At 41.4% G+C, this 282,864-nt stretch overlaps 21 protein-coding genes, 1 long non-coding RNA gene and 1 other non-coding gene across 34 annotated transcripts; 14 read left to right on the forward strand and 9 right to left on the reverse strand.

Annotated features, from left to right (window-relative positions):
* The first annotated feature begins 3,341 nt into the window (after positions 1-3,341).
* Positions 3,342-11,841, forward strand: LOC119023865 (probable polypeptide N-acetylgalactosaminyltransferase 8). Its single transcript, XM_037106110.1, has 11 exons — positions 3,342-3,739; positions 5,236-5,578; positions 5,762-5,928; positions 6,555-6,741; positions 7,658-7,855; positions 8,037-8,151; positions 8,414-8,599; positions 8,695-8,832; positions 8,995-9,087; positions 9,194-9,364; positions 9,498-11,841. Exons 1-11 carry the CDS (start codon positions 3,493-3,495, stop codon positions 9,615-9,617), a joined length of 1,965 nt encoding a protein of 654 aa, XP_036962005.1. The 5' UTR covers positions 3,342-3,492; the 3' UTR covers positions 9,618-11,841.
* A 207-nt stretch (positions 11,842-12,048) lies between these two features.
* Positions 12,049-14,913, forward strand: ribc2 (RIB43A domain with coiled-coils 2). The gene is made up of 7 exons (XM_037106118.1): positions 12,049-12,286; positions 12,831-12,912; positions 13,132-13,452; positions 13,537-13,655; positions 14,216-14,380; positions 14,487-14,653; positions 14,752-14,913. The coding sequence occupies exons 1-7, from the start codon at positions 12,170-12,172 to the stop codon at positions 14,819-14,821; spliced, it is 1,041 nt and encodes a 346-aa protein (XP_036962013.1). The 5' UTR covers positions 12,049-12,169; the 3' UTR covers positions 14,822-14,913.
* ada2a (adenosine deaminase 2a) lies at positions 14,906-21,273 on the reverse strand. Its single transcript, XM_037106116.1, has 10 exons — positions 20,951-21,273; positions 20,331-20,654; positions 18,636-18,852; positions 17,403-17,616; positions 17,194-17,321; positions 16,982-17,072; positions 16,772-16,880; positions 16,053-16,210; positions 15,744-15,946; positions 14,906-15,623 (listed from the first exon to the last, which is right to left on the reverse strand). The coding sequence occupies exons 2-10, from the start codon at positions 20,635-20,637 to the stop codon at positions 15,533-15,535; spliced, it is 1,518 nt and encodes a 505-aa protein (XP_036962011.1). The 5' UTR covers positions 20,638-20,654; positions 20,951-21,273; the 3' UTR covers positions 14,906-15,532.
* A 1,605-nt stretch (positions 21,274-22,878) lies between these two features.
* Positions 22,879-60,307, reverse strand: LOC119023829 (cat eye syndrome critical region protein 2). Of its 2 annotated transcripts, none has more exons than XM_037106032.1 (19): positions 60,046-60,307; positions 42,123-42,217; positions 39,021-39,204; positions 38,099-38,226; positions 37,800-37,883; positions 37,044-37,111; positions 36,742-36,902; positions 33,755-33,844; positions 33,285-33,435; positions 32,256-32,385; positions 32,127-32,164; positions 31,944-32,035; positions 31,672-31,798; positions 30,581-30,960; positions 30,277-30,426; positions 29,310-30,114; positions 26,685-28,716; positions 25,926-25,987; positions 22,879-25,662 (listed from the first exon to the last, which is right to left on the reverse strand). In XM_037106032.1, the coding sequence occupies exons 1-18, from the start codon at positions 60,163-60,165 to the stop codon at positions 25,936-25,938; spliced, it is 4,887 nt and encodes a 1,628-aa protein (XP_036961927.1). In that variant the 5' UTR covers positions 60,166-60,307; the 3' UTR covers positions 22,879-25,662; positions 25,926-25,935. The 2 variants fall into 2 exon arrangements, with proteins under 2 accessions (XP_036961927.1, XP_036961926.1); XM_037106031.1 differs by having other exon boundaries at positions 37,800-37,886.
* Positions 57,827-74,222, forward strand: slc25a18 (solute carrier family 25 member 18). 4 transcript variants are annotated; one of them, XM_037106036.1, is made up of 10 exons: positions 65,824-66,000; positions 67,135-67,532; positions 67,776-67,898; positions 69,641-69,696; positions 69,928-70,018; positions 70,166-70,281; positions 70,445-70,640; positions 71,562-71,725; positions 72,624-72,699; positions 72,795-74,222. In XM_037106036.1, exons 2-10 carry the CDS (start codon positions 67,513-67,515, stop codon positions 72,934-72,936), a joined length of 984 nt encoding a protein of 327 aa, XP_036961931.1. In that variant the 5' UTR covers positions 65,824-66,000; positions 67,135-67,512; the 3' UTR covers positions 72,937-74,222. The 4 variants fall into 4 exon arrangements, with proteins under 4 accessions (XP_036961929.1, XP_036961930.1, XP_036961928.1 ...); XM_037106034.1 differs by lacking the exon at positions 65,824-66,000 and adding an exon at positions 57,827-59,397 and having other exon boundaries at positions 69,928-70,281; XM_037106035.1 differs by lacking the exon at positions 65,824-66,000 and adding an exon at positions 60,265-60,359 and having other exon boundaries at positions 69,928-70,281.
* Positions 70,052-78,621, reverse strand: atp6v1e1a (ATPase H+ transporting V1 subunit E1a). 3 transcript variants are annotated; one of them, XR_005076344.1, is made up of 11 exons: positions 78,465-78,621; positions 77,894-77,959; positions 77,692-77,801; positions 77,072-77,138; positions 76,581-76,670; positions 76,414-76,482; positions 76,219-76,313; positions 76,012-76,099; positions 74,720-74,806; positions 70,387-70,631; positions 70,052-70,259 (listed from the first exon to the last, which is right to left on the reverse strand). XR_005076344.1 is itself a non-coding variant. In XM_037106037.1 (9 exons), the coding sequence occupies exons 1-9, from the start codon at positions 78,495-78,497 to the stop codon at positions 74,744-74,746; spliced, it is 681 nt and encodes a 226-aa protein (XP_036961932.1). In that variant the 5' UTR covers positions 78,498-78,619; the 3' UTR covers positions 74,224-74,743. The 3 variants fall into 3 exon arrangements, 2 of the variants coding, with proteins under 2 accessions (XP_036961932.1, XP_036961933.1); XM_037106037.1 differs by lacking the exons at positions 70,052-70,259; positions 70,387-70,631 and having other exon boundaries at positions 74,224-74,806; positions 78,465-78,619; XM_037106038.1 differs by lacking the exons at positions 70,052-70,259; positions 70,387-70,631; positions 78,465-78,621 and adding an exon at positions 78,180-78,252 and having other exon boundaries at positions 74,224-74,806.
* Positions 78,622-81,924: 3,303 nt separating this feature from the next.
* Positions 81,925-82,007, forward strand: trnal-cag. The gene has a single exon. It is a non-coding gene; the product is annotated as a tRNA-Leu (tRNA).
* A 1,962-nt stretch (positions 82,008-83,969) lies between these two features.
* Positions 83,970-93,251, forward strand: LOC119023841 (plasmolipin). Its single transcript, XM_037106059.1, has 4 exons — positions 83,970-84,553; positions 88,600-88,773; positions 89,323-89,439; positions 90,225-93,251. Exons 1-4 carry the CDS (start codon positions 84,389-84,391, stop codon positions 90,330-90,332), a joined length of 564 nt encoding a protein of 187 aa, XP_036961954.1. The 5' UTR covers positions 83,970-84,388; the 3' UTR covers positions 90,333-93,251.
* LOC119023840 (ADP-ribosylation factor-like 2 binding protein) lies at positions 93,250-97,277 on the reverse strand. The gene is made up of 7 exons (XM_037106058.1): positions 97,145-97,277; positions 96,721-96,790; positions 96,140-96,201; positions 95,664-95,770; positions 95,332-95,417; positions 94,981-95,077; positions 93,250-94,226 (listed from the first exon to the last, which is right to left on the reverse strand). The coding sequence occupies exons 1-7, from the start codon at positions 97,233-97,235 to the stop codon at positions 94,128-94,130; spliced, it is 612 nt and encodes a 203-aa protein (XP_036961953.1). The 5' UTR covers positions 97,236-97,277; the 3' UTR covers positions 93,250-94,127.
* Positions 97,278-97,541: 264 nt separating this feature from the next.
* Positions 97,542-112,739, reverse strand: rspry1 (ring finger and SPRY domain containing 1). 2 transcript variants are annotated; one of them, XM_037106056.1, is made up of 15 exons: positions 112,492-112,739; positions 111,264-111,889; positions 108,356-108,408; positions 106,397-106,509; positions 104,742-104,868; positions 104,131-104,189; positions 103,130-103,196; positions 102,704-102,835; positions 102,472-102,587; positions 101,928-102,071; positions 101,721-101,832; positions 101,336-101,438; positions 100,708-100,860; positions 100,110-100,214; positions 97,542-99,939 (listed from the first exon to the last, which is right to left on the reverse strand). In XM_037106056.1, exons 2-15 carry the CDS (start codon positions 111,659-111,661, stop codon positions 99,843-99,845), a joined length of 1,779 nt encoding a protein of 592 aa, XP_036961951.1. In that variant the 5' UTR covers positions 111,662-111,889; positions 112,492-112,739; the 3' UTR covers positions 97,542-99,842. The 2 variants fall into 2 exon arrangements, with proteins under 2 accessions (XP_036961951.1, XP_036961950.1); XM_037106055.1 differs by having other exon boundaries at positions 112,387-112,739.
* LOC119023843 lies at positions 112,739-113,527 on the forward strand. The gene is made up of 2 exons (XR_005076345.1): positions 112,739-112,833; positions 113,001-113,527. It is a non-coding gene; the product is annotated as an uncharacterized LOC119023843 (long non-coding RNA).
* A 1,390-nt stretch (positions 113,528-114,917) lies between these two features.
* On the forward strand, positions 114,918-116,373 carry anapc13 (anaphase promoting complex subunit 13). Its single transcript, XM_037106060.1, has 2 exons — positions 114,918-115,617; positions 115,976-116,373. The coding sequence occupies exons 1-2, from the start codon at positions 115,519-115,521 to the stop codon at positions 116,099-116,101; spliced, it is 225 nt and encodes a 74-aa protein (XP_036961955.1). The 5' UTR covers positions 114,918-115,518; the 3' UTR covers positions 116,102-116,373.
* A 518-nt stretch (positions 116,374-116,891) lies between these two features.
* LOC119023839 (lathosterol oxidase-like) lies at positions 116,892-120,243 on the reverse strand. Its single transcript, XM_037106057.1, has 6 exons — positions 120,138-120,243; positions 119,313-119,524; positions 118,623-118,755; positions 118,370-118,470; positions 117,691-117,819; positions 116,892-117,451 (listed from the first exon to the last, which is right to left on the reverse strand). Exons 2-6 carry the CDS (start codon positions 119,520-119,522, stop codon positions 117,182-117,184), a joined length of 843 nt encoding a protein of 280 aa, XP_036961952.1. The 5' UTR covers positions 119,523-119,524; positions 120,138-120,243; the 3' UTR covers positions 116,892-117,181.
* Positions 120,244-126,437: 6,194 nt separating this feature from the next.
* mt2 (metallothionein 2) lies at positions 126,438-127,694 on the forward strand. The gene is made up of 3 exons (XM_037107097.1): positions 126,438-126,541; positions 126,666-126,731; positions 127,455-127,694. Exons 1-3 carry the CDS (start codon positions 126,517-126,519, stop codon positions 127,544-127,546), a joined length of 183 nt encoding a protein of 60 aa, XP_036962992.1. The 5' UTR covers positions 126,438-126,516; the 3' UTR covers positions 127,547-127,694.
* Positions 127,695-128,423: 729 nt separating this feature from the next.
* Positions 128,424-129,899, forward strand: c8hxorf56 (chromosome 8 CXorf56 homolog). The gene has a single exon (XM_037107096.1). It carries the CDS (start codon positions 128,837-128,839, stop codon positions 129,512-129,514), a length of 678 nt encoding a protein of 225 aa, XP_036962991.1. The 5' UTR covers positions 128,424-128,836; the 3' UTR covers positions 129,515-129,899.
* Positions 129,900-133,063: 3,164 nt separating this feature from the next.
* Positions 133,064-162,144, forward strand: nup93 (nucleoporin 93). 2 transcript variants are annotated; one of them, XM_037107094.1, is made up of 23 exons: positions 133,064-133,222; positions 135,000-135,182; positions 135,816-135,933; positions 147,829-147,891; positions 149,699-149,827; positions 150,717-150,791; positions 151,621-151,713; positions 151,875-152,014; positions 152,185-152,317; positions 152,973-153,130; positions 153,256-153,421; positions 153,604-153,697; positions 157,855-158,046; positions 158,135-158,261; positions 158,389-158,461; positions 158,721-158,765; positions 160,125-160,241; positions 160,358-160,476; positions 160,591-160,708; positions 160,905-160,988; positions 161,105-161,233; positions 161,712-161,845; positions 161,928-162,144. In XM_037107094.1, the coding sequence occupies exons 2-22, from the start codon at positions 135,004-135,006 to the stop codon at positions 161,820-161,822; spliced, it is 2,463 nt and encodes an 820-aa protein (XP_036962989.1). In that variant the 5' UTR covers positions 133,064-133,222; positions 135,000-135,003; the 3' UTR covers positions 161,823-161,845; positions 161,928-162,144. The 2 variants fall into 2 exon arrangements, with proteins under 2 accessions (XP_036962989.1, XP_036962990.1); XM_037107095.1 differs by having other exon boundaries at positions 133,073-133,222; positions 135,002-135,182; positions 161,712-162,144.
* Positions 162,145-167,039: 4,895 nt separating this feature from the next.
* On the forward strand, positions 167,040-170,835 carry zpd (zona pellucida glycoprotein d). Its single transcript, XM_037107318.1, has 10 exons — positions 167,040-167,223; positions 167,419-167,467; positions 167,557-167,664; positions 168,342-168,550; positions 168,674-168,831; positions 169,139-169,253; positions 169,369-169,496; positions 169,603-169,786; positions 170,466-170,571; positions 170,666-170,835. The coding sequence occupies exons 1-10, from the start codon at positions 167,167-167,169 to the stop codon at positions 170,785-170,787; spliced, it is 1,236 nt and encodes a 411-aa protein (XP_036963213.1). The 5' UTR covers positions 167,040-167,166; the 3' UTR covers positions 170,788-170,835.
* Positions 170,836-170,958: 123 nt separating this feature from the next.
* Positions 170,959-189,960, forward strand: LOC119024477 (matrix metalloproteinase-14-like). 3 transcript variants are annotated; one of them, XM_037107314.1, is made up of 10 exons: positions 170,959-172,833; positions 175,840-175,988; positions 177,686-177,808; positions 177,894-178,216; positions 178,643-178,804; positions 182,521-182,942; positions 183,144-183,282; positions 185,013-185,163; positions 185,284-185,399; positions 187,183-189,960. In XM_037107314.1, the coding sequence occupies exons 1-10, from the start codon at positions 172,717-172,719 to the stop codon at positions 187,653-187,655; spliced, it is 2,175 nt and encodes a 724-aa protein (XP_036963209.1). In that variant the 5' UTR covers positions 170,959-172,716; the 3' UTR covers positions 187,656-189,960. The 3 variants fall into 3 exon arrangements, with proteins under 3 accessions (XP_036963209.1, XP_036963210.1, XP_036963211.1); XM_037107315.1 differs by lacking the exon at positions 170,959-172,833 and adding an exon at positions 172,837-172,957; XM_037107316.1 differs by lacking the exon at positions 170,959-172,833 and adding an exon at positions 175,321-175,359.
* A 4,733-nt stretch (positions 189,961-194,693) lies between these two features.
* Positions 194,694-216,140, forward strand: LOC119024185 (cyclic nucleotide-gated cation channel beta-1-like). The gene is given in 39 exon segments (XM_037106706.1): positions 194,694-194,774; positions 194,959-194,980; positions 195,078-195,120; positions 195,273-195,372; positions 195,597-195,619; positions 195,701-195,803; positions 197,017-197,041; positions 197,132-197,225; positions 197,356-197,456; positions 197,661-197,724; positions 198,067-198,142; positions 198,332-198,356; positions 200,493-200,820; positions 201,802-201,951; positions 202,236-202,292; positions 204,390-204,457; positions 204,771-204,988; positions 205,468-205,498; positions 205,789-206,187; positions 206,189-206,515; positions 207,336-207,516; positions 207,667-207,681; positions 208,543-208,575; positions 208,881-208,979; positions 209,090-209,244; positions 210,261-210,479; positions 211,148-211,356; positions 211,581-211,631; positions 211,746-211,832; positions 212,118-212,182; positions 212,319-212,441; positions 212,666-212,807; positions 212,926-213,085; positions 213,179-213,276; positions 213,480-213,563; positions 213,684-213,802; positions 213,991-214,137; positions 214,358-214,556; positions 214,714-216,140. Coding segments are annotated over 39 exon segments (4,797 nt in total). The 3' UTR covers positions 214,990-216,140.
* Positions 216,141-219,134: 2,994 nt separating this feature from the next.
* Positions 219,135-227,441, reverse strand: tgm2l (transglutaminase 2, like). The gene is made up of 15 exons (XM_037105762.1): positions 227,329-227,441; positions 225,991-226,161; positions 225,027-225,257; positions 224,782-224,900; positions 224,261-224,389; positions 223,920-224,094; positions 223,066-223,207; positions 222,867-222,970; positions 222,477-222,619; positions 222,291-222,390; positions 222,040-222,185; positions 221,781-221,910; positions 221,526-221,686; positions 220,129-220,265; positions 219,135-220,013 (listed from the first exon to the last, which is right to left on the reverse strand). Exons 1-15 carry the CDS (start codon positions 227,342-227,344, stop codon positions 219,836-219,838), a joined length of 2,082 nt encoding a protein of 693 aa, XP_036961657.1. The 5' UTR covers positions 227,345-227,441; the 3' UTR covers positions 219,135-219,835.
* A 7,336-nt stretch (positions 227,442-234,777) lies between these two features.
* exosc6 (exosome component 6) lies at positions 234,778-236,658 on the reverse strand. Its single transcript, XM_037108555.1, has 2 exons — positions 236,108-236,658; positions 234,778-235,483 (listed from the first exon to the last, which is right to left on the reverse strand). The coding sequence occupies exons 1-2, from the start codon at positions 236,461-236,463 to the stop codon at positions 234,943-234,945; spliced, it is 897 nt and encodes a 298-aa protein (XP_036964450.1). The 5' UTR covers positions 236,464-236,658; the 3' UTR covers positions 234,778-234,942.
* A 224-nt stretch (positions 236,659-236,882) lies between these two features.
* Positions 236,883-254,264, forward strand: aars1 (alanyl-tRNA synthetase 1). Of its 2 annotated transcripts, none has more exons than XM_037106414.1 (20): positions 236,883-237,021; positions 239,414-239,569; positions 239,714-239,902; positions 240,253-240,398; positions 241,613-241,804; positions 243,681-243,825; positions 244,539-244,684; positions 244,853-244,961; positions 245,199-245,349; positions 246,917-247,041; positions 248,011-248,155; positions 248,251-248,429; positions 249,184-249,297; positions 249,477-249,683; positions 249,965-250,149; positions 251,426-251,534; positions 252,028-252,141; positions 252,222-252,428; positions 252,830-252,943; positions 253,026-254,264. In XM_037106414.1, exons 2-20 carry the CDS (start codon positions 239,426-239,428, stop codon positions 253,203-253,205), a joined length of 2,901 nt encoding a protein of 966 aa, XP_036962309.1. In that variant the 5' UTR covers positions 236,883-237,021; positions 239,414-239,425; the 3' UTR covers positions 253,206-254,264. The 2 variants fall into 2 exon arrangements, with proteins under 2 accessions (XP_036962309.1, XP_036962310.1); XM_037106415.1 differs by having other exon boundaries at positions 236,908-237,021; positions 239,425-239,569.
* Positions 254,265-255,896: 1,632 nt separating this feature from the next.
* Positions 255,897-275,291, reverse strand: st3gal2 (ST3 beta-galactoside alpha-2,3-sialyltransferase 2). Its single transcript, XM_037106708.1, has 8 exons — positions 275,236-275,291; positions 274,751-275,204; positions 267,485-267,544; positions 266,979-267,112; positions 264,436-264,615; positions 263,967-264,012; positions 262,926-263,045; positions 255,897-262,827 (listed from the first exon to the last, which is right to left on the reverse strand). Exons 1-8 carry the CDS (start codon positions 275,289-275,291, stop codon positions 262,654-262,656), a joined length of 1,224 nt encoding a protein of 407 aa, XP_036962603.1. The 3' UTR covers positions 255,897-262,653.
* Between the last annotated feature and the right edge of the window lie 7,573 nt (positions 275,292-282,864).

A 282,864-nucleotide genomic window follows, 5' to 3' on the forward strand; every position in this document is an offset into this window, starting at 1 on the left:
GCATAGTGACGTCTGATCTGAGATCATATCTCTCATGATCTTTAAATTTATCAGTTCAGTCTGCTGCAGGATTGTCTACAAAACGGATCTCTGAGATACCAAGGCTGTTAAATATGTAAACTCATAAGGTGGCCTTCAATCGATCTGCAATTGTGAACTTGCTGTCTTTGATGCACTGTCTTTCTATTCCTCACCAGGTCAGAGGTGAGAAGCTCTGCAGCAACTTTCCACTTACTTGTTGATTAACAGATGACTGTGTATAGGAGGGGTGCTTTCAGAGCTGTGGACAAAATCTTTTCAGGTACATTTCAGGAGGATTAACTTGACAATGCAACATGCATATGACGGTGCTGTTTTTTGTTCCTCCCTGATTTTTTTTGTTTAAACTACTTCAAAACAAGTCATCGGTGTCTCTGAGTTTTCTTCATTGCTCCTGAATGGTCATGCAAGCCGAAATTCCACAACACCATGAAGTCTCTGATCTGGGCACATATCTTATAAAGGACACTCCTGCACATTCTCCCCCAGATGAAATGTTCAGTACAGTTCAAAAAATCATTCCAACGGATCAAAAGAAAGGCTGTAAATTTAAACTGTGAGACAGAGCTGCACTATAAAATTATCAAACAAAAAAATCACTTGTTAAGAGGCAAAAAGAATACAGAGTTACCAACAAGGAAATCACGGCTTGGACAAGACGAGGGCTGTGGCGAATGGCTGGAGTACACGGCAGAACGAGACACTCCGGCACAAGACAAAGGGAAACGCAGTCTGTAAGACGCAGGAGGGTAAAGGGGAATAGGTGGACACAGTCAGGAATCAGGGGAGGCAATCAGACGGATGACACATGGGGAAAGGCAAGTGACCTGAAAGGAGAGGAAAGTTACTTTTCAAAATAAAACAGGAAGCCACGAAACAAAAAAACAGAATGTGACAATCCTCACTGCAATGTGACAGATAATACACATGTACTGTTACTCGAGTAAGGTTTTGAATGCAGGATTTTACTTGTAATGGTATTTTTCCATTGAAGATAAGATCAGTTTAAAGTTTAAATCCACAAATATTGATGTGGAATATTATTTTAGCTACAATGTTATTGTTATAATTATTCATAACTTTACCAATAATTAGTTAACAATAGAGTTCAGATGACCACTTTATAAAGCCACACAATTCATAATCTATGTTAACAAAATAAGGAAAAATCCACAAATAAAACAACATGAGTAAAAATACTCTCACACCTGCAGCATAGAGTGGCTCAAGAGGATGAGTGACAACGAGAGGAGCAGCAGGAGACCTGGAAAGAGGCTGAAGCAGTCCTAGTGTTTGCTGGAAGGGCTGTTGCTCATATGTCACTGTGTCAGACTGCAAGAAATGCACAGTACCACAACCACTGTGTGACAGTTTTAAAAGAGGAGTAGAGCTGGTCTGCACTGTGGCTCCATAGACACGCCTTACTCCACACTGGCTGTTCCCGTTCACTTGTAACTGGCTCCACTATTAAGGGGTGTGACAGGCGATTCATGAGCCTGGGGGGATTCTTATAGGCTTTCCATTAGTTTGAATGTAACGCATACACAAGAAACTACCAAACTGTTTTCTTTCTGCTATAGATGACATATTTATCCATCTGTCTATTATATGGTACCATTAGCAAATATCTAATTAACTTCCCTGATAGAAAAGCTGTATTGAAATCAAAATTAATCTCAATCCACTATTCACTCATCTTTGAAAACTTACATGTTTAATGTCCTATTTTTGCACGTCCAGACCAGCTGACACGCTGTGCACTGACTCATGAGGTTTCACTGGCAAACATTTGGACTTCAGTGTATGGAGGTGTAACAACTTAACACTGTCTCTATTTACCAGATCATTTTAATTTCACTCTTGTCAGGAAACTTTATTGTTAATTATTGGGTTATAGAATTCTTGTATACAAAGTGTTACACGCATCAGGATGTTGCATTTGGTGGTTGGAAGGGTCATACACAATACTTTCCCCCGGGAGATCAGAGAATCCTGCGAATAACCAAGTATGGAGATGGTTTTGTTTTGCAGTTACATAAGTCATCTTCGGTAAATTTTAACCCAAGTCATGAACAACGTGTGCAACTTGAGGAAGTCTCTAAATGCATGTTACCTCCATTTGTGGAACTTATTGATTGTCCCAAAATCACTGCGGTGGTTCGCGTTGGCTTGGTCAAATCAGCTGCATCTTTTTTTCCCAGTGCGCAAATGAACAAATGTTTACGGTAATAGGAATGTAAACACTCTGACCAGCTGCTGGTAGTGAATTTGGAGCAGAGTGCCGTCTCACAAACAGACCCATGGGAAAAAGAAAAAAAACGAAACCAAAAAACAGAGAAGTACTACTGAACTTAGTACTTCCTAGACTATTTGCATGAATATTACTAAGTACTTAGTTCAGCAGTATATGAATCTTTAACTACTTATGGAAATTACGTTTTTATTTAAATCGTTTTATTTTCTGGTCAGTATTTAAACAAAGTGACACTCTAATAGTGCACAATAAATATGCATTCACGTAGTCTATGAAGTACTAAGTTCAGCAGTATATGAATCTTGGATACCTTGTAAAAGAAAAAAAGAAAAAAAAAGTTGGTTTTGAGTTGTTATTTTTTTCAATTTCATTAAGACTGTAAAAGTTTCGTATGTTTCATGGGTCTGATTGTGAGACTGCAGTCTGACCCCAGTCAGAGCGGGTTCATTACGATTACAGTAAATATTAGTGTATGTGCGCACTGGGGGAAAAAAAAAAAAAAAAAAGCAGCAGCTGATTTGACCGCAGTCCAAAACCCTCAATCATATTTGATCAAATGGGACTATGGAACTACATAAACATTTTTAAAAACACGTTTTCAAACCTTTGAAGCATATTCTGTTGTTTGAATATATTACACACATAACGAGGAAAAAAAGTCTCGTTTATAACAGTTTTATATCCTTAATAATCATAATCTTGGCACAATTCTTTATTTGTGTCACTGACACGAGACATGATTTACATTTACATTAACATTTAGGGCATTTAGCAGAGGCTTTTGTCCAAAGCGGCACGATGCTCTTCTGCATGACTTTGATTGGAGAGGAGGAGCACCCAAAAACACGAAAAGGGGTTAAAAACATGTGTTTTTAAGTGGACATAATAACTTACCTTTAGTTTCTTGTTGTCACCGGTTTTAAAAAAGTTATTCTTTATAAGACAAAAGCCGTGTGAATGTGTTGTAGAAAAAAAAAAAAAAAAAAAAAAAGCTTCTACACAGTGAGCTGCGGGAGTCACTACAGCCCGCAGATTGGCATCACCTGCAGCAGTACGGGCAGGCGGCGGGGGGAGAGGAGCTGTCAGGCGGCTCAGACGCTTTTATTAATGAGGGGTACGTCACGGTTATGAAGGACCTGTCAACATGTTTGTTATCTCCGCTGCATGGCTCAACCAGTCGGACGAGTGGGATGAACTGAATGTGCGTCGGTTACCTGCGAGCTTTTCATTCTCTTGCCAGTTGTCAGTCAAGTCGGTGCGCTGCCATCATGAGAGCGGTGTCGTTCAGGCGCTCAGCCCTCATACTGGTGGGGATTGGGCTCGTCCTCTGCGCCAGTATCGCTCTGATGAGAAGACCCGAGGACACAGCGGTGGTCGATAAAGCGCCGGACACATCACGTCGGAGCAGGAGCTTTTCTGATCTGGAGGACAGTATCGACAGTCTCTGTGAGTTGAGCCAATCATTCATCTCTCCCCTGCCGAGGATGTAAAAATGGACGACGATGATGATGATAAAATGGAAAGCAGTGTTTATTACAGCTTCATGAAAACCCTGATATGTTTTCTAATCACACCAGAACGTAGATATCATACCCAGGAGAGTAGTGCCACACCTGTTAGTGCTGTTTGTGCCAAAACACAAGACATCATCTTGACTTTGATCACCTTGCACTTCGTTAGTTGGGACACTTGTATAAGGCTTTTAAAAAGTCTAAATCAACTCACTTTATGCATTGCAAGCTTAATATCACCAGTTGTTTTTTTTAAAAAAAGCATTATGAGAATTGACAAGGAGAGAGAACTGAATGAGGAAATAATATTCATGTTAATGTAATTTTAAAAGTTCATGTTCTTTCATAAATATCCAAATACAGGAAAATGAAATGATCTCTTCAGATTTTGCAGATCTGTTGTGTTAATATCAATTACAAACATAGCCTAACATCTGCTGAACTCATTTTCTGAGCCCGCTGTGCCAGCGTATTCCGGAAAACGTATCGTATTGAAATAGCTTCTGAATATTTTCATTTCTTAGCTGACTGATGACGATCATACCTTTCACCTGGAGAGGATCAGGTGTGGCAATGATAGAGAGAGCGAGAGAAAGAGAGAAGTATGTGTGCAACTTCAGGAAGTGCTCCATTTAAGGAACTTACTGACTGTCTATCCCGCATGTTCAGTATGCTCTATTTTAAAACCTTTGACTCATATTCCATTGCTTTAATATATTATGGATGTAATATGACTGCAGTTAGGGAAATTGCATTATAAATATGTGATCTATATCTTTTATCTATAATTCTGACATCATCTCTGCCCTGAGCACAGTGGGATGATGTGGATGTTGACTGGATGTGTGATGTCCTGCTCTATAGAGGTCGCAGTGGTTATATTGTTCAGCTCTGTGCGGTTGGGTGTGAGGACACCAATTATCCTGGCAGCTGTGTTGGTTATGTGTCTAAGTTTAGTCCAGGTTCTTACAGATAGCATGCTGAAGAAGCAGGTGGAACAGTGCAGTGGATAGACTAGGTGAAACAATCTGATCTCTAAACCAGTCTCTAAAAATGTGTAAAACATAAAGAAAACAGAACTTAATCATTTGCAAATCATTTTCAATCTATATCCAATTGAAAAAAGTCAAACAAATTCAATGAAATTATTCAGTGTTCAAACCATTAAACCTTATTGTTCATGTAAGTATACATTCATTATGACTTCAATACCTGAAATATGCAAAGTGAGAAGAACCAGTGTCCCAACTCTTTTAGAATCAGGGCTGCAGAATCAGTCAAAAGAATGTTTTATCTCAAGGGAAAAAAGGTACTATTTGAATTTAGAAAATAACTTCTTGTTTATTATTTTTTTTTCATCTAGTCTAGTTTTTTTGCCTCTGACTTATTTTGCTCTCTCCCTGTCATTCTTGATCACTTACATTTGTCCAGATAATGTAATCAAAACTTTTGGCAAAAAACAAGAAGCCATGCAGAAAATGATGGAAGAGGAAAGAGAGGAACACAGAAAAGCTGCAGAACAGCCACCAGCTAAAAAGGAACCAGAGCAGAAAGAAAAACCTGAAGCAGCGGCCCAGGAGCAAAAGGAGGCGCCCAAAGAGGAAAAGTCCAATAAACTGTTCCCCAAATCTCCCCTGTTCAAGGACTGGGGGGAGAATCTGTCTGAGGAAGAACAAAAAGAGGCAGAGGGTTTGTTTCAGAAGTATGGATACAATGTTTTTCTGAGCGATCGCCTTCCTCTCGATCGAGTTCTTCCAGATACCAGAGATCCAAGGTAAGATAAAAAAAAAACTATGCCCTATGAACTCCACCCAGTTCATTGTTTGCAAAATATATCCATCTTTCTGGTTCACCTGGTTTGCCTTTCGATAAAGCCTTCACACAGCAGACTGGTGTTAAAGACTAAAGACTGGTGGCTATTTTTTCTCAAAAATTATTTTTGTTCCTGAATGAACAGGTGTTTGAAAAAGAGTTACCCGAAGGACCTGCCGAGTGTCGGAGTGGTGCTGATCTACCTGAACGAGGCCCTGTCTATCATCAAAAGAGCCATGCGCAGCATCATCGACCGCACCCCTAAAAACCTGCTGAAGGAGATAATAATGGTGGATGACAATAGCTCTAATGGTTGGTAACCAAAGCATTGGATTGTGCAAACCCAAGACTAAACAAATGTGCTGGAAGGCAGGACAGGTTTACACAATGTGTTTCTTAGAATAGATGTCACTCCTGCTCATTATCCCATGTTGAGTTTTTGTGAACCATTTTAAACACAAGTGAAGGTTTAAACTATGAGGAAGTTATATTTCATGTTGGCATTGCATGAGATGTACAGATTCATCTCCTGTTCATTTCCATTCTGTTCAAGCAGAAGGGCAAATCAGATATTTGCGTCTGCTGATGTATTAGCCTCTTTGCTTCGAACAGAGTACAATCAATAACATAGATAAGTGTCACACACGCGCGCGCACACACACACACACACACACACACTGCCCTCATTCAGGAGGTGGGTTTTGTGCTAGACTGGCTGTTTCCCCCTGTTTATTTGCTTCATGCTATGCTAAGCATGCAAAGCAGGTAGGTTACCCTACAGACATGAGAGTGGTGTTGTTCTTCTCATTTAATTCTTGGAGACATAACATGCTTAGTGTGTTCTTGGCATCCTGGGTAACCAGTGTAGAAACTTGACAGCTTTCTGAAAAAGTTTTTTCTCCTCTTATATCAAATGCCTACATTCTTTTTCAATTCAGAGGACCTGAAGGGGGACCTTGACATTTACGTGAAGATGCTTGAGGAGCAGAATCCAGATCTGCGCATTACAAGAGTGAGGCACGACGAGCAGAAAGGCCTCGCTTTCGCCAGGGCCTCTGGATGGAGGGCTGCTACTGCGGACGTGGTGGCCATCCTGGACGCACACATCGAAGTCCATGAGATGTGGTACGAATGTGGCAAAAATAGTTCATTTAAGCACAGTCTCACAAGTTATTTTTTTAAGTTACAATGTATGTCGAAATTTAAATTTCATCATAATTTTGAGTGCTCACCGCTAGCTACAAAGTTATTAAAGTGTTTAGTATAAGGACCCTGAGGTTAAATTTGACAGAGGGAAGTATCCACACCACCCACTGGGATAAAATGAGTCTGGTCATGCCAGGGATCACTTGCATCACACATTTTTTTAAAAACCAGAATAGTTTTGCTTAGGGTATTTGGCTTTTTCAGGAATGTCTTTTTTACACAGGTAAGCACTTTCGTAACTTACCAGTACAACCGCAGTCTGATCCAAGAGGAACCACAGTCTGATCTTCTCTCCACTGGGGCAATCAGGGCTTATGGGTGTTGCACATGAGCTTTGCAGTGGTGGTAATGAGGGAGGGGCAAGTGCTGCTCAGACTTGCAAACTTCTAGTCACAGACCCATTTATGAATAAAACAACTGAGTGCAATATATTGGATGGGTGGGTTTAGGATGACTCATATAGCTGAAAACATTGCCTGTCTGGTGCATAACCCAGTAGGCCATGAATAGGAAAATAAAAACTGAATGGAATGTTTTGCAAATCATTTTTGACCATTATTCCAATAAGTTTAGTACATAGACAAAATATATTATGTCTGATCAACTTCACAGTTTTTGTATAAAAACTCAATCATCATACAAGCATCACACAAAGTGAGAAGAACCACAGCATCCTAACTTCTTTGGAATCGGGGTTGTACAGTTATCTCTCAGGACAATGACACTTTGTGAATGACTGATAACAAAAAATCCCTATTGTGTGTCTGGGGATTTAAATTAAGGAATTTTATTACAGTGATGTATGAACAGCTTCTCTGCTCTTCCCATCATGCAGGGTCGAACCTATGCTGACACAGATCAAAGCTGACCGAACCACGGTGGTTTCTCCTGTGTTTGACAGAGTCAACTTTGATGACCTCAAGGTTATTGAATACCTTCCAGCAGCGCACGCCTTCGACTGGGCTTTATGGTGCATGTATGAGGGGTTTACACCTGAATATTACAAACTCATGGACGGCTCACTGCCTGGAAAGTAAGTGAAATCAATCAGTCTTGTTGTAATCTACATGCCTCATATAAATATAATGACCTGGTTTAAGTAATTGCATCTTGGATGAGGTATTTCTAATCATTTAAAAGCTTCACTCTGATAGCAATGCTGATGTACAGTGTGTTTTCAATGAGACATCACCAGTTCTCTCCCTTCAACTCAGGAGTCCATCCGTCATGGGAATCCTCGTTGCTGAAAGGAAGTTTCTCGGAGAAATTGGACTTCTTGATGAAGGAATGAAAGTGTACGGCGGAGAAAATGTTGAGCTGGGAATTCGTGTGAGTTAACTTCACCATACAACATCAAATCCTAAGCTGATAACACTATGACAGGCCAAAGAATGAAGGGTACAGATCCTGGTCTCAGTACAGACCTGTCACACTTTGAAAGTGTTTACCTCTAATTCACTGAGAGGGAGGATAAAAAGTCTGTTGCTGTGATATCTGGCTAAGTTGTCTCAAAAAACAATCTTCCAACCATTTAAACCGCAAATATTTTTGGGGGGTTGTTTATTCATTTATTTATTTTTTGCTCGAATAGGTGTGGACATGTGGAGGCAGTGTTGAAATAGTTCCGTGCTCCAAGATTGCCCACATCGAAAGGTACCACAAGCCCTACATGCCCGACCTGGGCCCTGCCATGAAGAGAAACGCCCTGAGGGTAGCAGAAGTCTGGATGGATGAATACAAACACAACGTCAACCTAGCCTGGAACTTGCCATTTGAGGTGCTTAAAATGTAGTCAAGAAGAACAATAATAACTTTAAAGTCATTAGCTCCTAAAGTTATTCACATTTCACACCATGTTCTTTGCCTCTGCAGAATCATGGAATTGACATTGGGGATGTCTCTGAGAGAAAAAAACTCAGAGAGACTTTGAACTGTAAACCTTTCAAATGGTACCTGGAAAATGTGTATCCCAAGTTAGATCCCTGGGACGACCTACTTGGCTATGGAGGAGTAAGTTTAGTTTTCTCTAGTGCTTTATAAGTGTGGTACAGCACGGTGTGTGCTACATATTGCCACACTGAACTGTGCATTGTGATGATTCACTTCTACCTGCCACAGTGGTTGAGGATGTTTAAATGGATTTGACAAAATAATTAACTTCCCACTTTACAGATGAAGAATCTTGATGCTGGGATGTGTCTAGACCAAGGCCCACAACCAGGTCACACACCCATCGCCTTCCATTGCTACTTCTATGGACCTCAGGTAAGTGAATAAATGTGGTTGACAAGTTTAATGATTATAGTCTCTGGACAGTCAATCAAAATATAGTTTTTCTCTGATGTGAACGATTTTTTTTTTTGTATTTCAGCACACTTATTACCGTGCAACTGGTGAGCTCTACATCGGCGGCATCAAGTCCCACAAATATAATGACAACCGCTGCGTAACTGACATGGGCAATAAAGAAACCGAGCCTGGTCTTTTCAACTGCAAAGAGGCCATGCAGAAAGGAATGGGGATTTACTGGGACTTCACTCAGGTACAACAACACACTGAATTTAGAGGATGGATGAGTTTAGGGTGACTCGTGAAGCTGAAAACATAGCCTGTCGGAATATTGTATGATGACAGAATGAACCAGCACTCTTGACAACTTTTCTCTCTCTTTCCAGGGCAAAGAACTGAAGAACAAAGTGACAAAAAGATGCCTGGAGATAAAAGACAAAAAACTTATAGTACAGGAATGCTCTGGCCAAAGATGGGAAATCCAAAATGTTATCAAAACTTTTTAAAGTGTTTTTGTGTGTGGAGCCAACAAGAAGTGCACTTTTCTGCTCATAGGTCAGTAGATAGTAACACCTGGATGTGTGAAAGGCTGAGACTCCTATGATTATTTACATCTACTCTATATAAGATGGAAATATTGAGAGATTGATTTTAAAAATGTTATGGATAATTTATTGATTTCCCCTCAAATCATCATTTGGGAAACATCTTATGAATGCACAATACAGTTGCACATAATTGTTATTTGTACATTTTATTACAGTTGCATAATAACTTTTAATTCTACTTTTTAAAAGATTTCGTCTTCTAGCAATTTGGGAATAACAATCAGATCACTGGATCTGATAGATAAAAAAGACACTAGAACCAGGAGTCTGCTTTTCATACATCACTGAATTTATCCAGGCTCTAATCTGTTATATTTCAGTTGTTTATCCAGGAAATCTCTTGGTGGCTTTTGGGCCTTTGGATTCAAACTCACTCCTGTTTCAAACAAAAGAGGGTTGAGTGGAGTAGAGCATTACTTTCAGTATGTTAGCTGTTCCTCTAGATTACTATACTGGCACTGTGTGGGACCACACTGACACACAGCATCTTACCTCAGGCTGGGTATAAAGGACATACCCACTATTTTGCTACTTATTGCATAATGCAAGTTGATTCTCATTCCACCCATAATTATTTCCACTTAAAGACACTAATTATATTCAATCCTTTGATAAAAGGTATTGCACATCTAGCCTAGACTTTCTTATGTTAAATCCTAGGGCACAGCAAAAGTTACAAGTTTAAGCTTTGCTATTTCAAGATACAATATGTAAGAAACCTATCATCAAAGTAACCACTAACTGCTATTAACTTTAGCTGGAATTAGTAGATGATTGATGATCTTACATATTGTCCCATTAAACATAGTTTTGTCTACACAGAATTTTCCCCATTGCAGCAATGAGAAATGCTGTCAGTATGATGCGTACAAGCACATGAAATGTAACAGTTGCCCAACTATGCAAATGTTGCTACTTTTAGAAGTAATACTTTGCTGCTGTTAGGTAAATTTGTTTATGTAAACTACTTGTACATTAGTAAGCCCTACCATCTGTTACAGAAGTAACCTTCAAGCAGAGACAGACACATATGTGTTTTTATTATGTATTGTTCACGTAGGATTACACTTTTTAAATATTTCATTATCCAGGCTTGTGTCAGATGCACATTAACTTATTTGTTAAATATAACTATCCATGTGAACTTGAAAATAACTTTGTTCTTTATCTTTGGTTTTTTAATATAAATTATAGCAAGACATCTAATCGCTGATCGGACATTCCTGTGCAATTTTTGGACTATAAAAAAGGTCATTCTTTTCTCTTGGATATTAAGTTTGAGAATCTTTTTAAAGAGTTAGTAATGGGTGGTTGGTCAGTGTCCTGGTATTAATGGCTAACACATTTTTCTACTTATGTAGAATGACCTGTTTAGGGACTGTGATGTTTTAAAGTGTGTGTGCTGTGTAATATTTTATTATTTCAGTGTACAAAGGAACTCTGTGTTTTCTAAAACCTTGTTGAACCATACAATATAAGAACCATCCACCTTTGTATCTCCTGGAGAGCTTGGGCTATGTTATATTTTTAGTAAACATTGTTTTTATAACCATTTTGAAATAAACCTGTCAAACTGGATGTTGGAATTTGTCTTGTCTAGCATCTCCAGAAGCTGGATAATTAAAATAAACAACATGCATTCCACAGCGGAGGGAGTGTTAAAAGAAGTTCTCTGTTTAGCATTCCAAACAAAAGCTGGCTTTGACAAGTAATTGCTGCCAAGACAATGCACTGACAGATGTGTGTACCACATATGCCAGCTCATTCTTGAGCAAATCTCTTGTCCTTTACATTTGTTGACAAAGCTGGTGTAACGTATGCATGCTGTATGGAAAGGCATAAAGTGTCTCTCTTGGCAGATCCAGGAGTTCAGCAGGTTAAAATACATTTCCCTAGTAACCAGTTAGTTGTGCTGTAAAACTAAGCTGGAAAGTGCTGTTAAAGGGCAAGTCATGCATGTGATCACTACTTTTTTAAAGGGACATAAAGAAACCAACAGCATTTTTTCCAACAGCTTTAAGAACCTTGATCCCTAATGGTGAAATTTATGAATTGCATCATGGTCCCATTTTTTTTTTTTATAAACAAAACTTAAGTGAGGTTTAAATGTTATAATTAAAATGTTTGTTTTTTTTTTGTTTTTTTTTTATCATATTGCAATAAATTCATATTCAAGTACGCCATCTGATAAGATTAGTGCTCTGGTTTAAGATGGCGCTAACATGAGTGACAGGACTTCAAAGCCCCAGGCAGCGTCCTTTAATCACCGTTCGTCTGCTGGCGCCGGAAACATCCGACATCTTACGAAAGCCCACGAACTCTGGTTTCTTAGCAACCGGTGTGTTAGTAACGTAGTTGGCTGGCAAAGTTTGCTGCTGTGTGTTATACAGGACAGGCGTCCGTTTAGAGGTTAAAACTGCAGACTTAACTATCTATTCTACTAAGTCAAAATGCTGAACGTCGAATTACTCTCAGACCACAAAGCGAGAGCAAGTCTGCAGAGGCGTCGCAACACAGAGACTGAGAGACGGGAGAGGATTTTTAACGACAAAGTCAGGACGATTGGGGTAAGCTATGCTAGGCGTAGCAGAGGAATAACCACAGTAACATTATATGCACTAACACAACACTACTGTAAAAACTCATTTGTTGAACATGTTAATTGAGATAAGTATATAATGTAAGGTATAATGACTAAACTATGTACTTAAGTGTATTAAGTGTAAACGTGGACTACCCGGTGCAGACAGATAGCTCCTAAAACACTTACACATTATATCATTAGATTATTATTTATTATTACAGCTGGAAGCTAGAAAGGTGGCAGGGTCTGCCACATATAAACAATTTAAAACAGCATGAAAGTGACCTGTTTAAGGTCATCTTTTTTCTTTTATTTAGTTTATTTAATTGTGAAAACAAAGACAGTAACTAGTAATTGAGGATATCAAATGAAAAGTACAATATATCCTTCTAAAATTGAGTAGGGTAAAAGTTGAAAGTGGCCTGAAAAAGCGACTCAGAGTAAAAGTACCTCAAATTTGTACTTTGAAGTACAGTACTAGAGTAAATTTACTCTCCGTGCTGTTACTACTATGGTCTGTTTTATAGGTTGACAAGGACGTGCTTGACATACAGATAAAAGAAAAGAAGAAACAAGAGGAGGCTGCGAGAGAGGAACAAAATGCTCATGGTGAGTTGGCTAAATGTGGTTTCCTCACTTATGTTACCTCAATTCAGTTGTTTGTCAGTGTCTCCTGTGTTATTGGAGGATCATTTATTATTGAAAAATATCCTCAGACTTATCAAATGAGGTAACACGAATAATCCTACCACCCACAGAAAAGGTTTCATTAAGTTTCTAATGAAGTGCATTGTGTTGCCTGTATTGGGGAACGTGTTCTCCATACAGATGCTGCTACACTCCACAATAGCAAAGTAGCTTCCCTGCTCCATAGAAGACAAGTGAAGGAGAAGCTCGCAATGGAAAAGGACATCGTCAAATTCCGACATCAGTACCAGCAGCCTTGGAGCCAGCGAGAATATGACCTGAACGACCCAGACCGCTGTAGAAAAACAGAGCTTGCCGATGCACAGATGATGCCCCCGGGCCTGGTGGGAGAGGACCCCAACAGTCAAAACAGACGGCAGAGACAGAGGGAGCAGCTCAGAGAGTGGCTCATCCAGCAGCAGAGCGAGCGAGCCGCAGAAAGGCATCATCAGAAACTTGAAGGTAGATGACACGCAGGGATACACATGCCAAGTTCACACATACAAAACACAAGCTCACCTCACATCTTCTGTGCAACTTCCTCAGAGCAGTGCTATGACCAAACCAGAGTGGAAATGGACATCAAAGCTCTGCAGCTTCAGAGCATTGAGATGGGGAGGCAGAAAGCAGCAGCTATCGCTACAAAAGAGTATAATCTTGCCATGGTAAGTCATTCTGATATTTCCAAGATGAAGGTGGTGAACACATGAATGTTTAGCTCATAATCATAGAAATCCTGAAAGCAACAGAGTGTTAAAGGTCCCATACTATGCTCATTCTTGGGTCCTTATTTTCAATTTGTGTGTCTCCTATGCTTTAACATTCAAAAAACACAATGTTTTCTTCATACTGTAAGTTGCTGCAGAACCTGTACTCACCCTCTGAATCCTGCTTTAGTGCTGGTCTCCTTAAGGCGCCCTGAAAAAAAAAGCCTAGTCTGCTCTGATTGGTCAGCTCTCACAGGACTGAGCAGACACCAGCCACTGTGTTTCTTCATCAGATCTGCCCAAGTTTTTGAAACCATGGCCATGCTGGCGAAATGTCTGAGGGCAGTGGCTGTATATTTGTCACATCACAAACGTACAAAAGACCTGCTCATTTTTCAAGTTTCTGAGGCATCTGAAAGGGGATGTGCTCATTTCTCCATGGTTTGAGTGTTAGATATTTGATTAGATTTAGACACTAAAATGTAGCTTTTTTTCTGGTTGTGTCTGAATGGGCAAAGATTAAAGAGAAGGGAAAGCAAAGACAGCTGCAAGGTGTAGATGATGAACCCCCCATAAGCATGATGGGAGCACCTGGTCTTTGTCCCAGTGATGACCAGAGAGCCACTCAGGAGAACCTGCAGAAGATCATCCAGTTCCAGAAATACCAAATAGAGGAAAAAAAGGTAAAACAAATGACACTCAAGAACATGCATTTTTTGTGACAAGAAAAACAACAAAGCATGGGAAGCTGGTCGTTGATCAATGTCTACACTACCTGTGCATCTGTAGAGGATAGAAATGGAGAAAAAGCAAGAAGAGGAGCTACATGATCGTGTCCGCGTGGACTCTGCTCGTACAGCTCTTTTAATAGAGAGACAGCAAGCAAGACTGAACAAGCAGCTGAGACGACACCTGGACAGCACCAACGTCCAACTGGCACAAAAACAGAAAGAACAGTCAGTTGCCTTAGGAGAGCTGAATATATTTTCTCAGTTTATTCAGGCAGATGACAAACTATCAAGTCAATTTGTGTCTTAACTTGTGTCATTTTTAGGAACCCGGTCATTGAAAGAGGACACATTGACGACAGCTTCTTCTCCAAATTCAACACCTGCAGCAGATGATGGAGGATGCATTAGACCAGCTCATCACAGCGACTGATAATGGTGCTACATATGAATGACACTGAATAAAGTGAACCACACAAAAAAAATCAGAGGTTCATTTTATTATGTCAAATTCAAGTTTGGCAGTTCACAACATGTCTGGATGATACTGATAGCTGTTCATAAAAAATCTTGATGAGTTTTTTTCATACATCAAATGTGGCAACTATGTCCCTTTATATATCCGTGACAGTTAAAAAAAAATACAAGATTTAAGACCAATTTCAATAAGCTATTTCTTTCACTCTTACAAAGCACAAGCAAGCCACAAAAACACTTCACAAAAAAAATCATATGGAACTTTAAATGTCCCAAAAAACATCAGCACATCCGGCAGCTCTGAATGTTAAAGTGCAAATACATTAAAATTCAGAATAAAACTAGATACAACAAGGTGTCTGTGATTAAAGCTATGTCAATGTGTATTTCAAGTAATCACCCTTAATTTAATATGACACAGCGCATGCTTGTTACACACTGTGCAGTTTATGTGCTGTATATGTGGAACAGCAGCTTTTTCACAGCAGACACAAGCTGTCATAGAAGAAAGATATTTTTCACATTCCCATGTTTAATTGACCTCAGCTAAAAGGTGATGCTTTCACAAAGTAGGCATTTGAGGCATTTGAAGATTTCCCTATCTTACCATAAAAAAAAGCAATTTTCTTTCTAAAGAGCATTTTCAGAGACAAACTTATCCCATTGTCTCTGCCAGAGAGCCAGGGCTTTCTCCTGTTGCTTCAGAGTCAAAGAACTATACCTGAAAGAAAAGGCAGGGATATGTCAGATAGCGGTCTGCTAAAGCATGTAAGAACTGGCACACAATTTCAGTTTTAATTGGTTAGAAAATTTCATTTCTGTCATCTCAACTGATGCTCACCTAATAGAGTTTATGGCCAGCTCTTTGAGGGAGCCCAAATTGGATCTAATGCCGCCAAAGCCCACAAAAGCTTCATAGAAGTCGTAAGAGAGTCCAGAGGCACCAAACATGGCAGGGTCATCAGAACTGATGACCAGTGGGTGGTTCTCTGACATGAGTGCAGCTGCTGGATGGTTTCGCAGGTCTTTTACCAGCTTCATCACCTGAATGAGGATTGGAAAGTAAATATCTGTTTACAAGACACAATGCTTGTATTTTTTTTCTTTTTTGTGTACCAGAAAATAATTTACATGATTGTAGTAAGTGTACCTGGTTGGAGATTGGACACACTTCCACTGCCACCCCTTTCCTCCTTGATAGGCCTTTGGCCACTGGGTGGCGAACAAGAGCAAATCCATGGCCAATACGAGAGGTGTTGAACAAAAGGGCATCCAACAAATTCTGGTCCACCTCTGTGCCCTCCAGATCTTCATGTGGCACAGACAGATCAAATTGTGTGTTAGTTTGAGATGTTTTATTACATACAGTGTGATGGTTTTTAAATAGCTTACATTTTCTCTCCCTCGATTCTAATCTTTGTAAAGACTGAATTTATTTGGTTTTGTAACAAATTGGAATAGAACAATAAAGTGGAATAAGACAAAGAGACTAAATGCTGTTACTATGGTTTGCATGATGCCTTTTATTTGCTTTAGGGCCATAACACAATGTGAAAATATGCCCTGCTTTGTTCATTTAACTACAAAGCTGCTCATTGTAATCCTTTAAAATTAAATTTCTTCTTTAAGTGTGTAGTCAATAAACATCTAAACACCAACATTGATTTTGTCCTTCCATAAGAAGAACAAGGATTTAACCATAAACAAACTCAACTATCTTAATGATGTAAGTTTACTGGCTCCCTTTTGAGGCCCCTTGCCAAAAAGCCCACGACCTTCCTATAGTAGCCTGTTGTTAAGAATCTCATTTGTTTTACAGCATGAACAAACTGAATGCCCTGAAGTTTTATGCACAAGGCATGACCTCACCAGTCTCTCCAGCATGGAAAAAGAAAGGAAGAGTCACCCCTCTCTCTAATGGCAGTGACAAGGCATCTCTGAAGTACCACAGGGGTCTGCCACTGTCCTCGCGGCCCACCTGCACATGTAAAGACAAGGTGAACATTTGGAGTAGTCATGCTAGTAGAGTGGAAATCAGTGTGGGGCACCATTGATACAAAAACTGCTGTTGCCTCTCACCAGGTCGAAACCAGCCATGATATCTGAGAAGTCTCTCTGTAGCTTCATAGCCTCCTCCACAACTTCAGTCATCACAGACATATTAACTCCCCTGAAACAGAATTAAACTGTGATCAATGGACATCAATGACCTCTCATGTAGAGAGCGAGCAATCAGTATGCCATTCAGACTAGTAAGGGAAATCCATTGTGAGGGTATTTAGAGTAGTCACCTATGGACTGTGAAGATGATTCTCGCACCAAAGAAGTCGGGATGCTCTGCTGTGAACTGTCTGGTGACATCCTGGTAGGTCTTCAGAGTCCAGGGTTTGTCATGTGTGGTTCCATCCAGCTCGTATGTCTGTATACCACAAAAAGACACACTTAAAAAATGAACAAATGAGTTAATGCTCTGAACACACTCACACTGGCATTAGTATACCTCTGGGAGTAAAGCCCGCAGTTCCAGATACATGACGTTGTCCATGTAAAACTCAGTGAGGCCGCGGTAGTAGTATTCACTGAACACAGGAGCGTATGTGACCAGACCCCACATTGCAAGGAAGGCCTGTTCAAACCTGTTCCATATCACATCCTGACTTGGGTACAGCACTTCTGGATCCTGATCGGTGAAGATCGTCAGGTTGGCCATGATGCTGACAGAGAAGACATGGTTGTGATTAGATCATCTTTGGGTGCTGGCAAGATGTATTTCTTCACATTTGTTTGCACAAAACTTTGAACTTTAGCGGTGCATCTTGCAGTGGTGCACTGCTAGATCTCAGCTAAAAGCACAACCAATAAAGTAATCAAATATTATTAGTAACAGTCTGACCATTTGCCTGTCCTATCAAGCATCCCTTATCTTCATTATTATTAGCCTGCTTAAGATTTGATGAGCTTCTTCTTTATATTCCGCCCCAACGTCTTGTTTCAAAAAGAAACTAAAGGTAGCGGTGATGAAATTTTGTGTTGTATCATGTTAAAACTAGCTCCAAATTAACTGACATCCTGGCAACGAGATATTCTATGATGAGGTAAATATTAAACTAAAGTCTTTTTGGAGTCAAGGTTTTTGATTTACTATTTTCTTTTAGTCACTTTCCGTTTTCCCTGTGGCTTTCTGCTTGACAGTAGTACTATAGTGTATTTATACACTGATTTAAAGATTCTCAACTCTGACAATGAGAATAAACAGTTATAAAGGATATCAAAGCCTCAACTGCAGCAGTAAATTATTTCTTTATAAAGAAGGAAAAATAAGCCGATATCTTTAACTGCTTACCTTTTGTGAACATAATGAAATAAAGAGTATAGCCTGAACGAAATATTGGTCAGACGATATGGACCTATCACAGAGATATCTGTATCGTCGGTTTTTTTTGGACATTATGAAGCAGGAGAGGTGCTTGGGATAATTTGTAATAAGGTTACTAATGTCAGTTTTAGACAATAAAGTGTATTGCTAAACTGTAAAATATCCCACCGCTGTTACATACCTTTGTCCAAGTGTTTGATAACAACATCTGAGGGATCATTGCCAAAAATGCTTGCATAAATAATGTCCTATATGGAATCATTAGGATGGGATGACATCAAATAAGATATAAAGTGCTGTGTGTGTGTAAATAATAAAATCTTTGTCCAGTATAAACTGTATTGAAGAGTGAGTCACCTGTTGTCAAGTTCTGTGGCGTTGACCAGCTTGGCCCTGAGGTCTTCCAGCAGGGTCCAGTCAGAGCAGTGTGGCTGAGCTTTGGGCCTTCGGGAGAAGATGAATCTGATGGACTGGCTGTCAGTGACGCACATGTAGCAGTGGGGCCGATAGGTCACGTCCTTCACCAGCCACTCCATGCTCCCCATGGAGAGGTCGTGGACATGGAGAGCTGCCCCTGAATGACACAATTTTCAAGACAAGAAGAACTGAGTTACTTAATAAAAACCCGATTCTGTGTTTATTATAAAACAGGTAGATATTCGCTAAATGCATAAATCCTAATGTAGTGATTTTCCAGCATCTTTTGAGAACACTACTCAAAACAAATCAGTGCCATATTAACTAGACTGTCTTCTCCACAGCCTCCTCCACTGAAACGAGATTGTGGTTGCAATGATTTTTGTTTTTTAATCTCCCAAGCATTTTCTTGATTAACCAATTAATAGTTGAGTCTCTAAAATGTGGAAATAAAGTGACAAATGTCCGTCCCAGATTTGAACATCTTCAAATTTCTGTTTTGTCTTAGCAATGGTGAGAAAACCCCAAATATATTTGGTTTACAGTACTGGGAATAAGCTAACTAGACCCAAACCAATGTGCAGTTTTTGGGACTGATGCTGATACTGACATTAGGGAATTAAAAGAAAATCATGATTTTGATGTATTGGCCAATATACACATTTCTTGCAAAGATCCCTCAAATGTAGTTATCAAACACTTGTGATACAAATATGTAAGGGAAGCAGGCTATTTTAGAGTTAAACGATAAACTTTATTGTCTAAAATGACATTAGTGGACTAAAACAGTAAACATTACTCAAATGTAAATCTTGATATTGCCCTAAGCACTATTTTTTAAAACCAAATAGTTGATTATATCGACTGATAAACAACATTTAAACTGATACTGATATCTGTGATAGGCCACTCAAAACGGTTACCAATTATTTTTAGGTCAACTTACTTATTAATTATTTCACGGAATGTTTCAGCTCTAAGTATGATAACATGTACTGACCAGCTCATTCAGAAAAAAGATAATCCTTTCATAAAAACAAAAGCCTTTTTAACCGATAAAAAAAAAATCATCAGTTTTTTCGAACAGATCATTTTCACTAGTTTTGAGACTTCTACATATACATGGCAAGAGTAGACAGGTTATTCGCACAACACGTAGGTCATCAGGAAACCACTAGAATGAACATGCACATGTCCTTCGTGCCACAAAAGTTAAATAAAACATTAGATCGTTCTGTTGAGATGGAAGATGGCTATATTTGGCTTTTTATTATTGTTGTTCCTTGTATATTTTTTCATATGTACCTGACTGATTATGTAATTGTTTTGCATGTTTATTACCTTGGACAGAGCTTGCCAGCATACTGGTGTGTGTGATGGATAAATAAGGGTGTGGTTTTTCCATTTTTTACATCTGACCAGATGAAGATCAAAGTTGGATCAAAACGTTGGCAACACTTTTATGGCATCATGCAACAATGTGCAGGCGTTATCCTCTTTTCAATTCCAAAACCTACCCATAATAACCTCCGGTTCACAGGCAAACAACCAACACTGTACAAAAAGAAATGGCAAAACAGTAAGATGCGAGTCAGCATGTTATAAACACTCTTCGAGATGTGAGACTGAACACACCTTTTGGCATCTTCTGCAGCAGGCCGAAGATGGGGCTGCTCCTGATGAGGGGCCTGGCCTTGAAGAAGTGCATGGCGGGAGGAAAGTCCGCTCTCATCATCTCCTCCTGCTTCATTCTGAAGAGCACAGCGTCAAGCCGCTTCTCGGCGTCGGTCAGCACCATCTGGCCACCTGTCTGCATGGAGGCTTCCTGTTCTATGAGGGCCTCTCTTTGCCTGGGGTCTGGGATGGACAGGCTACCGGTCAAGCAGCACAAGAGCAGACATGCCACAGCCGCGTGGGGGCGCTGCAGCGAGACTGCCATCATCCAAACAGTGAGTGGAGCTGATGGTGTGACAGGAGACACAACATCGGTTAACACCATAATACAGAGAAAGCTTGTGCCGAGAACCGAAAGCAGTTATTTAACACCGGCTGAGGTAAAAATAAACCCTTTAACCTCCAACACCAGCTGCAAGAGAGAGAAGTGACCAGGTGTTTGTTCTGCAGCAGTAACTCTCACTATGTTTGCACATGCCTATTTTAACGCTAGGGAGTGTAAACGTTACAGCTAAATGCAGTTGACTCGCACACAAAAATCAGAGGAACATTAACTAACACTGAACGTTCAAGCGTCTTACCTTCCTTCAATAACGGTGCACAGTCTAATGAACGTATAAACTGTATGATAACAGCAGGTCAGTGCACCATGGCTAGCTTAGCTGCTTTCTACGACAGCTCACGACGATTTGGTAAACACTCCAGCTGAATGACTTTATAACAGTGGACCACGGAAACTACTTCTCGACGGTGTCAGCTAGAAAAACGTAAAGCTTTAGTTCTATAACTAACTTTATTACGGCAGAGTCATGAGATAAACAAGCTAACAGGTGAAATAAGGCAGAAGTGCGTTTGTCTCGGGTCTGTAAACGGTTTATTATCCCCGTTAGGCAAACGGTTCTACAAGCCCCACCCCTGTCCCGCGATGATTGGTTGAAAGTGAACACTTCTAACCTTTTGATTGGTGGTGTGTGAAGACATGAATGATAATGTGCAAGACAGATTATGGAAGGAACATACCCTAGCCCGAGTGAATGACGCTTTGCATCACAATAACAAGTTCATCAAATAATAATACAATAATTATCATACAGTTGTAAGATGGCACACGAGTAAAAGTACTCAATGCACGATCCCAGTATACAGTATTTTACTGCAGTAGATGTTGGTGGAGCTCATTTGTTAATATGTGATGTATATATGCTATAAAATGATTATTTTCATGGTGGATTAATCCACCGATCATTTTCTCCATTATTCAATTGTTTCTATTTGGTTTGTAAAATTCTGAAAATAGTGAGAACTGTACACCCAGAGCTCCGAGTGACGCCTTTACAGTGGACCAATATCTTCACAGTTATCAGAACCATGAAACTGTTATACATGAGACAACTCAAACCTTTATCACAACAGTTGCTGATTATTCATCGGCCTAATGTCTAACTGGTGAATCAGCTGATCCTTTCAGCTGTTGGAAATTTGATTTATAGCAGAACATCACATTTTCTGTTCTGTTTGTTGTGTACAAAAATATAGATTTTTAAAGAAACTAATAACTACAACTGTCCGATGAATGGTGCCAAGTTGAAAGGTGCTTCTGGGATGTAGTGGAGTAGAAAAAGAAAAGACTCAAGAGAAGAACCTTAAATTTGTCCTCAACTACAAGTGTATCGCTTCAAATATTAAAACATGTACTTTAGGTCAATTCTCTAGATAGTGCCATTGACCAAGGCACTGGTTAAGATCTGGGCGCTGTTGTTGACTGCCCCTTGCTCCTCCAGGATTAAGATTCTTTCTAAATATTTTCAATGTTACTGGAGGAGCTGTACTGAATATGGCCACTTGATGTGCTTTTTTCTGTGCGTAGAAACTTTCGGGTTCGGTTTTGTTGTTCTAAATCCATTCATATGTCACTCTCTACACAGATTTTTTTTTTTTTATTTTAAGCGGTTTGTTTACTGTACTACATATTCCTGTTTTCCCACTAACAGAATTTAGTTATAGAACTGGCTTACTTAGGCTCAATTAAAGTGCTTCAATTAGAATAAATAGCTCATCTGCATTTTCTCCTGCCAAGTTTGTCCTCATAAAGCCTGAACAAAAGAATATATTACTTGTTAGCTTTAAGGAGCCATGGTGCTTCCTCTTACGTCACATCACATCACCGATTCCTGCAGACACGAGAAGGGTGAGACAAAGCAGCACACAATCTGTGGAGGTCCGTCAAGAGGATAAGCACTAATTGAAGGCGATGGTGTGAGGCGCTCGGATTGATTAATGAAGTTTTGCACCAGCCCTCTCATTTTGTCTGTTTGCATTTCATTACATTTGGCCTCACAGTTTTGTTTTGTTTTTTTTTAAGGATCATAGATGCATGCCCCATTATGGAGGGCATGACCTTGTTTTACGTCTGGTTATTCACAGCATTGTTGAAGAACGGCTGTAACAACGGAGAAAAGTCCACTCATTTTAAGTGTGAAAATGATAATAAAAAAAAAAAAAACTCTTGTTCGAGAAAAGTTATTTATTTCTAAGAAATGTACAGTATAGAAAATACTCCATTCCATTTCCAAAATAATCTATGTCAGTCAGATAAGAACTTAAACGTAAACATCACTTAAAAATGTACAGGTCTTTTTTTTTTCAATGCCACCATGCTACTGAGGTAAAAAGACAACTGCTTAAAAAAACAACAAAAACAACATCAAGAAAAAAAGAAAACAGACACCACATTTATATTAAAACAAGTGTACAAAAAATGTACAAAAATTCTTAAGAGATCAAATAAATATGATTCACATTTAATCATGTCTAAATGGTTTTCACTAGTGCAGAGAGATGATAGCAGAGAAAAAAAGTGATAGTTGAATGCACACGTCTGATCATCTGGTGCCAGTTCTACACACCAGAAACACACACACACACACACACACACACACACACACACACACACACACACAGTATCACAACCTCACAAGACCTTTAAATCAGCACTGTCCTTCATACTTTAGACAGCACAAGCGAACACACTACGTCCAATGTGGCCATATCAGGCCCACTATATATTTAGACAATTCCCTATTTTACCAAAATAGCAAGTCATCCATGACAAGTCTTGTGTGACACATTTAGAAAATTGTCTCACAGCTTCTACCACTTTCCTATTCCATCATCCTTCCTCCAATGTTTTCTTACAATGACTTGGGTACCTATTACTATGGAACTCCGTCATAATGGCGCCAAACTTCACGGTCTATTAGGGGGCCTAGACTGGAACACTGCCTACTTTGTCTATTTTCAACAACCTGTAGGCAAGAAGGCATGCAATCTGTACAGTGCAAGATACTCACTTACAGAGTCCCATTTCAGACAAGTGACGTAACACCATCCATCATACTCCAACAATGATATTAAAAAACTGAGAATGAAAGTGCTGTCCCATTAAATCCCTAGTGTACACTTTCAGAACATTTGTCACATCGATAATCACGTCAGCATCTTGTTAAGGGCAAGCCAAAAGATTTTTTTCCCCAAGATGGTAAGGTACTGTAAGGCATTTCTTTATCAGTTCTGTAAGCCTCAAAACTACATGTGGTGCTGAAATCATCCGCTGGTCATCAAATGTTGACCTGCGGGAGTCTGGCAGAGCAGGAGAGGAAGTGGAGGGACTGTGTAGATGCCACCGACTGGCTAGATGAGGTAGATTGTAATTTTAACTTGTGATGAAAAACAGTATCATTGGATAAACAGGAATGTAGAATAACTCAAATTTGATCCATCTCACTTCTCTTCAACTTTGACGAAAAGGAATCAGACAGGGGGTTGGAGACAAAAGAGAGTCCAAAAGGTTGGCAGTGTGCTCAGCCAAATATTGTTATGGACAATTAACACAGACCGCTACAAGTTCTTCACGAGATGGATTGATTTTTGCCAAAGTTGCAGTCCCATTTTCCTTATGCTGCTCTTCCTTCAAATAATGCCGAAAAATACCCGTATATAGAAACTGTACACCCTGAGGATACGTTTAGTATTGACATGGGGAAGAGGAAGCACTCAAAGAAGCAACCATGCAAAGGGCAGAGCGGTGAATGAACGAACAAAGAGCTAACGCTACAAACTTAAAGGTGAAGAAAAATCCAAAACAGCAGGATTTGATGTGTATGCATGTCTTCTGTGTATGTGCATATATCAGCAAGGACATGTAACTGAGAGGTAAGGATATATTTTCATACATATATGTGTTTGACTAAAAATAAAGACTATCCAAGGCCACTCAATTCCAGGATGTCTAGACTCAGAAAATCCATAGTGCATAACAGAGAGTTAGGTATGGTCGGATACAAATTGCGCCATCTTCGCCAGTCCCTCTCTGCTGGTCAAAGACATTCTTAACAATGAAGGCCGCTCTGAAAGATGCATATAGTGCGTGTTTACTCCAGAACGAGAGAAACATTGTTAGAGTTGGGGTGGGAATGGACCGTAACTGGACCTTTTTCAGGACGGTTTATACTTCAGACAATTTCTCAGTGTTGGTGTCCATTCACGTGCAGCCAATCAGCTGCACACAACTAATCGTCTACACATTCACTCGTACATTCACAAAGGAAACCAAGGCAATTGCAAGGGGCCTGTGAGTTGGGTTAGGGTGACAGCCTCATAGTACCTCCTTGTCTACACCTGAGTTTAAAGATATTGGAACAGAAAATAGCAGTAAAATCAACAGCCCATTCCATCTTCATCACAGTCCTCCTTAGTTCTGTCAGTAGATTTATAGTCAATGAAGGTGACAGGCAGGCTGTGTTCAGTGGTCTTTCATTTATTCACATTTCAGAGGCTCAGAGAGGAGAGGGCTGTCCAGTGTTCTTGAAGGCAGTATTCCCTGTGTTTGACAGGTTGGCCAAGTGGTTACAGAGGCTGCCCTTTTGCGGGGAGGATCCTCGTTCTCGTTGGGAAGCAACCGTGTTTAGTGAAGTGTCCTTGAGCAGGTCAGTGAATTCCTACCAGTTCCTCACAGCTGTTCTGTAACCCTAACCTCTATGTGCAGAAGGGTAAGCGGAAAGAAAATCGTTCTCCAGCGCTCAACAACATTTCACATTTTATTATCTTTGTAATACCAGCTGCCTGGTTGGATCTTCGAGTCCAGAGTTAATAGTTTTTGTCCAGTGTACTATGTCCATAGATGTATGAGGAGTGAAGTTTCTGTTCTGCAGTGTCTGTCTGCTCTGTCAGCATGCTCACATATTTTTCCTTTTGGCTCACAGCTCTGTCCAGATGTTGTTTGATACCAACATGCCTAAAAGGAGAAAGAATAATTAGTTGAACAGTGACAATTTGAGTGCATTTAGGACACAACATTAATGTGGCTTGAGGGTGTAATGGTATCATTTCTGCGTTTTCATTCCTTCAGAGATGTATAAATGCATTTTGGCAGCAAATTCATATTCAGAGGAACAGACCATAAAGGACATTTATATTTAAGGAACGATAATAAGATAAGAAACTACTTAATGCTTAAACATTTAATAACATAGTGTGTCAAACAATGTGTTTACTTACTCTGATATAGTCACACGCCTTGTTTACTGCTGGGCCCACCTGGTGCAGCCATCATCTGTTGCCTGTGGACAAAAACAATGTGACTGTTGTTATCATTGGTGTTATTAGGTAAAAGTCAGCTTGCATCAGCTGTATACTCCAAACAAAATGCTTCATAAATGCAACAAAAGGCTTCATAAAAAGGATGTGTTACTGTGGTCACATTTGGGACTTTCAATTTATTCACTCTTTATTTCAATTTTTAGCTGTTAAAATGGCCATGGTGACATCTATATGTTGTTGTTTTTTTTTCATCTGTCTACCACTCTAAAACCAAAGATATTTAAATGGTACAACAACAAAAAATAAATGTGATTATTTACCCATGTTTCTGTTGAACCATTAATATTTTTCATTATATTTTGGCTTGATAAATAGCTTAACTGGGTCACAAAACTACTGGTTATGAAGTTTCTGTTGATTAATTAATCATATCAACACTATAAGGAATGCAGAAGGAACTTCTGCTCTAAAGAAAAGACAGCATATTCCAAAATAACTGTAGATGTGAGGCTAGCCAAATTTAGAACAATTATTTTTATGACACACATTCAAATTACATCCCCTCCACATTCAAAGAAACAAACACTAGTTGCAGTATAAATATACAGTAGATAGAGCAAGAATAAAAGTATATATACATATAAAAAAAACATATTCCTTTACAATAAAAAAAGTCTTCAATCTACAAACCGCACAAGATCAGATGAGTCATTTTACCCTGGGTGTAGGAAGTGTTCTTGTGCCAGGCCTCTCTGCTGAATCATCATGCCCTGGAAGTGGCCAGCAGGCCTGGGGTGTCTGTACATGGCCATGCGTGTCTGACCTGGAGAGTAGGGCAGCTGCTGGGGCCGCTGCAGAGCCTCCATCAGGTGTGGGTGAGGCCTTTGGGCAGCGTAGCGTCCTGGATCGGGGTATGGCTGGCCGGGGTAATGCACTCTGTTGGTACCACCACGGGCCTGAGACATGATGTGAGGTGGAGGAATGCCACCTTGCTGAATCCCAGGGTGCATGGCTCGAGGGTCGTACATGAAGCCAGACATCATGTGTGCAGCAGAGGCGGGAGGACGTTGCTGTTGTTGAGGTGGCTGGGTGCTACGGCGGCGAGCAGCAGCATTATGGCTGTCAAGGTCCAGGATTTCTTTAGGACTTTCAGGCCTCTCTGAGTTCTCTGTATGGGCCTGCTTTGCTGGGCTGTCTCCACTGGCTTGCACCCTGCTTTCATTTTTCCCCTCCTCTTGGCTTCCAGGGTGCGGCACGTCGGCAACAGGGCCAGGGGAGACCAAACTAGCACCACTGGGGCCCTCGGAGCCCATTGGTGACACGCAGCTCTCCTTCAACTGACCATTACCTCTAGCACTGGCAACAGGTAGATAGGCATTGGGTGGCATCGGCTGGCGAGGGTGATATTGAGAGCGATGCCACTCCTCTGGAGGATAATTCCCTCTACTGTTGGCCTGGTTATGGGCCTGAGTTTGGGGATGGAGTTGGGGGTAGTAGTGATGCTGCTGGTATTGGTGAGGTGGGTACATGTTGGGGTGGGCCTGAGGGTGCTGTTGGCCTGGCATGTGGTAGGAGTAAGCAGTCCCTCCCTGCTGGTGGTAGGTGGGGTGATGAGCAGGATTGTGGAGGGGGTTAATGGCCTGGTTGTGGTAAGGGTGTTGAGCTGTTGGAGGCATATGCCTGGGCATGTTTGTCTGGCTGAAATGTGGGTGAGGATGGTTCACCATGCCATATGGTATGGCTCCATTTGCCTGAGCTTGGGAGGGTGGAGACATGGTGGGATTGAGAGCAGGAGCAGGCCCTCTCTGAGCTTGCATATCTGGGTTACTACCCGTCTGCATGGTTTGATGGTGATTGGGGCTAAAAGCCTGGTGTTTATAAGCACCATTTGGAGGCCCAGATTTCATTATGGTGTGCTGTGAAGGAATGGTAGTGCCTTCTGTGTCCAGTCTACTTGAAGGCTCACTTGGTCTTTGATCTCCATGGTCTGCTGGGCTCGGCTGGCAGGGTAGTAGTGGGGTGGGATGGCTTGGAGGTAAAGAGGTGAGGGGGGTTGGCTGAGGTGGTCCAGGCTGGGCAGGGCTGTTCTGTGTTGGATGTTGTGGAGACATGTTTTGTGGCATGTGATGGGGTAGCAGAGAATTGTGTTGCTGTGTATTCTGGTTCATCTGCTGGGGAGAACTCTGAGGGTGGGACTGAGGAGGGGTACTCTGAGGTCGCTGCTGTTTTGGGATGCTCTGCTGGTGTTCACTTTGTTCATGGTGATTCTGCATGTATACAGAGTTGTTCTCTGCCATTTGCTGAGCGGAATTCTGAGATGCTGCAGCATGCAATGGTTGTACGTTCGGGTGAAGAACTGCAGGGCTTGGAGCTTTTTGCTGTGAACTGCTCAATGTATGCTGAGGGCGGCCGGGTAGAGGGGGATCAGTGGAGCTGTTGTTATTTGTGTTGAGATGGGGTGAAACAGCATTGGCACCAATGTGTTGCAGGGGACAGTGGCTGGCAGATTGTCTCTGGCCATCTCCCTTGTGCTTGTGGCTCTCTGTTGAAGTCTGTGGAAGCTTTGACCCTGATGGACTCTCTTGTGACCTGCCCAAATTAGGGGCCGGAGGGCTCTTCATCCCCCCTGCTGGCCCAGTCTGGTGCCCTGTGCGGCTAGGGTGCTCTTGGTCATTTGAAACAGTGTTTTTATGTGATGAAACTTCATCAGAAATGTTGTTGGCAGCCATTTTCTTCTCTGATACTGAGTCTGTAAAACAGAGAATAATGAAAGGAAAGTTGGTATCAAAAGAATAACAGAATTGATTCTGGCATTGCAGAATCCTTACTTAGCATTACAGGAGCAAGGGTTTAAGTAATTATCATAAATTATGCCATGTTAAAGTCAATATAAAAAAAGATGAAACAACCATTGTGCCATTCCATACAGGTTATCAAAGCTAATCAAATGTACAAACAAAACTAACAAATTAATAATGCAATCATGCCTTTTCCATTCCTCAAAGAGGGAATGCAAACACATTTGTAAGCTTGCCAGTGAAGCATAACTGATGACATGCCATCTCTTTTTTGTATCTTGTATGCAACCAGCAAAAATGTTCATACTAATAATAATTTCCAACTAATGAATATTCAATTTGCCACTTACTGTGAAAAATAATTAAAATCAAATTGCAAAAGGCACTTAACACAAAGGAAGGACAACGATGGGGGCTGTGCTACAAATTCAAACACTACAGTCTGGAAAGAACATTTCTGGAGAGAAAGGTTAGACTGTGCTTGGGTTCCTTCATGCAGAATACAGGCGGTGGGGGAAATACTGAGAGAGAAGGTCAAGTCTACCTTTGGGCTGCATGTCTGTCTGTTGGGAAGGCTGGCTGTCTGGCCCATTGTCTCCAGCAGGACGCAGCAGCTGAACCTCAGGGGCAGGGGGAGGCTGCTGAGAGGATTGAGTTGGGATGCTGCCAATTCCTGATGGGGGCCCAGGCTGCTGAAAGTTGCCCATGCGCTGATGAGGAGCACCAGCAGGGGGTCCAGAAGAGGCTGACAGCTGCTGCAGGGCCAGCATCTCTGGGCTTTCCAGCATGGAAGCCAAGCGTGTCCTACCAGATGAGTCTGGGTGGGCAACAGTGGGACGTGAGGACATGGGCCCTGGGGAGCTGACCGCTGCAGACATTTGATACTGGGCATTAGGAGGTGGGTGGGGAACTCCAGCAGCTTCTGGCCATGGTTTTTGCCCCACTGGAGGGGGAACTCCACCATAACTAAAGCTGCGCTGGTCCACAAAGTTGGGATCTTGCATGCGCATTCCATTGGGTCTCTCCTGGTGATTCATACCAGTCCACATATTGGATAGGCTCATACCAGGGGGTCTCAAACCTGGGTAGTTATGCTGAGGTGGCCCTTCTGTCCCTGAGAATCTGTTACCCATGGGGTGCATGTTGTGTCCCTCTGGACGGTGCTGCGATGGGTACATGCTGGCTTCAGGAGGAGGTCCAGGCTGGAGGGCCATGGGACGTGGACCCAGAGATGGGCCATGAGTTGGACCCATGTAGGGGTGCTGCTGCTGGTGTGGAGGCTGCTGCTGGTTAGGATCTGGGCCCATTGGATACCGAGGACCCATGTGATGACCTTCAACCATGCGATGCTGAGAAAAATATAAAAAAATAAAAATAAAAACTCAAAGTTGGCCATTTTGATCAGTGAACCTGTGCATCAGTCCTTTTTAAGATGCAATACAGTTTTCCCTCCGTAAAAACTGTGACTTTTGTGTAATAATGTTAATAAAGGTGTAATTGGGTCTATATACCTGCATGTTATAGCTCTGGGGCAAACGGCTCAAACTGGGGTCTCCATGCCTGGGAATGTGAGCTGGGTAAGAGAAGCGGGGATCTATGGCCATTCTTTGGCTATACATGTGTGGACCGTGAGGACCAGCAGGACCAGGTGGACGAGGGAGCTGCAAAGAAAAAGAAAGAATTTACTAATCAAGTTTTTCCTTCTACACAGGCAGGGATCAGAAGAAAAAAACCTCAAACATGAACGTTTTCATATCACTTATTAAAATACACTACACACTACAGTTGATCATTTTTTAGTTATCCTGTGGATACCTGTTGCCTTCGGTGGTACATGCCCCTTATGTCCCCTTCACGGATGTGCTGCTGGCTTAGAGGCAGCCCATGGTGGTGAGGCGGGCCATTAGCCCAGTGTGGGAGAGGAGGAGGTCTTTTTGGTTTGCTGTCCTCATCCTCTGAGGGTGCACTGCCCTTACCCCCCTGAAAGGTTCGCTTTCGTTGCACTTGCTCAGTGGCCTTGATCAGACTTTCAGGTCCCATATTTCTACTGCTACGATTGCGCTTTTTGTCCTTGCGCTCCTTGTCTTCACTGCTGATGTGGAATTCCTCATCTGTGTCGCCATCCTCCGATGGAAAATGTTTTAGTAAGGCCCGGCTAAAACACCGCTCTAGAGTCTCTGCCATGATAGTGTACTCTGGGGAAAGGAAGACATCAGCTATGTTCATACGATAAAACATAAAACTTCCAGCACAAAACCACACACAAAAACACATTAAGTACCTATAGCACATCAACTCACATGTACTCAAATAATAGCTTTCATCTGCATAATGTGAGTCAATCCATGCCTTTTACACACACTCCCACACCACACCACCTCTGTCTATCCCTCAGACATTTCTTTACACTCAAACCAATATGGATGCCGTGTACCCATTGACACATACTCGCTCCTCTGTTCTCAGCTAAGTGCTGGCCGGCTGACCAGGTCAGAGGGCGTAGGCTGACCCCTGCTCCTCCAACCCCTCCCACCTTCTCCTGCCCCACCCTGGGCCCCCTTACTACTCTCCTCCCCCTATCCCTGGGGAGAGTATTCAGTTGGATGGATGGCTCCAGACAGGGGGCTTAGGGGCTGGAATTTTTCTCTGGCACTGCAGGGCTCAGATCCCCCTGAGCACTGGAGCACAGCTCAATCACTCCTCATTAATCACTGTCAGGGCTGCCCTGGCCCCGGCCCCTACACAACAGCAAGTCCAGCCCCTTTCCTTTTGCTCTCACTCCCACTCGTACCCCCAATTCACACCCCAAAATGTTCATACATGCACCTATTTCTCACAACATACACTAACTAAAATGGATTTTAATGCATTTGTTCAGGTTTGTGTTTGTGCAGCTGTTAAGTTACCACTGTCTTCTCCATTGTATTCAACGCAGTTTTCAAACATGAGCTTCACATCGGCAACAAATTCCTCCTTTGCAATGTAGTCCCCATCATTGAGCTTCCTTTCAATGGTGGACAGGTCCATGGGAGTCTGGAGGGTTTGGCAGAACAATTAAATGATGTATTTGTGGTTGACTCCATTAGTTGAGATGTGAACCACACATATACCAACACAATATTAGAAAGAAACCTTAACTACTATGTCATGCCAGTCATCATTGTCTTGTATTTAGTACCTTGATGATCTCGTGGTAATTGGGGGCATAAGAGTCATCAACAGGCTCCAAGAAAGGCCAAGCATCTTTATGGGATTTTAAGGCCTCAAGCACTGTAGAAAAGAGACCAGACCTGACATCAGAAAAACAGTAATGCAGATTGAGACAAAGCAACAGCTTTAAGTAACGACTCAGCAACCATACCTTTGTACAGAGCAGTGTAGTCGTCATCAATTTCATAGCTGAAATGTCAAACAGACAGTAGGTTACAATAATCAACCCTGAGAATCATTCAATTAGAAATGAAAATCTGAAATGTAAAAAGCCTATTACAATTCTTTATTCCTGCGTGTTCTATGGACAGGAGAGGTAGGCTCCAGATTCAGGAGTTCGGGTGGCAGGTCTTTCCCTTGAGACAGCAACCAGGCCTTTTCCTCTCGCATCTTCCGCCTCTTGGCCCGCTCTGAGAAAGGAACGATGAACACAGGGGACAATTAAAAAAAAAAACAATCTCGGGGAGCTGGAGGCAAACAATATTTTAATTGCTTTTTCTGGCTCATGAGTTAAGTTTAAATTGTATTTGCTTCTGTTGAGGCTGTCGGGAAGGTCAATGAAAGCCAGGCCTCGACCATCAGAGACAGCTGTGGCTCACATAAGTAGAAAGAGAGCAATTCATCAGCCATCTTTTCTTAGGCCCATTTGATCAAAAGAGCAGAGCAGATCAGAGAGCATGCGTATGTATCGCTGCTTTATCTTTTAACATGAGAGGCCTGCCAGCCCCCCTGCCATGTGGATTAAAGAGGTTTGAGGGAGGATTCCACATATGCAATCCACACAGAGCGCAGGCCAGGTCCTGCTGTTCATCTATAATACATTAATGAGGCTCCTCCACTGAAGCACAATCAGCAGTTCATTAACCCTTGACAGATGACATCAGAGGGTGGGAGAAAAAGAGAAGTGATCCTGTGATTAAAGGCGCTGAACATTCCCTCTCTATTCTCTGTGTACTATACATAAATCACAAGGCTTCAAGTGCTGCTATGTTACTGCAGATTTTTTAGCTGTTCATGATCCATTATTCCCCCGATCCCCAAGTTAGAGAAAGAGTACAAAAGCCCCCTACCTGCTGCTGACACGTCGCTGATGAAAGAATGTGAAATAACTGCAGCTTCTTGATATCTGACTTTTAGCACTCAGATTCATATTTATTTTTTGACCTTCAGTCATATACTAGTAGACTTATGAATATGTGATCTTGCTACACAGCAATATTATCCAATTCTGGAATTAAAGGTATTATTAGCACAAACAGGAGCATCTTTTCATTTGTGCACCATCCTTTTATGCAGCAATCCATCTTACCCTCAACAGCTTTGATCTTCTCCATCTTTTCTCTGTGTTGTTCTTCCTGCAAAAGTCTTTCCTCTTCTCGTCGCTGCTCAGCCAGCAGGACCTGTCGGTCCAGCTCTTCATCTTTCTTCTTATCCTCCTCTAAAACAGCCTTCAGATTGTCCTGAATACATGCAAACAAGCACATTGGTATTTTTTAGAAAACATTAATATGTAGAAGCAGAAAGTTACTTGTCTTTAACTATATAATCTTTGTGCAAAAGCAGAAATAATGTAGAGAAGCTGGTAGGCTACAAGGGATGAACAAACATCTCACTGAGCCTGAATGTATTGCAGTAGTTCACAACAGTTTGTGAAAAGGACTGTTGAATGAACAAATAGGACAACATTTTTTTGACATCTATATCTTTTCAGAAACAAGGTTACAGTAGAACTACATCTGCAGTCTGCAATTCTATTAAAAAACATGCACACAGACAGACCTCCTCCTCTTGGTTGCTGTGTTTTTCAGAGAACCGCTGTGATATGCGAACTGGGGTTGGGTCCAGTAGCTTCTGTTTCTGCTCCCGCTCCTGAATTTTTTTTAAAGATAGAGGCAGTTCAGCGCTGTGATCCAAATATGAACAAACATGTGAATGAGAAATCCATACTGGAAGCTTACATTGCTCCCAAACTGATTGTTTTATAATACTCTAAGCAACAGCAGACGACAACTTACAACAAGTTATTTCTTTATCTAATTTTCTCTAATTTTTCATCCATCATTCAATTTCTTATTTATTTATGAATTACATATGTGTACATGCCTGTCATTTCTGTTGCCAACAAATTACTGATTGAGTCTTCAAGACAGACAGCCACACACAAGCCACACACAAGCCAACACATTGACAGGCCCTGGGGAATCGAGGAGGAGCAGTGAGTATGGGAGGTCACTGGCTCTCCCTCCCCTCCCCCCCCAGGTCACCCCCTCTTCTGCTGCCTGCATTCCCACACCTTTCCCTAAGGGTGACAGCCTTGCACAGTAAAGAAGTTGAACCCTGTATGTGGTCCCTTGAGTCTACTAATGTAATGATAAGCTCCAGAAAAGAACTACAACAGCTAGTGTGAGTAAATGCTGTCCAGTTTAAAGAATACACTATGCAGTAATGTGACACCAGCTGACCAATCATGAAAGTTATTTTCAATCCCCCAGCATGCATTTTGAAGATACGGTACTGTCTAAGATGCACCTTTGGGTCCACATCAATGACCTATCAGTGATCCAGATTTAGCACACAGTAAAGGAAGGAAACTGAGTGTTCTAAGCAGATCCCTTGAAAGCCTGTCTATATCAGGGACCAGTCTGTCCAGCTCATGTCAGAGTTCATCAGGGAAACCTGGCTGTGAATAGCTGTCAGCCCTGCATAGCCAACAGCACAGAGAGGTGTCATAGTCAGGCTTCAGGCCATCCATAAAACAACCATGGGAGGCCTAAACTGCATTAGCAACTGTATGGAGCCAGCATGTGAGCAGGTAAGAAAGCGAAAGAGGAAGGACGATGTGTGTGAGAGAGAGGTAGAGAAAAGAGAAGAGAGAGAGATCGAAAAAAGACTACTGAGGTCCTAGTGTGGAGCACTGGCATATCCTCAGGCTCCACAATTCCTCCCTACATTACCACCAGCACTAAACCCCCCCAACCCCCCAGCCCCCCATCCAGCACAAGATAGAGTGCCTCTGGTGTCACCACTTAGAGAGGTCGAGAGAATCCTGCAGCACAGCAGAGCTGTCATTCAAGAGGCTCCATTCTGCCTCAAGGTGAGCTCCCGCCCGCTGTCAGTGCCCCATGAAATGGCTGGTGACAGCAGCCTGAGACACATTGAGGGAAGGATTCAAGAATCTACGCACTGTGTCTATTTGACACGCTTGTATGAACACAGCTGCATATAGACAGATATTTCTATGTGAAGTAAATGCACACACATGTTGTTCATGTTACAAAGTTGAAGTCGTTCATTGAGCTACATGGAAATGATTCTGGCTTCTTTATTATGGGGAGTGGCTGGTTTTGGAGGTTTTTGTTGATGAAGATGATGCTTCTGACTCTGGGAAATTTCCCCCCACTAGATGCCATTCAATAATAAAAAAAAAAGATAAACATCTTTTGTAGACATCATGTGTAAAAGACTCAAGTGTTTCATATAAATCTCATGTACATTTGGTCTTGAATAGAAATTAAAGCACAAATTCCACACAATACCATGGTGAAATGGGGTGATGTAACGCTCATATAATTAATAGGCGAGTATTAAGGCCAGTATTTTGATCTCCTGCTCTGCAACATCAGTGGAATTTAAGTGCATATTAGAGGAACATTAGGGCATGAACTTCCATTTAATTGAATCTGTTCTTTGAGAGGAGTTTTAAAAAATGTGCTATTAAAGCAGCTGTGGTTCAATTTCAAAACAAGATCAGAAAGCAAAAACATTACAACTCCACTAGAAGGCTTCACTAATATTCTGCACAGACAAAGGCTATACATTTCTTTTGCATACAATAAATCATGTCAGTATTAGTAGTACAGCTGAGCGTACAGATAATGAAAGACATGATAAGTGACAAACTGTTCTGCCAATAAACGAAGGCATTATTGTTTACTTAACAGCTGATGATGACGATGACGATGATGATGATGATGATGGAGAGGGTGTCTGAAATGGTTTCTATGGCAACAATCAGTGCTGGTTATACATCACAGGAGGGGAAAGAGCCCAACCATTTTTATACAAACCGGTAGGATATAACAGGAGCTTACTTTTAGTCTTGACTTGCTGTAGCAGTCAGTGACTAAAATCCTTCACTGGGAGGAAAACTGAGTGGGTAGTGGTGGCTCTGACTCATGCTTTTGCTACAATCTGGGCAAAATGTATATGTATAGTCTCCCCCTCAGGTACTTTACATATATTCCAAGGAAGATATGATAAACAAGTGAGCAGGACCCGATGACTCACCAATCCCAATGAAGGTGACTACAGAACTTGTGCCCTCTTGTACCCAAGAAGCAACAGAGCACAGTTCTCAACAGTCAGGCTCAAGTTAAAGGCCCGGGGCAAACTTCATTACCCTGGTGTGGACAATTAAATACAAGCACAGACCAGTTTTCCTTCACTTGGCAATAAAGCTTTATCTGATTCTGATTCTGATTCTGGCCCAGCTAAAGTGTAAAGTGAAAAAAGGCCTGCTTCTGCAACCCACAGAGAATTATTAGGCAACGCTCAAACATGCTGATTGAAAAAAAAAAAATTCAATTAGACTATTTACATGTTATCACTAGCACATCAGCTATGGTTGGACCTGCTGCTCATGACCTGGTGCTCAGTCATATTACTTTGGGAAGCAGCTGACAAACTCTATCCAGGCTCTATCTAAGAGATGATATTATGAAGTGCTGTAAAGGGGACTACTAGCAGTCTTGTCTCTGGTGTCTGACCTTGTGCTCAATCATGCTGCTGATCTCAGGCAGGAAGTTCTGGCTGATGACACGGTAGAGGTGGCGGTCCTGTGGGGAGGTTTTGTCCTTGATGCTCTCCGCCAGACTGACCCATTGTTCCTCTGTATCACACACAAGGGACCAAGTGCCTCGCTTATGGCCTGGTGGAAGCAAAGAGGGGAGACATCGATTCAAGTGAAAATGTTTGAGGACGTTTAAATTCAATGGTAGCGCAAATACACACATTCCTCCATGAAGTCAACATGAAAATGGAATTGCTCAGATTCATTAAATCACTTCACCTGGCCTTTGGGGAAGATCTTCCAGCCCATTTTCTGTCTTCACTTCTTTTACTCCACTCTCCACCTCACTGAAATAAAAAAAATAAATGAATGAATGAATGAATGAATAAATATTAGATGCAAAACAGTCCCTCAAAAATATAGGGATTGATGACTATTATGCTTTATAGACATTACATTAGAGTTTTATGTATATCAAATTTGAGACTGTATATCTCAGCGACACCACGGTTGCTTATGTTTTTCCCTCCTCAGCTATCTGCTAAAATTTCAGCTTCCCTTTCACCTGAAATTCAATCTAAACTGAGAATTATTTTTATAATACATGATATCTTCCCAGCTACGTTTTTCCTCACAGCGCAAATTTCAATACAAGGGGACTACACTCATGGTCACAATATGGTTGGAGAGAAAATGGCCAAGAAATACTTAATTCATCATTTATTGCATTTTAGATCAAGCAGATGATGACTGACAAGGGAGCAAATTAAATGATAACACAAGCCTACAAATAACCCATCAGGTGATCACCGTCTTTAACAAGCTTTTACAACGTTTTCATTGTTTTAATACAAAAATTGTACAAACCTTCACTTATATGTACACACTCAAAATCCATATTGCAGTCAGCTACGGTGTCTTGCATTTTCTTTTGACATAAACATTACAGCTGTGCAACACATGCACAACTACACGTGTAAGCAAAGTCTGCAATGGGCAATTTGCACTGACAACAAACAAAAATGTTTTTCTCACCTTAGCTGAGGGTCTTCAAGTCTTTTCTTCTTTGGTGGTCTCCCCCTTTTCCTTTTCTCAGGTAATGTTAGTTCAGTGGGTTCACTGCTGGACAAGCAACAAGCAGAAGATACTTTTTAAATGACAGGCTTTTAGCAAGGGGTAATTAGCAGTGGGTAATTAACCCTCAGACCTGTAAACAAGTGTCAAACTGCTATTGCAATTACACATTTACCACATGCTCTAAGCAACCACAGAAAACATTACCAGTGACATAACATTCATTCTTGGTGTACTGCGATGAGACAGAGGGTATTTACCTGATCTTCTCTGCTTTTCTTTTGACTGGCTCTTCTTTGTACATACGAGTGCCGTAAAAGTACCAGTAGAGGGCTCCATTTCCATCCTGCCCCAGTGGTTCCACCCTTAGGCTATCTGCATCTAGTCCCTGATGGGGGGTTGGGGTGGAGACACTACATTTATCAAATCATGTGTAGGATTCTGTTTTTAATTCATCAGTCACTTGTGATTGACGTCATTCAAACCTTTGAGCCTACACTGAAATGAAGCAGTTCCAATATCTTACTGAACACATTCATACATTTTTTTGAGATAAATTATTTCTAAAAATGTCATCTCATGTGAATACGTATTCAACATATTCAAGAACAATTATAAACTGTCAGTTTTTAAAAGCTGCATCTTAGATAGGCATTGAGTTATTGTCCAAGAGGCTATCTTTATTGGGTGTAATGAAAGCTACAGTTCTTCAAATTCAGTTAGACTTCTGGCATTCTGTGACAAATATAAATGTATATGAAAATTTTAAGCTCCTCTTATCGACACAGTTAAAACAATGAAGCAATGTTAAATGATAAATGATTAAGAAGAATGAAAAATCTTGTGGTGCTTTAAAATTCACCAACCAGTTCTGGGATCAAGCACTGTCAGCCTGCTTTCACATCATGTTTACAGAAACCTCATGAAACTAATAAAACTACTTTTACTGTAAAAATTAAAACCTAAGAAGTAGCAGATTTGTTCATGTACTTATCATAAAGTGATTGGATACAAATGCTTATAGGAAAGGTACCATCATATTTCTGTGGTTTGACATTAACTGATGTAGTTTCATTAGTATTTTTGCATGGTTTTGTTTAAATTCTGTTATGACAGAAAAATACAAAGAAATATAATACTTCTATACCGAGCGTAATGAGTATAACTATCGTGAATTTGTACCTTCAGTAGATCAAAGACATCAGCAGCGTCCAGACGGTAGTCACACAGCCTGTGCAGCAGTTCCACCTGAGTGCGAAGGGGGAGATTCTCAAAGGGGCCCTCTCGAAGTGGGTTGGGCTTCCCTTCTTCTAGTTCCCACCGGTAGCTGATGATGTCGTCCAGGTAACTACTGAATGCCTCTGGGCTAAAGGATAGAAGAGAGACAGCAAGTTATACATGTTTCTCAAGACCACACAAATGCATATATTTGTGATGCAAGCCATTTCCAACATTAAAATCTCTTTAAAAACAAATACTGACAAATTAGGCATGTTGCAGCAAGCAAATCTCTCTCTCTCAGTTGTCTATTCAGTTATATAAGAAGCAGCAGCTGACATTCTAGTGGCAGAAGTACCATTACATGATCTTTAGCAGTTGTTGTGTGTAATGCCAGATTACTTGGATTTGTTACGTCTGTCAGGTCTTCCTAGTCTTGTGTTTTTTTGTATGCTTTGTTTTTTCTTAAATTTTGCTTTTCCAGTGATTATTAGATTTAGGAGGGCTCAGCAATAGGTTTGCTCAATTGCCGAGGGCAAGTTAAAGTAATTCAGAAACACACATAAGAGGGATAAATCATGAAGAAAAAGAAATAAAAAGACTTTTTTTTCAGAGCTGATGATGGAAGTAGCTAAGGAGTGTGCCATCTTGCTTTCTTCTTTTCTCTGTTGAGAGGTACATGTACAGTATCAATCAAGGACTCGCAAGAAAATGTTGGTGCAGAAAGATGTTTCTGTGCTGAAGCACATAGTTGAGCATCTTTTTCCTTGGGTGTCGTAAGAGGATGTGGGCGAAACTCTAACAATGTATGCACAGTTGACGTAAGTTTGACAGCCGGCAGATAACATCAAACATTACTATTACCTTCACTCGTGCTGATATTTAGAAAGCAGGGTAAAAATATTATTACAATAGTACTCAATTTCCAAGGAAAGGTTAGTGATGAGTTTAAGCCCTTGAAATTTTAGGTTCATTTGTTAGATAAATTTATTTGACTTTGTACATGTTTTTAATATCTGTACCTGTAAGTAGTAAAATTATATGTTAACTATAATTAAGATATTTACAAATGGTCACATAATGCTTATTTTTTTAAATTAGAAAAAATAAACCAAGTGAATATTTGTTTTGTCCACTGAAATCTGTCAGTATGGATAAACGGAACCAATTCAATTGCAAATGTGTGCACATTGTAAAGCCAACACACAATGTGGCCATATTGGCTAGCGTCCTTTTTTGATGCAAAGTTTAGGAAACAAACAAAGTTCTAACTATCATAGTGGCTGGTGAGACAGAGGAGGAGGAGGAGGAACAAAAAAGAAAGATTTGTTTCTTTGAATGGAGCAGGGTTGTATCTCTGCTATGAGTGGGAGCTGATAAATAAACGTTGGTTCCGGTTCAGGTCTAGCCGATTAATCTGTACCTTTCAGTTCCAACTCACATGAACAGAACAAGGGCTTGGGGCAGGGGTGAGCATCTATGCAACGGCACAGAGAAAGAGGGACAGAAAAAATGGCTTATCTTGAAAGAGCAGTGTGCACTTTTCACACAGCTGCAGGCTACCCCCTCCTCGCTACCCCATCTCTCTCCTACTTTCTGCCCCTCGTTCTCTCCGACATCCTCCCTCCCTCCCGTCCCCGCTCCGGCAGAGCGTTTAACACGTGCGGATGAAAAGGGCAGCCCTGTGAAAGGCCAGTGCTGAGCAGCCACCCCCAGGATGCCAGCGCCTGTCCAGTCCAATAAAGCAGGTTGTCCTCCTCTTACCGGCTGCCCGGGTGGAAAAACTGGATCATTCCTGCCTCGCATCTTATCGCTTCACTGGTACCACTATGCTACTTCCAATAAAGGGCTAGAGTAGGGTGTGTTTAAAGGGGAGAACCCCAGTGAGATATTAGATATGTGGATTATGTGTGGATTTGAATAACAGCCTCTGCAACACCCTCACTTTCTCCCATTATTTGATCACAGTTTCTGTGGTTATGCTGTTCTAGTATGTGTTAGTGGTAGAGGATGATTTCACCACAGACCCAGTCACCATATGGTGAGTAAACTCTGACGTCTCAGCGAGTCATAGTGCCAGTGAGTCAGACTTCCTATGAAGGCTCCTGGGTGCTTTGACTAATTTAAAGGATATGGAAATACTGTTTTTCCTGGCAGCTACAAATCAAATGATATTAATTGATTATATTCCATTGTGCCTCTGATGTTTCATTTGAAATTGTAGGAAATGCTTCTGCTGTTCTGGTTCTGACAACGCTAGGACCTCGACTGAAGTTTGTAACACACATTTCAACAATAGAATTCGGAGCAGGTTTGCACTTATTTAAGCACTTATTCAGTAGTTTAGCCATCACTGAATTTCTGGTCAGCTGCATAACCTTGCTTGCTTAATATTTCATCAAATATTTGAAATTACACTGTATACCTCCACTCACGCAAAATTCTTTTGTGGCTGCCTTTATTTAGTCAAGATCTAAAACTTAATTCCCAGCCTTACTAGAAAACAAAATGCTTGATACCTGCTCAATTTATGGTAAAACAATCATTTTAAGTTGTCTGACAGCTGCTTTATTGGCAACCACCATGTTCACCACAAACATGACGCACAACAAGTATCACTTCCTGTATCTTCCCAATAAGAGTTCCTGTTTCCATAATACATGGTAACTTGTATTATCGCACACAACCTGTAATTAAGTCATCAGGATACATCGCAACCAGTACAAAACATTACTATCTGTAACTTTAAGATTCTAGTGTACTTTTGAAGACATTCATCATTAAAAATGACCCATTATGGACAAAGCACAATGACCCCTAAACTCAGGTGTGCATAAGTTAAAAACATATTTGTATACTACGAGACTTCAGTTTCATTTGCAACTGGTCAGTTGTACAGGTTGTATTCTAAAATTGTTTGAAAAACAACAACGTAACTATCACTTCCTCAACCATGACTAACAATTTCATCCACTTGTTGATGATGCCATGAAACACAAAGTCCTTGAAATTAAATAACATTAATTTCCTCAGCACACAGATTGATTTTCTTTGTTGTACACTCACGTGATGTCATTGCGCTGGTAGCATCCCTGCAACAGACAGGCAATGAGGTCCCCGAGGAAGTCCAAGTCCTGCAATGACAGGGCTTTCTCCAGCTCCTGGAAACACACAACAAAGGAGACAGTACAGTCAAATCAAACATGAAGAATGCTGCAAGGAAATTAACTAATCGACCACAGACACTGGTGCAAAGATACACAATTTACAGATATGACAACTGTTGCCACTGCTCAGCTGCTAAAAAATGGAACAAAGACTTTAGAAAGATAACATTAAGGGCAAAAAGAATAATGAACAGGCAATTTTTGAGGCATGAAACAGTTGTTAGAGTCAAAAAACAGACACCATCTCAGCTGTGAGATGATAGTTCAAAAGAACAAGACATTATGTTTCTTAATATCTCAGAATACACTTTCGTATCAGTATAAGGTAAGCTGGCAAAGGTATGTGGCAGGAGAGGTGGTTGGAATGCACAAGTTGTGTGGTTGGGGCTCCTTGGTTTGCCACAGGTTCTTTGGCTGGAGCCTAGGTTCAAGTTCAGCCATGACCCCTCTCCTGCCTGGCATTGTGTTTCAGCCATTGAGGTTTTATGAAGCGGCAGTAACCGGCAGAGCAAACTCTAAAAGACCTGAAAGCACCAAGGAGATATGGCAGGCAGCAGGAGCCTAGAGCTGCTGCACAGCAGTGCCCCCTCTTCTCCTCTGCTGACCAACCAAGACACAGGACCCCACACGGCTTCCCAGCATGCACTGCTCTCCCCAATGATGCCCCAAAGGCTCTATAGTAGAACAGGAGGGGAGAAAGAGGGAACAGGAGGCTGAGAGGGCAGAAATGCAAATGCAAAGTGCTCTGTCAGCCAAGTGTCCATTTCACTTAAAGCACCCTTTTGCGGGATGCAAAGCAGCCCCTTCAGGCTGAAGCCCCACCAGTCACTCTTCAAAAACAGAACATGACTGATTGAGGCTGACCATTTCTTACCCCTCCTGGTCCTTGGTTTCACATCAACAACAGAGCCTAACTCTTCCTGCCTCTCATAAACATCCACAAAGTACTACTGCATGTTTAAGGGAGAAAGAAATGGTCCAAAATTATCTCAAGGACGAGGAGGCAAGTTTAATTACTGCACGGTCACTCGTCTCCTCTCAGTCTGCCTCTCTCTAGAGGTACCCGGTTGAGCTCAGGGGTCACCAAAGGTCAGCATACACACCTCCCGGCCATGGAGAGTGACGGAAGCTGGGAGCCAACAAGTCAACGCGATGAAAAACAGAGGAGGAGGAGTGAAGAAACAGACAGGAGGTTGAGAAAGAAGTTGAAAAACAGGATGAGTTTAATGTTTCTGTTTGAGGTTAGAAAGAGAAGAGTATGAAGGAAAACTTGAGACAGCCAGTACCTGCTTCTGACTCAAGCTACTATAGAAACATACCAGGAGAGCATGTTGGATGGCAGTAGATAAAATTCAGCTGTGTATCATGAGACACAGGAGGAGCATTTCATTAAGTTTGATGAGCATTTTTTAATGAACAATTCAAGAGCCAAAAGATCAGCTTGTCACAGTGATGGATGAGATACATTATAATGGATGTTGAGAATAATTTAACAACAATAAACAACAACAATAAAATAACAACAAGACTCAAACAGAGGACCTGAAGTTACAGAATTGGTGCGTTAAAGAGAGGCATACCAGATAAAATTTAAAGTCAAGATCTCTATCTTGCTGTGTTACCCATCATATCCTGTCAAATAATGGCTGAAAGGTTTGTGTGTTCATACATTCAGATAACGAGACACAAATGTATAGAAACTGGATGTGCTGATGGTCAATACAAACATTTTGATATACCAGAGATTCAGACGAATTATTGCTGCTCATTGACATTGTCATCGAGCAGCTGTACAAAATTGCAGAAACCATTCCCTGCAATCCCAACATAGCCACTCATCGATACCCTTGTGACAACACTGGGACCGAAAGTATCTATCGGTGCCACGGACAGATGGCAGAGAATGCAGTGAATGCCATCCTCGCTATCGCTGACATGGAGAGGTAGCATGTGCACTTGGAGCTCATCAAGATGGAAGTCAAAGTGGGAGGCAAGCTGGAGGACACACAGCTTGTCAAGGGAGTCCTCACTGACAAGGAGTTCAGCCACCCTAAGAGACCCAAGATTCTGAAAAATTCCAAAATTGCAGTCCTTACCTGCTCGTTTGAGCCTCCTAAGCTAAAAATGGTCAGGTGTAATATCCATTGTTTACAATAACTAGCTTACAAACAACTGTCTTTTGTCCATCATGTTATTTAACAATGTATACATCTCAATCTCTGCATGTCTGATTCATTCATATCTTTTTTAATAAGAACTCTTTCACTATTGAGACCTAGTTTATCTGTTGGGTCACAGACTAAAGAAAATGATGAGGATGATGATGAATGATGCGTGTTTACCCGTGTCATGAGATGTCAGCGTCATGCAAAGCAACACCATGTATAAAATAGGCAGAGCAGAAACCTCAGATTGCTTGGACCTCTGTATTTAACTATATATCTTTAAATGTTAGTAACAGGTATTATTGACAAACTTAATGGCTACGTTTGCTGAGTTCACACATTTCTGCAACACAAACCAACTGTCAGTTCTCTAGTGTCTACATCCATCAAAACAATCACTATGTGATTAGTTTTTTGCAAGTCATTCAGTCTTGTTTGTTAAAGAGCTGTATAGCGCAGTTCTCTCCCAAATCTTGATATTTGAGACTGTGATACTGTATAGTATGCACCTAGCCAAGAAGAAGGCAGATAGACCTTTGACAACAAAGAGGAGGTTCCTGAAGGAAGCACATGTTTCTTCACATGAATGTATACTCTCCAGCTGTAGAACTCTGTCACAACCATGAGCGCTGATCATTTAAATCTAGGAACACAGAGTGTGTAGCCGTGTGTGGACGAGCTCGTGTGCATAGGATGCTCAGAGATCCTGGGTCACACTCTCTTCCACTTCCTGGTCCCATGGCCAGAGTGAGCCCATCCATCAGAGACAGAATGCACTTTGATCACACTTTGAAAAAGCTTGGGGGCCAGGGCCAGGGGAAGAGCGGCGAGCTGAGTACAGCACGCAAGAGTAGAGGGCTTGCCCCAGCCCATGGATTAACACCACCCTGCTCCACCTTTGAAGTGCCACACAGCATCTCAGATGGCAGAGGGAAGGGGAATTAATGTGGTGTGCATGCCCTTTCTTCAGCCATCCATCCAGCCACCCAATCCCTCTGTGGCCTGGTGCTAACAAACACTCAGCTTGATGAAGGGCTGCGAGGGACATGTCCTTCGGGAAATTTTGCCCTCTGTAAGCACATACACAAAAAGTAATAACCCAACTAATACGCCACAAGGACACTTCCCATAACGATCAGCAGACATAGTCAACAAAAACAAAACACACATTTACTGACATTCGTTCTTGCTCATGTGTCAACAGAATAAACACAGTGGAGTACTTTGGCTGCCTCACATTAATGATCAATGGGACACAAAGATAAGAGAGCTGGAAAACTGATAGGCTGTGTATAAATCATAGAGCTTAGGTGTCAAATGTATCACTAAGCTACTAAGGTGAACAAAACAGACTATTCATACTCACACACACACACACATACACTGGGACAAAGATTGGAGGGTGAGTCAAAGCTTAGTCAAAAGGTGTGTCATTACCGCCGCCCCTTTGTGGGCTTGGCTTGCAATTTGCAATTCACCCTGAAGATATTTGCCACTTGACTCTCCTGCTGTTTCTCTCTCTGCTTCTCTCAGTGGCTTAACCTCTTCCTCCCTTCTTCCACACCATTTTCCTCCCCCTGTTCTGCTGCCCAGTGTCTATGAGGACCTCTGAGGCATTCTATTATTCCCCTGACAACAACCTCGCTCCACTCTCCACCCCACTCTTTTCCTCTCTCCGTCTTCCTTATCTCTCCCCTTCCTCCACACATTGTCTCCACTCTAGCCAGTTGCTGGCTACACTTAAGCTGAGGACAATGCAGGCTCTAGCTAGTTACAGAGATTGTGATAGGTAATGAATCTTCCAAAAATTATTTAAATGCACGGTGGTATAACAAAGCAGCATCTACACTGTCACACCTGACGTATCTCCACTTCAACAATCTTTACACCAAAATTAGCATTTATATGGCAGTTTCTGAATCAGTGCCTACTGAGTGATGATTGAATGCTGCCTGAACAGGGACAGATGCAATAGTATTTACATGCCAACATCCGAAACTCCAACATGTCTCACAGCATTGTGCCATAAAAGGGAAAATGACAGCACGTCCACGCGTTCAAGCTACATTGAGCTTGCATTGGTGACCACCTCAAAAAGGCTTTCCAAGCTTTCCAAAGCGTGACCGCTTACACGTGACGTTTGTATGATTTCCTTAAGGTCAAGTGACTAGCAAATTATCTCCACTGAAGAAAAATATTGTCTATTATCTATTTCTCTAGGCTTTTGCTGAAACCATGGTGAACAACACAGAAACAAATGTTAGAATGCCAAAGCTGCTTAAGTTGCAAAATCAAATGATTCTCTAATCTGGTCATTATCACAATATAATCGCCTCACTCACCATTAGTTACCTCTATGTGTCTTTACTTTAATTTAGGTTCAATGATCTATCCAGCATCATACAGTACAGATTATGATAATGCTGGGCAACAACAAACTGGAACATACCAGAAAATCATTTCAAAAGTAAAACACTTGTAATTTTGATAATACAAGGAATGCTTTCATTGAAGATAACTGTCAGTGTATTGGTTTTATACTGTTTGTATAATGTGTGTGACACTGCTCGTGTTTCTTGTGCTCAATGCACCCTGGCCCACAGCCCATGAGACAATGAAAAGGCGGAGTTGTGCAGACTCCCTGACAATATAGTCCTGAAAATACACAGAGGCACTTTGTCAGCCAGATTGGCATGAGTCTGTCAAAACAACTTGATAATATAAGTGGTAGTTTTCCTCTAACTTCCTCAATCTCAGAAATGAAGGATTCACTTTATTGTCCCATTCCCAAATATGAACTTAATAAAAACAGAGTCACAGAAAATGCGGAGGTTGAGGGTGAAAGGATACAATTACATGGTTTCTCTTGCAAATACAGTCCTTGGTCTCCTTGTTGGTGGCTATTCATTCAGGCTTAAGGCCCCCAGACTCAAACAAACAGCCAGATGCCTTTATCTGACAACTCCACTGCCTCTCATGCCATTCGGCAGAAAAGTTGCACTGAAACAGACCGCCTCAGCCTCATTTCTTGAAAGATCATTTTGGCTGAGCTGATGGTCGCAATGCAATCCTGCAATGTCTTATATGAAGACATTGCAAGATGGAAAAAGAGTATCCAATGGCGTCCAATCCTCCGACAGCCAACCATCTCTGACTTTGCACGTTGAATTGGAGCATGGCTCCAAAAGCTTCCAACGCAGCTGAACACACCACACAGATTTGTTCCCGAACTCGTCCGTGTCTCCCCAAACGCTTCAGACGGCCAATGGTTGGGCCAGTGTGTTCCTGCCTTAACACTGTGACATGCATCCTTTCTGAATGGATCAACAATTGTCACTCAGCGCTCAATTGCATACATCCTTCCAACCTTGGTTTAACATGGGTCGGACATTTGTTTGGACGCCTGGCTTTGGTGTCAATGCGTATCTAATATGTTACTGATTGTAACTACTAACTGTCATTTGACAGACACCCCAAAAGTTAAAAGGAAGGGTGAGAGAGAGTAAAAAAAAAAAGAAAAGAAAAAAACAAGAAAGGGAGGGTGTGTATTGACTAAAAAAGAGACATGAAACTGCAACAACTTTCAATTAGTAGTGAAATCTGTGTAATTGCATGATTAACCAGTGAAATGTATGGTACTGCACAGCAGAACAGAGTCCCTGTTGAAGGTGAGAAATAGAATTGTGACAGCTGCCTCACAGGAATGGGTCCAATGTGCATGTAGTAAACACACATCATGCACACATCTGCTCCTCTTAGGGTGCAAAGATAAGTTCTACCGTTAGAGGACGAAACTCTAGGTCTGTTTGGCATGAAAAATACGAGACATGAGAAGACACGAAAAGACATGAATCAACTTAAGAGAGGACCAGACTTCTTAAAACAAAGGAGACATCAAGCCTAAACTGACTTCAAGGCAGAACAGACCGTCTGCATTTGTAGATAAAAGCGACCGCATTTCTCTGTGGACACCAATGGCCCCATCATGTGTCCAAATCCATATCTGTAGGGAAAGACAAATGGAGATAAAATGTGTGTGTGAATGTGTGTCTGGCCAATGCGAGAGTGGGAGAGAGCGAGAGAGAGAGAGCGAGAGAGAGAGGGAGAGAGAGAGAGGGAGAGAGCGAGGCTTGTGATAAGCAGAGCGGCAGCGTTTGCATCAGCAGCTCCAAGGTTGTGGCAGATCCACAGAGCCTGTAGTATCAGGGGGTTGGCCTCTCTGGCTACGCTCACTGCAGACACTTTCCATGCGACTGCCGTTAACAGCTCCTCCGGGGTCTATATCACCAACAGTTGGAGGATGCATGCACAGCTAGCTGGAGGGGGAAGGGAGGCCTGTTTGTTGTGTAAAGGCTCCTCTCTTCCTCTCCTTTGCCTCTTTCTTTATTTCTTCCTCCTCCCCCACTCCCCTCCCACTTTCATCTCACACATGGTTCCTCCAGGAGCCATCATCTGACAACACCCTCCTCCCCCACACGTAACCACCTCCTGCCACATGACAAACATGCACACACAGCCATAACACCACAGGAAAACGCCCTCGCATCCTCAGGATGTACCGTTCATCTGATCATCAGAGGCAAGCATCAACATCTTTGAGTTGCTGCCAGACACATCTGACTGACACACCAAAACAAGAACTTGCTGATTTGTTAGCATCGCTGGCCGTTATTCACTACGTCTGGTTGAGCCTCAGTGAAAATTTGTGTCGTCCACACCCGCCTTAAAATTCTGAATGTTTTGTCACAGTCAAACTTTTGGAGCCCTTGGGCGAAAATGCCATTTGTTCATGAAAATATGTGAACAGGAAGAGCAACTTCAGGTTGGTCTATATATGCTGCTCCTCCATGCAGGAAGAGTGACAAACATTAAATATAGTTAAAATTAAATTTTAAAAAACTACTGTTTTATAAAGGCTCCAATACAATGATATGGTCAGTTTCATCTTTCAACTGAGTCTCATTTTAGCATCATTGTCAAGGCCAGGTGCGACAGGTGGCTGTGCTGAGAGATGGACGGTGGACAGATCCTTCCTGTGACGAGTTCCCTGCAGACAGACTGAGACCCTTTGCCTTGGCCTGGCTGGTGGGCTATGTGGGAGAAGAGATCATTAAGCACAGGAGATGGGAGGGCCACCCACTGCAGCCAAGCGCTTCTTTCATATATCCACTGCCAGCTCTGAGGAAACCACATCATCAACATCTCTATATAAATCAGAACTTCCTGCTTCAGTCGACATCCCAATGGTCCCATTTTCTGACTACATAAACATGCACCTGCATATGTGTGCATATACACACACACACAAGCAGTTAAATTCAGCCTGCTGGCCTCCAAGGAGAAAGAAATTGTCCCTGACCAGTGTGGTTGTGGACAACAGAGGGAAGAATGGAGAAAACAACATGAAGCAGATGTCTTACAGCCTTAAGGTCAAAAAGACAGACCTGAGTACAACTTGCTTCTTGACAGGGAAACAAAAAGGAGCTTTTAGATCCAAAAGTTGAATTAATTCTAACTTATTGTTTATATGTTAAGTGGCATACTGAGAACATAAGTGAATTACCTGTCAAAATGTAAGTCTCACTTTGGAGACAATGCTCACTGGCAAAGACTCCATTTTGTGATATGCTTGGTGAACAGGTGGTGCGAGGGCAACATCTCTGGCTTTCTGTAACAGTGTTATCCATCAAACACAACTGGCTGTGTTCGCAGGAAGCAAACTGCTCGTTGAAAGCCCTTTAATTCATTTGAATACAGCAGGAATGCCAAAAGCAGGGTCATCTGCAGAAAATGTTGAACTAAACTGAATTCTGAGTGCCCCGAAACACAACATTATCGTTCATATCAACATTAGGGCAATGCTTTAATTTGTTTCTCCAACTGGACTTCCTGGATGCCAACATGATATCTAGAAGTCACACACTGGTGTCTCATTGTAGCAGAGGTTGTTTGTCTCAGTGTTTAAAAGATAACCAGGCATGATATCAAAGTCTCCTCTACAACAGTATGCCTGGATCTTTGTTTAATAAGGGTTTTTGTCTAAACAACATGCCCCACAGCTGCATGGCAACTTATACTTATACTTATTAACTCTGGGCTGGGCTGTTTTTGGTCTAAATCTCAGCTAATTGTTTTTAATTAGGCTCCTCCAATGAAAATGCAGAAGGCTCAAGAAAAAATAACTACATAAACAACAACAACTAAAAATAATTTCCAAAAGAGTTGAATCTGACTTGCTTTTATTGAAATGTAATGCAGCCTCATTTAATAAGGTGTTGCCTTATCATGTACATGTAAATGTACACATACTTTCCTGGTAGATTACTTACCTTGCAATCATCAGTTAAGGGGGTTGGTGTTTTTCAAGTTTAAAACTTGTGTTTTGATAGAGGATAAGCCTCCAGATTCGCATCTATTGCTCCAGCCGGCTTTCCTGGATTGTGCTCTAATGTGTCACCACCAGCAACTAAAACAACATGCCCACGCAGTAGCAATATTTCCGAGTAACACTGTCATAGTCCTGGCAGTAACAGCAACAGGTGAGGAGGACCCCACATTTACATTAGCACAGTGATATTTTGAAAACAAACTGCATTAAGAGAGACATTCAAGTTGAGAAAGCGCAAGTGCCAGCCTGTGGCCTGATACAATCCACATGGTCAGCCGAGTGTGTGCCAGTCTGTGCCCCAATAAAGCTTTACACACCCACACCCCTCCTTTGCTTTACCTTATGCCAGCTCTCGGACAACACTGCTCAAAAAAAAAAAGTCTGTGTTCCTAAAGCTCCCTCCCTCTTTACATCGTTCTTTCTTTGCTTACATCTTATCTCTATACGCAACAAACAGCAACATGTTCCAGAATAAATCTCTTTATTTCCTCCTCTCGCTGTGATGTTGCATCACAAAACACAAAACGTTTTTCTTGGCAAGCTGAATACACATATTAACCACTGACTCCAGAACATTTTCCAGGGTTCCCACTGGATGAGGCCTGGTTAAGTGAAGTTCTCATCACTTGGTTTCTCTTACCTCTGCCTCACAACCAGGCGCAAAGGCCCAGAGTGAGAAAGCAACATTGGAGGGACGCCGCCCCAGACTGGAGACAGAGAGAGGGAACCATGGGGAGCTGCAACAATGGAGCTGGCTGAAACAAACCCTGGTGTATGTGCCCATCTACCTCCCCCTCTGTGCACACACTCCCCATGTGAAACCATCTGATGCATGTACTGCTGCCTCACTTGTCAATCACAACTGGGGGAGGGGCAGCAGCCTCTTACAAAGCCCTTCTCAAAGTGCATGTAAGGGAGGGTATTAAAAAAGACATGCAGAAAGGTTCTTGATCTTTGAGCGGTACTCGCAGAGTCTGAAAAAGTTTTGAAGGCTGTAAGTGTAGCCTGGACTAGAGAGTGTCAGAGGTTGGTGTATGTAGAGCTTTAGGAAGGGCTGGGCTGGGGATGTGTCAGTGGGTGGGACAGAGGGACAGAAAGGGAAAGGGGTGCAAGGGATGAGTGAACAGTACAGATCCCAGATGAGAATGGGTCATTGTTAAATTGGTAATGGAGCCCAAGCATGAACGTAAACATTATCAGTGATTTAAGTCACCAACTCCTGATGCCTGAGGATGATGGTGCAAATATCAAACAAACTTGGGTGCGGTGAAGCTGTAGAACAGGAAAAATCTTCAAATTCCACCCTCTGCTTGCTTTTGCTAGAGATAGGCGGCCTCTTCACTACAACCATCTTTGGCCCTCACATCAAAGCCCCCTAATTGAGGCCAGACTGGAAACAGATATTAAGCGACCGCTATCTCCAGTTGTAATCCACAAAAACTGGGAATCCACAAGAGTGTGTGACTGTCTGAAGTTGGGCCATGATGGAGCAATACTTAAGCCTTGATCCTATTCCCCTGTTAATCCATTTGCTTTCTAGACAACAGAAACAAGGGCGTGCTCACAGGCAGCCTGCTCTCGCTTATTTACCAGATCTAATAGGACTAAATCTTCTTTACAATCACACTGGGGGCTTTACAAAAATAGGAGCCCCCTCCCCAGAATGACAGCAGCGGCAGCAGCAGCTAGCACCCAGTCAGAGTGGAGAGCCTCCACCCTCCAGGGGGAAGGGAAAGAAAGAACCACCATCTGGGGTTTAGTCATGGTGATGCCAGGGGCTGGGGCTCAGCGACAGGGAGACTGCTGGGGCTCGAGAAGGGGATGGGGTACTGGGACAAGAGATGGCTATGAGGATGGAGCATGGGGAGAGGTAGACAGAGACACAATTCCTCGTAGAGGGGTTGATGTAGATGAAGCTGTGTTGCAGGAGTTTGGCATGTACAGATGAGCAAAAAGGTATTTAACAATTCATCAACGGGGCAGAAACAAGAAGAAAAGCTTACTTAGAACTTCAAGGCGCTGTATGCCCAAATTACATATGTAAATCAAATGAAGATGGCTCTAGCTTTGTTGGAAATTACAAGATGTCACAAACTGTATGAACGAGTGAAGGAGCTGTTGGTCAAAGACAGTCTGTATAGTTCTGAGAAGGTCTAATTAGGCAACATTAGTGAAAGCACAAGTGTTGGAAGACTATGGATGTGTGAGGACTGGAAATGGGTATTATTAAAATTATAACAGTAACACAGCTTTTACTAATACTGCTGGTACTGTTTCTATTCCTATTTTATAGGATATCATATGTATTCATCTTATGTACTGTACATACACTAAAAGTCTTGAGTGGCAACAGCACTGTTGTAAAATAAATCAGATAAACTATTAGTCTTGTTTGAAAAATTCAATCTCAATTAAGGTCACTCTGGACTGAGCATCACAGATAATTGAATTGTAACAGAATTTATGAATGAATGAATGAATATGGTCTCCTGATAAGAGACTGACCAACAGCAACACAGTAGGTTAGGTTAGTAAACAAAATTGACACTGGAACTGTGAATTTCTAAGCAACTGTTCGGAAACTGCTCTGACAATTTTAGTCAAATGTATGAGTGCAACAATTTTTATAGCAGCTGGCATAAATAACATTGCTGAGGTGAATGGAGCAACTACAAAAAGAGTCGAAAAAAATGCATTTTTCCACCTGTGATGCCCCATTGCTACATGGTTGGAAAGACGCCTCTCTTGTTTCCACGCTTGCATGCAAAAAATGGTTGGGGCTGGTGCTTATTTTGAGTCCTGTGTGTGTGTTACCACATATTTTTTCAGGGTCTCACAAGGAGTAGCCAGTCAGTGACTGGATCTAGCACATCGAAACCCTTAAAAGTGTATCAGTTATTATGAAACTTAAGTTAGTTCTGCCGAGCACTGGAAGCATCATCCATAATCATTTTGCCAGTGAACTCCCGAGGTAGATACATTTCCCATGTCACTAGATAAATGTCACTAGATAAATAATCATCGTCCCCAAAGAGGCATAGGCAGAGGCAGAATTCAAGGCACAGTTGAGATAATGACAGGCAGCTGATGAAGATACATGGGATAAACGCAAGATGATGTGCCAAACAGGCTGCCCACGGAGCACAACTAGGCAAGTTGACAGGGACAGAGGTCCTTGGCATGAAGGGCTCGTCACTGAGGATCCAGCAACAGAGGCCCACAGCGTCCGTAGACTGTGGGATTTCAGGCATCATGAGGATCAGCGTATGGGGACCCTGGGCCTGCTTCCTACAAATCACTCTCTCACTCTTACTAATGTGCTTTCACTTCCTCTGTCTCTAGGACACTTTTTCTCCACTTCCCCACTTTCCCCTAACCTTCCACTCATTCTTCACACACACACACGCACACACACACCTTGCCCAGCTCACTGCTTGCAGCCCGAGGAAAGTGGAAACCAGAAACAGTGAGGTGTATCAGCCAATGAACAATGTGCATGAGGCTGTTTTTGTAAGGCTTTCCAAGGAGATGGGGGGATACTCCATTATCACTGACCAGCACCAGCAGAAAGAAAAGAGCTGCCCCAACAGTATCACAACAGCACTGTCTAATACCCCCTGGATCACGGAGTTCGTCAATAACCACCCTGGTAACAGTTTTACAGGGCACAAAACATTGTGGGCTGAAATGTGGCATTGACAAACACAGTCTACATTCTGAGAAATATGAAGGGGTGTTCCGGTGACACCACCACAGTAGAAATTTAATCAGTTGGCCCCTCCCATCCAGAGCTCCAAGACAAAATAATGCAGCATAAGTATGCCTGTATCTTACTCACAGTGTTGGGCAAGCTACTTGGAAAGTGTAGTAAGCCAAGCTACCAGTTACTCTACATTAAATTAAGCTTCACCACACTGAAGATACCCCCAGAGAAAAATAGCAAGCTAAGCTACAGAAACGGTTATCATAGTCATAGTTTTTGCTAAGGTTCTCTAGTCTGTATTCTAGTTTCAGCTTTTATATTTATATTTTATATTTATTTTATATATCTATTTAGTCATTATATATAATTCAGCCTTTAATTGTATTTGTTTATTTTATCTACCTCATTGTTTTTGTATTCAATTTATGTCAAGCGGCTGTAACACTTTAATTGCCCTTTGGGATTAATAAAGTACTCTATCTACCAGCAGCCCATATAACTGGCAGTTTCAGTACAATTTGTACTAGTAGCGATATCTACATACATTTTAAGCTAATAATTTTGACTAACCACCATACTTTATTTTTGGAGAAATTAAATTTTTGTTGTACTCTCTGCTGGTTAAAAATTACAAAAGTAATAATTCAGAGTAATGTAAACTTTTCGAATGTCACTCTGTTCCCTCATTATTCAAATTTGTCTTTTTGTCTCTGAATCAATTCATCTCCTCCTCCATCTTTCCATCAACTAACGAAACTCAATAAACTCACCTGTCTGTATTCTCCTGCAGCAGAAACGTTGTAGGCAACAGCCCAGGGATTGGTTTGTGATGTCACCATCATACGGAAATGCTTCTGTCAGCTCCACATACACAGGTGTGTATGGTGGTGGCATCACTGACTGATCATTATATTTCAGACCGCAGCAGAAAGCCCCACTGCACTGAGCTTCAGAGTTATTTGGAAAAATGTAGCTTGTGTGGACACTACCGCACTACTTGGTCAATAGAAGAGCTAAGCCTCCTGAAAAGCTATTTGATTCAGAAAACAGCGACACTACCACCACGCTACTGAGAAATGTACTTAAACTAGAAACATCACTACTTACTTGTAGCGACGTTACTTGTAGCGACGTTAGTGCCCAACACTGCTTACTCATCACCCAAAGCTTACGACAGAGGAAAAAAATGAATATACATCTAACAAGCGAAAACATGAAAATATTGTGATATTGAGGCCATCAGCAGTCACAATATCAGCCCTGGCTGTTCATAATTTAGGGAAAGGATGGCAAAGACTGACACAACAAAGACAACAGCAACCAATGCGTGACTGTGTGTCCACAACTAAGGACTGATGGTATGTCAGAGTTGACACTAAAACCCAGGACAGAGTGAAATCACTCGACGCCCCCCCACTTTGTCATGACCAGTGACAGCCATTTCCTGCCCCCTTTCCACCCCTGATTCTTGGGTAATTCAACCTATACAACTAGAGACATGATTGCAACTGAAGGTGACTGACATGACCTGACAAATCTTACAGAAGCACAGCCAAAATAATTTCTTGGAGAAAGACAAAAGACGATGAACTGAATTGAAACCAATTGTCAGCTGTCACTATACTGATTAACTATTACATACAAGTGGCTCATCAATTTTCATTGACCTCAAATAGACAAGTCAAGACAAGGAAAAAGGTAAATGAGTCAGGCCACAGTGCCCGGGCAAGTTAGCCTTGTTGCTGGTATGTGGCATTAAGCAAAACAAACTGTGTCTGACAGTTTCCTCTTACTTAAACAACACAAACTCCTCAGAAAGTCATCATGTTGGATGCTAATGTTCAGACATAAGACCAAACCACTGCTGACTTATGTTTTAAATTAATGGATTGCCTGATCTTTGTATTAAGATGTTAGTATTAAGTGCCAGAGAAGCAACTAATATGACAGGACCATCAGCTGATATTAAAATTAAAGCTCAGTGTAGAGTCTTCCTGGTATCCAAAGTGTTGAAGACAGAAGGTCAGATTAAGGTGGTCTGCATTTCCTAATTTTTATGACTTCCTGTCGCTGAAATCTTCCTAATAGCCTTCTGTCAGCTGCAAATGGCACCATGCACACAGGTGTAAAAGCAGAGCTCCAAGCTGTTGCCAGGATTAGTGGTGACATGCTTTACAGGAAAAAAACGAGGACAGAGAGAAAATCAGAACAAAGTTCTGAACAACAGCCTGGGACATATGTGAGCTTATCAGTCATACTCTCTCTTAGAATGCATGCTATGTTTCTGAATGTATCTCTACCAGCTGCTAAATAAACACTAGGAAAATCTGTCTTAACTGTGTATGTAATGTATATTTTCCCCCTCATAATAACCAGCTTCTCACACTACTATACATTTTCAGAGTGAATGTGTGTGTGAAAAATCTTGCCTGTAAGACCATATTATGGACATCTCAAGGCAACAACAACATTGGGCATACTGTTATAGAGTACCTGAATGTATCAAACATCACCTCACACAAGTGGGTCAACATGCAGAGGCGTGTAGATATTTCTAAAATCCAATGCCATAAAAGGGAGCTTTTACACATAATAGGTAAGTTTCATCTAATCAACATGGCTTCATAAGGTATTTTAACTCTAGCATAATAAATGTCTTCATATAAACACCTTTCACTTACCCAGAAGACAAACTATAAGAGCACTTGATTTGTACACTACATACAAAGAAATTCACCTACTTAAGTCAACACAGAAATAAAAGCAAGAACAAACTATTTCTTGTAAGGGCAGATAACATGATGCCCAATTACTTTCACAAATGCAGCATTTACACACTCCAATACAGTAGGTGCCCATTTGCACCTAAGATGATGGTTTGTAATCCAGCAATAAACCAAGAGAAGAGGAAGAAGAGGAAGCAGAAAAAGAAGAGAGGAAGAAGAAGAGGAGGAAGAAGAAGAAATAGAACAACAACAACAACAACAAAAACAATAAATAAAAGCAACACATTTGCAGCCGGTTGTGCTTATTACATCACACTGTTGCTCCTGTGTGGGACCATGCAGTCTAGACTAGAGTGCCAATCATGTTGTTGCTGATGTGGATGATTAATCCTAACCGTGTTTGATGTAAACAACACAGCACAAACCATGCTCTGTATAGTATAACTCAGTTCTCATTTTTGGTTTGCACTATCTGGTCATTTTTTAAATACACATATGTATTATTAGTAAATAACAATACACTGCAACACTGTTTATAATTACGTGTTCATTTTGTACAATATCATGTTTATATGCATATATTATGTGTCTATTCTCTTCTAACCTTTTTATTATATTGTTTATTTTAACGATTACTATTGTTTTTTGTAATATTACTGTCTTTTGGCTGCTGTGGCTAAGAATGTCCCTGAATTTCGATATTATAAATATTAATAGAGCAATGGAATGTCAAATAAATCTTGTCAGCAGCTCTATACATCTTAGCTTTTCCTTTCCTCTGGCGTGCAATGAGATGTATATGATCATCAGTTATCTACTGAAAAAAATCCATATTGTGCTATTCAAAACAATCTCATGTCCCAGTCAAGCAATGACTAAATATATCCAGTCATTTGGACTGACATCTGATAATACAAATATACAACAAGATGAGTTTCACTCAGCTGCATTGTAAAATGCATTCTAGTTTGAACACGGTTCAATGTGGAGTGGAGGTTTCAGCACTGACACCACAATATCCCACAGACACAGTTATCAAAGAAATTTTCTTTGGAGGTTCTCAGAAAAAAGGGTGTAATATTTTACAAAAGATTGTTATATTGGGCTATAAAAAGACAAATGACTTTAGTTTCCTCTGGCTTTCAATCAAACACCTAAACTGTAAGATTCTATCGCCATGTATTGTTAGCTATTTATCATAACTACTGCTGCAGATAATTTGACTGAGAACCAAAGGAGCTATGACCTTGAACAATTGTGCCTGATTGAGATGTCATAGTATAAGACTATCACATCAATCTCAATATTTACTCGAAATCCAGCTGGGGGGTGCACATGTGATCATGCTGTTTAAAATGAACACATCATTTGCACTGGACAGCAGCAGAAAGACCCTCATGTTAAACTGAACTCATACCATGCTTGGTTAAAAGAGGCACTCATAAAGTTAAAAGCAAGAGACCATCAGTTCTTTACAGCTGGGTAACTCACCACCAGCACCAATAATAAAAGTGTTTTTCGCAGAAATCCAAACATTAGCATTAATGAGAACTGCAACAGCACAAGACCATCAACTTTCATATAAACTAGGCGCAATGCGATCCCCCATCTGGCCTGCACCTCGTTTAATAACAAAGCGATGCCTGCGTGTGTTTCCCTACCGAAGGGGGTGGGGATGAATGAGTGATGGAGACTGTTGATGCGTGATGTTGACCTTACCGATTTCTTTAAAGTGCAAATCATTGCTCGATGGATTAACCCGTCTCCATCAACTCTGTTGTGATACTTGTACAGACTCATGTAGGGAATATTTTGTACACTCGAATACATTTGAAAGAACGAGTGGGTCGAATCGCGAGACAAAGTTAATTGTGTAATCGTAGTATAACAAATTTCGTTTGATCTGTGACAGAATGAGAGTGCGACCCAAGATCTTACATCTATAACTGCATCTACCCGATTGATATTGGAAAAAATAAACGTTTAAACCATTGATTCTTGCAACAAAACGGGACTTGGGCGAGCAAACAATGCCTGAGGAGCATCTGCGTCCCTATGGCTACCCAAGCCAGATGGCTTGCAACTGCAAGACAATAAACTCCAACCTCACGCCATGAACTTAACTTCATATGACGGAAAAAGAAACAAAACACAGCAGCACAGACCACTCTGTGAGCAGGACAACGACTGTGGTTAGTGCGGTACTTTTCGATAATTTAACACATTTCAGTGGCTTAAATATATTCATAAAAAATGTTTAATGATCCGTGTGTTTAAAGTTTCGTATCGTTTTGTCACTTTCCTATAAACGTATTCTCCCCATCCTCTCTGATTTACTTTTCGTTTACGTGACCTAAACTAGGGTCGCTCTTCGACATAAACATGATGCGCTGGCCAAATGAAAACAAACGAGTAGCACATGGTCCTGTAATCATTACAAGAGCACCTTGATGCGAGGTTACTCGGGAACATCAGACCAATCCATAGATATAGAGCAACATGTTACTATGAACATCGGACCACAACGCTGTATCGCGAGTAATACATGGAGCGGACGTCTGTCGTGATATTTTAACTTTAGGTGATCCGCAATTAGCAATTAACGCTAGCTTTCAGCTGTGCTAACGAGCTGGCTAACCCGTTATCTAACAGGATTGTGTTAGTAACGTTAGCGCACGAGAAGTTCACAGAACGGAACAGTGCTAAGCTGGTTATCCAGATAGTTACACAAAATGCGCTCGTCAGACCACACACACACAAAAGAGCTGACACAAACAACTTTTAATTTCCGTGCTGAAAGCCATTACTCGTCATCACAGGCAACAGAAATTCGTATTTACCTCTATTTCAAAGTCTGGAAGGTTGAACGCCGTCCTGAACAGCGAGCAGAAGTGGGCTATGGCGGGGACTTCCCACCACGACTGGATCTCTTCCACAGAAACTGTACATCCCTGGGACATTTTCGGACTGGAGAAATTGTGCAGCGTGTGTTTCTCACATTAGAAAGTAGTTTCTTCAGCGGGTTAGAGTGTCTCCGTGACATTACAAACACGACAAAAGTTGCTGCTGCCGTTCTGTTCGGACGGTTGCCATTGCGACCCGCGGAGCGCTACAATCTGCTTTAATCAGAGTCTCACCGGAGCTGAACAGATGGGTAGGGCGATTCCATTGCGCGACGGGGAGGGGGTGTTGGATTAATTTACTCTCAATGTTAAACTCAATTTCAACATAAACTGTATTTTTAGCATCGACTTTGTCGTATTATTTTAATGACAATAACAAATAACGCTTAAAATGTTAGGATGGATGTGTCGTTTCGCAACAGTAACAAAAATGTGTTGTCAACAGTACCCCTCATAATGCAGCCGCCGTTTAAAGGGAATGGCTTTGAATAAGCAAAACAAAATAACAAGTTAAACCAGGTATGAGACAGGTACATTCTTTAATTATATGTGTGTGCCGTTTAGTGTGTGCGGAGAAAACAGTTCTCATTAATTGGCGTATTTTGTTATATTTTCATGAATTTCGTACTTTGTATTATTGTTTTTTACATACCACTCTTTGATTTACTTCGCTTCCAACAGCAGTTTAAGAATAATCCTGAATCCTAAAGGCTCGTTGTGTCGTACAGTAGATTACAGTTGATTTTGTAAACAACATTGCTATGTAAGTTTTGGTCCATACACTACACAGGGGCTCCCCCTATCGCAATATGCGCAAAGTGCATGTTATATGGCAGCAGAGGTGCTCAGTGACAGTGACAAAAGGCTACTACTGTTTTACAATATTTAATTCCCATGCACATATTTTTTTTATTCTATCTTATTTTATTGATTTTTTTATATATAGAGAGAATATCGTCAGACCTTACTCCCCTTAGCTTTAGGCCACTACTGACCCAGGTGTGTTCCATTAAATAATCAATAAAAAAAAAACAAAAAAACACTGAAGTAGTATGAACATAACTCATGCAGCCATCAGTATCGAAGTAAGAAGTAAGAATTTACTTAACTTTATTTATGACACACTTAAAAAAATAGCTTGTGCCAACTGAAAAACCTGGTACAGTGTGTGCACTTTAAATTGTCACATTAACTTTAATAAATAGCTTGATACATATAATTGGTCAACAAGCTCTCTTATGCAATTACCATGGCTTTAGAAAAAAAAAATCTTCAAACCGATTCAAGGGGTCCATAGAATCTACAGTTTTATTATACCCAATAATTGGGGGGAAAAATGTCAATGTTTCCCAGAGGGTGGCACTGTCTACAGCAGGCTCCTTTAGATCAAAAGTAAACTGATCAACACATTTAATGGCATTACAAAAATTGTTAGATTTATAAGATGCTCTCTGTGCAAGTTGACATTCTGGTCTAAAGGTGGAGCAAGAGGACCGCTCATGTATCCGCCAACATGGACCAAGTACATTGTCTGCAAGCCTAGTGAAAACACCCGCAATTCCAAAAAAAGTTGGGATTCTGTGTAAAACATAAATAATCTTAATTAAGCTATTTGACAGATCTCTAAATTAATGCAATACAAATGCAACATATGTAATGTTCAAACTGACTCACCATCGACAAACGATCATATCATCAAAAGTTTCCCAGATTCAGAAGTCTCTTCATGTATGGCACAAGGCCCAAAACCAACACAGAATGACCTTTGATCCCTCAAATGGCACTGAAATAACAACTGACATGACTGTATAAAGGATATCACCACATGGGCTCAGGAAAACACAGTTTTTTACTACATCTACAGTTATGCAAGTGTAAGTTATGACTTTAACATGCAAAGAAAAAGCATAGATCAACAACATCTAGAAACGTGGCAAACATTCCTGGCCCTGAGCTTATCTCAGATTGAATGATGAAAAGTGAGAATGTGTGAGTCCACATTTTAAATTGTTTCTGGAAATCATGAATGTTGTGTCCTCCAGCTAAAGTGGCGAGGGACTAACCAGATTGTTACTCTGTACAAAGTTCAAAAGCCAGCATATGTGACGGTATAGGAGTATGTTGGTTTCGATGGCATGGGTAACGTTGTGCATTTGTGAAAGCGCCATTAATGCTGGAGAATACCATGCTGATTTTGGAGCAGCATGAGCTGCCAGCTGGAAGAGTTCTTTTCCAGGGACATCACTGCTTATTTCAGCAAGACAGTGCCAAGTCACAATCTGTGACTATGAGACCTGTTACCTTCATGTGGTTTTGTAGTAAAGGATTGCACGTACCTGCTCTGCAGACCTGTCTCACACTGAAAACGTGTGGCCCATGATGAAGATAAAATACAACAAGGGAGATGCCGGACTGATGAGCAACTGTGAGTTTGAGGTTTAAAACAGCAAAGTCATTGGACCATATCATTCAGGATAACTTCAATTATCCTGAAGTTTGGGCATATTCAGTATTCTACAAGTATCTGACATCTGCTGGAGGGATGGACACCATTCTTCTAAAAGATTCATGTGGTGGAAAGCACTGTCTAACAAGTTGGTGAAAAATCTTCCATAGGTGGTCAGCTGGGTTGAGAAGTGCCAATATGGCAGACCGGTACTCCTAAAGTGGATATGATGGCATAGTAGCAGTCCAAGGGTAAAGGTCATGGGACATTTTAAAGGTACAGGTTTTGAAGAGGAGCTGCATGTGTTACTCATCTATAGTCAGGACATTACCAATAGTAGATGGCCGCCAGCACACCCCCGGTTTAGTTCAGTGAAGTAAGACAATAACAAAAAACAACTAACTGATTGAGACAGCAGCAGACCAAAAACTCTCATGCTCTCCAAGGTAAAATGACTGTTTTTATCAAAGGAGTCTGGTGGCTTTAGATAGAGTGATAAATGGCTTCAGTCACCCGTCGGAAAGGGCTGTCAGACGGCAAGATAAAGTCCACACTTAACCTGATATTGATGTCCTTTCATGGGCTTTTAGGTGTCTGAATTACATTTAGCTGGTGCAGAAGTACATTGCTTAGCTTCCTGCACCGCTAGTCCTGCTGCTCCTCCTGCCCCTTTAAAAAACGTCTCGTGGAACCCTGAAAGCACACTTTAGAGAATCTGAACCGAAGCTATGAGTATGTCGGGGTTGTGAGCAATGAGAAACAAGAACTGTTGTCCCACCTTTTCAGTGATCTGATATATCGTGTTCTGTGAAATGCTGCCCTGTTTCGTGAAAATGTGTTTTCTGAAAAGTTGTTATGTCTTTGACTTTCAGTGCCACCCTACCCTCCAGTGTGGTAGAAATCTGTTCTTCATTGCAGTGAATAACATGTTGGAGTCTTTGGTTAGATTGTAGACTTGAACACTTTAAGGCCACTATGGTCTACGATGCTATACAGCGACAGCGGTTGCAAGACAACAGAAGAGCCAGTTTGCTTACTTTGCTTTGTAGCTCAGTCTTCACAGCAGTACAGCAGTGATGCAATGTACTTTTTACTCATGACATACTTGTACTTTAGCATTTCCATGCAATACTATTGTATACTACAATCAGCAGTAACATATCAAAATGAATAAAACACAGCCAGGTCTCACCCTAAATAATAAGTTTTACCTTTCATATTTGAAGTACATTTTCTGATAACAATAGTGTAACAATTTGGCAGTGCTACTTTAACGTAATGTAAAGCATCTGAATATTTTTTTTTTCCATCACTTCAGGACACCGGAATGATCAGGTCTATGGTTTTATTAATTTTATTGAGCCACTCATATCAAAAGGATGCTCTTATGGTATTGTAAGACACGCATTTACCTGGGTGCAATATTTGACCTATTACAATTAAATAAAATTCAAATTTAACTGGGATATGTCAGAATGCGAAGGCTGTAATGGTCTGGCTCTGCCTCTCACGTGTCCTTGTGTGTTTTCAGATTTTTTTTTCTCTCTTCCCTTGTGTGTGTTGTTTGTTTCCTGTTTGGTCTCTCTTTGTGTCTGTCTGTCCTTGTATTTGTCTGTCTGGGCGTTCTGCTGTCAACAGTCACACGCCTCCTGCTACTAATCAGCCTGCACACAAGCAACCCATCCATTAATGAAGCTCCTGCAGTATATATGCACTAGTTTTCACTTCAGTCTTCAGCAGATCGTTCAGTTTCTCAGTCTGGTACTTGTGCTACAGGTAATAAAACACAATGACTGCATCACTCCAATTTTAAACAAAGTTGTGTAAAATCAGAGTAATCCAGACATTCTTGTAATAATCTTTCATATAAAGCATTACACATTTATGAGTGCTAACAAATATGATTATACAGCACTACAGGTGCATTATAAATACTTTCATAATGCATTATAATGCACTACAGACATGAGCTTCATAGAAAGTACTATCCCTCAATCTATTCAAGCTTTGAAAATATCCTCATTGTAACAGTTGCCAGCCATGTGTCTGAGTTCTGCTTTCTGAAGATACAGCATAATGAGAAGAGGCTGGAAAAGCAAAATCTAAAGGAATTACAGTGATGATGCTGGATGATGAAAAGCTGATGCTAAACTGCATTGCTAGTTTATAATGTTTGATAACGTCAAGATAAAAGATGTGGAACTTTGAACTTCTGATTAATGTGTAGGAGCAGATGAAGGAGCTAAAAGAGTTGGAAATGTGGGATTGAGTCTAAATAGTATGATGGTGTGAAATAGACTTAAATGTTGAATAAAATTCAGTGTACAAAAGATGAAAAGTGGAAGAAAAGGGATGGGGGATACAACATGTAGTGCAGACCCTTTTAGCTGGTGGCCCTTTAACAACCTCATTCTGGCCCTTTTATCATCCTGTTAGCTAATTAGCCCATTCATCAGTTATATCTGTTCCCAGCACAGAAATACACTTATTTCATTAAAAGATTTTAACCTAGGCTGTTTCAGCACAGGGAATTTAAGAGAATTGAACTGACAGCCTACTTCTACAATTAAAAAGGTGCTTCGACTGGCACTTTCATATACATGATAATTACTTTGAATTTTAAAAATGAAAAAAGTACAAAAAAGTGCATTATTGAATACGCCTGGTGAAGTGTAAGCCGGGACATGCATTGCCCTTTAAACGTGTGAGCCAACCGAGAAAATATCATCTTCAGTGATAGATTTTCCCTGCTGATGAGTGCAATGATCACTGATAGTAATAGTTTTTTCCATAAGGAGGAATCAATACATCAGTCAATGCTCATGAAAAAAAATAGCTGTGGGGCAACGAGTGGTTGCTGTGGCAGTCACATGTTCTTTTTGTTGATGCCCTTACATGACCTTTTGTCTTTTATATTACCTCCTTTTACATGTTTCTCTATAATAAAATATTCCAAACAGGGATAACCATATCGTTGCATCACTGTTTCCTTGGTAGTAATTGGAAGTCTGTGAACATTTGTGGAATTCAATGTGCCTTGAGGTATTATGTAATACTGGGACTGCTGAATGGAGAGCTCATTACGGATGGGCAGCCCAGTTTTTGGTTCACGTTGTATATTCTTAGAAACAAAACGCGGTGAGATATAATTGAGGGTGTTTGACTCTGCCATGTCTGTTGCGTGTGTTGTGGCAGCGGCTCTGCGGGCATGAGTTTATGTCGAGTTGTGTTAGTGCAGAGCTGTGTTGCCGGGGCTGTCTCACACAGGGAGTCACCACGAGGGGGAGGGACTTAGGCAACAGGACAATGCTGGTGTTTGTGCAACGGCCCCTGAGTGGCGGCTGGCTCTCTCAGATCGCTCTCGCTTGACTACCACTGCTGCACGCATTGTTGAGGTGAAAGGAAAGTGGACAGCTTGATCCTGTCTGTGGGATGCGCCAACAGAGGTAAGACCCCCATACCCCACTGCCTTATCTCAAGTCATGGGGGAAAGTTGTGGTTTTTTGAAAGATGTCTCGTGAGGCTTGTGTGGTGTGAACTGTGTGAGCAGGGGTGTTCTAGCGCAGTTTGGGGGGAAACAGCGGTCTGGGAGCTGGAGGTTTACTCGGGGTGAGGCACCCTTGTCTGTGTTTTGGCAGGGTCACCACAGTGTGTGAATGGAGCTGAGCTGAAAGAAAGTTTTACAGAAAGAGGCTCAGTGAAAGGCATGTGTAGAATGTGACCAGGATCCAGCAAAGGAGAAGAGTATGAAGACATAGATGGGGGGGAAAAAAAATTATATTTGGAGATGAAAAATTTACAAAGATGTCAAATAAAAACGAGAAGATGAACTAAGCAAAAGCTGTTTCCGTTGAGAGAGGCGAGGGTAGGTGAAGGTTTACAGTGGTAAAAATAGAGGCAGAATGGAGGTGGGGAGATTAAGAAAGAGATTAATTAGGGAGCTGAGGGACGGGGGAAGTCAGGAAGGGAAAAGGCAGAAAAAGAATGGAAGAAACAAGGAGCAACAAGAGCTGTGAACCCCAGATAACGTTTCAACGGCATTTGTATTGTCCGTGATACACACTTCTTAGGCAAGACTACAAACTATTGTTCATCCAGAACAAAAAAAGAGAAAAGAAAGAAAGAAAGAAAAAAAACTTGTCAAGCAAATTCTCCATCTTCCTTTCAAATCTCCTTTTCAGTCCTTTGTAAATGTTGGATACCAAATGCGGTAAAAGAATACCGGTAAGCCCCTCATTTTCAGTTCTGCCCTCCTTGCTAGATCAAATACTCTTATCCCTTTTAGCTGGCAGATTAGAAAGACTCAAGATGTTCTGTCTCAGTGTGGTAGGGCTGGGATATGCCGCTACTCACATTTAAGAATGACTAAGTGTGGATTTTACAGACTCTGATAGTTCATGTGAGGTGTGTCCACCCTCCATCACAACAATACTCTCCATCACAACAATACTCTCCAACTGTCTTATAAAGCCATCGAGAAAGACAATACCAATGTATCATATAGAATAAAGAAACATTGCTCTGACTTGCTCTTTCTATTGATTTCATCCAGATTAACTGCCTGTGTTTTGTCTTTCCAGGCAGCGGGACAGAGATTCAGTTTTGGTGTGAGGTGCAGCAGAACAGAGGGGCTGGCCAGAAGACACAGATCCAACATTGGTGGTTGGGAAAAAAGGGCGTCCACCCCTGCTGCACCGGGGTGAAGGAGAAGGACAAGAAGAAGAGGGAGAAGAGGAGGAGGAAGAAGAAGGTGTTCCAGTGCTGCCACATTAACAGAAGCAGGGGGCTGTGTTTGTGGCGTGGGTGGGCAGGTGAGAGCTAAGCTAGTGCTGACAGCTCTGGGCTGCGTGCAATAAGTGTAAGAGGGAAGGGGAAGAGGAAAACGAAGAGGAAGAAGAGGAGGAGTAAGTGGAGGAGGAGGAGAGGAGTCGTGGGCCTAGAGCCCAAACACAAGCAGGATGGCGGAGATGAAAGTTAGGTGAGTCTCTTCACTTCATTAGGTTAGTTTACAGACGACAAGTTGAACTGCATTCACTGAGCAACATCTGTGTTAATGTTAGTCCGATGTGTATGTGTGGTGCTTGGGGGAACTCCCCGTGTGCCCGCTTTATTTCTATCTTTATCCATGAATGAATGTGTCATTTGCATGGCTAGTGTGGGTGACTACGCTTACGTGGATCGGTGCACGCATGTGTGCGTGTCTTTGTTGATCCCTTTGCAGCCTCCCTGCTAAGCTGATTAATGGGGGCGTGGCAGGCCTGGTTGGTGTGACATGTGTATTTCCTATTGACCTGGCCAAGACCCGCCTACAGAACCAGCAGGGCGTCCAAGTCTACAAAGGAATGTGAGTAGTGCTCCCCTTGGCCCGAGTTAACCAGACACTGTCATTGATCTGCCATATACAAAGATAGCGGCTCTTACATTGTGACAGTTCCTTGGTCCTAGCATTCCTGAATGATTTGTTTTCCACTTAAACAGTCGTTACTGAGGTGTTGTTATTGATCCATTTATCCTCATCTTTAAAGTAAGGTAACGGCTGATGGCAAGTTTTCTCTGCAAGGAAATTTTCACAAAACCAATATCGACATTTCTTAAACCATAAAACCTTTTCAAAATATCTGCTGACGACGAATGGTTAAATGTGCTTCTGGTGAACAGCACTCTCTAATTTGAGCCACAAACAGGAATTATTCTGACGATGAGTCACATACTTTTCCATTGAATTTCTGAGGGTGGATCAGCACAGATAAACAAAGTCTTCCCATATTTGGTGCCGTGTTTTGGTCACAAAACCCCGCTCACAAGATTGTATGAGAGGAATGGCCGTATTCAGTGTGTGTTTTCATGGACTGCGGTGGTAGCTTTAAAACTGTTAAAATTGTATTCACCGAAGCTGACAAATGTTCCAAGGAATGCACTTCAGCAACTTCACAATCCATCACCTTAGTTTTTTATGTAGTTTTAATCAGAATGTATTTCATAGAGATGCAGAGAACAAGACAGTGTCCTCGATTGACACAGTGAATTTGTAACTGCGCACATCTGGTGGGTATAATACTGCTGGCTGATCGGGCGTAGCCCTGCCGACTTCAAACATTTTAGACTGCGGTTTTCCAGTGTGAGTCAGAGATGGAAAAATAGCCTGGGTAACTAACTCCCTCAAAGGACTTATGACATAGATTTTTTTTTTTTGGGTCTTTGCTAGGAAAAAAAAGGGAGATTTTCAGTAGAACTCACAGTTTAATGATTCCACAGCCCTCTGTGTGGTTTGTTGCTGTGACAGGGTAGAGGGTCGTGGTGTATCTGTGTAAAGGCCAAACTGATAGTGATGCATAATAGTACAAATCTGACCTTAATGTCTGTCAGTGAAGCTGATGTTTAAACAGGCACTATGTAACTTCTGCCGTGGGCGATCAAAACAATGAAAACAAAAGACATAGTTTGATGACATTGTGAATGGATCACGGGAGACTTTGTCTTCATTGTTTAACAACCACAACTGCTGATGAAAATCCATCTGTTGTGACTGAGGCAGAAATGTTTACAGATGACTTCATGTTTCAAAGTTTTATGCACGCCACATTTACCTGCTTCCTTCCTCACTCATTGAGGTATCATCTGATGTCGTCCAGGAAGTTGAAAGCGACATGCAACCAAATGACCATAAATTGTGAATGTTTCTGGGTTTAAAGGAAAAACATGATATAAGGACGGCACACTCTGAAAGGTCTGACTGAAAGGTCACCTGTGGACGTGCTAATAAACTGCACTGCTACAGTGTGCTAATGTTGTTCATTCATGGTTTTATCTTCTATTGGTCCAGCACTTGCCTGTAAAGTAGTCTTTGGATGTGTGCACCTGACTTTACATTATTTAAAACGTTTGGGATAATAAAAGCAACACAACTCACCAAAATATGTAAGGTTCAGCCAATTTTAGACATAGTAATGTTGAAAAGTTACATATTATATATTTAAATATAAACATGGTTGGTCTTAATGTTATGGTGTATTTTAGGACATCAGTATTTCACACAGTTATTTGGAAAACAGACAAAATGTCAATGGTTTCTTTTTGTCTTTAAAGGCTGGACTGCCTGGCAAAGACGGTTCGCTCTGAGGGCTATTTTGGATGCTACAGAGGTATTTTTTGCATTTCTAATCCCTGTGACAAACAACACTATAAGTGTGCTTTACTATAAGCTTAATCCAGACACCTACGCTGTTGTGTCTCTTGCAAGCCCTCAATCTTTTTATCAAGTGACCAGTGTCTATTAGCCAACGGTGGTGAGCCATAAGCTGTTGTGTAGGTGGGCTCTATTTGTGTATCTCTGTGGAAACCTTTGGTTGTCCTCAAGCTCTTTGCGTTTCCAGGTGCAGCAGTGAATCTCACTCTCGTCACGCCAGAAAAAGCCATCAAGCTGGCAGCCAACGACGTCTTCAGACAGAAGCTCTCAAAGGATGGGTACACTGATTTTTGTCCCCTAATGATGCATCATTTTTTTTCTCTCTATGGCCACTCCAGGGCTCTGAAACATATTGATCTCAAATACTGTCTGTGGTTAAGCTTTAATGCTTTATACCTGTTCCTAACACTCCGATGTGTTTCCAGGCATTTGCCCCTGTGGGGGGAAGTGCTGGCAGGGTGTGGGGCCGGGACCTGCCAGGTGGTGGTCACCACTCCAATGGAGATGCTTAAGATCCAGCTGCAGGATGCAGGAAGGCTTGGTAAGTTGACTCACTGGGTTTAATAACTTTTTGTTTTTATTTAATCGGTAAATGTGAAACATTATCTTGTGAATCTTAATCTTGGATAACAATGTGATTACGTACCATTAAATTGTCCTGCTTGTTTTTTTCTAACCTGGCATTATATGTGTTTGACTACCAGCTGCCCAGAGGCCCAGGCCTCAGGCTGCTGCTGCTGCTGCTGCTGCTGCTTCTGGTCCAGCTCCATCACTAGTGGCCCCCCCACCAGCGCAACCGAGTCCTCCTCCTCGGCCCTCAGCCACCGGCATCACTGTTGAGCTGTTGAAGACTCGTGGACTGGCAGGCCTCTACAGGGGGGCTGGAGCCACCTTAATGAGGTGACACACACAAAGACATAAACACACACACACTCTCACTGATGTTTTGGGTTGAGTGACCTAATCAAATTTGATTTCCATCTGAAAGAACATTTATCGATTCATAAAATCCACGGATTGATGTTTTGGTGTCACTCGGGCACGCTGCTTCTGTCCTCTACTGTCTGTCTGTGGCAGAGTTTCACACTCATGGCATGAGGACAGGGACTTCATGGTGCATTCAAGTGCACTCGTAGACTCAGAAATCTATACTTGAATGCCACAGTGGTTGTTCAAAACAGGACCTTATGAATCTGAATTAATCTATTAAGAAACTCGGTGGCAATACTCTTCTTATTTACAATACATGACATTTGCTTATCATTATCTTGTCATGCTTACCTTCACTAAACTTTTATCCGTCTTACTTTAAATGTACATATATATTTACTGACTATGAAAAATATGTCAAATATAACCAGACAAGCTATATTGACTAACTCTCATACTTTTGAAAATTCCAGACATATTTCTTCACTAGTGTCACCCAGTCCCTGTCATTATACCTCACTATCATGTTGTTAAACTTTCTAAACATTAGGTGCATGAGTATGCACAGCTGTTTGCGTTCTCCAGCTCTGCATCTCCTGTGATTCAACTCTGTCATCACCGCTTTAATTAGCACATTGTTACATTGCATAACTCATACCGCTTTTGTTGTATTTCCTGACACCTCTGCCAATCTGCGCTGATCAATAAGTCCCTGCAGCTATGTCTGGCTGCAATATTGCAGTTGAATGGGGCCAGGTCTCTCTTTCTCTCTCCCTGCATCTCTCATGTGACTTCACCCTCTCACACTTTGTTTTCACTCCATCTCATTTTTACCCCCTTAGAGACTTTTCTTTCTTCACATTTTTTTTTTTTTTAATCATATTTTTTTAGGGATGTCCCCTTCTCAATGATCTACTTCCCGCTGTTTGCCAACTTAAATGCGCTGGGCCAGGAAATCGTGGATAATGTGCAGACCCGGGCGCCATTCTGGCACTCCTTTGTGGCAGGCTGCACTGCGGGCTCAGTGGCAGCTGTGGCTGTGACACCATTGGACGGTGAGTGGGAGAAAGAAACAGACAAAGTAACCATTACTGTCACTGTCCAATAATCTGTCGATTATCTTTTTTTGATTAATCAATTTATTTGGTCTATAAAATGTCCAAAAACAGTAAAACAAAAAAACCCAAGGTGACATCCTCAGATGTCTTGTTTTGGCCGCAATGCAAAGATATTGAGTTCAATGTCATAGAGCAGTAAAGACACTAGAAAATATTCACATTTAAGAAGCTGGAATCAGACTTTACTCAAACCAATCCATTTTTTATCAAAATAGGTGGAAATTCCTTTTACAGCTGACAGCTGATCGATTCATCAATTAATCATTCTAGCTGTATTCTATACACCACTGCATAGTGTTTCAGCATTCGCCTAACAGCTGAGGTAGACAGGAGCTTGTTTATAAAATGTAAAAAAACAACAGAAAAAAAAAAACAGTTAAATGGCTCCATGCGTCTTCTTCGGCATAATCAAAGTCTCCAGGAGCTCTGAGATCCCAAATTGATTTGAAAAACAATATTTACACCCCCGTGGTCGAACTCATGTATCAAATTCAGAAGGATCGCACACGTTTTTTTTTCTCCCTTTTTTCTAAATTGTTTTGTTATGTTTTAAAACAAGTCCCCATCTACTTCAGTTTTTAGGAGAATGCTGGGATACTGTTTTGCTGTGAGGCTCCAGAAATGTTCAGTGGAAAACTTCACTTGACTTTCCATCGGGCACGGGGCTCAGTAGATGATGAGTGAATTCTCATTTTTGGGTGAATTTACCCTTTAATATGCAAGTCAGCATTTCCCTTCATGCTGCGATTGTCACTGTCTGCTGTTTGCTCAAACTGACAGTGATCTTTGAGTATGTGTAATGACAGTGCATTCTGCCTTTTAAATGCCTGTCCAGTGATAAAGACTCGTCTGCAGACCTTGCAAAAAGGTGAAGGAGAAGACACGTACAGGGGAATCATTGACTGCACACGGTACGATTTTGAGTTAATAACAAAACATTTACTGAGTTTATATATTTAAGTGTAGAGCCTTGTAACATTTTTGTCCTGTTTGTGTTCTTTCTCAGGCGCATCATGAGGCGGGAGGGCCCGGCAGCGTTTCTGAAAGGTGCAACGTGTCGTGCTCTTGTCATTGCTCCTCTTTTCGGCATTGCACAGGGTGTGTACTTTCTTGGGGTAGGGGAGGCGGTGCTAGGTTTGCTGGAATAACGGTGCTTGGTGGAGGTGGTCGTGTTGTCTCTGTACAGATAATTTACTGCTTCAATCTGCAGTGAATGACAACTGAGAGAATGGTGAATACAGAGAGCCACTAACCAAGGGAAGAGATATGAAGGGGCTCCCTTTTACTAATACGTGGACCAGTGGGTTCATACTAATCATGTTTCTCTAGGTTTTTACATGCTGTCAGCAGGGTTCCATAGGTTAAACAGGGTCCTGTGTATGTGTGTGACTAATCTGAGGGTATGTGGCCCGAGTTGTCTGGGTCATCCCTGTGTGCTTGATGCAATATGTCCAGGGTTGTTCTTGCGACCCAAAAGAGACTATTCTGTTTGGTGGTTAAGAGAGAGCTGCTGCATGTTGATTGAGGATGCTTAATAAAATGCCTACCAACAAAGAACTGTGCATCATCTTAAGTAAGTGACAAGTTCCCCTTTCAATCTTTATCAAAAGCTTATATTGCAGAACATCTGATGTCAGAGTCTGAGCTGGGTATTTTGCTCGACTACAGATGCCAATCCTTTATTTGTTTGATACGTTTCTCTAGAACACAAGCTTGATCTCATCCTGTTCTGCACTCATCCTACTCTATCCGTGAGGTCTGAGTTGTAATCTTGGATTCGCTTACTGGATTGGGAGGTCCTGCCTGTCAGTGTCCCTGAGGTCATGTGTTAATCTGATGGTAATGCTTTAATCCCTGTATTAGCATACAATATACCCTAACAGACTGCTCACTTCCTGCCTAAAGGCCACAGGTTACACTGCTGGGCTACTGTCTCATAGCCTTGACTTCCTCTGCTCTACAGCTTGGAAGGGTTTAAAAATAAAACCTGCGTGAAGTCTAGGGCTATTTATACTGCTTGGTTATGCATAAAAATATGTTGCTTCAACTGATGTGCGCACAATAACTAAAAACATGCAATTAAAGCCTTATCAATGCTGATAGTTTCTAAAGCATCAACACTGTAAGTCTTAAATGAACTCAAAGCAATTGGGAGTGTTGAAACATTGATTTGGTACTTGAGTCCAATTTAGCGAGGACAATACTATATGTCAAACCCATGGAGGAAGTATGGCACTTTGTCTTGCCAACTGTTTGCCATTACTAAAGTCCACTGGGTGGCACTAAAAGCTTTTTTTTACATTTTTAATGCAAGACACATTTTTGATGTGGCTAGTGTACCTAGGCTACTACATTTTCCTCATTGTAGAGCGAACATAGCCTGAGTAAACTGTTTGTTTACAAGCTGTAAATAAAGATATCTCATACATGTTGAGTTTTCTGTGTCACGCGCTTTTATTTCTTTGGCTGTTGTATGTAAAGTGCTTCAGAAATTTGGCAAAAGAACAACAACAACGACTGTCTGCACATGCACACAGTCAAACTGTTAAAAAATGTTGAACATCATTTAAGACTGTAGACTACTAAAAATGTAGACGACGTAGGTCAATGTGTGTATCTTTGGTGACCTAAACATGTAGCTTTGAATACTATAATCAAGAAATAGAGCAACAGATTTCCCAAACAAATGGAGGAAGGCATATTGGCACTGAAATGACAATTTAAGGCAGTCCTTTAGACTTCACCTGAAGGGGTCAAACAAATGGCACTTTTACATGGTGCAATTATTTTGTCCATCAGTACAAAAATAAAAACATATATGAAAACGTTCGTAGAATCCCCTTTAGCAGATCAGGGATGTCATTGACCCTTGATGATTGGCAAGTGTGTTTATACAGACTCTTGCATACTATGATGATGGTCTGCAATCACCTTGTAAAGTCTGTTAGTCCACCATTAATCCATGAACTTGCGGTTGGGGTTGGCTCCAAACAAGCTCACTCTGATCTCCGGCATCATCTGTCAGATGTGAAGTGAGGATACATTTATGTACACATAAGAAACTGAGAGGATGGCTGGATGATAAATTAACACACAAGGATGATGCAGTGTTTTCTTTCTTCCTCATTTTGTGGATATAAAGGGAGGTGGTGTAACTTGTAAGATGTGGCCACAATTCAAAGGTGGCTGTAAATATATTTTTAGATTTTCGACGTGTCACCAGAGTAAGCGAGAACTGCTGCTCTCTGCTAGCTATCCTTAGCTGTAGCTAGCTCCCATTAGCTGATAAAAGCAAGCTCAGTAAGCCGTGAAGCTAGTAGCCCTATCATCTGACTGGAGGTTGCCTGGACAGTGACCTTGGATCGCGGGGGGTTACCATTGTTTTGGTGGGTTTTCAATTTCCTTTAGTTGAGCTCAAATGAAATTAGATTTACAATCACAATTAAGCTTGTCCTAGTGCAGTAAAAGACATACGTTGAAGACGGGGAGAAGAACAGCCAAAGTGTATAGCTTTTCTTGATATTTTGTGAGTTTATTTTGTTAATCTATCCCACACAAAGGTAAGCAGTTGTGAAAGGCAGTGAACTTGCTAGTCTTATACAACTAATATGTAAATCTTCCATCTGAATTTTCCATCGCTTTTTGATAAAGTGGTATTATGGGACAGGTGGGCTGTGGCTAGCTGTTAGCTTGATCACTGCAGTAGACGTCACTATAACAAACAACACAGACATCTGTCACATAGCATGAACACTGCCTTTTCTTCACATTTTGCTGAAACGGTTCATTTTTGAAAATTTGGATCATTGGATCCAAAGGATCATGTGCATCCTCACTTTACATCCTTTATGTATAAAGGGTCTGTGTTCAACTTTTTTTGTAAGAGCAGCGCAGGTCTCTCTTCTTTTTACCTGAACTTGCCTGCAATCTCCTTGGATGATGCAAGCAAACACTAGGCTAAAAGACAAGAAAAAGCTTCTTGTTTGCAAAAAAATAAAACTGTTTAAGTTTCTAATGTGCATATATTTTGACTGAGACTATGTCTTGAATTAGTACACATCTTTTTTATTTTCAACTCTCCATCCCTGAGGTAATTTGCTTCACAGAGGAGAACCCAGTGGCCTGTGCTGCCCTCCACAGGCAAACAACACAAACTACACTAATGTGGTGTAAAGCTCATAAATGATGATTTGCATTTTGAGTTGTTATCAAAGTTACTCTACCTGCTGTGCGATTAGTTCTATCCTGCTCTCCAAAGTGTTGGAAACCTTGATCTTCCCATTATCATTATATACCTCAACTCCTCCACAGCTGTTAAAAAAAGAGGAGACACTGCAAACTTAAGAAAACCAATATAAATGAGTCATCTGACAATACATTTAAAATCAGAAAAGTATGAGTTGATGCTAAAGTCCAGCAAAACTACTTACATCTCTGTTGGAAGAAAACGTTCCTGATCAATTTTGACAACTATGTTGCTCTTTACCGCCTCTTTATAGATGGGGATGGTCTTGTCAACAGCTGCCTGTTAAGCAATAAAAACACTTATACAACACAAGACTTCCAACTATCATGACTTATTACACTAATCACAACATACAATGTAGTGGTCAGCTCAACCTTACTTGAACCATTTCTACATCCTGCTGTCGGCAGCGAATGGTAACTTTAGGTTCCAATAGTCGATAGAATCCCTGAGGAGTCAAAAGCACCAATTTAGAAAACAGGTAACTAACAAAAATCAATTTTTGATTTAGCTTTTTCTTCCAGTGAGAGCAGTTAGGGTTATTACCTGAAGCACCAGGCCCTCCAAGAGGGTGGAGTACCTTGCAGGGTCCTTGGCAATTTCTCCAAGCCTTTGACGAGCCTCACTCAACAAATCCTGAGGCAAGACCACAAACAGAAAACAGAGAAGGCCAGTGGATTCACTGATTCATTTAGACTGCCTGACAGTAAACTTAATGCTCACAGACTGTACTGTGGAGAGTCGTGTCATACTGTGGAAACATTCTTAAATACAGTGTGTAAGTATTTATGGCTTTTCTGTGGTGACAGTTAATTATGGGGGTGGTGGAACCGTACAGAACAAGAAGAATTTTAATCCAGGGATGAAAAGGATGACAATTAAGCACATGAATGAATGCGATTTAACTGTAGTTATAAATAAGACACATTCTATGTTTCTATCAAAATATAAAACAAATCTAAAAGCAGAACACCTGTGTCAATTTGTAACATGAATGGAATATGTAAATTTGTGTGAGATTCAAGCAAATCTCTGACCGTGATCATGTCGTCTCGGGCCTTCAGCACCTTCAGTCTGGCTTGGTTCATCAGGTTGGACATCTGACTGAGAGAGAAGAAGGAAAGGTCAACAGGTAAACTTGCTGCAAACATTACCATGCAAGCTGCTCTGCCTGACACCCACTACTCACAGATAGAGCCCGATGGATATATGGCCAATATTAGCCTTGGTGAGTATGTTGTCTAATATGCACTGATTTGGAAACTTTTTCTGGATGATAATGCTTATAAGTAATTTCAAATTAGCAAATTCCCAGTGAAGTTCACTGTTTCAATGCAATGTCACCATTTTAGACGATAATGTTTCTTGTTTAACTATAAAATACCCTGCCTCCATTACATCACTTTTGCTGGAGAAGTTACAAATATTGATCTACACTCATCTGTAATAAGGACACATTTAGAAACACTCAGGAAAACCAGGTAACAAAGCATAAAAATTATCGAAAGTTTCAGTGTGAGGGAAAATGCAAAAGTATCTAGTGAAACTGATCAAATCTGTTGCATGTTATTCCACGCACTTGCCTAAAAATCCATCCCAAGACCAGTCAAATCTCTCATACAGTGCAAGACTGTCTACAATAAACAAACAAACTCACATTTTCTTATGTTGTTCAATCTGCTTCTCCTTCTTCTCATAATACTCCATGATTTTCACCCGCTGAGTCTGCACCAGGCGGCCTTTCTCAATGTTGAACTCTTCCTCCGCCTGTCAACACGTAGGTATGACAACAAGGCCCAGTTATTGCTCTCTGCAGCAGATCCACATGACTGACTGACAGGCTGACAGCTGTCAATTACCTTAGCATCAATCTCCTCAACCTTTTCTCTGGCCTCTTGCTCAATGAAGGCCATCATGTGCTTGATCTGCCACAAAAGACAAATAGTATGGTCACAAGTCAGATGTCTCACAATGTTCAAGCTTAATGGGTAACGTTGTGTCAATTTTCTACATGCAGTAGGGGCTAAGTACAAACCAATTCACCAGTCATAACGAATTTTCTTACAAAAACAGACATATATATGAAGAAATTAATTTATCTCGTTTAAAGATAGACCTAAGAGTTCGTATCTGACTAACTCGTACCCATTATCAACACACTATTTCAACTTTTCTCGTCTGCGAACGTGCCAAACAACAAATCAGAGTCAACTACAATTGACGAGGCTAATAACTTCAAGAGTTGACAGTTGGTGCGTAGTAATAACGACTAAACAGCTGCCAGTAAGTTCACGTGCTGCTGTGGTTGAGGTTTTAGCCCGTTAGCCCCCGTTAATGTTTGTAATGTTTAACACTGGCTAACGTCACCTCACTGGGACAAACCTGGCTACATGCTAAGGTTAACTGCGTGAAAAACACTGTCTAGCTTACCTGTTTCTGTACGTCAGCGTCGGTGAGCGCCATGTCTGCTGTTTAATGTGTTTTCTTAATTTCAAAGTCTGGAAACTGTCAGTCTTCTCGACCGCTCGTGGAGTCCTCTTGGGCACAAACAGTTACCATTTAGCGGCACGACACACGATCCGGTCATTACTTTCAAAATAAAACAACGTATCCAATAGGTCCGGTTTTCAAAATAAGGTGTTGAGCTAAAGCAAACTGGGTAATTAATAGGACTGTGAGCACAGGACGGATAAAACATGTGTCTTGTGTACCACATAAATGAAAAAGTCCCTCTTAAATGACGATCCAGGGCTGTATCAAAAACTACAATGCATCAGAAATCGGAGGGAAGAAGTCACATTTTTTTCTTGAAATGTCTACAATTCAAAATATTAGGCTTCTATAAAAACACATTCACACAGATGAATACTACAGTGACTGATAGATTTGAGCTCAGGACAGCTAGCATTGTTATGGTATCAGTTTAGAGAGATTCCAGAGTAACAGTCCCATTTTGTAGCTTGAAATGACTTCAGGTCTGATACTGAAGGTGCTGTAAAAACAACATTCTCAACAATCTATAACAATGACTGACTGACTTGTATTAGGTCAACTGTGAATATACACTAGCAAAAAAAATAAAAATAAAAATTTAAATCAAGCATTTCTATTGTATCATTTTAGAGAATGAGAAAGTCAAAGTCTCGCATGTTTATGTTGATATGACTCTTTGCACTCCAAGATTTCTGACTGAAAGGGACACTATGTAGTTTTGGAGTAAACAATCAAAGTCAGAATTTGAATATTTACAATAGTAAACAAGCTGATCTCAGAGGAAAATAAGGTCCCCAGAACACAGTTGGAAGCTAGAAAGGTGGCAGGGTCCACCACATGTAAGTAAAACAGTATGAAATTGTGTTGTCTTTGAAAGTCAGTTAAGTTGAGTTAAATGTATTGCGAGAGTAAATAACAATGAATACAATACACTGTATACAGTGTATATACTCATACCATCTGATAGAGGGCATACCACTTCTTCTGCCTGGGAGCTGGTCTGTTTCCTTCACCTGCAGGCCAGACGCCAGTGCCGGCAAACTTCCTCAGGCGGGACATCCACTCTGAGTCAGCCAGCGCCTTGTGTGACTTGGAAGATGTTGCCTTTGGTGACAGAAATGCAAGAACATTTTTTAAATGAATGAAAACAACGTGAATACTGCAACATGAAAGCTAGACCATGACAACCAAAGCCAGCTAGGCTTTGATTGCATCTGTGTTTGTAACTCAGCTGTAGAACTAACTTGATTTATATTATAAATATGTATTCTTAAAGGATGTTGCGGTAATTATCATGAAGTCGAAAGTTTACGCCTTCACAGTTTGAATAAACTCATTAAAACAGAATGAAGTTTTAATGAGTCAGTTTCTCAGAAGCGTTAAAATCGCAAGACACTGTGAGTTCAGGATACCACCAGGACCACCTCACTCCCACCCTGACAGTGAACTTCCCTTGACAGGTAGACTTTGATTGTGTAAAGGATCCATGTAACACTAAATGGGCACAATTAAAGTATATCTCCAGCGATGAAAACGAGTGTTTATCTGAAGATAAAAATAAGTATTCGTATGACAACCATATAAACTATGTTTGTTTATATATGTTAATTTCAAGGATTTGGTAGAAATATTCTGCTTCAAAATCATTCATAAACTTATGTTATCAAAAAGCGCCAGTCATTCATCGGTATTACGGCAACAAAAGCGACAAAAAAATAAAATGTCAGTCAGATAATTTAACACAACAGGTGAAATTACTTTTCTATATAACGTTTTAATGTGTAGCTACAGCAGTGAGATAAATGTGTAAATACTCGCCATTTCACTTGTTGTCCGACTTCTGTTGTCACCGTCACTCGCCTCAAACTCCGCTTCGAAAACGACGAAGGTTGACGCAAATCTTCTCGGCTTCGCTCGGATTTCGCTCGCTCCAACATTTCTGGGTCGTGATTGGTCAAATGTTGGAGCTGGGCAAAGGCGATTGGTGGGGGAATGTTGGAGCTGCGGATTTGATTGGCCGTCAACCTTCAACGTTGTTTAATGTTGGAAGGTCGCTTCGGCGCTGCAGGTCGCAGTCTTCCCTGGAGGCGTGGGTTCGAATCCCACTTCTGACAACACTTTTTCATCAAGATTTAGTTGTGCTTCTGACACCAGTGGATGTAGTTGATGTTTACTAAATCCCAACATTTTGGAATTACACAAATTAGAAAAAGGAATTACATTCAGCCATGCTTTTCAAATGTTTAGGCCTATTAAAAAGATGTGTCTGTATTTATTTGAATTATAGGCCAATCTTCAATTTTCCTTTGTCAATTTCACTCCACCATTTATCACTGTTAAACTGCCCTTAGATAGTGTCACGCAGGTTTCAAGTTATGTGGGAGCTGGTGGGAGCTGAGCCCCCATAGGAAGAGACCTGAGCTCCCATGAGAACCATAAAATCAAACTTGTCTGGTGTCATTTATTAACCTGCAACCACTATTTCAATCACAAATAATGCATTTTTAATGTACAGAGTATAACATATAAAAAAAAATAATAAAAAGACTAAAAGAAACATGTTTTGGAGAAGAACTATGCTTGGCTACCAGTCCTCATGCCAAGCGTAGTTCGTCCTCATGATATAGATGATTATGCTGAAGTATATAGTCTATGGGATAGAAAGTTAAAATTATCAGACAAAAAGTTAATCCTGAGAATAAAAGTGATACAAGGTTTAAACAAACGTCTCTCTTTGTGTAATGTATTTAAATTCAGCTGACGGTCAATTTGAAACCGTGTTGTTTTATATGGAGGATATGTTTACATTCAAAATGTTGTAGTATAGTATGTTTTTAGGCCGCTGTGTTCGTTCGTTGGTGGGTACTTTATGTAGTATTGGCTTTGTGGATGTGCTGGATGGCCTCCGACACCAGGAGGCGCATAAGTTGATTCACGTTCAGAAGCAGAGATAGTAGAAGTAGTTGGAGGAAGTGGGCGGGGCTAAATGTTGGACTCTGAGGGGATTCTGCGCAAGCGGAAACTGATTCATTTCAATCTGAATCAGAAAAGAGTCAGATTTATCTTCTTTTTATTTAGTCATAATGAAAACATATATGTATATGTCTTGTCCAGCATGGGAGTCGAGTCGGAAAGAGCATTTTAAAGTCTGCTGTTACTCCTAGTCAAATGAAACGTCTGGATGTCTGTGTCACTACCGTGGAAACACCAGCAGAGGGAGCACGAGAGCCATGTATAAAGTTAAGCCGCTGTTGTTGTTGAGCATAGATGCATAATAAAAGTAATGATGAACACGGAACTAAAGTAGGCTTTTAATCTACGGACAAAATCGTTCGTAAATCACCATAACGACCTATCCTAAATATTTAAATGTAAGGAGTCCCAATGCTTGTCCTAAGTCAGGATGGCCGAGCGGTCTAAGGCGCTGCGTTCAGGTCGCAGTCTCCCCTGGAGGCGTGGGTTCGAATCCCACTTCTGACAACACTTTTTTTCATCAAACAATTGATGCATAATGTCACTTAAAACCAATCTGTTTCACTTTGTACAAATACAGTTTATGATTTTTGCTGTACCCATACTCCCTCTTCTGCAACAAATAATGATTACAATACTTTTACAAGTTAAAACATCATCAGGTACATAATAGGTACTATGAAATTGGCATCCATGTATTGTACTTGATTATAATGATATCACTTTTATTACTATGTTACTATTACGACAGTATTTCTCCAGGCTGTTTGTTTATATGTTGTACAACCTATGACTGTTTGATGTAAGTTTATGACTTTTTAAAAAACTTTTCATAATGTAGTAAAAATGGTTGTTTTATTACATTCATTCTTGATTTGATGTGACTTTTTTCTTTTACTTTTCTACTTTAAGAGCTTGCAGAATTTTCTGCTCTGTGTACTGTCTGTTGAACTCTGGACCCTGACCTCTTTTTCCCAAACTAAAGAGGTAAAACCTAAAACTAACTGATGTCCGTCGTGTTAAGGTAGCATCAGAGAACATACAGAAATTGCTCAGCTCTCTGTTGTAATTGTAAACATAACCCATTGCACCTACTTACTAATTTCTGTACTGGGATAAATATGACAAAACACAGACTTTGACTGCCATAAATCGGTGACCTCTTTTCCTTTAACCAAAGTTCTGCTGGTGTGTTGAAGAGACCCAATATCGATGGTACCCATTTTTCTAGGAGGGCAACGACATCGTTACCTTCAGTTCCATCCGGGAACCCTGCGTTCCTCAAATTCTTCCTTCTCTGACAATTCTCCTGGTCGTCGAGTTGTGCCCCAAGTTCAGCCACAGCCCGGGAGTGTTTTTCGGCCAGATCGTCGTGGTCTTGTCGCAGGCTGGTGACTGACTGCTGGAGCTCCGCGCATTTTTGCTCCAGTTGGGTTATCCTCTCTGTGTTAGCTTGCAGCCCTCCCCCCAGCCTCTCAACAGTGGTAGCCATGTTAGCGCCAGCCATAGCAGCCTCCATCAGTCCGTTATTTTTTGGCGGCATTTGGCACTTTGGTCTATGTCAACATCTTGGGTGTTCATCAATATATAAAAAGAGCGTGCTGCTGTTCACCCTGCCGCCGTAACCGGAAATCCACTGTTTGCGCAATTTGAAAGACTAGCAAACAAATTGCTTCACTGCTGCACTTTGGACAATTAGTTGTAAGATTTTGAGTTTCAAGTTTTACAGCATTCAATTAGGCCACGTAGTCAGTAAGTTATACTTTATTTATATAGCACAAAAACTGATCTCTGAACAGTTAACAACTTATTTGAATGCTCGGTCCTTCTCATGGCAAATTGGTTAACAAACTTGTGTCTGCACCTAATAAAACCGTATGTATGTTCTTCTCAAGTCTCAATAAAACAAAGTCTAATTTAATCCACAAAAGTAACTACAAGTGGGGATTGTAAATTTGCCACGTGGAAAAAGTACACAGTCTGTGTTTTCCTATTGAGCAGCACAAACCTTCAGAACTAAGGAATATCACATCTCTTAGCTCTTTCTCCAAATCTATAAAACAGTGGTTATAAGAAAAGCAAATGTGCTCTCATAATCTGTCTGTTTGTTAATGCCATCAACCTGCCGGGGACCATAGTTGAAAATGAGCCCGTATGGCTAAATCAGGCACATTTACATGACAGACTTGCTCATGTTAGTTAATGTACATTGTCCTTTCTTCAAATAAAACTAAACACATGTCAGTGATTAAACACGGTGCAGCTGTAAATCACCTCCTTGTAAAGAGGAAAGATATGCACATACGAAAACAGATTCGGTCATCAAGTGCATTCTTTCCACTTTGTTAGCTTTTCTCCCCCCACCCAATTTTCAAATATGTTAATGAGTCACTGAAACCTCTGAGAGGCATATGGGAGGTGCAGCGGGAGATAGACATGGCAAAAGAGGAAGACACCAGAGAGAGAGAGAGAGAGAGAGAGAGAGGGTGAGGTGTAGAGAGAAAAACACACCACCGCCATCAGACACCTGTCAGTGCAGGTGGAGAGAGTGACTGCTGGTTATCTGAACCTGGAGATTTCACTGGAGGACTAACTTTTAACTCCTTGGACTGTTTGTCTTTTCCCTTTTCAACCATCCAGACTTTGTATGCGTGTGTTTTATTTATTATTAGTTTTTCTAACATTGGTGAACTTTAGTTTGAAGATTTAGTCGTGCCTCTGACACCAGTGGATGTAGTTGATGGTTACTGAATCCCAATATTTTGGCTTTTTCCAAGGAGTGAAAAGTGTTTGAGGAGGGACATTTCCATCGCAGACATTTATTCTGAGACTAACTCTTCATCTTTAAGGAGTTTGGCGTGGTTGCGTCTTTTCTCAATACACCCATCATGGCAGACTTCCCCTCCAAGGTTACCACTGAGACCAGCGCACCCAGCGCCCAGGGCTCTCAGCAGGGGGGCAACAGCTTCTCAGGAATGGCTGCTGATTTCACCACCATGGTTGACATATCTTTTATTCGGAGCATCCCGGCCATCCTCATGATTGCAGAAGTGGTATGTCCCAGACTCCAAGCTGTTCTGTTTATACTCCTTTTAACTGTGTTCATTCTAAAATTATTTTCTGTTCCATTTTGTTCAGAGGCTAAACTCCTGCCATGTATCTTTCTTTTCTGCCCCATTTTATGTCAGCGTATGATTTCTGAAACCATCAGTGGATTCATTTACAGTTTATCACATTTTCTTTATTTAATGTTCTTTTATGACAAGACCTAAAACAATTTGTTCATTCCTCTATTGGTACATTCCCACTTCCTTATCTCATCTGTCGCTCTTAGGCACAGGTCAATTATTCCCAGAGAACACATAAATCTGTTTTATAGAACTGGTCAGTTTTTAGAAAAGCTCAGCCATTTAGTACAGTGGAGCTCCATCGTTTTTAACAAATGTTTATTAAACAGAAGTAAAGAGCGCAGTTGTTGGGGACTAGTTTCAGCTGCGGATGAATACACATTTGGTGCGTAGGCCATATCAACTTGGCTGCCATTTTCCTTCTGACATCACGCTCAGGGTGGGAGACTTGAATTCTGGGTAAATGTTATGCTCCTGCATTCTAGGTGGCAAATTGTATAAATGTAGGGGATCTGACAAACCTTTAGAAAAAAAGCATCTGTACATTCAATCTGTGCAAAAAGCTGTTTAATGTGCGCAGGTTTCGATCTGAGACCTTCTTGTAGCCACTTTCTGATTGATCAGCAACTGAAAAGATGATCTGAAAGGACACCGGGCCATATTTCAAAGCAAATCAACATGTTTGGTAACCCATTAGCTAACGTTAGCATTCAACCACTTTATAGTTAACATTACTGGTGGCTTTCAGTCCCTTTACATAGACTATATATATCAATACCACCTGTCTTTATCTGGTGCAACAGTATTATGAATGTGTGTCAACAGGGTGCAGCTTGTGCACTGTCAAGCCTGGTCAGGAGCTGAGATTAATAGAGGTTTTGTGCTTCATGTACATTAGTGGGAAAAAAATTCAATTGCTAGGGGCGGGACAGTTTTGTTGCTCTAATATCTGGTCGTGAGGTTGAATGGAGGGCGGAAGCAATCAGCTTTGGCTCATACTGGTGGTCAAACACAGTCAACACAGAGATCATGTGATTAGCTGAATGACTCACAGGTCGAGAAATCTTTGTCCCCTGATGGCCCTGTTCTCTCTTGTCACACCACTCTGACCATCCCATTATGACACTGAACCTATAACGAGGACAGAGGGACATTGTATATTTTGTGTATGATCTGAGGGTTAACCACCTCTCCACCTCTGCTTTATGTGCTACAGGCTTTATTAACTATTGATTTTACTGTAGTCATCGGGCCAGCTAAATAGCCGTCAACAGTAGTGTAAGATTGTAAGGTGTGGTTGGGAGTGGGGAGGTGTTCACAGTGTGAAAAAAATGTGCAATGTTAGACTAACTTGACCATGTGTTTGATTGCCACAGCAGAAGGTACTCCCTAATCGATCCCTTTGTACTCTGTGTTATTTATTACTCTACTAATCTACTAGCATAACATGATTGTTAATCGGCTAATGTGGGATAACGTATCATTAGCGTCTGTACTTACTGATGGATTTATAAGTTTCGCAATGATTAAGGTTTATGATGTCCAAAGGTTAAGATGTTAACACTGTGTTACAATTCTAAAACAGAGTAAGCTTAAGGTAAAGAGAAGCCAACCATCACAACACAAGACTCTGGAGCTTTTTCACTGAAAACAAATTCCTTCGACTGAACAATAATAGAGATTCAAATTATGTTGATCATCAGTGTTGTGGCACTGTCTTAGTTTCAGGCGATTAGATTTATATTAAAAGATAAGAGTTAAGTGCCAGTGTTCAAAACGTCACACTTTGCTGATTTGTCACATTAAATTTCAGCAAAGTCTCAACCAGAATAAGTCAAAGGACTATTTTAGAAAGTTATCACACCTGGTTTGACCTTTCAGACACCTTTTTTTAAACTAAACAGTTTAGAAGATGAAATCAGCTGAGAAAAATGGGCAGCATTCATCCACTTTCCTTCCAGCATACATTATACAACCAGTTCCAAGTCAGTTCTGTGTCGAACTTCTACTGTAAGTGAATTTACTGTCAACTGGGAGTAACAAAACCAGTTATGGCAAAGACAGAAACATCTAATCTAATGTAAATCTGCAGGATACTGCAGTCATTTGCAGCGGCTAGATGAGATTGCTGTGTAACTGCTCAATGATGATGCAGCATCATTTCCATTTATATTAATGTTGTGCTGCATGTTGTTGGAGATGACTGTGGCAGGAGTCTACGCTGGATGTCTGTTATCCAGATATCCACTGAGCAACACCAGAAGCCCTGAAACGTTGGCCGTTGCCCTCAGAGACTACATTGTTATCAGATGATAGCCGGCTGGGTTTCCAGATGGCAGTTTTATTGAAAAAGAAGTATGTGTTTTTGTGGCGTTTGAGCCTGATGGTCAGAGAACAAACTTTCAATGGGTTTTCAGTGGCCTGTGTGTACGTGTGTGTGAGAGAACTTGTACTTGATACATAGTGAGGACCAGAACGCGTTTACAGAGTGAGGACATTTTTAGGAAAGCAAGTATAACTTGGTTAATTTGTTCTCCCTTTAACTACCTCACAATTTTGAAGCAGTGTTGAGAGGTAAAGCAGTCAATTCTGATATGGTTATGGTTAGATAAGGGAATAGGTTATGTCAACAAGGGTCCTCACGAGTGTAAAAGTACAAGGATTAGTGTGTATGGCAAAATAAATGTAATACAAAAATGGGAAAAGGGTAAAAAGGAGGAGAACCAACAATAGTTGCTTGAAACATTTTTGAAACCAAACATCATTCCCTCTTCATTATTGCATTCATTCCTCTGCAGCACCTGTTATATTCATAGAACAGCCGGTTTCCTGTTTCAAACTTCAAGCTCTTATGCAATATTAATGCATACAATGCATACTGCATTATAAAACACATCTGCATAATATATAACTATTGGGGCTTGTTGTAGGGAGCGTCGTGTAGTTCCCCTCATTGCACAGATTTTCACCCACCGCCTTAATTCAGAGACATTTTAACATGCAGGGATAAAGTAACCGAAGGTTCCTTCCTGCTCTGGTAATTGTGTCATAATCCTTTTAGCACTGTGGCAGCAAATTGATGTGATGGTACAAACCTGAGTGCAGCTGTGGATCCTTGTCACATGTCAAAGTTTTGGTCAGGAAGTTCATTTTCATCTTTTCCTCCAGCTCAGAACAGTGGTCGTTGTCAAGACAGGTGCTTTGTCAAGGTCAACGTCCAAGTGCCAACTGTGTGTATGTTTGAGTATCAGGTGTGTAAAAAGTGAAACTTAATCGCTGCATACACAATAGACTGTCCTTTCATATCCTTTCTCTGGTACAGAAGCAGAGAGTCTTGTGTGGTTTCTGTCAGCATGACATCTCTGCTAAAAAGAGCCCATATGGAGCTTCAATTTCTGACATAAATGTACTGCAAGGAAAAACGGCCAGCATCCGTTATACTCCATGCTAGCATTAGCGCTTAGCTCGAAGCACCACTGCCTCAAAGAGATGCTAGCAACACTCCAGATTCTCACATGAGGACTAACATTGTACAACGTGTGTTGTATGCGTCTTACATGCTCTGATCAGTCCCCCTCACCACAGTGACTGTTAAGAGATATATACTAATACATTTGATTGACAAGGACACAAAGGACTGTTGACACAAAAATGTATAACCTTTTTAAGTAAAGGCATGGACAAACCTACCCGCTCACCCCAAAGTGCAATCTTGTCTTCACAGCATTTGTTAGGAAGTGAACATACAGACACGCACTTGCCTAGCTCAGTGTAGCTACGTTTCAGTTCAGCTTCATCCCGTCCCTTTACTTCTGTCAGTAGGCCTTTTATTTTTTCCTCCAGTCAAAATGATCATTTGTGTAATGTAAAAGAGACCAAACTAATGGAGCATTATAACACAATCAGTAGTTAGATACTAGCCATCTTCTCTTGTTGATCTGTCTTATTTTTTTTGTCTCTCACCGCTCTAGTTTTTTGGACTGCTCCAGTGGTCATTGATAGCCAGCGGACCACACTATCTGCTGCCAGCGTATGGCTGGGTGTTGTTTGTGGCCATCATTTTCTGGATCCTCACCATCATCCTCTTCTGCATGATCCTGTTCAGTGTCCAGCGGCAACTCACCTTTGTCCCCTGGCCCCTGACGGTAGGGAGCGATGTGGGGGAAGGAGGGAAGGGGAGGACAGAAAAGTGGAATGAAGGAAAGATTTTTAAGAGTTGGTTTGCTTACATTAGAAACAGCTTTTTTTCCCCCCCCAGAGTCTAGACAACTAAAACGATAAAGGAGGGAGCATTTTTCAATGAGCTTTTATTGATGATCTGAAATAATAAATCAAGAGTATTTCTCAAACTGTCCCCCATGTCATGTAAAACCAATAAAAATTCAATTTAAAACAAATGCTAAAACTCTCTGGGGCTCCCTGTGCAGCTGTTAGTAGTTGTATCACAGTGCAGACCAGCCAATAAGTCGACAGGATTTAGACTGAAGTTCTACTCTCAAGGATCAAGAATCATTTGGGGTTAGATCAAATGATCAACTTAAAAGTAGCTGACCAAACGAGACAGTGAAGTAGGTTATGAAATGTGAATGCCAGGGCTGTGGTTCAAGGGCGAAAATAAGCAGAAAGGTACGGACACCATGACAGACATGAGAGGCTCTGAGGAAATGTGGCTAATGTTTCTCCTCTTTTGTCAGGTGATGGCGTATAACGGCGTAGCCGCGGTCCTCTACCTGACCGCCTTCCTGGCCAATGCAGCATCTGTGACTCCCTTCAGGTTTACCTATTACTATGGACATTTGGCAGCTGCTGCTGTAAGTAACTGACACCACTTACACTCACTCAAATACAAAGCATGCAGCCTTAAATATGCAAGAAACACTGTGAGGTCACCCTCTGACTATGTGTCTACAAAGACACATTCCTGTGAAAGGTTTGGCGCCCATCTGCCCTCTCTCTGCCATCACTGTTTGGCTAGGTGTGTTCCTGATAGCATGTTTACCTATTAGGCTGTGGCAGGTACCCACGGCCGCCACTTGCAAAGCTGAAGGACGAGGTTTTCTTTATGGCTGCCATGGCTGGGAGGCATGTCATATGACTGGAGGGACTCAAATCTTCTGATGAAAACGTACCTTTGTACCACAGCCGCCTCTCGCTCCTCCCCTCTGCTGTTCAAAGTCAAATGTTTAGAAAAATGTAGGGCAGCAGATGGAAAGATAAAGTGTGGGTTTGCGTGTCAGGCAATATTGGCAATATTTATAAGTTTTATTGTCTCACCCACAGGCTAAAGTCCATGCTGTTTACAACTACAGTAGCACTGATCACATGATTTCATGAAAACACACACACACACACACACACACACACACACACACACACACACACACACAGCACAGGCCTCTGTCCTGTCCTTCTACAGTTCTTATCAGTTGGATTTTACTGACAGGCCAGTGAAGATAAATGAACATTTACGGCCAATCAGGGTATCATTAAAGCTGTTAAATCACAAGTTCTTTGAATTTTGAAGATTTTATCTTTGATTTATATCTTTGCTCCGCCCCATGAAGTCATTAAAATGTCTGCCTCTTTGCCTGTTCAGTTCTTTGGTGCTCTGACGACCTTGGCGTATGGTGCCAGTGCTTTCTTCTCCTACTTGGACTGGAGGGGAGACGGAGTAAACGCTGCCACCAGCACAGTGCCGGCCTAGGACTTAACCTCGTGATGCTGCTCCCGGGCAAACACTCCCTGTGTTCTCTTCCCTACATATACTGAAATTATTTGAAGAGTCCTGTGTTGATACAGAACTATCAACACAGCGTCACGTGACTACAACTGCAGACTGTGGTAACCCAAATCCTGACTTTAGCTTAACCCCAGTAAGTGATAAGATGAAACCAAATTCAGATATCTGATGATATCTATACATTGCTGTTAAGTCAAACCTAATGAACTTTACTAGAAGTAAAGAAATAGAAATTACTAGATTATGGACATATAATTAGGCTTTTCGATCCTGGACCTCTAAAACACAGTTCTTCTTTGAAGAAACTCTGGTTGTCTGCGCTGAGACCACAAATTCAGGCTGGCTCAAAATCAACCCATTTCATAATAACTTCTTTTAATCCCCAAATAGTGCCGACAGTGCCTAAATTCTAGATAACACTGTGGGTGTATTACCATAATATAGTCATAAACATCTCCAGGTTGTATTTGAAATACACATGTGGTGCCTTACTATGAACTCAAAGCAATGGACCATATTCACCTGGCAGCCATTTTCCTCTGACATCACGCTCAGGGTGGGAAGCTCCAACATTGTGCTGGTGTGTTTCAGATTGCAAGACCTGTAAACACTGGCAATCTGACAAACTGTTTTCATTTCACTGCTTCATACTTGTTGAGCAACTGAAAAAACAATAGATAGTGAAAATCTGGCAGGACATCACACTATATTTCAAGATAAAACAACATTTCCATAACAAATATGTTGTTCCCCTTTAAAACATGGCCGGCTATCCCTCCAGATCTTCGCTATCCACCACCTTTGCAGTTGCTGATCAACGGGGAAGCAGTGATGTGGTAACTATCTGTCGGATTCCTTGTTTTATACAACTTGCAACCTGGAACACTGAAGCAAAACATAGTCACAGCATTCAAGCTTCCCACCCTGCACGTGATATCGGAAGAAAATGGCCACCGTGTGGACATGGTCCATTGTTTGACATCATGGGAATTTCACAAACTTGGCCTTCTTGCCAAGAGGAAGACAGATCAATACCACTGTTTGACTTAGCAAGAATTTGTGACACAAGCGGAAACAGTCAGCCTGACTCTTACTGAAATTGACTAGATCCCCTCAACATTTGCACAGAAACAGGAAGTAGCTGTTTTGCTCACGTTATTTCTTGCCAAGGAGCAGTGACGTCCTTGAAGCTTTGTCACAGGCGAGACAAACACTCTGTAAAATTTAAACGTGTTTTAGGTTGTTGTATTAATTAAACAAACAACATATGACGGGTAATGGACTGCCGGTGCTGTTGGGTGGATTTTGTTACCTGCGGACAGAGCCGGGCCAGCTCATCCCCCAGGCCTCCAGTCTTAGTGCTACGCTAAAATAACTAGTCGGTGGATGTAGCTTCTTACTTAACATACAGACGTGAGATTGATGTTCTTCAGCAAAAACAGAGATGGATAATTGATAGTGCACATTTTCCCAAAATGTCTCACTATTCTATCAAAGTGAAAACTTTGGGTCAGTATGTAAGAACGTGTATGCTGCCCCCTGTCTGTTTTGATTTTGAATCTGACAGGTGGCTAATTTTTTTTACATATTGCACCTTTTAAAATGCAAAACAAAGCCAAAAAAAAAGTGATTTGTTCATATTCTGAAAATCGTACTCTCCTACACAAATTCTGAAATTACTATAACAGTATAAGGTGTATAAATCATTATGAGGGAGCGATTTTGATGACATTAATTTGCAAAACTGCCACCAATTATAAATATCCATCTGAATTAATATAACCTGCTCCAAAATCACGTCCTTGTTTGGCTGTTGATTTGTACTGTGCATAGTGTTTGCGGCCCTGTGTGAGTGTGGGGTTTGAGAGTGAGGAAGACAAACGGCCTGGTTATAAGAACTCACTCTTCCTCCAAAATATGACAATCTGACCAGAGACTTTGGTTATGAACATTTCTTTCTTCAGTGTGCGGCACTATTTACCCGCGTCATCCATTAAGGTGAAAGATGTACAAACATAATTATTTAAAACAAACAAACAAAGGAAAAAAAAAATCAGAAACAGTGTTCTCCGTGCATCTTCCATTAAATCAGGTGCTTCTCAGATCAAGGACAGCAACCTTTCAAATGAAGGGAGGGGACAGGAGCCCAATTTACAGCCTTTAATTGTGCAAACAAACGGTTCAACCCTTCTGTGTCATCATCAGTCAGTTTTGACACTATTGCCTCTTCACTGGAGTCAAACGGCCTCTGGTGAAGACACAGTTGTGTGGAAACATTTGCACAATTTAAGTCTATGACATTTGTCAGTGTGCTCCAGTTCCCTTTCTTCCTTTGATAATCACTTTAAGTATGTTTAATATTTCTTGTTTACAGAGCAGTATAGTTGTTGCATTGGTTAGGCTGATGAGTACCATTAAAGGTCCGCGTCATTACATGTTCGACTCCCATGTTAGCCTACTGTCATGTTGTTATTGGAATGTTGGTCTAATGACCTGATATGGTAGTGAAGAATGACTGTATGCGTCTCTTTGTCCTGCAGAAATCCACTTAGAGTTCCTCTCCTGAATATCCAGGCTCAAATAGACACTGGACAAAGCCAAACTACTGATTAATTTTAAAAAGTACATGGGAAAACTGGCTGCTTTAATCAGATATTCAGCAGGATATTAATTTCTCCTGCAATGATTCAAATATTTTAAGTGTTAACATTTTCTTTGATTTATATGGTACAGTGCTCAACTCCTCTTGTATGTGCCTTCATGAAATATGTTGTATCTTTTTGTACCGAGAATTTGAAAATATTCACTAGTACTAGTGAAATCCTGTGTGGGGTGCTTGGGCTCAATCATACAAGTGTTCAAATAAAGCACTTTTTCATTGTAGGCTTTTTACCTTTTTATTTGAAAATACCTTTTCTTTTTTTTTTTACCAACAAATCAACAGTAAACATAAATATACTCTGACATTTGCATCTGTCATGTTAAGACAAGTAGAAAACACTTTGATGTTGTAGCGAAAAACTATACTGTCGATCTTACTTCTAAATGCAGACACACGCACCATCATTCATACACATTCACTATATACATTAAAAATCACTTTCACAGGCACAAAACTCAACACATTGAGTTTTCAAACTGACCAAATAATTTAAAACTTCATAAAACTTACATTAGTTCTGCTATATTCTAACAGGCAAAGAGGGCAGATTCAAACATTCGATCGTGACAAATGGATTCCCCTGCTTCAGTTTTGAGGACGCCTTTCACATAAGAACCAGAAAGATGACCTGAAGACCACAAACATATCTGTAACCCCAGCACCAGAGCTTTGAGTATCTCCTCCCTAACCAGGCAGAACTTATGAAAACACAAAACCACTGTTAGAAATCGGGACTAGACAGCAAACTCCAGCTGAACAAATCAGAATATCTCAAGTAGTCATAAATCCACTGCAGTGGTCATGGAGTAGAAAGACGCCAACACCTTCTGTCTTCACTATTTAACTACAAAGAGGCTCTTGAGTGCACACAACATCCCACCCCCCACATAAAACACAGAGGAATGCATATATGAACTTGCTAGTAGAGGCCATTTGTGCACATACTGTAGTTCCATGGGGAGTGTATCCAGCAGCTTAACATTGGAGTACAAACTGACAAAAACCACTGACAACTATCTGAAGGCCCAGGGACAAAGTTTCACAAAAATAAGTGGAGGAGGAGGCAACTCAAGCGTTGTACACAGTATGTGAGCGTTTCACAGCGGACCAGTGGAGTCGGTGTGTTCTGAGCCTGCAGGGATCAGAGACGTGACCACCAAACCTTGACTGAGGTCCACACCTCGGCCCTCCTTCTCCTAGAAACACAGATTCATACAGCTCGTTTTAAAGCAAAGAAATACAAGAGTCCTGGGTACTTATTTTTGATTTTTAAAAAGAGATCACATTACATTTACCATTTATTAATGATGGTTATTACAAACTGTAAACTAGATTTGCCAATCAGCACTCACTGAATTGTGTGTTTAAATGTGTTTAGAATATACATGAGACTGTCTCTGTTCACCTACAATTATATAGTTAGCTTGCTTTGTTGGACAAGAACAGACAGATCTTCAATTTTAGCTTTGATGAGCTGGAGGTATTAATCATGTATTTGGGCGAAGATTACTGTACATATCCATTAATACATGGTCAGGGAAATCTAAAGCTAAAAGCAGGCTGACATCTAGTGCTAACTTCTCCAACAGTGTTAGCTAAACAACACCTATGGTCTGAGTAGCTTTTCAAATCGCAGTGTTTCAGTGTTCATGTGGTTCCTCATATTATTGCCATGTGTGGTATTGCAGTGAGGAAAGTGTGGAAATTCTTCAGTTAGGACAGTTCTGTATTAGCTAAATTCCTCAGAAAGGAGTTTTTGCTAAAAGCAGTTTAGACATTTTTCTGTAATGACACCCCAGTTTACAATAAGAAAATACAGCACCAACTATCTCTATGCTTAAGAGAAAATCCAAGAAACAAAAATCCTAATGTGATAAATTACAAAATCTCTTGCAGAGATTCTCTATGAAAAGGGATTTAAAGATGTTCCTAAGCTCGCAATCTACTCACATTTCTGTAATCCAGAAACATCTCCTTGAAGGCCATGAAATCAGTGAATGTAAGCAGCATGTCAAAGATGTCACCCGACACCTCCTCTTTGTGTTGCCTGGCAATGGAAGACAGACACAATGTATGATGAGTCTCATCCCATTTTTCTATGTACTTTTGTGCCACCTAGTGGCCCACAGTAAAAATAACATGAGCAACAGGTGCAGCTACAGAATTACTGTCTGAGTGGACTGACTGCTTTCAAAGACAATCATTCCTGTCACCAGCTGAATTAAAGCAGCTGAATTGATGAGAGAGGCAAACTGAAAAAAGAAAATGGCTTCAGGAGAGATCTGCGATGTCACATCTTACATGAGAAGCTCTGTGAAAGTGTTCATGTTGAAGCCAGGGATCCTCTCGGTCAGCTGCTGCTCCAGGTGTTTCTCCAGCAGGTCAACCTACACAACAGCCACGACTGTTACTATGAAATGTGTCAATAAGAAGACATAATATTTGGTACAGCTATAGGTTGAAAAGATAGACAAGGTGATAGATCTCTAAAAATCCTGAAGGTATCTATATCCAATACATACTTACCTCAGGAATAAATCTGTTATCTAATACATTTGTTAGCCATAAGTCAAAATCCTTGCTGACAGGAGTGGGGGTTACATTAAATCTCAGCGAGATGCCCATCGACTCACATATTCATTGAAGATTGGCGTGTAGCTGAGCTTGTTTTCGTCAGAGTCCTCAAATTCCAGGTAATGCTTCTCCATGAAGCTCTGCTGAAGCTGCTGGAACTCCTCCTCTGCAAGAAAAGTACATTACCAGATAAGTGGAAAATCACATATCTTCAAACACATTTTATTAAATTTTGCATTCTGGCCCTTTAAACACCTTTTCCACCACTGTATACAGAAACAGTTTTGCATATGTTGGTCCCTCTGATTTGTTTTTCATTATAAAGTATTTTCTCTACTCTCTTGTTCCACAGTTTATTTAGTGATTTCTCCCACAGAGCAAGAAAAGACTCAATTGCTTGAAGCACCAAAATTCCAATTCAGTTTCTTAGCACTGGTGACATATGTTTTACAACACAAGACAATGACAATTTCTTCTCACTGCCAGGTTGCTGAAATCATCGTTTTTCACAAAGTAATATAAAACAAAATCATACCCATGATGATGTCCTCTATGCAGCCAATAACAGCATCAAAAGCAGTGTCTGCGGCTGAGGAACTGCAGGGAGAAAAATATTGTAATCACTTCAAAGTAGACTTTAAGTGATATGACTCAAACAGCAGTAAGAATTGGTATTATATTATCATTCAGTAAAGCCAATGTAGGCAAGCTGTAAACCTGTCAAAGTTTGGATATTGGCATCCCAAACTGAATGAGATCCATAAGAAAGCAAACACAGCTACTTCTCTGTCATAGTTGCGGCACAGTCCATATGTTATGTGCCACAGAGGACATGCAGTATATCACCACATCACAGCTAGTGACCGCAGTGAGGCTTTAAAGACACTCTAAAGTCAATGCTAAATTCTCAGGTTTTGACCTTGTAAAGCCCCATTTGCATTTAACTTAGAGCACTTGGCTCCACAAAGTCAAAAAAAAAAAAATGCACCTCGAATTGCAATTTGCTTACAAAGTCTAGTGTCTTGACTTCAACTTTCCATACCGTAATCAAGGCCTGACTTAATATTCAATTTGCGCTTCCCTCGGATCACTTTAAAGCAGCTCTGGACCACCCACCTGGAAAGAGCCAAGTTCTCTTCGTCCATATCAATCATTTCTACGATGTTGTCCTCACAGCCCCCAATATCTGGAGAATGAGAGGGGGCATAATCTGAATTGTTCCGTTTTGGTTAAATTAGCTGTTATAAAAACAACTAAGCTAACTAGCAAAGATATTTTTTAAGGAAGCGATAAACTGATGTATAATCATAAAGCTATTTGTCACTGAACAACAACGTAAAGTAGTTAGTCTGAGCTTGTTGACAGGCTAAGTAATGCTTGGCTAACGTTAGCTAACAATATGTAACGCTGTCGTTTAATGTATACAAACGAGTTTAATTTTTTTTTTTTAGCTACATTCTTTAGTGCTCACGCGTTGAAGGTGAATCCGTTCGCCTTCTGTGCTGCATTAAAGAACGTTTAATGAATATAATTTACTTACTTCGTTCCTGGATGTCCATGTTGTTGAATAAATCGCTAACGTGGACGGTAAATAGCGAACGTAATGTTGTTGCCAAGGAAACGGCGCACATGTGTGCACCATTGCGTCCCGTCCGCTACAACAAGGTCATAACGCGTTGGTTCCTATCTGAGTAACATGCTGGCAGTACAGTTTACTAACCAACTTCATTAATGCTTGAAACATCAGTATCTGACGTTTCTTTGGTTGTGATGGACTTGTTATTTCAAGAACTAATGTCTGTGTAGATACATTTATATAATTTATTTATATATATGTATATTTTACAATCAGATCAATCTTGTCTTCGAAACCAAAGGAGATTTGAGATGTAAATAAAAAGCACTCAGAAATACATTAAAAAAAGAAGAAAAAAAAATCACATGTACATACATTTATTACAAATATCACAATCCAGGAAACAACAATTCTTCAATCAATCACATCTTTGGGAACTCTGGGGCAAAATTCCTTTATAGATGTTTTAAATACAACTCACAACTTATTCCTGAACTTCATCTCCAATTGCGGAGACAACCATATCATTTCTCTCACCTGCATGTATAAGGTGCATGAGGAAATACAAGATATCGAACAGTGAACAGACCAGTCTTTTGTCACACTCAGAGAGGCATGTTATCTTTTAGAAATCATTCCAGTATAGTTCGAATGATTTTACAGACCCTGTTCATGCAATTTGCTGGAGTAGCAACTCAACAATTTGACCAAAATAAATTCTTAATCATCAATTGTGATAATTTAAAATGACATTGATTTTTCTTTTTAAAATTGTACAACCACATTTTTTCTATTTATCAGAATTTCTCTCACATGTTCATTTCAACACTTTTTACCAATACAAATGTCAGTCAGTCAACCCAGAGATGTTTCAAGTAAAGGACGGACAGAAAGATACAGAAAACATGAGGTTCTTATAAAGACAGAAGGAAGATGAAAAATGGCAGAATGAAAGAAGTGAGATGGGCCATGTTATATAAAGCACAGAGAGGGAAACCACATTTTAGTCAGTCTGAGCCCATCAACTGGAAGATACACTTCCAATCTGACAAACTTGTTTGACAAGATCAATTCCTTATACAAGAAGTCCCACTAAGAGTCCTGTGATGTGTAGCAAGTGAAACGCGAATAGATTTGTTTCTGTGCTGAAGCCCACACTCTTGGTGATGTTAGTGTGCTGTGGGTAGTTTCTTTGCTAATGTATGTCAAGTATTCCAATGCCAAATCAGACTCAAAATGACAGCATCTTAAGAATTTGGTCAACTGATATAACGGGAAAAATGATTCACTGAAACATTTCACATTTGTTTTTAAATGATTTACTTACTGGCTAATACAACACTGTCAATCAACAAAACCAGCTGTACTGTAGCCAAGTCTCTACATCGGTGGTCTCCAATCATAAAATAAAAATTAAATCACATCTTGTGGATTGAAAAAAAGTCGTCTTGATACAGACGCACATGTTTATCACCACAACCAAAAATTAAGACATATTTACTTACAATGCCCCTCAAATGAGCATGGCTCTTGGTGGAGCTTCATTACAAGTTGTTGCCAAATTGTTAGCACCAATCAAGCAATCCCAGATTATTTCAGAGGGTGAAGGTGTTGGAAATTCAATTGTACACACCTAACTGTTTCCTCAAACATATGCACTTATGACAAACAAACATGTGATTTAATTTACTGAACTTCCTGTAATTCTAATCCCTGTATCTTTATTTGTTGTGGCTGTTACATACGTGACCAAGACTCATGAAATATCAACATCTGAGCAAAGACAATAAAGCACAAAAAGCAGCAGGGTCAGCCGTGCTGAAAATCAATTAGTCCTAATAAAGATTCAAGTATTTGGGTTTTTTTTTTTAAATGGTCGTAAACCAAGAAATTTGTCACTAATGTTCTCTGTGGTATAAAATCTGATTTGATTTTTTAATTTTGCTTTTGTTAACCAGATCATAAAACTGAACCCCATGACTACTTCTACAAGCTGCCCAAAGGACAGGTGTTGGTACAAGCTTGAGAAAAGAGACTGAAAATGCTACCTCGATAACACTTCTATACCCCAAAACAAGAACATGAGCTATATCTCAAATTTATCTGTACCTTGGGTTTAATACTCTCTTTTCTGCTATTCAACCTTTTCAGATCCGCAGACATGTGCATGACATTGATGGGATTAAATAGTAGTAGCCTCTGGGCTGAAAGCGCAGTGGGATCTTTATATCAAGGAAAGGATGTCTGATAACTCTACGCAGGGGCTTGCAGATGAGAAGTTTTGGTCTGTCTGGACAAAATGTTTCTGCTCCTCACTTCTGCCGTTTTTGTTTGAAAAACACACGGATGGTAGAAAGTTGACGATCCTTGGCCCAGCTTCTGCAGTGAGTTGTCAGAAGGATACAAAAGAGGAGATGTAAGGAAATAAGGGAAAGATCCTGGGGATCCAGATGTGATTGAAATTTCCCTCCTCTCATCTCCTCTCGTTCTTGTCTCCACCTCTCCATCGTCGCCTCCTCTTACCAGAAGTTCCAGTTCTGGTATCTTCACAATGCTGTGGCACCTTCCTCACAGCCCTATCGGGTGAGAGGGGATTAGAGGAGGAGGAGGAGGCCGTAGGGCTTGTGTGTCTCTCCTTATTGGATGAGGGGCAGGAAGTGTGTCAGGAGACATGTGCAATGAGTCTGACGCGGGTCTGGATGTCCTGGCGGCACAGCGGGCACGTCTCTAACTGTAAGGCACACTCCATACACATACCACTGGAAAAAGACGGGGGAGAAGCATGAAGGAAGATTTTATTTTTCATTCCCAGAAAATGCTAGACAGAAGAAAAACAGTTTAAGTATCAGTCTGACATGATTTACTAGAATAAGCTCAAATATCTTTGACCTTTTAAAGCATTGTCTGTCCACACCAGACACACACATACCCATGTCCACAGGGCCGCAGCTCTGTGTCAGCCATGACGTCACAACACAGCGTGCAGCAGTTGTCTCGGATGCTAACTTGCTTTAGTAAGGCCAGACGCCGGTGTCTAGAAAAAACACAAAAGCAGATATGTGTCTATCTACAGACATGTATTTGAACATATTTCTCCTGTGTAAAGTGATGACAACTTCACACTGTAAATCATTATGATGTATTTACAATACATGCTTATATTGTACGTAACAATCTCATGGTCCTGAGACCCATTTATTAGGGGGCTCTAGACCTTTCAAACTTTGCAGCAATAAGTGACATAAAGAGGGGGATTTCATTTTAGTGTTCCACTTCCAGAGCATACAAGACAGGTCTATTGTCATTTAACTAGTTATTACATTTTAAGAAAAAAGCCTAAAGAGCTGCTTCCATGCTACCAACAGAGTGATGAAAATGCTCCATGTATACCCCTAAAGACAAGTTTGTATCATGCCAAATCTACATGTTGGATGCTGAGTGAAAACAAATGATGACAGTTGGGTAAGACAACAGATTACACACTCCTTTTCTCCTTTGTCAGAGTGCAGAACAGCTTCATGTCTCACCTGGGTAGGATGATCTTTTCACTGGGCAGCAGTGAAGCGAAGTCATTGAAGGTGCTGAACTTGACAGATGGTGGGTGACGAAAAGGCTTGGCCCCAAAGTTAAACTCACACTGCTGGTAGGACATAAAGCTGGCTGCTGCAAAGAAACCAGACCTGACAGACACAGAAGTGAAGGAAAGACAGGGAGTCATTTGAGACAAGAAAGAAGTGGGAAGAGTAGAGGAAAGAAGAGAGGAAGAGTATACACCTTAGTCTGACTAAAATCGTATCGGATTTCTCATAGTTGGATTAAAACACCTAGATTATTCAATTGATAGTCGCATCATGTATACATCCCATCGAATCGGATCAGATTTTGCGTTCTGCGCAGGCTCAAGATTTTTTTCCAGGGGTCAACCGGAAGTTGCTGCATTACCACTAGTTGAAATGGGTACAGCACCACCTAGTGTACCAGGGTATGACATGCTCCGGCCAGTAATTCGATTTTCTCACCGGCATGTATACTTGAACAATTGCAGCTGTCTGATTGAGTAGCATAGTCGAACTATGGCTGTAATCCAGCTAAGCTGTGCATGTAAACGTACCGACTGTTGTCATCAGAGAAGTCTGATTTTGAGTGTGGACTTACGTGGCCGAGGAGAAGACCTGTTTCTCTGGCGGCAGCTGATGTCCATTCAGATAGAAGATCATCTGCTTCTTGCTGAGGTCCAACAGGAAGCCGATAGCATCTCCTAAACAGGACATACATGCAACAGAATAAAGTCTTGGCCTGCTATTATTACTATTATCCGTCCATGTGGGAGGTAAACCAGAGCCTAAATGTTGGCAGTGACAGCAGCGTGTGGGTTCTCAAAATCACAAAACACTCCAGAGACACTAAAAACGATTAAGCAGTTTCTAAACAAATGAGTCAGACATTTAAAACAGGAGGTGGTTCCTCTCATCTACTGATCTAACTGTCAACAATTATAACATTTCTTTGAAGTGTGTGTTTCTGTGTGTGTAGAGCATACCCTCCTTCCAGCAGGGGTGAGAGTGAGGTTTACTGCGAGCGTTGTACCAGATGAGCTGCCTGCAGCCATCATACGCACATGAGTATTCATCGTCTCCTATCCCATAACCCTCCTGAAACACACATACACAAAAAAATGCCAAATTGCTCTACTGCAGGCAAACAGAATGTGGAAAAGCTGAATATTCAAGACACTGAGGATGAGTACGTGGTTGAGGAACTTGCTGTCCTTGGTGGCCCATCCAATTTGCATCACTCCTGATGTAATGACTGTCACCTCGTAGTACCAAACGCCTGAATCCACACAGAATGTACAACGGACGCTCTCAAAGGATGAGGCATCACATCGTGCCTGAGGAGGGGAGCAAAATGAGCAAAAAAAGATTCCAAAACTTTCACATCTTTTACAGACAAGAGCAGCTGTGGCTCAGGGGTAGAAGCCAGCGTCTTGTTATTGCAAGGTCGCTGGTTCAATTCCCCTGGTCTGCATGTCGAGGTGTCCTTGGGCAAGACACTGAACCCCTGATGTGCTGGTCGGCACCTTGCATGGCAGCTACCACCAACAGTGTATGAATGTATGAATTACTGGAAGTCACTTTGGACAAAAGGGTCGGCTAAATGCCCTAAAATTAAAATGTAAATATAAGGCTAAATCAGAGAATTTATGAGAAGCCATCTTCCTAAATGAATGTGCTAGATCCATTAATTCTGCCGCATGTGGTTATTCTCACAGTTTGCATACATACACTAACCTCTAGTCCAGTTGGGGAGATCTTGAGGTACTCGCTGACATCGTTGCTGTTGAGCATAGCGTTGATATTGGTGAGGTTGACCTTCTCGTAGGTGAACTGACGACCCTCCTTTAGGACTGCACCACAGAGGAAATATGAAGGTTTTCTTCTGTTACTCATGCAGACAAACGCCTCACTAAAAGACACTAAAGACACTGTTGCGTCTCTGCTAAAAGTGTCTGAGGCTACTCACACAGATTGTCAAGGCTCCACTGTGAGCAGAATCCGACCTGCCTCTTAAGATAGTCAGGCTGCTCTGCCCACGACTCGAGCACAGCGAGCCGATTGCTGATACACGACTCAGACACTGTCAGTTTATTCTCACCTAAGGGCAAGAGGATGAGTGTCAAATCAGGCAAACAAATCCCATAAGTTATCTCTGCAGAAGAAACAGTGAAAGTTAATTCAAAAATATGTTGTTGAATGCCTGTGTAGGAGAGGCAATGTCATGAGCAAATGCTACTGAAAATATTCCTCTTTACTTATTTATCTCATAAGGCAACTATTTATTTATTTATTTATTCATTTATTAATTAATTAAAGGAAGTCACCAGTTTTCACCAGTCTCGTCATGAATCTTTAACATGTATGGGCCTTTAAGTAAAGTGAGTGAACCTACTGGTCTGGGAGAACTTCTCCAAAGCAATGAGAGCAAACAGCATGACAGTAGGGTGGGCCTCAGAGCTCTGGAGAGGTAATAGAGAAGAGATAGAAAAGAAATGGTCATCAGTTTGTGCTCTCAATCAATTTTTTTTATGCAAAAACAACACACATGGTCTTGGAAAATCATTCCATCTATTGTTTATTCACAGTGGACATGCTTCCATGGACAGCTGTTAGATGAAACAAAGGTGGTCAAGAGTTTTGCAACAGGCAGCCATGCTGCCGTTTCATACAACCTAGCCATCACTGTCTGCCTTCCAGGACAAACTCTCCTATGAATGTTTGCTACATACATCTGTTAGCTCAGACTGCCATGCACATTAATTTTATCTACAAAAAGGGTGTTCCTAAGTCACTCCTCAATACTTGTAACTACTTCACATTAAAGCACATTTTCAAAAGGCAACACTAAAGCGACTTCCCTGAGAAGCAGTTACATTACAGCCCTTTTTCACTTAAATCATCAGACTTCTGAATGTGTTTTTGTTCCGTTTTGTTTGGTGGGTATAAAACACTTCAATTGCAGTACTGACTTCCTTATAGCTCTGACAAAGCACATCAAAAGAGAGTGAGAAGACTGACGAATTAAGTAACCTGAGAAGAAGTGGTGAAAACAGAGACTTCTGCTTCTACAGTTTCTGTTGCGCTCTATATGCTGGACATCAAATGAAGCATGTAGTTGTTTGACATCCCCCATGTGTTCATTTGAAGCACACTGATGTCTAAACTTCTCATTTACACAGACTCTGCGTCTCCTCATTTCAACCATCACTGCTACTTCTAAGAACCACTGATGGGACACCTAAAGCTGCCACGTTACTAGTCGAGTAACTGCAATACATCTGCAAATGTCAGACTTTAATATTTACGTTTGTGAGGTATTGCCTTGTTCAAACTGTGTGTGTGTGTGTGTGTGTGTGTGTGTGTGTGTGTGCGCGTGTGTGTGTGTATGCTCACTAGACTCTCTAGAAGGTACTCAAGGGTTCCAGGGCTTAACAATCCAATACTGGCTGGACCTAAGAAGAGAAAAAAGAAAAGAGACAACAAATGAGAGCTGAGCATAAACTGAATACACTGTTTTTCTATCAAACCAAAAGAGTCAATGATAAGAGAAAATGATCAATTATGTAAATAAAAACTCTTATGTATATTATATTATGTCCTAATATGCCATGTTATCAGGCATTACGCTGAATAACATGCATCATACAAATAAACTTTCTTCACTTTCTTTCTATTGGCTTTCACTTGCTATGCCTGACTATCAGGGGAGCTGCCTCTTGGTTCAGAATATGACTGATATACTGAGCTAATTTGGTATAATTTGACAATTCAATAAGACACCAAATTATCACCAAACAATTTACCACCGTAAGTGTTAAAAATTGAGTATAAGTTAATCTGAAGCCCTTGCAAGTCGACAACCACACAGACATGCTGTTCCTTGTGGTCGCTTGCAATAAGTTAGAATGTCTCCAAATTCTTAGCAAGCAACAAACATGTCATTGGCAGCAGTAAAGAGCCAGATAATTGACTTGAGGATTAAAATGTGAAAATGTGGACCGTACCAGCCAGTTTCTCTGCCAGACATCCTAGGACAGCTGTGGTATTTCTGTGTTTAGCAGGGTTCAGAGCATCCTGTCGTGCTACAGCGGAACTCAGACTCAACATGTCTGAGAGTTTCTGGAGAGCATCCTGGAGAGAGGAGATGGAGCAATTATTCTAATGAAGAGCTCACATACACATTAGGTTGCAGGGATGTACCGGTTTCAAGGTACACAGTGGTATGAAACCTTACAGCTGTACATTTACATCTGAAAAGACAGAAGTGATTCTATGGGCAAAGCCCCAGAGTAAGCACACCATATCAAGTAAATAAAATGTGCTTCATTAGCAGGGACACAGTGTCACTGATGCACCAGAAATCATGATCAGTCAATATCGTCCAACAGCTGAGCTGCATCGGCTGCAGGTCAAGTCCAGCCTATACCATTCATATGCTAGATGAGCAGCAGCAGCAGATCAGATGTGCAGATGTAAACATGTCAAAGTTGCCAGCAAAGACATTATTTCGTAGCCTTATTATATAAAGGATGATGTTTTTTGGTATATGCCTGCCCTGGGGAACCTATTTCAGGTGTCATTTTGCTCCATTCTGCTACCTGACTATTACTGTTTTGAAAATCCTTATCACTATGGAAAATGTCAACAACTACAGATTTAGCAACCTACATGCTGAAAATGTCAAGTTATTCTAACACTAATCTGGTTGCCAATGGCATGAACCTAAACAAGCAAGCCACCAGACACTATTTTGCAGAGGTATTGTCACGGAATCCTGGGTTTAGTGCCGTCTAACACAATTGTATTTCCTTTAACCAATCACAAATAACTCAGAGTGTTTTTCCCCTATACCAGAATGAGAATTGGTGCAGCCAGACCTGTCTGCACTACTGAGGCAGCACCGTAAAAATAGGTCTGGCATGCGAGACTATCCTTTTTGTAAAATCTGTTTGTTTGTGTGTGTGTGTGTGCATGCGTGGGTGTCTGAAGCTTTACATTTCAGATTTTAAACCTGCAATATATGTTTTGCTGAGTGGAGCATGTTTCTGTTGAGTACTGGAAAGAGTACAGAATTCATACTGTTCACAGTGTCATGGTGTGTCCCTTGTCCTCAGGTTACTTTAGACAGAAGGCAGGGGGTCCTTACCAGATTGTATTTGTTGAAAGGGAAAGAGAGAGGACGGGTTGGAGAAGAGGGGGGAGCATAGGCCAAAAGAAAACAATAAAGGATAGTAGTTATGAAAGCTGACTTAGTGCTGTCTCCGAAACCAAATAAGATGATTATCTTAGAAAATATTTAAATATCAACTGGGGGTTAGTTTACCACAATGAGGAATGAGGACATCATGTAAAACCTAAAATAACTCACAAAATGCACAAACTATACATACTTTGCCTGCAGGTGACACTAGTGTTAAAAAGGTATCTGCAGGTGATGACATTAACATGTTTACATCTGCAGGTTCAAACTGCGGTTGCTATTACTTTCCATCCACATCAGTCCACATGTGTAGAAGTGGTTCAACAATGACTGCTCCTGAGGAGAAAAAGCAGCCTGCTTTGTGGGAACAAGTGACACTGTGATAAAGGAGCCAGTTCTTTCCTGAGTGAAAAGTCGAATCATTTTTATGTGTCACACTCACACATACAAGCCACTAACCTTGGTGGGCAGGGGGCACTCATCCAAGAGAAGGGTGATCACTGCAGGACCAAGCGGATCATCCAATGGGATCACTCGAATCAGAGACTGGACAACCTCTAGCCAACCATCATCTGAGGGAGAAGAGAGGAAAAGACTGATTTGAGACTCTTCACACTTATGAACATTCACTCTTTCTCCTACATACATATAAGATGCCTGCCTGCATTATAAATGAAGAATTAATTATGAGTAGGGTATCTTCTAAGTGCATCTCAAAATATAACATCCTCTGCAATGAACTATGAAAAAAATTTAAGCAGGTGGAAAGTTCTTTTTTATAACCTACTGATGAAATGAAAAATACACATATCTGCCAAGAACTTGCTTCAGACTGGGTAATATTTTTGATAACTGTGTCTTGCTTATGTTCTTTCATTAAAATAAATGTTTTCATGCAAAAGACAAGAATTACCAACAAAACCAGATGAAAGAGAAGTGATCTGCTCTGAAATCACTTTGTAAGACAGGCACCAGGTTTATGAGCATCATAAATAGTGAAACAACATTTCCTGTCCATTAGATTACTCAGATCTGATACTATCACTTATGAAAGCATCAGCCAACTGGCTGCTGAATAATGTAACATCATAACACATGTCAAACAGAGAGTGACTGGCTGTCTGACTGACTTGCAGCTTGGCTGCCTTCAGGGTTCAGTATCTGCAAGTGAACACCCAGCTTGGCTGTTGTTAAACCACACAACACCACGCCATGTGAGCATCAAACACCATATGTGCATGACACAAGGCCCAAACACAAGAATTCAGAGGCTACACAGACACACAAACACAGCATGGAAGCAGCATTCACCATATGCATAAGAAAGTGCCGACACACAAAAAACATCACCTGAAGCTTGAAATATGCACAACCACAAATAAAAAGGCAGACCTGTTACTGTCAAACTAAGACAGACAGAAACTCTATTACATTTTTTTCCACTTACTGCACAAACAAGCAAATACACATCTGGAAAATATTAATTAAACACAATATATGAATCCGTCTTGGAAGCAGGTCTCATGACCACTTTAGAAATGTAAGTAGCAGCAAACACATGATGTTTGCATCATATCTCGTGACTGTGGCCCTTCCCCTGGTGATGTAAATGTCCCCTCAGGCTGGGCCACTGACTTTGTTGGATAAATGCTGAGGCAGCAATATTCCTGCAGGATTGGTAAACAGCAAACAGGTGGTGTGTCTGGCTCTCACCAGTGAAGGTTTCTCTAGACATAAATAGTCTGTTTTACACCTCATTATACCATCTTCTTTGGATGTAGCATTTAAATATGTTGGCCCTCAATATCATGTTTCTACTTAACAACAGAACACGACACAAACCAAATACATTTACTGCAAGACATTCTTTGGAACACTATTTAAACACCATTCAAATATTTGCTCACATCGTGGGCAGAGTAGTTTGCATGAGATGTCAAAGAAACAATTACGTCAAACTGGAAAAGCTGTCACTAAACAGAGGATAAGGACTGCCACTGTCTGCCACTTACAAAGCTACTGTAATATCACTGCCTCAGCAGTTCTCACAAACAACTAGCTCAGCCTGAGGGGGATGGGACACTGGCAGCATATTCAGAAGAGACCTGTTTAAATTCCTGGGACTCCCCATCAGTCAGTAGAAAGGATAAATCTTAACTCCACATCTGAAGAGTTGTGCACATGACTACAAGCTAAGCTAGACACAGTTTTGTTGGTTGAGACATTAGCTACCACTTGAGTAGAGCTAACATTTCTAACTTTTCCTCAGTTTGGAACCTCTGATCCTTTCAATGTAAAAACACATGAAATATGCTCCTGTACTTTACTTCACATTGCTTTGTGTATTCTGTCCCGGCAATGATCTGCTACACAGTGCCAATGATTGATTTTAAGTGTGTCCTCATTTTTTTCCCCTACCTGTCTCTGCCATCTCGTGCAAGGTGATCATGGAGTAAGGGGGCTCTTGGTCACTGAAAAACAGAACAGAGTTTGCACAGAATTAGATAATAGCATGGTTTAGGAGTATTTTTCTTTTTTTTCACAAACGCTGCTTCAAAATTTGTGATATGTGTTCATTTATGAAAGCGTGCTTTACACAAATGGAGGTGGTGCATCAAGGTAAGAGCATTCAACCAGCAAATACATCTCAAGTGTTTGTGACCCTGTGGTCAATGCATCAACAAATATCAACAAATGACTCATGCCTTTGTGCGTTTCTGTGAACACAGTAATGGCCATGGACAGTAATGCTGCCCCATGGAAACGTTAAGGCAAGCGTATAATTGTGATGGACTTGGTTCAGTGGGTGTTGTTTTTGAAAATGCTGACATTACTGCTGCTGGTCATGGCTCATCCCAAGCTGAAGAAGGCTTTCATTTTCACAGTCAACTCCAGGCAGCTTTATCCTCAGATTCCCTAACATAAATAAGTTGTACCATACAGAATTCTTGGATGTTGGACATGGGGTTGTATATATATATATTCAAAAGACAATGAATGAATCAATCATTCTACAATATCACATAATTTCCAATTAGAGGTTATCGAGGCATCTGGTAGGTTGCTCTGTTTTTTCATATTGCAATATAGGTTGCAGAAAACGAAAATTATATAATGTCTGTTTTTCCAATATTGCACAGCCCTAGTGCACAACAGAACATGACTATTCAAACAATACAATTATTAGCAAGACAATGATATGGTAATACTTTCACAAGACAAAATATGCAGTACTACAAAGCTCAACCACATGAATTGGCAAAATTCAGTTGAACGCAAATACAAATCTAAATTTCAAAGCTGGTCACAGTGAAGTTGGAGACCAAGACTTGAAGTGTTAGCACTTAGCATGATGTGTTTAAATACTTCTCCTCTTGCCAAATTCCAGTGTTTGTACCACACCTCTGCCAGCATGCATTTGTCTTCACTTGCTGAAGACCACTGAATAAATGACTTCTTTCTTTCATGCATAAAGCTGGTATGTATCAATCTCTTTGCAGGGTGGACTTTTACACTTACTGCATGATCTCAAGAAATACAATTTCACACCATGTGTAGATAGAAGAGATGCTCTGATGACCAAATTCATGGAAAAGGGGCTGAAAATGAAAAGAATTTGGCATACTGCTAGGTTGCTGCTTCGGCTGATATTAGGACAAGACCAACAACCAGACCTGCCCGTAACTCATGTGGACCTTTGCCAACATTCATACTTGGGAATGAGTTATCTGCTGAACGGTGTCACACTCAAGAATTGTGCCCACCTTTTTGTTCTCTCTGCAAACTTAACTCGTGCTAAGCAAAACCCCAAAGGGCTTAGCGGAACGGCTGTTCTCTGAAGAAGGTGATAACTCAGTGGAAGATTAAGATAAGGAAGAAAGTGCTTCTACACAGCATCTACACAGGATATCAAAATCTTGCTACATCATTGCAGCAAGTCATCACTAAACCAAGAGAGGGAAACACATATGTTAAGAAAATGGCTAAGGCCTCTTTTAAAGAGTTTGAAGGCACGGGTAAACAACCAAACACCCGCTGCAGCTACTTTAACCACCTCATACCATTTAAGTCACCTCTGTGGAGAACGAGTGAGATTTTTCAGCATATCAGTATATCACCAGTATACAGAGCTCTATATTGCAGACTACACAGATTACGTTGGAGGAGGAAAAAGTGTGATTTCTGAAGCCGTTTCATCTGATTGTTGGTGATGTGAAATAAAAATGTCAAAAGCGTGACAGTGATATGAACGCTGATGTTTCTGCAGGGGTTGGTGGCACTGACACTGTCAACCAGACAAGTGTGACCGAGCCCACACAATCAACACATCACAAAGGCACAGTATGGAGAGTGTCTCTATTAACATTTTTTATAGTCTGTATATCAAAAACAATACTTCAGTTATTATAAATTTGATTCATATAGAAGAGAAAGCAGAGGACCTTTATCATTTTTCCTTTGTGGAATTTTTGTAAACACATTTGTGAACAGTAAACAAATATTTAAAAAATACGTTTATAACACTATAATGTAATTGTAGGCAGCTGTAAGATAAAACATATGTATTAACATTTATAAAACCAATAAAAGAGGGACTCAAAGTAAAGTGTTGCTGGGATATGTGCATAAAATATTCTACCATGCTATTTGTTGCAAAAACAGCGAAAAGACAGAACTTCTCATCTCAAAAGGCGTGACTCTACTTTGTACCAACTACTGCTTCAAACATCCACGTCAGAGTTTGCAGGCCATGTTCTGATAACAGAAAAAACCTTGTGTGATGCTTCTGCTGAAGACACCAACCTCTCCTTTTTTATCATTCTGCTCCAACTGAGCTCAAGTTTCATGGGCACTTAGTGTAGGACTAGTGATCCTAACATTTCACCACATGCGCTACAGATGACAAAACTGCAACCTTTATTTCAATATACAATATATCTCATTGTGTGAAAATGAACTACAGGATCAAGAATGTCCAAATGTGCCATGGCAGTACATCTGGTAAATATGCTAGTGCACCCTGAATACTTTTCTGGTGCTCTGCAGCTACAGCTAATTACTATGTTGACTACATGAACCATAAAACAGAATAGTATTTTAGAGTTAAAACTTTTTTAACCCAAGATCAGGATATTTATGGGTCTGATGCTCATACAAATCCTAATAACAAAAAGGTTAAAATTCACATTTATTAGCAGCCTGAAACATTATCAGAAGTAACAACAACATTACTAAAAAGTATATTCATTTCAAATGTGTATTGTCCACTCTCACCCTTCTACCTCAAACCCTCTTTATCTTATTAATGTCTAACTTTTACACTTACTTGTCTACAAGTGTCCTGATGACAGCCAACGTGTCCAGCACCAGGCCATCCACATTCTGCTTCTTCCTTCTTGGTTCATGAGGTCCTCTCCCTCGGCGCGGTGGTCTGACTGGGTCCCTTGGCCGACTGCTCCGAGCCTCTCCAGCATCAACACCTGCGGCTGTAGCATGATCCACCCGTCGAGCTTGTCCTCGGGTTGCCCTTGTCGACCCATGGTGATGGTCCTCCAAGTCACTGTCCTCCCGGCACACACAGCTGTTACCCATGGTTCCAGTGCCAGAGACCACAGTGGCAAGGGTCTGCCAGAATGGAGGAAGGGAGTCTGAGGAGGAAAGGAAGAGCAGAACCCGTGCAAGGCTCCTGCAGGCACAGTAAGTGATCCAGGCGGCTACTATCATATCATTTGGAGAGCTTGGTTTGGGGGGATTCTTCTCCCAGTGGACTGGGTGGGATCAGCGTAAATGATCATACTGTTGCCAAGCAGAGATATGGGATTTCTTTTTTCAGAGTAATAATATATGACTGGTTAAAGAGACCAGATGGGGTCAGATGAAGCAAGGAGAAATGCTCTGAACATCACAGACAGTCCCAACCTCAGGTACAGGTCTCATCCAAGGCTTGCATATCTGTGGAAGCAACACAAAGAGAACAGAAACAATGAAACTCTGCCCCCAAGTTGAGTCTGTCAGAGATGTGTTTATATCATATTCTGCCCAAAGCAAAGATAAACACTAGCTTCAGTGACATGCACCCAAGTGTCAAATCTGGACAAAATTACATAAGTAAGTGAAAATAGAAAGACAATCAGCAATAACCATTTAACTGTCCATCTCAAACATATTAGCTACTACACAACATGTAGCTGTTTAAATAGAGCTGTGTTGTTTAATGAGGACAGTCACAGTCTGAATAAAAATGAGCTCATCGCGCATTGACTTATTGAGACATTTAGTACTGTTGACATATCAGGAGCTTTTCAGTTAGCTGGCTAACAAGCTAGCCACCCACTAAGCAAGCATTACAACATTAGCAGTTCCAAATGAATACCAAGTCTCACAAACTCGCTCTTATCATTTCGTAAGTGAGCTATAATGGCTCAGTTTTGACCTGAGCGCATACTTACGTGCTATTTCTTTAACAACAGCGGTATTCAGACGCAGTGGAGCCAGACCGAAGTAGTTAACAAAACAGACAGACACCTAGCTAGCAGTGTTGTGTTGTAGCTTACCAGCTATATGTTAGCCCGGTTAGCAGCTTCTTTGATCCTGCTGTCAAACTACACAAGTTAGCTAACGTGAGAAGGAACGAACTACGCGTAGTACTCAAACACCAACGGAGTAATGGAGTCGCATACAAGACCCGTCTATATTCCACAACAGACCTTTTTTGAAGTCGAACAGCACATACATATGACGGCAAGCTAACACATTTTAACGACGCTACACCACTAGCCGCTTGCTAAGTTCCGTAGCGTTGGCAGCTAAAAAAGGTTGCCCATCAGCTGTGGCTGTGGAGGCGCGGCTGAAGGAGGAGGGAGGAGGATTTCTGTGAAATACAACGTCAACATACGGTAAAACTGTGTTTTCCTTTTTTTTTTTTTTTTTTTTTTTTTTTACATATAACACATTTCTTTCCCGCTATCTGATTTTACAAGTGATGTATTTTGAACACCGCTTATGCTGTTCGAAAATCACTGTTTTGTGTATTTCTGCACCTGTATGTATTGGTTTATGACAGAGCAAGGCAGTGAGAAGCTGGAATAAAAGCAACAAGTTTCAACGGTGACATTACATCGACATCGAACACGTCAAACAAGTGTGCTTTTACCATTGTTTATTAAAAATGTATTTATAGAGAGAGAGAATGCCAGTCAAGCCTAAAGGCGACTACATACCCGGAAGTCAATCTTTCCCACGGTACGTGAACGCAATCAACAGAAGACCAACAAGATTTTCAAAACAAAAACATCTCAGTATGTCTATTTATTTAAAATGATGCCAAGACAAGTATAATATTTCCATTTAAAATAATACCTATAGCATGCAAGGTGTCACAAAGTTGATAATTTGATTTGATAGTATAGACAAATCATAGTCCCACTTATGTACTAGAATAACAATGGGATAAAATCTTCTTTATATAATATCTTTACAGATACTTTAGGGAAACTTCAGATAAGGGGACTCAGTTTGTCATTTGTATCTGCAATGTGCCACACCAATGAAGGTTAAAAAAATGCTTTGAGAATCAGCGTATCTTTCATCCAACACCAAACTTTTATAATTTACATAAGTCTTTTGTCCTTTAGGTGAGGGTATAAGGCCAGTGCAACAGAGAGGGACTGAAGGTGTCTGCGGGGCTCCATCCATACAGCAGGGCCCAGGTCCATGTTTCAGAGTACGATCCATTGAAGTCATTCTAAAAGTCCTTCTTGATATGTCTGACCCAGTTTGATGTCTCAAGATTTTATCATCTGAACTCGTAGTCACATACGTGAAGGTATATGAGTACTATCATTACTTAAAAGACATATTTGGGTTATCCCTAACATCCAGTGTAACAAATGCAACAGACCAGAGCAAAATAAAATGGGGTTCATTCTATCTCTACACGTATGTTCGGTTTAGAAAGTGGCTGAAGTCCAAACAAAAAAAACATCTTGAAGCTTTGGCAATGAAAGGCCTCAAATTTCTTAATACACTACTTAGGAAAGTTGTGCATTCATTGCATGGGTATTATTTTCTATTTACACTATTTTATTTAGAGTGGTCCATACTATACTTGACATGAATTAAATGTCATAGAACCAGTGGTCTTACATTAAGTCAACCAGGCATTTAGACAGTATGCTGTAAATTGGGACAGTCATACACCCTGCTCCGATCCAGGGCTGTATTGAAGGTGTTGTCACAATACATCCCACTCTTGCCGAGGTCTTCTGTAAATCTTTGTGATTTAGGGTGGAAGGTACATGGTGAGCTTTCAAAGGTTGGAGGGAGAAGACCGTAGGCACTGGAAGTGGTCCTGTACAAAGGATTCTGGGGCTTTGCCCGCTGGGGTAGTCGAACATCTTTAACCTCTGGAGTCATCATGCAGGAGAAAACTGGGTTTCCAGGGTTGGCGCATGTTTTTCCATTTTCCAATGGCTGTTCTTGAGAGGCTGACATCTTTGTAGTGACTATAAAAAGAAATCAGAATTCACGAACATCAGTTTTAATACAAGACTACACAAAATCACATTTTGGTAGATGTCCCGAGAAAAACTGAGTGAGGCAGAGGTTCGCTCTCATTTTGTTAACCCCATTACCACCTATCACATTAAAATAAGATTCACAAGCACATTTGCTTCTCAGCTATTTCGGGAAGACAAGGATATATTTACCAGTTTGAAACTCAATACACAGTTTAGATAGATTGTTCTACTTAAGTATCTTTTCAAAAGTATCCTCCAAAAGACAACTACCGAGATATTTTACCTCTGTAGACACTACGTGAGTGAAAATTGTGGCAAGCTACGTTGGTTAAGCTAGTTATGCTAATTATCGGCTGGATAACCTGCCATCGATCTCCAAATGTTCTTTTCCATTGACTGGAAAGTATTTGAATTCTTCTAAAATTGTTATGTACTCATTTTAATTACCTTCTCAAGGAGTAAAACCAACACAACAGTTGGTGAAGTCTTGATCTGGCTCTGTTAGCGAGAGAGGACGACTCGTTGCCATAGTAACCATGAAACTCTATGTGGGGTCGGTTACATTCATCATCAACATTGGGAACAGTACTTTAAGGAAATAGTCGTGACCAAGGTCAATTTAGTTGCCTTTCCTTGGCCTCCGACCGCGTCGCACAATCTTTATCAGCGGACAGTTTATTCAGTTTATTTTATTTAACAACATGTTATGTTACAATTCTTTCCCCCGCACGTGAAGGCATCATTGGTTACATCATCACCAAGCGTCAGTTGCTACGTACATTTGTCGCGTCCACTTTGCACAAACGACAATAAACTCAACTCTGAAACCAAATCCACACTTACACCTTATTATTCACACACTTTGGCAAACCGTGTGTCGTTGTTACTTCCCTCTTGTTTGGGAGGCCGGCTGATTTATTTATAAGTCTATCCGTGGACTTTTGGCGGACTTTCCCCACCTTCTGCCACCTTGTGTTAAGCGCTGCAGCTAGCTTGAGGCTAACGCGCAGTCTGACCAGAGCAGAAGATCTGAGCAGCTTGGCCCGGAGTCGTGCTCAGAGGATGGACAGTGAAATCCAACGAGATGGGAGAGTCCTGGACCTCACTGATGATGCCTGGAGGGAGGACAGACTGCCTTATGAAGATGTCACTATCCCTCTGGTAAATGTCGTTCAAACAGATTCATGCTAGCATTAGAAATAGCCTGCTTTTATAGATTTGTTTTAACGTGCAGAAGACTACTGTTTTCAGCTTGTGTGTAAGCTGACTAATGAAAATGTGAGCTCAAAACAAACCCGATCATATATCAGTTTGTAGATAGCAGGTGCTGAGTACAGGAATCTAGATATTGGTTTTCAGAAGGTGTGACAATTGCGGAGAAGTGAATGTAATCAGTTGTCATTTAACAGGATACGGTACAGTATTTTACACAAGCACACTCAGAAGCAGCTTATGTCTTGACACATTCATACTGATGATGAGATGATCTGCCCCTTTATTCTCCTCTGTTTTCTACCAGAGTGAACTGCCTGAGGCTGAGCAGGACAACGGAGGATCCACAGAGTCTGTGAAAGAACAAGAGATGAAGTGGACAGACCTCGCTCTGCAGAGCCTGCACGAAAACACACCGAGCACCGGGAGCTGAGGGACTGATCTGGAATCAGACTGTAGGACAAGGATTTGGGGCAGGATACTGGGAAGTCCTTGTATGTGTTAACAATAACACTTCTTCATCTGAACGCAGACAGCGGCACCAAACACATGTAATTCACCATCTTTTTACACTGTGTCTTTTGAAAGATGTTCAGTATGTTTCAGCTAAGCAGAAATTATTCAAAAAATGTTTTCTGAAAAAGTATTGGGTTTATATTGTAGTATGTATATACAAATATTAAATATCAGCTTTGGTGTATAACATTTTCTTGAGACTTTCTCTTTAATCTTGATGGTGTCAGTTCTAGTTGATGCTGGGCAGTCCTTGTATGTGTTAACAAAAACACAAAGATTGTTTTGTGAAAGACTACTACCTGTTTATGTTTATGTTTATATATTTAGTAATTTAGTAGTGTACTTTATCATGTTTAAGAAGATATTGATAAGACCCAAACACAGACACACACAAATAATTGTTTCCATCAAAGAGTATGTTAAACTAACTGAAATACCAGAAAAAATGCTCTTCTAAGTCACTGATATGCAAGAGGGTGGACTGCAGCTAAGATTGGATGCATAGGTAATTGTTTTTTCAGAGTAAAACTCAGTTGCCAAAATCCTAATTCCATAAAGGTTAAAATGATCATTCCTATTCATTCATTCTATTTTGTTCATTGAACTTTGTTATCATTTTGGAGGCTGTTGTTTTTGGTGCTTTTGAGTTATATTGAAAGATTCCCTCATTTATATAATGTTCTGTACTTGATCTATATTTAGATCACTTAGACCTCAACCAAGCTCATTTGTATTCACAGCGGTGCAGTCTTTTTTTCCAGCTAAGTTGTAGGCAGTGCATTTAACCGTTGTAAAAAAAAAAACAACCACACAGTTCTGTTTTGGAAAAACAATCAATTGTCTTTTCATCGTCTCTACAGGTAATTTCTGCTCTTAATGGATAGTTTTGCAGCTAATGCAGTTGTCTCTCATCCATCATGATGCAGGCTGAGCATCTCTTTAGAAACCTCTCTGAGTGGTTTAAACCAGAAATAAAATCCTGACTGTAACTCCATCATCACTGTGTTTGTTTAGCCTCTGCCGTGGGCCTGCAAATGTAGTCATGTGGCCCCTTCCCCAGCAGGGCTGAGGGGTGTCGGTAGGAGCCCCCAAGATGATCCCAGAGCGTGAAGTATTGTCCGTAGTTGTAGTTAAAGAAGAGGTGATGGTCTACATGGTGAGCAGCTCCATTGATCAGATATATAAGAGGGCCAGGGATGAGGTACTTTCCATCATGTATAGAAATGGTCCAGATGTTGACAAAGATGAAGAGTGAGAGGTAGACCCCCTGTAATACAGATATGCCAGATGTCATTTCACTGGTAAGCGACCTCATGTCAATAGTGTACTTTATGAAAAAAAAAAAATTGGTATGTTACACTGCTTTCCAAGCAAACGTCATCAGAATCTGTCAACATACAGCTGGACCTGAAAATTATTCAAGTTAATCTGTATCATTGGGAAACATGCAGTACTCCTCAGACCTAACTACACAAGATCAAATAAAGCATTGCAAAAAGACAGCACCTTGTGGAGGGGAAGGATGAAAGGGTAGATGTGATAGGGTAAGCTCGTCAGGAAGCCGTCGAGTGGGTGGAAAGCATGGCTGGCAAAAGGTGTAGGGATCTTGAATATATGGTGCTTCTTATGTAAGTGCTGAGGGAGAGAAACACAAGTGTACCGATTGCAGTGACTGTTTTAGTGAAGAACACACCAGGCAAACAATATCAACAAATCTACTCAGTGAATTTCAGTCAGAAGCCCATCTTACAAATAGATGTGATACAAATGTGCAGTTATTGATTTCATATACTGAGCTGTGGTTCAGTTGTTAAGCCGCGATGTGCCAAAAATCAAAGAAGGTGTCATTTTCACAACTAACCCCACCACTGAGTAAGTCATATTTCAGTACACATGTTATTTTTGTAAACCTAACCTGTGATAGTTGAATATTTTTGCAATGTAGTGGTAACGCAGAAGCTGTAAACACAAAATTGACATAATCACTCTTTTGATGCTGATACAGATATTGGGAGGTAAAGAAACTACAATATAGTTTTAGTAATGACACAAAGTATATGCACCAGAGGCAGTATATTTTTTAGTTTTACAATAAACCTAGAGGGAATTTAGTAACTATGAATTATCTAAAGCATTTTTTCAGTGCTTTCATATGAATGCTAGAAATAAATGAGCTAACTCTCACCTTGTAAATGCTCTTATGATGCAAGAACCGGTGTATCCAGTAGATACACATATCAGTAAAAAACAAGAAACCAGCAATGCTCAGGAATACCCCCGGCCAGCCTGAAACAGAAACAGAGGAGGTTAACGGGTCTCATTAGAACTAATTATTTTAGAGCCTATTTTACCAAATGAGCAGTCTCTCATTGATTGAACTTAAATTTTGAGTTGATTTAAGTGAAGATGAACCCTGGCCTGGGTTTTCCTCATCTTACCCAGAGGACATTCACTTATGTTGTCAAGAAGCTTGCTGTGACCCTTGACCTCAAAGAAGAAAATGACCACTGTGGGGAAGCTCATCCAGAAGATGGAGGAAGTTGCGAGTTGAATCTCCTTTTTTACCTGGTTCTGTTGTCAGATCAAAGACACAGAGTTAGGATTTGGGAGAAGTTTGCTTTGGAATTACTATGATGTTTTGCCAAAGCGACTACATGGAAATTTGTTGAATCTGGAAAAAGTAGACACAACATATTTTCAAAACTATTTTTCTTTTTCAAACAGCTGTTTGCAGGATAGATGGCGATGAGGCACTGTTTCTACTTCTGGCTGAGTAAGATTAATAAAGTTCATATGAGGATGCCGAAACAGAGCAATCCTTGTTATAATGCAGTACCGAACCAACAGACTACAGAGCAGCTTCTTTCAGGCTGTGAGTATCCTCAATTCATCCTCAGAACCCTTCCACAGATAAATCTTCATTTCATCGCTAATCTGACCTGAATAAGTCAGAATTTGACCCTAGAAATTGCCAAATGTTCCCACTGATGGTCTCATTTGCAAATGTAGGTCATGAAGACGATTAAGTATTAAATTGAGTTTCATAAGCACTTTTAAAGTTCCCTGTTATATGGTTTTATCCTAAAAACAAAGGAGACCACAGTCACATCCCTGACCAGACAGCTTACCTTGAGAAAGAGTGGATGTTCCATGAGCTTGTGGTCAAATACATAGTAGAAGCTAAGCGCACCAAAGCCCAGGTAAATGAGCTCCGCCCCCAGGTTGGTCAGCACCCACAGGCTGATTATCTGACGCAGAGCTCCGTCCTCGGGCCATGAGGCCGGGTAAACATACGGAGTGAGGATGTATTTGTCTGCACTGTTCAGCACACGATCCATGTCTGTGAAGAGGGTGAAATATGCAGTAAGATCAGCCTTGTGCTTTAACCACCATGATTCAGCTAACTAAAGAGAAGAAAACGAACCGCTGGCAGCATGAAGGAAAAGAACTTAAAAAGCATATGTGTATAAGTAAACGTAGTAACTGAATGGCTTTCCAATCTAAGCACACTTTTTTGTAATTGGATCTGCTTTAGCCAGGGCTTTTTAGGATGAATTCACCTAAACATGAAAGTCAGTCATTATCCTCCCAGCCTCATGTCTTTGGAAAGGCAGGAGAAGCTTCACAGTCCATAAAACATTTCTGGGGCATCACTGTTAAACAGTGAGATAGGGTGCACACTAACAAATGTAGCTTAGTGGCTACAGTGAAGATTTCCGTTTAAAAACGGGTTCCTCAGACCATGAAACGTCACCCGACTTACCATCAGCATGAGACTGATGAGATGGTGACTGAAGTTCTTATTTTTTGAGTGAAATTGTCCTTTAAGATTTTTATACATCAAATATATAAAACATTTTTGCTTTACATTATGTTTAACATGCACCACAATAACAGCATCACCAAAGAATTATAATACATAGTTGCAAGACAATCAAATTCAAGAATCATACCTGTACAAATGACCACTGTCCTCGTGCAAATGACACCAGCACTTCACCCGGGCTGCTATGGGCCTCCACTACTGCTAACTGACTCTAAGTGACAACATCACTTTGCTGATGATTGGTTTTGAAAACCTTTATCTGATGTTTAACTGTTTAACCTGATTGATTAACTTTTCTTAGACCCAATCAGACTCTTCAGTAGTGATTTCTCCACACACCTCGGCTGCAGAATAACCAAACATGTGATGTGGCTCCAGAAATGTCTCAGCTCTGCCTTCATGTATCCTTTATAGCTGTTTATATCCAAGGTTAATACACTGTTAATGACTGACTCTTCACATTTTGACTAATACTTACTAATGCTAGCTAATTTATCTTAATCCCAATTTTTTATTGCAGAATAATTACCATTAGCATGTGCAACAGCCTACAGATATGACTGGAATAAACTGAAAACAAGTAGGAGCAGCAGAAGCAAGATTTTGTACACCTGCCTTCACTGAAAACAAAATAAATCACATGCATTAAAAGCATTTTCACTTTGCAGTAAAATTTAATAAACTGAGATCGTTTCAGTGTTAATCTCTACAGTCACTATTAAGAAATTCCAAAAAGCTGTTTCATGCTGCTGCTACTGAACTGACCTGCTTCAGGTGTCCTCAGATGTCCTCCTCCTCCTCCAGCAAAAGATTTGTGACAGAAAGCCCGTGGCCTAATGCAGACCTAATGAAGCATTTAATGTCGGATGAATGAAATACTGCTGTCATGTGTTTTCCTTAAGAGCTTTTTTTTTTTTTCAAGAAGCTCTCTCAAGGAACTCTTCTTTGACTCATTTTATTGAGGCAGACAGTGTGCTGAGAGGATCCAGACAGATACAGACACGTCAGCCCTGTTGGAACCAGATCCCAGCACGCTCAGCACATAACAAGAAGCTCAGTAACCGCATAACTGACCGGACATATCGGATTTTTTAAATAATCAGAAACTATTGCTGTATGCGCTGTCTGTTTTTACGACCATAGATCTATTTAAACCCCAAATAAAGTCACTTGCAATGGTAAGCCTGTCATTTTTTTTTTTTTGCAGTGCACGTGCCCTGCCCCATGCTGGGCTTTAGGATCAGATTCCATCCCTGAACCCTGTAGTGTCTGCCATTTCCACACACACACATGCACCCAGCCTGAGTAAGAGATCATAAAACATCCCATCAGGCTTTTCCTGTGGCATGTCTGCTTGCGGGTCAACACTTCCAAACCACAACATAAGACCATCTCGGTGGCAACGACGTGCAGACACTCAGTCACTGACAGACATAGAAGAGGACCGTGTGCTGGAGCCTGTTCTCCTCTGAATAAGGACCACACCTGCACCGAGTCTCTGAACAACAGGGTGAATGCACTGTGTAGTTCATTAAATTGATAACGGGTGACAGTACACTGTGTGTGCTGATGTGGATCAAATTATTGTGTCCACTTTTCAGTCCGTTAACTTAATTTGCCCCTTGCTGGAAATGCAAAAAGAAGTGCGTCACAAGTGCGTAACAAGTCATAATTCATAGCCTATTAAATAAAAAAGCAATCTGCAAAACAACTAGTAAGTAAATATATCAACCTAATGCAGTGGAGGGGAAGTATAAAATAGCACAAAAAAATTAGAGACACTCAAGTAATTTACCTGAAAATAGTACTTAAGAGCAGTACTTGAGTAAACTGCATTTAGGTATATTCCTTCACTGTTTTGCCCTACTTTTTTACACAGTTAGATTTCTGCTGCCAGTGAGTATCACTCCCTGATCTGAGCTTAAGTACTTGACCTGGAACACCCCTCACACAAGTGAAGGCATTAACATTTATGGAGGAGACAAGATCCAATAATTCAACATATTTACATTGCTGTAGGTCTAATGATTCATCCAAACAACCATGTGAATATATGTATGAAGTTTGGATTTTTTTTAAATAAGAAGATGAGGATTCTACCTTCTGACCGTGAGATCATGAGGTACAAGCTCTATCCACTATGCCCCAGAGCAGATATATAGACAGATATAGTTTAGCACTACTGGTAGAACTGATAACACCAAACAGCCTAAAAGTGTCCTGAAAGGAAAGCTGTCCACGTATATAAATGTGGGGATGTCTCCCTCTAGAGCGCTCTGACACAAACAGCACCTTTCCTGTGAAGCGTTCACTCTCCTTGTGTGTCTCTCTAAATGTAGACATATTTCCCTTCTCACGGTTGCGTAAGAATGATAAAACTGGAAAACTTTGTTTGCTTTCACATCAGTTCATATTTGAATGTCTTAACCAACCAGTTACACAAGGTGACAATTGAGCACCTTTGTGTCAATGTCTATAAAGCTGAACAGTTGAACTGTATCATCATCTTTATCATTAACTGTGCCAAGGACATTATGTTTTCGTCTATGTTAATGTGTTTGTAAATGGGTTGGTTTGTTGGTAGGATTAAAACTACTACATGGATTCCTACCAAACTAAGATGGAGGACAGGTTTAGACCCCATTAACCTTTGGTGCAGATCTGGATAAAGGGACACATCCTAGATTTTCTTCTCACTTTTTTCGACATTGTGAGCTAGGACTTTTTTCTTTGTGACACTTTCAGCCATTTCTCGGGGAATAGTGTCTGAATCTTGAAGATAAAATCAGCCATATTTAGGTGACTGGTATCTACGGGTGAATACGAAACTGGACTGTTGGGCCATGGCGAAGGTATGCACTCTACTGAGTGCCATTCTGGTTCAGTCTGTATTTCTGCTGTACTGCCAATACCTTGTTACTGTGGATCTAAATATCAGGAGATGGTCATGTTTTTTGGACATGTGAAGCCGATGGAGGCTTCTTGTTCTCTGATAAGCTCATGGTGAACTCCTGGGTCCATCAAGTTCACGTTGATGGGAAATGAAACTGTGACGAAGGAGTAGAAGGCTGATCAGGTCTGGTGTCTGTGTTTGTTGAATGAAGACTTCTTACTCATCCTTTGAGACACTCCTTCTGACTTTGTATGATAGGGGTTTTTTTGTCTCCAATCATGTGATTACAATATATAATCTACTTGTGATTTCAGTGTCTTTGTGTGTTAATTTAACTGTGTTCGGACCGCTTTTCAGAGAATTTCCACAACAAGTCTTAAGAGACAGAATGACGAGTCGAGGCCCACTGGGCTTAATTAATTTACTTTACTCATCACCTGCACTCTCCAACACTCTTGTTTAAATAAATCACAGTAATCATAGCAGACGAATCTCGGTGAATAATACAACTCTGTGTATCAGAGAGTCTGTTTGCAAAATCAAATTGTGCAACCAGAAAAATTACAGTTATTGAGTTCAGGCTTTCTCAAGAAAGTCACATTCTCTCTTACTCATTGTTCCTAACAATGTTGTTATGTCATGGACACCTTATGTTTCAACCTTTGACTCTCACCATCGTCAGAGTTAGATAGGATGAACTGCACTGAAATTGAGTGAAATCTTAAAATCAAGGATTTTAATTTGAAACATTCTCTATTTATATATACCGACAACCAGACTAAAAAGACAAACAAAAATAAACTGAAAACAGAAGATGAACAGATACAAGTCAGCCGAGTGATCGAGTCTCAAGTCATTTTATTTTCTGTCAATTTAAGTTGCAAGTCAATAAAATAACTGACACAAGTGGACTTGAGTATAAGCCACAATGACTTGGACTTTAGATATCATTATGTGCTGATACAACATAACTTTTCCTGGATTTGAAGGCAGCGTTACAGTAAAGTTATGTCATTTTCTGAACTTAACAGACTGTTCTACTTGTCCTAATGCTTTCCTTGACTCACTTAGTCATTATATCCACATTACTGATGATGAATTGTGTCTTCATTTTGTGAAAGTACCAAAGCCAACCCTGCAGTACTGTTGCAATATCCAAATATAGGTATTTGATTAAAGAAAATATTGTGACTGTCCACTCAGGCAGATTTCAAAAGTGGAATAATTTTAAGGCCATATGGTCCAGCACCAGTTATTCGATGTTTTTGATTAGCTCCATGGCCATTTTCCAACCAATTCCTATACTTAAAACCAATGTAAAGTGTCACAGCTAATGCATGTTGACTCAATAAAAAAAATAAATAACTATATGTGTAATTTCTTACATGAGAGGGAATAACCAACTGTCAATACATTTCTGTGGAAATATCCCTTGATGTTATTTGAAATAATTTAATAAAAACACAAGGTTCATGTATAAATCTACATTCATTTAATTTAATCAGATTGTTTACTGGAAGTAAAACACTAAATCATCGTTTTGGACAGATGCAACACAGTGTACACCGGATGTATGTCTTGTGATTGTTGGCTGTTGATTGATATTCTAGTTGTTTCCAGACAGCTGCACTCCGCTCTAAGTGTCACTCATCATTACGCAGTGATTTACATCTCTCACAGCCCATACTATGACTCAGCTCATTACGGTCACTGGCATGAACACACACTGTCACTGTCATTTCTGTGGAAACACAGGCGTCACCGAGTGCAAAACAGGGAACGTGTTGCCTTCAGGCTCCCACTACGATGTCCTACATCTGAGGCACTGGATGTAAACAGACGTCTACCTATGTCTGCTAAATGTGACGAACACAGAAAACATAAAGCCAATCGCATCCACTGCTTGAAGTGAGTGTGCTGATAGTATCTAGAGGATTCAATACAACAGGGAGCGTTCTAGTACTTAAATGACTTCCTCATCGCAGGACAGCCTGTTATAAGACGCATCTGTGATAATCTTTACCCAGATTTATCGACGTTTCGACGATTTAATAGACAGTCGCTATGTATGTTCTCTGGAGCCTCTTTAAAAAGGAAAAAGAAAAAGAAAGAAACCAAAACGTCACAGTTGTGTTGTGCGCTCGCGGCGCGAATGAGATATTTCCGGCTGCGCGCGGTACGTAAAGGCAGCATACTACAATAGGCCATTTACTCAGCTCTGCTCACGAGCGCTGGCTGAAGCGGCCGGGTGCAGCGCAGCAGGGGGGAGAGGACACAGCAGACACTGGGCTGTGCGCTCCGTGTGCACAGACCCCCAAACAATGATACACAATACTAAAGATTTATACATATTAATAACATCAAGATGACACTACACGTCCGCAATGTTTATCTTCAACTGTTAAAAAAATATTATCGAGACAAAAAAAATAATAATAATACAAAAATAAAGGACAGTATTCATTAACGGCGCCACAGCAGGTCACATGGTGGATTAATATTGATATCAATGTTATAGTAGTAAATCGTAAGGGGACGTTTATTTTTTTGTATTCTTTTCAAACATATGTTAGTATTTAATATGAAAGAATTCCGGAGACACAATGCACCTCCAGAGTGAAACAGAATAAAACCAAATAGCATGTCATTTTATTAAGTATTGGATTGTTAAGTGCTGAAAGTAAAGACCAACCGCTGACATTACAATTGTTAAACTCCTCTTTGACTCTGAATCATGAAGCTTAAGTTATATTTAAGGACAATTCTACCTTAAAATAAAAAAGAAGACTAAAATGATCTGCGTAGCTTCAACTACAGACTTTTAATGGCTGCTTGTCGTGGTCTCATTCATTTTATTTCATTAAGACAAGTTATTATTCACAAAGCGAGTCAATAGTTGAATCCACCAGTTGAAATACTATGACCCCCAACCTACAGAACTTTAATTTCGAGTTGAGTGCACAAACTGGAAGCCGTTATGGTACACGTGAAAGGGTCTTGGCTCTGCTCCACAATTTTTTTTCATTTACGGAAATCCGTGCGCAAACTGATCGCATGATCTGTGCACACTGCAATATGTACTCATGGATTTCCACTTTTAAGTAAACTTTTCCCCCCATATAACCCCCCCGGGCTCTGCTGAATACTGACCACACACGAAAGAGGAAATTATTATCCTGATTTAAACATGTTCTGTGTCCCTGTACCTGAAAATGAGACACATTGGTGAGCTTTCATAGTCTGTTATCTTTCTCACGGCATTTTTGATGATGTTTTCATCCGTGTAAACACATTAATTATTCCAGCCTTCATTGTCCCCAGGGGCAGAAACGAGGTCTGGGAGCTTACGTAATTGACAGACAGTGTGCCAGTTTGTCTTCCCTTTTGTCCCGCTTCTTGTGTGGTTATCCAAACCGTGTGCACAAGCTTTTTTTTGCAATCGTTTACTACGTGCCTGCGTGCAGCGTGACAAGCGCATTTTTGCACCCGGCGCTGTTGTTCCCGGGACACTATAAAAACAGACACCCGCTGTCTGACATTCACAACACTGACTCATCTGAGACTGAGGACGCCTTCTCATCTCACGAAGAGACACCTTGACATCACCTGAACAATGGACCCTTGCGAGTGCTCTAAGAGTAAGTGTTCTCAATTTACAGTTGTCATCCGATAGATTTCATGCCTGTCGTGTTTGTCGAACCGTTTTTGGTCAAATGGGTGAATAAATGTGAAACTGATGTGGCTGAATTTGTGTCTTTTCAGCTGGAACCTGCAAGTGCGGAGGATCCTGCACATGCACAAACTGCTCCTGCACCTCGTGCAAGAAGAGTAAGTCCCACAGTCCTCACATCCATGACACACGTGGAGAGGAATTCATGTTACTCAAGGGCCAGAACACCTGAATAATTTAGTATGCTTTTTTTTTTTTTCCATCGCAATCCATGTAGTATATAATTTTATATTTCTTCATTGCTGAGTAAACTCGGTCGTAATGTAAAATTTTGGCACTGGATTTATGCTGACTTTCTACCGAAATCAGCTTCTACACAGACGTAGCCGGCTGCCCAGGTGGTTTTAATTGGTTTTGATAAGGGTAAATCACAGCTATCCACCAAGTTGACAATCTTTTGCCTTCAAACCATGCCCTGATTCAACGTGGGGGTTTTGTTTTTAATGTCCTGGAATTAAAACAAATTCTTACTCCACCTCATACAATGGAAAGACTTATTTTTAGTCCACAAAACATTTGAGGCTTAAAAGCCTTGCAGAATCTTAAATGGTAGTAGATGGAGACATTTTGTGTGTGTGTGTGTGGTCAAACTAGTGCACTAAATTAAGATGGTGTGCCTTAATGCTCTTAGCTCTTCAGCTGCAGTGACGCTATCTGATTAAGGGTGTAAATGACAACATTAACTTCACAAATGGTGCTTTTTTTTTTTTTTTTTTTTTTTTTTTTTTTTTTTTCTTCCTTTCTAAGGATTGTATCGGCTGTGGCTTTCTGTTCTCCAAGTGGCAGATTAATTGACTGCTGTTGTCACTTTATCATTGCAGGCTGCTGCTCATGCTGCCCAGCCGGCTGCAGCAAGTGCGCCTCTGGCTGCGTGTGCAAAGGGAAGACATGCGACACAAGCTGCTGTCAGTGAGGAGTCTGCAACATCAGCTGCTTGCTGCCCTTGTGATGGCGCCTGTGCGACCAGTTTAACCTTTATTACAGTAGCAAATGTCCAGAGAAAGTCATCTATTTTGTACTTGTCAACAGTGTTGAAATAAACATGATTCCTTAAAGCATAAGTTTTGTCTCAGTTTTGCTTGAAGTTTGAGCGTGTGTGTATAGGGTTTCAAGCCTTGGCATAAAATGAGCTTGTGTGCTGCTGAGTGTCAAGTTGTCTAATCAAGGTCACACTTGGTTGCTGTGGTATACAAGCTGAGGCTCCATAATATGATTATGGCTGCAGACTCTACTTTCAGTGGTTCACTAGGCAGGTCAAGTGCAGGCTCATTCACCCAAATGCTACTCCATGCTGAATGTGTCATGATCCCAAAACACTCTGGCGTGGACAGCAAAGTCACTAGAAGCCCTGAGATCCCAAAAAGATGTTTGCACTGTCCCATGAGCTGAAAGCACAGGGCAAGTTGTTTGGGCCCTTTTCCAGTTGAGTCCATCTGCTTCAGTGAAAAGAATGCTTTGAAGCTCCTGATTTGTGGACTATGTACTTCCCTTTCTATCAGTGTGGGGATAAGTAGATGTCCATTTTAGGGTGAACTTTTTTCCCTTTTTAAAAGTGGCCTGTATGTGGTTCAAGTCAAAAGTTTGTCCAGAAAGTAAACGCATGAGGTGTATTTACAAACTCATTTAACCCTCTCGGACTTTTTATATGAAGGATTTACAGGCCTGACGACATTTTAGAGCACATGCAAACATTTTATACACATACATACAACCAAAATACACAAAGAACACATGATTGTAAATGCCTATCTGCTGTTTAGGAGTCTGATGGCAGCAGGAAAGAAAGAGTTCTTCAGTCTGGTGGTCTTGGATGTAACACCTCTGTACCTCTGGCCTGAGGGTAGAAGTGTGAGGTCTTTGAGGATGGAGGCAGCTTTCCTGTGGACCCTGAGCAAATGTATGTGCTTCTCACGTTCCAATCGTCTGAGGACCACAGAGTATTCTTGGTCTGTCTTTTTTTCCTATTTTATTTCCTACTTTTGAGGGGCGATGAAACAGTTTTCACCGAAAAAGGAGGAATCTTCACCTACACGGAACGTTCTGATCACGCGGTTTCTGGTAGGACGAGGGACGGTGACGTACACCGGAAGTGTGGCGTTGTTTCTGTGTTCGGGGAGTTTTAACCAGTGTTTTCGTCGTCCAGGAGTTTTACTCATAGTTACTTTGACTTTACTGGTATAATAGTACATTTAAGTGCCTCAGCATGCCGAAGGTCGTGTCTCGAAGTGTCGTTTGCTCGGACACCAGAGACAGAGAGGAGTACGACGACGGAGAAAAGCCCCTCCATGTCTACTACTGCCTGTGCGGGCAGATGGTTCTGGTGTTGGACTGCCAGCTGGAGAAGCTGCCCATGAGGCCGAGGGACAAAGCCAGGGTGATCGACGCGGCCAAACATGCCCACAAGTTCTGCAACGTGGAGGTGGACGAAAACGCGTACATCAAGAGAGCCGAGGGCATCGAGCGGCAGTACCGCAAGAAGTGCGGCAAGTGCGGCCTGCGGCTCTTCTACCAGCACCAGGAGAAGAACAACCCGGCCACCTTCATCGTGGACGGGGCCGTGGTCAAGTTCGGCCAGGGCTTCGGCAACACCAGCGTCTACAGCCAGAAACAACCAGAGGCCCCCAAGAAAGTCCGCGTGATGATGACCAAGAGGACCAAAGACATGGGCAAGTTCAGCTCTGTCACCGTTTCCACAATCGACGAGGAGGAGGAGGAGATCGAGGCCAGAGAGGTGGCGGACTCCTACGCGCAAAACGCCAAAGTGATCGAGAAACAGCTGGAGAGGAAAGGCATGAGCAAGAGGAGGCTGCAGGAGCTGGCTGAGCTGGAGGCCAAGAAGGCCAAGATGAAGGGAACCCTCATTGATAATCAGTTCAAGTAGAGAACTACAAATGAAGGACAGACTGTGAGAAAAGTTGTGATCCTCCACAGAACGTCCATTTCTGATCTGTCCAGTACATAGAGAGGACCATGCTTGGACAGGACTTTGATCAGCTCAGGACTGGTGATTTTTGTTTTTGTTTTTGTTTTTATATATATGTAGGTGCTGCACATTCAGATTTTGATCTTGGGTTGAGGCTGTACACCAGTTATTGTTCAAAATATTCATTTGTACATAAACTGAGAAATAATAAACATGTTTTGGTATTTTTTTTAATGCTTCTGTTCTATAGAGTTCAAGGTCACTGATCTAAAATACTGTCAGATAGTGTGCAGAGGTATTGACAAAACAAGTGTTGGTGCCCACGTTTAAATATGGCTCTAAATGATTGATGAATCCATAAAACAATATTGTAAAGGGTATTGTTATGTGCACTTACTAAAGCTGAAGTGACTAATTCATTATGCAGTTAAATTGATCATTTAGGCCATTTATCAGGGAAAAAATGTAAACTTGATCTGGTTCCACCCTGAGCTGTGAAGATTTGCAGCTTATTTCTGTTTCCTGAAGGTCTGTTAACGCCCCTTACTTTGCCAAAGAGACAGATATTTCCAGCTATGGTCAGAAGTGAAAGCACAAAGTTCTCAAATTCTTTAACACTTGTATGATTTTAACAGTTAACAATACTACATAATTTGAATGAATACATTACGTTCTTATCACTTATTATTATTTGTAATAGTTATAAACAGTTTTTTGAGGGCTTCTGAGTCAGACAGTGATTCATGATCTCAAAGTTGGGAAAATGTAGGTTAGAGTCTAACTGGCCTATATTTCCCCATCAGCACGTTAATGTGGGTCATAAAAATAGAGGACAAATTAGGAGAACAATGTGTGTTGTAGACTGAATGAAACACTTGGCCACAGCTGATAAACAAAGTATTTAGGGCTGCAGATGTCGGCCTTGGTCTGTCTTTCTCTTGGTTAAGGACAGAACTTTGAATAAAATGTTAAACGGTTATAAACAAATGCAACCACCAAATGCACTCTCCACAGATTACTACTGTAGATTGTAGAGAAACACTATTAAGCAAAAAATACACATTTGAAATCAAATGATTGCCTTTAACTTCAAACCCATGAGTACACTCTGTTTTAAGGACTAGTGGCCCTGAAAGTATGACTTTTTAAAATGTCTTCAGGTTATCAGTGTCAAGACAGGTAAACGGCTCGGCTGAAAAGAATTATCAATGGCTCAGTTCCACTTAAACGTGCAGTGACCAGTGACTCAAACAATAATGCAGCAATGATGTTATCAATCTCATGTGCTTTCTCTCCAGTGACTGGTCAAAATGTCTGCTGTGAAAAAGTAGCAAAATTATTTATCATTTAAATTTAATTGTGACATAGATCAACATATTTGTACTTTTGGAGCAAATATTTGCAGCTTGTATTTGATCTGTACAGTTATTGAATTAGAGTTTTAGGAAAAGCTTAGAGATTTCTGTATGACAAGCGCACAAGCATGGCTCTGATGCCCTGCCTGTGTCTGCTGTCTGTGTTGTATAACAGAAAACAGTTGTAGGCTATCATTCTGTATTATATAATGAAGTATCTCTGGGAGTTTTTACACCACATGACCAGTTTTGTCCTCATGAAGCAACAGACTGTCGCCTGGAAGCAGCCATCTGGGCTTTGTGATTTAGCTACAGCCAGTGGTTTCCTCTCATGGGGAAACAACAAAGGCTCAAGTAAAAAAAAAAAGCAAAAGATGTCAGAGTTTTTTTTTTATTTATGTCTGACAGTCATATGATGAGCCCTGTCTCTATGTGGGGACCCAGCAGACAGTTGCTCAACAACTACACCTGAGCCTAATCGAGAGACTTTTGTTATCAGTAGTGATGTAATGACTTTAGAGCTGACAACAGCTTTAAATATGTTTTATAAAGACCAAAAAGTAACAGAGTTAATCGTCTAAAAACAAGGGGAGTAGGCGGTCATCATTATTTTGTTATTTAAATCTCCTGTGTCTATTTATTTCTAGTGGTACAAATGATATTTTGAAAAGAGGATGATCATAAATATGAGAAATATTTGGAGATTTTAGCAGTATAACAATTGAATTAAAGAAAACCAGGAATGTTATTTGTATTTTCCCAAGTACATAACATTTGTTAAGAAAAATATCTATACAATAGCTGTAGTAGTATGATACATTTGGGGAAGTAAATATCATTCGCAACAGTAGCAACAAATGACATTTTTGCAACTTTTTCACAGCTCAGTGATGAATTTTACAAACTGGGTGGGCAGAGCTGACACAAATCATGTCAATCATGTTACATGATTCTTGTGAGACATGTACTTAGATGCAAGCGTTGAAGGAGTTAAGGTCAGTTTACTAATTTACTGTGTGTTTTGCCCTTAACTACCTTGACTCATGTCTGGTATTTTGACTGCAATCTATAAAGCTTTGGTTTTACATGACATAGATAACCCCACAGAAGTAATGCAGTGTTGCTTCACATGATGGCCCTGAACATCTAAAGGGTAAAAAGTTCAACATTGGGCTGCTGTCATATGTAACATCAGGTGTTACATGTGTTCTCTTGATCTTTATTTTTACTCTTTAATAGTTGTATCAAGATACAGCTTTCAAGACAGTTATAAAATTCACACTATGTCAGATACCATTGCAAAAACAAACTGTGAATATGAATGCATATTTCAGCCTTACAAATTAAGTTTTCTTTGTGCCTTCAGCCCTGTGCATATTGAGCAGGCATAGAGGTGGGAGGAATTGTGTTTCATGATTACAAATGTTATTCCTGTGCTTATGGTCAAGCTACTGTCAAGCCTCATTATTAAAGGTAAGACCTATTTTATCTAAAAAAGCGGTGTTGATTTTCTAAGGCTAATCTGAGAACCTGTCATGTCTCTTTCCCATTTATAAATATCACATACTAAAGACCCATTAACAATAAAAAGAAGATGATATAAGAAAAATGATTTGTCCTGTGTCAGTGTTTAAGTAGCCTGGACTGTATCATGAGTTACTAGCTGTAAAGCATGTTGTGGCTCTAGAGGAAACAGCAAGGATCTGACAAATTGCTTCTAGTGACTCAGTGGCTAAGCTGTAGGTAATGTAGAAACCAGGTTTTGAGAAGGAATAACAATGCGTGGAGTAAAAATGGCTATACCTCAATTTGGATCATCTGTTTTTAAACCGTCCATGGTGTTGTTCAACAGTCTTGCAGGAGTGCAATACCGAGCAGTGGACTGCTTTTCAATTTCTGGTATCTTTGCGACCCAGAATGCAACTAGCCGCAGAGTGACATCACTTACATTACATGCAGCATGCAGCCTACAAAGGGCTTTCCACATATGCAGTTAACTGGAAACACACTGTTTGTAAAGTTGGAGTAGTTACCCTTTAAGCAAGTTCACAGTTTGCCGTTTGGCTGTTTGTCAAAGTCCTCCCGTCCAGCTGACAGAGCAGCGGGGTTAGTCACATCTTGAAAGAAGACGAAGAAGTGTGATTTCCGTGTATCGTCCAATCAGCATCGACTCCAGAAGTGCCGGGGCAAATAATGTACTTTACTGCATGTTGTACCACTGCTGAAAAAAATTAAACAAGAGACAATAACTGTAATACATTCAGCCGAGGAATATAGACAGGACTCTAGATTCATCTGTCCCAGACAACAGGTATGAAGCATGTCAGCCTGCAACTATGTTTTGTCAGATATTAGAATGATTAAGACGACACAACTGGCAGCATGCGAGACCGTTAGCCTGCTGGCTAACAGTTGAGCGCTATTCATTTTGACATAAAGCTAACTAGTGTAGCACACTAGCAAAGCTTTAACTTTCTCACATTTGTAGCTTTAACATCTAATTCGCTCCTCTCAACAAATGAAATTACCTATCTGTTGTTGGTGTTAACACGAGTAAGGCGAGTTTCTAAACTAGTTAGCCCAGGTGCTAGCATTGTGCTAACGCTAAGCTAAATGACAACCACCAAAGTCCATGCGCGCGCTGTAGGTGTCACTTTGTTTATGTGAGCTGTCAAAAGATGCCCTGGTACCTGTATGTACTTCAAACCCGAGGCTACATTTAGTTTCTTCACAGTTTGGATGTTTCTTACACTAAGTAACTCCAAATGTGAAACTTCGTGGCAGTAGCCAAGTCACTGTATATAAAGAAGTAAAATATACAATGACATTACCTCTGTTATTAAATTTTACATTGCAAGTATTAAGTTAAGACCACACGCCATACAAACTGTACATTATATCTATCTTTGCATACAGTCTATTTGGCAAGTGAAGAAAAATGACACACGGAAGTAGTTTAGATATAAAGAGCAACACCTGACATGAGTTAAACAATAAAATGCAGCATACACTTCAGTGTCTCTACTTACACAGTGTCCTTATTCTTTTTTTTCCTTACAGTGTCTGCTCTGTACACCAGTCTATTTGATTTGAAAAGCAGTTATGACCAAGTACTGCCTTGTAGTTTGAATATGAGGTTGTTTACATGGTTATAGATCCTTACTGCTGAATTAATCATTGTTTAATGTAGGGCTCTGTGGTTGTGTTTTTTAAATTTTTTTTTAAAATTACAATACATATTATGAATATGATGTGTTGAAATCTCTTCAAAAGCACTTTATCAAATCTAGAACTGGGGGACGATATCAATTGTCCTGATATTTTTTGACCAAATTCCTCAATATTGAAATTGGGGCGATGTTGTAGGGATGACGTAGTGCTTCCACAAAATATGAACATAAGGAAATTGATTGGGATGTCATATCTAAATGAGTGAACAACTTGGAAAATTAAGAAAATGAAATCACTTTACTGTAATGTATCCTTTAACACTGGAAAAGGCATCCTTATGCCATATCAAAACATAATGATATTCACACATTAATTACATTCAGACATTAATTACTCTCATATCACAGTGATGATATAATATCAATATTTTGCCCAATCCTTTTTTGAAGTGTACAACCCACATACATCAGCAGACACAGTGTATTCCATGGTGATGCTCTGCCAGGCCTGTACAGCAGCCATCTTTAATTATGAAGTACTAAAAAAGTGTTAAAGTCATAGTTCCAAGCTTTACATAATATTCTGGCTTTGTTTTGCATTTATTTCTTCTCTAAATACAATTATCAAGCCTATCAACTGTTAGACCTTTTGCTAAGCCATCCAATTCTTTGTCCCTTGGAGTTTGGGGTAGTATATTGTGACTATGACTGCCCTCAAATTGAAGCTAAAAGATTGTGTTTTAATCTCATAGTAACTGTTTCATGTTAAGTTGAATGTGGTGGAACACAATGACTACATCACTGTTCAACTATTTATTGACCTCACTTGTGCTGTTTACCATATCTCCCAGCTGTATTTATATGTTATCCAAATTGTCTGTTTTTAGTCCAGTAAATACTTGTCCTCTCCTTTTCTAGAGGTATGGATGCAGAGGGCTTTGGGGAGCTGCTGCAGCAGGCAGAGCAGCTAGCTGCTGAGACGGAAGCAGTGTCAGAGCTGCCGCATGTTGAGAGGAACCTCCAGGAGATCCAGCAGGCAGGGGAGAGGCTTCGATCCCGCACCCTAACCCGCACTTCTCAAGATGCTGCTGATGTTAAAGCGTAAGGAATATGTCCCATGAAAAATCTCCTGTTTAGTGCCCTATGTAGAACCAGACTGTAATACAAATCCATCTGCTTCTTTAAGATAAAAAGTAATTTTACGTACTCCTTACCTGACCCTTCGATTTGCCTTTTTTGGGGGGAAATAACTGATGGTGATGTTAACATTTGGTTTTGTTCAGGGATTGATATTCAAGGCCAGCTGAAATGATGCTTTCCTGAATATGCAACCCCTATCTAACCCTCAAAAATACAAATATTTGTTACACCTGTAGATAGCTGTCCTGGCGTCTTTCGAGCATGTCTGAAAATCACACCTTTTTATCATAACATTTAACAGATAATATTGAAAATCTTGACATCATCATGTCAATCATAATATTGTTTTTAGAACAATTAACAGCCAAATTGTTGATAAAATGTACAGTGCAACTGCCCTAAATTAATTATGTCAACGTTGTTTGGGGAAATACATAAAACAACTTAATAAAAAAAGTAATAGAAAAAGTAATAATAGCATAGCCTCTTGTGCCCTCTAGTGCTTGATGAAAAAAACTACAGTTCATTGTCAGTCTCAGTTTAGTCTTTATATTATATTCATTTATTCTCATCACCTCTCTGTCTTTCTCTTAGGTCAATCCTCCTTGGTTCCAGAGGTTTAGACATCTTCCATATTTCTCAGAGGTTGGAAAGTCTAAGTGCTGCCACCACTTTTGAGCCGCTAGAGCCGGTCAAGGATACAGACATACAGGTATGAATGATCCTCTGAGCTGTTAGTCCAGTTAGACGCTACTTTTGAAGTCTTGTAGCGCTTACATAGATTGTTTCATCACATACAGACTCAGCAGTATATGTTTTCAGGGGAAATCAAAAAAAGAGTCCAGTTTATATAGTTTCAGATATCATAACATTTGAAAATGGGCAGTCTTTCTCTAAAAAACCTTGTTTGGTTTTAACATTCATTTTTCTAAAGATCGGTTTGCAGAAAGATTACATTAACTAGATTACAGCAAAGAAGTAAAATAATTTCAGAATTCAGTTTTTACCTACAGATGATAAGAACCCTGGTGATAAAATCTGGATGATGACAGTTTCCTGCAATGATTTCTTGAAAAAAGTGTCTAGAAAGTCATGAAGGGCTAGCAGCTTTGAAGGTTCAAGAGGTAAAAAACATACTCACAAGCACCTCATTGAGTTACCTGGTCCTATGGAAAATAAGGGTCATTGATCTGTTGACAATGAAGAATGCATATTACGGTCCTAAATGATGTACTGATGAACAGTGACCCTCTTTCACTCTGTTTTAGTTCAGTTCAGTGTGTCACCCTGAGCTGTAGCTGTAGAGTTATGCCAAATTGACCTTTGTATTCCATTGCTCATCTCTGCTTCAGGCTAGTAGCTTGAGGCTATATTAGCTGCCACTGATATAGCAGACCCTTTAACTGAACTGTAGACAGCCAAGTTGCATTGAGGGTAAAATAGGCACCATGTTTATACGATAAGAAAGAATGGAATTAAAAATGATATCTCTGTTTCTTCTGCATTGAATCTGATGCCTATTCACAAAACTGCCAAGACTTCAACGATGTTACTCAAGTTCAATGCAATACTCATTAAACATTGTGTTACTAAAATGGCTAAAACCTTCATTAATTTGACTGGCGGTGTAAGCCCTTACAATGCTCCTCCTGATAACAAATCAACAAGGATCTATATTAAACGTAGACACATAGTGGATTTGTGAAGGCTGATATAATAGCTTGGAGGAACAGAACAGCTGATGGCCGCTGTGGAACAGGAAGGGTTAGGGAGTACCATTTAATGTGATCTTTAATAGTTATTAAGACAGTATCAGGAGTTTATCACATGCACAAATATATCTTCAGAAAAAAAATGACCCTCAAACGATAATTTCTGGCAACTTGCTGTAGTGCATCTTGCATTTAAGAAATTATTTTAAAAAAAGGGAGCGCATGCTTTTGGCAGAGAAGCGGTGACCTTCAGTCTAATGCATCATAATGCTATACTGTAATCAACAACATTATCATGCTTCTAATTTACAATATAATATCTATGTATCTATATATCTAATATATATTCTATATATGTGTGCATATATGTATATATATACACACACACACACACACAATCAGTCAAAAGTTTGGACACACCTCCTCATTTAAAGTGTTTTTTCTTTATTTTCATGACTATTTACATAATAGATTGTCGCTATGAATGAACACATATGGAGGATAGATTCTTCATAATAGCCACCCTTTGGTTTGAATACTGCTTTGCACACTGGCATTCTCTCTGTGAGCTTCATGAGGTAGTCACCTGAAATGGTTTTCTCTTCACAGGTGTGCCTTGTCGTATATATATATGTATATATTGATACTGCTTTTCTTTACCCTATCTGTGCTTCTACTTCCCCCATCTCTTTCTCTGGTTCAGAGAAGTTGCTGTAATTGTTTAAAATCCATCTCTTTCTCTGTCATTCTAGCCATCTTTTTGAATCTGTTTAATCCTCCCTTAATATCTCTTCAGTCATCTTTTTACTCTGTTTTCTCTGACCTGTTTAGCCAAGTGAAGTCAATTCAATTTTATTTACATAGCCCAATGTCACAATTCACTAATTTGCCTCAAGGTGTTCACAGTCTATATAGCATACAGCACTACAGCACTCTGTCTTTAGTCCTTTATAGAATAGGGCCATAGATGTGACACCAGCTTAATGCCATGTCCTATACCTTCTTAATCTCTTTCTTATATATTTCCTGATATTCTATGTATCTATTTATACATTTCTCTTTTTGCTTCCTCTATTGCTGTCCACCTTCCATTATTTGACATTAACAAACGATACTCTCTCTCATTCTTCTTGGTCAGCCGGATGTATGCTGGGCTGGGTGGGTTTAACTGATTGATTGAATGACTGGAAGAGCACTTAGCTTCTCTTTCTCATGAAAACACACACACACACACACACACACACACACACACACACACACACACACACACACACACACACACACACACACACACACACACTCTCCCTCTCTGCTCTTGCTCTTTCCCCTTATTGGTTTCAAAGAAGACACAGACACAAACATATTACAAAAATTCCTCTGCTGTTTCTCAGACAAAACCACAGCTCCATCTGAACAAACAAATTCCAGGAAGGTAGTCAGAATAAAAGGCGAGTCAGCTGACAAAGTAGCACTGCATTGGCATTTATCTTAAGGCCCATATACAACATATTTTATTCATTTGTCTTTTTCATTCAGCCACAAACACGCTTACAACTACACACAGAGAAAATTGTCTAGTGAACCAGAATGTAGTTCTGATACAAACAGGGTCATTGACTTAATGCATAATATGACTTAACAAAGCCTCCAACATCTTCAGCACATGTGCATTTCACTCATAAAATCCATTATTTGTCCTTGCCCTCATTTGAACCTTAGACAAAGTGAAAATATTGTGATGCTGTACTTGGACTGAATTATACTAAAACCTGTGTCTATTTTTGTTATCTGTCATCTACCTCATCTTCATATATGGAAGAACGAAAATATTCAAAATGACATCACAAACTATGTCCTTAAAAAATAACAGTGAAGTTTAATCAAGCTGGCCAAAACATAGGTGACGAGTCCTTGAATAAGCTCACTGCTGGGAATTATTTTTTAATGACGATCATTAGATCATGCAGACAGTTGACTCAAACTGTGACTAATCTTCACAAGCTAATTGGGTGTGAATCAAAAAATGTTAGAGGCTCAGGAGGCCCATAGTCTGTGGTGAATTCTGGTCGAAAGTAAGACCACCAAAAGAAAAGCAGCCAAGTTCTGACCAACAACGAGATACAATGCAACCCACTTTATTCCTCCTACAGATCTCCATTTAGCATCCTGCTGGGAGAGTTGCCGTCACTTTAAGTCAACAAGTACACTGAGGAGAAAAGATGTTAAGTGGTGCTGAGCTATTAGGAGACAACAGCAAAATACAGGGTTTGACGTTTAGGTCAAAGAGCCGCCGTTGGAATAATTTTAACACACATACTCTTGTAACTTACATGTTGCATGATTTATTGCACTGTGTTGGCCCAGTTGTTAAATGTACAATTTCCAAGGGTATTGACCCCCTGTATCTTACTGATAAATGCTAGTGAGTCTTGAATGAAACCCAGTACAGATTATTGAACTTTTCTTGTGTTTAGAAGTGATATTAGTTCAGGCATACCTTATACAATTACTTATATTAGATAGTACTTCTGAAGGTAAAGACAATTCATAATAGAAATGAAAAAATGTGGAGCTGTGGAGTTAGAAAGTAAGTTTATATTACCAGAACTCAGCAGCCTGCTCCTCGTCTCTGCTTGAGGCTAGCAGCTCGAGTCTACATAAGCCTCCATTAGCATGACACACCTTAATCTCTTATGGATGCCAGGTATCGACAAGGAAGACGAAATGCAGAATTAAAAACATGATATCTCAGGTTCTTTTGCATTGATTATAATCAGTCCATCATGCATCTGACAATATAACAGACTTGCAATGCTAAATCAGTACAGTACTCTGTTTAACATTAAATTAGTCTTTACTGACATGGTTTAAGCATTTACTAATAGGCATGTTCATAGAAATAACAATACATAATCCTTTGTATTTCTTTACATTGTAACGATTCAACAAGGATCTGTATCCCGTCTTTACCTTCTACCCTTTTTTTGCTCGCTCTCATCTCCTCCTTTCCTGGTTCAGGGAAGCTGCTGCATTTCCCTGAGCTCCATATGTGTCACTGTCTCCCCATTTAAACTGGACTACAGAAAGCCTTGACATCAGTACGTTGCAGCTCTAGGGTATGTCTGTTAAGGAACCGACAGCAGGGACTCTCAGCTTAATAAGATGCAGCAGTATTATTGAACTACCTAAATAAAAATATTTGAATGAATGAATTTGTATTTAAATTATGCAAGGCCATAGAACTACTGGAGGTTGACAGACAGGGCATAGTGAAAATGCAAACATGCTGTCAGTGTGTGTGTATATGTGTTACGCATGAGTGAGCTGAGGCGTGCCTCTGCGGTTTCTGTGTGGAACTCACACTGACACATACTGTGCAAATTGGTGTGTAAATGATGTGTCTGTATGTATAGCTGAACGCAAATTAGAGGGGATCTTAGTATAGAAGGCTATATAGACAAAGAGTCCCTGATTTATGGCTTTATGGATGTGGGAGTAGATAGTTATGTACTGACTGCATGTCCAGAGGGCAGTTTAACAATGGATTTGCTTTGATAATTTAGGTTGTTCATCCTGTTTTACTGTGTGTACAGTTAAACGTGGATCCTGTGGTGTAAATTGTAATTTCCATAATGATTTATTACATCGAATACTTTAGAAAAAGTAAATTATCATTTTTTCCCTTATACAACTGTACATTTAATTGTGTGCTCCTGTGGCTAGACAGCATTATTAGATGCTTAGTTTTACATCATCGACTTAATGTTATGGGATTTTTGTAAATATGATGAATGTGCAGATTTATGTTGTGCTAATTAACATTACAATGTAGTGTTAACTAGTCAGTATTTTTGCATGTACTGCTACGGTTAACAGGCATTTTCCTGATTGTCTTTGGCACTATTCTTTGACAGTACGCCATATAGGGTTGGGTTTCATTTGGATGTTATTGGTAGATTGTTCTTATCTGCAGTACACTTGCCTTCTTGGATGGGAACGGAGGTTTAGACTGAAGTACATCAGGTCCCAGCAGGAATCTGAAAATGTAACAAAAAGCAAGTATCTTAACAAATTGGTGTGCTACGAAGACATCTGTGTAAAGAATTGCTCACAGCTGTTGCCACATTTTATATGTCTTTACAATTAGGCTAAGTTAAGGCTCATTGTTCAATGAACTTGTCATTTTTTGCATTGCGCCGTATGTTCTGTGTGTTGGTAATCATCAGGGATAAATCACATTCATTCGGTAGTCAGCGTTTCAGGGTCATTCATTTTCATTTTCATAAAATAATGTCTACAGTGAGCAAGCTAATTAAAAATGTAGAGAAAAGAGAAAGGAAAGTAGCAATCAAATGTAAAAAATGGAGAGGAAAAATGTTACTATAGAAGTGAAAGACGGAGAGCACTGCTGGTAGAAAAATGGCGACTGGCTGCAATTTTTTCTGTCCGTGTCCTCGTATCACTTTTCACTGTCTTTCACTGCAAGAGCTCCGGCTTTCTCTCTCTTTCTCTCTCTCTCTCTCTCTCTCTCTCTCTCTCATCACCCTTTTTCAGCTGGTCTTCATGCTTACTCCTCTTTTCTCTTTCACTTTACCTTTATTCCTCTCTTTCCTCTGATTTTTCGTCTTTTCCTCGCTCTCCCATTTACATCCTCTTTCCCCCTACCTCTCTCTGCTTCTGCCCTCCCCAACTCCTTACACACACACACACGCAAACACGCAAACGTGCAAACATGCACACATGCACGCACACACACACACACACACACACATCCCTCAGCAGTGATGGCATGCGTTGAGCGGATGCAGTTGGCTAAGCCCAGAGCATCTGCTGAGATAGACGAACACTACTCACATAGCTTCACACGGTGTGTGTGGGTGAGTGTGTGTGTGTGTGTGTGTGTGTGTCGAACACAGCCCCCCTATGCTATGCTTGCACGCCTGTATCTGTGTCAGTCGCAATCGATTGCTGGCGTATGCAGTGTCTCTCCATGTGCTTATGAATGAATGTGTGTGTCTAGCGTAGATTTGGCTGCACGTGGGTGCATGCATTTTCATCCCGTCTGTGCTGGCCTGCTCTTGTGAATGCAGCGATCTTGTGCCTGTGTGTGAATGAGTGTGAGCCATGTGCACAACACTGGAAGTGGTAGGTGTGTGTTTTTACATGCCTGCTTTGTGTGTACTGTGCTAGTCAGCCAGCATATAGGAATGCTGCTGCCCCCCCCCCCCCCCCCCCCCCACACACACACACACACACACACACACACACACACACACACACACACACACCTCCTCCACCCACATGTGCCTCCCAAACCCTTCATTAACTAAACATGACCCTTAAGAGCATGATTAGCCTCATTTCAAGACAGGATGTCGGAAGCCATCAACCGAGGGGGAAAAAATCCATTAGTATAATTGCATTGAGCTGAGGGAGGGAGGAGAGAGGGAGGGAGGAAAGGAAGGATGCATAGATGGATAAAAAAGGAAGAAAATGTGTGGGACTGACTGAGGGAGGGAGGAGGAGGAGGGCACCAGAGATGCTGGGATGAAGGGAGGAAGGGAGAGAGAGAGACAGAGAGAGGATGAGTGCTGAGGGAGGGGGGTGTCAGCTGATGGTAGGAACTGATATTCTATATGAATCCATAGTTCCTTCTTGTGGATCCCCCCTGTGTCTGAGTGCTCAGTTGGTACAGCCCTCTGACAATAAAACCACCTCCAATGAGTCTTGATGTGGCACTTCCACTTCGTACTCCGGCTCATGCTCAAGAGTCACTGGCCTGCTTTCGAACGGGGAACGGCTGCAAGTACACCGCCATGCCGGCTCGAAAAGGGCACAGGGAACACGCCCCAGCATGGCGGCCACTGCAGCTGTCCTGGCACAGCGGTACAGAGGGAAGGAGAGGCAGAGGGCTGATGCCTGATGCCTGTCTCTGGGGCTGTCACTGTCCAGATACTTGGGCACAGACAAAGAAATGATTTTTTTTTTTTTTTTTTTACTCTTTCTTGTCTTTTTCATCTGTCAGTCCATCTGCCAAGCAGGCAGACAGGCGCACAGCATGAGTGAGTATTACCTATGAACTAATACACACACATTCACACACTTACAGACAGGCATGTGCTTTGTCTGCCACACTTTTTGGTCACCTCTCTGTGTCTCTCCATCTCTTCTCTGGTTGTGTTACATTGTTTGTGACTGTATGGCGCCTATGGAGATGATGATGATGGTGACTTGATAGAATTTTTGTTAATAGAAAGAGACAAATGTCACTTTCAATATAATATATTCACATATATGTGTATATATGCTGTAATACTTTACATATATACTCTTGCTATACAGGAAGTGGAGGAGTGAAGGGTGGGGTTTCACACACACACACACACACACACACACACACACACACACTCTCACACACACACACACACACACACACACTGGTCCGCTCATTGTGTCATGGCAAATGAGGACAGAAGCCTCCCTCTCTTCCCTTCACGATGACTGGCACAGCAAACAAGGCTCTCGCTCTTTATCTCTCCTCTAACTGCTCTTTTGCTGTGTCCTTATTTAGCCTTTAAATTCCTCCAGACTATCTATCCCCACAACACATCTAATTGTGTGTGTGTGTGTGTGTAATAAGCATGAAGCCGGATAGAAAGAGTGAAAAATCAGACTTGCTAATCTGCCCGAACATACTGTAAGACTGCATTTCAGGTGCAGACAGTGTGACTATCTTGACTAAGGCTAATAGAAAGGGCCTGTGTGTGCCGGCATAGAGAATGAGCACATGCGTGCATATTAACATGCGTATTCAAAGAGAGAGAGAGACGCACACACACACTCACCAAATACATTAGATCTAAAGGATTGCTTGATCTGAGATCCTACAATTTGGTCATGCTTCTTGATGACTTGCAGTGTAAATTTATAGACGTAGTCAGCTGTACGCTAATGTTTTGTATCTGCACATTTTAGCAGATATGAGAGACAAAGATTGAAACTTCCTCAGTTATATTTTCAGTTGAAGGTAGATTACCCCTTGGTTGTACCTTCTTTTAACCAGTTCAGCTTTATTTCTCGATGCAAGTATTAGTAATAGAGTATTTCCTGATTGATCTATAATTATACAATTCTTGTCTATGGCTGTGTTACTGTTTCTATAGAAGCTTCTGGGCTGTCTGGCCAGTGAGCTGTGGGTGTTCGCAGTAGGTTGCAGTTCTCAGAGGAGACACAATACTACACAGTGCACACAATACAGGGGTGGGGCAACGGAAAATGTACATCTTTTGATGATAGACCTGCTGCCCAGCACTGAATTCATCGTTGAAAGTGATGAGGCTACTTTTGCCTTCTGCTTTAATGTCCTGTTTTGTGGTTCTGAATTTGTCATCATGGCTCTTAAGTATGACGCATTTTCGTTATTCTATGTTTATTTTTACCATTCGGTTATGAATGCAAGGGGGAATTGAAGCATCTTCTGAGAGGCTGGGTACCGAGTGTCTCAGACTAAACATCAGCTGTTTATTGCTTCTCCAAATTACACAGCAATTGTGACGTTAGCAGCAGTGATGTTGCACCTTTCTTTGATTAAAGCTTCTAAATGTTATTAGGATTAGTAAAACCAGGTTAGCTTTCTCGTTGTTTCACATCTCATACCTCATTTAAGACAAGAGTTTGTAACAGGCAAAAAGACAATAAAATTTATTTGACATATGAATATCAGCGACAAAGATTATTTTGTTGATTTTAGCAAAATGTGATCAACAGCCAAAAAGGCTAGTTCTTGTAAAGAGTAAAGAGCATTCAGAATCTCAGACAAATGGGAATTTTGGCCACAGCTTTTGGCTTACTTGTCAATTTACATTTGGCACAAAAAATGTTGTATCGGCAAAGCCGTTGGCAGTACAAGTGCAGCTGGCAACAGGCAACAAAATGACAGCAATGAAAAATCTTTGACTACTGTTGGACTTCATTTGAAGCAAAAATGCTGAGCCGACTGCCTAGCAGAGTTATCTGGCGTTATCCAATGTGCCACCATTGCTTTAGATGCTTTGAGGAAAGTGCATGTTTCAGAGTATCATGTGGTCAAGTCTAATCTTTTTCTCCTCCAGTTTACTGGAATTATTATTCATCAGCAATGTTCTCTTGTTTAAATATATACCATAAGCCTCTGTTACAACTTTTTTACTCTATTCTCTTCCTTTTCCAGTGCAGCTCTCCAGTGAGCGTTGACCTGAGCTCTCCTCTGGTTAGAGTGGTTAAATATAGACCTATTCTCAGCCTCTCCTGGGAACAAAAAGTGAGATGGAGAAAGAAAAAGAGAAGGGAGGGAGTGGGCTGACGGGAACTAGGAATGAGGATTGGATGAGAGGGTTAAAGGGGGAGAGAGAATGTCCCATCCTTAATTGAATCAAATTGACTAATAGTACTAAATATTTTACCAAGACCAAACTGGACCCTTTAGTTTGAGCCTTCATAATGCCAGATGATATCACGCCATCTGACTGCAAAACGTAGTAAAAAAAAACACATTAAGACACTTCTGATTCCTGCCATGATGTCAGCAGTTCCTGAGTAAACTAACGTTGTGTTCGGACAAGAAGTTTTTCATGATAGAAACAGTTTTTGCTGCAGCTGGAAATTTAAAGAAAAACACACAGTACAGTGCAGCATGAGATCAGATCAACCTTAATTTAATCTCTACTTAAAGCCACACACCTGCAGCAGCACAATACACCGCAACCCTATTTTCCACAATGTAATATCAGAGTTGGTTGGTCATTTTTTGTATGTCACATCCAGGCTACTATACTTTGACTGTCACAATAGACAAGTAATTGCTGAGGTAGAAAATCATCAAATCACATTTTATGAGACAGAATTTAAAACACATTGCTAGGCAGCTTGTCTAGTCTTGTGAGGATTCATGTGAATTAAAACATGGCAGAAAACATCATGCTTAAGATTCTGCTCATCAGTCCTGCTGTTGCAAAACAGCACCAAGGTTTTTAGATCAGCATCTGTAAAAGCCTGATCATTGCATCAGCTTCAGTTAGTGATCCAGTTTAAGAATAGCTCTTAACTGCATATTGATATGATAATACACAAAGACCAGGTTAATTAGCACAGACAGATGACAGATAGTCTTTACTATTTTAAAGCAATGGCAACATTCAATTTTCAATGTAGTGTAAATGATCAGTTACTCGGTTTTGTTTTGGTATCGACATTCTTAATAATTTTCACAGTTAACCTTTGAGCTTCCAATTTGCTCTTATTTGTCAGGAGAGACAACGAACGCCACGACAGGCAGAGCTCAGAAAGTAAGAAAGGAGAGTGTGCAGGTGCAGCAATAGGGACAAAAGACAGAGGAGATGAGAGAGGAGAAATGGGAGTAGAGAAGCCAAGAGCAGAATGAACTCTAATGAAGACAGATGCTGCCAGAATGACATCAGTTAACTAAAATGCTATTACTTGACGGAGGGGGGGGGGGCAACTTTCCAGTAACTTAAGAGACTATGATGTCAGTTTTATAAGGCTTTTTAGAAGCCTATGTCTAGGGTTTCTTGAATAACAAGCAAGCAGATATATTTTTCAAGTCAAGTCAAAAAAGCTGACAAATTCGAAGCTATAGTGAAATTTCCCTCTACGTGTTCAGTTATTTTTTTCAGTTATGCAATATGTCATAACAGCTGTTGTAAGTCATGACATTAAATCATGTTAGAGATTATATGATCTTTTATATATATTTTTTTCTAACAGCTAACAAATATACTTTCTTAAAGTAACATATTTTGCTAATGTTTTTTATAGTCAAGGACTGAAAATGAAAAATCTTTTGTTTTCAGTTGTTAACATCTATATGTGGTCAGCTGACTCTGAAATATTATTAAACTATAAGATGATAGTGAGGAAATGACAATGTTTATCATTTCATCATCATGTTGGTCAGAAAAAGCGAGCTCATTTTTAATGACTATAATAAGTAATATTGTCTTTATTTGATTAACTGGAAAAGAGTGAGCAGATCATTTGATAATTACAGTAGTCATTAGTTCCAGTCCTATTGATAAAACTAAATAAGTCATTAAAACATAAACAAGCTCTCTTAAAAATTGTAATAGCTACTTGGCAGTTTTGTTTTACATTGTGGCCTTGATGATCAATTAAAAAAGGTGAATTGAACAATTTGATTAGATTTTATGACACTGTAACGCTTTTGTTTGCTATAAGAGGACAGGACCAAAGTGACTACAGCGTAGCTGCCATTTTGATTTTTCTTCAAGATGTCTGTCTCCTATGCACGTCTGCATTCACTCACTTTCCTTCTGAAGCGTGCTGTCGTGCTCTCTCCTGCACACTCCAGCTGTTACATAAGCACCACTTACTCATATCATAGCTCAGATCTCATGTATAACATAAGTAGTTTTAGGATGCGAATAATTACCACTTTCATAGGACGGGTCAGAGGAGGGGGATGTATGTATGTATGCACAGGCAGCCATCTTAAGATGAGACCAAAATGGAGGCTAGGCTGACTGCTTCTCAAAATGGCGCATGAAAAGCATGGTCACCCCTCTGGCCTGCCTATATGCCTGTATGAAACAGTGACTATAGGTTTGACTAATCTAATAATGGGATTTCACATGTCTGGGAGAGGCAGAAACATTTTTTATGGAAAATTGAGAAGCAGCCTCTATCTCCTATAGAGGAAATGATGGTCTGGCTGCTAAATCTGTCCTCTGAGAACTCTCTGCATACAGTTAATCTTTGCCTCAGTTTGTTTTTAGCTTTTATTTTGAGCTAATATCTCCTGCTTTCTGTTCTTGTTTTTTCTGTCTGTGTCTCATCCTCTCCCTCTGTCTCTTGTCCGTCTGTCTCATCCCTGTCCACAGGGCTTCCTGAAGAACGAGAGGGACAACGCCCTCCTGTCAGCCATTGAGGAGTCTCGCCGCAGGGTCAGTATCTGTCCAGTGTCTGATTGCTTCTCGGGTCTAGAAAGAACTACAGATGGACGACATACCAAACCAGTACAAAGGCACCCCTAGATTCAGACAGACATTTAAACCTCGCACGGCAGTAATATTTTCATAATTTTACATTCTTTTTAAAAGGGCAAGATGCAGTTATTCGTCGGACTCCATAATTACAGACAGTGCTAGTGGTTCTTTGTTTGCCTCATTTTTACTTTTACAGAATCAGAGGAGTTTCAGCAATGAGCACAAGCCCATCACAATACAGGAACACTTAAAAACCTTTTTTTCTTAATTTCTGCTTGCTGTGATCTAGAAGTCCTTCTGGTATGAACCTTTAGGGAATGGTTTTGAAATGGCTTCCCTGATGTGCACAGCTAATAGGCCCTGCGTTTAATTAGCTGCCGGTCCCATTATCTATCTCTGCTCCCTGAGAGAGAGAAAAAAGGACTTGTGTGCAAGGGTGGAAAAAACTCAAATGCACTAAAGATTAAAAAGAAAGTGGATGTTAGAGATGTTCTTTAGATTTCTGTCTGACTGCTATACTTTTTAAATTACATGAAATGGTGCTATTGGGCTGTTAAATGACATTTAGTCTGAGATCTTCGGTCTCACAGCCATCACTTGACATGAGTATGATCTCATTTAGATTTAAAGCTTGTTTACCATTGTCAATTCTGGACATTTAAAGCAGATGCTGGTACTGTTATTTGAGACAGACACACAAATGTATTTATTTATATGATAAACTCATAACATTCAAACACTGTTGATAGGAATCCCACAAATATGATTGTTCAGTGGTGGTAAAGAGATATGTACTGAGCTTAACATTTTATGGTTGAAAGAATAAACAAATTCAGCTCTCTGGTAGACAAAATATACATGTAGTGGTGACACCATTTCAAATATGATGTTAAATCTATCTTTGGGACTTATTACTGTGCAGAAATGTCTCAAATCTATCATAGATGTTATTCAGTTGTGACGATGCAACTCAGAAATGTTAAATGTAAAAGCTTTGACATTCTGGCAGTGACCAAGTTAACCAAGTCAGTTGTAGCTCTAGTTCTGCCTCTAGTCTACATTTGTATCTCCCTGAGCTGGAGAGTGGAAGATTCAATTATCTCACGTTCCCATTATCTCACTTTAAGTCTCTGTGGAGAGTTAAAATAGACTGCAGTGTGTCCTGGCGGAGCAGTACAATCTTGACAGGGTTCTACTGCTAAATCTGGTGTTTGCGTGTGTGTCCTAGGTAAGGCCAATTTACATAATGTACTTTAAAGTTTCTGCTTGCTGTAGAGCTGAATTTGAAATATAATCATCGCAGTATGGCCTGTTGCAATATCCAAACACCGAAACTGCATTTTTAATTTTTTTTTTATGAATGTGTGACACGACAGCTTAATACTGAACACTGTAGTGATGCAGAGATGTCCTGACCTACAAATCTTGTTCTCCAGATGCATACGAAAATATTTGTGGCACATAGATCAAGTTGTTACCTTGGTAGCATTTATACATGTAACTTCAACTTATTGAGATTTGAAGGGGACATTTCAGTACCTCCCAAAACAACAGAAAATACATCTAGTAACATCCAGCAAGTGAGGCCCTTTGTCTTCAGAGTCAAACCTGCTGCTGTGCAATGTACTACATTTGAAATATCATTCCTAGTCTGTCATGAGTTGTTTGCATGCTATATTCAAAAATGCAAAGTGTAAAGGATGTCCTCTATGTGCTGTAATATGCTGAGTATAATTATGTACCAGTTTCCGTTTGTATGCTTCAGACGTTCCTGTTGGCTGAAGAGTACCACCGTGAGTCCATGCTGGTCCAGTGGGAGCAGGTGAAGCAGAGAGTTTTGCATACATTACTCGGAGCAGGAGAGGACGCCCTAGACTTCAGTCAAGATGTGGAGGTACGGGTAAACGGATATAACCTGAGAAAAACGTGTTTTTATCGATAAAAGGCAAACAGTATCAGGCTTCAAGACACATTAGACAGCATGTTTACCTTAAAGGAAAGCTAATTTTGTGTATACTTGTTTTCTGGATATTGTGGTTTAATGCTAGATATTGATATTTTATACGTTGAGAGTGTGTTATAGAAGTACGTCGGCTAATTTGAGGTGGTAGAATTCACCTCCTCGTGGATTTAGTCCTGCTCAAGTCTTCTTCATGTTTTACTACTACTGTTAGGGTTAGGGTGCTTTTTTTTCTTGGTTTACAAGCCTACATCCTTGTCTGTTTGTCTACAGCATAGTGAATTTAACAAATAATATTGAACTCAACTTGTGGACTGTAGAATAGATTCATGTATTGATATTAAAGAGTTCAGCAACAGCATAATTTCTTCTCGACTTAATTTGGTCACACAAACACACACAGATATCTATATTATAAGATATTTTAACTTCTTGGACTCAATATGTCTACATAAAAGCAAGACTCAAATCTCTCAAGCAGATTTTCCTGACACTGTACTCGTGGCCGTCTACTTCGAAACTAACCAGAATAGCTGTTTCATCTGAGACTCATAGGTACTATTTTTATCTTCTCATGAGTAAAGGAAAGACTTTCATCCTGTGGGAGCCTGTCCCAGCATGCATTGGGCAACAGGCATTTGAAAACTGTGGACAAGTTGTCCTTCTCTCTGGGTCTGAAATATTCAGTTTGAAAAAAGAACGTCAATTTGGAGACAATTGACAAGTTCATATACACATGATTGGTGTGCCTGTTGTTTCTGTTCCCCTTAGAAGTTGCTTTTTCAGTGCAGTGTATTTATTAAGCTCCCTTTCTTTATCGTAGCCCAGCTTTGTTAGTGAGGTGACGGCTCCAGGAAGAAGTGCATTGGACAGTGTGGAGGTGGCCTATGGACGACAGGTGAGTCACCACCAGTCTAATCACACAGACACATTTGTTTTTAATGTATATCTTTTATATTAAAATATCGTTCAGCCCATTCGTCTCGGTGTCATTTTCTTTTTTCTACTGGTCTGACATGTAGTTCTGAAATCTGATATTGGTGCATTTGCCAGTTGTATTTTACTGTTTTCTCAATTACTGCAAACATATCTGTATTGTTTTTTGCCACATTTGTGTTGATAGTTACAGTAAATCTAAAGAAAACCTCTTGATTTGACCTTAGTTAAAGTTAATTGAACACAGATGCTGTTTGTGATGCGCGTGTTCAGATCATTCAGTTGAAATGGGGTCACAGCAAGGCAGGAAGTGGCAGATCAAACATATTGATTGATTGGTTGGTAGAGGGGTATTCTGGGTAATTCTCTCTCTCTCACTATGCCCGTATGTCTCTCTAACATCCTTCCTCATCCTGTCTGACCTTCCCTTTGTCTGTTTGTGAGTCTCTGATCTGCTACATGACGCAGTACTTCAAACGTGGCTTTTTTTTCTTCAGACCATGTGTCGACACATTGCGTGCGGCGTCATTTGTCTAGTTTTTGTCATTCTCTTTGATGACCTTTTGAACATTTTGATTCTTTTTTTCTTGTTTTTTGTTGTGAACCATTTCACTCGATGGTCATAGCAATATATTCTACTTTTAAAACTGAAGATGGAGATGTAGGCAGAGTTCAGTTTGCTTATATATAATATTCAATTGCACCTGTAGGACCTTGAGCAATTTGTAGAGCTTTTGAACTATAATTTTTTTTTCTTTTTCGTCTTTCTCACCTTTTCTCACCTCTTCCAGATTTACATTTTCAATGAGAAGATAGTAAATGGTCACATTCAGCCCAATCTAGGAGACTTATGTGCTTCTGTAGCAGAAAGCCTGGATGACAAGGTAAGAACAACAGAAGTTTTTTTTTCACTTCTGCTATTTTCATTTATTCATTTTGTTCTCTGCAAACATATAGGTTGGCTTTACTTTAACAGCAAGTCTGATTCAGTTTTCTCTGTACGCGGCTTAATGTAACTGGCTGTCACCTTCCTTCTCCTCTCCAGAATGTTTTGGACATGTGGCTAATGGTGAAGCAGATGACAGATGTGTTACTTGTTCCAGCCAAAGACACTCTCAAAAGTCGCACATCTGTTGAAATGCAAATGGCCTTTGTGCGCCAGGCGCTTAGCTTCCTTGAGAACAGGTGATTCTGCTTGTTTTTGTTTTTCTTAAGTACCATGGTCAGCCCTGTTTGTGTATAGGGTAAGCTTTTGGTGTACCTAAGTAAACAGTGGACATACTTTCTAAACGTAAGCCGAACTGCAGCATGATAACTCAATTTGTATATGTGTTTATTCATCACCTTGCTCCCAGTTATAAAAACTACACCATGGTGACAGTTTTTGGGAACCTCCATCAGGCCCAGCTAGGAGGAGTGCCCGGAACGTACCAACTAGTCCGCAGCTTCCTCAACATTAAACTACCAGGGCCTCTGCCTGGCATGCAGGTAATACCCACGCACATTTTGAATGCTTTTCATATTACATGTTTACAGAATGTCTTTCATTTCATTTTTGATAAACCTGCCAATAGACCTGCTAACAGATGTCAGATTGTGAACATGCCCTAGGCTGCCAAGTATCAGTATCATAATCAACATTCATATCCAGCTCACTGATATTTGCTACTGGGGACTGTTACATGATGAATTTAATTGAAAAGGTTTTAATTATGTCCAGGTCAAAAACAATAAGATATTATTTTCCTCTCCCTTAATCTAAGAACACTCTGCTCAGGGCTTGTTTATAGGCTGATCATTGTGCTATCAACAGACACGTGTAGAGAGAATATAGAGAACATTACAGTGGGCGAAGCGCAGAAATCAGCAGCAGTCTGTAGCACAGGTTTTGATCCACCATGATTGACAGCTGCTGGAAAAGTCAGATTGAATGGCAGGGTTTTTTTTGATATTATTATATTGCATTTTCTTGCTGAACCCCTGTTGAGGCCAGTAATTGTGTAAGTGTGTAATCGACATCATAATCCTGGTCACGAACAGCACGAAGAGCACACTATGTGGACAGAATCTTTAGTTAAAATCCATGCTGAAAACTAAGAAATGAAAGATAGTCACCACTGTAATAAATGTCTGTGTGGTACAGGATGGTGAGATAGAGGGCCACCCAGTTTGGGCTGTGATCTACTACTGTCTGCGTTGTGGAGATCTGAATGCAGCCATGCAGGTTGTGAACAGGGTGCAACATCAGCTGGGAGATTTCAAGACCTGGTTTCAGGAGTACATGAACAGCCCTGACAGACGGTGAGACCGCCTCGGCTCAGCTCAGCTACACGTTGAGACTACATGGGTGAAGGAACTTCAAACTGTATTGTAAACTTTCTCTATTCTCCTTCCTCCTTCCATCCGTGTTGATCCCTGCACTGCAGCCTTTCTCCTACTTCAGAGAACAAGCTTCGCCTCCACTACCGCAGAGTGCTGCGAAACAGCGCCGACCCCTACAAGAGAGCCGTCTACTGCCTGATTGGGAAATGTGACATCAGTGATAACCACGGAGAGGTGGCAGACAAGACTGAAGACTATCTTTGGCTTAAGGTACTTCATTTTGCTGTTTTTCTTTTTGCTTTATTTTGTGAAGCAAAAGGATTAGCACACTGACCAAAGCTAATCTGTGGATTTGCACATGACATTAATTGTCTTACATTGTTTTTATAGTGCAGTCTTCATTTGAACCAACTTGGTGGTTGTGTTTTGTGCGCTGTGTTTTGTCCCTGCAGTTGAACCAGGTGTGTTTTGACGATGACGGCAGCAGCTCTCCTCAGGACAGACTGACTCTTCCACAGCTACAGAAACAGCTTCTGGAGGACTATGGTATGAAACTAACCTTTCCTCTGTCATACTTGAGAAGCTGTTGGGCTATGTGCAGACCCTTTTGAACAGACTTTCTTAACATTTGACTCACTGCCTCATGAGCTATTGATTGCAATATGACTATGACCATATCTGTACATTGTTTGCAAATGAGAGCATTGTACCTCCAAGTTTTTATTAGCTTTTGTCTTATAAAAACCTCTGACATTCTGGTTGTTTTTATGGCATTAGTCAACCACTCTTAAATTAAGTATAATATAACACTGCTTAAGCTTTTTATTTCCTGGTATCAGTTTTACCACCTCGACCAAGGCTCTTTAAAACCAGGGCTCACTTTTGCTCTAATTTACAATTTTAATACCTCACTGCTTGGAATCTTTGTTATGTAGCATCAGCTCGGAATTGCTGTGGCATCAGTTGGCCCTCTGCCATAATTTACAGAATCGAAATAAAACTCAGATTTTTTTATGGACAATGACAGAGAAACTGTTTTTCATGTAGATCAGCCACATCGCGGCTCATAACCTGATTTGCTTGCATCCTGTTTTCTTACTTTTTCTTCTATATTTAAACATTTTCCATATTCCCAATGTTAGACATTTTCAGCTGAACGCTGTAAACTTGTTGTCTATTTAACTATGCAGTCAATATCAATACAAAACTGTTGTTCTTTTGATATTGCTAATAGAGTGAAATGTCGGACTCAAAGGAGGCTGCAGGTAAAAGATGTATGATAAGCCTCCTTTTGAAAATTTTGTTAAAGGAGCATTCAGCATCTGAAGGTCATTTTCTGACTGAAATTTAGATCGGATGATAATCTCAATTTTCCTTAATAGACAAGTCTCAAGAATAATTCAACTACTATAGAAACCTGCTATGATCACTTTTTGCCTTCACAGCAGTGAACAACTTCAAGCACTACATTATTCTTGAGCTTCTGCAAAATTATTTACAGTCAATAAGCCATCCAAAAGCACTAGCAAATTCATGACACTTTGTCAGAGAAGTTAAGAACAAAGGTTCTTGAAAATTAAGCCAGAATTTGTTTATAAATTGATTATTAACTCTGTATAAAAGCAACATAGCATCTCTTCTTTTGCCTTTATGATTCTGTCAAGAGAGCTGATTTGCTTGGAAGTGTAACAGCAGACTGTCACCTGCTGCCTCTGCAGAAAATTGGATAACGCTTCCAACATCGTGTCCAATGACCTTATCAAATACCTTCAATAAAGTAAAATGTAACAGCTGCAGCTTAAACTCTGGTAACAGAGAATGAATAAAGACCGTGAGAGTTCAGCATGCTTGAAACAAACTAGGTCAAAGCAGTCAAATTACAAGAGGGAGCAAGAAGGTTACTTTTGAATAGTCTCTTGAATGTATTTCTGGTGTTGAACATGGAGTTTTACAGAAGAAAAAAGCTTGAGCAAGAGGTTCAAATCCTGCACTGACCTTTTTACTTCTGCACAGTGTTTATCACTGCATTTTTAAAATTTACCAAAAACAGCTCCCACCACATTAGAAGAAATGTCATTGCAGGCCTCTAAATCATAGACAACACAATTGAGGCCATCATCCATCAGATTGTGACTTTGATTTCCACCCTCCAAACCTGTTTGAAAATTTAAAAAAAACCTCTCAAACAACCACACGCCACTTGATACAGAAAAGAGGGGAGTGTTAGGGCATTAAGCAAAGTGCAGTTTGCTCCCTTGGGTGCTGCCTTCTCCACAGGCCGATCCTGCTCCACTCAGATAAGACTGAACTCCTTTCCTCTCTCAGTAGTCCTCACCCTCTCCTATTTCCCACTCCCTCTGCTTGGTGGGAAGTACAGCCTGAAGCCTCATTCTGTTTTCTCCATGCCACTCGGCTCCCTCAGTTGTCTGGCAAAGTGTTCCTTGTTGTCCTCCATCTTGCTTCACAGCGGGACGTAAAGCCCAAAGCGCTGTCTTCATTTCCCTCACATACTGCCAGCGCTCGGCGGCCTCGTCTGTTCTCTGTTTCTCTGCCCTTGCTGGCTGCATCTCTGTCCTCTCCTGTTATCCTCCTCTTCCTTACACCTGCACTGCTGTTTTTCCTCTTTCCTCCCACTGATTTGTCTCATTGCATGTGCATTTTGTTCTTTCTCATTTCTTGTTTGCACACTCTGCTGCAGCCCTCATCCCTCACACCCACACTCTTATCTCTCCTCCTTCGTCCTTTTTCTTCTCTTCATCGCTCGCTCCCTCTCTATTCATCTCGCATGCGCTTACGCTTTTTGAACTAAAGTGCTGTAAGTCTGAGATAAGGCTATAAAATGGCTGACATGGTCCACTCTGTTCTACTCTTCAAACTTTCAGCCAGCAAGAGGATTAAGGAATGTAATTAAAAAGTAAACTTGATGACTAAGTACCTGCACTTGACAACATTTTTTCAAATTGTTAAATATTAGGTTACATAGCAACTGTCAAACGTTGACATGGCAGGTCAAGGCCCAGAGTTAAACTGGCTGTTATAAATGAAAAAATAAATTCCATAATGACATAAGAAGGGTTTCTATAGTAACTGTCAGATAGTCAAACACCCACACAGGTGATTTCAGTTATTTTCCTTAATTAGGCACCAGCTCAGGGTTGTGTATTGTGTACAGACTGCGCTTGATTGACAGCTTCCTCCTCGCTGTCTCTCTCTCGCCCTCCTTTGAACTTTGTTTTATGACTTTGATGGAGAGAGAAATTACATTAGTACACTGAAAACGCCATGTGGGTGTGTAGGGCCATTTTAAACGAGATTTATTACAAAACCACAACCCAGGGAGTACAGTAGTACAATGTGTCTAATATGCTGTTCAGTGATAATATGACAGTAACACTTTAAGTGAGTTGTTCAAGTTTTTAATTTTCATAGATTTTTTCAGGATGTTTTAGTATTTTAGTTTGTTTGCTCTGTCGCTGTAATAATTGAATATTTGCCTGCTGCCTTACGATTTGTTAATCAATTTAGGAGGACCTGGCAGTTGTTATTTCTATATTTGATTCTGTACAGATGTATTTGTACTAAAGTAAAACCTGAATCTACACCTTTTAAATCTAAAGTTACACTGAAATAAAGACTGTATAGGTATATGTATGGTGGGATTGTAAGTCAACATATTAGTGGTTCACACAGACTTTGGAGCATGATGATGGTTCACACTGTAAAAATATTTCTTTCTGTGGGACTGTCCTTTGTGTCATAGTGTTGTTAGATTGAGTCCAGCTGATAACCCTTCTTGAAAGTCAGCCGTTCTCCCCCACGTCTTATTACCTGTCACCCCTCTACTGCCTCTGTTGAAAGATGTGTCAGCTATCCTTTAGTCAAAGTGTTGAATATTTACAGAAATGATTATCAAATTTTGTTGCTGAATGAAAGTTGTATTTGCAGTTTTGGCTGCACTAAGTAAAGAAATCTATTAATTAGTAAAATCTGTTTTTCCATATCAGATTTTTATTCCCTGTGACTAATCAAACTATTTGCTTTCTCTTTCATCCAAAGAGGGGGGGGGGGTGCTGTTGTTACTTACTTTCTGACAGTTACATTTAAAACTGATGTGTCAGTTTCTCAATTATTCAAAAGAACATGATAAATGTTTAAACTGGTAGTCAGAGAGAAGCAAGATGGGACATCAGGAGTGAAATGTGTGGGAACACATCTGACACTAGAGGTGTAACTTCATTCCTACTACATGCAGGTTTAAAGGTCCCATATAGTTGAGTGAGATTTCCATGTCTTTTTTTAATTAGACAAAACCAAGTCTAGGTAATATATAAATATCTTGCAAGTCTAAACATTACTATTTTTATAGCCTTTAGCCATGCCCCCAGCAAAGCCATGCTTGAAAATACGCTGGCAGAGCTGATGTGAAAACACGATGGGTGGTGCCTGCTCAGGTCTGTGAGTGCTGACCAATCAGGGTGAGCTGGACTTTTCTTGAAGGAACGCCTTGAAGAGACGGGCACTAAAACAGAATGTTATTTAGAACATTAAAGCATGTAAGCATGTTCAAGTAGACACCCAGAAAGGATTAACCAAAACATTAGCATAATAACGGACCTTTAAGTCATATAAAAATATTTCAAAACCTTAATTAAGGACATTAAGATATTGTTAACTAACACCCTCTCTCCCTCTCTTCCCAACAGGAGAGTCCCACTTCTCTGCGAGTCAGCAGCCCTTCCTGTATTTCCAGGTGTTGTTCCTGACAGCTCAGTTTGAGGCTGCGGTGGCTTTCCTGTTTCGTGTCGAGAGACTTCGGAGTCATGCTGTGCATGTAGCATTGGTCCTGTTCGAGCTACGGCTGTTGCTGAAGTCGTCTGGTCAAAGCGCTCAACTCTGTAAGTCTAATAATTTTTGGTGTTTGATGCAGACACTGCAGAAAAAAAAGATGTAGTGTAACAAAATGTCTTCATCTGTTCTCTGTAGTGAGTCAGGAGCCTGGTGACCCTCCCATGGTCCGTCGTCTTAACTTTATCCGTCTGCTCATGTTGTACACTCGCAAGTTTGAGTCCACTGACCCGCGGGAAGCCCTGCAGTACTTCTACTTCCTACGGTAAGTACATTAAAATGGTGATACAGATTGGAGCATGTGTGAGAAATGTTGATTCAAATTCATTAGTTTCATTCATATTAATTTAGGGATGTTCACCAGTCTGTCTTTACACTGTTTTGTAATGCAGCAATGAGAAAGACAGCCAAGGAGAAAACATGTTCATGCGTTGTGTCAGTGAACTGGTTATTGAGAGTCGAGAGGTGAGTGACCCACGTTTATCAAGAAATACAGTACAGGTTCAGTGTCTTTTAACAGAGTTCTTTATATAATACAATATAGTTATACATCACCACAAAAGAAACATAAAACTGAATATGATGATTTCATAATGAAGGATATATTTTAGGGCTGTCATCTTAGTTTGCATGACATTCTGTAATACCAGTTCACCTACTCCACTGCTATTACAGTGTATCCTTAACATGTTCTTTGAGGATCGTGTGTTTGTCTCTTTTCCAGTTTGACATGCTTCTGGGGAGATTAGAGAAGGACGGCAGTAGGAAGGTGGGAAGATTGTTTCTTTGATCTCCCCCTCTTATCTCCGCTGTGGTTGTTGTGTTTCTGTTACATGCTTTTGCATCTCACCTGCTCTCTTGCCATGACTCTCTCTTCTTCTTGTTCTTCTTTCTCTGCTTTACATTTTTCTTCTGTCACTCATTTTTTTGCTCTATGTGGGAGTTTCAGTCAGTCAGACAAGGACAGAAACATCTTCTACATGTTTTGACGTTGTTCCACTGTCATCTATCAAAAAGCTCTTTACTCTTTTTCATTGTTGCCTTTGCTTCCAAAGTTTCTTGACATTTTTCACAGTGCCTGCAGCACTATGAACGATGTGGTGTTTGAGGGTCTTTTCTCCCCCTCACATTCTCATCACTGTATGTTTCATCCCACCCACTGTGTTAACTGGGTTGTCAGAATCCGACTGTGGGCTGCACTTTATTAACTACTGAGCTAATGACATATTTAATTAGTATATTACATTCGAGGTTTATCTTGCTTTACATACTGACTATTTGAGGGGATTACAAATTACAGTACAAGATTGTTATGTGCAACACTACATTACACCCAGCAGTTAGCTGTCAACTCAAACAGCTGTGACATTTCCTACAAGAAAGATATTGCACAGGACACCTTTCTGTGTGCTTTTACCAATGGGCATGTAGTTCACTGGGAACCTGACTCCAACCCAGTTTTACAATACTCGCATTTGGTCAGAATCAGAAGTATATTGACAAAACAGTTCTCTGCGCTGTGATGGGTCTGTAAGAGTGAAAGTTTTAAGTAGAGAATAAGGCATAATTGCAAAATCACCTGATAAGAGAAATCTTTGAAAAGAGTCTGTAATCAAGCAAGAGCAATTTAGGCCAGCCCCTGAGAGATTCTGATTAGCTAAAAAAATCAAACAGGCCATTCTGGTGCTGCCACTTTATGTAAGATTAAATGTAGCAGTGCTACTTCTGTGTTTTAATTGGCGTTTTTTGGTGGCAGTTGGTGCCTAAAGGTACATATTATTACTGCTTTGCTAATGCAGAATTTCCACCACCATTACTAGATGTCAAAGTGATGTTAGTTTTCACGTTCTAATTGCTCAGACCTTATATACAGCATATTCATTTTGATTGATAATGAGGGCTCAGGTGTCTCTTATGTGATATTTGACAGTGGAGATACAGATAGGAAACATGAGGAGACAGTGACAGGGATTGCATCTTCAGCTGAACTCAAACCTGAGATCTTAAACCGGGGTTCCTCACATTGCTTGACATTGCTCACGTTTTGATAGTCACCCTTTGCTCTACCGTCTACCAACTGCTTTATTCTAAGTCTCACTCTGATCTCCTCTCTTCCTCCTACCTTCAGCCTGGAGTCATAGACAAGTTTGCTGGGGACACCAGAGCTATCATAAGTAAAGTGGCTCTTGAAGCAGAGAACAAAGGCTTGTTTGAGGAGGCAGTCAAACTCTATGAGCTGGCCAAGGTGAGCAAGACCATTTATTAGACCATTACATTTATTGCCTTATAGTAGTTGTGCAAAGCTACACAGCAAAGCTGTTCTAACTGTCTCTGTTTCTTCTTATCTATTTGTCTACGTAGAACCCAGATAAGGTGTTGGAGTTGATGAACAGGCTTTTAAGTCCAGTCATTGCCCAGGCAAGTGCTCCTCAGTCCAACAAGGAGAGGCTAAAAAACACTGCAGTGGCTATTGCTGAGAGGTAAGGACATATAGACATACACACACAGACACACACAACCATGCACAATTTAAAATCTAATCAGAGGCATCATATAAATGCTTTAAACCGAATCATTTCCTTTTTCCACTGCAGGTATCGCTCTCAGGGCATAGCAGGAGAGAAGTCAGTCGATAGTACTTTCTACCTGCTGTTAGACCTGACAACGTTCTTTGATGAGTATCATGCAGGTCACGTTGACAGAGCCTACGATGTGAGTACAGCTCTGATAATACAGACAGGAGTGATGTGTGAAATTGTTCCGCAGTGTTGTACGTGTACTGCAGTAATTTAAATGTCCTTGACTCATCCTGAATAGATCTATAGAAAGTCATATTTTGTGAAAATACAATTACTTTTTTGGAGTGAAGCTCTTCTGTTAAAGTCGTCCCTCTGTGTTTCTCTATCAGGTGATGGAGCGTTTGAAGCTTCTTCCTCTTAGTCAGGACAGCGTGGAGGAGAGAGTGGCTGCTTTCAGGAACTTCAGTGATGAGGTGAGATTAAGATCTGAACACTCAGAGGGGGCTTTCACACTCGCTCCGTGAACGAGGTGTTATTCTTGAAATCTTTCTAAAAGTGTAGATGTAGTAAATCTCCTCTGTATTCCCAGGTGCGCCACAACCTATCTGAAGTGCTGCTGGCCACCATGAACATCCTGTTCACCCAGCACAAACGTCTGAAGGGGGCACCAGCAGGGACACCGGGACGACCGCAGAGGACCATAGAAGACAGAGACATGGTGAGAAGACCATTAGAGCAGAGGGGGTCAAACTGACAGTGATTTATAACACAACACTGAAATGCCAAGGCTGATCCTGATGTTAATCAGTACACATAACAAAATGTTTTGATAAAGATCACTTCAGTGTAGTTATTCAAAAAGAATGGTATGTATAACATGTACAGAGAGCTGACAGCTTTTTGGTGTAATATTGGGGAGAAAACATGTAATGTGACACATTTTTGACATTATTCAGTGCAATTTTTCGTTACTTAAAGGCAAACATACAGGCTACTGATATATGCATATGCGTTATAAGCTTAAATCATCAAATCAAATATGCTGACCTATTGTTCAGGCTCAGATATAAATAGGTTTATTGTTATTATTACAGTTCAGTTGTAGCAGTTTGATTTTATTTAATTAAGAATATTAAAAACACTAATAAATGTTAATGCTGTACATGTACATCTTCTTCTTCTCCGTCTCTGAACAGCAACTCCGCAGCCAGGCCAGAGCCCTGATCACCTTCGCTGGTATGATTCCCTACAACATGGCCGGGGATACTAACGCCAGACTGGTGCAGATGGAATTACTAATGAACTGAGATGCCAACACACGAATGCACGCCACACACACACACACACACACACACACACACACACACACACACACACACACACACACACACACACACACACACACACACACACACACACACACACACACACACACACACACACACACATTCTCACTCACTGTTTTGTTGTGTATACAATACATTTATCATTGTGTTAACAGATACACCCTTATATCATACATTTGACTTCCCTTCATTGTCAGTCTGTTGTTTTTGTTCTGTTTTGTTTTTTTCTCCATTTTGGTTCATATTTGTATCTTTGATGATTTGGAATAAAAAAATAAGTTTACTTTTCAGTTGTCTTTTTATTTTGAATCATTAACTGTTCATTACTTTTTAATTTAGCCACAATTTAAAAATCCATTATGTTTTCATGCTTTTTATTGCATGTGCAGATCTTTGATTTTAATTATAAGACAAAAGTGACATAGGACAACACAGTAGGTCTTCATCTACTGTGAATCTTTAGTTCAATGTTCTGTCAATATTCAATTTTAATTTGGGAAGTGGGTGAAGTGACAATTTTACTTTTAATCACAATTTCCTGCAGCTTTTCAGGCTTGTTTTTTTTTTATTCAAGGTCGTTGCAGTGGTTAAAGGTATTCCACCGTTTGAACTGATTAGTCATCAACTAACTAGAAGGAGGATTTGCTGCTTCACACTGGAGTCCTCAGAGTGAGCTCCCTGTGAATGCTCTCATAACAAGGTGTTACATTTTGACTTGATCACACCTTTCCATTCGTCATATGAACTAATAGATTTGGACTTTACAGCAACACTGTCCCCCTTAATGTCTGTCTTAATTTGTGATGTGAAATGATAATCAAACCACAACTGACACAATAGTGAGAGTACAGCCGGTTTGAAAGAAAACTTTGTGTTGGATTATTCATAAACGTGTGCACAGGGACAGTCAGCAGTTTAATTGTCAGATCAGAGGAGTAAGCCACTGGGCACATGATTTTTTAAAGAGAAGCTGCAGGCTAGATGCAACATCAGGGTCAATATAACGCAGGCAGCACACTGTCAATATTGCCTTGATGAATTGTAATTGAGGATAGTCAGTTTTAGATATTTCAATTCCCCATCGTTTAAAATGGACCAATTACTGTCTACTACTACTGATCTAGGAAGTAGCCATGTTGTTTCCACAGGCTGTAGTGCAGTATCTGTGACACGTCCTGTCCCCTGGCAGATGGTCGGTTGGCTTTCACCCGACTGCAGGACTGGAGGGATATTTCTGTCTGTATCAGAGGGTTGATTTCTTGGGTAATGGAAGGGAGGGGATGTTTTTTCAACCTAAACAACACATTCCTCTTGATAAATCCTGATCCTGTTTCATGCTTTTGATGTTTAAAAAAGGAGCGAGATTCTCATGCATTCTTTAAGAAAATCTTGTTTTAGCGGCAAAAAAAAAAAAAAAAGACTCAAGCTGAGGTTTGCTCGCCGCCGAGCACATGCAAATCTTAAGCAACAGTCACCCACCATCCCCTCTGCTAAATTTGTGGCCCACACTCTCTGTCCTTCAGTCTGGCCTGAGAGAACACAGATGGAGGCTCATTCTGTCTTGGCTGCTCCACATAACTGTGCAGAGATGTTGGGTTCATCCACGGCCATGAAAAGAGCCGAGCCAAGTACTATGGGATCCATGCTGTTGTACTCCTACCCAGTGCTAGGAGCAGAGACACACAACTGCTCTCCAACACTTAATAATATGCCTGCCGATCTGAGAATCATCTGGCATGTAAATGAAACCAGACTGGATAAAATCAGGTGCTTGAAGACCCCTCGCAGGCTTTAGTAAATGGTATAATCTGTCTACATCTCTATTGGTTTTTTGTTTTTTTTTGTCTTTTAATACATCAAGCAACAGAAGACGTGCCTCTCAGGTGTGTGTGCTGCAGCTGGTGTTGTGAATCAGGCCGATGACAGACACCTCCTATTACCCGGCTATTTCACAACACCAGGGTGGCACCGCACCACTGCCGACGAGACGAAAAACAACATCATGATGCTGCTGAGGGACTTGATGCAAGAATTGTGTTTAACATGGATGTGAATCTGTTCTGTGCTGACTTCATGGTTTCTCCATCCTTTCATAACATAAATTTCACCCCCCCATTTCATGATTTGGACACATGTCAGTTCACTCAGATGTTAGCGCCACACACATTTAAGATAAAATCAAGGAGAGATTTACATAGTGATCAATGACGTGTTTTATATACTCTAGTTATAAAGTTATAAAATCTTTGTTATACTTTGTCTTTTAATAAATAATATCACCAATATTTGCTCTTCTTTTGTTCTGCTGTTTTGTTGTGTGAACGTGGGGTTGTAGCAGCACAATGAAATAATAATGTACAGCTAATTTCAATTTCAAAAAGAGAAACCTTAGCATCAAATGAAATTGAACTTCATGATCAGTAAAGTAAAACTCACTGGGTATGAGCAAGGCCAAAAGAATGTGTCTTGAGGTTTTCAATTGTTTGATTTAACTGTTTGATATGCTAATCCCCTAAATCCACAGATAGTGGATTCTCCATGTGGGGTGTATGAACAGAAACCCTCTTCACCACATGCTTTTGTTGTCAATAATGGGATGCTTTCAAACAGACGGTGGAGTTCAAGAAAATTTAAATATTGCATTTTAAATTCTAATCTACAGCTGAGTGGCACGAAATTTAACAACTGCAACATCCAGTTGAGTGGAGCAACCATCAGGCTCAAACATATCATCATGTTGTCATGTTACATGTATTTTAAATGCTTGACAAAAATGATCTCTCCTAATGGCCATTGTGTCCAATTCAGTGCATCTGGCAGTTGGGTTGAAGATTGTTAAAAACACAAAAGCTGCCCCAGAGTTTAGTTTTGTCCACTCAGGGCTGTGGTAGTAACATGGCGGATTCTGTCAGAGACGACCTATAGTTAAAAAAGGGTTATTCTAAGGTAACTTAAAAAGAACATTTCTTTGTTTCAGGGCATTATGTGCTAATTAAACATATTATAAATACTGTGTTCCAATCATGGCAACAGATCCCGTCGCTACTCGATCTGAGTAGCGCATGCACACGCTTGTCTGCCATCTTAGAAAGCTAGGGATGACATCACCACTAAAGCTAACCACATATAGAACTGCAGTAAAAGTAGAAATCTTGTAAAATGACTTTATTATTATGGTTATATATATATATATATATATATATATATATATATATATATATATATATATTCTACAACTAAATTCTGGACCTTTAAGCTCACTGAACTTGTCTGAGAAGGTACTGTGAAAAAGACTGAGCAAAACAGATACTTTGTACTTTGTCAAATCAGAGGGAAATCATGATTTGTGATGCCTCTCATTAGTAGAACATCACATCTGTCTGTACATCCTCCTATAGAAGAAACAGCTAAGTCCCTGTTTTGATGATCTGAATAACTGTCTCTTATGGCCAATGTAGATTAATGTTAAAATCATCATCTATACAATGGGCGCATTGCGATGCCGTACCAGTGTAGACGGACTGTGGTTGGATGGTTTGTGCTCGGCAGTGTCTTTGAGGCTGTTGCCTTTCAGATCCCATCCTCACATATTAATGCTATTAATGCATATTAATGCTAATGCAGTGCAACAGAAGTTGAGATGCCATTTAAATGGTGCTTAAAGTCCAATACATATTTGCCAACATGTTGGTACAGTGTAGAGCTTTCATAAAAGCCTAAAATGCTCTGTAGTTTGACTTTAAAATTCAATTTATAAATCAAATTTTGGTGAAATAATTGATTCAGTCTAGGAGATCACTGAAATTGTTAAACTATTATCCTGTAGGTGATGCATGTGTTCAGGTGAACTACAGACACCCTGTTGTTAACATTTTTTACCATGAAGAACTACCACACAAGGAGGCTGCTGACTTGACAGTGGAGACATCATAGACAGAAAAGAAACATTTACAACATTCATTATATTCTCAGGCCATCTGATCTGCCACCAGAGATGAAGTGCTGCAAACCCGCCCCATCGATCATGGAGCCTCCCTCATCAACAACTCGTTCTGGCTGTGATTTCTCCCATCACTAACAGATGGTCCGCACCCAATCGTCTGAGAATATGGGGTCCGGCCTGCGGGTGTGCCGAGTTCTCACCGTAGGAAACGCAGTGACCCATTTATGACTTTCCCTTGAGAGACTAGTTTTCTACCACAGACACATTATGGCAGAGCGTCCCACTGTTTCGACCTGCTGACACCAGAAATCTGATTTCTGAAATCTTTCTTTATTTTATGTGCCATCCAAAAGGAGTCACCTCAGATGTATATTATATCAGGCCTGGTACTGATCTGTCGATGTGAGCTTCACAGTTCCCGTCACATGGGCTTTTTTCTATAGGGCTGTTTCACATGCTGTGAGTGGTGATGGAGTCAACTTACAAAAGCACTGAACGCACTTTGTGTTGCCAGTAGTGACACCTGGTGGAGACCCCTTGACACTTGATTTTTTTTTATTTTTTATTTCAAGTAAACCCTCGTGATGTAACCTGGCATCATCATTCTATATTGCAACACTTTTATTCACAAACAGAAATTCTCTTGATCACAACCCAAATGTTCACTTTTTCTCTTATAAACAAACTCAGTAGTTCAATCACTTAAATTAACAATCAACAAAACATGTAATACACTTGTGAATGAGTAATTTTGAAACGTTTTATCCTGACACTTCTGTATATTTTACCCATCCGTCTGCCTCCTTACTTAATTCTTAATTTCTCTATTTAATATTCATCTTTTCATCTTATGTTTTGTACACATAATTATTGGATTGTATCCTTGTTTTAATATCCTTAATAAGCTTTATTTTCACTTGTATTTGTTTTGTCTGTGCTACTGATTGATTTACGTGATTTCTTTTTCTTTTCATAAAAAGGTTTTACAAAAAAAAAAGAGAGAGAGAAAAGACATTTAGGTAAGAGGATTGGAAGAACAAAAGGTCAGTGAACTCACCACTGTCGGCAATTCAGTATATTACAGACACATCAATGCGATGACTTTTATTAGCGTTTTTCGTTTTAGAAATAGCTGGAATAGTTTAAATTCACTTATAAATACCATTAACTGTTGGTTGATATATTTATATTTAAAAACATGTATATAAAACACATAAACGGCAGAATTAAAAGTCCTCCTGGAGAAAGTGGCCGACACGTTCCCAGACGACAGGTGTTCATAATCAGAGCAGCAGGTGTTGAAAACGTCGACAACAGAGGAGAGCATCCTGTCTGACTGAAAATACACGTATAACTACATATATGTTGTTGGTTTTTTTACGTAAAAACAGTGCAGCAATGAACCTAATCGGCTTCAAGGTGGGTTGTGGATAAAACCTTTAAAGAGCATTATTTATCCTCCATGTGTGGCAGCCATGTTAGTTCAGAGAGCTAAACTGACGGTGTAGCCTAGCTTACAGGTTACAGGCCCGCGAGCTCGGCTGGCCGGTAAATAAATATATGAAGACTAAATGTGACGACAGTTAAAGTAGAAATGTTCATTCCTCGAACCAGCTGAGCGTCGTCCTGCTTCTCCTGGGCTCCTCATGGCACCGTGTTGAGGGTAAACATGTCCGCTTCGTACAAAAACATAAGAAACGTGTCGTAGCTTGATGGACGTTTTTACGAGCCATTTCTTTGTTCGCTGTGCAGGAATCTGCAGTGTGGAGCACTGCACTGACAGCGCCACATGTCTCCTGGCTCCACACCACAGGAGCTGCAAGTGTACCAGGGGATACTATGGGGACCGGTGTGACAAAAGTAGGCACATTGTCCTATTTGCTATTATCTTGATGTGACATGTTTTGTTCTTATAATCCACAGTGCCTGTTTTTATTTGTCACAAAAAGGGATGTGACTTACCATTCATCAAGTTGAATGGTCGACACTGATGCACATGAGCCCAGTGAACATTTAGTGAGGATCAGGCTCCAGAAATAGTGGATCCTACGTTTCCCATAATTCAACCAGTAGAATCTTGTATTTTAACTTAAATGTTCACATTTTGCCCTCAGTTTCTAATATAGGCTTTCTGTCACACTGTACATTTTAACCCCCTGACCCAGGAAATAAGATGATACATTACCATGATGACCTCAGCCGGGTCGTTTTTTGTTAGTTGGGCCTCACCCTCTTAAGTGAGAGAGCAAAAAAGACAGGGCAGGGGTAAAAAAAATGACTAAATGATGAATAAAATTAGAAGTATTTGACAAAACATGCTGTTGCAATGTTCATTTGCTAAAAATCTGAACTCTGAATCTGAATCCAGAGTGCAGGAAAACAATGACTGTAAAACTGGAATTGTTCTTGGGTAGGCCCCCCATGCCCAGCTTTGGTTACAAATACTCTGTGCCTATTTTTCAGGTCTTGAGGTTATCGGCTAAAACTGGAGTTTCGGTTGAGTTCCGGTGCTTGCTCATCTTTTGGTTGTCTTACAGATGCTGACATCAAGGTTGTGTGCGACAGGAACTACATAGCGATCACGGTGCTAGAAGATTTCTTCAACTATCACCGTGTGCCGCTGGAGTCCCTGCACTTGCCCAACAAATCATGCCGTGCTCAGAGAGCGGTCTTCAGCGGTGTGCCGTACTATGTTTCCAGAACGTCTAAAGACCAATATCTAACCTGTGGAGGCAAGCCACTGGAGGTAAAACAGGAGCATTAACGTCTTGAAAGGCCCAGCGCAAACTTGTTACTGTTAAGTGTACAGACATTTTAGCAGCCATCTTTTTCAGTAGTATTTTTGTTCTTTTTTTTCCCCTTCGTAAAGAAAAACTTCACCCACATCAGATACTCCCTGAGTCTACTGTCGGACCCTCAGGTTACTGGAAACATCATCAGAAATCCGGTCATTCGGCTGGACTACACATGCGTCTTTCCATACATCAGGAGAGTCAGCTTGCCTTTCCCAATCGTCCCCTTTTCCACGTAAGCAAGGGCCTGGATACTTAATATCACCTTTCCTTTTACCATTTCAGGTAATGTATGTAAAAATGTTACAAGGAAGTGCTCTCAGTTCATGTACTGGTTTCTATGGCGAGGATTCACAAATGATTTTCTTTGAGGAGTTTTCCCTAAACCCTTTTGGCCTCCTGGACTATGAATTTTACTGTATGGTGCAATCTGAATACATTATTTAGTACAGATTGCAATTGCTGCTGTAAAGGGTGTTTTAGGTTTTAGGATGTGCACTCTGTCGCCAAACTGACCTTGGCTCCTCTGTGTTCACGGACAGCGAGACGGTGATGCGAGTGGATGACCTTGATGCAGAGATACAGATGATGTTGTACACAGATTCAACCTACACCGAAGCCTACAGCACTGCCCCCACCATTGAACTCCGAAACATGGTAGGCCAACTTTCATAGACAAGTTTCACTAAATATGGATCAAATTACTGCTTTTGTTTGTCTCATGTCAGTGATGTCTAAAGTAAAAAAGATAGCTTGTTGAAAATGTGTCCAGGTGTATGTGGAGGTGAGGGTCACTGAGCCTGCAGATTTCTTCCTGCTCCGCATTAATGAGTGTTGGGCCACACAGACCTCTGAACCGAACACTACAGATGTATCTTCTCACACTCTGCTGCAGAATGGGTCAGAACTGCTCTTGATAACGACGGTTCATCTCAGTTTTGTCCTTTTTTTGGATATGATCTCCACTTTTTTCATTCCTACTCCTGATTTTCATCTCTCTTTCCAGGTGTGTGAAGGACCAAACTGTTACCTTTCTTAATGTGAGTGCAGGACAGTCTGGCCGTAACGGAGAGAGTTCCACCATTCGCTACAGCTTTGAAATGTTTCGCTTCACAGCAGAGCCTAATCACCTCTATCTGCACTGCACTGTGCAGCTGTGTGAGCCAGACGACCACAAGTCCTGCACGCCTGTGAGCTCATCTTACTGCCATATTTGATAGTCTTAAAAGGCTAATGAGATTAGGTTTCATATCGAATTATGTGTTGCTCTTAAAGGATACCTATGATGTTTTTTAATTTTTTTTCCCCCTGTCCTTCAGTGTTTTATATAGGTCGTTGTGCATGTAAAAAAAATCTAGAAAGTGAAAAAAGGCAAAGTTCCCTCAAACAGAAGTTCCTCTCCCACAGAAAACGCTGCTCTTGAAATGCCTGATTGGTAGTCCCACCTTTAATTCCATGACATTGTGACATCACACGACATCACTGTGTCACGTGTTTACATATTTTATACCAAGCAAATAGTTTGGCACTTTGCAATTCCTTCTACACAGCTGCTCTGTTCTTGTTAGCAGTGCTGGCTCATGCATGAGTGAGCAGACCAATCGGAGCAGACTGAGTGTTCAGGAGGGTGGGGGCTTAAAGGGACAGGAGCTAAAACAGAGCGTTTGAGACAGAGGGGGAATACAGTGCTGCGGCACTGGACAGTATGAGAAAACCCATGTGTTTCGGGGCTGATAATGAGTGTCCCTTTTAACTGTAGTCAAGTCTCAAAGTAAATACAGTGAAAGTGAACAAAACATTGATACTTACCAATCTCATTTATAGGATTTATTGTCTGATTCTTTTTTTTTTTCTTGACTTTCATTACAGAACTGTAATTCAATCAGTAAGAGAGAAGCAGTGAGAGCATACCCCACCCAGGGCCTCCTTTCATACGGACCCATCAGGATCGAAATTCCTGACAGGCCTAACTCCAGTAAGCTCCTGTTTCTCTATCACTACTGGAAGCAATAGTTTCCCCTGTTTTGAATGTGGATGCCACGATTATGTGTTTTTTGCATTTGTTTCAGGCATGCTGACGGCAGTGGTGTTGCCTGTAGCAGCCGTCTGGACCGTGTCCTTCTTCCTCCTCATCCTCATCACTGTGGCCAAGGCAGGCAACAGGAGGCTCACAAAAACTGAGGAACATTGACAGTAATATTGCTGCTGTTGGCAGCTTTAATAAAACTTTAAAAAGTGACCACCTCTTTTTTTTTTTATTCCTGTCCTTATGAATGATTCCCTAAACAAGTTTTGTGTCAGAGAAGGATTAATAAGATACATTTGACATTGGGGAAAAAATGTGACCACCAGAGTTTAGGTTAGCGCAGAATTCAAGATTTTTGTCAAACATAATAACACTGTTTCTTGATTCAGATTTGTTTACAGATTCAAAGATCATGATTTGGGTCAGTATTCTTCAATCCCGGGGGCCTTGTGTTGGGGCAAGGAAACATGTAAAACATGCAGGGTGGGGCCCCCCAGGAAAAAGATTGAAAACAGTGCTAAGGTTAAAGTTGCATCCCCCACTTAATTCTGTTGAGGTCTCAATGTTAACTTCTCCACTGTTTCATTTGCTAATAGAAATGGTACAATAACAAAAGTAACCCCAACTAAATGGGACTGCTTTTAAAAAGAATGGTTTGTGTCTGATAACGGTTTTTGTCAGCTCATCTGTCCAAAAACTTGTTTATTAACTTGATCTTTCCCTGAACACCAAGAGTAAACTTACAGGAGACCATGTAGCTAATTTCAATTTCAGAGATTACTTTTTCAATTTTTAATTACCAAATTGACCTTCACAATGTAATACTGCAAAACACACACAACTGAATACTACTAAAATACAGTCATTTAGATGGACAACAATAATGTGCAACAACAATACTCTGCTCTGAGGGAGGCACGTATTGTGATATTAATGTAATATCTTAGCTCAGTAGATCTTCCAGCCCAGACAGGCTTACAAGACAGACTTATAAATTCAATTTAGATGGAGATGTGAGGCTCAGATCAATTTATCTCATCGACTTGGCTTATCTTACAGGCTTTAGAAATAAAACTAGACCACCACTTCAGCAAAGCAGGGATCCTCCTGGCTGCACGCTGTCAGCAGGCTGCCTCAGGAGTACCACCGCCTGCCACAGTCCCCACAGCACCAGCAGCAGCACCAGCAGCAGCACCACCAGCAGCAGCTGCAAGCTCTGACTACTTTACTGTAGTTGTCGTGCAGGAACAGCAGGTGGCGCACTGACCGCTGCCTCTGCTGACCCTCTGATGTCGGTCGGTCTGCTGAATGAGGAGGGAGGAGGGCCCTCCTCTCTCTCCTTCATCAGAAATCATTGGAAATCTGTGATCAGATGCACAGCTGCTTGATGGCGGCTTTACAAACATTTGCACAGCGCGTTTCCGGTCCGAGTTAAAAGCCGAAGAGGTCCGGTTGTGACATTTGATATGCTCGAACTTTAGTTTTCAAAGTTTTTTTTCCGTCTACGGTATATTTGCTCGGAGTTGAGAAACTTGGTGGCACTTGTGTATGTGTTCATTCCTGTGCACGGACGCTGTGTTCGCAGAGGAGTGCTGGCAGACTTGTTGCAGGTCTGGTTGCTGTGCTGCCTGTTGCTGATCAGCCATTGTGGACGTCGTGAAAGGGGGCAAGGTCTAGTTCATGAGCCTGCTGGCTACAGTGTTAGCTGTGTGCATGAGCTCTGCCGCATGAACACTTGGATGAGCCATGAGGCTGCTTTGCCTGGTCAAATCGGACTGCCTGCCACCAGGAATGGACTAGTTTCATATCGATTCATTTTTTTCCCCGAGGGTTTGTGAACGCACCTTTTTATTTGCGTGATACACTTTGTTGTTGTTTTTCCATGTTTCTGACGCGCCAGCTCCAAAAGAGAGCAGATAGCTCACTTGTTGCGGAGGTTTGTGATTGAATATCAGAGGACCAGAGGAGAATAAACCCAGCAGTACTTCGTCTTGTTCTCCTGCCTGCTGGAGGAACTTGTGTGGTTGTTTTCTGTCCTCTTCATCTCTCCGTAACTCCGTGCGCGCGACTGGGGACCACAAACAGCCGAGCGTCATGAAGAAGAAGGCATCTAAGCTGCTCTGGGCTCAGATCATCATCACCCTGTCGTCCTTATTCTCCCTCATCGTGTGCAGCGCAGATGTCCCAGAGGAAGATGGCTTCAGTGCTGAGGTACAGTCACGTCTGCCTTGCATGTTGGTGTCTCATAAATACTTTATGAATGTGCAGTTGTCCACAACATTCATTTAAAGTTGTCCAGACTGCGAACAGGATTTCCTCGTGGTAGAATTTGTTGGTGAGCAGGTTATACATTTAAAATCTTCACATTTGTTTTGTTGAGACATGAAAGCAGCAGGTGGGCTGTTTATGCTGCAGGGATGTCATGTGACCTTTGACCTTTTTCCAAATAACAACAACGCCACCCACGTGCTGCACACATGGGATATCTAGCTGTATAGCTGTCTGTCTGGTTGAAATATAATCAAAGTGTTTGTGGACTTCTGTGATTGTATCATTTGGACTTTTCCTACATGTGCATTTTACACACCTTGCGTATTTGTTTCACAGTCATAGAGCACAAAGTATAAGCGGAATATAAACACACTTACACATGGTTGTAAGCTAATATAAGGATATTACTGACTGTTAATGTTGATGATGTTTAATTGTAATTACACATGATCCACACCCTGGTCAGAATGATCGACAACATTATATAGCAAAGTAATAGTACAAAATATGTACTTATAGTTTATAACAGTTTTAATACTTGATAACGGAGAAAATTCAATTGTCATATTTTTTTATTTTAAAGGCTTAAAGGCCTAATTATGGTTTATAAAGCATTTTATTGTTTAACAGCAAAATGACTAATAACACAAGTGTAATTATTATTTATTATTGCTAGTTATTTTAAAGTGTGAATAGGACCACAAGAAGCAGCTGAAAGCCTGTGACTATGTGTCCATATGTACATATACAGTTAAAGCTGCTGTAAGCATCGTCGTCATTTTGGTTGTCGTCTGTTAGCGATCCCGCCCTTCCTCACTACCTCATCACACTTACATGACTCTTTCCTTTCTCTTCGAGGCGGCTCAGTTTGCCTCTTTCATTTCTTCACTTGGCATGTTTAGTAGTATAAAGCCGTCACCGGGAGCGCTGAAATTGGTAGCTTTTCTTGTTCCACCATTGCAGGTAAACCAGAGGATCCTGCTCTCTGCTGTTCAGCAGCAGGCTGGAGTGCCTCCTTGTGGAGTTCTCCGTCCTGATTAAGGATGCACCGATCTGACTTTTTCAGTCCTGATACTGATACCGATGCCTGGGCTTTGTGTATCTGTCGATACCCGATACCGATCCGATACTGTTGTTGAATTAATAATAAACTGTATACCGGTCTCAGAAAAATACTTGCGTGATGGAAGAGAGTACCTTGGCTCTTAGTATTCCAGTAGGCAACGGAAGCCCTCATCTTCAACAACTGACATTGGTTGAGCATCTAAAACAACGAATTCTAAAACTTTCTGTGTTATTGCTGATGCCTTCAAGCTTTCCGTTGGAAACTTTTCCCATCGTTGAAGTGCATCTGCCAAAGTTAGTTGCTGGGCTGTACTGTCTCCTGCTCCTTTGGTTTTGTTGAGCTGCAGGAATTCGCCGTGCTCCTTAGCGTGGTGCTTTTGGATGTGCTTGATTAAATTGGTAGTATTGTACTTTGCAGTACTACCACCACCCCTCGGAACATTTACTTTGCAGACGTTGCAAATAGCCGTCGAACTAGTTGGCGTGGCGAGCGTGAAATATCTCCACACAGCTGAGTCTTTGGCTCGCTCCATGTTGCTTAACGATTAACTCAACTCCTCCAGCATGCAACAGACATGCTGCTGACGTATGATGTAGGATGTGCTGCTAAGGAGGAGAAAAAAAAAACTGGATCGGCCCGTGGATCTGTTAATTTTTCTGATCCCCGATCCAGCTATTTTGTCAGTATCAGGGCCAATTTCGATCTTGATATCGGATTGGTGCACACCTAGTCCTGATGAGATAAAGTGGGCAGGGATACTGGAAGATATCTTTTCAGAGGGACATTGGTTGGTGACCAAACACTTCAATATGAAAAAAAAGGCCATCAGCAGCATTTATTAATGCTAATGCTTAATAGAGAAGTTATTATTACTGTGAGCTAACTGTCTTTAAAGAATTAACAAAATATATTTTTAAAGGTCCAACATGTAAGAACTGATCACTTGTCCAATTCATTGTTCATTCCATTTTATGACATTTTCCACATCTGGATATATATCATGACAATCACAATATCATGTTATTGATTATCAGCGACATCCTGCAGCCCTGTCGTGTAACACATTTTGTTTCTCTTCTTTCATGCTCTTTAGGCACTGATGTGAAGAAGCCCCCTCTAACATTTCATTAGTTGAGACTTGTCAAGCTATGCAGAAATGATCTCTCAAGAATTTATTTTTCTCTGAGTGTGTGCACGCATGATGAATTTGCCTGTGTTCATTCTGTACATGCATGAAGGTACAAGTCCCATGATCTAGCTGTGTGTGGGGGGTAGGGGGTTGTTTTTGAGCGGGTAAGGCTTTTAAAAGGGCAGAACTTCAAAGTTAACAGAGTTTTTTTCCCCCCAGGATCTATCGGGCCGTTTGCCTGGCTACGTGGCTCCACACGCTCAATTTCACTGTCAGTAAACATGAAACAAAGACGGGGAATTCAGCATGTGTCGCCAGACCGTGAGCCAGATGGTCTTTTACTATCGTTTTGAAGTACACATATGGAGAGTTTTCTGTTTATCTTGTGTAGTACTACAGTAGTGTTGTACAGTTTAATTATTGTCCTTTAAGTGTTCCTGTTTGCAGTTCTTCCTCTCCTCTCCTCATCGTGGCTGTCAGTGGGGAGAAGGCGCAGGAATGAGAGAGCAGGAATGTTGTAATGTTAATGGAAGCCATCTGCTCTCTATCTCTACTTTCTCTTTTCTTTTAACTCCTCAGATGCTCTCTCTAATCATTACACGGTGGCTTGTTCCCGGATTAGCATAAGCATTAGCCTTCCTTCTCAGATTTAGCCCACATATGTGCAACATGCATCACACACACACACACAAACGTGTTTCAGCAACGTTTCCCACGCTAGACTAAGCAAGACTGACTTTGTCTTCGACAGGCATGGCTCCGTAAGTTCGGCTACCTGTCTCAGGCGAGCAGGCAGATGTCCACCATGCAGTCGGCTCATATTCTGTCCAAAGCCATCAGCGACATGCAGCGCTTCTACGGCCTGGAAGTGACTGGAGAGATGGACCCTGCCACTGTCGCGTAAGCTCAATATTGTTTTGCAGGACGGTTGTCTCACAGACTTGGCGGCATTACTTATTTGTGTGCAGTGACCACAAACAGAATCCAGGGATGTTGTGGGATGTTATAAAGCACAAAGTTTTCTTTTTTTTTTTCCATCTGTAAATTAATGTTCTCATTTTGTATACATTTTATGGTAGAGGGGGCAATAACAGATGGCCACAAAATTCTGTTTGTCATGTGAGAATTCTGGGTAATAAACCTCAACAACCGAGCATCATGAAGCAATTTGTGCCACAGGTCTGGGTTTTCCCCATCGCACAATAATATTGCCGGTAGCTTCTGACACAGCGGGAAGTGTTTTATGGCTATACAGTTTGAATTCCAGTTTCATTTGCTTATATCACATCCTAACTAATGAGGCCAGTCAGGATATTCTGTCATATCCTTACACTCAGCTATGACCTTGAGTCATTGTTTTCCTTTGTTTTCAGAATATACTGTATGTATTAAGGTTAATGGAACAGTTTGGGAAATACCCTCTCTTGCTGATGTTTGATACCCCTTTTGTATGCCAATTTGCTTTGCTCAGCATGAAGCCAGGAAAAAGGGGGAAACAAATAGCTAGCCTGGCTTTTTTGCAAAATCCGCTCGCTAACCTTCTACTAAGTAACAGGTAAAATCTTTCAGATAATACACTTTGACAGACAGACTTTGGCCAGAGCCATGCTAGCTGTTTCCCCTTGTTTCCAGCAGTTGTGCTAAGATAAGCAGCTTCATACTGCAGCCTCATACACAGATCAGCCACAACAATAAATCAGCTGAAATGAATCACATTGATCATCTCATTGCAATGCACTGTTCTGCTGGCATTAATGTGGATGGCACTTGACACACACCACCCACCCAAACGCCGCTGCAGACCATGTAAACCCCAGGACACATTTCACATTTCTTTGGCCATTCCTAAGCATTGAGCTCAAGCTTTGGCTCTGGCCTCCAAACTACCCAGATCCCTTTCCAGATATCTCAGAAATGCATTGGACAAAGGTCACTGGTCAAGATCACTGTGACCTCACAAAGCACATTTTTGGCCATTGACATACTAAAGTCTGATAGGACAAAATGATAAAGTTCTAACATTTGATATCCAAAAGGTCATTATATTCTGCAAATATGCTCTGGCCATTATTCAGCAGGTCTGGAACAGCAACTTGACTCGTGCTTTGAGGCATACAACCATGATGCGGTAATTCTAGTTTCCTTGTGGTTTAATCCTTTTCAGTTTTCAGGGATTGGTCCAGGAAGAGGGTGTTAAGTGCTGTATGCTGCACAGTTTGAGCTCCTCCACACGAAGCACAAAAAAGCTGCATTTTATAAGTCGTGTTGATGGTCTGCATTTAGTAGAATTATGGGGCCATCTTTACAGATGTGCATTTATGTGCAAGGCAAATTTATTTGTATAACACAATTCAGACACAAGGTACAACTTACAGCGCTTTTTAGGAGCATAAGAAATACATTAAAAGAAATAAAAAGTATCATTTAAAATACATTAAAAATAAGTAGGAAACATAAAAAAAAAAAATAAAACCATTTACACCAGTTAAGACGTAGGACATTAAATTAAAATAGAACAGGTTTAAAAGAGACCAGACTAAAGAATCAGTCACAGTGCATAATGTGCCCTATTGTGAGACGTGCATGTGTGTGTGTAGGGCCATGCGTCGACCTCGCTGTGGCCTCCCAGATAGGGAACCGGTGGACATGGATGTTGGCGTGAGGAAGAAACGCTACGCTCTAACTGGACAGCAGTGGGACAAAGACCACCTCACCTACAGGTTTACAGCACTGACATGTAAAATAACAGTAGAGCAGAATGTTTAACATACCTGCACTAATACTCTTTTTCTTTTGTGGCTGTAGTATTATGAACCAACACATCCCCTCATCTTTGGGCGAGGAATTGACGTTCGAGGCCATCCGCCAGGCCTTTGACGTGTGGAGACGGGTCACACCGCTCACCTTCGAGGAGTTACCTGCTGTAAGCAACGTCAACACCAACAGCAGCCAGACTGAGCTCGCTGACATCCTGCTGCTCTTTGCCTCCGGCTTCCATGGTGATATGTCACTGTTTGATGGCGAGGGGGGTTCGCTGGCCCACGCGTACTACCCCGGCCCAGGAATAGGTGGGGATACACACTTTGACGCTGATGAGCCATGGACACTGGAGAACCATAACCCAGCAGGTTTGTGGGTGAATTATCCTTAATCTAGTGGAAATTGAATCCTTTGATTTATGCTCTAGCTTGTTGTGACACTGATAGATCTAAACAGCTGAGTAGCTTTTTAAAATAATTCATTAGCTTGAATTAATTAAAATGTTTTCCTCTGCTTGGGCTCAGTAAACACAGTCTTTGTGGTGTCATGGTGATCTGAAAAAAATGGGACAGCTTGCATAGCTTGTTTCAGTAAGTTGTACAGCAAAATGATATGTGGATCACGTTGGAGATCAAATATTAATTGATAATGCCACATGATGCGTCTTTGATTCATTAAGGCGAGTGTTACATGGTTAATGTAGTGTAGATCAAGATCTTTGTGATCACTTGTAATGTTTGTCTGATTTTAGGGACGACTTTTCTCAAGTTTGGATATCTCTGTCTCTGTCGCAGGTGTGGACCTCTTCCTGGTTGCGGTCCATGAGCTGGGTCATGCTTTGGGCCTGGAGCACTCAGATAACCCCAGTGCCATAATGGCTCCTTTCTACCAGTACATCCACACACACAACTTCTCACTACATGAGGATGACATCAAAGGAATACAGTACATATATGGTAAGACTTGAGTCTTAGTAACTTATTCAGTGGCAGTGACCTGCTAATTATCTGTGTCACAGGTCTGTGTATGCGACAATTTCTGAAAATGCCCTGATGCAAGCTAAACTGTAGAACTGGAATGAATTTGCACAGACAGGTTTTATATTGACTGTATTCTCTAATGAAACAGCTCATTCCAAATACATTGTGGGGAACTCGCTGTGTTTACCTGATACACTAACAAAAATATCTCCATCTGTCACAGCAACAGTGTTGACATTATGTTAAAGGCGTCTATGTGTGTTCCATTGATCTACTGACGTAAGCATGCTAACCAGCTAGCTGCAAGGTGCTACACCAATTTCACTAAACCAAACAGAAAAGTACAACCATACACCATCTAAATTAATCATTTTCTTTTTTTATTGAACCATGATGAGCTTAATTACCATGTTAACTCATCATAAAACAACAAGTCTAACTGACCTATATGCTACCTGCAGCCATTTGCTACAGCAAAGATGCCAACAGGAAAGAGTAGCGAGTTCAGCAAAGTTAACAGGAGAAAGTAGTTTGAGTTTGAGTTTATTCACAAATGCCACTTCAAACATTACAATAATACAGTTGGGGTACGAAATCAATTGGGTAAAGTGAACGGGTCCCCCAAGGAAGCTAGAAAAGCTTATAGGTGGGGGCCCATGGTTCATGAAAGGGTAGTGGTACAGACAATGGTACACAGTTACCACCTGCAACCAGATGATGATGAGTAAATGCATGCAAATAGCGCACCAGAACATACATAACATTACATTACATACAATCATAGTTAGTTTTAGTTATGCTGCTCCATATAGTTTTAGAAATTACAAATTACACCTTTTCACTTTGAACACTGCTTACAAAGCTAGATAAACTAAACTTTGGTTAAGCTGAAAGATATGATACTGGAAAACCTCAGATTATCTACCTAATATCTGTACTCGGCTTTGTCTATATATGATTCAAATGTAAACGGGATCTACAACCAAGAGGACACAAATCAAATAGTGAACTTCATAATTTTAATGTTTTGGCTTCTTATATCAGACTACATTGGCTCTGAAATCCCTGCAACCAAAGTGAAAAGTGAAAAATTTGGAGTTATATCACGATCATATCCCATCTGGACCTGCATCAAGAAAAGACAAGAAGCCTTGTAACAAAGTTTTGTGCACAGACACGTGCGTGGCCAACCACACACAAAACAGCAGCATGTTATCCATTCATGCATGCCGTTATGATGTACTCATGCTTTCCCTGTGTGAATGGATGGCATTGTTAATTGACAGATGACATCTTTCTTTATGTGTGTGTGCGTACGCGTGTGCACGCACATGTTGGTAAGTGAAAGAGCTCATGTGTGTATTAGAGTATTGTATGAATGTGCTTGTGTGTTTCTACTGTGGAGAACTAATTACAGGACAAAACACTCGGTTGTCTCTTAAACTGCCGACATAGATTCACTATAGACGTTCTTTACATTGTATGAATTGATTTCCGTTTTTATTTTCCTTTAGACAGAAGGCTCTAGTTTTCCTTTCTTTGTGCATCTTTTTAGTGTCTGTGACCAGGACTTTGTTTTGTCCTGGTCACGTCTCTGGTATCATGGCACCAATAAAAAATCTGATTCAGTTTGAGAATGTCGTCCATGGTTTAGCTCTCCCAGCAAACCCCAAATCTTTCCATACCCACACAACTCTGGCCTATTGATACGCCTACACTAGACCTCTGCAGCAGAGTGAGACTACAGTTTCGGCAAAGTAGATGCAAAAAAATCTAGTCAGTTTTATGCTGTAAATACTGTAAGGTAAATGTTTGACTGGAATCATACAGTAGTTTGCTATATTAAACAGATCTGAAGGATTGTGCTAGACAACAGCTCTGATTGGATGAGGAAAAGGACCTGAAGAGTTTAAATAGAGACTAACACAGCATAAACTTTATTGGTTGGAATAAACATTTGGGTTCCTTTTGTAGAGGATTAAGCAAGAGACCAGCAGTCTCTCAGCTCAATTTGTCCTCATCAGCTACTCATCTGTTGACTTATCTCTCAACTGTTTAGCTGAGAGCCTTACAAGTAACAATCAGCAGGCTCTATTCCCGCCAATGGAGCATTAATGACTTACTTAGAAACTTGCTGTAAATGGCAGTCCGTTTTATTCAAAACTTAACTAACCTGTGAAATGATATATTAGTATTTATATACAAGTAATTCCTAGAGTCAGAATACTTTATGTAAGTACAATATTACTTCAAGGCTGTTTGTTCACGTGTGGCATCAAACATCTAACAACAAGATTTTAATGGTTTTAATTATATAAACCAGTTTACTTTAAAGCTGCACCGATCAATTTTATACAAGTACATCAAATGACTATGTAATGTGAAGGGTGTCACTTTGTTTTGGTTTTACAGCCAGTAACTTTACTGTTTTAAGCTCATCAACTTTTTTCCAGCCATATGAAGCTGCTGTTTTCAACTAACAAGGTTTAATACACCACTATATCCTACCTGCTCATTAGCTCATTAAACGGTTAGCAGCTAAAAAGTCACATATTTTCCCTCAGGAGTTGGTGGAGACCAAAACAGAGCTCTGAAGAGAGTGATTATTGTGCTTGCATTCAATATGTGGCCAGAAACACGTCTCCAAATGAATGCTGATGTTGCTCCATGTCTGTTAGTGATGGGAAAATCCAACCATTAGCTAACATGTCATGACTACATAAGCTGATAATACTGCATAACAGTGTTGTGTTTTCAACTTGTTCAGCTGCCTTCAAGTGACCAAAACAAATCATTTAATGCAACTTTAAGCTAGGACTGTAATTGGATTATACCAACAGAACTGCCTGCCAAAGTACAGGGGCTTTAATTTTGAAAGGGTGTCCCGTTCATTGATAGAATTCATCTCTGGGTAGCTGGTAACAGTCTTCTTTTAGCCCTGTGATAAAAATAACTAGATAAAAGGCATCAACTAGGGAGCTTTCCAAGGCTAAAACACAGCATGCTGTGAACTAGGAAGAGTGAAAGCATGTGTGAAAACAAACACACAAGCAAACACAGATTTGAGACACTGCCTGATAACCCAGTTGCAGAACTTAAAGCAGTGTCAGAGGCAACATGAAAGTCGTGACAGTGGTCATTTTTCAAGACAGTGAACAAAATACAGAGCCTGGGAAGCAAACAAAGACTTGTTTACCGTCACTGTCTGTAGACTTGATTGCAGGTTAAAATGCCGCAGATGCTGAATCCCCCCACATACAGATAGCTGATTCACTGGCCAACATCAGCCTGCATAATTTCCTGGGAGTATTTCTGGCTCAGTGGAACTCAATATGTCTTCAAGGCCATCAGCTGTCATACATGTTACATAATGGCTGTATCCGTGTGTTTTGTCCTCTTAGCAACCAGCAGTGCTGATTTTATTTCCAGAGAGCTGTACAGCACATGAGCTTATAGCTGCTGGACAAAATGGAAAATTGCATTTCTTTGTGTGAGGGAGAATTAGAATTTGTGAGGGGAAAAGAGGAGAAGAATATAAAAGAGGTCACTGATGTGAAATGCCACACAGGCAGAGGAGAGGAATTTATTTCAGTTCAAATTGATTTTCTTTCTTTCCATTTTGGGTAAAAATATGGCAGGAAAAGTTTGGTTTTTTTGTTCTTAAGCTGAGCGCTCCATCTTTTCCTTCTCAGGTCCTCCTCTCATCACTGACGCTTCACCAACTTCTCCTCTCGCCCCTGACAACAAACCCGACGATGACTCCCCGACCTCCGCCTCTCATCCTGAAGTTGAACCCACCTCCGCTTCTCCGACTGACCCCCCGCCCCAATCACCCAACCCAACCGACAGCGATCTGCATCCCCCAGCTCACCCGGAGCCGAGCCCCAGCCCTACATCACCTCCCGTCCTCCCCACCTCCGCTCCCACCGACACGCATCCTGAACCAGAGCCTGTCACCCCGCACGTTAGGAAAGAGGCGCCCCCTCCTCAGCCTCCCCCCCGGCCCCCCGCTCCTCCCCAACCTCCTAAGGTGCCCCACAACCAGCCCCCAAATATCTGTGACGGGGACTTTGACACGGTGACGATGCTGAGGGGGGAGATGTTTGTTTTCAAGGTGAGAAGTAAAAACGCATAGTTTAATTCAAGGGTTTACTTTGGATTGAACATCTGTAAACTCTTCCTGTTGTAAATCAAGGAGTGTGTCAGTGGCGTTTTAACAGCCCTCTTAGTCAGAAAAACATTTGAGTCATGCAAGGGGAAATGAACAATAAATAATTTGGATCAAAGATAAACATTATTTTGCTTACTTGGGCAGGGTCGCTGGTTCTGGCGCGTGCGGAGGAACCGGGTCTTGGACAACTACCCCATGCCGATATCCGTCTTCTGGATCGGCCTGCCCAGTGACATCGATGCAGCCTACGAGCGCCACGATGGCAAATTTGTCTTCTTTAAAGGTATGTCAAGGCCATTTATAGCCAATACAAAAAAACAGTACGCATCTGCTTACATAGTGTCCACATGCTGAGCAGGCGGCGCAGTGTTGTCATGTCACAACCTTGTTGAATGCTCAGCAGAGCTTTTTTACCTGCACAACAAAAGGCTGAGTCGTTTCCGCAGTGTTTCTCAGCCACTTTCCCAACGTGGAGCTCTTGTAGAGTGTGATCTATGGATGCAAAATAAATCTGATTCGAACCGGTCAGAATGAAAAGACACTGTGCAAACTCAGCACGTTTTCCCTCCACACGATGTGATTTACAAGGATATGGTAATAATTCAGCACAGCCGTAACTCTCCGAATCTGGCAGACACACTCACGCACAGAAATATTTGAAACACTAGAAGTAATGTGAACAAGAAAGAAACTCCTCCAGCCAAATGATTCACTGGTTAAACTCTCTGACTCTTCTGTTGAGAGATTTGATTTTCTGTCTCATTGCATGTATGTATAACTGCATCACAGAGTTAGAGTGCGTTGCTGACTTCATTGGGTGTCTTGAATGAGGCAGCTGTTGCTGGCTCAGTATGACTCCGCTCCAGCTGAGCCCCAAAAGGCCTCATGAGAGAGGTGGAGGATTGCATCAGCCTTCTCTGCAGTGCACTGCTCCAGATAATCACAGCTGCAGAGGCTGCACTTTTACAGCCAGGCCCTGTGGTGATTTGTCGCGCATTTTCAGGATTTTCCAAGCTTGTGATCATAGACGAACTCTGATTCACATACACAGAATATTCTTGTCATTTGTTGATGTCTGTTGTCATTATTCTGGCTTTATGTACATGTCACTGAGAGTGATGGGTGTAAGACGAGCTGTGCAGTACAGTGTACTGCATGCTTGTAAACCTGCAGAAATGCTGACCATATGCATCCAGAAAAAAGGAAAAATAGTTTAATTTCAAAGTGTGCACCAATTATTAGACACCCCATTGCACCAACTTAGCTGTTACACTTCAGTCTAGTATGTCACAATGCAGCAGTGCCCTGGCAGGCGAGGTGGAAAGTGTCTGAAAAGTGTGCCCAAAGGTTAGGGTTAGAGAAGAAATTGGCTCACACATGAGGAAATCTTGGAAAATAAGTGTCATGCCTACCATTTCTACCTTGCCTGTCCTTTCCACTTTTCTTCTTGAGAGAATAAACTCAGTGACATTTGCCATATGCTCTGGCCATCCCTTTTTTTCCCGTAAGCCACAGCTTTTTCTCCCTTCTCTTGCTCATTAGTTTTCCCTGACATTTTCTCTCTCTTAGCCCAGTAACAAACCATACCTATGCTTGAAGATTGTGTTGTAGGTGTAACCCCCCACAGAAAACCACATTTCACCTGTGCATGTGATGTTGCACACATGGAAACATCACATATGAAATACATGGAACACATGTTTTGCACAAGTGAAACATGTATTTTGCACATTTTGTTTTTAAACGTTCTAGTGGTGTGATCCATACAACTGGGAATGTGAAGCCTTTCAGACCACATGTGTAAATGTAAAGTCCTATGTGAAACTATGAGACCACTTGTGAAGCCTATGTGAATACATGTGAAATTATGGTACCACATGTTACCACCATTTTCTACATGTGCTCTGTATGATGCATGTTGATACATTTTGAAAACATCAGAGATTCATGAGGGGTTTTTTTGTTGTAAGGGACTATCTCACTAGAAAAACGCATATCATTTTGTCTCTGCAGATGACAGATATTGGGTGTTCAGGGAGGCTGACGTCCTGCCAGGATACCCACAGCCTTTACACGAATATGGACACGGAGTCCCTGCACATAAGATTGACACCGCAATCTGGTGGGAGCCCAATGGATATACATACTTCTTCTCTGGAGACAGGTACCATATATCCAAACAATCACAGAGATACATGCTGCAAAATTTGAACCCATTGAAAATATCTTCCATTATAAAAGAAGGTGTTTTCACATGTTTATACATGTTATTGTCTCTGTGCAGATACTGGCGATACAGTGAGGAGACTCGCACTACAGACCGCGACTTCCCCAAGCCAAACACAAGATGGGGCAGGATCCCTGACTCACCCAAAGGAGCCTTCCTCAGTGATGATGGAGGTAAACAGTGGCCTAAAATAAAGCAAACACAGCCTTTAATTGGAGCAAGGGAGCAGCTCCTGTTAAACTGGAATCAGAACAGACACCTGAAGCTGTACATACAGTGTTGAAAGCAGGAGAACAGCATGAGCGAGGAGAGGTGGAGGGACAGAAAGGACGAAATGTTAGATGGGTGAAATGGGGTGTGTAAGAGAGGGAAAAAATTACATTTGAGACTGGTTAGGCTGGAACAAGTAGAGCAGAGAGAAGGGTGAGGGGATGAGAGAGGAGAGAGAGGGAGAGAGAGAGAGAGAGCGAGAGAGAGAGAGAAATGAGGAATGAGAGCTCTGGTTTGAGGGTTGGCCCGTCCTTCCTTTGGAAATTAGATTTGTGGCACAGCAGCTCTAAATGCACTCTAACAGTCCATTCTCATCTCCACCCAAACTGCTCTGATGTCTCTGCAAGCCTGGTTTCCTCTCCAAAGCTGCATTTGCACCCAGAATTTCACCCCAAGAAGATTGCATGTGGTTATATTCACATCCAGTTGCCTAATCTTAGTGCATGTGAGCAACATGTCTTATTGATTTATTGCTTTTTATGTAGATATTAACACATTGTATGTGTAGTCTGGTATTATCAGAGTCAGCCCTGGACCTGGAAAGTCAATTAGGTGCAAAATGTGGGAGTGTTGGAGAGGCGAGGCTGGTCCCTTAAGAAACATTCCTGAGACTGCTTTCTGTTTGCACAAAAACTGCACTTAGATTGACCTTGTCAAGACAAATGATGAAGTAGATTAGGCAGCAATTACAGTGAAATGACAAGATGTAGATTCATTGTCGTATGTTGATCAAATTTGGCTGAAGCACTGAAAAAATCATTAACTGAATGGAAAGGCAGCCAATCTTTGCTGTGTTAGACCAACACTACCTCTCCAAAGGCTTCGAAGAAGTAGTTCGACATCAGGAAATACATGTTTTCACTTTCTTCCCTAGATTTAGATGAGAAGGTCTATACCACTCTCCTGTCTGTGTGGTTAATTCACAGCTACCATTAAGAGACAATAAGCTTAGCTTAGCATAAAGTTGAAATTGGGGGGAAACAGCTAGCCTGGCACAGTCCAAACTTAATACAATCTGCCTACCACCACCTCATGTTGCATCTCATTTGTACAGTATGTATAAAAACCAAAGCATTAAAATGTTGAACATTTGTAAATCTCTGTTGGCTCAGTGGCTTCTCCACAAGAAGGAATCTGGCACATAACACCGTAGCACTACAAACTGTTTTTACACTTAGCTGTGCAGCTAATAGCACATGGAGACTGGAGCCAGCTACATGTTAGGATAGCATTAGAACTGGGAAAAGGTGAAACGGCTAGGCTCGATTGTTTGATTTGTAAAAAAAAAACAAAAATATCAGTCTTCTCATCATAGCTATCAGCTATAAAGTTAATGATTGCAGTTTCCAAAATGTCCAGCTGTTATTTTAAAGATAGCAGCCAGCTGCATGTCAGATTAGCATTATGTCAAGACACATGGGGAAAGCTAGACGGGCTGCATCCATCAGTGTTTGTACAATTTGAACCAAAGAGACATTACATGTGAATTCAGCTTTTCAGCCTACATTACCTAAGTGTAAAAACAGATCATTATGGGTTAGGGATAGGGTTAGGGGTTAGGGGTTAGGGTTAACCCTAACCTGGACACCAAATATCCACCGAGCGTACTGTCACATATATTTACAACAAAAATCCATTTTACATGAGTTGACTGACCTAAATATTTCTTATCTTCCTCTCATGCAGCCTACACCTATTTCTACAAGGGCAAAAGTTACTGGAGGTTTGACAACCACAAGACAGAGGCAGACAAAGGCTATCCTCGCTCCATCCTGAAGGACTTCATGGGCTGTGTTGGAGTCCCTGACCCTAAACCCGACCCGGACATTGACCAGGAACCAAAAGACAAACCAGTGAAGCCTGCAGACCGAGGCAAAGATGAGCACAAAGAGCCGGACAGGGGCCAGGACAAAAACCCACCAGAGGACCCAAGCTCCAAGCCTGACAGCACAGAGGACGAGGAGGACAAAGAGGTGAACGTGGTGGTGACGGTGGCCGACAATGAATCAAAGGTCATGACCCTGATCATGGTGACCGTCCCGCTCGTGCTCATCCTGTGCATCCTCATCCTAATCTACGCCATCCTCAGGACTCTGCAGAACAAAGAGACGCCGAGGGCCTTGGTGCACTGCAAACGTTCGCTGCAGGACTGGGTGTGAGGCGCAGAATTAGAAGAGATAGAACGGGTTTTCATCGTTTGTCTGGTACAGTCGTTGGCGTCACAAATTTCAATTATGGCGCGGTGGGAAGAAGCTTCGACACAGCACTAGTCTGAGAAAGTCGAGGATAAGTCACCGTTTTTTGGCCCCTGTTCATAGTGAGAACTTTTATTGCTCGTGTGAAATAATGCAAAAGTGGTAAAGTCGGTGCCTGTGGAGCTACAGTTTCCCTCCTGTGCCTCGTTTATGTGCCTTCCAAATGTCTGAAAAAGCACCTCTTTTTCCTTTACAGATTCCCATTTATTCAATCACAGAAAAAAAAGCCACCTAATGCTCTGTTTCTATCAATTCTAACTGTACTAAGGAGGGACAGGTGATTTATTTGTAGTAGAAATGCAGAAAAGTCGATAATGCACATACATGATACACTAGCACACATAATTGTCGATAGACACGGACACAAGTGCTTACAGCTATGAAAACAAAAATAGAAATACATGCATAAATATGAACAAGTCTTCCATATGTTTGACTACGGTGCCTTAACCAATCATTTTTACTTTTGTTTAGAACAGATAATTTGCACTTTTGATTGTTTATTGTTGTCTCAGTTTTTGCTGAGGTGGCTTCACTGCAGATGTCTGTGTGTGTGTGTGTGTGTGTGTGTGTGTGTGTGTGTGTGTGTGTGTGTGTGTGTGTGTGTGTGTGTGTGTGTGTGTGTGTGTGTGTGTGTGTGTGTGTGTGTCCATATAAAGCACAACTCCCTCTGCTTTTAAAACACACACTAGCAGAAGAAGCTCGTCCTCCAACCAGCGCAGGAATGTCAGACAGCTGTGTGCGTCCGTGACCACCAGTCCCCCACCGAGCCCATAATGTCTTGCCCTCTCTCACACACGCACGCACCGTCACATGATCTACAAAAAAAAAAAAAAAAAGAACCTAACTGGATTCATTTGTCCACACACACCAACGCATAGAGACCACTTACCCAAACAAAGGCACATAGAGTTTTTGCACACAGACACACGGGCTCCAGCCTCCCCTCCTCCCACCGCAGCCACGATAAACTGTTCAGACTGCACCACTAAAAACACAATCCCATTGGAGACATATTGATATACGACTGGTGCCAGGGCTGGGATGAAATACGAGTAGAGGGAGGGGGATTTATTCACATTTAACTTGAAGAAAAGTGGGAGATTTGACCAATTCTGTCCATCTAAACTCAGCTTGTTAAGACTAAAGCTCGAGCAGCAGTATCTTTCTTCGTCTCCTCTTCTGTTCTCATGCTAAAGCTAAAGAAAACTAATTAAGTGTACAAGGGAGAATCCTGCAGGCTAGAGAGGAGTGGGTCAGGGTCTGGTTTCCATTAAGCCCACATGCTGCTGGTTTAGTAGTGTCAGGCATGAGGAGGGGGGAGAGAGGGGAGTTGGGGGGGGGGGGAATGCAAAAAGGAGGAGGAATAAGAAACTGGAGAGAGGGGAAATGAGATGAAGAGGGAAAGAAAGAGAGAGAAAGAAACCAGGGGAGGCACAGATTGAGGAGGGGAGGGCTCTGCTTGCTTTTCCTCTCCAGGTTTCTGCTGGAAAGGAGGAGCGAGGGAAAGAGAGAGGAAGGATTTTGGGGAGGGGCAACGCTGGCGTTGTGCCCACTGACCTAGATCAGGTCCACTCTTCCTTTTCAAGTCTTGTTTTCGCTCGGCTCGTTGTCATGAGCTGGAGATCTTCCTCTGCGACCCCCTCTCGCCCCCCCTCTGTCTTTCTCTTCTCTTTTCCTTTTGTTTTTACATTCTTAGTCTGTCTTTCTGCTTGATTTGTTTCATTGCTGTATTTACCCCACATCTGTGGTCCCAAATGTATTAATTTTCCTCTCCACTCCTCTGGAAAGTTAGCCCAAGCGTGTGAAAGATGCTTAACACAGAGAAATGTGCAGAGAATGATCCTGTTTTTGTGTCCATCTGTCTGTGTAAAACCACTAGTCACATGCTGCATCCATTACCAGTTGTTTTAGGTTTGTGCCTTATATTCTGTTTCCTTGTGCCTTTTTTCTGTGAATATTTGGGGGGCATTGTTTTTTTTAATAGTATAAATAGCATGAGGGAAAGTTTTTTTAAAATGTGTTTTTTCTTTTTTTTTTTACTCTCATTTGTAGTTTTGTAAATTTTGTTTCTCTTCATGTTTTCTGTAATAACAGCAGTAGATTTTTACGATAATGTTGATGCATGCGGGGCATGTTCTGTAAGGCCTTTGCACTCCTGTGTAGAGTACATTAAGGATTTCACAATAAAACTCACAGGTAAAAGCAACATCTGTCTTCTTTGCTGCAGTTTGTGACTGTCCACTTTTAACCTGCTGCCCGAGTAAGGTTCAAAGAGATTATTCTCCCTCTGGCCACAAGAGGGAATCATTGCTTCTAAAATGTTAAAACTAATATACTACATAGCACAAATAAACACACAGTGACGCAGGGGTGTCACTTTGTGTTAAAATATGAAGACATAACAGCTCAGATGAAACAGCATTTAACATGTATGACTTGCAATGTAATGAGAGGGGATCATATGACAGCAGCTGTGAAAATTAAATTGGACAAAGAAAGGCAAAATGGCACATCAAAATGGCAAGAATTATTAATACATTATTATATATTATTATTATTATTATTATTATACATTATTAAAGTACTGTTGGCATGTTTTCATTATAAAAGTACACAACAACGTTAACTGCACAAGTAGCAGTCATCCATATGTATCATGTCCAAGATGTAAATGTCCACATGTGAGGACATGAGCAGGTTAGATTAGATCCACACAATTCATGTATTTAGAAACATGTATTTAGTTCACAGTGCACTGTACATGTTAGATCCTGGATTCAGTTTTTGTCATAATTTCGCACCAGAATCAGCAGTAGCTAGTTTCAGAAGGTGCCGATGGAGAGAGAAGCGTTCTCATTGGGTAATATTTCTTGGTGTACACTACTTTTTAGGACGTCCTCAAACAAATTATGCTTTTCAAAGGCGATGGGTAGGAAATTAGCAAAGGTGGTGGAGTCAAGTCCCCAGCGCCCCCAGTGAAATGACATCAATGCACTGATGATAAGCTAAAGTAATGCAAGTGAAAAAGTTGGATTATAAACAGCTTTGCATGTATTGGATCACTTTTGTGTTGTGGTATTACATGTACTGATTTAACCTAAGTGAAGAGTCTGGGTACTTTTCCCACCAGATAAACAGATAACGTATGTAAGAGTGTGTGTGCACATGAGGGCTGTAGTGAGTGAGTGGGAGCACCTTGCTGCACGTCTTTGTGTCAGAGTTAATCAGGATTATCTTCCATCACAGATCATCCAGTGGCTTTGACTCTGCAGCCGCTTTCTCTTTCACCTCTTCCATCGTCTCTGTTTTTCTTCCATTTCCTCGATCTCTTCCTCCTTACACCAATTAAACCAACTGCTCTTTGACAGTTAGTTCAATATGAACTCATTCAACCACAAATGAACTGCGTGACCCAAAGGCGATATCCTGCAAAGTTTCCCCGAAGTTAAAGAGCCTTGTCAGTTCGTGTCCCTTCGGCTCTCCTCGTCTCCTTTTTGCCCAAACTCTACCGTGTGTCATCATCCAGATGTTCAATTAGGATTGAGGCCACTATGATGCTGCCACATTCCAGCCAAGGGGCAAGGGTCTGTGTCATCAGCCTGTTCTCCCAGCTTATCCCCTACTGAGCTGATAATGGGATCTGCCCGATGCCTCCTGGTTCATCAGCACCATAAATTGTTCTGTTGTTCCCTTTCTCTCACACAACAACAAGCCTCACTAGATGTGGTGTGATCTCCTCGCCTGATCTACCACGTCAAGTATTTTGTCCTCCTGTTTGTGGCTCACTGACAGCCTGCCGTCTGTCAAGCGCACGTCTACAAGCACAATTTATCATGACTGATGCTTTCACAGGCCGGATTCCCATAAAAAAAGTCCACCACAGATGCTATGTCATTGTTAGAGTGCGACCCCATAGCAACACATGTGCCACGTCCTGTTTACCAGTCGCTCAGCTAACAAGGACACTCCTTTGCTAATCACTGTCAGGCATCATGCCATGCTTTCTCCCCTCCAGCCAACCTGATCTGGTGTTCTACTTTCCATACTGATTGACTGTCTGACTGTAATCCACCCTGTCAGCTCTCCTCTCCTGCATATACACTGTTAAAATGTTGTGGAAGAGGAAATTCTGAATTAAAGATTGCCTATAACAATGTAGGGAGACTCTGTTACAAGAAAAAACTCTGGAATCAAACTCCTACATCAGTAAAATACATTCACATTACCAAAAAAATGTACTTAAAATATCAAAAGTACTGATGATGTGGAAAAATGTACCCTGTGACCGACACATTATTATATTACATTATTAGACTGAGCATGGATATTACTGGAGCTGGCAAGTTGAGTTTTGACCACTTGTTTCTTTGATACAGTTTGGTAGGTTAGGAGCAGTGGTTCCCACCCTGCCCACTGCTCCAGAGTACCAATCTCACCTTGTAATACATTATGTGATCGAATAATGATTCTCTTCTCTCACTCTTCAATTACCTGAGAAAATTGCACTTTGTGCCAATAGGAAATATTAATGGCAACATTAGTTGTGGCGTACCTGTGAGCATTAGGATTTTAGTGATGCCCACTGTGGTCTAAACAAAGAGTCAGATGTAGAGTCTACTCCACCTCCAGAGGACCAGCAACTGTCTGTACCCACAGCCGATGTGAGACAATTCTCGCTGAGAGTTAACATCACTGAGGCTGCTGGTCCTGATGAAATACTGTACTTGGCTGTGTTCTAAAAATGTGCTGGCTGATGTCATTACTGACATGGAAACATCTCAAACTGGCATGGCTCGTGCATGGCCCAAGACAGGAAGGCTATACAGTGACTGATTAAAACGTGACTTTTAAAATTTTTTTTTTTTTTTTTTTTTTTTTTTAGAGCTGAGGCCTTCGTGCGACTGTAGGAACAACACAGGAAGTGGATTGTCAGACTCCTGGCTGGACCCTGAGGCTGACTAATAAGCTTTACCTTCCACCCCCCGACTGTCTACAACCATTCATGGTTGACTTTGGACTTTATATAGCTCATTGCTGGTTAGTCAGTAGAGGCCCTGCGTCACTTGCCGGGGATAAAACTGTAAAGAGGATGGGATAGGAGATAATAAGGACAGAGATGACAAAGTGGAGGATAGAGTGGGGGTCTCTAGCTTCCACATTTCATTGTGAATACAGTGCAGAGGAGAGAAATGCTTTGAAAATATGCATATTGTTTTTACTTTACTTGAATTGTTAAAAACTAATTATCTCCCTTCTGAGATCAAAAACCTTCTCATAATTGGGAAGAGACGTTTTACATTTAATACAAACCTAAATGTATTATCCAGATGTGCAAATATGCATAATAGTGATTTTTATATTTGAATAACTGTAATCTGCAACTGGCTGTACTAATGTGAAGTGTAAATCCTCCCCTGTTGCTTGTTGCTTTTGGGGGGGGGGTGTCATAATAGTTTATAGGTTACACGGGGATGATCACCCGATGATACGTTTCCTTGCAGCTAATCTGTGATGGCTCACGGTCCAGGATTGTGCCTTGACCTTCAGGTGGTGCTTGGTAATCCAGTTAGCCCGAGGCAGCCGCTGTGGCAATCCCAGGAGACCTGTGCTGGCTGCGCCGCACTCTGGATACCTCCACGCCACCGGCATGCAGAGCCACCTGTAGACGCGCAGGTAAGGGAAATGTGTTTTAACTATTTTTGCACAGGGGTGCAGAAATGCATTTTTTAAACAAATGGACAATTTGGTTGGTCAAACTGCTGATCACGGGTGAGTGAACTGAAACACTGATGATGCTGTAATTAAATGCTTCTTCAGAGCTTCTGGTTTGGCCTGTACTGCAGAGTCTATCAGAATCAGTCGACAGAGAAGAACATCTGATTTCTGCTCTTTTGATGGCTGAGAGAGCGCTGGTGGGCATCTGTCAGGAGCTGATCTGGGCTGTTACACAGCGAGGAAGGCTGTAGATTAGTTGCATTGTAGAGCTTCACTGTTTAATCCAAAACTACAACACTGAGATTACAAGAGGGATGCAAAGGGTGTGGATTTTATAACCAGCAGATGTCACCTTGGCTCTTGTCATACAGTAGATCCACCAGAACTTGTTGTCATGGGGAACAAAGATATGGAAAACTTTTTTCTTTTTTCACATCCAAATAGGCTTTATATTGTCCCAGTAAGTAGCGTATTCAATGAAAGACACACTGATCCTTTCAGGAAAAGAAAGTCTTGACTGATTGTGATTATGCTCTCAGGGGATTTTTAACTTGTAGAAATCACCTGTCATGACAGCGAGGTCAGCCATCTGCTGCGGTCAGTTAGTGGGACATCTTGTTGGTTCAGTGAGCCACTTTTTCCCCCCGTTGCTGAACCGAAGTGGATTATCTCAATGGTCCGATAAACTGTCTGTCACGACGGATATAACGCACACCTGAGATTAGGTGGCCCTCCTGCTGGCTCTCTAAAACTCTGTCTGGGACCAGTGTGCTGGACCAGTCAAAATGTCCTCTTTCTGCACATTTGTGACCGATGTCGCCGGTTTAACCCTTCGTCACCTGAGGAGGCTGTTGGTAAAGCAGCTTACCTTGCACTGCAGCCTGAGTGAGGTTAACCTCTGGCCTTTTTTTGACTTTTGACTCCTGAGCGCCAGCTTGCATTGAAGACAATTCATATTCCAGGCCCCACATGGCACTATAAAAGTTTGCAAATGTGTCTGATGAGAAAATAAAGGCAGTTTTGAAGATCTACAGGAAAAAAATAGTCAGTGCTGGTCAGGCAACCAAGCGTTCTTAATCAGACCTCGTTAGCTCCAGTTGAGGGCTCTCTGATGAAGTGGCCGCATTATTACGAATTACCATCATTATCATCATCATTACCAGCAATGTTTGCTGAAGGGATTTTCAGAGGCTGACGACTCTGTTTGTGTGTGTGTCCAGCAGGATGTTTAACTGGGTGGTGAAAGTGGTCCCCCAACCCCCTGAAGCCCCTGGGACAGACGAAGCCGGGAAGGCCTCTGCCACTGTACGTCAACAAACAAACACACACACACACACACACACACACACACACACACACACACACACACACACACACACACACACACACACACACACACACACACACACACACACCAGCACACCAGCACACATACAGTGTTGTTTCTGGGTTTTTTTTCCTTCTCACTCTTTTCTTTCTGACCTTACAGGACCACAACAAAAACAGACAGGGTGAGGATTCATTTCACTCGTTTCAAACCAACTGTCGGCTTATGTGCAAGAATTCATGTAAAACATGAGCATTTTTGGTTTTTGTCTCATTCCACAGTAAAAAGTCTGCTGAAAAGCACAGATGAGGCTTCAGACGACAGGTAAACCTCTCTCTACTAGTCTCTAAGTACAAGTAGTTTGTGTATGTGTGTGTGTGTGTGTGTGTGTGTGTGTGTGTGTGTGTGTGTGTGTGTGTGTGTGTGTGTGTGTCGACCTACTGACATCTTGCCTTTTTGCTTCACCTCCTCTACAGTCAGGCCCAGACTGGAGTTCTAGGCTGGCTGTCTAATGGGTTCGTCAGCGCCATGCCTCAACCAGCCGGCTCCCCTCGACCCGGCAGGGCTGACACCGGCGTGAGTGTATCAGTGTTCGAGTTGACTGCTCCATTAATCACTGTATGCTAGTTAAGGATCGGACTGATTAACTAAATAATATTTGGCTTGTGTTAAACTTTTAACTGTTTAACTCCGTCTTGATGGAGTCAAAGCAAGTTTCAATTTAGAAGTAGCTTCATCAAGTTTGCAGTAGACTTTTTTAGCCCCTCAATGTTTTTTTTCTTCCTTTGTTCTCCATCCAGCAGTCAGGGGAGGATGGAGAAAGGTACAGTATGAGCAGATCAGATCAGAGTAAATATTGCTGAATGCATTCCTCAAAGGATAAATCAATTGTTTATCTCACCAGTTCCGGAGTGATAGGCTGGGTCACTCAGGGTCTGACCAAGGTGTTGCCTCAGCCGGATGAGAAGTACAAAGAGTCTAACGACGATGATGAGGAACACACTGAGGTGAGACACAAGGACATTTAGTCATACAGATTAACAACATCAAAACAACAACATTTGTGCGTCAGAACAAAACCTAAAACATCTTTGACACATGAATAGTATTATATCTTAGCATCTCCAATACGATCAAAGCAGGGTCTTCAATAAGCCACAGGTGATTGAAACCAACACTCACAACAGCACGGTTTATGTTATTAGGTGACATTTGACTCACACAACTTAATGCTGCCCCGCAGTGATTAATACCAATCATGTGTAGGGATTAAGTTTATAAAGGAGTCCACAGGGGGCTTAGCCAGCTTAAAGCCCTCCTATAGATACTCAGTCCTCTTGGAGGCCTCACGGCTGCAGTGATACACATCCACATCCACACCCAGTGATACAACTTCCTGCAACAAATTAGACGAGATGGTTGAAATACTATGTAACACATGAAACCCACATCACTCACATCACTGTCACATTACCAAAAGCAATATATTAAAATATTTAAATCAAAGGTGCTATATGTAAGAATTGGCTACCTGTACCTACTCCAAACTAATGGAGGGCAGCACATCACCTGAGTAACTGCTGGATGCTGCTTAATGTCTCTTTCATTTGCTAGTTAGCTCAGTTTAGGTAGCCATCGTATTGGCTGAAAGTCCAGGAAAGTTGCCATTGTTTACTATCCGAGGGTTGAGGTGCAAACTGGCTAGGGGCAAGCTAGCAAGCATGCTAACTTCAAGGGATATAAACATTAGACTCTTACATGTTGCAACTTTAAAGATTGATCCATTTTCAGTTCACACATTATTATATGAGAGGATCATTTGCCCATAAGCACTCCACTTTAAGCCCCTGTTGTCTGAACTTTTAGTCTGCATGCCATGCTGTAGGTATGGACGTAAAAGAGGCCCATGTGGGATGTGAGGTTTATTGCTCCAGTGAGACCCATTTTTTATCCCCCCTGACCATTAAAAATGTCTTACATGGAGAGACACACATGTGGCCTCTATGCTGTGGAGCTGGTGGACAAACAAATCATTAACCTCTGTGGGGCTCACATTGACATAATGGTTAAAAAGGTTTCAGAGATCACTTATCCTGGTTACTCATTCATTGATAATACAGCTATGATTCCCTAATGTGTTGCACCTTTAAAGTAAGAAACGTATAGCCATTCTCTGTTTGCTTGACTTTAAATGCCCTTTTATGTCCTTTTCTCCTGCAGGTATTTGAAATAGCAAAAATGCCAGGTATGCTTTGACTTATAACAAGAAATTATGTTTGAATTAATCATGACATTTGACCAGTTTAGCTGATCTTTCTCTGACTGGTCTGTCCAGATTATGATCCCCTCCCACACGTCCCTGTGGTGGAGATGGAATCAGAAGACGAGGTGTCGGAGGTGGAGCGCGTGCCCCCTCAATTTCCTCCCAAGTGAGTGTGAACCACACATGACTATACACACACACACACACACACACACACACACACACATCAGCACAGGTAGTTAAACCACCTTTACACATGTGAGGGGCTGACCGTGCTTTTTTTTTTTCTGCTGCAGCGTGGTGAACTGGCTTAAACAGATGGTCCCTCAGCCGGTCACCCCTGGGTCCGTACCAATAGAACCATCACCCAAGTCCTCCCGCTCCTCTCTGGACAAAAGTATGAACACGTACACGAAATTGTCTTCATCCACACCAGTGGGCAGGAGCATGAACCTACATACACTGGCATCGACAGTCACAACTCATTAATACAACCTTTGAAACCTTCAAGGCTTAAACTCCCCATGACTCTGAGGACATATTTTGACCTTCTTGGATGAATACTTGTTTTACACGCTGAACTTCATGTCTGTCTTTCCAGTTTTGTCTCCACCACCTGAATCTCTCAGTGGCATCTCACTGGATACTGACAGCAAGGCCTCCGGGTACGTTTTCAATCACTGTCCTTTTCAATTAGAGCAAGTCGTTCACTTTCACTAAGACAAGCTAAAAGGCAGAAGACACTTTAATAATCTCTAAGGGAAAAAATATGAATTTTATGTGCTAGTTAACACCATACACGAGTCGGATTCAGGATTCAGGAATTTTTAATTCTATTATGAACATAACTGGCTTAAGATTTCCTCCATCCAACTTTCTACTGTTCACTGACAGCCAAGATTTGACAGATTTGACCTTTTTTTATTGAAATTACATTTGTAAATGGAAGCACAAGTATTTGTATAGGGTCTTGGGAGCAAACAGTTCATTATTTTCTCTGTTGACAGTGTGGTCGGCTGGTTCATATCAGGACTGGGCCTGAAGGTTCCTCAGCCTGCGATCCCACCCAAAGATGATGCCGAGGTAACTTTTGGGAACAAATGAATGTTTCTTTCTTCCCTCCCCTCTTCTGGTCTTTAAATTTGTCAACCTTTCCTTTACCATGCATCTTTTCTCGTGAATTGTCAGTATAACCTTTCCATCATTATGATGGGTGCAGTGCAACTTATACACCTTTCTTTCTTCCTTCCTTTCTTTACTTTATGCTCTCAGGCTGCATCTGAAGTTCTAAAGAAAGGTGAGTTTTATTCACTTAATTACACCTTCAAGTAGTTAAAGAAAACCCTCGTCCTGCTGTTTCTTTGACCGTACCATTGTTCCTGAGTGCCACAATTCACAGTTCAATCAGGTGGACCTACAGCACATCACATAATATTTTCTCTGACATAAATGTTACGTCACCGGAGAGTGAAGCCTTCAAATAACTGAAAACACCTCTTTAATAAGCAGTGGATAACTCCAGTGGATGTGTGTAATATTTGAAAAGTGCCGTATGTGTGTTTTCTGTCGAGGCGTCCTCTTGTTCTTTTCCCCCATAGTTTTTGAAGAGGTGTTTTGGTCGGACGGTCGGAGCCTAACTCAGTCCCTCTTCTCCTTCTGTTTCAGGGGGGAAGGCGCTGCGAGCCCCTTAAACAGCAGGAGGAGACGACTGGGGGACGCTCTGATTCACACAAACAGACAGGCAGAGACAGAGAGAGAGAGAGATACCAATAGGCATATTGTGCTGTTGGGGGTACTGCAGGTGCTGTGCAGCCTGCAGCTCAGCACAGAAATCAGGCAGCTCTAAAATACTACAAGAATGTAGATATAAACTCACCTTACTGTACTCATACAGTTTCATATGAATGTGTTTCAACTTATGATGTGAACTATAACTAAAAGATGTACTGTATATCATAAAGCTAATTAGATGTGTTTTATCTTCAGTATTTGTGATATTGATTTGCACATTTTCTGTGTGACACAGTAATTGCCATTTATTTGAAATTCCTGTAGGTGCCAGACACAAATATTTGCAGACAGGATGTTATTCTGATACACTATTGTGCTTTAACCTGTGGCACTGTATATTATATATTCATGTTGCCATTTTCATATACAGAGAAAAAGCAGCAGGAGATATAAAAAGAGGAGATTCATTTAAACACAACTGTCTCTGTTTAGAAGCATTTTAGCATAAAATGTCAAATCTTCTTGTCCCAATTCACAGAAATCTGAAAAAGATGATTAAATGGCAGCTACGCTCGTTCACTATTGTCCTGTGTATGGATAAAGTAAAACTATATCTGTACTTAATAAAAGCAGTCTATAATTTTTCATGTTTAAGTCCTACTCCCTTAATAATCTACTGAGTTGAGTTCATTTTGGGACTTGATGATGCTCCAGTGGCTGAAAGCTTTTCCACAGGTTTAACTGACGTCAAACAACACAAATGCAAGATTACTACTTTGCATTTTGGTTGTTTAACCTCAATTTAGTGCACTCTAAGGCCTGTTTTGATCCACTTGATCTATGTTTAGAGCCTTGAACTGTGAAATGTGGCCCAGGGGTGTGGTATACTTTGCTCACATTAAAAACATGTTGACTGTCACAGAGACAAGATGGTAGAACATATAATTTCATACTGTAATGTGAGGATACTGCCGGAATAATAAAGATTCTGTGTGAAATGATTTATGTGGTGTTCTTCTCAGTAACCTACCAGATACCCAAGTTACAGGTCTCAGGGAGTACGACTGAATATGTGAGAAAAGTACTATAAAGCCTTCCGTGTCCCCGGAGGAAACTGTATGTAATCTATGAATTGCCTACCGTGATGACTAAGATGCATTTTGGGTAATGTAGGCACAGGGTTTTGAAAAGCAGTCTACTGGTTTGCATTACACTATAAGACTGTCGGCCTCATTATGGGCAGTTTAAAGAACAAATGTTCAAAATCAATACAATGCCAGATATCACATTTTTTAATTAACATTTTCTTCTTCCTTTTCAAAACCTGCTGCCTATATAACTCACAATACATCTGAGTGATAACACTGGTGGAGACACAAAAAGCTTTACGCTTTTAAGTTTTTCACTTATGTAGTTGTACTCCCTGTAAACACACTTTAATGGATAGGATGGGCCGAGTTACCCTTTAAATCTGAAAGCATCCTTTCCCATCTGGGACACCTTCCTTTATCTGCAGACATCTTTTACATGAAATTCCATTTAAGAACCAAAAATTGTTGTGGATTGTTTCCGACATGAGACAAACACACAATGAAACCTGTGTCAGAGCTGTATACCTGTTTACAAGTCACCAACATGTCCAAGGTCAACCATATCTCTCTTGCTTCTTCCACACATGTCACTCCTTGTCACCCCATTGTAGTTTCAGTCAAACTCAAACCTGACATGGTACTAGAAGATGTGGAGTCAGACAACGAGGGCACCAGGAAGCATGAACATCAGTCTCAAGCTGCGGCACCATCCCCATCACTGACTCCACTGACATCACACCAACAGCAGGAGGCCTCACAGCAGTCGAGTTCACTGCAGTCCCAGAAGTGCAGTGATACCAGCCCACAAGCAGAACAGTCAGAGAGTGGAGCAAAAATGTCTCTAGAGGATGCTGAGACCCAGACAGGCCGCTGGACACCGTTCATTGAGAGCATTAAAAGGGAGGCAGAAGATGTAGCTTTGGCTACTATGGAGGAACGGTAAGAGGGAAGAAGAGTGTGGAGGAGGTGCAATTCTTTTAAAGGAGACATATTGTGCTCTTTTATTTTTTCCTTTCCCTCAGTGTTTTAGTTTAGTTTTTAGTTCCTCTCTCCCACAGAAAATACTGCTCCTGAAACACCTCATCAATAGTCCTGCCTTTAATTATGTGACTTTATGACATCACACTACATCACCATGTCTACATTTTGCATAATTCTAGTGGCTAGGTAGGCATGTAAGAATTGACTTAGCACTGCTGCTCTGTTGTTGACAAAGGGAGACTATAGTGCAGCAGCACTGGACAGTATGAGAAAACTGTTGTGGTTTTTTTAGCATTAGAGCATATACTATCCTATACTAGTAGTAACCCAAAATGGAATTACAAACTTGAAAATGAGCATAACATGTCTCCTCTAAGTCACTTACAATGAAAGTAAATGTCCCCTATCATATCAAATAGCAATTCAAATAACTGCAAATCAGTTAAGAGTAGTTATTGAATTAATTTGAAAAGTGTGCACAACACTTGGCTCTGATTAACCAATAACATATTTTCTAGGTAAGCCAACAGACATGCGTTTCAGTAACAAGTGCTGCAAACCTACACATTTCTAAATTATCCCTATTAAAACTGTACTAGAGAGCTCTAACAATGCATTATCAGTAATATTATTATTATCAGTAATATATTGACTAGACTATTCAAAAACAAAGTCTTAACATCATCATATTTATGCCTTATTCTTATGGATTGTCTGATATTAAGACCTTATAGTTTTTCTGTCTATGCAGTTTTATTAAAGAGCAATCTGTGCTTAATCAGTTGGCTGGAGTAGTGCATACACAACTATATACAGTGGTCCAAACATAATGACAACACTAAACTTGGTTTAGCATTGTGATCGACTCCTGTCACATCCAAAAGTTACTAACATTTACCTCACAGCATAGCGACATCAGTGTGCCCTGTCTCTCTACAGTCTCATGCAGGAGCGCCTGGAGATGGCCCGTATGGCTGAGGAGGTGGCCAGGCAGACAGCTGAGATGGCCATTAGACAGATGGCCAGTGAGGGACAGTCCATCAAGCTCTCACTGGGGAGTCAAGAACTGCTGGATGAGCCCACAGCTGAGTAAGACCTTGTGTTCAATCAGAGTTAGAGACAGAAAGTGTGTGTGTGTGTGTGTGTGTGTGAGAGAGAGAGAGAGAGAGAGAGAGAGAGAGAGAGAGAGAGTGTGTGTGTGTGTGTGTGTGTGTGTGTGTGAGAGAGAGAGAGAGAGAGAGAGAGAGAGAGAGAGAGAGAGTGTGTGTGTGTGTGTGTGTGTGTGTGTGTGTGTGTGTGTGTGTGTGTGTGTGTCGTTTTGGCATTTTGGCAATGGGCGCATCATTGTGACACTGCGTGTTCACTATGACCAGGCTGCCAGAACCACAAGAAGAGGAGAGCGAAGTGGTGGACCACTGTAAAGTCACACAGTAAGAATGCAAAAATTTCCAAATGTTGTCACAGTCTCAAGCAGCTTGTTGAACTGATAACCAAATGTTAATGAGACACTGGGTGATGAAGGATTGGATGGGAATTTCTTTAACAGTCCAGCAATATCACGATGTAAAATGTGCTTAATTACAACAAGAAAAAAAGAAGTAATTAATCATTTTTTAAACCATGTGAAGCAATATGGCCCTTTTCAGACAGTGAGTTAATGAATTAATTTATTTCGAACACGTGAAATAAAACAAATAGTTAAATTAGATGTAAAAATAGGCACAGCAAGATGAAAAGCATGTTACAAAGTATTTCCCATTAGCTAGCACTTACCGAAAAGGAGAAGAAGTATACACTTCTACCCCTTCCACACCTTAGTAATTAATCATAATCCGTTTGCTTCTGTTCCTGAACCGGTGTACCATCCTGAGCTCCCATCTGACTATAATCAATTTACATACACACAGAATCATATGCATTATTGTTGTATTGGAGTGGACACCATACACTGTTGGGTAGTTTAATATAATGCGTCACCTTTGATGAACTCTTCAATCCGAGTATGCAAAGTAACTTCATTAGATATAAAGTACAGTATTTTTTAGGCTTATTACCTCTGAAATGTAATGGAGTATAACCATTACAGTATACTGGAAAGCGGAGGTAAACTAAAAGTAACTGAAATTGTACAGGAGAGCTCCGACAGCAGGCTACTCAGGAAAATGTCCATAATTACCAACCAGCGCTGAGGAGACGGTCTCGTGCTGGTCCAGGTTGTCAGGTCACAAATCCCGCGGGTTCTCGTTAAGTGATCTCAGCCGCGCGCTGCCTCAGCATCACTGCTGTGCCATAGCAACCACAGCTTGCCTTGGAAACAGCCTCCCCCCCTCCTCAGCCGTTTCCCATAACAGAGTGCACCTGCTGCTGTTTCGCATGGAAGTTGATGAACGGAGATGTAATGGAATATTTTCCCAGCTGTTTTTCTACAATAAACACATTCTCTTATTTAGTTATTTTTTTACGCTTTTAAACGACCTCACGGTCCAAATTCGTGTTAGTGGTCGTGTCTCGACGCTCGTGGACATTTTCTGTGGGGGCTGTTAACGGTTAACGCACGCAGAGAAAGTGAGTATGTTGTGTACACATCGTGGTTAGGTAATGGACTAATACATGCTGTGAACGAATGAGTTTTTCGCCTTTTATTTAACCATATCTTTATTATTATTCTGGTGTAAACAGAGTGTTCCATAAGCTTGTCCGCTACAGGTGGTCAACGAAAGAGTAGTTTTATGCTAAAAGCAGAGCGAAAACACTACTAAGCTAGTTAGCTTACACTGAGTAAAGTTGAGGCTTCCACATTTTCCAGTATGAAGTGAAATATGTCTCGGGTAATTTAACCTGTGTATTTTGTTTTAATTCAGTTTATAATATGCGAGAGAAAAATCAATCCAATCAATAATCATATATTATATTAGTCCTAATTTTCATTCTATAACGTTACTCGTGCTGTCCGTAAAATACAGTGTCATTGACATCATCTATTCATCATCTATTTGTCTACACAGCAGATACACAACTCTAAAAATTTTACCCCAAAAATGTAAATAATTATCATGTTGTTTGATGTGCAGCCACCACAGGCCTTGAAGCCCAACTTTACATTATCACCTGTCCCACAGTTTAAAGCAGGCAGTTTAAATGTAAGTCATATCATGTTACCATCTTTCCTCTCAAAACAGCTTCAATGTGTTTCTAACCTGTACAAAACAGTAAAATTACAATTTACAGAGGGTGCAAACTACATTTGATGAGCCTACCCACATATAGACACTCATTAGTCCTGTCTTACTGCCAAAGAAAATGTCTGTTTTAGTGAATATGAACTTTACATTCCAAAATCCTTGAAGGGTACAATGTATATTCTGTATTAGGGTAGTTTTCTCTAAAAATACCAGCATGTCTATCTAGTATTCTTTTGATATGGACCAAGTAACACTGAGCCAGCCAAACGGTGTACCTTATGTGGAGACCCACATACTGCTACTCAGTCAGATATTCATTGTTTTGTCTCCTGTTCTGTCCTGCAGAGAGGAACAGAGTCTTGCTGAGGAAGAAGTGAAGGCAGTGACTGAGGACTCTATTGTCGAGGAACCAGGTAGAGATCAAGACAAAGACAAACACCAATGCACACACTTTTGAATTGACAGTAACGTCCCCTCGAAAGAGATTGTAGCTGGAAAAGGTTCCAAACATAGATGGCATTGCATGCTACAGTATAGCCCAAGAGCAAACTCTTTGGAATATTTCTATTTCTTTTTTAAACCACTTGATCTCATCCATTGTTATCCATTGTCTTATCCATGTGTCTGTCACATCTTTATCATCAATATCAGACAAATTTATGTTTATGTTTTTCATGCGTGCTAATATTTAAATTTCATGAAATGTATAATTTCAAAAAAATCTAGAAGTAAAGGAGGAAGCAGAGCCACAGCAGACCTCACCCTCTCCACCTCCAAGTCCTGAACCAGTTAAGACAGTGGAGCCAGAGCCAGAGCCTGAATCACAACCTGAGCCAGAGCCAGAGACCAAGGAATCTGTTCCAGAAGCAGAGCCTATAACCCAGCAGCCACAGAAATCTGAGAAAGACGTTCAAAGCCCCAACGCTGACAAAACATCTGAAAAAGTAATGTCCATGGGTTGAACATGCACTGTGATGAAAATGGGCTGCAACTAATGATCTGTGGATTATTTTTCTACTGTCATAGTGAAGTACAGAAACTAGAAAATATTCACATTTAATGAGCTGGAATCAGAGAATTTTGACGTGATTAACTTAAAAAAATAACTTAAACCAGTTAATCCATTATCAACTAATTTGACTTGACCTAATTTATAATAACATTGATGTTAATACATTGTTGACTGTTTTTCTACAGACTTGTTTATTCCTTGTTTATTCCCTGTATTGTCTTTTTATGCCTAACTTTAAAACAAGCTTGAATCAAAGGAGCTTGAAGCATAATTTTATTTCATTATAGTTAGAAAGCAGAAATATTTACAACCTTTCTAACCCAAACCCAATCAACATAGTATGTAATATCCAATCTCCACTGATCATCACCAACCCTAGCCATTGATACATTCTATTTATGTTTTGTGTAGGAGGAGGAAGCCCCTGGGGATGACTGTGGAGGTACGCAATATTCCAATTGTTTTGTTTTGTTTTCTTCCACAGGTAAATATTCCATTACAGATTCTATGTGTCAGAAACATTGACATGCAGACAACTGCAATGATGCAATGCAATGATTTACACTGAAATGTCTCCTACTATGTTGCCTGTTGGCTGAAGTCCTTGATCAAGATGTCCAATTGCTATTCAGACTGACCACAATGCTTTTTGACTAGCTAATGATGCCTTCTCCCACCTTGCTTATATTCTGCCTGACCGTGAATCTGCCTATACATCTGTCTCTTCTATAGCTCCAGTCAGCTGCGATGCAATTAAGAGCTGCCTGATGCGCATTCCGCACACCTCAGAGTGCTTCGGCAACATCAACGCATTCTTCAAAGAAAACGGCATATCCACTCCCAAAATACCCCCCATGCCTAAGCTACCCACCCAGCTCTCTGAAGTTACCAAGTACCTACCCTCCCTACCACCTGAATTGCGCCAGGAATTCTCCCAGATCCGACTCACGCAGGTCCCGCAAAATATTGCCCAAACTCTGACTGAGTTATTGCCCAAAAGCTCTGACGGATCAGTTGGCCCCAGTCTGTCCAGCCTTTCCCAGAGCTTTTCGGACATCCCGCAGAAGCTCTCCCAGATTCCTAGCCGGACGCAGCAGTACTTCCTTAACGTCCAGAACCGCCTCAACAGCCTTATGCCTCAAGATGCCTAAGGAACAACAACAACAGCAAAATCAGCAGAAAGACAAGAATCAGCAAGATTTAGAGCTCAACCGGCTCATCCGACACACCCCTCTTCCTCCTGCTCACCATCCTCAGCTCCGGTCCCGCTCCCCGTCTCCATCCTCTCCTAATGGAAGCGCCCTCGAACTGCCAAATGTGCCATCCTACCCACGCCTGCCACCTATTGTCAGCCCCCCATCAAAGCAGCTCAACTCACTTTCCCGCCAGCTGTCTGGTCTCTCTAACCCAGCGTTCTTCATTGAAGACGACTCAGACATTCCAGCAATACGACGTGCAGGTGAATTTGCAGCAGTGGAGATCATGAAATTCATTGTAGAAACCTGAACCTGAACAAATTGATTAGACAGGTGTCTCATAATGTGTGGTATCAGGATGAACTAACATAATAGAATAGCTGATTGCAAACAAATAATCATATATAAAGACATTTTCTAGCTGTAAATAATCAACAGAATTCAGATGTCATTGCCAGACAAATGACAGCATGTTCAGGATCCTGAGCACACGGTCAGGAAAATAAAAAAGTAGCAGTTCAGTGCTGTGATTATAGATTTTAGTGTTTGTGTTGTCTCCTCTGTAATTTCTCAGATATAAGCTCAGATACAGACAGCTCATTTGTTTACTGTGTAAGAAAAAGCAGCATATATGCAAATGCTCAAACTATTCTGATAATTTGTCAAGGAAAAAATGAGTAAGGAACTTTTTCTAAAGAAAAAAGTTTAAAAATGTATACTAAAGCTGAACCCTCTCCACAAACTAAGTTACTGTAAAATACTACGGCAACATACTATGTATGTTAGTGTGCACAATGAGTCAGATTAGCCAGACTGACAAACTTGCTAGATGAAAGCCAGTCCTCTCAGCTGCCAGGACACTCATATACATGGCCTAGTTTACTGGTGGATCCTCCTGCATTAGCCTGTTGTACATCCCGCCAAATCTTCTTCCCCCTCTCACTGTCCTGCCATGGTCAACTTATCTGTGACCTGCTTTGCCCCTTGCTGTGGGCTGTACTGCAGCTCCACTTGTCCCAACACATCCATCATCAGTGATGTTTTTCATTAATCAACAGACATTTTGTGCCTTTTATCCTCCAGACAGCTCAAGCCTAAGCCTTCGTCCGGCCGTCAATGTAGAGGATGTTGACTCAGATCATGAGATAGGGGGGAGAGGAGGAGGAGTGGAGGGACAGAGCAATGTTCCCCAAATCCTAACACCACAGGACCCAAAACTTACAACCCTAACTGTCCCCGTGACCCCTTCAGGAGGTCGTCAGAGGTGAGAAATACTATCATGATTAGTTTATGTATTCTGCCATTGAATAATTAGTAGTATTAAGTATTCAGATAATTAAAAACTCCAGTTTAACTGGGTGTCCATTATGTTTTGTTTTGTCTGTTTCTCTCCCCTCATGCTTTTCATCGATAGTAAAGGAGAAAAAGAGTAAGGAAGCTGCATGGATCATTTGGGTTGCTGTGCTTTAAATCTTCTGTCAACAATGATTATTCTTTCTCTGTGGTGAATATGCACCCATGATAAAGCATTTCACAAGAGAGAAAGTAATGCATTATGTGGGTTAGGTCAAGGTGCAAGTTGTTGGCAAGTGGAGTGGTTTCTTCCAAATGAGATCAAGTTAACATTGACAGTTGGCAAAACACAGTATGTATTGATTCTAGATTTCAAAACCTTTTTTAATGATATACAATATATTTCATTGATAGAGTTGTGTTTGATGGTTTTAGTGGATTTTTAAATGTATCATTTGGAGTGAAATGCTTCACAAACCTCTGTTTAGTGCTATTTCAAATGAATGTGCTGCCCTCTACTGTCTGCTGTACATCACAGTTAGTCGAAGTAATGTGTTGGTCTGTCTGTATTTCAGTGTCCTGCAAAGACTGTGTTGCTTAGAAAAATGTTAAATTCTATCCAATTTGCTGCCAAAATGACCTACACAAGCAAACAAGCACATAGTGTTATGCAGAACACAGACAGTTTGTTATGTGAATCGTGGTCGAGTGTTTCTTCTTCTGTGTTGTAGTGTTCTGTTTTGCATGAACTGTTCACCCTTGCATGGCTTTTTTATTGCTTTTGGCTGCTGTAAGTTTATTGTCATAACGTAGCAAAAGTCAATAAACAGATGCTCGCAATCTTGCACTTCTCGCCTATCTTCACTTGTTATCAGTTTCTTGAATTTTAATATCATGCTTTTCCTGGCACACACGTAAACCCTGTTCCTCCCTGTCCCTTTCTCATAAACACACACACACTCATTTTAAACCTTGCTCTCACCATCCACAACTATAGTGGAAGGAATCGTAGGACTATCTGGACAAAGATGTAAGATATTTGACCTTTATTAATACTGTATTGACTCATCATCCAGTATCCATGCATCATGCTGACAAGGCATATTATTCCTCACCATTCACTGACCCATTTGAATTCACCAGTCTTTGCTTGCTCACTCATTAAACCATAATTTTCAATGCTCATTATTTTGCATTAATCACAATCATAAAGACGTTACAACATTTATAATTTTTTAAGCAATATCACACATCACATTGGATTTTAGTTTGCGAAGAATTCAACTATACAGTCTGAAATATGAACCACTGACATTGCTGTGTCCACTTCAACAGTAGGCGGCTGCACTCCCAAAGTGAGGATGATGATGATGAAGCAAACATCCCTGTCAGAGCCTGGCCCAGCCAGTCCAGCCTGCACAGCACAGATGATATGTGAGCACTAACACATACACAAACAAACACTCACCAAATTACAATAAATAAAGTGTGAGTACTGTTATTTAGCTGTTGGCATGTAATGACATACTGGCATTTTTTCAAAGACTTAAAGAACGTCCAGCGTCTTCAGCTAGTCAGACCAGTACAGTGGTCAATGAGCGTCTTCAGGAGCTGGTCCGGATGTTTAAAGCGAGAACCGAGAAGGCTAAGGAGAAACTCATTGACCCTGACAGCTCAGATGAAGACAGCATTATCCCTTGTGAGTCTCTACACACACACACACACACACACACACACACACACACACACACACACACACACGCACACAGACACTGAGCTGGTACGTCAGCATGAAACCAGTGGAAACTGTCAGAAATATACAGACGATAGTCGTTGCTGTGTGTTTTAGTATATTCTTTATTTTCAGGTTAACAGTCAGCCTTGTCCAGCCGAGAAAATGTCTACTCATTAAAGTCATACCCACACCTTGTGTGCCATCTACTCACAAAAACCTAGATGACACATGAAACATGAAACTGCTCACTTATTCACACGCACAGGTGAGAGCTAGTAGTAGTTGCTTCTCTCCAGGGTTCAGCCCCCAAACTATCCCACTTTCATCCCTATAGCTGTACCACCATTCCACCAGCTGTGTCCCTCATTCACAGATATACATTTAGTTTAAAAAAATCAGCACCATACTGTTGAAAAAGGGAAGTATGGTTGTCTGTGCACTCTAGTTTACAAGCTCCTGAAAATGTGCTGAAGTGACCCACAACCAGCAACCTGTTGTAATATGTAATCCCAGAGACTGTAAACTAGTGTCTGTGCCTTTTCTCTTTTTACAGGTGCATTCTGCACATAGTTAGATGCAGAGTAGAAAGTGTTTGCCACTTCTTCTACATTAGTACATCATGACCCTAAGCACATGTATTGTTAGTGACTTCTTTTGGGGGATAAAAACCCATATTCTTATTTCACAAGAACTGTGCTGTTTTCATATGCTGAGCCATGAGATTTTGATAATATCATGAAGAAATGTCTGCAAATTAATTGATTTGTAGCAAAGTAAAATTGTTCAATAGACAACTTCACTCCACCACCCACCTACTGCAAGTACTTCCTGCATTATTCAGCTATAGGACTAATCTGCCAAGGCTAACACCATTGTTCCCTTTATAGCACATTTTCTAAACCTTTAATAAATCTGGGCTGGTATGGTTTCAAAATGTCCTCTTCTGACATTCTGCTGCTTCTCCTCTCACTGCCCTTCAGCTCCTCCTCAGGCTTCAGCTCCTCAGCCCGCTCCTGCAGCTCAGCCAGTGAACGAGGGAGAGGCACAAGCAGGTCCATCAGGAGGAGGAGGCGGAGGAGGAGGAATAGAAATTGGGGCAGAGGAGGAGCAGTGTGGCCGCCGCAGCAAGGTGAAAACTCCTCGATGGATACGAGCCTGTATGCACTACCGCTTCCCTGCCAGCATCGACCCCTTCACCAGTGAGAACCCAGCCGACAACACCCATCGCCTCCACCTATAGCACCACACTGAACAGTAGAATCCTTTTGACTTAAACTTCCCAGCAATCAGTGAAAATCAGCATGGGTCTTATCTTATGTGGAGGCACTTAATTCTTCAGCCATATAGTTTGAAAATAATACATAGATTTTGGCTACATGAGAAACCCATTTAATAAGCTGTTTAATACTTTCACTTAGGGATACTTAACACTCAATAAATACATTCTACTTATTTTGTTTATATGCGATAAGAACACAATGTGGAACTGGGAGGTCTCGGTAAAGGTGAATCTACTATATTACCTGTCACAATACAGTTACCTGTCTCCTTATTATGAGTTATTACCCATTTCTCTTCCCGTAATTTCACATTCACAAGTCCATTTTCTGGCATGCATTCTTTCTCCTTTAGCACAAAACTATGTTCCAATGATGCAAACTTTGCTCTCATACGGATTAGATCCTGCTTGACTGGCATGCTCTGCCATTCTTTAGTTAACAGCATATAATGGTAGTTGGTGCTTAGTTATCATCACTTGATCTGTAAATACTAATTGATTTCAGTCTTGTCTTACTTTCTACTCCTCAGACCGCTCACTTAATTTCTTCATCTCCCTGCACCCTCTCACCTTTGGCTCTTTCCCCAGACCTGATGTACGTGCTGTGGATGCTACTGGTCACTCTGGCATGGAACTGGAATGTGTGGTTCATCCCTGTGCGCTGGGCCTTTCCCTACCAGACTCCAGACAATATCTACTACTGGCTGCTGATCGACTACCTGTGTGACCTTATTTACATCATGGACATCAGCATCTTTCAGCCGCGGCTGCAGTTTATCCGCGGAGGGGACATAGTGGTGAGTGGTACACTATAAGCCATTAGTGTGACTGAGCTTTATCCTGTGGTAGGAATCACAAAAATTCCTATGTCATTGGATGTAGGCTGCTGGAATCACAGCAAACACTTTATACTGTAATTATGATCAGCTGAGATTATATTTATAACATTAGTCTACTGTATTATAAGATCTACTTGCCAGGATCATTTTTCATATCTACAGTTGTTTGGTTTTTGTTACAGTCTGACAAAAAAGAAATGAGAAAGAACTACATGAAAACCAAACGCTTCAGAGTAAGTAACTACAGATTAATAAGTATATTCTTCTTTCCTGGGCATCAAATGTTAATCATTAAGTCTATTATCTAAGCAATTTTGTCAGTGATATGGTCCCTTTCTGATTTTCAGTTTGATGTAGCCAGCCTTGTTCCACTGGAACTCTTCTATTTTAAAACTGGCGTCAACCCTCTGCTTCGCTTACCCAGACTACTGAAGGTAAGGTTAACTACTTAATCCATTACAACTTGTTATAGTATCAGCATTATGGCAACCAACATGCTACTAATCCTTCAACTATTTGTTAGCAAGAGTGTGTGTCAAATTTAATGAGCCACAAACAATGTTACACTGACAGTATCAAACACATTATCAGTAACCATGATGCTTGTACAAGAAAAGTTAACTTCCAAGGCTCCATGTATCAATATAGAGAATTCAGATGTTAATTACTGAGATATTAGAACATCTGACATTTTCTGTTCTCTTTCAATGCCTCTGCAGATCAACTCCTTTTTTGAATTCAACGAGCGTCTTGAGGCTATCTTAACCAAAGCCTACATCTACAGGTGGGCCACAGCCTGATGGTATCTTCCTGTGCTGCATGGAATTCTCTCTTCTCTCTGTTTCTGTACTCTTATCACTTTGTCGTCCTTCCTTGAGACACCACCCTATGACAAATGAACCAATGTATCTGTCTCTCAGGGTGATACGTACGACCACCTACCTTCTTTACTGTCTCCACTGCAATGCCTGTCTGTACTACTGGGGCTCTGCCTTCAACGGACTAGGATCAACACAATGGGTGTACAATGGCGAGGGCAACAGGTTGATATGTGATAAACACACATACCACATGCACAAGTGCTTTTTTTTTTTTTTTAAAGGTTGCTGACAAAGCAGTTAGAATAAAACATTCATTTTTATTATTTATTATTTTTGTGCTTCATTTGTTTGCACAACATTTTAATTCTCCTGCCCATCTGGCTTTATTAAAAGCAGTTTTCTTGTCCTGCCTTTTTCTCACGCCTCCTTACTTTGTCTCTGCTCAGTTACATTCGCTGTTACTACTTTGCGGTGAAGACCCTCATTACCATTGGCGGTCTGCCGGACCCCACCACCCTGTTTGAAATTGTCTTCCAACTTATCAACTACTTTGTTGGAGTCTTTGCCTTCTCTATCATGATTGGACAGGTATGTTTATAAATGTAATGCTGACATCCATGTCTTCCACTACGCTTTGTGTAAAGACGGTGTTTAGATGAACAAACGTAATGTTATAGTCGGCTGATTTTGCTGATTTATCTCTCAGATGCGTGATGTGGTCGGTGCAGCCACAGCTGGTCAGACTTACTACCGCACATGTGTGGACAACACGATTAAATACATGTCCTCCTATCGAATCCCCAAAGACGTCCAGAACCGTGTCAAAACCTGGTACAACTACACCTGGCAATCACAAGGCATGCTAGGTAAGGAGAGCATTTTGTGATGTCTTCATGTACTGTATGTATTACACATCTTCCCTTTTACTCACACCGTACATCATATTGTTTGCTTTCCAGATGAGCAGGAGCTACTGACTCAGTTGCCAGATAAAATGCGTCTGGACATTGCTATAGATGTCAACTACTCCATCGTCAGCAAAGTCCCCCTTTTTCAGGTAGGGATTCCTAAAAACACATTAAAATGATAGCACAGTTCACATGATAGAGACTTATATAGTATTCTTACACATACAATGCAGGAAATCTGACATGTTTTAACGAGTATCTTATATGAATTAAAACCATATAGAGATCAATAAGAGATCAAGAGTTTTAGAGACACTGTTTTCTAGTATTTTTCTGTCCCCCCTCTTGACAGGGTTGTGACAGACAGATGATCTTTGACATGCTGAAAAGCTTACGCTCCGTTGTTTACCTGCCTGGGGATTATGTCTGCAAAAAGGTACGTACCACATGCAAACTTCCCTAAATATTATTTACGAAAGACAACTGTGTGTGGTATTTGATTTTCAGTTTTTCCCACCCTTTTCCTTCTCATTACCTGCCTCTTTGTCTTTCTCAGGGTGAGGTGGGTCGGGAGATGTACATCATAAAAGCAGGGGAGGTGCAGGTGGTTGGGGGACCTGATGGAAAGACAGTCTTTGTCACTCTCAGAGCAGGATCAGTGTTTGGAGAGATCAGGTAAAGAGTCTCTGTAACAATGTATAGTATTTCTGTCATAGGTAATGCTTCTTTCAGTAATAAAACCGAAAAAAATAACAGTAAAAGAAATAATAAAATGTTGCGAAAATTAAAGGAGCTGCAAGTTTACTATGTCTTTGTAATTTTTGCATTAAGCATTCTAACTGACTGATCTCTCTGATTGGCAGTTTGCTTGCAGTAGGCGGGGTTAACAGGCGCACAGCAAATGTGATCGCACATGGCTTTGCTAATCTCTTCATCCTGGACAAGAAAGACCTGAATGAGATCCTGGTCCACTATCCTGAGTCCAAGAAACTGCTCCGCAAGAAGGCCAGGTTGGACATCACTGGCACTACACATGCACATGATTATATTGAAACCACAACCTACCAACTAACCATCATTGTACTCTCTGCACTGTATAAGAGATGTATGACTCTCAAACTGTGGATCAGTGAAGACATGGATGAAAAATGAACTTTTACAATAGCTCCCTGCTTTGTCATTCATGTCATTCTTGCTTGAGGCTGATAGAAGTTACTGTCTCCACCACAGAAAGATGCTTGCTAAGGGAAAGAAACCTGAACCCAAAGCAGAGGCTAAGAATCCCCCTCAGGTCCCGCCAGCCCCTGTTAGGACGGAGACCCCTAGACTGCTGAGAGCAGCCCTGGAGATGACGGAGAGATCTACTGGACTTAAAGGAGCTCTGGCTAAAGTCAAAGAAAAAACCAACAAGTCCAGTATCTCGCTACAGGTAAACAGAGTGAAAACCTGAGCAGACCAACAAAGAAACAGATGCACGTGGCAGTGGCAAAATAATGTCTTTTCCTCTCTTCTCTTCTCTTCTCTTCTCTTCTCTTCTCTTCTCTTCTCTTCTCTTCTCTTCTCTTCTCTTCTCTTCTCTTCTCCAGCCCTCCATCTCCTCCACCCTGCCTCCTCCATCTCCCACCTCCAGCTCTGGACCTGACAGAGACGCAGACACGCCGTCACCCATGTCTGCCAGCTCTGCGACATTTCGCTCCGCTTCCCATTGCCGCAACAACAACAACAACAACTCTGTGAGGCCTCACTCTCCCTCACAGTGCGCTGGCGACGAAGACAAGAATCTTGCCATGAACCGAAGAGAGGAGGGTGCCAGTGAGGTCGATGGAAGCAGATGTGGGAATAGGAAGGAGAAAATGTTGTGATAAATCTTTAAAGGAAAAGGGAAGGAGGAAAAACATGACCAGTATATCTGCTGTAAATTGACTGGATGGTGGAGTGAAAGAGAGGGGAGGTTCTGTAAATGAGTTTTGGAAAACGTGTGGAACGGCTTCAATGCAAAAATATCAAGGTAGTACTGTATTACAATCTCACCCATGACTCAATGTCTACATTATGCTGTGCATTCGTACTATAAAAACCTGGTATATTTGGTCACTTTGGTGGCAGATGTCATCGATGTTGCATGAGCTGCTGTAGGATGAGCTGTGTTTGTATTAGAACCTTTACATCTTATGGGTGTCCCTGTCTGTCTCTGTATTTCTCAATATGGAGTCGTAAGAACAAGTCCAGATTCATTCTGTTCATTCTGTTCTCCATTTGCTTTGCAGTGTTCTCTCAGTCTCCACCACTGTGTTCATCTTTATTATTCTCAATGTTACATAATCTATGTAGGAACAAGCCATTCCCCACCTGGTTACCTCTTCAGAATTCATCTTTACATCACCTACACTGAGTTCACATGACTGAAGTCAGTGTAGCTGTGATGATGACTGAATTCTGCATGGGATGGCATAGCTAAGCCATCACAGTAATTCAGCTGTTTATAATCATTTCTGCGAAACTGAACTTTTTGTCTTTCTAAAACATACAAACATGTTTTTGCTGTTGTTGTCTGCTTACTCTGTACAGATTATTTTGTAAAACCACAATTTGCCTTATGAGTTTTGTCATTTACCCATGTCTTGTGTTGGTGTGAGTAGCTTGCGTTGCTGATGTCTGAAAAGCAGTACAGACTTTGTGTTACAAATAAATCACAAATAAATGATAAATTGACAGGTCACCTGAGATTACTTTATATAGATTTTCAGTCTGTCTTTGACCATCATGACTTTACGCATAGCAAGCTCAAACATCATCTAGCCTCTTATTACCTCAACGCTGCATTTGACATGCTAATAGATACTGTGTACGTCATCGATCACTCATCACTATCTTATTCTTTTAGTCATCAATATGTGTAAAACCATTGCTTTACATATTTTACTTGCTTTTGACATGTTTTCTTTTATTTTTGTTTTGTACAACAATGTAAACATATTTGTTTTTTGTTTCTTCTTTTTTTTTTTTAGATGAATCACATTTTCATTTTCCCATTAATGTAAAATCTCTGCACTGCTCTATGGCATCATAACATAACATATCATAACATGGAACATATGTGTTTAAGACTCAATTATGATGTAAGAATTATAATTTTTTTCTATAGATGTTTTAATTATAAATACAGCTTCAGATTATTGAACCAGATACCAGCTAACCGTACTGCCAGACTTTGTAGAAAGCATTGTTTTGTCTGTGTGTGTGTGTGTGTGTGTGTGTGTGTGTGTGTGTGTGTGTGTGTGTGTGTGTGTGTGTAGTAGGGGCAGAGAGATGAGTGTTTATAATGGACTGGAAATTAATGTGTAAAATAATGTCCTTAAATTGGATTTTGTCACTGATGTAGCTGTCTTTTGTGGATTTTGTTTGAATAAATGACTGTTTTCAGCAGGTTTAGTCCTGAGTTTCTTGTCTGACCTTAAGCGACTATTTAAGTACAAAGAGCCTGACAAACAACATGACAAACTACAAAGAGTAAACCACAAATCCAAACATCACAAACCAAACAGAAAGCATGTTACATCAATGTATTGGAAATTAATTGGATTATTGAGTTTTTATTGTGTTTTTAGCTGTTTTTCTTATGTATCTGCACTGTGGATTTATACACTATCCACACATCAAGATCCTTTTTCACCAGTTTGGATATCTCCTCCTTTTTTTGGACTTGGGTCACTGCTGGTGACTGGAAGTCATGCCTGCTTTACAGCCGGTGTGACAGTTTAACTGGTGCTCATTTAATCTGTCTAGGGTCCCAGATGTGCTGGAGGCATGGTCTGAGAACTGTCTCGAGAAGGGTCCTCAGCCCTGTCCACTAACCAGGAAAACCATTCCTATCACCTGCTCATCGATCCAAGTCATGTATGGGTATATCATTTTTGACGTGGCTTGTGCACTACTATTCCACACAGAGATGCTAGGGGCTGCGGCCTGCAAACCACTGTGCAACTAACGCTACAGAGCACACAATGACAGTGCAGGTGACTGTGTCAATGCCTCATGATGTTTGAGCTTTATTGGGGGCCAGAGGGAGCTCAGCTCCCATAAGAACAGATCTGAGCTCCCATGAAGCCAGTTCAATAATACCTCAAACATTAAAACATCACCAACAACTAATGTATTTTGTAATGTAATGAGTTTTATTGAAGTTAATGATACAAATAAGCTAAAATAAACATATTTGCAAGGCTGTTACAGAAGCCCTTTTTATGCTACTTCAAGACAAAAAGTTGATGGCAATATAACCTTATAGAATATATATGTGTTCAAAGAGAGGCAGGATCATAAGATTAAAAGAGTGAATTATGAGACAAATTATTTGATACATTTAGACTTTCTATTTCATAATTTTGACTTTTTTTATTTAATAATGTGACTTTTTATGTCATGAATATGACTTTCTATTTCAGGATTTTGACTTACAATGAAAACATTTTTTCATTAAGTTTAGTTTTTCCTGTAGCTTCTACAGGATGTGGCAGAGTATTTTAGACCCCCACAAAGTCAAGATTATCAGTAGAGCTCTTGTAGACACAGCTGCTGCACACACACACACACACACACACACACACACACACACACACACACACACACACACACACACACACACACACACACACACACAAACATCCCACAGTTTACATCTATCAATTCAAATAAACTTTATTGGCATGAATGAAGTAAAATTTTCGACAAATTTGAATGACATGAAATGTAACCCCTCTCTCTCATCCTGTTTCCTGTCATATCTTCAGCTGTTCTATCAATAAAAGCAGATAAAAGGCCCCCCCCAAAAATGTGTACCCTTAATAGAGTAAAGCATCAGGAAGAAGATGCAAAGACAATGATGAACTAACCTATGAAGGACATGATTTTAGATTAAAGGTCAGAATACTGTCACTAGAGTTTATTCATTTTGGAGGTGATTTCCTCCACATTGCCGCAGTGTAATGTAACCAAATGTGGACCTGTGATAGAGTAAGACATCTGGAGACAGATGCAATAATGAGCTAACCTATGAAGGAATTTGACGTAAGGTCAAAGGTCAGGAGACTGTAAACAGAGTTCAGAAATTTGTCCACAAAAGTAGCCTGTGTCAAACAGAAACAGACACGTCCACACACACACGCAGTGTCTGTCAGATCAGTAGGTGGCCTGTGTGAATTGTCACAGCAGTGTGACAGCGGAGACTCGAGGGCTTCGGCTGCATCAGGAAATCTGTACGTTGGATGGAGGAGACTTGTGGACGGGTGGTGTCAGAATGTAACCAAACCACACAAACAAGGGTTTGTCCCTTCGCAGCTCGCCGAGAGGAAGACGGAGAGATGGTGGACAGTCAAGCAGGAGGTGGTGTAACAGACACACACACACACACACACACGCTGACCAGCGGGAAACGAACGCGAATAGAATCTATTCTTCTTTTTGTTTCTCTCCCATGTTTTCTGTCCCTGTTTTTCTCTCTCGTAGTGTGAGGAGCCCAGTCACTGAACCACTGCTGAGCTCAGTGTATGATGAAGTTTAATCATCAGGTCTCAACATAAGTGATTCTGATCAATGAAATTGGTTTCAGCTTTCAGATATGTGACTTTTCCAATTCAGTTGCGCACATCTTCATCTTTATTTTCACTGTGATAAATCTTGGGGTCTGACAATACGTGATGGCGACATTGAGGTCTTCATTTTTCACTGTTTGTAGCATAGCTCCGTATGTCCTTCACCTTCACCTTCACTTTCTGCGGACGAAGGCAATAAATATGTCCTTTCAACCATCCTGGAAGTCCACTGAGGACCAGCGTACTCAAGAAATCTCGCATTTGTTGACAGTTCCTTTTCATTTTCTTTTGTTTAACCTAAAGTATGAATGCCTCAGTGGGACACTTTGCTCTGTACAACTTGAAATGAAGCTGCTGACAGCCAACCAACAGCCCAGCGCAGACATCAGTGTTAATAAAGTGTCAGGTCCAGTGAATACTTGTGAAAAACATGTTTATTGAAGGCATACTGTACACGTTTCGTATCAGCTCAAACACAGAATTACCATGTCAATGCATAAATATAAGGATTAAACAGAATGAAAAAAATAGTTTCCTCCAATCACATTTGGTGTAAAATGGGATCCAAAACAGTGCAAAAAAGGTCACATTGTCACAAAACATACAACAGCAGATACAGTGTAAAAGGTATAATGTTTTTAACCCTGTGCCTCATGCGCCAGGGCCTGGGTGGCTTTCATTAAATAAACAAGTTATAAAAAACGGCAGTTATTTGTCATTTGAATGAAGACAGATGGAAGCATCTTGAATTTGGAGGTATTACAGAGGACAAAACAGAAACACAAATAGCATGCACATATTTTCCACCTAGAGGCCGTCACCTGTTGTGCTTTTTTGCATTTCCATGTCAGCAACAGATGCCAGGTTTTAATGCAAAGCCAGACAAGGTCACATCTGACATACAGTGGCTTTAAGGTAACCAAACTAAGACTTTTTGTTGTGGACATAGCTACAGTGTAATTAAAGTGGAACTTCATTGCATTATAAACTGCTACAAAACTGAGCGGTTGATATCATCTTGGCAGCTACCTCATGCACCCACCTCCACCTCACATCTAGGAAATGTCACGTTATCACATAATATAAGATTTGTCGATTTTAGTCTTCTCAAAGAGTTTTAATAGTGAAGTCCAGTAATTACAGGTCTGTATTTCTTGCGGACAACCACGGTGGCGACTCCCTTCACGTCCTTCAGTCTGTCGGAGTCAAAGTCTACCAGGAGCTTCCTCACCCCGGTGCGCATGGGGGAGAAAGAGAGCTCGACTGACGCTGTCCCACCTGGAGCTACAGCACCACTGAAGAGAAGGAGAGAGAGACAGAGCTTTTGATCCCATTGTATTGTTGAAGTCCCACCACAAACTGACCTCTGATCTGTCGAGCTTCAGGGCTTCTAACTGACTCGTTACTTACTTAACATGGACCTGAGTGGCGGACAGCAGCCCAGCGCCCTCCAGAGTGAAAACGCCACCCTTCAGAGGAACTGGCAGAGGATTGGTGAAGGAGATGAAGGCTGTCAGTGGTTCCCATACAACAGCCTTCCCAGGCACCTGGAGAGAGAGGAGACAAGTCTTTGCATGACTGGACTATATGAGGCTACTAATCGCAGTGAAGGACAGCTCATCAAAAAGTCCTCGCTTTGGGGTAGCACCTCCCAAAGTACAGGGACCTGGTTGGGTTTGGCTTCAAGTGCTGATGATCTCTGATTTGTCGAGCATTTCAATTCAGCCACCATTCTGAAAAATCATCATCATCATCATCATCATCATCATCTCACAGTCAATCTCTGCAACAGAGGGTTTTGAATCGGCTTTGCTTCTCTGTTGTATAGTCATGTGGTGTATAAACAGCCACCCCTTTTCGTATGCCAGTGGACTAATTCGCCTGACCTTCACCAGTCTTTGGACCGTGGTGGAAGCACACACCACACCAGGCTGAAGGAAGCATTTAGCTTCTTGAAAATAAGTTCTTAAGTTCTTTGCACTTAGCAAGTTCTGAGTACTTTGGGTGGAAACTTGAAATTCTGTCAAAAGACAAGTAAAGATTGTGAAAATCAGAAACAGTGTTTATATACAAATTCCACGGAGCAAATATACAATAAGACGCATCTGAAAATGCGACCCCGAGAGCTTCCGTCTGTTGAATGCCGATAAGGCTCATAAAATGTTGGTGTGATTTTACACCCAGACTTTAACCAGAAAATACAGTTCTCATCATAAATATCAAAACAGGATTTATTTCTAATTACAGATATATTTTTTCCTTGACTGTTGAGTCTGTGAGTTTCTTGAAGGTCCAGTGTGAAGGATTCAGTGCCATCTACATGTGAGGTCGCAGACTGCAACCAATAAGATACCCCCGCCTCACCATCCCCTGTGTTTGATGCTAAAAATGCAGGATAAATGCTAAAGGCCCTCTATAAAGCCAGTGTTTGGTTTGCTAAGTCTTGACAAAGACAGTTTTGTTTTAGGTAAATATACAATATTGAAAACACAATGAATGAAAAATACATTTCTGCTGATTCTCCTAAATCCTACACACAGGTCCTTTAAATTATGGAGCAACAACCGCCAAGAATGATGTTTGGGATGTTCTGCTGCAGTCAAAGCTCCTTAAAGAATTCTTGGCATCAGTTGTGTGCTAGCCTCCTATGTAGCTTCAGTATTTTAACTGGCATCAACCTGGTCATAGTTTCCTTTTCCAATCAGTCATCTGCTTTAGACAGCTTAAAAAAAAACCAAAACAAAACAGAACAAAAAACAAAGCTGTCCCATTATTTAAGTATGTGACTCTGCTCAGGGAGCACTCACCTGTACGAGGAGTTCAGGCATGCTCAGTTGGATGGTGGCCACAGCCATGATGGGTTCGTTCTCCCCTGGAGCGTCCAAGAGGGCTTTCACCCTGATCAGATGATGCTCAGAGACACACCTGACATAGTCGTCATAGTGCAGACGCAGAACCTCCTTGTGGGCTGAACACACACGCACACACATACACACACAGTATTAAACAGGAAAAATGGGACAACATCATACATAAGTTCTGCTGCCATCTGAGTCACTAACCTTTGTGAGCGGGCACGGTCACACTGATTGTTTGTCTCTGGCACTCCCCCCGGTGGAGAGAGTTGTAAGTTACTGCCATGGCCAGCATGGTCAGCTGAGCATGAGCGTCTCTGCCTCCTTCATTCTTCACCTGTGGACAGATTGGATTCTTCATTCATACCTCAAGTCACTGAATTCATTATAATCAAGGAAACTACGAACATACAAATCAATCTACACCCACACAACAGCAGTCCAAACTCTCTGTGTGAATACCTACCTCAACAATCACATCAAAGTCTGTCCCAAACAAAGGCTGTGCGTGCTTGATTGACAGCTGAAGTTTTCCTGGTTCTGCGATCTCGTTGGATGGCTCTGTGACCCGGCGTCCCGCCTTCTTGTACACTTCCCTCTCCTTCTGGGAGCCTGTGGAGAAGGTGTGGTTCCATGACAACTCGCAGATGGCGGTGAGCAGATATTATACCACTGTATGATTTCTTGTGAATTCTTCTTTCTACTCCTCAAGCTTACCTTCCGGATATTTGTAGTGCAGCGTGACATCTTCTCTGTGGTCGCCGTAAACGCTTTTTGTGCTGATGTTCCTCCCCACACTAGCATGGTCCTCTCTGAGCTATGGCAATAACAACAATTGTCACGGCCATCACTGCTGTTTGACTTCAGCAAACATGAGAGTCCTTAAAAAGAGAAGTCGTTCACCTTCCGTCGTCGGCCGTCTCTTTGGACGATCCAGTAGATGATGTCAGCGTTCACCTCAGCGAACACAAAGGGGGCGTCGTATTTTACTCCCAGATTTCCCTCCTTGATGGCCGCCACTGGACACGGACCACAGCAAAACTCACCTGGACAGCAAAAAGTCATTCTGTCATGGATTTCTTTAAAATATCATTAAAGCGTTGAAACAAAATAAGAAGGTGATGTTTGAATTCACCAACCAGTTTTGAATCTAATATGTCGCAATTATTTGATACCAATGACTGTCCTGAGAACAGTTTAAAGTAATGAAAGAAGACAATCAATGGATGGAGGATGGGGTGAGTCTCTTCTTGAGAGACGTTGCTAAAGACATTTAAAAAATTAGGAATGTACCATCACTCAGTTCTTGAGGGGTGGGATCCAAAACCTGCCAGCCATCATTTCCTTCAGGGAGATCATCTCTCCTCATCCAGGATTCAACCCAACAATGGAAGTTCCTATAATCATGGGGAGAGGAAGATATATCTCATTACATTAGATGATGTAATGTCTTTTACTAAATTTCATTCTTAATCTGTGTGTGTGTTCATACCAGCTACTGTCCTGTCTCTGTCTGCTGTTGAAGCTCTCCAGTCTGTCGTTTAGCAGGAAGTCTATCGAGAGGTTTCCATCGACATCATGGGCTGAAGCGAAGTTGGTGATGGGGCGTGTCGGGATTCCCAGGCAGCGCAGGACTGTGTAGACAACACTCATCAGAATGACACAATCACCCCTATGTTTCCTTTCTTTCCTTCATTCCCGTTTTAAAATGTGGCTTTGGCGTAGGTCTGCTGATCCTAAGGTTTATGAGCAAGGCAAAAGTTGGCCCACGGTAATGTTCAAATCACCCCACCAGATGTTCCTAAAAACATATATCTAAAAGTGCAGTATGTAAGGGTTGAGGTTGTCAGAAACATTAAAAAATGAAATAACATTATCAACAGAATGATGACAATGTAGAAGAGGTATCTTCTGAAATTAGCATGCTAACCAGCTAGCCAGGGTCTGTCCTGGTCCGACGCTCCTGTGATGAAATTTCCAAGATCACAGACCAGACCACTGGCTCCGATGATACCTGAGTTATCTAGCTAGCTAATGGTAGCTACTGTTAGCGACATTTAGCGCTAACTCTTAATTTTCTGTTTTGGCCCCCTGAGGGAGAGGGAGAAGGTTTGGGCATCCCTGTTTTGAACACACACTTTATGCCAAGATAAATTAGCTGCAGTGGCACATTTAATGAGCAGAGAGTGGTATCAGTCTTCTCATCTCATTGCAAAAAAAGTGTATTTTCCGAAATGTTGAGCTATTCCTTTAAAGCATTTCTTGCACAGTTGTTTCCTTATCCTGGAAACCTAATGAACTTTAATACTTCTAAATCATGCCGCAGAGAAATTTTGAAAGCCTAACCTGTGCAGGCGACGGCAGCAAACACCCAGCACTGGCCATATTTGACCGGCCTCACGGCCTTGCTCCACTGCTGGAGGATCGGCACGCTGCCGGTCCATCGATACGGTGCGACTCCATCAGTGTACGGCTCCTCCCAGCGACCGGTCAACACACCCCTGTCACCGTTGGAGTTCACCTGGAAGATGGAGAAGACATGTCACGGATGCATCTTCACAGCTGTGAATCATTGCATGACATGTGTATGTGCAGGACTGTATGCCGGGATAATTTGTTTGTGACATTTGGATGAGAAAAAACCTAAATTGCGATATTGTGATAGCAGAGAGTAGAAGAGAAGTCACCATTGCAGTGATTGTCCTGCCGACATAGACGGGGTCTGATCTGTTCTTAATGTCCATCTCTGAGTTTTTCAAGGCAGCCGGGGAGTTGTCCAAGACTTCAAAACAGATGTCCATCACATAGTCCTCAAACTGAGGGAGACACACACAGGGAGAGGACACGTGAGACAGGAACAAAGAAGACAAAAGGTTGGAGAGGCTGATTTCAAATCACACTGGTCGGTCTGTGTGGATGTGCGTGTCTATCTGCCATCTCTCTGTTTGTCTTCCTCTCGGCCCTCTCAGCGAGCTGTGAAGGGACAAACCCCTGTTTGTGTGGTTGGTTACATTCTGACACCTCCCGTCCACAAGTTTCCTCCGTCCGACAATCAGCCGAAGCCCTCGAGTCTCTGCTGTCACACAGTTGTGACTATTCACGCAGGCCATCTACTGGCCTGACAGACACCAACATACTCCTGTTGACACGATTTGTGTGTGCTGTATGTGTGTGTGTGTGTGTGTGTGTGTGAGAGAGAGAGAGTTACCTGTCCATAATTCCAGGGAATACTTTTGATGAAATCCCAGGTACCCATGTAAATAACTCCATCTTCATTCATGACATACTCCTGGAGCTTACTCTCATCAGGGAGGTAAACCATATCATCTGGTACACACACACACACACACACACACACACACAAACACACACAAACAAACACACAGAAGTCTGAGTGACACATTCACAGGAAACAGAAGCATAGAAGTGCATCCAGCTGGCTTTTTGTTTCACCTCTGCACCACGGGTTGAAGAGCACGTGGAAGCTAAGTTTGTCTGCCCTCTCTACGATACGACCATCTGGTGACATCACCAACACAGCCAGATGGTAGTGGCCAATGACGGCGTCCGCTGGGCTGTGCAGATTCAGTAGTATTTCATCCTGCGCTCCCTGCTGGGTAAACCACCACTGGTCTCTGGCCCCATGCTCGCTCTGAACCTTGATCACCACCTCGTCTCTCTTACCTTAACAAAAAGATAAAAGTTTGAATATGAATACATCAAGTCAGCGTCACAAAATCCCTAAAACAGTTAAAACTCATCTGAATATAGCACACAATCAAGACAGCTTGGTGGCCATGTATCCTACTTGCAAGTGAGAATATATAGGCTGCATACTCCCTGTGTAGAGGTGCTAGTTAAAGCCTTGTAATGTGTGGCTAAGGACTATAAACCTTGTGTAAGTTGTGAAAGCACTGCAGAGGGTGGTGAAAACTGCTAAATGTATCACCCATTTTACACTCCCTGCCACTGAGGCTGGCCAGCGCAAAGCAGTGTCACTAATTTACGTTTCTATAATTTGCACTTGTACTTATATCTATCCCTCACTGTTACTGTATGCACATTTCTTGGCACTCGACTACTTTTTAGACTTTATAAACTTCCTCCACTCTGCTGAATGATTTCAAAGTCTGATCTGATGCTGTTATTCAACCTTAGAGAATATGGTACTTATTTGGAGGAGAGTACGCTCCAGTCCGCAGGATGAAGGACAGATCAGTAAAAAGATTTGTATTGTCTACAGTTTCTTATCGTGAGTACATTTTGGTCTGAAATCTCTTCTTGTTTTGAGTCACTATGTGAATGAGCACACAGATGACAAAATCGCGTAAATGTGTAACGTTACACAACATTTACATTGCATTAGCCTACAGAACACTGGCAGGTTAAATACTATCCCAGGTCGGTCTGCGCTCACCGAGGTGCAGGACCAGCTCCAGGTGGTGTCCGGGGGGCAGAGAGTCAGAGCACTGCACAGTGATGGAGAAGGGTTGACCTCTGCGGACGATCAGGCGCTCCCGATCAATCTCCCTGGTGCGGTGAGCCAAGTTGTTTTCATGACTTCTCCCATCCACGTCAACAATCAGACCTGTCAGGATCAGCAGAGACAACGTTTCAACGCTCAATCTGCAAGAAGCTTATCGTCAGCGATGATGGAGCTTCACCTGCGTCGTAACATTTGGACAGAGAGTTGCCTTGTGATCGCAAGTCGCAAGATTAACTTGAAGATGTTGCCTTTAAAACATGGCTCTCTCTGAAGGAATGGTTTAAGATCTTGGGAAATTCTCTTATGTGCCTGATGTTAGATGAGATGATTGAGAACTACTTTGCACAGTAAATATGAAGCTAGGAGACAGTTAGCGTAGCTTAGCATAAAGATGAATCAGAGTTGCTGTGGTCATTAGTCAGATTTTGTTGCCATTAGACTCTAACAATAGTTGTTTCCCCTTATTTCTAGTTTTTATGCTAAGCTAAGCTATCTGCCTCCTTACTGTAACTTAATATCTACCATTCAGACATGAACACTGATGGAATGTAAAGACAATTTTGAGGTACTTTACTATCTTGTATTTGTAAAATTTCCATTTTCAGCCACTTTATACTTTGCCTCAGCTCCACTTTGGAGGCAAATATTGTACTTTTTACTCCACCATATTTAACTCGAGCCAAAGTAGCATGTTTTTGATTATTTTAGTGGCACTCATTTAATAAAAAGACAATGACACTGGTTATGGCCATCAGAAAAATGCTGAATATGGCTTTAAAGCGATATCTTTACTTTTTGTTTTAAGTACGACTTTTGGGTGCTTTTTACAACACGGGACATGAGTCATCTTCTCATCAAACTCCCTGCTCAATGATGAAAACCTCACTGAAAAATCACGAAAGTGAAAACTTCGAATGGAATTCAATAAGGTAGTGAAACCGAACGTGTCTGAAAGGGAAACAAAAGAAATGATTCAACTCCTTTTTTGCTCTAATGTAGCCTCCCCTGGCCTGCCTGATCCCTGGCAGCCTGCGCTCATTGCTGGAATCAGGATGGGTCAAATCACACCCGAGTGTCGAGTCGTACATCAGCATATTTTTCACACAGATCATAATCTCCCATGTAGACTGTAATAGGGGATGCAGAAAATGGAAGGGAGAAAAGACAGACAGACAGACAGACAGACAGACAGACAGACAGACAGATAGATAGATAGATAGATAGATAGATAGATAGATAGATAGATAGATAGATAGATAGATCACTTACCCTTGTGGTTGGCCATTTTCTTCCTATTAAAGTCTGTTGAAGTGTTGCTCCCAGCGTCCTCAAGCGTCTGCACTCTCCTTTTCACGCTCAGGGTTCATCACTGTCCTGTATTTATACAGCACAACACTGTCCGTCCCACCTCTCTGAATCACCCCCCCCAAAACACAGCAAGTTCACACTCCAGTTCACCTCCCTGGGTGACCTCTGACATCACTTCCCAAAAACCATGTGGGTGTATGCATGTGTGTCTGTTTGCAGTGTGAATGAAGGGAGTTCCTCATTGCTTCTGTGACACTGGGGTTTTTGTTTCTGTTAATGTTTGAAGGAGGATGTTTAGGGCATATGTGCATTTGCGTCCGTCCAGTGGCGGCTGGAGACATTTTTAAAAATGTACATTTAAAAAAAAAACACAAAGTGTTTGCATTTAATGTTCCTGTAAAACACTGATACAGTCACTATCAGGGCGGCTGGGGCTCAGAGGTTGAGCCAGCGTCTTGTTATCGGATGGTTACACTGGAATACCCCAGCTGCCAGGAAAAAAAAGAGGCAAAACACTGATGCTACCACTATCAGTGCATGCATGTTGAAGTGTCCTTGGGCAAGAAACTGAACCCCAAACTGCTCCTGATGGGCTGATGGACACCTTGCATGGCAGCCACCGCCATCAGTGTGTGAATGTAGGAATTACTGAAAGTTGCTTTGGACAAAAGCGTCTGCTAAATGCCTTAAAATGTAAAATATCACATTTATATGTGTCATGCAACACATTTTCATTAATTGACACTTTTACAAAATGTGTCATATCAAGTTCACATCGCTTGTTTATCAGCTGACTTTCATGTCAGGAGCTGGAGTGAAAGGCAGGGTACGTACGGACGTTAAGGCGTGCCACCCGTGTTTGTTTCATAAAACCAGCTATTTTAAGCCAACAAATTATGTTTGGTTTTTTTTTGGTTTTTTTACCAAGTTTTTTTTTTTTTTTTTTTCCTAACCAGACCATAAGCACAACATTGCAACAAGATAAAATTCCAAACTGAATCCAACCTAAGCCTTGGGACTAAAAACAGTAAATCCAGTGTTTCTGAAAAAGGCTTTTAATTAATCATACTGTTGCAATTCAAGCTGGGTCTGATTCTGATGGTTTGAAAATGAGGCAGGGAAAGTGAAATAATATAAAAATGAAGACCACTTGGTGTAGCAACGCGTTTCTGTGTGCAACACCACTGATGCTGTTATTTTAACGACAAAACTAACATAATGTTGCTTTTTCTCCAGCTGCTTGGGAAAGACTGAGTGCACTGTCTTGATGTGCTGCCGCTCCGGTCCAAGCTACCACCATGAACCAGTGAACCATCAGCCACCTGGTGTGTGTCTCAGCCAAATGCTGTCGCAAGCGCCAATCTCGTGCATCGAAGGGGAGCAAATTACGTGTGTACAATTCAGAACGAGGATCCTCGCAGCCCGGGCTGGAGATACATCACATCTCACCAACTTCAGACCAAGTCAGACGACTTGACACGCATTTGTACTGCAGATTAAACATTTCACTCATTAACTGCACAATATTAACATTGCACGTTTTTGAATAGATCATAAACCAAGTCTTATTTCGCCCTCTGTTGACCAGCTGCCACTGCGTCTGTCTGTTTGTGTGTGTGTATGTGAGGAAGTCGTCATATTTGTGTAAGGGCTGTGACACAGACTGCAGCCAACAGAGGAATGACATCTCAGTCGCTTCATCCATTATCAGATTCCTATTAAAGTAACTGTGCAATTGTGGACTAAATCTGATACACCAGAGAAATTTGAGCAACTACCAAACTTCCGACAGCTTTGTCACATCATTGCCCAACTGTTTCAGCTCAGTGATATGCTCATCATGAGTGGGCAGCAAGGCAGATGGGATAAAGCATATTCAACACGATACTGCATATACACGATTCCTTTCACAATCAAAGGTTTTCCTGTAGGTGTTTAATAGTGTGTTCATGTGTGTGTGGTGTTAGTATGCAGTCATATTTGCGCAGTACATTTCTGTATCTCCTCTCTGTGTTTCATATGAAACCCAGTGCGACACCTGGAGAGGTTATTTTTGTCAAAACACGTCTCCTCAGCAATGTTTTTAGCTCTACGTTTGCATGAGTTTAAATTTGTTTATATGGATTCCTATGTTTTTTAACCATTCCCCTCTTTACCTGGTTGATACAGTCCCCCCCCCCTCCTTTTTTAATCTGATCTGATCTTATTCTGATCTTATTTACTTATCTTTTTTTCATCAAGACAATGCATGTCATTTAAAGTTAATTACTATTGGGTGAACTGGCAGAAAATGTGTTACAAACATTCAAGGTTCAATAAATCCTAATGTTTTAAAGAACTGGTTATAATTAGAATTAGTATAATGCTTCAATCAGTCTTCTTTTTTTCAAGGCTCCAGTCTTTATAAGAAACGAAAACAAAACAGGAAATGATTCCAAACCTGGTTTTATTTACTTTTAGTATAATATCATGCTCACAAAGGGACTCTTTCAGCGCTGCAAAATAAATCTAACCTTGACTGTACTCTGTATTTTGTGTTAAGTGGCAAATGAAAGCATGCTTACATGTTGAGTTAAAAGGGTAAATACTATAAACAGTACATCTCAGCATGTTAGCATTGTCACTGTGAGCATGTTTGTAAGATGACCCTTAGCATGTTGCTCAACGCGCTGCGCTTCTTATTCTTGTCAAGAGATATTTCACAACATCTTATCATGAAACTCTGGGCCTGACACCCATCCCAGCCTTAGCAGGAAGCTGAGTAATGATTCAGATGGGGAGGTGATGTTAGGGTCAGTAGCTGTAATTTCACTAATCCATTCAATAACAGATGATTGCTGATCTGGATAGTTGCAGCAGTGTTTTCTGATTGTAATTCAGGTTGCCTTTTGTGGCCATTTTCCTAAAAACATGGATGTTTTAGTAATTCTAAATTCTAATTCTAATGTCTCTGGGTCTGAGTAAATATCCCCCCGAGTTTAACAGGTTAACAACAGAGTAAAGCAGCTTTACAATGATATACAACAACTGTGGGCCGACACAAATGCATTGCATATGGCTGTTTAGTGATGGTATCCAGAGAGTTTACAGTCAGGATATCTGAGTGACAGTGGATGTAAATGTTTGTGATGACATGTCAGCAGATAGCAGCTTTGAAGCATAGCGTACACGTTCTTTTTCGGTTATGTCTCAATAAATAATACAAGTCACTAGTCAGAAACACTGAAAATGGGAATTTTGGAAGATCTGAAAACACAAACTAAATAAATAAAAAATAGATAAACAAACTGACCTTGAAGGACAAACACAGTTTCATACTATTTTACTTTTTTTTTATATGTGTAGTAAATTGAATAAAATATTCATAATTAAGTTTTTATTAATGTATAATCACCTGAAAATAAGAATCATTGTGTTTTCGCCACATTAGAATAAGCCTTCATATCGACAGAGAGAGCAGATCATCTTCCATCATTTTTGTGTTTAGAATAGGTTCACCTACATGTTTGGAGGAGCAGGCTAAGGGGAAGGGAATTCAGTCACGGCTAGATGCAACAAAATCCCACAGACTGGTCCTTTAAGCTGGACTGTGTGATTGTAGGCCGAGGTGGATAGGGCCTTTTGGATCGACTGGAGAGCTGACTGCATCGTGTTACATATCTCAGAACCCACAGATAGCTGTTGATGGCAGCTGTATTGTCTGGCTCTGAGCAGGATGATAATGAGGTCTATGACACACACACACACACACACACACACACACGGGCACAGGACAATAAACAGCGCAGATGATAAACACAAGCACCAAGTCCGCACGTAAACAGGCGTGGAGCCTAAATAGCCTGAAGGATTGTCACTATTGCGCTATAATGGTGACGCACACTGACACATCAGCTGTTTTATTTACACACACTCACACACTTTCACTGAGACTCCGAAAGCGATAAAGTACTCTATACAAACCAGGTGCTAGTGACTCAGCTGAAGACACACCGCCACATGACTGCATTAAGGCTGCTCGGTGTAAAAGTGTTCCTGACTGAATGAGACGTGTCTGTATCACCGACAGCACATCCTTCATGTGTTTAGTCTCTTCTCCTCTGCTGTGAACAGGAGACACAGCAAGACCACATCTGCACCCTGCTGCCTTCATGTTCTCGCTCAGGCATTCAGTGGCCCTCATCATGTGAGCATTTTGTGAAAGCAGCATTCATAGAACAGACTTCACATTTTTGTAATTAAATGTCAGCTAACTAGAGTCTCTTGCAGACATTAATACAATCTACGCCCCTCTAGGCATGGACATTTGATCATTTGATATTCCAGCAGTGCAGAACTATACTTGAGTAAGAATAAGGGGCTTGCAGACAGCTTTAAAGAAAGGTCAAATATGATGCAGCCGCGGCAACGCCCTGATGTTCCTCTCTGCGTAGTCAACTCATCTGCCGATATGCACTTCTTTACCTCAGACTTGAATTCTTGGAAAGCCAATCCCAAAATACCTGAATAAAGTCACTTGAATAGTTCTCTCAGGCATACAGACATTACACAGCCATTCTCAGAGTGTAGGATCAGGGTAGACCCCACCTTTGTCTGTCATGTTTTTTAAATGTGTGAAACTCACCCTGTATGCATCTATGCTCATGACGCCAGTTCAAACTTCTCCTATGATCCCTGACTGATTAAAAAGCAGTGGAGCAAACATTTTGCTGAGATAATATGTGTTTTTGAGAAAGTGAATGTGCCTGACTGGAAATCAGCGTGTGTATCAGCGTCATGCTGAGCTGTGGAATGCTGGGATGGTCATGTTTCGGGAAAACGAGGCCTTCGACTGACCTCAGCCTCCCGATAGCACCAACGTGTCAAAAGAGTGACATGCTGATGAGCAGGGAGTAAAAGTGGAATAAACCCCATTCGTCTCTCTCTGCATCCTAACACACAGACGCACGCAAGCACACACACACACACACACACACACACACAAAAATGTGGTTGTTACCCTTTTGGTCTTAACTCCAGAGTCAGTCCTCCCTGAACCATAAGATAAAGCAGAAGTTGCAGCATTTGAGACAGCAGAGGTCAATGCTCCATCATCCTAAACTTCAGCTGACGTTGGGTCGTGTGAAACTTGGCTGAGGGTCACTTCACATGGTGAGGCCTTGGATCCTTACACACACTGAGTCTTGGACCATGTCTGCATTAAAATACAAGCTGTCATTGTATTACTTGCAAATCACTTGTTTACTTTCACAGCAGCTAACTGTGCTGAAGTTCAAATAACTAATTATGTACCACCCAGAAGCAAAACCTGATGATAATGAATATGTGCAGAGATTCCTAAAAGTGAGATTACTAAAATGACATGTCAACTTCTAGCCCAAACAAGGCAGTACCAGGTGCAGCTGCATATACATCTACCTGTGGTCCCTCTGTCACTACAAATACAGAGGATGAGCTTTGGGAAATTTGGAGACTTTTAGCATTTGCTCACACATAAGTCTGATTCCACAGATAACCCCTCCAAATCATTCCTCCTTTCCACTTTCTGTTCCTCATCTTTTCAAGGGCAGCATGACTCACTATGGCACCCTTGGCCCTCCCTAAGTTTGTCTTCGTTTCCTTCAGGGTCTCGTTGCGACACAAGAAGTTCAGAATCAGTTCAAGATTCATTGGTTTCAACTGGAATAAAGCCAAATAAAAGATTATCTTTAATCTCGAACATTTAGCCTTGATGTCTGTTTCATCCTACACTTAAACATGTTTATTTTTGTTTCAACACAACTATGAATTAACAATGGAAAGACGATTTCTCATGTGTCATGTCCTTAAAGCTAATGAAATCAGTTGCGTTCTTTTATAAACACTGTAAATCCTGACCATGCAGTCAGCAAAGACCTATATGCATGCAATGACATTTACCCATATTTCTTACTGTTATACTACATGGTCACATACATCTGAGAGTACTCTAAAACCAAGTCTCTCTTCAAGAGAACACTTAAAACTCTTGACAAAAAACCTATACATTACCGTTATTGTAAAATGATCATGTCACGTCATTGTCCGTAGCCGCTTATCCCTTTCCATGGGGTTGCGGGGTGTTGCTGCTGGAGCCAATCCCAGCCTTGTCTCAGGGCGAGGGCAGGGTGCTCCCTGGACAAGTCGCCAGTTCATCGCAGGGCCCTCACTGATGAGCAATGTGGGGTTCAATATCTTGCTCAAGGACACTTTGACATGCAGCTCAGCCCTGCCTAGAGCCGGGATTTGAATCAGCAACCTTCTGATCACTAGTCGACCTGCTCTACCCGCTGAGCTACAGCCGCCCTGTAAAATGATCAAGTATTATCAATTATCAAGTACAAAATCTTGGACTTTGATAGCTACCAGTTGTTTTTGGATGACTGTCTCATCTTTAAGGTTTTGAATTGACTAGCCCCTCCACTACTACAGGCCTTCATAAAGAAAAAATATTCCAGAGTAAACACCAGAGCACTGAGTAGAGGAGACTGTGATATACAACGGCGCACGACTAAATCTGGCCAAATGGTGGTATCCATCAGAGGAACACAGTCTTGGAACACACTGCCAGCTCATGTCAGAAACTGTGACAAGACCCCTTAAACAGTGGTTGAAAATAAGCCAGACCTGCTCTCATGGGTAACCACTTCGTCTTTTATACCTTTTGTATGTACTTTAACTTTTATGTGAATTGGGAGTTATTTTTTTTGTAAAATTTTTACATATTTCTTTTTCTCTCTCCTTTTTTTTTGTTGGTGCCATGGTGTATCTGTATGTTATAATACCTGCCTTGGGAGGTTTTGTGGCCACCAACAGGATCTTTGATTTACTGCCACCCTGTGGCCAAAAGTTTCACTTGCACTTCAGTATCTCAAACTCTAGATTAAAGAGCACATTAGCAGGAACTTCACAGAATCCTTCTTGGCTCCTCTCCTTCCATTTCGGTAATTTATGATATTCTGTATATTGCCTGTTGTATGTGACCATGTGTTGGAAAAAAAAATCAATTTAGATATATAAACAAAATATTGTTTATGCAACAGTTTCCTGCCCAGTGTATGATCAGAGGAGATGACGTGATGATGCAACATACACCGATCAGCTGAAATATTAAAACCACTAGACAAATAACACTGACCATCTTGTTACAGTGCAATGTTCTGCAGGGAAACCTTGGGTCCTGGCATTCATGTGGATGCCACTTGACACACACCTCCCATCCACACACCACTGTGGACCAAGTACTCCCCCATGGCAACAGTACTCCCCAATGGCATTTAGTAGATTGCATCACAACAACATAATCAGTAACTATACCAGCTAAGAGATCAGATTTCCCTCATGAATGTCAGTAAAATTCTCCAATGTCAATAAAAACCTCCAAGCCCCAAGCACACTGTTAAATTATTTAATAAGAAAATTCAGAAATCTGTGTTATCAAATTTCACTTACAGCACATTCTTGCCAACATAGAAATATAGGTCTTGTTGTTGGAATAAGGATTGGAAGCTGAACTAGAAAACTATGAAAAAAATCAGTTATTGGTTAATGAGTCTCTCAGCTCTCTGATGGCGGGGGAGCAGCCTTACGCACAGCTTTGGCCAGAGCTTGTTGGATGACCGGGTACAGTTTATAGCATCCCTCAATGCAGGTCCGAACCCCAGCTGTCAGAGTCTCTTCTGCCATTTCTCCATCTGACTGCAGCCCAGAAATCTGGTTCAGGCTGGGGAGGAACGCCACAGTCAGACCGCCTTGGTTCTTGCTGCTGACTGAGCTGTTTTCCTCTGTGTAAGTAGGGTCAACCACGTAAGATGCACCATCCTGGCGGATGGAACAACCAAGCACCAGATCATACATTTCGATCCCTGCATCTGCCAGAGCGAGAGAAGCACATGTGACGGCGTGGGCCAGAACCGATCCGCTGTTCTCAAGAACCATCACGTTGACCTCGATCTGGGAGCGGGGATATTTGTGGAGGCACACAGCTGGCTGCAGACTCTCATGAAGCATCAGGGAGAAGTCTTTGTCCTGGCTTCCCTGGATCCAGGAACCCCTCTCCGGGCAGGAAAATGGGGCGAAACGCATGTCAGTCGTCAACCTGGACAGACAAAGAAAGACAGTTTTGCATGTATGAACTCTTTTTACAGTATCCATCACAGAGACATAATCATCATTGTTCACTTCAAGGGGATAATAGGAAGAAGGGATGTGGACACTTCAGGGCAAACCAAGCTAAACCCATTTCAGAGTCACGTGATTAAAAATGATAAATAACATTACATGGTAAAGATGTTACTTTCTAACTGTTTTTTTAAGGTGTCTTGAGTAAACAATGTAGCCAGAAGCTCTTACTGTCCTTTAAAGCCGACATAAGCTGAAGCTACTTTGGTCAGACCGGGGTTTACTTAGGGAACAAGATTTGAAATTGCACCTGGGCAGTCATTACGTCGTTGAAAATGTGTATTATGTGAATAATTATTACTTGGTCTAGTTTTCACTGATGTACTGTGTGTTTGGCAGCTTAACACATGTAGTTTAGCTTTATGTAACATGTTTCAGTTGCTAATAACTTGAAGATCACTTTAAAGCAAGCGACAGTGAATCCTTGTAATGTGAGTCAACATGCTGCTGGTCATATAAGTAAAACAGTGATCTGCCAAATAAACCACAAGTAAAACAAACTGAATAAATAGATAACACACTTAAAAAATTCACTACTTACCTTCCGCATTTCATGTCGGTCTCATCTTTCCTCTCGGTTTCTCTGGGGCCATAAACGCAGCACATCAGCTTGGTGTTTCCAGACTCGATGTACGCGGAGCCTTTAGCTTGGCTCACCAGTCCGCAGCGGACAAAGACGGGCCGGACGTCCACTTGATCCCGCTGCCGACCGTCCGCTCTGGGGCCGTGCGACGGGAGAGCGCCCGCCGGCTGGCACAGAAACAGAGACGGGCTCTGAGACACTTCTGGGCCGCGTACACGTTTGGTATCAGTCGGCATGGCGCAGTGAATTGTGATGAACCAAACAGCCAGCGGCGTGTGAACTAGTCCGCCGCTCAATAGCTCCCCCGGAAACATATCAAGAACAGAAAACGATTCCGCTGTTGCGTGGCATTAAATTAAACTAAATTAGGTAGAAAATCTCAAATATTTCCGTCTACAATAATGAGCAGTAATATTTCATCGTGATTATGATGTCACAAAATCCCATATTATTGCAAACTTGGTGGTACTTCTCACAATGAATGGACTAAAGCCCAAACACCCAAACTAATACATATAACCACTCTAAATCATTTTAAACAAAATATCTGATTTTATTTTTTTATTTGCGAATATGTTAACAACACGTTTCTTTGCCAAGCAGGGCAACTAAAATGACACCGGTGTCTTTTCAATTGCATCAGCCAAGTCAGGGAAGTTAGTACCACTGATGTGGCGGGCTCTGCTAAGATTGACGGTAGGCTTGTCCAATAGGGATAAAGATTTAACGACGTACCGGTGTGGGCTGACCAATGGCCAGCTGCCATGGGCGTGTTCAGTGGCGCTGTGCTTTCTTTCTGGTTCGAGCGGCGTGGGCTAAAGCAGTGTGTTTGGGAGCTTTTACTGATTCATTCTGCAAGAATAGCGACTTCTGTGAGTATTAACACTTTCTCAAGTTATAGTAGAATAAATAACGCTTAATGTACCATTCAGTAAAGTAGGCCTTTGGTGAGAGCTGTGTGCTAAAATGTCTCTCTCAGGGTTGACCATAAAGAGATAGCCTGTCTAGCTAAGATTTAGCTTGCTAACGTCAGCTTGTCAAGCAAATGCCTGTGTCCAACTTAGCAGTTTACACTCAGCTGATCTGATATTGCGGCATGCTGTTTTTTAGAAACAGTCTGAGCGTAATGATGTCTATGTTTGTATCCATGGCACTATATTATGGGCCAATGCCCTGTGCGCTTGTTTACAGTAGGGGTTTCAAGGTGGCATGGGACAACTGGTTTTAATCAGCATGAGGGAAGTAAATTAACCCCCCGAGAATAACTGTAATATTAGCGTTAAGACCTGCGGATATAACTCATTTAGGTCTTTATTTTAGGGCACTAAAAGCTCCCCAGAATGAGAGAAATCACTTTGCCAAGCTTTGGAGACCAAACACAGCCTGCTCTACAGACTAACTTGGAGTTTGACACAATGGGCAAAAATCTCAGCATTTATAAATTATCACTCACCTGAGCTCCCTGTTAGCCCAGTGATAACAAGTAAGGACCAACTTGTCCTCCTTATTTGTATTCTTATTTGCACCCTTAAACGTGCACAATTCGTCCCAATTTCCCTTTGTCACTCTAGCCTCTATTGTATCCTGTTTTCTCCGTCTTCACTGATGAAGTCTCATCTGACACACAGTTTATTTGAGACAGTCTTCATAGAGGCTAAAAATTTCCACCCCACATGTGTTGTCAGTTGGGTGGTTTGGTAGTCAGGATGGGGACAGTGGCTGTTTACTGTCTGCTTGTTGAGCCCCAGAGAGCTGAAGGCATCAGCTGTGTGGTTTCCTTTCCTATCTAGTTAACACAATGAATGCACTGATGGGAATCAGACTGTGCTGCCTTTTAGTCAAGCCTAACCGTTTATACTGTAGTTATGGCACATGGTTATAAGTCCAAAATAATTTTCACTTAGATATTCAAAGTCTTAAACTTTGCCTCATGCAATGTCAGGTGACATTAAAAGTGGTTGCTTATCAAGTCTTAGGGCTGTTGTTTAGTCATATTTTGTGTTATGAAATGATACAGAGAACCTGACAAAAGTGAAATCCTCTGTAGATGGAATTTTCCAGTGAGGACACACTGAAGTGATAATACAATGCTGCCTTGAAATACATTCAGATCCAAAACAGCTCTATCAGAATCTGTTAAAAGCAGCGCCCTGCAGCGTGACACTCCTTAACTGCCTCACAGGATTCCTGTGTTGGTGTTGCTTTATGAGAAGAGCCAAAGGCCAATTTGTTGAAGGGAAATGACAGAGTAGAGCATCCCGACTAAGGCAGCTTGTTAGGACATGTGGTGGCTGCAAAGGGATATGAAAAATGAAGAAAAAAAAGATGATTAACTGATTGATGGGAATGTAATTGGCAATAATTTTGACAAATGCTGTATCATCATCTGAGTCATATATTAAACAACAGCGTCAAATATTAGCTATTTTGGGCGTCCTTCAGGTGGTGTACTGCTTTTCTTGAAAGGCTAACTGGTTTAACTAGTTTCATGGTAACCATAGACCAAATAACTTAAGTAGTAATGTTCCTCACTGTGGTTATTGAAAAACTGTTTCGTGGGGCCACGTGTAACCTTTTCAGATAACCTGTGAGGGGTAGAATCCACACTGTGATATTAGAGCACCAACCAGTGTTCATGTCATTGTTCATCACATGGAAGAGTGCAACCAGGTGTGACTGACATGACTGGTTTGACAAGGCAACAGATCCTTTAACTTTCCTAGTCTGTGCTCTGCTGACATCCCATCCCTTGAATTAAGTGCTGGCTCAGTCCAATCGGGACATGAGATTCAGACTCACAGTTAGGAAGAAGTACACAATGTGAGCCCACACTTGATGTGCTTTGGTCTTTGCAATTATTAACATACAACAAACTCAAACAGAGTTAAATAAATTCCAACAATGGTGTAATTTTTTGGATGTTTTAATAAATTATTTCGAACACTTTTCTTTAACCAGACCAAATTGTAAGCCTTCTGTATGTTGCCCTATAACTAGGCCTTGCTACCACATTTTCAGAATGGTTTCTGTCTTTTTATTTGCCATGCTGTTGGCTGTAGAATTAAGTTTCATAGCAGTGTTCATGTTGTCACCGTGAGACACGGTCAGGGAACCACAACAGTTTTACTAGACATGCCATAACTACCCACTACAGCTGCCTTTTTCAACATGCTTGATGGTCAAAGTCTATAATTTCCTCTGGTGTGTGTGTGTGTGTGTGTGTGTGTGTGTGTGTGTGTGTGTGTGTGTGTGTGTGTTTTTAAGAGCTGATTCAGAATGGACTCCTCTTTGAGTGCAGCTCAAATCCGCGAGAAGTTCATTGACTTCTTCCGTCGCCATGAGCACCAGTATGTCCACTCATCATCCACCATCCCGATGGACGACCCCACACTGCTTTTCGCCAATGCTGGCATGAACCAGGTACACTATCTATGTGTTTCCAAGTCTTCAACTAATATCTGAGCTTCTCTCCTCCAGGCTGGCTCTTTTAGATGTACCCACTGATTCGCAACATTTAGACTCTGAACACACCTCATGAATTTGCTTCTTGTGCATCCCATTTAGTTTAAGCCCATTTTCCTCAATACCATCGATCCGTCCCACCCCATGGCCAGGCTGCAGCGCGCTGCTAACACCCAGAAGTGTATTCGTGCAGGGGGCAAACACAACGACCTGGATGACGTGGGCAAAGATGTCTACCACCACACCTTCTTCGAGATGCTGGGTTCCTGGTCCTTTGGGGACTATTTCAAGGTATTATACTGACATCGTTTGTGTCTCTTTTTTTGTCTTTCCTAATTGAGTTATGATACAGTACATCGGCAGATAGTTTGTAATTTTTGATTTAAATATAAAAACGTAACAAACAATAGCAGGGCTTCCCCAGGAAAATTTTACAACTGAACTTTATCCAAATATTTTTCTTCTAATACCACAGTTGATTGCTGTGTATGTTTTTAGGTGTGTGTGTTTTCTGTTCAACATTCTGATACAGTTTGGAGAAACCACGAAGAAACTAGCATAATTTATGTTTTAATAATTACATTACGCTTCTGCCTTGTTGTCCTCTCTGTCTCTTTTCATCATTCCACCACCCTCTGCAGCAACTGGCCTGTAAGATGGCCTTGGATCTGCTGACCCAGGAGTTTGGAATTCCCATAGAGCGTCTTTATGTGACTTACTTTGGGGGTCATGCTGATGCAGGCCTGGAGCCCGACCTGGAGTGCAGACAGATCTGGATCGACCTAGGGTGAGCATTTCCTTCCATTCTCGAAGCAACTTTTAGTAATTACTGCCCACTGGGATTCCATTTTCTTTATCTCCTGGGAGGACCTGCACCCTCCTCTAAAAATTATTTACAGCTCTTTCTCACAGATCTTGCATTTCAAGTCATGAAGACCTGTTTGAAGTAAATGGGTGATGTTGTGTGATCATTTCCCGCGGAACTGCCTACTCCTCCCCCAGTCCCACTGAGCCAATTCACTGCCTACAGCAATGGCCCAGAAGATTTTCTCTCTCACCACGACTCCACCTCTCTTTAGACCTCATACATGACACCTTTTTCCACTTGGTGTTTCAATAGTGCAATTATCTACCATGTAGTTATTTATTAAAGTTTTCAGTTGAGATTCCTTCACTTAACACTCTTTACTCCCTTTATCTTTGTGTCTACTTACAAAAAACAGATCACTGGTCCTGCTAAAGCAGCTCTAACATAGGGGGGAGAGCAAATACACCTGAGATGTTTTACATGATTGCTTTGCTTCTTCTGATTTCAAAAATGATAATGTTTTTCTGTTGTTTTTGTAGCCTTTCATCTTAGTTTATGTTTATTTGATTTTTTTTTATCTGTCTTTCTTCATTTTGTGTCTTCTGTGTAATTATGTTTTAACAATAACAGAATCATTTATTGATCTTCAGATGGTAAATTCAGGTTTTAAGCAGCACAAGGACAGAAATAGATACAGATAAATAGCAAAGTAAACAATATATAGTTTTTATATATATATATATATATATATATATATATATATATATATATATTATATTATATTATATTATATTATATTATATTATATTTATATTATATTATAGTATGGTATATATCATTAAAATTAGAAAAGTAATAAAAATAGAAACTATACTAGAGCAATTGAACTCAAAATTACAAGATAAAAGAGGCATAGTGAGGAAGTCTTTAATAGCTTTGTGAGGTTGTAATACACATAAGTTATGATTCTTATTTTGTCTGTAAAATCTAGAAATCAGAAATATGATATATTACGTAATTAAACAGTATAAAATGTATCCAATATACTTATATTTTTATTCAGTATCATATAGTAGAAGGTAATGTAATGTAATCATGGCCCTAATTTTCACACAACTTCATTGTTGCCTTTGAACAGAATTGATTTAATTTGCTTAAAATCTTCTCTATCTGCTCATGTGTTGTTCTCTCAGGATGGAGGAGGCTCGTATCCTCCCAGGTAGCATGAAGGATAACTTCTGGGAGATGGGAGACACCGGTCCCTGCGGCCCCTGCAGTGAGATCCACTACGACCGCATCGGAGGAAGGGACGCTTCTCACCTGGTGAACATGGATGATCCCAATGTTCTGGAGATCTGGAACCTGGTGTTTATCCAGTTCAACAGGTAACAGATAAACGCAGAGACCCTAATGAGGGTCTGTTAAAAGATCTTACATAAACAGTCTGTCTGCACTAAGTTATTGATTTGTAGATGTATCTTTGTTCTAGCTATATGTGTTGCAGAATAAACGAAGAAGCACATTTATTTCTCTATCCACATTGTTCACAGGTTTTCTGGTCAAACTGATTCACTTAGGTTATTTACAGTTGTTTTAAGATATAATCTCATTTGTTGTGGTGCACTGTGGGTAAAATGGTAAAATCTTTGTGGTTCATTGTATTTGTCTGTACGTTCATGCTAACGACTCGTGGTCAGAGTTCTGAGGCAAAAATAAGTCAGTAAAAACAAAAGAACCAAGAGCTGTAAGCATGAATAGAGTGGAATAGAATATTCCTTTATTGTCACTATACATATGTACAACGAAATTGTGAATGGCTTTCTCCTCTGGTCAGTTGAAACAAAAAGTGCAGAGTAAAAAGGAGAAGGTATTACAAATATATATAGTAAAAATATATGCATATATACAGCAAAAAAAGAAAAGTAGAATGGTGTAAAAATATTAGATGTAGCAACTTTAACACTGTTATTTTGCAAAACAGTGGCGGTGCAAGATACAGAGTCTGTGGATGGGATTGTTCATTATGGGGGTGCATGGAGGTCTCAGCTCTGGGGTAGAAGTGTGTCTCAGTCTGCTGGTGGTGTGAAGTGACCGCTAATAAATTCCTTGGACAGTTCTTGTCTTCCTGCATCATCAGCGTCACATGGACCCTCAAATTCTGATGTCTTGCGGCAAGTCAGCAGTTTTACTGGCTGTTTATGTGTCTGTTTATGTTCTCTGATCTCATGAAGTGCTCATTTGGAATAATTGATTTTTAGTTGAAGCAGGAACTCAACTTAATCTAATGATTAGGTTGTTCTGTGTGGTCCCACCGGTGCACTTACTTTTTTAATGAGGAGCTCTTGACATAGATGCAGGAGGACACAAGAGCAGTGCACTTCTGTTTTTATTTTCTGAATGATCATCAAAAATCCCTGCAGACATTTGTGGGTGCACATACCCGTTACCATGGTTACGAAAAAAATCTATTTATATACACAAATATTTACGATCCTTATACAGATTGTTAAAAGATAGATTGCTTGACTGTTTCAAAGATCATCACATACATTTTAGTATAGTTTAGCATTTGAGTTCAGGCTTGTACGTACAATATCAGCATAAAGTCCTGTTGTTGCCTTGTTTCACTTTCAAACCTAACAAACTGGTGTCAAAGCCAGCAGACCCACCTCCTCAGGTTATCTTGGTGTGGCTGTTTTAACCTCAGAATTAGATTTTCAGATTCCACATTAGCTCAACCAATTCAAACCAAAGAGGCAAACTTAAAACCAAACTAAATCAAGTGTTCACAGTGTTGATTTTAGTCTCCATGCAGGTGATTGCTCAAAATGTTTTTGCTCATGTTTCTTAAAGTATTACTGAATAGTTTTTTTTTTTGGCCAATATATCTGATCAACAGCTAAGTGAACAAAACACTCACAAACCCGCTCTGCATACAGGCCTGTAACCTGTTGAGTGGACTATGTAAAGAATGTTCAGATGATCACTGGCTTTGTGATGAAATGAACCTGCCCATAAAGTGAGATCAGCTGATAGTGGAATTTGGACACACCTAATCTACCTAATTGTCTGAGCTCTACAATAGAAGCAAAAAACCTGTTTAGTGGGATGTGTATAACCTTAATCTGGTTTTACATGTTTACACAAATAATGAATGTCCAAAATAATCCAAAGTTTGACTTGAACCAAACAAAACAGTTTGATCCTCCTTTAACAATCATTCATATTCTGATCAATTAACATGTGTTCCTGTTTTTGCAGAGAGTCTGAGACTGAGCTGAAGCCTCTGCCCAAGAAGAGCATCGACACAGGGATGGGTCTGGAGCGTCTGGTGTCTGTCCTGCAGAACAAGATGTCCAACTATGACACTGACCTTTTCATCCCGTACTTTGAAGCCATTCAGAAGGTATGGAAATGCCTCAGATTTGTGTAATTGTATGGAGGCCTTAACAGGATAGAAAGAGCATACATGTCAGCTACCAGGTACACCCTGATACAGAATATTGCAGGTCTGATGAGGGAGGACCTATTAACTCAAGAACCCGATGCATCTGGTTCCTTGGCACTGAATTAGTTTTTCGGTCAATGTCTCATTTTTGCCATTAGTCAATTTACAGTTTTTAGCTATAATAATTTTTGCTTGCAGAGAAATAGATCATTGAGCCATCTAATCATTTGCTGTTTTATCGCATGGTTCAAGGTAACCACAATGGTCTTTGCTATGTGATTGTACTTGTGTGTGTTTGTAGAGATAAAATTGACGTATTGATAAAAGCTACATTCATAATGGACTTTTGCGGCAGCAATGTGATCCAAATCCCCTCCTGAGGTGGTGTAAGAAACATGGTAAATATAATGCTGTGACTCCTGACCAAGCGTAAATGTCAAAAATATGATAAGAAATACAAATAGTGATTCAGTCAGAAGAACTACTTCACTTTGCGTTCAGGAGGAAAGTAAATGCAGAAAAAGGATTAGAAATGGGTTAGGATGATCTTTAGCATATTTACTCAAAATCCAATAAACTAAGCCAATGTTCTGGGCATACATCAGAAATAAAGTAATAAAGGTTTGGAGCCACTGATTTTATACACATTTAAAAATATCATTTCATTTCAGGGTACAGGTGCTCGACCCTACACCGGTAAAGTAGGTGCTGAGGACGCCGACGGTATAGACATGGCCTACCGTGTGCTCGCTGACCACGCCCGCACCATCACCATTGCCCTATCAGATGGCGGTCGGCCTGACAACACAGGAAGAGGGTGAGACATGCCAGAGCAGTAAACAGGATTATAATTACAAAGCTAAAATAACAAAAGCATAGGCACTATCTGTATCCACTGGATGCTGTTATTTGTGGATATCCAAAACAATTTTACTGAACTGTTCTGTACTACATCATAATGTTTTGTTGTTTCCGCCATGTTCAGCTATGTGTTGAGGAGGATCCTGCGTCGTGCTGTCCGTTATTCCCATGAGAAGCTTGAAGCTCAGAAAGGATTTTTTGCCTCTCTGGTGGATGTGGTGGTCGAATCCCTGGTGAGATAATTGAGAATATATTTATATTGAGAATTATTATTAATTTAAAATATTAAACACAAAAAGTACATTCTTACATCCACCTTATGACAAGTAAAGCTAAATTGTGACATCTGAGTTTCTGCATCTCTCCATCTCCCCTCTGCTGCCCTTTCTCTTCACCCATCTCATCTCTCTGCTTCTCCTTCCCATCCCTTTCTCACCCCACCTTCTTTCACTTTCACTCTCACTCTGCAGGGTGATGCCTTTCCAGAGCTGAGGAAAGACCCAGAAATGGTGAAAGACATTATTAATGAGGAGGAAGTGCAGTTCCTCAAAACCCTCAGCAGGGGACGCCGTATCCTCGATAGGAAGATCATGAGTCTGGGAGACTGCAAGATCATCCCAGGTGAGACTGCTTATGGAGAAGTGTTGCCTCTTGCTAAATGGTGAGAGAGGGTCGTCCAGTAATCGGAGGGTCGGTGGTTCGAACCCCCAGCTGCATTTTGAAGCATGCTTGAGCAGGATGTGCAATTGGCACCTTGGGTCAGTGTATGAATGTGTGTGAGAACGGGTGAATGTGAGTGTTGTAAAACACTTTGAGCGATCAGGTCTGGAAAAGTGCCATCGAAATGGAAGTCTGCTTACTGTTACATGTCGCGCATTGATGATCTGGTTGGAAAGAGCTTACACTTTTCCATTTGTATTTAAATATCAATCTGCATATTAAGTTATCAAAAAAATCTGTGACAGCTTTTTTAAATAAAAACATCAGTATGCCAATTTTATTTCCATTCTTCAGTCATCCTCTAATCCTTACTTTACTTTATTTCACTGCTCACCAACCACAGCACTTATGCTATCACTCCCTCCCTCCATTTCTTTTTTCTTTTAATCCCATAAGAATGCATTTGTTGGCATTATAGATTGGTCTCTCACCTTCATTGATCCAAAGTACAAGTCGAAAACAGAGTCCTTGGATTTTTGGAATTGCAGTATTGACACTTGTGACGTTGCAACTTTTCACCTATTGATCGAAATAATGGCTTCATCATTTTGTAAGAATAAAATTCATAGTTTGCGGGAGTCGTCTCTTTGCATCACCAAGAAGTTATATATTCTATATTTTATAGTTTAGACACTGTTTAATTATGTACAAATCCTCATATCCGTCAATTATAAATCTAAGCACGCTGTACAGTATATAGAGCTAATAAATACATATACTGTACATAAAAACATATGTCATGTATATTCTGGGGTGACCAATCTGCCATATAGTTGAAGTTGCAAACATAGAGGTCACCACTGATATTACACTCTGTAATGGATCTTTTTTGTCCGTGCTTATGCATAACCATGGTGAAATGTTGTAGTGCAGGGACCTGCAAGAACCCTCACCTAATGAATAATGAAGGCAGGAGCTCCAAATATGCATTTTTTTTAAAATTCCAAGCCATGAAAAAGAGCCTGAGAGAAGAGCTCTGTAGCAGTGAAGGCATCTGTGGGGACTATCTGCAGTTCACAAAGTTTTCAACTTTGTTCTAGCACACTAAATCACTGGGCTGGAGCAGCAAAATGTAGTCTTGTTACATGTTAAAATGGTAACAACAAAGAAAACAAAAAGGAGAAATTTGGAGATATCAAGTCCATATATACTTTACATGCTCAAAAAGGCACCTCCTCACGTTATTGTTTGCACTGCCAACAGTATAGCCATTTAATATTGTGTCTTATCCTTATATTAATCACTCTATTTAATCTATCGCTCTTTGCACAATGGTGTTCTTGTTTAACATTTACAGTATATTAACAGTGTGACTGCCTATTTCCATCCATCTTCCTGAAAAAAGAACTGTGTGTAACATTGAAAGCAACTTGAAACTGAACTCACATTCCTAGATTGTGAACACAGTAAAGCTTTTTTGTCATTGTTGCTCCAAACAAACACCTCATCTTGATGTCTATGTTTCCAGGTGACACGGCATGGCTGTTGTATGACACATACGGCTTCCCTCTGGACCTGACCTCCCTCATCGCAGAGGAGAAAGGCATGGCCGTGGACTTGGCTGCATTTGAAGAGGAGAAGAAGGCAGCACAGGTGAGGAGGTGGAAGAAACGGAGGAGGAAAGGTTACTGATTGTTTGAATTTGGCCAGACTGTTCTGTGAGGGGAAACCTGACTGAACAGTGGTTTGTGTCCCGGGGTACATCATTTTGCCTTCTGTCAGCGCTGTGTAGTATTGCACTGTAAGTTAGAATCAGGAGTCATGCACCTGCTGTTTAAATAAACCCTCATCTATTTTACAGCACAGTATCAGTCCCCTATTTGATTTTGCAAAGAGATTTATTTTCTAGTTTTATGCAGATTGAGACTGCTGTCTGAACTGTCTGTATACATGATGATTCTACAGTCTGACACACTATGCTTATATGTCTTACTTATCCTGTCATGTATTAGGCACAATCTCAGTTAGTTAATACAACACAATAGACTTGCAGTAAGTCCTTTGTGAAGCTTGTAAACTTTGCTTTTGTTCATGATAATCAGAGAGACATGGGTTCAAAGAGTTTGAACATGAGAGGGTGACAACACAGACTGATCAGTGTAAGCTTTACAAAGAACGCATGATGTGTTGTCACATTAGATTGTACAAGTGGAAATTTTAGTATCAGTACACAAGTGACTGAGACCACGTTTTTGTGAAAGTGCATGCACTTTTGCACTCTCGTGTTGTTGCGTTGTATGCTCTAATAGGAACAAAACCAATTCATGGAAAAATACATGTAGGGAAACCAGCCAATTTATGTTTTTGTTTGGTTGTATACATTCAGGTTTTATTTACAAAGGTTTAAAATGTTGCACTTGTCCAAGTTAAACTACAGATTAGGAAGAACAAAAAATATGATTTGCTTTGCCTCTCAATAACTGTAGTTATGTCACTTCTCAAAAAATGTTTCCTTAGTTTCTCGTTTACAAAATATTCAAGTTGTGTGTCCATTGAACTGACCGTTGTAGATTTTGTGTTTATAACCAAATAACAACACAGTTTGTTTGTGCGTATGTGTAGTTGAAGTCTCAGGGTAAGGGTGCAGGAGACGAGGACCACATCATGTTGGACATCTACGCCATCGAAGAGCTGAGAAACAAAAATATACCCGCCACAGATGATTCTCCCAAATACAAATACACTGCTGATGAAGACGGCAAATACGGTCAGTGATTTAACCTCTCACAAAGGAAAAGTTGAGCTTCAGTTGCTATATCTTCAGGAAATTCACTCACTAACCATCATCGTCTGCATGTCTAGAATTTGAGCAGACCTCAGCAACAGTGCTGGCCCTTCGCCGTGACCGCGCCTTCTGTGATGAAGTGACCACGGGTCAGGAGTGCGGAGTACTGCTGGACCAGACATCCTTCTATGCTGAGCAGGGTGGACAGACATTTGACGAGGGCTACATGCTCAGAGAGGACGATGGAACAGGGGATGTAAGTGCAATGTTTAAATGGAAAAAAGTTGGTGCAACAAGTGGATGGGTGACTGCTTCTCAGTGGTTTTAAAGGGCTCCACTAATGCTGTTTGAGAACATCATAAGGTCTGAGGCATTAAGAAATTAGGTTAATTTTCAGAGTGTAAGTTGCTTTTTCCCCAAACCATGCAGTGATCACATTGCAGGTAAAACAATTTACAGTCTCATATAGGTAAAAAAAGGAAAAGCAAAACATTGCATTCTGTTTTTATATATGCTCTGCTGCCTCCACACTTTTTTGGAGTGTTTCTGGACTGATGGGTCTGATAGTTGGTGGAAATAATCCCTGCAGGCAAAAAACCCTCTGCCAGTCGACTGAGACTGCCAAACAAAATAACACAATTTGGACAAGAGAATAGATGTAAAATGATAAATTGCTCACATCTGTCTCTGGATGAGAACCTGATCGGCATGAAACACATTCATATCACAGTTTGCAGAAGACCATCTGTCAAGAAGTATATTCAGATGTCAGTCTTTTGTATGTGTATATACTGTTTTCAAAAAAATTTGACGGGAACAATCTCTGTCTTGGTAAGTCTTAGTGTTCTGTTCGACATGTTCATGTTTGACATCCTCAGAGCACTTCTGACATTTTGAAGCATGAGTTTTATCATTTTAGTGTCCAAATGCTACAACACACAATGCATCAGCAAGAAAAAAAAAACTTGTCTGACCACGTTGTCTCGCCATCTGTCTTTGTTTATTTGCAGCGGATGGAGTTCACAGTGAAGAATACCCAGGTCCGAGGAGGGTACGTTCTCCATGTGGGGACAGTCTATGGCACGCTGAAGGTTGGAGACCAGGTCACCTTACGTTTAGATGAGGTGAGAACATATGTAGTATACCACTTAAATTACTCTATATTGTTAATTATTGGTCAGTTAAATAACAAGAAAATAAGCTTTTTTGACACATCTTCAGGAGCTTTTGCTGTGATCTACCTGGTTAATTGGCTCTTGATTAAGCTCTGGTTTGTTTATCCAACAATAATTATTATTTTCAGGCTCGTCGAAGACCCATCATGAGCAACCACACTGCCACACACATCCTAAACTTTGCCCTGCGGGGGGTTTTGGGAGAAGCAGACCAGAGGGGCTCACTGGTCGCTGCCGACCGCCTACGCTTTGACTTCACTGCTAAAGGTGCCCTGAGCACAGGGGAGGTCCGGCGGACTGAGGAGATTGCTTGTGCCTTGATAAGAGAAGCCAAGGTCAGTGGAACTCACACAAGATGGTCTTTAGATATGTATTTACTTGTATTTATTCTTAATGATGTTGATGAACTAACTGAACATCTTCTGGTCTCCCTGAAAAAGAGATGAGAAAAGGACATGATTACTGAACTTTCAATCCAGATTGATGTCATACATGGCCTTGCGTCTTTCATAACAATGGATTTTTCTTTTATTTCAATCTGGTAATAGTCATGAATAAAACTCCATCAAAGCCCTCAGTTGACAGTGCTTTCTCTCCAATATTTTGCTCTCTGCAGACGGTTTATGCCATGGAAGCCCCTCTTGCACAAGCCAAGGCCATTCAGGGTCTGCGCGCTGTATTCGATGAGACCTACCCCGACCCTGTCCGAGTTGTGTCTATCGGTATCCCCGTTGAGGAGCTGTTGAAGGACCCCGACAGCGCTGCTGGTTCTCTCACCTCTATTGAGTTTTGTGGTGGAACGTGAGTATGATGCCTCATTTAGTTTCTGCTTTGTTGTGACAGAAGATACCAACTGTCATGGTGCAAATAAATCCTCTGCATCTTAGTTGACTTGGATTCACCAAATGCGTACTGAAAAACTCTATGGCAACAGAACTCATGTGGAAAATGTTTACATGTTGTTTATGAATAGCCCTGGTTCAACAACGGAGCATTTAAAATCCCAAATGTCAGGTGTGACAGATTCTTGTTTTCGGAAAATAGAACATCACAGATGTGGTTACAGTGAAGGGAAAATGAAAACGCACTGAAATTCAGATTTCTTGTTCCCTGTCTTAAATGTCAGTCTAAAGCAGAGACGACCATATTTCATTAGTGCAGAAGCAGTGAGGCTGAACGTACACACTCCTGACAGTAGCTGTGCGTCATTACACATGGTGATGGTGTTTACTGACTGCATTTTCAAAGTCTCAAATGTTTGTGAAAAGGAGTGAAGTAGCAGAACAAAAACACATGACCGGGTGGAACATTGAAACCCGTTTGCACTTTTCTTACATGAGGTCCTGCTTTGATGTAAGTGCATGTTCACCATTATATCTGAAGTGTTGCTGGTTTTACTGTGTGTTCTGCAACTCTCATAAACATGGAGATGTAGAGACATCTCTGATTAAATGACTTCATCTGCATGAAGTTTTCTGAAGTATCAGATGTGCCCTGTGGTGGTGTGTAAAGTGGAAACCATTAATTGGATTTGTGGGTCTTGATGGTGAGACGGCCGTGTCCCTGTGCGGAGAATGCCTTGAACATTTTGTAGAGCTCAATCCAGTGATTAGACTTGCTTCACTGACTTTTGCAGTGTCTGCGCCTTGCTGTAAAATTCACCTGAATGCCAAGACGTCCCCGCTCTAACATAAATTATAGCAGGAATTTTTTATTAGATTACCGTCTGAGTCAAAATGATTTCTGAGCGGTATTTTATGTGCACAGGTGTTGAAATGGACTCAGGAGGAGACATTTACATCAAGCTTGCTTTTTTTTTTTTTTTTTAGGTGCATGTCTGACCATTTTATGCTGCTTAATGTTTGAAAATATTCCTCTCGAGTACACTGATGTTGTCTTTGATGCTGTTTTAATCTGCAGCCACTTCAAAGAGCCCCTTTTATTCCTGCCGCTGTTGTTGTGTCATGTTTTCTCTCCTGCTCGTGTTCCTCCTTCTCCTCACCCCTCTCCCTCTCAGCTGCCTCCCACAGTTGGATAACACTGTTCATAATGTGCTGTTGCTTTGTGTTATCTGCAGCCATCTGCAGAACTCAGGTCACGCCTCGCCGTTTGTCATCGTCTCAGAGGAGGCCATTGCTAAGGGCATCCGCCGCATTGTTGCTGTGACAGGAGCAGAGGCCCAGAAGGTACAACACACACACAGACACACACGTCAAGCGCTATTGTGTTCATATGCGACCATCCACCCACACTTGCACAGAAATGAGTTAAGTTTTTGAGAAAATCGATCACTTACTTTGGCATATTGATGGTCAAATTATCAGACATTTTCTTGAGAGAAAAACCTAACTAATTAAATGGTGATGTGTCTCAGTTGAGGAACTATGACTTATTTGGGTCTCTGGTGTGAAAAAGCACCCAGGTGATGAAAGTTTAATGAAGCTTGTTTTTTGTCTTTCGGTGAACTTGGATGTAGATGGGAGCATTTTGTATTTTTTCCCCTCTACCCAGGCTCTGGGGGCAAATTAATCTTTACTATTTTTAGACAACAATTCCTGTTTGATCCTCCTCTGTATCTTTTTCTAATTTTGCCTTTTAATCTTCCTTCTCACTTCCCCACTCTGCCCCTCTGTTCGCTCTTTGCACTTGTTTCATGCCTCCGTGTCTCACATCCTCCAGGCCCAGAGGAAAGCCGACTCCTTGCACCAGTCGTTGTCCGCACTGGGAGACAAGGTGAAGCAGCAGAAAACCCCAAACAAGGACATGCAGAAGGAGATCGCTGACATGACGGAGGTAAATGGCATTTCTGTTCAAAGGGCATCCCAGCAGAACAACTTTGTGTGGTGGTGTCAACATGTCTGTCCTCTCTATAGTCAATAGGCACTGCTGTGATCTCCCAGTGGCAGAAGGATGAGATGAGGGAAACCCTAAAGGGCCTGAAGAAAATTATGGACGACCTGGACCGCAGCTACAAGGCTGACATCCAGAACAGAGTCCTGGAAAAGACCAATGAGGTGATCCAAAGCAACCCCAACCAACCACTGCTCATCATGGAGATGGAGACCGGAGCCTCTGCTAAGGTGAGAGGACTTTAAACAACCTCCAAAATTATATGTCTGGAAAAACAGACTGAAATTATGTAGCTGAATGAAGATGCTACATATACATGCAAGAAGAAAACTTTAATCCAAACCCCAAGACTTCATCTGCATCAGGAACAAAAATAAATGCGTGCACACAGTATCAGAAATTCAGTTTATCTCTGCAGTATTGCACATTTTCTCAGGCAGCCTCATGGCTTATCTGCTCGTTATATTGCCACGGGACCAAATCAGCTCAGTGGCCCATTAATTCTGACCTTGAGACATCAATAGTGCTGATTAGGAGACTTTACTATTTCTTCTCTCCCTGTTTCTACTCTCCCCCTCCTTCTCTCCTCCTTTTTCGTCCTTCACTACTTCTCCCCCTCCGTCTATCTCAGGCGCTGAATGAGTCACTGAAGCTGCTGAAGAAAAATTCCCCTCAGACCGCTGCCATGCTCTTCACTGTTGACCCCGACGCCGGCAAGATCACCTGCCTGTGTCAAGTCCCACAGGTAACACACCTGTTCATTCAGTCGCACAGTGTGCTGGGCCTAGAACACGTCTGACCGCACCCTTGCCCCCTTGTCTTTCCAGGATGTGGCCAACCGTGGTCTGAAGGCCAGCGAGTGGGTTCAGGAGTTGTGCCCCCTGCTCGATGGCAAAGGAGGTGGCAAGGATATGTCAGCCCAGGCCACAGGCAGGAACACGCAGTGCCTGCAGGAGGCGCTACAGATTGCCAACGAGTTTGCACGGCTTAAACTGGGAGAGCATTAAGAGCGAGCGAGGTGTCTGTAGGGGGTGGGGGTGGAGAGAGCAGGAGAGGGGGTTGCGGTGAAGTTGAATAAAAGGTGCTGGTTGAGTCTTAGCTAAGTTACAAATCAAACTTTTCCTGTTGGCATTTCCTCTCCTCTTTTCCTCTCCCTTTGGTTCAGAAAAGATAAGAAAGCAAACAAAACTCGTGTTTCTTGCTGCTGACATGTTAACAGACCACTGACACTCAGCCAGCTGTAAATGAGCCACTTCTATATTTATTGGAGCAACGATTGATGACTTTACCCAGTAAAAAAAAAACATCCCTGTGGAATCTGCTTGAATATATGGGTGTTAAGGGAAAGAGGCCAGCAGATGTCTTTTCTTTGCATGCTTGTGTACAGGGGAAAAGAAAAGCAGTGTACTTGTAATTGATTTTAGCCTCCTACAAGTGCTGTAGTTTCAGCTTTGGATTCCTGTTCTCAGCACAAAGTTGGCTCTTGGTAAACTTCCACCCTGCCTCTGTGGTTGTTTCATCTCACTGTGGTCTTCTTGTCTATTTAAAAACAGCCCCCAAAGCACTTGGTCTCTCCCTCTTGTTCAGGGCTGCTTTGAACCATTGGCTTCTTGTACTACTTAAGCTCAGCACTCTGAAAGTGTGGAAAGTCAGCTAATCTCTTAAATGATTTAGGTTCAGTGTACACAGTATGTCCTTTGTTGGCTTAAGACTTTTGATGTGATCTCTGACCAGTGGCTCCGTCCATCTGTGTGAGCGAAGGCCTGATTTCTCTCCTGTGGCTGGTTGGACTTCAGTTGTACGAGCAGTAGCTGTATCAGTCTTGCTTTTGAAATAACGAGCCATTATCTGACATACGTTGACGGGTTTAATTAAGTAAATTAATAATTCACTAACTGTATAAAATGATCATGAACTTTTCCACAATTAATCTGTGTAATTTCATTTTGCTGACATTTAATAATTGATTGAATGCAGAATGTTGAAAATGTCTTTTATCATTGTAGTTGTTCCTTGTCAGAGAAATGTCATGTTATGGGAATGGAATAAAAACGACCGCTAAATGCTATGTGTCTACCTGGTTCTTATTAAATGTCTGATATATTTGTATTAATGATTAGGTACAAACAGAGTTTATTCTGAGGTATTTGCTGAGTTCAGTGGTGATCGATTACACTGCAAGGTCAGGCTGAGATAATTTGCTGTGGATCACTGAACAAAAATAATTGAGGTATAAATTAATTTGCCAATTCTAGGACCACTCATTATTAACCCTGTACCTGTCCATGGCTGATGTCGTCGTTATAATATTGGTATATCATTCTTAATGTGCAATAATATTTCTTGGCCACTTTAGGGCAGCAGAAACCAGCAATAGACAATTCTGACGTGTCACCTTCAAGTTGATATGCAGCAAACGGCACCTTTTTGACACGTCCTGCAGTAAATCCACTATTAATTCCTTTTAGCCTCGGGTTTTATTCCTCACTAACGCCTGAGAAAAAGATGGCTCTAGTTTAAAGGATCAGTTCCCACAAAATGAAAACCAGTCATTATCTTGACACCCCCATGCTGATGGAAAGTTGGATGAGGTCTTGTACTTCACAAATCATGTCTTGGGGTGCCCGCTAGCTCAGGTGGTTCAAGAGAATGCTGCAGTGCTGTTTTGCTGTGAATCTCCTGAAACATTTTGCAGGCCAAGAAACGACAGACATTCCATCTCGGCATGGGGGTCAGCAGATAACACCTGCACTTTTGGGGGGTGAATCTATCCTTTAATGGGCAATGACATTAACCGGTTTGTCTGTCAGCCTTTTTTTTTTTTTTGCTGATGAGAGCAGCGAGAGTCAAACCAAAACACAAATGTTGTTGACTGTAAACCTAAAACACTGAGCAAATCTGTGGGCCATTGTTGATTGCTTTAAATGTTTGTTTTGCAGTTGAAAGAACTAAAGTAAGCCACTGCTTTCCTTTTAAAGATACATCCATCCACCCATTATCTGCACCCGCTTATCCAGTGCAGAGTTGCTGGGGGCAGGAGCTGGTCCCAGCTGATACCAGGAGAGTGGCGGGGTACGCCACCAAGTAACCTAACCTGCACGATTTTTGGACTGTGGAAGAAAGCTGGAGCACCAATACATCTGTTTTGCATTTGTTAGGAATTCAACACTGTTTTCCCCACCAGAAATCATGATGCGGTCCATGAAAAAGATGCAGATCAGAGGGTGTAGCTTGTCTCTGAAGAATGGAGTGGGACTTGATGGGGGTGGAGTTTGTTCTCCTCAGGTGGTGGACCCCAGAGGAGGCAAAACAACCCCAGACTTGAATATTCCCACCACCATGTTTCAGTGTGGGTTTGAAACACCGTGGTATAATTCTCTCTTGTGTTCTCTTGACAATAAATCACAAACCTGGATTCATTCATCAGCCCGCCCTCGTTCTTGCGGCCCCTGCTGAGGAGTGGTTTGGAAACTGCTAGTCGACAACCTTCTCTTGTCAGGACTTCTGCTGAACGTGTCTTTTCTACTTCTCAGAGAGCTAAGCTTGATGTATCGATCCTCCGACGGCGGGCTCGCTTTGGGTGCCTTTGCGACTGATCCAGCGAGGTTGTTAGAAAGTTTGACTTTTGGCCCTCTAGAGGTTTGAGCACCCCTGCTCTAGAATGTAAACCGAAGCTGTAAACACATCACACTTTAAGCTCATGTTTCATGATGCTTTTATTTGTACAACAGCATAAGATACAAAGAGTCTGATCACATATCATACATATGTTTTGATGTAGTAAATACACATATCCTACCTTGGCGGACAGGCAGTCCCACTGAAGACGAGAATTTAAAGAGTGACTGGATGACGACAGACAGCAGGAAACGTGGCCATATGCAAAGATTCGCCTTTCCTCGCCGAGACATGAAACTCTAACTTCCCGCAGTGCGCTTCATGTGAGCCACCTGTATGTTCGCTGTTACGGCAGATGCATTCAGGAGGCAGCCTTTAATCCTACTTGATACTTCATACTTGATTGCAGGGTGCTAGCACACCAGCTGACAGAGGTATGAGTGTTAGAGTTACAAACCACAGAGACAGTCTGATATGTGCGGTCTGCGGCTCAGTGTCTGCTGCTAAAGAGCTGTTTCTGTTCACTGCAGACCGGTGAAGTGATGAGAGGCGAGCTGCCCGAGGCTTCCTCACCTCAGCCTCAAACACCACAGCGAGCTGGCAGCAGTCACGAGCGGTGTCACCGTGCCAGCTGCCTGGGCAGCCAGTGTTTTGATCAGGATGTATTTGTTCCTCAGAGCTCTCTCTAACAGTCAGTCATATTTCTGTTCCTGCTACAGAAAGCTTATTCTCCATTGCCTCGGAGCGACACGGAGCTGCAGCCACCGTAATCTATAGCTACTAGAAAGAAACAGGTTGAGGAGGTGTGAATGGTATTAAAGTGTTTTTCAAGCCGTAAGAGCTGTGATTTATTTCTCTCTGGCACAGATTCTCTCGTGTTCCGGCTGGAGACACTGTCGAGATTGTTGTATTCCCTGTCAGTCCAATTTTTCTGATTTTGTGTTAGCTCTGGTTCGACAATGAGGTTCAGATTAATACTTCTGAGTCAAAAAGCCTAAAGCTCTACAGATACAGGACAGAAAGTAGCAAGTATGATGTTTGACATTATGGGGAAAATGCCATTTTGCTTTCCTGCAGAGTTCGATGAGAAGATTGATACCACTTTAGTAGTTGTACAGTGATCAAGGAGTGACAACTAAGTGTGGGTTAACTCAGCTGACACTGGAAACAGCTAGCCTAGCTTATTTTAAAGGTGCAAGAATTGTACTTGAAAACATTTACCAGGTTATCAACTCTTAAAAGAATGTGAAGGAATAACAGTTTTAACACTATATGTCATGTACGTACTGTGCTGCAGAGATGCCTTCAGAAGTTAGCATGCAGCTAGCCCTGGTCCAAAGCTCCTGTGCTAGCAGTGTGAACACCAACATGCTCCCTGTCTGGACCACTAGCTGCACGGCTAACTGAGATAACTAGCTAATAGCAGCTACAGTTAACAGCACTTAGCTTCTGTCCCCTACATTTTGGAGTATGACTTTAACAACTGGCCAGTTCTCACATATTGCACCTTTAACTACAAACCCCTCCACAACAGCTCAGTTTAAAGTCTTGTCAAGAACAGAACTGTAAAAGCAATTTCTAGCTTTGATGCAGGTTATGACTATGTCTTGGCAGGAGCAGTTAGCCTTGGACAGATTAGCTGGCTGGCTGCTTCCCCCCCAGTTGTTGGTCTTTATGCTAAGCTACATGTCTCCTGGCAGCTGTGAACCTGCATCTAAAACACAGATATGAATGCATGTGTGGTATCAATCTTGTCCTGTCTTACACCAAACAACTCCAACTGAGCCGCTGTATTGATCTTACTGTCAAATTATTCCTTTAAAGCCGAGGCGTATTCTCTCTCTGCCACAGACACATGGACTGTCTGAGCTGAACAGGTGTGCTGTCAGACTGAGCTCGTTTCTGTGCTCATTCTGTGTAATTACCCTGCAAGAATTAAATATAATGAACCTAATGTGTCTCTTTTTCTATCCAGTTGTTTGTGTCTGCTGCTTCGTGCAGCCGTAACACGTTTTCAGGCAAACAGTAATTGGGTGTCTGTGTGTGGCTTTTATTGAAATGTGCCTCAGCACATAGTGTGTGAGACAAAAAAAAAAAAAAAAACGGTGTAAAAATAGTCCAGGATGAGAGGGGAACCTGTACAGCAAAACAGACCAAGGGATGTTTTGGATAGTTTGGCCTGGAATCTCAATAAATCAACAGAAGTCAGTCCAGTTAGAGTTGCGACGGCGCTTCACCTGACCGTTTGCCGTCACCGTTCTCACACATTCAGATTTCACCTGAGAAAAACACCCTGCTCTCTGGGAAATCAAAAACCACATCGCTGCAAAAATGCTCTCGACTGGCGCGACCTGAAAACTGGTGCTTCTCTCAGTTATTTTAGGAATCAACTCCGGAGGAACAAAAGAACCGGTGTATTGGGTCAGTGACGGGAGAAAAGACCTACTTTAGGGCTGGAAATGCTACAGGGAACACTCTCTGAACTGTGTCATGTACTGTAGGCTGGGGGGGAAAAAAAAACCAAAAAAAACATCAATTCTAATTCAGGCTGGCACAGCAGAGAGGGATCACCCTGCCCCTCCGTCTATCTGATCTCAGTGTTCTGGTTTACAGCTGTGAGAAACTGCAGAGGCTGAGAACAGTTTCCACGCCGGAGCAGCGGCGGGCACAGCAGACTGTACACGACTCCTCTACCTGCTGCAGGTGCGAGGAATGTGTGATTCTCCTGTCAGAGAAGTGAAGTACATCTCCAAAAACAATTTACACATTCATTTTGAAGTTGGAGGGAAACAAAACATTGATAACAACACGAGCGCTGTAGCTGATATGTCCAAATCTTAAGCTGCTAAGTCGGCCTCACTATCTGCTGAAGATAAAACAGGTGCCTGCGACTATGTGGGCTTGAATCCAGCAGGTGACCCTCTGTGTCTGCTGCTCCTATGTTATCTTGCAAAGCCTCAAAAGTGTACGCTATATGTAAAGAAAAAAAGAAAAAGGAAAAAAAGTAGCCTTATATGAATTCACAGCGAGTCACACTGCATCAGTTCACATCCCCAGCTTTAGCCTCCAGCGCTCTTTTAAAAACAATATCAGTGTACAAAGCATTAAGAAGAGAAGAGCGTGAGGCGTCTGTACCCCGAGCAGAAGGCAGAGTGTGTGTTTTCATGCAAGTGTGTGTGTGTATGTGTGTGTGTGTATGCACAGCTCAGAAGGCACAGCTCTCAGCCAGAAGAAGTGTGTGTCTGTGTGTGTGAGGCTGAAAAAAATGCAAAAGGTAGCAGGTGTGAGTTGCCAATGGAGCAGCTGTAAGCAAGAGAAGTCCAGCAGCAGGACAAGGCACGAAAGCATGAATGTGTGTGTGTGTGTGTGTGTGTGTGTGTGTGTGTGTGTGTGTGTGTGTGTGTGTGTGTGTGACAAAGCCAGAGGAAACACAAACAATATGTCCAAATTCAGCTGCACTGACCCTTAAAATGAGCCCAGCTCAACACTAAAGCATCCAGTAAAACTGTTATGTGCAAAGTAGGGTAAAAACACTGACGGCAGATAAAGAACAATGATCGATGCATGAGAGTCACACTTGATTACACGACATCATCCAAAGATAACACAATAATACACCAACAGAAGTGATATAAGGAAAGGAGGCACAGTTCTTCACATTGCCTGCAGTGTCTACCTTGAACCGTTCTCAGCAAGTGCATGTCAAAAAAATGAAACACTTCATAATGTCATGTGGTTAAATCCCTCACCGTTAAACAGCAGACCGAGGTTCTGCTCTCACACGTACACAGCCGTTATTTCATATAAAGGTGCCATCTGCTGCAGCAGCCTGCACTCGCGGTTCCTACACAGCCTCTTCACACAAATTCATCTTTCTTTACCATTTAGAAGGTGGCGGAGTTCTTTTTTTTTTTTTTTTTTTTTAATTTTGGCTCACAGCATAGCACATTATGAGTCACAAACAATACACCAACTTTCCCTCTAAGGAAAAAAACAAGCTCTGCTAAACTTTCAGCTGTAAGCAGCATCCTCCTAATAGTTTCAAACTCACTGCTTCCCCCTGTGAGTCAGAGGATCCCACATGAAACAGTTTCCTGACAAAGTTACAGCAGTTTTGTTTTTAACAATTGAGAAATGTTCTGCTTTTTATTCTTTTTATTATTCAGTCTGCTCTTCAGTCTTGTTTGAAGTGGGCGGGGTCAGTTGGTTAAAAAGGTGACAAGTCGCAAGTATCAGCAGTGGACCATATTCACATGGCCGCCATTCTCCTCTGATGTCATGCTCGGGGTGGGAAGCTAAAGAGCTTTTGAAACTTTAAATCCTGCATGATTTACGTCTACGTTTACTTGCAACTTCTTCCCCGCCACACTGTCGCATTTCTCTGCAATAGATTTCTTGGCCTAAGCGATCAGTTGAATAGAGGCAGGAATGAGTATCACATTTGTGTTCTTGTGCGCGTGAATAAGAACAGACAAAACGGGAACATAACAAACCCACATTGCTAGCAGTGGTTAAAAACTCCAGAGGGTGCCTTTAATTTTATGTGTTGGGTATTGAGCCGTGAATATTCAACATTAATAACAAATACTTATCGCACCTCGAGGATTCCTTGAATTGCCACCGCTCCATATTTTTCAGATCTGCATAGGAACCTTGAGCAAACTTCCACGTCAGCCACCAGCTGCTTCTTGATAAACACGTCTTTGGATGGATTTACAGCCTCGGCTCAAACTAAATACTTTTGTTTTTCCTTCCTCTCTGTGGCACACATTTTCTGTTTTTCCACTGGTGTTTATGTTTTCCAATACAGTCTAGCAGCATTTCCATGACTCGTATTTGTTTGGAGGCTATAAATGTGTATGTGTGTATTACTTTATGACATAAAACATCACTGTGCCACCTGGGTGGAAAAGAAAATCTAATCTGAGTCAACAGCATAAATCCAGCCAAAGTGTAAACTTAAAGATAAACAGTACATAAAACTAACAAATGCAATCTGCAGCCTGCAGTGGGGAAACTCCATCATCATGAAAATCAGAAACAGGAAGTGCATTTTATGGAAGATAAAGTCTAAGGCGTTCGGTGGCTCCACCCCCTCCAGACGTAGCTGAAGTCTGAATTGGCCGAGCGGGGAGCGGGGCAAGTGGTTAATGAAGCCGAGCTGCTGATCCAGTGGGGCTTTCTTTCATAATATGGGGCAAAATGCTCCTGACAGTGTGTAACCCTGCTGGGATACAGGTGTCAGGCTGTAGCTGTCGGTCTGTGAGGGAAAAGAAGCAGAGCGAGGTTCCCTTCATGTCTCAGTCCTTTCAAAACCAGAGTGGTCGACCCAGTACAGTTTGCACAGAAGAGTCAGTTTACTGCAAATCAACAATAGCAAAACAACTTCTTTTCTCTTTCTTCCTTAAAAATTCCGGGGCAAATTATATGTTTCTCACACTGGCTTTGTCAGCCTGGTTCGAAAACCCCAAAGATCTCTGTCTCGAGTTCTCCCCTCCCGAAATAGCCCCTGACAGACCACATGGGGATTAAACTCCGGTCCAGAAACCAGCGTGCCTCCATCCAAACATGAAATCCCAGGAGATGGACTTTTGGCCTCATTAGAGTCTCGTGCAATCAAACCAGCGCTCCTCCAGAACATTTCTCCCAGCGTCTGGATGTGAACACAGACTGTGGCGGGCCCTGTGGTCGCTGTGGTGTTCAAAAGCCGGCTGACTGGCTCTGCAGAAGCTGAAGCTCATGCTTGTGCTGCACTGATCGTTCTGAGTCAGAAATGGCCAAGAGGCGAATGTCTGGCTCATGTTTCTGTGAGTCTGCTGCAAGGTGTCGAGGCCTTGCTAAGCTTGTTAAAGACCCGGGGGAGGGGGCTTTAGAGGAAAGTCATGCGACACAAACTCATAGCAATCACCTACCGCCTTTTTTTACCAACCGTTTCACAGCCCGACTAGGTGCTCGTAACGCCGTCTTGTGTGGCAGAACTCACAAAGTGGAGTTATGAGGGCGGAAAGTGGCGCATGAGGTTTTGCCTCGTATAAGAAGATCAATTTATTCTCCAGGTAGACATGGCCTGGGGTTCTGTAAGAGGTGGAACATAAGTCCTCCAATCTCAAACTGAAGAACAGCGCAATGGCGTCTGATAGTCCCACAGATTCTGTCCGTAGTCTAAATAGTACAGTGTCCAATTTTACAAACTCACTGTATGTAGTGTCACTGTCAGACACTACACGGCTACAAAGCAATAGTCTAGATGCCGATGGTGCTGTTTCAGTGGGACTTTCGGTGCGTAGCATCTGTACGAGGATTAGATACTCATCTGAACTGGACATTTCCACTGGACTGAGTCCAGAAGTGGGACATGTGCATCTGAGATCTTCCTCTCTCCAGCTCCAAGTTGGTATTCACATCGATTTGTTCAGATTTCCTGCAGTCCAGCCCTCTGTTTTATCTTGAGCTGCCCTTGGAAAAGATATGTTGACTTGTCTTCCAATCCTGCACTGTCCAAGAGAGTTAAGTCCTCAAATTTAAGGCTCATCCCCCACTTTTAGGCCAGTCCTAAGTGAGCAGAACTACATTTGGGTCTGGATGTATCTTTTTCCTGGTTTTCTAAGAGTCTATGCTGTGTTCACAAATCAGAGCCTCAACTGGCTTACAAACCACTCAAATATAACAGAAAGTGAATGGAATGGTGTTATTTGGTACCATTTCACCTTCTGAAAGCCGGGAACCCAAAGTGGTGCAGGTAGGTGAAAGGTCGTATCTAACACATTGTAAGCAGCTTCTTCAGGGTCTGTTGCCGTACCAGTGTTGGAACATTACATACACACGGAGCTATGCTGCTTATTTCCCCGGGAATACAGTGATTTTGCCGGCCTTTGCCAGCCGTTGGATGATCTGGGCTTCATAGTCCGCATCGTGGACGCCGGTCTTCCTGAACTCTCCGGAGTAGCGGTTCTGCTCCCAGTAGTGGTGCCAGTTTCCCCGACTGTCCGCCCCGAATCCAAACACGTTCACCTGGAGGAGAGTTGTAGAGTTGTTCAGCATGGAACAAGAATCTACAGGATGTGCTTGAGGGAAAAAAAAAAAAAAAAACAGAGAAAAGGGAAACTGACCTCATCACAGACATGCAGGGCGAAGAACAGGACCAGCATGCCAGTGGAGGGGTAGCGCCCATGATGTCTGGTCCAGTGGTCGTGGATGTATTTAAAGAAAGCTGGGTTGAAGACCTGGACCTGCGTGGTGGACGGAGATAATCAAGGGGGAGACATTTAATTTAGTTTTGCTTTCAGGTTCATCATATCATTTTGGGTTATGACTAGAATAGATTTAGATGCTTTACTACTCAAAGATCGCATCAGTTTTTCACACTGAACTATTACTTTTTAAGAACTTGAATTTCTTTTTCCAAAACTACATAGTGCACCTTTAACAGAAAGCGAAATCAAAACTAAACCCCTACGTGGAAAGAAGGCAGAGAAGATACGAGGAGCCACAAAAACATGGATTTACCTTTGAAAAACATTCCTGCTTTATGTGTAGTTAAAATCCAACTGCCTCACAATTCAGAACCAAAACGTTCGCCCAGGTGATTCAGACAATAACATGACAGATAACCTCATGCAAATCACGGCTGCTGCATATTCAAAAGGTCCGACCCAACAACGAAAGATTTTGCAGAGTTAAATTTTAATACCCCCCGAGGTTGCGATTGCTGTGAAAGATTAAAAGCACTGTTATCCAAATGAATAGTAATTACACACTTATCATCTACCTCCGGGCGGTGTTCGGTCCCAACAAACAGGGCTTTAGGCTGATCACAGCTCTGCAGTTGAGGAGGAGTAAATCTTTTAAATCTATATTTCTGGGCCGGCTCCAAAGACACTGTGAAAAAACTGAGTCTCTGACCAGGCGAAGATATTCACAGTCTTCACAGAGAGGGGATTAGTTTAAGTTTTACTTATTCTCAGGGATTAAAGAGCGAGCGGATGATTATTTAAAACAATGGAAAGGTTTATAATCTAACTGTAATCCTTCATCAACAAAGGGGAGGGGGATGATATAATTGCAGCATAGCGGGGTCACTCTGTGTTGGCACATTACTGTGAGCGTGAGAGCGGCCAAAAGTAATTGCAATGACGGTTGAAAATACACACCTTGTCTTTATCTACACGGAGGAACTGCTTCACTGGAGCGTATGTACTGAGAGAGAGAGAAATTGATTAAACACATTCAATCAGCACTTTATGTGATTGCTGCAGCTATGAATCCTGGATGACTGACGGCTGACAGATTGTTCCAGCCCAGCAACTCTCTGGATTGTCACAGTTCTACAGTGTGTGTGTGTGTGCGTGTGTGTGTGTGTGTGTGTGTGTGTGTGTGTGTGTGTGTCTGTAAATCTAAATGAATATTTGACCACAGACTACACTTACTGTATGTGTATTTGAGTGCCTGAAAGTTAAATGCTTGGTGCCAACATTTTGTGCTCTGTGCTGTATGTTTCCACAATTAATTCAATGTTTCTATGCAGTGACATACATGCTTTTGCACAGCTCAAAAGTGTGTGTGTGTGTGTGTGTGTGTGTGTGTGTGCGCGCGCGTGCATGTGAATGTGTGTGCTCTTACAATCGAATCTGGCCGGTGGACAGAGCACTGGTGATCCAGACGAGATCCAAAGTTTTGAAGGGAACCAGGACAAAGCTGACGTTGGCCGCCAGGTTCTTGGCGCTCTCCGGATACATGAAGTGGTGAGTGGTGTGGCTGCCGGCGTCTTCTTCGTAGCCCACCGTGGGGGCCAGGTTAATCCTACGAGCAAGAGAGGAACAACATAAGAGATTCACTGTGTGTCCTTAGGTCTCAGTTTGTCGGCTGGCAACGTGTGAGGTGCCATAGGTGCCAAAAAGTTTTCACAGGGATCTCATTTCATGCTGACTTAATAGATGTTCCGTAATATTTCTGGAACCAACTTGAGGGCTTTTGAAGGAGAGGTTAAAGAAGTTACACATTTTAGGAAATTAGAGGGTATCTAGTTTAAATTCAATGTTTTAAAGGGGACCTATTATAGATTTTTTTCTCCGTTTAAATGCGTTCATGTGCATGTAAAAGACCTTGAAAATTTAAAAAGATCAAAGTCTGCACCAACAGAAGCTTCTCTCTCCCACATCAAACACTGCTCCTGAACACCTCATCCGTAGTCCCGCCTTTAATTTTGTGACTTTGTGACATCACATTACCTGAATAATTTATTACTATCGGCTAGTTTTAGTTTAGAGACAGGAGCTAAAACAGAACGACGGAGGGGGAATAGTGCCGCAGATGTTTTTTGAGCATTAAAGCATGTAAACCTTCCGGTAATAAACCAAAATAAAATAATGAGCCTGCAAATGAGCATAATATGACTCCATTAAACCTGCATTAATTGATGTTTTGGCCATCTGTGGCAGCCCAACAAGCTGTAAACACAAAGCTGACATTATTGTCTCGGCTGCTAAATGCTCCATTATGCTCCCCCAATCAGGTCACTAACTGTGTCTGTTTGCCATTAAGTGCTTGACAGGTAGAATACAGTGAGGATATCAGAGTGTTTTCACTGAAACAGAGCAGAGCAATGAAAACAGAAAAGGAAGGGGCTGTAAAACCAAAACAATGAGCTGAGAGGTGATAAAATACTCCACAGAGCAGATGGAAATTGCAAGGTAGAGGTGATCATTTTCTGTGGGTTTCTCACTACACATGAGCAACACCATTCACATTAGACTTGATTCATTGCTAATATGAAAATGTTTTTAAAGAAATGTAAAACAACAAATTGCAGTCTGATACCTGCCACTATTCTTTAACAAAAAATGGCCCAATTCTTGTCATCACATTGCGGTTGCCAGGTTTGGCACCATTGTGCCACTAAAGGGACCAGAACCAGAATTTGTATGCCCTGACAATATCTGGCAAACCGCACTATAGCTGGAGATGCTGCTCAAAAGCGCAAGATAAAAGGATGAACTGTTGTTAGAAAGACTCCTAAAACTGATCCTGACCTTTCTGCTGAAGACTCAGAACAATTTTGTGCACGTAAGGACAAACCTCCTCATCTAATCTTGAATCGGATGAGAAGGTTTATCCTTACATGCACAAAATTGCTCGGAGTCATCGTTTGTTTACCTGTGGTTCGCCTCATAGCTGTACCAAGTCTGATGACATGCACTTTCCAGCAGCACATTAAATAATATGATATAATAAGTAGATCTGGTCCAATGTCCTTCAGTCAGACAGTAAGTGAAGCACTCAGCTCTGTCTGTGTGCTCCAGACTTGTGCTGTATTTACAGTAGATGTGAGTCACTGTCTCGAGGGATGTTTATGTAAACATGAAGGTGCGCCTGAAAAAAATAAAAAAAAATTGGCCACGAGTGCGCCTGCCCATATGTCAGCGAAACAGATGTTGGCTCTGATAGCGCTGGTTGGAGAACCGACAGACAGGAGGTGGGTGGGTGGGGGTGAGCAGCACTGTTGCAGTCAAAGCTGATTTTTTTTTTTTTTAAATAAATGAGAATAAAAAATGCAGCAATGAGATGGCATTACAGGAGAGGGAAGTTGGAGGCTGCCCACACAGGTCCACTGAGAGAGTCACGCTAATGGATGCTAATGCCGTTAGAGCACACAGAAAAACAAAAACAAAAATGACAAGTCGTTTCCTGCAGAAGCTTTCAGAGGCTGCTGGAAACAACATATAGCTGTGTCCGTGCCAGCTGACAACAATCAGGCTCTGTCATCTCTCGCTGCTGCGTGAAGACGACATGGGGGAATATATGGACACAAAAGGATTTGTGAGCATGTGAGGGACACAATCTGTGTGTTTGAGCTTCTGTCGTGACCTCATACGAGTCAGATGACCTCTTGGTTGAACACAGGACATCAATTGACAGCGAGATTAAATATAGAATTAGAAAGACACATCTGCTGTCTTCTTCTTTAGAAGTAATTTTGTCACGCACAATCTTGAGTGACTTAACTTCACTGATACATAGTATGCATGGTGAGGGTAAAATGCGCTCCTCATTTGAACTCTCTGTCTTTCCTTATTCTCTCTAGCCGTCTCACGCCCTATCTTTCACTCTTGCTCCTTCTGATGCATCCTTGGTTTCATCCATCTGTTACATCCACCACTTCTCACCTCATGATGTAGTTGTGTCCGTCAATGGTCGCCCCGTATCCGGCCCCGCGGAGGTTCCCGGAGTTCCCGACGACGGCGCAGCGCAGGCAGCGTCCAGGATCCCAGGAGCCATATGGCGACCTTCCAGGAATTACCTGCGACAGACAGCCTGTTATTGAATCAAGCTAACCAGATCGGAGCTACACAGAACATTAAATAAGATACGAGCACTAGAACAGCAAGAGGCATAAAACCTGCATCTCTGACGCGATAGTAAAAAAAAGCATCCTGCTCTCACTACTGGGGTGAATTCTTCATGAGACCATTCATGAAAAATACATGAGCCCTTCTGCCCTCGGGGAGCCAGACTGAGATATGTAAACACACAGCCTGATGTGAGTACATCCAGAGAGTGAAAAACAGATACATTAAAAAGGGATGAGCTGAGTCACTGATTGACGAAGTAATGACTCGGCTGATCTGAAAGTAGCAGGGTAATGGAAAGATAAATTAATAATACAAAATACCTGGAACAGCCTCAGCAGCACCTGCTGGATGCTGTGGGGTTTAAACTGGGGCTGCAGCATCTAGAGAGAGACAGGAGGAGAGAAGTATGGTTAGGATGTGCACTTTCTCCCCTGCACACAAACTGGATGTGACAACAGACTTTATATTTGGTTATTTTCTGCGTGCCCATGTTCGTGTGTATGCAGACGCCTGTCGGCATTCATGTGAGAGCAGGCAGGTGCTTGCACTGGTGTGTCTGTGTGCTCCTAGGTAACGGCCACGTGTCAGACTGATAGGACGCAGTCAGACCGGGCGAGCTGTGGTTCAGAGGAGCAGAGACATTGCTGTCCACATGTCAAAAAAAAGCTGAATAATAAGAAAAGACGGATGGCAGCGGAAGAAGGGATGGAAAATGTCAAATAGAAAGCAAGAAGTGGAGGAGAATCTAAACACCTAGTAAACTTCTCACTCCCACCAAACGTTTCAGCTCTTAACAGACTGCTTGGATCTGGTCGTCTGCACATCAGCTGCACACCTAAACATGGGAGTGTGCTGAAGGGTTTTTTTTTCTTGGTGTGTCTTTCCAGGCGAGTTATTCTTTTACACCATCTGTCACCAAATACATGAAGGACAGACAAAGTAAAAGATGAGAAGGAGGCAGAACAACGCAGGGCAGTACAAAGAACACACAATGTAAATGAGGTTGAAGGAAATATGAGGAGTGGAAGAAGAAGATTACCGGACTGTCAAAGAATTGAAGGTTAAGTAACACAGTGAATGGGAAGCTTTTCAAGTAAAAAAACAACTTTTAATCTACAATACTTATATTGTGTATACAACATACACAACTGAAAGCGAATTACAACAGCATACAGCTTGTATGGCATAATCCAAGTCTCCAGACGCCCCGAAATTCTAATAGAAAAGACATCATTCACACCTTTTGAAAGCCGAAGTCTTCACTGTAGACCTCGGGGCTTCTGGAGACTTGGATTACACCTGATGATACTGTTGTACTGTGAAGCTCCACAGTGTTCTGTGGACTACACACCTCATCTGACTTTCCATCAGCATGAGGGCGAGTAGGTGATCACAGTTCTGTTTTGGTTTTTTTTGCTTTTTCAGCTAGCATAATAAAACTGGGATATCGTTGAACTGAGCTCTCCTCCGATAGTTATTTAATATGTTCACAGATATGTAGCCTGTTGGTGTAAACTCTGGAGGCACTGACCTGATTTCACATTGCTCAGTATTTCGGTTTGTACCTGACCCCTACAGATTTGATTAACTCAGAGGGTTGAAGCTTCATATTTGCTTCAGATCAACTCTAGCATATGTATCTGTACAGAATAGTAAGTCGTGCATCATTTACACCACAACTTCAATAAAAATGCATGTTTTCATGGCCAGCGTGAACAAGCAGGCCAAACATCTTTTGGTCCTTTCTGAGGCGGTCTTCAGTCACTGTGGACTGATGGAGCGCTTGAGTTCGTACAAGCACGAACCGTTCACAGTCAAGAATAAAAATATATTTCTGCCGTGTCTGTTCAGTTAAATGTGAAGAGTGGAGTTTTTGTTCATGGATTATGGCTCTGAAATGCCTCCTTTGTGGGATGTTATGAGAATGATGACACATACTAGCAGCAGCTGACAAAAAAGAAGTTGCTTGACATAGAGAAGGATTCTGTCAGCATCTTTCGAAAAAAAACATGCAGGCAGATGTGCATTGACGTATAAAATGAGCCAGTGATATCACCCGCACACACATCCAAGTCCTGTGAGGATACTGGCAGCCACCACATGGATGTTCCTCTCCACAGCCATCTCTCCTTCCTCTTTCTTCTCCTCTCCCACACAGCAATCCTAATTTTCACACGCCTTTGTCACCACTTCCTTTTTCACCCACCACTGGCCTTAATTCTCTTTTCCCAACACAGACCTCGTTCACTTACAATTTCATTCACACGTCCTCTCCAGTGGTCTCCTTGCCTTCATGTCTAATTCCACCTCTTTAATTTCCCCTGCTCCCTCTTTGTTTCTCCTCCTCCTCTTGTCTTTCTTCATCTCTTCCTCTCTCTCTGGGACGCCCGAGCGCCACGCAGCTCATCAGCGCTGATCAGAGACCACTAAATCTGTCTTTTACGCTCCCCGGCTTTGTTTCTCATGCAGTTACCTCTTTCACTCCTTCCCTCTGTTTTTCTATTCTCCTTGATCCCTCCATCCACGGGCTTCTTCCGTGTCTGACTCCCTGCGTGATGCCAGAGCCAGCTTGGCTCGCCCGCACCAATGTTGTTCAGGGGCCACTCATTTTTGGCAGATGTTTGTTGCGGCCATGCCAAATGCAGTCTTGGTTCCTTCCTCTCAGCTGTCTACTGACTCCTAAAGTATAAGCTTCCTGGCATGTACTTTTAAAGTATGAGCGCAACTTATCTTTTTCACTTAAACTAATTTTGCAGCAGCTGTGTGAAGTTAAGACTCGGCCTCTAATTACAAGAGACGTGTTAACCAAGCAGAGATTCGCGCCTCGCTCAGCTGACAAGAGTTGCACCACACAAGAATGTCTCGTATCGAGATTATCTGCCACTAAATATTTAAAGAGGCGTAACTGCCGCCGAGCTAAATGAGCCAAATTATAACACCATCGTTAGCTTGCTAATGAGACTGAAGATCAACAGAGATAATGTGGTCAACAACTGATGAAAACGCTGTACAAAGCATTATTCCAGTAACAAAACGGACCAAAAAACATCCATTAGGTTAACATTTGATAACTGGGTATTTCTCTCTCCTACTTCAGCAGACACACATTTCTTCATGTGTATAAAGTGTGTATAAACAAACCAGACTCACACTTAAACTTTCAAACTGTCTATTGAGTGTAACACATCTCTTGAATGCCTGAAACAGTTATTTTTTTAACATGATGTTTCAACTCATGACGCTCCAGTGGCTTCCTGTTCAACTCGACTTCACTGACTGACTTTACTGATTTACATACAGTATATGTAAATTTACAAACTCTTTTTCTTCCCATGACTAAACAAACCAAATACACAAACTGACCTTAGAGGACAACAAAGTTTCATACTGTTTATTTGTGGCGGACCCTGCCACCTTCCTACCTTCAAACAGTGTTCTGGGACCTTACTTTTCTCTGAGAACAGCTTGTTTACTCAGTTACGGAAAGAAATATAAATAATAAATAAATATCAAAATTCTGAGTTTTAATTTCTACTCCAAATCTGCATAGTGCTGCTTTAATGGCTGTGATGCTCCTTAAGTTTTAATGGTTGAAATCCTTTCAGCTAATCACTTGTTTAGGATGTAGAAAAGACTTAATGCTCAATCTCAGATAAGGATTCACAAATATCGATATCAACCAAATCCCAGGGTTTCATTTATAAACACAATCTTAGATTTATACTTGACCATACTCTTACAGTCAATTCCAACACACTTACTTTTACTTCATACTAGATGCTGGGCATGAAAAACTTTTCCAGGGCGGTTCTAAGACTCCCATTTGTAACTTAGAAACCTATGACCTACAGACCACAGCTCAGCTTAAAGGGATATTCCAGCGTAAATTTAATCTGACACCGTGACACCGAGTAAGACCCCCCCCCCCACACCCGAGAGATCAAGTTTTCCAACCACTAGCTTATGTTGTTTTAGCAACCTCAAAAAAGACCACACGATAACAATACACTGCAGTCTACGCCTCCAGCAAGAAACCACCATCAAAAAGCCACAACAGTACAAACAGGGTCCCAGCACATAGTTCAAGGCATCAAACATCTGCTAGCTTTGCCAGATTTCTATTGAGAGCTCACCACTCTCCTGCAGCAGCGTGCTCGTTGTAGGGAAGCCCTGACAAGTTGATTACCAAGTGCAGTAGAGTTCCGCAGCTCAAGGATGAAGGATGGTGGTTTCTTGGGTGGAGGCATAGACTGCAGCGTATTGTTATCATGTGGTGTTTGCAGAATATATTGAGCCTATTAGGGTTACTAGGGCAAAATATTATGCTCCTATGCCACTACGTTGAGCAAAAAAGGATTACTGTGTTCCTCTTGCTGTATTCGGTTTCTCCTTCTACTGTCTGTTTGTATACAGTGCGCAAGCTTTGTGCACATGCACCATCTCTTCTTCTACATTTTTGGTCAATTTCAAGCGCCACCTATAGGGCTGAAACATGAACTGAGGCGCGTTGAGTTGTTTACAATGGATCCATTTGGATGCAAATATTCTTGAAACGCTGCCAAGGAAGACGGGGGGAAAAAAGATTGTTTTGATACGTGTGGACATGGCCTAAACAGTTTGTTAAAACACAAAGTCAACCATGCAGCTTGGGAGTGTGAAGCCACTGCACATTGTTAATAAACAGCATAAAAAGTTCACCCCAGTGTGTTCCAAACGGCATTACTCCTACGTAACCAGCTTACAGGTCAGAGGCATCAGAGGCTTTATGTATCGGTAGACACGTGGTTTTCTGCTTTAGACATACTTAAATCAAAACTTATCGCAAGTCTACCTTATAAATTTGGCCCCTGTCCTATAATGTCAGCTGTCTTTCCAGACACATGACCAAACCTCGATTCAAGCCTGTTTTCTGTTCCAGCTCTGCACATCATACAAATTATTCATCAAAAATCACCTACAGGGATTTTGCCGAGTGAATCAAAAAGACGAGTAACACATCAAGTCCCTTAATCAACCAAGATGGATGCCGTGTTTATAATCCTAAATCTAAAAAGAGGCTCACAGAACTAAATAATTTAAATACTGTGCAGCAAATCATTCTTCAAAATGTTCCTTTCATTCAATTCATTCATTTAGTCCTTCCCCTCCTGAGGCAGGAGTGCATAATAACATATTAGAATTGATTGAAGAGCATATACTCCAATCATGCATACAAGCAATCATTTTTTGTTTTCCTTCCCTCCTAACAATGGTTGATTGGATGCAGGGTTAGAAGCAAATAGTGAGTGATGGGAAAAAATGTCAAAGCAGAGAGGTTATTTCACCATTTTGTTTTGTTACATCCGCTCTCAATATGAAACCAGAATTTCCCTCAGAGGAGAGAAAAAGCAGGTAATTTGGGAGCACTTAGACGGCTAACTCCTCACCACGAAACGACCTTTAATTCCGTCTTCTGATTCTGATGCACTTTTACATCAAGGCGTATGATGGTGAGAAACACATGTAGAGGCCAGTGCATTGTCCCTCCTGAGGTTTATGACCACTTCTCTTTCTGTTCTCTTTTCACCTCCACCCTGCCATCCATCAACCCAGGCCAGGTTAAAATGTGTTTATTGATCCTCTGTGGTGGACATCTGCTGACCATAATGCATAAAAACCACACAATATTCTATAGATGCTTTAGAGACAGTATTTGGAGTAGATAGAAAGCGGATATTTAGATCATAGTTGGGGCATGGCCAACGCAATCAAAGTAAAGTCACTGCTTTGGGATGGTTAGTCACAAGCTAACGTCCATTTCACAGAGCAACTTCCATAAGCATGTCATACTCACCACCCTGCAGCTCGGGTTAGGGTTAGTTTTTACCTTTTAACGGGAATTATGTTTTCACACTTAATTAATTCAAACTTTCAATGAAAGGAAGGCAGAAAGACTTTTAATGTGAAAGGGTAAAGTGGAACGCCCTACGTGACTCTTGCTCTACTGATGGAATTATTATTCCCTACATTAAATGACAACATGTAGTGTGGAGGATATTTTGAGACTGTAGTAAGTAGTGAACAGGAAATTAGAAATGAAAGCCTGATTCTCTAAATAATTTCAGAATTTAAGAATGTATGGTCTATTCATTCCTATCAAAGTGGACAGGTACCATCCTTTAGGGCAGAATGATTGACTGGTCTTCCCAAAAACAAGCTTTCGGAGATGCTGTTTCATTGCTGCTGGTTTCTCCAGCAACATTTTTCACATTTTGTCCCAAAAATATTCCAGAATTTTTCTGCCAGATTTCCGTTAAAAACCATATTATTAAAAAGTGCTTTATCTAAGAATTTGAGTTGAAAACAATCAAAAGGGGACTAAAAGTTCAGACATGTATTATGTTAAGGCCATATCAACAGACGTTAGCATGCTAACCAGCTAGCCCTAACCTGTCCCAGTCGAAAGCGCTAGGGATGTAATCACAAACAGTCTCTGGGCGCTTCACCGCTAACTTCACTGCTAACTGAGCTAACTAGCTAATGGCAGCTATAAATTAGCACCATATAGTGGTTACGCTGATGTATGCAGCCTCCTATTTCGTTTTAACACTAAAGGCACAAAAAAACAACAAAAAATAAAGTCTGAAATCTGGTTGAGAGTTGTGCTCAGTATATTTGAAAGCAAGGCAACTTGTGTGCCACACTCTACTCCAGTCTGTTGGATGTGATGTTCTGTGTGGTGCAGAATAACAGAAAAACATCAAATATAAAATATCCTTGGTTTGTGCATGTACTTGTATATATTTGTAACTATTCTTTTATTCTCTCATTTGATATACTGTTTTCTTCCAGATGTTCAATATTGTTCCTTTCTTCCTGTCTCCTTTTTTCTGTCCTCCTTCCCGTCTCCATTTCTCTGATTTATTTGCAAATCTCTTTCATTCCTTACTCCCTTCTTCTGTAATTTCGCCACTCCCATTTTCCAACTGTTCATGTTTCCCCTTTCTTTGCTCTACATGTTCATCTTTATGTCTTTCCTATCCAGCCCCCGTCTCTCTTTTCTCCCCATCATTTATTTTTACCTTCTGTCTCCCCACTAGTTCATCACCTCCCTGTTGCAGTGTGACCTAATGACTTGGCAGCTGTTGGCCTGTGTTTGCAGTTTTCTGCCATTTTAGAGCTGGACTGAGGCTGCAGCTCTGAACCAGGACTCGAGACCAGCTACAGTTCTTTTCAGTTTTTCAGACATTACTCAGTGGTGTTTTAAGAAAAGCTCAGCAACCATCCGTGTTCCGTGTCAACCACGACACATGACTGGCAGGGATGCAAGAGGAGCATGTACTGCTTGTAAGAGGGGATTGGTTGGCCCATTGACAGGGGAGGATGAGGAAGATGTAGACACATCTGTGATTATGTGGTAATACTCCCCATATGTTGATGTCCTAGTGAACCCCCATGCAACCAATGTCTCAAGTTGTTCAAATTGCGAGTTAAACCCACCAAGCTTCGTCAGCTTTGGAGGGACATAATGCATTACTGGCAAAAACAACATGGCTAGCAGGTCCCCCCGTTTTCAGGCTTGAAAGTGTAAATATATGGTTACTTACCACCCACCAGTAGTAGACATCAGAAGGCAGCTGCACATTGTCTCTGGTCCACACAGGTGAGATATCCGGGTCGTAGTTCTCATCGAACCAATCAGAGACACCGGGGTCTCCGACACAGCGTGGACAGGCACATGTCTTTTGCTGTTGGCTGTCAGGTGGTGATAACCTGTGTGCACCGACGTAGCTGGGCACCAGCTTCACCCGCCTCGACTCCTCCCATCCCGGTGGCTCCAAGTAGTTGAAGCCGACGCCCCCACGGAGCGAGACGGAGAAGAAGAGCGAGGTCAGAAAGATGAGAGTCAGCGACCCGAGGAGAACCCAGACTCTGCGGGAACATCTCACCCTGCCTCCTTTCTCCGCCCCGCCTCCTCCCCCGGCACTACCGCCGCCTCCTGCTGTCCCCGCCGGCCCTCCGCTCAGCCAGGGCCTGAGCTCGGAGAGCCTGGGAGCTCCTCTGAATGGACCCCCGCCCCAGGACCCCCAGCCCCACCTCCTGTCCCGGTGCAGGGTGGAGGAAGGGATGCGGCCCCCCCATGGCCATGCCCCCACCCCTAGGCCTGCCACTGTCCCCAGCCCACCTCTACCACCGCCTCCCCCGCCGCTGTCACCTCCACGCAACAACCCCAGAGGCCCGGTCAATGTGATTGGGACGACTCCCGGTCTACTGCGAGATCACCCACTGTATCAGACTAGTAAAAACATGCACACACACACACAGACAGGAGTCAATGTGTCAGAGTCAATTTGTCTCACAGTCAAGCTGTGCACCAGCGATGCTCCTACGCTTTCTCCCCGTCTCCCGCTGGATTCTCTCTTTCTCTCTCCTTTACAGCTTTGTGTTCTCCTGACACAGAAATGTCTCCACACACACACAGACACACACACACAGGCTAGGAGTTGCGGCTGATTTACACACAGCTGCAGCCTGGCCGCTCCGAAAGTCCTTTGCTATCAATGAGAGGTGATCTCTCCTTCAGCCTCGATCCGTTCCCGTTTTGTTTCCCACCTTTCTACCCTTTGTTCCTTTCCCTCTTTCCTTACTTTCTAACTTGCCCTTTCTCTGGCTTCCACTGTCTTTATGTCCACCTTTCTCTTTTCCCTCCCTCTTTTCTTGCATTAATCGCAGCGTTCATCCTCGGCGGAATCCAGTGCACGGCGTGGACGCATGCAGCAGGTCCTCCTCGCCTCCTCTGCCATCTGTGTGAATGTTAAGCTCTGCTCCAGCGCTCCGCTTTCTCTCTCTCTCTCTCTGTCTCTCTCGTGGCTCTGAGGCGACGTAGCCAAGGAAAGCTGGCTGACTAGTTGAGAGCAGCAGAGAGAGGGAGGGAAGAAGGGAGGAGGAGGAGGAGAGGGAGGAGGAGCGGTAGAAGGGGGGAGGTCTGGCCTGAAGGGTGTTCCATCACATCTCGAGCAATCCTACACCAAATAAATACCTGTGTTGTTCCTCTCTTTTCTCCGTCTCGGCTCGGCTTCTCTGTCTGCAGCTCAGTATTCTCCCCTCTGTTTCTTTTGCTTTTCTCCAGAGGTTGATCTCATTTACTCTCTCTCCTTCTCAAGGTCTCTCCTTTTCCCTCTAAGCCCTTGAAGTCCATTGCCTGTGTATGCCGATATCACCGAGGCTATGAGAGTTTCTCGGTGAATAGCAGCTGTATCAAGTTTGTTGGCGTCTCTCGCAGACACAAAGTTTTTAAAAAGTTGGGAAGAAAAAGTTCAAACTCTTTGTGTTGAGTGACGAAATCTTAATGAGATGAAAAAAATCAAACACCACGAGAGTAGCAGAAGATTTCGGGACGCTGCTCCAATGAGAGCACAGCTATCACCTTCGAGATGTCAGCTCTGCAGTCGAGGGCTTCTGCCAAGTCGGATTGATTTTGCTCCAACAATCCACAAAAAAAGTCCAACAACTTGTTAAGAAGTCCTTTCTCTGCTCCACTCTGCAGCCATAGAGATGCAAACAACAACAAAAAAAATGCTCAAAAGATAAAACCAAAAGTCCTTCGGGAGAAATAATCAAAGCATCGCAAGCTGATTGTCTGAGGTTCTCCTCATGAAGAGATTTTTATGATGATGGTTCATCTTGAGCCGAAGCTGCACCAAGGAACGGCCAAAGTGGTGGATGGAGGGTTGTAAGGGTGATGAGGGTGTGATGGAAAAAAAAGACAAAACCAATCAGCCCCAAATCTCATCTTCCCTCCAGCTGGCTTCGTGAGGACGACGGGAGGAATGGTGGGGGGGCGGTGCCTGTCCTGCACCCAGAGCGTGTGTGTGTGTGTGTGTGTGTGTGTGTGTGCACGTCTTTGTGCCTGTGATTTAATGTGGGTATGGTGTTAAGCCAGGGTTGCACACAGTCTGCCAGCTGCACTAATTTAATTGTGTTCTACAGCTGTGCTGCTGTGGGTGTGTTTGTTTGTGTGTGCCCTGTTGGCCGCCAGCGTACGTTTCATGAGGCTGGTGAGCTCGAGGTGACTGCTGCTTAGCTCTAATCTGCCAAACTGTAATCCGAGGGTAAGACTCAAGCAGTGCCCACTTTATGCCAGCTGTCTGCCCGGCCCATGTTCGCCTGATGCCCTCTAAACACCTGCCTACCTCACCTACACACACACACTGATCCCAGTTACACTTTTGTCTTTCAGCTGCAATAATGATTAGTTTTGGTGTGTGTGTATGTGTGTGTGTGTGTGTGTGTGTGTGTGTGTGTGTGATTGTGTGTGTGTGTGTGTGAGTCTGTGCAACCTGGACCCCTGGGGCATGAACCACTGCATCCACTGTTTTATTTCATGATCAAATGTCTGTGTGTGTTTGTGTGCTGCTCAAGGAAACGACTGCCACGTCCAGCCTGTTCCCGTGGAAAAACCTGTAGAGACATAAAAAGAAAAAAGATAAAAGATAGAATGTCATTTACTGCCATTAGCCTCATTGACCGTATCGACAACTTTAATCCTGATGTCCTTTTCCACTTTGATCCTCTACCCCACTTTTTACATCTAATTTCCTCTCCTCTCCTCTCCCCTCAGTCCAACCTGGCTCATCTCAAACATTTATTTTTTTTCCTGCTCTATTTGTCTCCAGCAGCCTTTTTTTTCTCTCTTTCAGCTGCTTCAATTGCATTTGTCCTGTTTCAGTCTTCTTTTCATTTGTACTCCTCCCTGCTCATTTTGTTTTTCAGGGAAAAAGAAACCACTGAACACATTTCAAAATGTCACCAAGCTGAATTGGAAATGTTGAAGCTGACTGACAGTTTACAGATTGGAGGAGTCGGGGAAGAAAAAGGATGCAAAGGAACAGACCACCCGTACGAACTCCTTTAAGATCCGGTAGCTGCAGTGTTCTCTGCACCTGAGCAAGATGATCATGCATCAAACTGCCTCCAGGTTGCAATGTATCTAGATATTCATTAAGACTACAGATGTGAATGAGCCGAAGTTAATCTTGTCTCTGACTTATTAAGATTTGATGCTGTTTTGAGGCATGATACACACATCTAGAAAAAATACCAAACTACAATTCCAAGTTGAAGAAAAAAATTGTGTTTTCATCAGGAAAGCAAATGGCTGGATGTGAGGAAATATGACTCAACTGGCTGAATATCATCAGCCCAAGGAAAAGGTCAGTGATTCAATAAGATGTAAAAATTCAGTGTGGAGATTTTCTGGCAAACTTTCAGACTCCTTTGATATTAGGGGCTTCATTATATCATGGACCACTGGACGTGGTAATAAATAAAATACAAATTCAAGAAAAAGACACTGAGGGGAACAGTGAGGCAGCCTAAATCATGTGGGGAAAAAAAAATAACTGTGGGCTGTGGGAAAGTGTGTGTAACTGTGATGTAAATATATAATACATCTTTAAAATGAGCTCTATGTAGCAATTTGTTTGCAATTTACATTTATTAATTAATTTATTAACTTTTTATCAACCATATGCGACATGCACATTCCTTAGTGTCTCGTCTCAGTGCCTCGCTCCACTCCACTGACAGAGAGCAACAGTAGCTACCATTAGAGTCCACGAGCATGACCTAATGACCGGCCGCCAGCACAACACAGAAGTTCCACAGCGCCCCTCGACGTGGGCTGCAACGATCTTTACTGCTGTATTTCTTTTGTCTAAATTATTAGGTAGAGCTGAGAATATGAGAAAGTGAGTGAGGTGTGTATGTGTATGTGTGTGCATTATCCTCTGCATTGGGCCACTCGTTCACACGTACAGCACATTTCAGGTTAATACAACAGAGATTTTTTAAAATACAGGTTTTCAAAAAACTGTGTCAAATGACACCATCATGTCAGTTTGCACACACCTACTGTTGTTTTGCGTGTCTGTCGGTTTGTTTACATCTTGTTAGCACCAGCTAGGTCTTACTACACAAATGATCCATATATGGTGATCTGTGACTTAAAACAAAACAATTGCTTTAAACAATCTAAAAGGCATTTTTTTTAAATTGTAAAATTGTAACTGATGTGTGAAATACTGACAATTACTTAATTGTTATGTACAATATAATTGTTTGTTACCAGTCCGATAAGTATTAACTAAAGTTTGATATACTCTAAATGTAGCATTTACTACTGATGGTTGTCATGAAGTATTAATCGGCAGAACCGCTGATTATGAAAATAAAAATAAAACGATAAAAACTTTGTCACAGCATTGACTTGAGCCTCATTCTGAGGAGAAATCCCCCTGTATCAAATAAGACATGGTTGTGTGCTGGAGTTCTTTTGGATTAGATGTGATTACTATTTACATCATGACGACTGTCTGCATCTCCTTTTTGCTCAAGACGATCATCTTCCACTACTCTATTTCTGATGCATCACCATGGCAGCCAGCAAAAAAAAAAAAAAAAATGCAGGGTTGTTACAGCAACACAAACCACAAGCCCCCAACCTTGACCTGTTGGTCAGTGCTCGAAAACAAAGATCTATTTCTTTCTTTTGTGCTCCATTTCTGCCCTGGTTGTTTTTCATAACTTTACCGTCGTCCCCTGGGCATAAAAATGGAGTTCACATGCAAGAAGAGCTGGCAGAGCTTGTGACATCACTACAGCTGTCTTCTGAGTCCTAACAAGCTGCAGAATACAATATGAACTTCAGTTTGGATGGGCTTTTCCACCAGTTACACTGGAGGAAAAATGTTCACTTTTCAGATTGTGTATTCAATGTCAATGATGCCGAGGGAAACAATTAATTTGAGTATAAAGCTTGCCTCTGCCCTTTGGTCTAAATAAGAAATGCAGCCAACGCAACTGAGGGCAGTCTTTATTGAATTCATTTTTCATTTTTTGAGAAAGCCAAGGACAAATGCAGACGATTGTTGACTACGGCAGCTGTTAATGGGAGCAGCTGTTATCCATAATGTCCACATGGCTGTCATTGAAATCTTCTGTTAAAGGACGCATCGCATCAGGTTTTCGCTGAAGAAACGCAAGCAAAAGGAGAATATAGATCAGACTGATGCAAGTCTGACTCATGGACACAAGCTGGGTGACATCATGTATCCAGGTGTACATACCTTAGAAGCAGTATTCAGTAAGTTAACTCGGCTTCTGTCTTTTGTATTCTGTCCAGTTTTTGGCGACGCTTTGCTTTCTGAATGGTAACTGTCAATCATCTACCCCCACGTTCCTCTACCGTTGCTCTCTGCATCTTCTGCTTCAGTCATACCTATTGTCCTGTCGTTTTACAGGGTAGTATGATGCCATTGCTTTTTTTACAACCAGCAATTATCGCTCAATTCCCTTCTGCCAGCTGCTTCTCTGTAACAATGGCTCTTACCAAGTCTTGAAAATGTTCAATCTTTTCTCTTACTCTGCCTCCTGTTGAGTGTTCCTGTAAATGACACCCTCAGTCACCTCCTCTCTTTATCCTGTAGGTATGAGTGTGTGATAACAGAACAATGACAAACTTGAGTACGAGTCCATCTGCGTGCAAGTGGCTTTTAGGCACTCGGTGGTCCACAGCCCAGAACATACGCCCAAAAGTGTATAAATGTATGTGGTTCTGGCACTCTTAGCCGCAGTTCAACTCTGCACTTCTGTGCACTGCTGCAGAACAGCGAGTACCAGCCTCATTATCATTGACATTGGAAACCTGCCCTCCCCCAGGTGATGTAAAAATAGAAGGGTTAATTATCCTAATTTCTGATACATTAAAAAAAAACCTTTCGGAGAGGGGTGTAGCATTCACAAATTGGCAACATATTCATGAAGAATTGGTCTTTTGCCTTTCAACAATGAGCCCGGCAAGATACTCTATATTCCTTAATGTCAACAAATCCCATGTAAAGACCACGCCCTATGACATATGACAAAAATGCATGGCCGGTATGCAGTGTGCTGGTACCTGAGGCAACACCCTCCCACCCCCCAACACCACCACCACCACCTCCCCTCCGTTGTTTAAATGCAAGGCTGACTGCTGACCTTTAGACAAGCACTGACATGACCTTGACTAATAGTGCAGTCACAAGCTCCTCAGATCGTCCCATTTTCTGAACAGAGAGCGGCAGGGATGATGTTTTTTTTTTTTGTAGGCTAACTAGAGTTTGTTCAGAAAGAACATTTTCAGCGAATGCAATTACGGAGGAGCTAACTGCAAAAAAGAAAACAAAATCACCAGTTTGTGATTTTTTTGGTTTTACACAGTATGCAAATGGAAAGCCAAAGGCAATAACTGAAGCAGTTTGCTGTCTCTGCAAACATATGGTAGCGGCAAAGGACTCTATTACACTATCAATTTGCACGAGCATTTGTGAACACACCGTCCGGCTTAGTACACTATTCTGACACCGAGAGAAACTCAGCTCTCACCTGACAAGTGCTTAATTCCTGTGCTCCTCAGCGCGATTTGTGCCTGAAAAAGTAGGAATATGAAATCCTGCATGTTTCATTTTTCTGTCTTGAAATCACGTACAGGTTAAAGCTATTCCCAACTCTTCAGTGTGAGTGGCAAGCTGCGCTGCTCATCAGCTTGCTCTGGTCACTTGCACAAAGAGCCCCGCTCCTCAGGCGGTCTGCTGGCATTTGTTAGAACCGGTTGGTTCTGCTCCTCCTCGACCCTTTTCTAATCACATTAAGAAAACCACAATTTTTGCCTGTTCCAATTTTGGTACTTAGAAGTTAATCTATCAATTTATTGAGTAAAGCGCTCAGTGAGGCACACCATTAATTTAGCAAAATAAAATGACAAAAACAGAACAAAATATTGGCTACAACAAACCAACTGCTGTTGGCTTGAGCCTCTCACTGATACACAATACAATTACCCAACTGCATGTCATCACATCTACTCACCCCGTTTCCTGTCATTCTTCGGTTGAACTATTACTAAAGCCACGAAATCAAGCAACCAAACATTGAATCTAGTCTGCCATGTCTCTGTTTATAACACAACAAAATTGACAAGTCGTTCCAGACTTCTGACCCGCATGGGCATTAACGTCAATTTCCCCACCCCCCACTTTTGTGATTGCTCTGACACCACGTGAGTACACGTCACTGGTTCCTGTTCTTATTTCTCTGGAGATGCACGATGACCACTGAAGCAATTAGCTGCTTAAGCTAGCTTGTATGTCTGGATGCATTTTAATATCACAGTATCTGTGTTACTCACCTTCCAAGTTTAAATACCATATTTCACTACCTTAATTACTCTACACAACTGCTGCTGTCACCAAGCATGTTGTTGCCAGCCTGCCATTAGCCTGCCTATATGAGTCAAATCTTCTCAGTCGGCTCACGTCTTGTTTTTCTCCATCTCCTGTCTTTTCCTCTCATTATCACAGTTTAAAATAAGGCGTCAGCACAATTCTGCAGGAGAAGCATCTGCTATTAGCAGCTGTTATCACGGTGCCGACCATTTTCAATTACTTTTCCTCATCATCGTCTCATAATCTACTCCCCCCCACCACCTCCACCCACCTTTTCCCTCCTTCTCCTGCAGTTACCATTTGATTCTGATTATTTCCAAGTCTCCTCATTCATCCCCATCTCCTCCGAGAGTGTGTTTATGACGATGAATGACTGAAGCCGACATTACAGGTGCACCGCACACCTCTCTCCAATCTCGTCCCCTCCCTGCCGTGCATCCTCGCTGTGGAGGCATCTC

This window comes from Acanthopagrus latus, chromosome 8 (genome assembly GCF_904848185.1).
Source record: "Acanthopagrus latus isolate v.2019 chromosome 8, fAcaLat1.1, whole genome shotgun sequence".
NCBI classification, from domain to species: domain Eukaryota; kingdom Metazoa; phylum Chordata; class Actinopteri; order Spariformes; family Sparidae; genus Acanthopagrus; species Acanthopagrus latus.

Excerpts from the sequence above, each read along its gene's own strand:
- LOC119023865 (XM_037106110.1), top strand. The coding sequence starts at position 3,493 with ATGTGCGTCGGTTACCTGCGAGCTTTTCATTCTCTTGCCAGTTGTCAG. Across the intron at positions 6,742-7,657 it reads ATCGAAGTCCATGAGATGTG|GGTCGAACCTATGCTGACAC; the intron begins GTACGAATGTGG and ends CCCATCATGCAG. Across the intron at positions 7,856-8,036 it reads GACGGCTCACTGCCTGGAAA|GAGTCCATCCGTCATGGGAA; the intron begins GTAAGTGAAATC and ends CCTTCAACTCAG.
- ribc2 (XM_037106118.1), top strand. The coding sequence starts at position 12,170 with ATGCTGAACGTCGAATTACTCTCAGACCACAAAGCGAGAGCAAGTCTG. Across the intron at positions 13,656-14,215 it reads AAGAGTATAATCTTGCCATG|ATTAAAGAGAAGGGAAAGCA; the intron begins GTAAGTCATTCT and ends GAATGGGCAAAG. Across the intron at positions 14,654-14,751 it reads GCACAAAAACAGAAAGAACA|GAACCCGGTCATTGAAAGAG; the intron begins GTCAGTTGCCTT and ends TGTCATTTTTAG.
- ada2a (XM_037106116.1), bottom strand. The coding sequence starts at position 20,637 with ATGATGGCAGTCTCGCTGCAGCGCCCCCACGCGGCTGTGGCATGTCTG. Across the intron at positions 16,211-16,771 it reads TTTCCATGCTGGAGAGACTG|ATCTGGAGGGCACAGAGGTG; the intron begins GTGAGGTCATGC and ends TGCCACATGAAG. Across the intron at positions 15,624-15,743 it reads CTGGCCATAAACTCTATTAG|GTATAGTTCTTTGACTCTGA; the intron begins GTGAGCATCAGT and ends CTTTTCTTTCAG.
- LOC119023829 (XM_037106031.1), bottom strand. The coding sequence starts at position 60,165 with ATGTCCCAGGGATGTACAGTTTCTGTGGAAGAGATCCAGTCGTGGTGG. Across the intron at positions 36,903-37,043 it reads AGATCTTCCCCAAAGGCCAG|GCCATAAGCGAGGCACTTGG; the intron begins GTGAAGTGATTT and ends TGCTTCCACCAG. Across the intron at positions 33,436-33,754 it reads ACAGCAACCAAGAGGAGGAG|GACAATCTGAAGGCTGTTTT; the intron begins GTCTGTCTGTGT and ends GCATGTATTCAG.
- slc25a18 (XM_037106034.1), top strand. The coding sequence starts at position 67,513 with ATGGCGGAGATGAAAGTTAG. Across the intron at positions 71,726-72,623 it reads GGCTGTGACACCATTGGACG|TGATAAAGACTCGTCTGCAG; the intron begins GTGAGTGGGAGA and ends ATGCCTGTCCAG. Across the intron at positions 72,700-72,794 it reads GGAATCATTGACTGCACACG|GCGCATCATGAGGCGGGAGG; the intron begins GTACGATTTTGA and ends GTTCTTTCTCAG.
- atp6v1e1a (XM_037106037.1), bottom strand. The coding sequence starts at position 78,497 with ATGGCGCTCACCGACGCTGACGTACAGAAACAG. Across the intron at positions 76,483-76,580 it reads TGGAGGGCCTGGTGCTTCAG|GGATTCTATCGACTATTGGA; the intron begins GTAATAACCCTA and ends TTGACTCCTCAG. Across the intron at positions 74,807-76,011 it reads TAGAACTAATCGCACAGCAG|ATGATGCCGGAGATCAGAGT; the intron begins GTAGAGTAACTT and ends CACATCTGACAG.
- LOC119023841 (XM_037106059.1), top strand. The coding sequence starts at position 84,389 with ATGGCAGACTTCCCCTCCAAGGTTACCACTGAGACCAGCGCACCCAGC. Across the intron at positions 88,774-89,322 it reads TTGTCCCCTGGCCCCTGACG|GTGATGGCGTATAACGGCGT; the intron begins GTAGGGAGCGAT and ends CTCTTTTGTCAG. Across the intron at positions 89,440-90,224 it reads GACATTTGGCAGCTGCTGCT|TTCTTTGGTGCTCTGACGAC; the intron begins GTAAGTAACTGA and ends TTGCCTGTTCAG.
- LOC119023840 (XM_037106058.1), bottom strand. The coding sequence starts at position 97,235 with ATGTGCGCCGTTTCCTTGGCAACAACATTACGTTCGCTATTTACCGTC. Across the intron at positions 95,771-96,139 it reads CATAGAGGACATCATCATGG|AGGAGGAGTTCCAGCAGCTT; the intron begins GTATGATTTTGT and ends CTTTTCTTGCAG. Across the intron at positions 95,418-95,663 it reads CGCCAATCTTCAATGAATAT|GTTGACCTGCTGGAGAAACA; the intron begins GTGAGTCGATGG and ends GCTGTTGTGTAG.
- rspry1 (XM_037106056.1), bottom strand. The coding sequence starts at position 111,661 with ATGATAGTAGCCGCCTGGATCACTTACTGTGCCTGCAGGAGCCTTGCA. Across the intron at positions 103,197-104,130 it reads AGTACCTTCTAGAGAGTCTA|AGCTCTGAGGCCCACCCTAC; the intron begins GTGAGCATACAC and ends TTACCTCTCCAG. Across the intron at positions 102,836-103,129 it reads GGAGAAGTTCTCCCAGACCA|GTGAGAATAAACTGACAGTG; the intron begins GTAGGTTCACTC and ends TCTTGCCCTTAG.
- anapc13 (XM_037106060.1), top strand. The coding sequence starts at position 115,519 with ATGGACAGTGAAATCCAACGAGATGGGAGAGTCCTGGACCTCACTGAT. Across the intron at positions 115,618-115,975 it reads AAGATGTCACTATCCCTCTG|AGTGAACTGCCTGAGGCTGA; the intron begins GTAAATGTCGTT and ends GTTTTCTACCAG.
- LOC119023839 (XM_037106057.1), bottom strand. The coding sequence starts at position 119,522 with ATGGATCGTGTGCTGAACAGTGCAGACAAATACATCCTCACTCCGTAT. Across the intron at positions 118,756-119,312 it reads AACATCCACTCTTTCTCAAG|AACCAGGTAAAAAAGGAGAT; the intron begins GTAAGCTGTCTG and ends ATCTGACAACAG. Across the intron at positions 118,471-118,622 it reads CATAAGTGAATGTCCTCTGG|GCTGGCCGGGGGTATTCCTG; the intron begins GTAAGATGAGGA and ends TTTCTGTTTCAG.
- mt2 (XM_037107097.1), top strand. The coding sequence starts at position 126,517 with ATGGACCCTTGCGAGTGCTCTAAGA. Across the intron at positions 126,542-126,665 it reads CCCTTGCGAGTGCTCTAAGA|CTGGAACCTGCAAGTGCGGA; the intron begins GTAAGTGTTCTC and ends GTGTCTTTTCAG. Across the intron at positions 126,732-127,454 it reads CTGCACCTCGTGCAAGAAGA|GCTGCTGCTCATGCTGCCCA; the intron begins GTAAGTCCCACA and ends TTATCATTGCAG.
- c8hxorf56 (XM_037107096.1), top strand. The coding sequence starts at position 128,837 with ATGCCGAAGGTCGTGTCTCGAAGTGTCGTTTGCTCGGACACCAGAGAC.
- nup93 (XM_037107094.1), top strand. The coding sequence starts at position 135,004 with ATGGATGCAGAGGGCTTTGGGGAGCTGCTGCAGCAGGCAGAGCAGCTA. Across the intron at positions 151,714-151,874 it reads CAGAAAGCCTGGATGACAAG|AATGTTTTGGACATGTGGCT; the intron begins GTAAGAACAACA and ends TCTCCTCTCCAG. Across the intron at positions 153,698-157,854 it reads ACAGCTTCTGGAGGACTATG|GAGAGTCCCACTTCTCTGCG; the intron begins GTATGAAACTAA and ends TCTTCCCAACAG.
- zpd (XM_037107318.1), top strand. The coding sequence starts at position 167,167 with ATGTTGTTGGTTTTTTTACGTAAAAACAGTGCAGCAATGAACCTAATC. Across the intron at positions 167,224-167,418 it reads TGAACCTAATCGGCTTCAAG|CTGAGCGTCGTCCTGCTTCT; the intron begins GTGGGTTGTGGA and ends TCCTCGAACCAG. Across the intron at positions 170,572-170,665 it reads TCCTGACAGGCCTAACTCCA|GCATGCTGACGGCAGTGGTG; the intron begins GTAAGCTCCTGT and ends CATTTGTTTCAG.
- LOC119024477 (XM_037107314.1), top strand. The coding sequence starts at position 172,717 with ATGAAGAAGAAGGCATCTAAGCTGCTCTGGGCTCAGATCATCATCACC. Across the intron at positions 178,217-178,642 it reads GGAGAACCATAACCCAGCAG|GTGTGGACCTCTTCCTGGTT; the intron begins GTTTGTGGGTGA and ends TCTCTGTCGCAG. Across the intron at positions 183,283-185,012 it reads CAAATTTGTCTTCTTTAAAG|ATGACAGATATTGGGTGTTC; the intron begins GTATGTCAAGGC and ends TTGTCTCTGCAG.
- tgm2l (XM_037105762.1), bottom strand. Across the intron at positions 222,391-222,476 it reads GAGACGGCCGACGACGGAAG|CTCAGAGAGGACCATGCTAG; the intron begins GTGAACGACTTC and ends TTATTGCCATAG. Across the intron at positions 221,687-221,780 it reads GACCGTGCCCGCTCACAAAG|CCCACAAGGAGGTTCTGCGT; the intron begins GTTAGTGACTCA and ends GTGTGTGTTCAG.
- exosc6 (XM_037108555.1), bottom strand. The coding sequence starts at position 236,463 with ATGTTTCCGGGGGAGCTATTGAGCGGCGGACTAGTTCACACGCCGCTG. Across the intron at positions 235,484-236,107 it reads ACCGACATGAAATGCGGAAG|GTTGACGACTGACATGCGTT; the intron begins GTAAGTAGTGAA and ends TTGTCTGTCCAG.
- aars1 (XM_037106414.1), top strand. The coding sequence starts at position 239,426 with ATGGACTCCTCTTTGAGTGCAGCTCAAATCCGCGAGAAGTTCATTGAC. Across the intron at positions 240,399-241,612 it reads CAGATCTGGATCGACCTAGG|GATGGAGGAGGCTCGTATCC; the intron begins GTGAGCATTTCC and ends TTGTTCTCTCAG. Across the intron at positions 244,685-244,852 it reads CCTGACAACACAGGAAGAGG|CTATGTGTTGAGGAGGATCC; the intron begins GTGAGACATGCC and ends CGCCATGTTCAG.
- st3gal2 (XM_037106708.1), bottom strand. The coding sequence starts at position 275,291 with ATGGCCATGGGGGGGCCGCATCCCTTCCTCCACCCTGCACCGGGACAG. Across the intron at positions 267,545-274,750 it reads ATGTCTACTACTGGTGGGTG|ATGCTGCAGCCCCAGTTTAA; the intron begins GTAAGTAACCAT and ends GTCTCTCTCTAG. Across the intron at positions 263,046-263,966 it reads TCCGTGTAGATAAAGACAAG|GTCCAGGTCTTCAACCCAGC; the intron begins GTGTGTATTTTC and ends TCCACCACGCAG.